Raw genomic sequence first — 288,358 nt, 5'->3', positions numbered from 1 at the left:
CAAGGGTAGAAGTCTCTAGATCCTGCTGTGTTTGGGGCAACTCTCCATACGTGTATTGTAGTTGGATTTCAAGATGGTGATCAGAACTTTGTAAGATTTTACACTGAGTATATTCAGCTTGGGAAGGCAGGGAGATAAGTGGTACTGCGACCTGTGGGCTTGGGTCTTAAGCTTTTTAGGCTGACTTCATTCCCCAAGAAGAATTTGTTCTTCTGTAGTTTCCTGTAGCTGCCCCCTCTAGACTTTGTGACCCCAGTGTACCCCATTGCCTGGAAGAGTGACTGGCATTTGATGCTGCTGCTGCTGCTAAGTCACGTCAATCGTGTCCGACTCAGTGACCCCATGGACTGCAGCCTGCCAGGCTCCTCCATCCATGGGATTTTCCAGGCAAGAGTACTGGAGTGGGGTGCCATTGCCTTCTCTGGGCATTTGATGAGCAGCTGATAAATATTTGTTGAATGAGTGAGTGAATTCATCACAGAGAGGCCGACTTAGTTAACGATGAGGCAACAGGATCAGCTTCTAGCCTTGTCTGTCACATTAACTGATCTTGTGTAATCACTTGACTGCACTTCATGTAATAGCCACAAAATCATGTTTAGGTAAATGGCCTTGGAAGTACAGCACAGTTCCCTAGATGCTTGTTCATGGAAAACAATTTGAAAAGATTTTAATGAGTATATTCTCATTTTTAGATCTGCTGCTTGTGAAATATCAGTATGTTTTTTGTGCTTTAGCATGGCCCCACCAAAAGATCCATTTCATGGCCCTAGACCCTACACATCCCCCATCCATCCATCCATCCATCTTGTCCGTCCATCTATCCATTCAGCAGACATTTGTGGGGTACCTGCTGGGAGCCAGCCAGGCATGTGCTTTGGGGATGGAGGGGAGAAGGGGTGGTACCCAGGGGAACTCAGCAGGTCTCTGTCCTTGGGAGTGCTCAGTCTGAAGCAGGAGTAAGATGGGAACATGAGTAGCCATGGTACAATGTGTTAAGTGTGCCTGTAATAAAGGCCCGAGCCTGCTTGTGGGAACCCAAGGGAGGGGCACTTGCTGCCTTTGAGGGGGTTGGGGAGAACAGAGCTGGGGAAGTTGCTGGAGAAGAGTATGTTTGGGCGAGTAAGCCTGAGATGACAGCTTGTGGGCTGCTAGGGGCTGTTCTCGGTAAGGTGTCCTGGCCGGTGGTGCAGATGAATTATCTGGATGGAACCTTCTCAGTTTTGAGAGAGGACACGCTGTGGGCTGGGAGGAGTGAAAGATGATTGATTCAAGTGCTGTGGTCTTGATCCTGTCTTCAGCCCCTGGGACCTCTGTTTCAAGGACCTTTCTTTTCGTTCCAGCCTTCATAATTTCATCAGATTCTTTTTAGACCCAGTACAGGGCACTGGGAATTCTCCCTTCCAGCAGAAAAGACCAAAGAGTGTGCTTGGCTGGGAGGTGAGTGCGGGGAAGTGTTTATAGGTGAGTAAAAATGGTACATACTACCCACCAGACTCTGCTGTCTGCCACCTCCATGTCTAGCCGAGTGTGGGTCTACCAGTAAGAGGAGCCCATCTTACATTGGCAGAAGGGACCCACTGCCCCTAGAAAGGTTATTTTCCCAACCACCACCTTGAGCTCCTTCTAAATTAAGAGCCATTTTAGAAAGACATCAGAAAAATAAAATTTGGAACGACCTAGACAAAGACTTCAGCTAATCCCCCTCATTTTACGTTTGTGGAACTGTGCTTTTTTGAGTTTGGCCCCCGGAGAGTGTTAAAATTACATACCTGGATGGTAAGCCCTGAACCAAGAGACCCAAGTGGGGAGCCGGTTGGATTTGGGGTCAGTTGAGTTTTGGTGGCCCTGTATATTCAGGGGACCACGGCCAGGTCTGATTAGCAGCCATGGGGGGAAGTCCAGGGTGGTCGTATGGATTGGGGGAGAATATGAATTGCTGGAAGGTTGCAGTTAGAGGTGCATCTGGGACTAGAGGTCTCCTGCTTCCTTGCAGCCCAGTTGTTTCTGCCATATCCTGCTGCTAAAGCTTTACTCTGACTAGTTCTTTCCTGCTAGGAAACCCGCTAATGAAGCCTTGGCGCCTTGCTAATAGGTGTTGCATGGGGCCGGTAGCACTGGATAGTAATTGGAAAAAAATACCTGCAGAGAATGGATTGTTATGGGCAAGAGGAAGAGTGCCAGGATTGTGATTTTTTTTTTTTTTTACATTGTATTTGTTGCCTAACAACTGCCAAAAGATCAGTGTTAAAGAAAACTTGGGAAATAAACCATCCATCGTGTCTCCATGCTAACGCAACTGTTGTAATTTTTGCCGCCCTTCTGTTTTTATAAAGTAGTCCATGGGCAGTACATGCATAGATTTATGTAGCTGGAATCATAGTTTTCTGTTCCCTTGTGCTCTGTTTATTGAACGTTTGTCATAAGAATTTTCCATAGTTCTGTCTCATCTTCATAATTCTCTTTTGTAACAGCCGAATCATATTCTGATGTGCTGGTGGGCCCCAGTGCTGTGTTCTGAGATTGGAATTTTGATTGTTTCTCCTTTTTGCCCGCCCCCCAACCCCACCCTATTTCTCCACTAGATTCGTTTACAGAGAATGTCACTGCATGTCGAGCCTTCTGGAATCTTGTATTGAATTGTTGCTTTCAGAAGAGTATTTCTGGGAAGGAAGGAGACTGTCATTCATTGATGAAGTTTTTATTTTATTGTTTTTAACTTTTTGTTATTGTTGTAATTTGTATAACACAAATAGAGACGTACAAAGGAAACAAAGGTACAGTTTATTGAACAACTGGAAAGTAGACAGACACCCTGGTACCATCACCCACATCAAAAGCGGGTACCCTCCAGCCAGCTGGAAGTCCACGGTTGTTGCCTCCTCACAGCCCCATGCCCAGCCCCAAGAGCAACACCTACCCTGACTTGATTGTAATCACTTCTTTACTCTCTTTCCAACATTGCTCACCCAAGTGTGCATCCCTGGATGCTGCAAGTTAAGCTCACCCGTTTACAAATGTCTTTTAAATCTCTTTCAATCTGTATGTGTCCTCTCCACCTCTTCTCTCCCCTGTATTCTGTTTGTTGAGGAAACTGGGTCATTCGTCCCGAGGAGTTTCTAGAATTTCCCGCAGGCTGGATCTTGCCAGTTGTGGTTCTTTGTAGTTTAGAACATTCCTCCGCATTTCCTACAGGTGGATCTAGTGGTTTACCCACCCCCAAGGTAGATTTCTTTTTTTTTCCTGTGGAAAGAGAGATGTGGGGAACAAGATTATACCTGTAGTGGTGGGATGTTTTTCACCTGGTTATCTGTCTCCTATTGCAATGTTAGTAGCTACTGGCATCCAATATTTAGAGCCTGCCGTTCGTTAGAAGCTGTAAAATTGTGCTATCACAGTTTTGTTATTCTTTCTTCATTTATTTGCTGGAATACTACTATAAAAAAAAAACTCTGCCTCTCTGCTATTTTTAGTAGTTTATTTATAGAGATTCACATACCATACATTCACCTATCTGAAACATACAAATTTAGTGGGTTTTAGTATATTCATAGAGTTGCACATCTACTGACATGGTCACTTTTAGAGCCCTTCATTAACCTCCCCCCAAACTCTGTTCATCTTTGCTGTCACCCTATAAACCTGGCAGTCCTAAGCAGTTACTAATTATCTATCTAATTTCTATCTCTAGACTTAATGTTCTGGGCATCTCAAATAATATGTGGTCACTTGTTACTTATAACCAGGTTCTTTCACTTAGTATAATGTTTTCAGAGTCCATCAATGTTATAGCATGTATTAGAACTTTATTCCTTTTTATGGCCAAATAATATTTCATTGTATGAATATGCTACATTTTGTTTATCCTTTCATCAATTGATAGACATTTGGGTTGCTTCCACTTTGGGGCTATTATGAACAATGCTGCTGTGAACATTTTTGTACCAGTTTCTATGTGAGCATAATGTTGTCATTTTTCCTTGTATATTTACCTAGAAGTGGAATTACTGAGTCCAATGGTAACTCTGTGTTTAACTGTTTAAGAAGTTGCCAGGCTTCTTTTCTAAATTAGCTATACAATTTGACATTCCCATCAGTAATATAAGAAGGAGGGCTCCAATTTCTCCAACGTTCGTTATCTGTCTTTTTTGTTGGAGCCCTCCGAGTGGGTGTGAAGTGTCTAATTGTGGTTGTGATGTGCACTTCCCTGATGACTAATGATGTTGAGCATCTTTTGATGTGCCTGTTGGCTGTTCATCTCTCTCTGGTGAACTCTGTCTCTATCTCTATATATGTGTGTGTGCTCTGTCACTCAGTCAGGTCTGATTCTTTGAGACCACCTTGTAGCCCCCCAGGCTCCTCTGTCCATGGGATTTTCCAGGCAAGAATACTGGAGCGGGTCACCATTTCCTTCTCCAGGGGTTCTTCGGTCACCATTTCCCTCTCCAGGGGATCTTCCCGAACCAGGGGTTGAACCCCAATCTCCTGCACTGCAGGCGGCTTCTTTACCACTGCGCCACCCGGGAAACCCTCATCTCTATATATCCTTGACCTGTGTTTAAATTGAGTATTTGTCTTTTTATTATTGAGTTGTAATAATTCTTTATGTGTTCTGGAGAAGTCCCTCATCAGAAGTATGATTTGTAAAATTTTCTCCCATTCTGGATTGTCTTTTTACTTTCTTGATATCTTGGTGTTCTTCGAAGCATAAAAGTTTTACATTTTGATGATGTCCAGTTTGTTGTTTCTTTTGTTGCATGTGCCTTTGGTGTCTTACCTAACAAACTTTTGCCCAATCCAAGGTCATGAAGATTTGTGTGTATGTTTTCTTCTGAGTTTTATAGTTTTAACTCTTACATTTAGGTCTTTGATTCATTTTCAGTTAATTTTTGTATATACTGTCATCTACTCTTTGATTAGTCTTTCCTGGTGGCTCAGTGGTAAGGAATCTGCAATGCAGGAAATGAGGGTTTGATTCCTGGGTTGGGAAGAACCCTTGGAGAAATAAATGGCAACCCACTCCAGTATTCTTGGCTGGGAAATCCCATGGACAGGGGAGCCTGGCAGGCTGTAGTCCATGGGGTCACAAGAGAGTGGGACATGTCTTAGCAACTAAACAACAGCAACTCTTTGGTTTCCTAGAGCTCCAGCTAAAGGCAGGATCAGTGCTTGACTTTTTTTTTCTGTTTATTAACCATTTATCATAATAAGGTGTTGGTACCCTAATCATCCTATGAAGTAGTAGTTTGGTGGGATTTTCTTGTCATCATGTATGCTTTGGATTTAATCATGAGTTTGTATTATAATAAAAAATAATTGCATTTAAACAAATTTGTGTACTCTGACACATATGTGTATGGTAGAGAGAGGAAAGTGATTTTGTTGTTTGGGATTTTTTTAAAAAAACCTTGTTTCTTATCAACTGTCATCTCCTAAAATTTCATCTACCCATTATCTTCCAGAAACACGCCAAAGGCCAGGATTTGTTTGATCAGATTGTGTACCACTTAGACCTGGTGGAAACAGATTACTTTGGCCTCCAGTTCCTCGACTCTGCCCAGGTTCTGGTAAGTATTCCTTTGATTCCTTACACAATGGACTGGCTAATCATAGGTCCACGATTACTAGAAACTGGTAGAGAAAGACAGGAGTAAAACTGCGTTACTGTTGCAGTAAAGAGCATTGGGATGGAGGTGCTGGCGCCCACGTGAGGTGATGCATCCGTGACGCCCCACCCTGGAGGTTTCCGGTATCTTGTTGCACGTGGGGACGTGCTAGGGAGACATTTCCAAGCATGAGGATGCAGTGTAGACGCATCTCTAGAGTAGGTAGAAAGAAATATCATTATAAGGATTCTTCTGGGGATGCTGTGCATATTTTTAACTAGCAGAAGAGGCTGTGCCACCCTCTTCTCATGGACTCGTGCCAGGTATAGAGAGCAGGTGCTGTGAGCACAGCTGAAGCGCAGCCATGCTTGGTGGGCCCTGGGGCCGGGTGGTCCGAACAGGTCTTGGCATTGCTCGAGAGCCATCTTGCAGGCTCCAGGAGGTTGTGTTTAGTCAGCAAAGACTTCCCTCGCTTTGCCTGAGACAGAACTGTCCACAGTGGAGGTGCCCGAGTAAGTGAACTCAACACAGCTGAGAACCACTATTTTGGTTTTTTTTATTTCTTTATCTATTTTATAATTGACCTACAATACTATGTTACTTCCTGTTACACAAGATGGTAATTCAATATTTCTGTACATTTGTAAATGATCACCACAATAAGCCTATTTACAACCTGTTGCCATACAAAAATATTATATAGTTACTGACTATATTCTCCTTGCTGTACATTTCAGACCTGTGACTCATTTATTTTGCAACTACTGGATGTTTGTGCTTCTTAATCACCTTCAGCTATTTTTTCCTCCCTCCTTCCCTCCTGGCAACCACCTGTTTGTCCTCTGTATCTATAATTCTGTTTCTATTTTGTAATGTTTGTTCATTTGTTTCTTAGACTCCACACATAAGTGATATCATACCGTATTTGTCTTTCACTGTCTGATTTATTTCATTTAGCATAATACCCTCCAGATCCATCCATGTTGTCACAAATGGCAAGATGTCATTATTTTTTATGGCTGAGTAGTATTCTGGTGTGTATGTATAGATACTGCATCTTCTTTATTCATTCATCTATTGATGGGCACTTGGGTTGCTTGCATATCTTAGCTATTATAAATAACAGTGCATTGAGCGTAAGAGTACATATATCTTTTCTCATTAGTGTTTTTGTTTTCTCTGGATAAATATCCGGGAGTGGAAGTGCTAGATCATACAGTAGTTCTGTTTTTAATTTTTTGAGGACTCTTCATACTCTTTTCCATAGTGGCTGCATCAGTTTACATTCCCACCAATAAACAGTGCATAAGAGTTCCCTATCCTCCATATCCTCGCCAATACTTGCTTTTTGTTGTGTTTTTGATATTAGCCATTCTGACAGGTGTGAGGTGATGGGTACCTCATTGTGGTTTAGATTTGCATTTTCCTGATAGAGATGTTGATCATTTTTTCATGTTGTCTGCTGGTGATCTGTGTGTCTTCTTTGGAAAAATATCTATTCAGATCTTCTACCCATTTCTAAATAGGATGGTGTGGATATTTTTGATGTTGAGTTGTAAGAGATCTTCTTGTATTTTGGATATTAATCCTTTATCAGATATGTCGCTTGCAAAGATCTTCTCCCGTTCAGTAGGTGGTGTTTTTATTTTGCTGATAGTTATCTTCACAGTGTAAAAGCTTTTTAGTTTGGTATAGTTGCATTTATTTATTTTTGCTTCTGTTTCCCTTGCCTAAGGAGACATATTAAAAAATTACTACTAAGATTACTGTCAAAGAGCATACTGCCTGTTTTCTTCTGGAAGTTTTATGATTTCAGGTCTTATGTTTAAATCTTTAATTCATTTTGAGTTTATTTTTATATGTAGTATGAGATAGAAATTGTTTGATTCTTCTACCTGTAGCTGTACAGATCTTCCAACACCATTTATTGAAGAGGCTGTCTTTGCTGCATTTTATATTCTTGCCTCCTTTGTTGTTGATTACTTGATCATATAAATGTGAGTTCATTTTTGGGCTCTGTGTTCCATTGAGCTATGTGTCTGTACTAGGCTGTTTTGATTATTGTAGCTTTGTAGTATAGTTTGAAATCAAGGAATGTCATACTGTCAGCTTTATTCTTTTAAAAAGCAAGAAAGACTTCAGAGTTTCTATTCCCAGTAGAATCTAGCTTTGGGTTTCAAAGAGAATTTATTCAGCAATCTAAAAATATTTATTGAGGGCTTGTTGTGCACTAGGCCCTGTTCTAAGCAGTGGATAATGCAGTGTATGTATGTAATACCTGCATAATATGACAGGTGGTAATAAGGGTTAAGCAAAATAAAGCAGAGTGAGGAGACAGAGTAAGGGGCAGTGCTACTTTAGACAGAGTATGAAAGAGTGAGTTCTCTGGTAGGCGATATTTGAACTGAGACCTGGAGCTCCTCCTGTGTAGCTAAGCCTTTCTACCTGAAAGACACTTTTTAAATACTTCCTGGGGCTCTGCATGATGGTTGTAAGGAGATACTCAAAGTCGATGCCTGGAAATTGGGTCTACCTGAGATGGATGGCGTGGTGCTCAGTCTGCGGTGATGCAGTGGAGCCAGGGCTTAAGTGCGCCTGGGTTACAGTGCCTGCTGGGCAGATGTGTCCCCCTGCACCCACTGGATGCCCCCTCTACACCACCGACTTCCTCCCCACCTTCAGGACCTCTTCTGCCTGCAGCCCATGCCCTGTCTGCCTGCAGCCCCCGCCCTTAGCCCCTTGACTGTTGCCATGAGCATCCTGCCGCCTCCTTGAGTTCCTGGTCCCGATTCCTCCCCGTGAGCTGGAGACCCTCCCTTTGGCCCCTGTGGCTCAGGGAAGGGCAGACCAACCACCCCCTGTGCCCTCCGCTGTGTACTTCTGCTTCCTTTGAGGTTGGACCACCCAGTGCTGCACCCTCTGACCTCAGCACTCTCTTCCCTTCTTTCAAGGCCTCAAGTGCCCGTTTTCCTCCTCCCCGGGCAAACTCAGAACTCAAGCTATTGATGCTTCTAAATATTCCAGACATGGTTTCCTCTCACTGAAGTTTCATTTGAGCAAACTTCACCCAAATGCACCTTGGGTCTTGTCACTGTCCATTCACTCCAAGATCCAGGATTCTGTTGTTTCTTACCCTGTGACACCCTCCTTCCCGTTCCTCCGTGCGTGGCCTTGGCCCTCAACGACCCCCTCCTGCCCTGGTCTTCCTCCCCGCCCAGTCAAGCCTCAGGCATGTCCTTTGTGTCCCCATTTGCCCTTTGATTCTCCTGCCCCCGTGACTGTCCCCTCCCTGACCCCCCTTCGACATGCATGCAGGCCCATCTGCTTCCTCTGCTGCTGCTTCAGGGCTGCCAGGCGTTGCTGGAGAGCCACGGGCCGTGCCTTCTGGCCCAAGCACAGATCACAGGTTCAGCGAAATCCAAGGCCCGAGCTGTTCCTGGAGCCTCATGAACCCCCAGTGGACCCTGAAGTGCCCCGGGGTTCCCCTTCTGAGTCTGCAGCATAGACCTCTAGTCCCCACAGAGACTGTTCTCACAGGTGACCTCACCTCCGGCTGAGAAGACCAAGGTCATTTAGCCCGAATGCCTTGAGTTTTTTTCCCTGTACCTCAGAGTGTCTCCTTCTCTCTGTCCGTTCTTTTTACTGCTTTCTCTTAAGGGAGTTTGCCTGTTTCTCCAGCATTTATACACCTGCATCAGAGTTCCATTTCCAGTAGCTTCCTGAGTGCTGAATTTAGAGTTCTCCTGGCCATCCCCAGCATCTGACACTCATCAGTCCTCTTCCCAGAGCTGCTTTTCCTGTTGTCTCTTTGTATAGTATTTTTGGCTTTAGATTGTCTATGGCCCAGGACTCAGTTCAGGCCCTAATCTTGCTTCTGGTCTGATGGGCTTTAGATAAGCCACCTTCTCTCCCTTGGCCTCGGTCTCCTCATCTGTAAAATGGGTTTGTTGGACGTGTTCTTCCAAGACCCCTTCTGGTTTTAATGTCCCATGATTTGAGACTAAAGGAGAGGCAGGGTACTGTCCCTCACATCTCCTCTAGTCAGAAGGGAGAAGACACCCATCTTTCTGCCATGAGAGCCAAGTACCTGTTGCCCTGGTGGCGTGTCCTCAACCCCAGGCGACCACTCCCCAGCCACTCGGGTTCTCCGAAAGCCACGGACGTGACTCCATTATGAAAGTCTTTGCTGTGAGCCTCTGCTCACTTGGCTGCCAGGCTTTCCCGCCTGCCGGTACCCAGGCCCCGTGTGGCAGGAGGGATGTTCACAATGGGATCCAGGCATCCTTCCCAGGCCGTACACCTGCAGGAGCTCAGACTCTGACGGTGCTAAAGCCTTTCCAGCATGCAGCTCTGTAAACATGGCATGCTTTTCTGCCCCACAAGAGCAGGTGCAGGGCCGTTGTCTGCCTGACTCTGAGGATCCGAGCCATGTGGGGCAGCGGGAGCTCCCAGCCCTCTTCTCATCAGTCTGCCTTCCAGTTGGGACTCATTGCAGGCTAGGCTCTGGTGATGTTTTGTTGTTGTTTAGTCACTTTGCTTATGCTGGTACAGCTCCTGGAATGCCCTTTCTCATCCCGTTTAACTTCTGGCCATCCTTCAAGACCAACTCTGATGACAGCCCTTCATGCAGCATGCCCTGAACTTCCAAAGTGTTTTTCCTCCTCTGTGTAAACCTGAGTTTATTTCGCCCTCCCTGGCCGTTTGCTCATTTGGCCGCAAGGTCATTATCTGTGTATGTGAGCTAACCTTTCAGATTAGATCCTAAGACTTAGGACCTTCTCCTCTTGACTCGGCGACTCGTGGTAACAAGGCATACAACCTAGAACTTTTGTCTTTAGCCCCAGAAGGGACCTTAGGAGCCATTGGTCAAATTTCTCACGTCTTCTGGCTGGGGGAACCAAAGCTCTTAGATCTTGGCAAGTCACTGAGTGAGTTGCACAGCTCGTGCACGAACCCAGGTTTTTAACAATTTCAGGTTTAGGCACTCTTTTCAATACACGGTACTCTGGAGCCCCAGTTTTCTTAGCACCAAGGTGGATGCAGTAACATCCACTTCGCAGGGAAACTGAGGGACTCTGTGAGTTAAGGGAGGAGAAAGGGCTTTGTAACTCATCATGGTTGTGGGTGTCTTCTTCCAGGTGGGCAGGCTCATAAGTCATCAGGCCCCCAGAGGTGATGCACTGAGCTTAGCTGGAACCTCAAGGCTGTAGGAGAGACCTTAGCAATTTAGATGAGACCTTCTGGAAAGATTCGCCGAGCCATTGATTTTTCCTAGGGTCTAGGATGAAGCAGTTGGTGGCAGGTGTAATAGATGGGGGCCAGGAAGGGAATGGTCCACTTGGCCAGTGGCTTACTGCGCTGTGGTAGAGGCTCCTGCCAAGAATGCCATCCCCACCCAGCCCCTGATATTCATATCAGAGGGCTGGCAGTGGCAGGGCTCTTGGCACAACTCTCTGCATCCCCAGCTCCCTGCAAAGAGCCAAGCCTGGTTTCCATAGTGCGCTGCCCAGCCCTGAAGCAAGGTCAAAGTCTATTGGCATCACCTATTTTTAGCAGTTGGGGCTGGGGCCTCCTCTTTCCTTTCTCTGTATTAAAGCAGGAAAGCCACCCAGGAATCCATCTGTAGCTCTCGCTGGGCACAGCTCAAAGCCAGGGCACGGGTTCTATTTTTACTTATCAAAGCTGTCTTCTGAGAGCCCGGGCTCTGGCCTGCATCCACCCAGCTTTCTCCTGGCTGGTCTGGTAGGTGCTGAGTCCCTACTCCGATCTGAGACTGGCATCAAACCAAAGGCTTTATAGAACTGGTGTTTAATTATTCATCATTGATCCATGAAGCAGACCCATTTTACAGATGAGGAAGCTGCAGCTTACTCGGAACCTCACAAGGGTTAAAGCAGGGGTTAGAGCCAAGGTTCAGAACCTGGTCTGTCATTGCAGTGGCCGGCACTTTTCCACTGGGTTATACTGATTTCATGACACATGGTAGTGTCACACTCCTCTACCCCCAGACACCCCTCCGCAACACACACACACACACAGAAAACATTTAGTCCGTAGCCATTCAGTGCACTGTGACTTGGAGTTTACTCAGTGGCCAGCTCTGTGGTACATGGGTAGGCTGGACAATGTCCCTGTCTGCTGCAGTCTGGTGGGGAGACACACAAGTGGTCCCTTGGAATACTGGGGGCTCAGTCCTCTTGTCTGTGAGCCTAGAGCCTGAATGTCATTGACAGGGTGATCAAACTATCAGAGGGGGAGGGTGAACATGGGGAGGGCTATAGTCACAGAGGACGAGAGGACTTTGCCAGGCAGAGGAGTGGCAGGGATTTGGGGCAGGGGTCACCACTGCCCCACCAAGCGGGAGCCTCCATCCCATCTTGGGGGCGGGTGTTCTACTGGGTAGGGGTAGCCATCCTGAGTCCTTTCCCAAGCCCATCCCAGCATGAAAAGAGAGCATCTTATGGTGATCCGTTTGGCCGCAGGGAATCCAGAAAAGGTGATTTGGGCTTTTGTCTCAACACCTGTGAGGGGTTTTCTCTCCGGTCTCTGCAGCATGGAATTGGGTAGATGGGTAATTAGGGGCCCATGGCTGCCAGGGGAGGTTGACACACAGACATGGTGACTGCTGGAAGGACACGCGGAGGGGCTATTGTGGCTTCACTCTGATAGGTGCCTGGAATGTCAGCATGTTTGCCCCTTGTGCCGACAAACCCTTCCTTGCATATGAATGGTTCATTAGTTTCCAGAGACAGGGAGTTGATTCTTTAGCCAGCGTCAGCAGACAGCTCAGTGCACTGACTAGGAAGCTGAAGGGTGAGGGCACAGCCACACCCCAGGCAAGTGGCAGGGCTGGGACTTGAATTCTGGTCTTCCACCTCTTTCTCAAAGATGTGTCAAATAGCTCAAGAAATGCCCCAGGCCTCCCAGCAGCCTGCTTCTGAGTGTGGGCAGAGCACGGGTTTTCCTGCCCACGTGCAGATATCAGTGCTGAGTGGGAAACAGTTGATCAAAGGAAGTCTCTGTTTTGTTGTTGTGTAGTCACTCATTCATGTCCGACTCTGCAACCCATGGACTGGAGCCCACCAGGCTCCTCTGTCCATGGGATTTTCCAGGCAAGGATACTGGAGTGGGTTGCCATTTTCTTCTCCAGGGGATCCTCCTGATCCAGGGCTCAAACTCACACCTTCTACATCTCCTGCATTGTGAGTGGATTCTTCACCACTGAGCCACCTGGGAAGGGAAGGGAAGGGGTCTCTGCAGTTGAGTTAAACAAACCCCCAAGGAAGCCTGGAGTGGCCAGTGTACACAGCAGGTTGACAGGACTTCCTTCTGGATGAGGTTGAGGATGAGGCGAGAGCCCCTCCTGTAGGCAGAAAACGAGTGTCAGACCGGGGTGTGTGTGGAGGCCCAGAGCATCTTGCGGACACATGCTGAGTTAGAATCCTGCCTCACTAGTGCCGTGATGCACGGTACCCCTTGCCGTCGCCACAGCCACCTTTCTCTGAGGCCCGAGAAGGCAATGGATGTTACATAATATAATGTGTGTTTTTTTCCAACACCACCAATATATGAATGCTTCAGGTAGATAGTGTCAGGTATCCCACAGGTTAAGGACTCAGTCGTTCAAGACTCCCCACCTCCCTGCCCCTCCCCGACCCCCAAACACACACTTCAGATAGTAATCCCAAGTCCAGATTGTCACCTGTGCTTCTGACCTACTGGCAATAGGTGAGTGGGAGGTTCCCAGACCCCCTCCTTGGGTATGATCAATTTTGCCATAGCCAACGCAGAACTCAGAAGAGCATTTAACTTACTAGGTTACCAGTTTATCGTAAAAGGAGGTGGCTCGGGAATAGACAGATGAAACAGATTCACAGAGCAAGGTATTGGGGGTGGGAAGGTGTGGAGCTTCTGTGACCCTCTGAACACATCACTCTTTTCAAATCTCCATATGTTCACCAACCCTGAAGACCTCTGAACTTTTTTTTTGAGTTTTTACAGAGGCTTCATCACACAGACACTATAGATTAAATCATCACCCATTGGTAATTGATTCAACCTCCAGCCCCTCCCTCCTTCCTGGAGATCGGGGGATGGGACTGAAAGTTCCTGCTCTCATGCATTTGGTTCCCCTGGCAACCAGCCCCACCCCTAGGTGCTTTCCCAAAGAACCTCATTCACATAAACTCAGGTGTCATTGAAAGAGGTTTGTTATGAATATTAAGACACTTTTATTGCTGTTACCACTTAGGAAATTACAAGGATTTTAGGGGCTCTGTGCCAGAAACCAACGAAGACCAAATATACATTTCTTATTATGAATCACAATATCACACACAATAAGCTCCAAAAGTGTTCGTTCTCTTCTTTCTCTTTATATCCTTTGGATATGATTATCTCATATTCCTTCCAGCTCTAATTTAAATGCAAACTAGACACTTTTTACGAGCCAAGAAAATCTAGAGGTACTAGAAAGCCAGTTATGAGTTCCATCACTCAAATGTGATGGCCCAGGGGTTGTTCCGGCAAAGTTTTTAGACCGTTGTCAAGCCCCGAGCCTCTGCTGTGATTCAAGTGCTTGTGTGTAGGTTTTAGACAATTAAATTCTACAGCCAGTCTCATGTATGTCATAATTCTAGAACTGATGTACAGTCAGAACAGATGGGCTTTGCCAGATCATCTCACATCTCAATTTATGGAAGGAGTTTTGCCAGATGGACTTGTATGAGAAATTCAGATCAGAAACTACCTAATACCCATTAGAGTGTCTGAGTTAAATACCTTGCCCTTTGAACTCAGAAACGCCCCTGTCTCTTTCCGGTGACTGGTTTACTGGTCTGATAAGAGGGCTGGAGCCATCTGTCCTGGTCTCTGCTGACAGGCGGCCTGGCTATATTTAGCCAGATGCAGGTGAATATCTGAGATAGGTCCTGCTGCTGCTAAATTGGGCTTCAAGCCAAGTACAGGATATGATTTGCTAAATGCCACACTGTGCCTGAGTACCTGGGGTCTTTAAGTCCCGGGGTGGTCTTGTGGGATTAAATACGAGTAATCAGGGTCCGGTCATCCCCTGCAGCTAAGAAGGAAGTCGGGTCAGTTTGAACTGGTAGGACGCAAGAGAGGTTTTATCATCTCGTTTTAGGACTGTGACTGGCTTTCTTATCGCCTCTGATGCAGATGAGCAAACCTGATCAGAACACCACAGGGTTAAGGAGCTTTTTAAATGGAGCTGTTTCTGATTTTTTTTCCCCAGCTTTGTGAGCCCTAGACCTCCATCTTGGTAGGTCCTGCTCGGGGCAGGGCTCTGTGGCTGGTGATTTGCTGGGAAGGATGGAGGCCAGTGCACGAGGATGAGGGGAACTTCTTTAGCAGCGTGGTCAGAGGGAAGGGCGTTTCCTGTCCAGGAGAGCATCCAGCCGTGATCTGCTTGTCAGTTAACACTGGGCAGTAGCCATCTGGCTCGTAAACCCTGAACTTGCTGATTTTACAGACCTCAGACAGCAGTCTTCAGAAGGGGTTGTGGATGTTTCAGGATCCCCAGGGTCATTATTAGGACATATTCTTGGGTAGGAGAGGATGCAGGGAAACTTCAGCATTAAATATTTAATGAGCACACTGGCAGCCTTTGGAAAACACTAACGATCTAGGATTCTGTATAATGATCTTGGGTGGAACCTGCGTATCTGTGACTGAAATGTGCAGCCAGGGTTGAAAACCACAGCTCAGGAAATGATACAGGCAGGGCCTGGATTAAGATCAGAGTTTGCCAGTAGAGAGAGAGGAACAGTGGGCTGAAATTTATTCTATTCCAAATATGATAAGGAGACTTGAGAAAGGAAAGAAATGGGACAAGCTCCTTTAAGCTCTGAGCCTCCGGGGCTAATAAGATTGAGGTTGGTTGTGGGGAGAACTTTCCTTGCCTGGTATGGACAAATTCATTTGAAAGTGAGGCAAAGAACAGGTTTAGTCAAGCCATTAGCATAATACTTACTTTGGCAGGAAAGTAAATATGTTGATTTTTCAAGTCCTTGTGTGTCCTCTTCTCAGGGGCTAAGGGTCCAGGACTTCAGCTTGGCTAAGGGGCAGCAATGAGACTTCACTCTAATGAGACAAACTGATCATCAAAAACCACTGGATAGGCAAGTGGTGAATGAATAATAAAATCTGACAACCTGGCACACCCACTTCACCACACCCTCCACTGTGAGAATAATATTCTCATTAAAAGGAAGAAACTACGCAGAAAAGTGAAAAAGAAAATAAGTAGACATCATTCACAGTCCCACATTCAGAAATAACCTCTATAAATTCTTCTGGACATGTGTTGATAAGAAATAATAATTTTCTATAAAGGGATCCTACCTGCTTTTTTTTCTTTTTCCATCTCACATTGTGTTATGGATCTCTTGCCACATCAATAAATATAGGCCTAAATCAATTTTAAAGGCTGAATAGTATTTCACTACATGGAGGAGTCATTTTTTTAATCTGTCTTTGTTGATGGGCATTTAGGTCATTTCTCATTCAGAACTATTAACAATGAGATGAAGCATCCTGTGCACAAGCCTTTGAGATAGGCATCCAGCTGTGGGGATCTGGGGCTTTTATCACTCAGTTGCCTCGCCGGGGAGCAGGGATGACAAAGCCTCTGTCTCCCATTGCACTGCTCACAGCTTATTGTGTTATAATTCATCTCTTATTTGCTTTTGTGTTGCCTTATCCCTCTCCTCCCACAGAGTCTCGTAATGGGCTCTTTGGTGAGGGGTAGAGTACACTGTACTCACTTAGTCCCGCCCATTTTCATTATTAGAATGTGCAGGGTTTAGATTGCTTCTGAAAGTATATTGACCGTCAGCAGAATGACCTCTGATTCTGAACAGCTATTAAGAAACCCGCTCTGTGCTGTGTTGTTCCAATTGCTGTCCTAACAGCAGTGTTCCACATGTGCGGAGTTTCCATAAAGGAAAGTCCCTTTTTGCCCCATTTAAAAAAATTATGTAGAACATTAATTTCTCAAGAATCTAATAAGGCCTGCTGGGTGGCCAGCTCTGTGTGTGGCACAGGAAACTCAGAGATGATTAAGTGCGTGGTCCTTGCCCTCCAAGGCGTATGTTCGCCTGGAGTGTCACAGTGTCATGTTCTTAAATGTTGTTTTTCATGGAAGTCAAGCTCCCAAAGCTCCTCAAGACTGTAGTGCCAACAGCTTGGATGTTACAGAGGAACTTTCATATGAGGGAAGTGGTTTTGTAATTTCCTCGGGTGGATAAGACTGAAGTGGTGTTTCTGGTGAAAGCTAGAGGAAGTTGAAACACCTTCATGGACCAGAGCAGAATTATCTCAGGCAAATTCCTTCCTGTCTTTCCATCTTCAGTGTGGGTCATTTAAAGGGTCACGAATTTTGGTTGTTAATTTTAGAATTTAGGGAGACCAAGTCAAAAAACCCGTGTATGAACAGAGACTTTTGGCAGCGTGGCTTATAGTGGTTACTAGATTAGTGGAGACTTGGTTCTATCCCGAGAAAACTCAGGAGGAAAAGGCTGATGATGGCTCCACTGACTTAAAGGGACTTTATAGATCAATTAAGTAAAGGTTTTGGGGTTATTTTCAGCACCTCTTTGGAAAGCTAACTCTTCCCAGGAAAAATGAACTTGGTGTGCATAAGCACAGATATTTTTTCTTTTTTTAACTGAAGTATAGTTGATGTATAATATTGTGTTAGTTTCATGTGTACAGCAAAGTGATTCAGTTATATATAAATTTTCTTCAGGTTATTTTCCATTATCAGTTGTTATGAGATATTGAATATATTTCCCTGTGCTAAACAGTAAATCCTTGTTGCTTATCTAGTTTATGTGTAGTAGTTTGTATCTGTATTTTAATCCCAAACTCCTGATTTATTCCTCTTCCCTTTCCCTTTTGGTAACCATACTTTTTTTTCTTTTTTTTTTTTTGTGAGTCTGTTTGCATTTTTTATGTATAGATTCATTTGTTATTTTTTAGATGTCACATGTAAGTGATAGCATATGATATTTGCCTTTTCTCTAACTTACTATGATCATCTCTAGGTCCATCCATGTTGCTGCAAATGGCAATAGTTCATTCTTTTTTATGACTGAGTAATAATCTGTTGTATATATATACCACACCTTCTTAAGCCAGTCATCTGTTGATGGGCACTTGGGTTGTCTGTGAACACTAGGGTGCATGTGTCTTTTTGAATATGTGGTTTTGGGTTTTTTGGATGTATACCCAGGAGTAGAATTGCTGGATCAAATGGTAGTTCTATTTGAGTTTTTGAAGAAACCTCCAAACTATTCTCCACAGTGGCTGCTCCAGTTTGCATTCCCAGCAACAGTGTAAGAGGCTTCCCTTTTCCCACGTTCTCTCCACCGTTTATTGTTTGTAGACTTTTTGATAATGGCCATTCTGACCTGTGTGATGTGATACCTCATTGCAGTTTTGGTTCGCATTTCTCTAATAATTAACGATGTTGACATATTTTCATGAAGCACAGATATTTTTATACTATACCAAGCAGGTTGCAGATAACCAGCTTAAGAGCTCATAATCTGGTCCAATCCCTGGTTTTGTGAGTGAAAGTCACTCAGTCTTGTCCAACTCTTTGCAACCCCATGGACTATACTGTCCATGGAATTCTCCAGGCCAGGATACTGGAGTGGGTAACCTTTCCCTTCTCCAGGGGATCTTCCCAACCCAGGGACTGAACCCAGGTCTCCCCCATTGCAGGTGGATTCTCTACCAGCTGAGCCACAAGGGAGGCCCATCCTGGTTTTAGTTAACTAAGATTTATAGGGGAGGGTAACCCCAGGGGACTGTGAAATCTTATTGATGAAACTGTTCCTAAAAGAAAAACAATTTTTTTTTTCTTTCTTTCAGCACTGGCTGGATCATTCCAAACCTATAAAAAAGCAGATGAAAAGTAAGTAAGCAGAATTCAGTCTACTACCTTACTACTTTTTCAGAGAGTGAACTCCTTTGCCAATGTTTTGAAGTATTATGTTTTCATTAGAACTTGGGAGCATTTTCAAATGGGTTCAGTTCTAAGGATGTTTTAATTTCCTAAGACTGGCTAAATGTTAAGAGTTTAAAATTTGAATGGGAGTTTTTAGTAGATGTTAAAAAACACACTATGTCCTCCTTTGAAATTAGACACTTCCCCCATTGAGGACTAAAAAATATGATGTTCAGAAACATGACTTGATACCTGTGACATGCATTTTCTCGTGGGTTATGAAGTAGATTCAGAGAATGGGAGAGCTGGCGGGATCTTTGACCATCTGGTCCTGCTCTCTGATTTTATATTGTGGTAACCACATTTCTTCAATGTGGTTTATGTATGAGTAATTTTTTAAAAATTTAATACTTCTAAAGTATTTTTACTGTAGTTATTTTTAGATTACAGAACACTTGGCTGTTTATGTGTCACTTTGCTATAGCCCACTTAGTATTTTGTTAAAAGTTAGTGTCACTGGGGTATCTTGGCAGTCAGGGGTGAAAGTAAAATGTTACCTCTCAATAAGTCATCTAGATGAGTAGGATTTTCTTCCAGAATGAGATTACTAACTACACTGTTTTTGTCAACACCAAAGTCCATTTTAGTTTTACAAACTGGGATTGCTTTGTATGTTCTATTGTTATTTTCCAGTGGCGTGATGGATATGTTAATAGATTTAACATGTTTTTCCTTTTGTCCATTCGGTGATCTTCAAAACTTGGGGAAAAACATCTTCAACCTTCTATCTCCAAATGCTTAGTTGGACCTGCTTATGCTTTGCACTTTCGAGTTAAATATTATTCTTCAGAACCGAACAACCTTCGTGAAGAGTTTACAAGGTAGGACAAGATGTGAAGCAAGGTCCTTCCACCCACCCACACCCCATAGCACTTGCCTTAGTTATAATCAGCAGGTCTTCTAGACTGTGGGCTTACCAGCTCTTCCATCTGCTGTCTTTGTGTTCCGAGCAAAAGTTATGAACACTTTGCCTGTGCTTATCTCTGTATTCTGTTGAAAACCTCCACTTCGCTTGATTGGGCCTTTTCTTAGTAAATCAGAATTTAAAAGTATATCTTCTCGTCCCATTTCTGTTTTGTCGGACCTCGGGTAAATTGGCTAGTTGGTCTCTGGCACTTTATTTTTTGTCTCAGGTACCAAAAGGGAAGGCAGCTATTAGAAGAGCATTTCACCATCCAAAACTGCCATTTTATTTCTTTAAGGAACTGCAAAATATTCCCTCGATTGTTACAGTATCAGAGTTGTTGGCACTCCTTCATAGTGTCTTTCCACCCCATCGAGTTTCTTCCTTAGTATACCTGCCTGTGTCTGCCTCTGAGACTTCAGAGATAGTGTTGAAGCAAAAGAGACTTAAAAAACATTTTATGTGTGGACTTTCCCTCCAGCCACCTTTCTGTCAGTGAGATTCTCAACCCAGTCTCCTGCTGCTTTTGATGTCCCCAGACTCCCCTTGTCGTTGTCTGTGATGGACAGCAGTGGTGACAGGTGGTCCATGGCTGTGGCCTCTGGCTTGGAGGTGACCACCTAAGTAGCACTTTAATGACTGACTTTATCATCATGCCCCACCACGGGAGGGGCCTGCGGGCTTCTGTAGTTAAGATTTCCTACAGGAATTGGAATATCTGGCTGCATCAGCACTGTTTCCTCCTTACTATGGGTACTCAGTTTAATGGTAGTTGAGTGCCTGTCAGAAGTAGTGACATTCTGGAATGTACTAGAACCTTCACCACCACCCACATGTTGGGTCACCCACATTATCCTATATCCATTCCACAGCGAGTGACTGTGTGCACTGTGTTCAAAGTTCAAACAAATGACATTATCCTAGGGCTCCTCTTCAGAGGCCTTTATGAAGTGTGCTGCTTCTAGCTGTCATCAAAGCCAGTGATTCTTAACCAGGGGTTGTGAATCAGAAACACCCAAGAAGCTTTTGAACAAATCACATTCCTGGGGACCACTCTTGCGTGTAAGATTCTCATCCTGTAGGTGTGGAGCGGAGCGTGGGCAGCTTTGGTTTTTACAAAGCACTGTAAGTGGTTCTGATGCCCACATCCTCCTGGTAAAAAAGGACACTTACTTAATCTCTTACTTCAGTGAACTCCACTGGTGTTATTTGCTGCCTTCCTCCCCATTTTCTGTGGCCAGTTCCAGGATTTCTGTTGCCTGTGTTTGTGTGTATGTGTCTGTGTGTGTGCACACATGTGTTTTTTGGTTTCTTGAAGACAGAGTCGGTGGTTAAACTCAGCAGAAAAAAAGCCTCCAGCAGTCCTCACTGCAGTCAGCTGCAAACTTTTTGATACAATCAGCTGCATCCTTCCTGAAATCTGCTGGCAGGGTTAGCTGAGGGTCAGATGCAGTGATTCCACCCTACCTGTTGGATTGTGTGAGCTCTGCGCGCGTGCGCGCGTGTGTGTGTATGTCTGCCTGTCTCCTGGAGGCCCACGGGCATTGAGGAGGCGTCATTGGACCATGCAGCTTTCCATGTTCCATCCTCCGAGTATCTTGCAAATTTCCTACATGCATTCACCTTCCTAGCTACGTTCTGGAATGCCTTCCTGGGACAGGAGGAGATGCTTCCACCCAGGTTCTCATCTGACCTGGACTCCCTTGTTACAATGCAGACTTCCAGGATGCGTGGGGGTGGGACCAGTGATGGGAAGCTGGGGATTGGAAGTGGCTGGGGAACAGTGACCCTCTGTTGACTTTTGTATATGTTTGTCAGGTACCTGTTTGTTTTACAACTCAGGCATGACATTCTTTCAGGAAAGTAAGTATGTTTTCTTTCTAACCATTAACTCAAGATAGATCATAGTGTATTTTCTAAATAATTCACTATGTGTGTGCTTTTTTATAACTCTTTACCCTTGTTCTCTTTTCAAAATTCAAAAAAAGTACACCAGGCATTGTAGTGAGTCTAATACTTGTATCACTGTCATCAACATCTTATGTTAAATAACTCCTATATGGCTTGAAGCATTTCCAAGAGCATTTACTATCTTCAGTGATGTGTATTTGGGAGTCATTCTCTCCCCGGTCACATCATTGCTCCATTCATAATGGCTTTTGTCGTATTTGCAAGCAAGATACTTTATTAGTATGTATACACTTACAAGTATTTGGATCATCTGAAAGTCTCGCTCATCACCATCTGCATTTATGTAAAGAGGGTATCTTCTGATTCTACTAGAAAGAGGTTTAGATGTCTCATCTCATTTCCTTTTCCTCTCTGAAAAATGGTTTTAAGTCCTAGGCCTCTGGCTATACAATGTGGGCACAACAAACTTTGTCACTGAAGTGACTGATTTTACAGGCAGTGTATGTATTTTAAGGATATGCGATTTCAGCAGTCATAACTTTTACAGCTGTGTCATTTTTCACCAGACATATTGACTGTTTTCTGCTACATGAAAAACTAAGACCCATTAAATCTAAAAAGCAATACCTGCTCTTGACAGGAATACATTTTGATTTTGAATATAACCTGAAGGAGTTTTAAAATGTGATTTCTGAATCTGAAAATTCTCTATAGAATATGTGCTACAAGAATCCTAGTGGAATGTACACTCTTGAACAAGTAGATTGTACAGTGTATACGTTTGCCTTAGCCATGTGATACAGATCTTTGATTGTGTGTGTATCAAAGTGTGTGTGTATATTTCTCTCTCACCGTACTGTGCTCCCATACTGAAAGCCTCTTGAACCTAGTGATTGTCTTTGGTCTGGAAAAATATTAATGGCGACATCTTGGATTTGTACAGCACTTTGCAGTTGACATGCACCTCAGCCTGACATTACTATGTTCACAGCAAACTGGTGTTCTGGCCCCAGCGTTGAATTTACCAGCTGGCCGGCGGTGGGCAGGGCTCTTGAACACTCAGTTCCTCATCTCTGAGGTGAAGGGTGGGGAGCACTGGCCACACCCATAGTAGGGGTTGACACACTTGATGCACTGACCAAACTGGATAATACACATACGTGAAAAGGCTTTGAAAACTATGAAGTGCTATACCAATGTATGTTGTTATTATTTTTCTAACAAACTTTGTGTATTAAGTATGAGTGGGATCACTGGATTTGTAGTAATACAGCTCTGTGGCAATGTCTCAGTTATTTGATTGCTTGGGTGTATCTGGCTGTCCTGGCCATCTTAGATATAGTGTCTGTCTGTTTATTTCTAGCACTAGGACCTTGTTTCAAGAAAGACTTAAGGCAACTTGAAAAAATGCATGTGTCAAATCATGATAAAATAAGTTTAAAACTAGTAAAGCAAAGGGAAGGGCTTTTCATTCTCTCTTCCAAACTTCCCCATTCTTGCCAGATTCAGGAAAATTGCCCATTATGCTTAGAGGTGAAACTATACCTCGATGGGATTAATTTAACATATGAGGAGAACTGACTTTGGGAAACAGGGAGAGTAAGTCAGGTTGTTTGCATTTTTTAATGTAGACAGCAAAAATAGAAACCACAGAGAACAAAGATCATTATCTAAATATCACTACGTTCTGAAAAATGGTTTTAGTGACATTTTGTATAGTTATGAATATTAAAGATCATATTTAGAGTTAATTTCTTTCTTTTTTTTTCAAGATTGAAATGCCCATATGAAACAGCTGTGGAATTAGCCGCTCTCTGCCTACAAGGTACATTACTCGTTAGTGGTAATTAGCATTTTAAAGTTATTGCTTTTCCTTTCAACAAATGAGGGTCTACTATGTAGCAGGCACAGGGCTCTACTTTGGGGGTATAAATGAACATGATACAGTCTCCATCCCCAAGTAGCTTCCAGTCCCCTGAGGACCACAAGGCAGGATCACATACTCTGTGTGCACATATACAGCAGAGTGTGGTTCCTTCAGTGAGAGAGACCTGCAGGAGGCTCGGAAGTGGCAGGCCCATGGGAGGAAGAGTAGATGGAGATGAACAGAGGAACCAAGGTACAGAGTAGAAAAGTGTACAGAGGCACCAGCAGTTGAGCAATGTCAGAGGGCCAAGTTCAAAGATCTGGAGAGGTGGACGACCTTGACCCCAGTTAAAGTGCATCAACTTCATGCTGTCAGCAATGGTGCATTTGAAGAGGGAGGCAGGCCCCATCAGATGTGCGTTTTAAAAAGGCCACAGTGGTTAGGATGGGGAGAAGGGACAGGAACAAGGCCAAGACTGGAGCTGGGGGTGCAGTGAGATGTAGCTGTCATAAAACTGAACTGACCAAGGCTGGGGGTTAAACACACACCCCCCAAACCACATCAATAATATAAGGAGAAGGACCCAGTCAGTAGGCTTCAGTGTTGAAAGAGGAGTCAGAGATGACTGCTAGGCTTTTGCTAAGAATGGGTGATGGTGACAGCGAATGGCTAGACTAAGAGTTGGGCTCCATGGCAGGACATCTGTGCAGTCTCTTGGCTCAGAGGTGCCAGTGGGGCCGCTGGTAGCTTCTTGAGTCAGTGCAGATCAGGCTCCACAAGAGAGGTCAGGCTGGAAGCGCTGACAGGGGAGCCATCAGCATGTGGGTGGGAACTGGCGGGTAAGAAGGCTGCCTGCCCGACTTTCAGTGTTGACCATTCCATCCATATGATGCATTGGTGGATTTTAGTTTAAGATGCACAAGAAACAGTCACTAAAGTCTCCAGCACTAATTAAGAGGATACTAATGTGTAGCTGCACATAAGGAATTTCGTTAGCACATCAGATAGACATATGTTGTGGACTCTTTTACCAGTGTGCTCGTTGGCTTCTATGGGATAATGAATTATGATACAGTCATTCATAATTACTAATTCTTTTTGAACACCATAATAAGATTTGGCTTCCGACTTTTGTATTTACCAAGTTTTAAAACTTGATCTAAGTCCTTTCAAATTATAAAATCAGTACAGGCTTATTATAGAATATCAGGACAACAGACGAGTAGAAGGAAGGAAGGAACCCACCATCCTGCTCACAGACAAGCAGAATTTCTGTCTTATGTGTTTTGAGTTTTGAAAATGTAGTTCTGGTTATAGTCGTATACAGATTTTTCTGTATGGTTTTCTACTTGGTAATTTTAGTACATGTATTTCATCATGTTTATACTCATAAAGATGGTTTTTAATGACCAGATTACTCCCATTCCCTGATAGTTCGGTTCTTTAGTCACCTTTACTGCTTATTCTTGAATGGGGACTTGGCTTATTGGAGGTGATCAGTAAGTGCAGAATGAACTTGAAGAGCTCCCCAAGGACTGTGAAATTTCTCGAGAGCCTCTGTGCATTTGAAAACTGAAAGGAAAGGTGTTTCCTCTCGTGCTGGAGCTGTGAACACGTGTCTTGCCGCAGTTGTCCTTGAATCAGTGCCTCCATTGTTGTGATGCGATGGCCCTGCTTGGAAGCTCTGCTCTTTTGAGAACGAATTTTATGGTTGATTTGAAAATTAATTCAAGTACAAAGAAAAAGGAGGAGGGAAAACATAGTCATTGTGGTGTGTCCCTGTTTTGTAGGTTTCAGGTTTATGGATAAGGCATTAGAGACCCAGGTGGTTAAGGGACTTTACCCAGGTCACGCAGGTCAAGTGGGAGTCAAGCCCTCCTGCCTCTGAGCTGTTTCCTCCACGCCCCCACCACAGCTAAGCCATGTGTGCTCTTGCTGGCAGGTTCTTGGAAGGCAGGCAGCATGCTTCCTCAGGATGGGTGTCCCTCAGGCCTGTTTTAGTCCCCCAAATGATAAGGAGGGACACTGGCCTCTCGCCTGGTCTCGTGGGAACCTTGTCATTGGCTTCTCCCTCCCGTGCTTGATGATGTCAGAGGCACAGTTAATCAAATCTCATGCAGACACACCAGTAGACGCATGGCTCACTTTGGCCCATGCTGCAGGGTGGTTCATATCAAGGAGACCTCTTTCCAGACTGCCCTTCCAACCTTGCTGAGTCCCCAGCTTCAGGGTAACATCTAGGTCAGAGGTCAGTTGCAGCCCCCAGCCTTGGAAGCCCAGCCCTCCTCTTTTCTGGGCAAATGTGTCCAGAGCAGAACCATCACCTGTGGCTGTGTCCAGAGTTCCCAGCAACCGCATACCCTGACCCAGACCCCTGGTGGTCTTAGGGGTGCCATCCAGCTGAGAACTGAAGATTTGAGGGGCTGTGGTCAGGCAAGGAGACAGCCCTGAGGTCCCCACCCAGTGTCAGAGGCTGTCTTGTGCAGTCCTCACACCAGCCCTCCCAGTTTGGTATCACTGCTTCCTCTGGGTGGACAGGGATGTTTCATCCTCTTCTGCAAGCCTACAGGAGTCCCTCTCCTGCAAGGTGGGCACTGGGATTGGGGCTCAGAAGCCAGTGGAAAGGGCTGCTGGGTACATTAAGGGTTGCTGTCAACTCGGGGTGTTTGGTCATGTGCTGGCTTGTTGGTGGGATTCTTTGTTAAGCAGTGGTTCTCAAAGTATGTTCCCCAGGAACATACTGCATCAGCTCCACCAGTATCACCTGGGAGCTTGTTAGAAATGCAGGTTTTGGGGGTGGGGTGGGTGGGAGGTCCAAGAAAGAGGGGACATATGTATACCTATGGCTGATTCATGTTGTTATATGGCAGAAACCAATACAACATTGTAGAGCAATTATCCTCCAGTTAAAAATAAATAAATTTAAAAAGAGAAATGCAGGTTTTCAGGCCTTACTCCAGACCTATGGATTCAGAACCTCTGGGCGTGGGGACCAGCCATGTGTGTTTTAACAAGTCCTCCAGGCAATTCTGGTCCTTATTTGTTAGAAAACCCCTGTTGTAGATCCATGCTTTTCCAAGTAACATGTGCCCCACCCTCCTGGGCGTCTGATGGAAGGTGGGTTTGCTCCCACAGGTCTCAGGTGGGGCCTGAGATTCTGCATGGCGAGCAAGCTCCCAGGTGATGCCCACACTGCTGGTCTGCGGACCACACTTTGCATTAGCCAGGTACTAGAGGTAACTGCAGAAAAGGAGTAGAGGGGCCTCTGGGGGATTCCTTTTCCCTCTGGGCTCTGCCTCCTGTCCTGCAAGGGTTGGGGGAGTGGAGGGAGATTTTCTCTCTCAGGTCTAGGAGGAATGGGCCTCCTGTGTCCTCCAGCCCTGCATTCTGTGGGGGCGGCTTTGGGCTTTTTGCTTGCGATCGCCCACGTGGCTGTTGCTCCTTTCTGCACAGCTGCCTGCCTCCCAGGTTCTGCCTGAGTTGCCGCAGTTGCTCCCGCAGCCCTCTCACTGCCTCCTCATGCCTTCCCTCTCCCTCCTGACATTCCCCCCACCTCAGCACCTGATTCTGCCTGTACCGAATTCTTGATTGGTCCTCTCCAGCACTGCAGACTCTGGTGTGCTGCTCCGACCCACCCTTAACGAGAGCTTTGTTACATGGATGTTTTTGGGCAGGTCCCCATTCCCTGCAGTTGCCTTTTATTGCAAATTTAGGCACTACAGTTTGGTGGGGGTAATGTAATCAGGGCCTCCCTGGGCAGGAGAAGTAGTTGGGAGAGAGACAGTCATAACCGAGATGATGGTGTATGGCCCAGTGGGGAGCACATTGGAGTGATTGGAGGGGATTCTGAATGTACCTGTGGGGACCGAGTGAGAGTTAAGTCCTCCTGAAAGGAGGGCCTTAGTCATACCCGAGGGGGTACCTGTGCTGTTTACAGTCGGGCAGAGTGCCTGTGGACTTGCTGCTGCAATAACCAGAAGCATTCACTGTCTCGTGTTTTCTCCCTTTTATGAAACCTGCAGCCGAGCTTGGGGAGTGCGAGCTTCCAGAACACACACCAGAGCTTGTGTCTGAGTTTCGGTTCATTCCAAATCAGACAGAAGCGATGGAATTTGATATCTTCCAGAGATGGAAAGAATGCAGGTACCTTGATGCTACCATCTAGCATTCAATTTGGTCACGTGTAAGCGTTGGTCAGAGGGCTTCCCTGATAGCTCAGACAGTAAAGAATCTGCCTGCAATGTAGGAGATCCAGGTTCAATCCCTGGTTCAGGAAGATCCCCTGGAGAAGGGAATGGCAACCCACTCCAGTATTGTTGCCTGAAGAATCCCACTGGACAGAGGAGCCTGAACCTGGCGGGCTACAGTCCATGGGGTCACAAAGAGTCAGACACGACTAAGTGACTAACAAATGTTGGTCAGACTCTATCTGCTGGTAGAGCAGCTCTGCTGATGACTGAAATTACAGCTCCAGCTCTTCACTGCTTTCTCTCCTGTGCTTCAGCCCTGCTTTTCGAAAGGCCCACAGGATGTCTCTCTTTCCAGAGCTGTACAGTAAAAACCAAACCACATTCCGGGTCCTCTTGGAAATGCAGGGCCTGGTCCTGATTTGCTCATCGAATAACCAGGGCCACTATCCCAGCCTCCTGAACAAGCCTGGGGGTGCCGCCTGGATCCAGCCAGTCTGCATACCAGGGGCTGTGTGCATGGCCTGAACTTCAAGGCCAAATCCTATAGAAATGTGTCCTATGGTCTCTTACGGGGACACTCATATTTGAGACCGTGTGTTGTACAGAGTTACATTTCAGGACACGTGGTCACCACAGCTAAATCCAACACTGTCATTTATCCTTTCCTTTGTCCCCATTTCCCCCTCAGTCACCCTAGTCTGGCAGTTTTATGCCTGGAGAACAGGCCCACTGCCTTTCCTACTGCCTGCCCAGCTTCCCCAAACACTGCCCGTGCCAAGTCACTCCTGGACTCAGAAACTTAGCATGGTCTCACGGTGTCCCACAGCCATTCTGACTCTTGAAAATGGCATGTGAACTCCAATTTTGTGGTGGAATTCATCAGCACATTCTTGTATCCCACTGAAACAATGTAGAAAAATGTGGATATAGAATCTTGCCATATTCCCCTCCCCATATGCCCCACTCCACTCTCTGCCCTGCAGGAGGATGCTCTGAGCAGTCAGCTATGTATACTCAGCCTTTCTCCTTTGCACACACGTGCACGTATCTACACACACAAAAGTGCTTCCTCAAGTGTTCATATTGTAAGCCTGGCTCTGTCCTCTTTCTGTTAGCAGTCTGTCCTTGGAGGTTGTGTCACGTTAATGTAGATGGTATCCCTCATTCCTTTAATTGCCCCAAGCACCCTTAGAGTGGCCATGCCCTGCAGACTCCTGTGGGTGTCCACATGGCAGTTCACACGTGTCTTGTTGGTTTTTCTAAGGGGAAAGAGCCCTGCCCAGGCGGAACTCTCCTATCTGAATAAAGCGAAGTGGCTGGAAATGTATGGGGTAGACATGCACGTTGTCAGGGTAAGAACTGTGCCATTTAAGTAACTGGGGTTCCCCTTGATGGGAAAAATGTGTAAACAATGTGCAAACAAAGTAATGCAGTGAAGAACTGTTTTGCATTCTGCTCTGTGACCACCTGTTAGAACCTTCTACCGACTGTGCCTTCATTTGTTTGTAGGGAAGAGATGGCTGTGAATATTCTCTTGGACTGACCCCGACAGGCATATTAATCTTTGAAGGAGCTAACAAAATAGGCTTATTCTTTTGGTAATTTAGTTTTGTCCTATATTAAAAATGTCTTTTTCCTCTTTTGTGGTGGAATTCTATGTGAGGGATGATGATCGAGGGATATTGGCAACACCCAGATTCGTTTTAAAAACACACAGACTCTTGCGTGTGTGGGTGTCTGACAATGGAAGTGGCGCTTCTGAATAATCACACTTACCTGAATGAATGATTTCTTAAGCAAATCGAAGCGTAACCGGTAGAAAGGAAAGGGCTGTGTAATGTGTAGATGATTGTTCCTGCAGACTGCGCTTTTAAAATGCTTTCTCTCTGGCCAGGCCGAAAATTACCAAAATGGATTTTAAAAAGAGCAAATTGACACTGGTGGTGGTGGAGGATGACGACCAGGTAAGCCTTGCCCCCGTCCCTCCTCTTCGCTCGGAATGACCCTGCATCGGTGTTACCAGCACCCGCATAACCAGGAACCCACACTTCCCCTTCGAGGGCCGGGAGCAGGAGCACACGTTCGTGTTCCGCCTGGACAGCGCCCGGACCTGCAAGCACCTGTGGAAGTGCGCCGTGGAGCATCACGCCTTCTTCCGGCTGCGGACGCCGGGAAACAGCAAGTCCAACAGGTCGGACTTCATCCGGCTGGGCTCTCGCTTCCGGTTCAGGTAGGCGCCATTTTTACAGCTCGATCACGAGCCTCAAAGGAGGGCGGTGGGGATGTTCTGGGGAAAAGGAGCCGTGGATGTGTATTCGGGGACTTGCATTGGACCTCACGCTCCAGCTTCTTTTCTTAACATCTGAGCTCTTTCAGCCTCCCTATCCTGCTTGATAAAATGAGGCTAATAATCACAAAATGCTTAACCACTGACATTCAGCTGGAACCGTGCTGTCTAATACAGTAGACACGAGCTACAGGTGGCTATTTCGATTAATTCATGTTAAATACATTTTAAAATGTGGTTCCTTGGTCTCACTAACCAGGCTTCAGGAGCCTGGTGCAAATGAAAGCCGGTGGCGGTGCCACACTGGGCAGTGCCATGTGTGTAGAACACGGAGCATCATTTCAGAAAGCTCTATCAACCACCCAGCACTGGAGCTTTTCACGTACCAACTGGTGATCCTCCCTGTGGCCTTAATAAAATGGGTCCTCAGATTATGCCCATTTTGCAAATAAGGGAACTAGTGCCAGGGATGTAGATAGTCTGCCCAAAGCCACGGTCAGTCAGTGCTAGCACCGAGCCTCAACCCCAGGCAGTCAGGGTCCTTTGTCTTATATTTTAACCACTGCTCTATGGCCTGTCACATGCCAGCATCTAGGTATTTGGTGACAGTTAGGAAGAAGAGCGGATGTCACCGTGTGTGTGAATGATCCAGACGGGCTCAGGAGTATTTGAAAAGACTCTGGAGAAAGAGAATTTATTCTGATATGTTTTTACTCATGATTCTAAGACCATGTCTCTTAAAGTGCACGAGGACTCCCTGGATGTTTGTTAAAAATGAGGATTTAGGACCCCAGCTAAGACTTTTGTAATTAGAGTCTGTGGCTGCACACAAGTGCCTGTATGAATAAAACCTGAGAATGTCCATTTTAAATACACTCCCAGGGTTGATTTCTGAGGCGTGTTTACAGATCTGGGAATTGCTATTACAAGATCTGAAACTTCACATGGTTTCATAACCTGTTCCCACACATGGCATGTCCTTGAACTCTATTTAAAACGCCAGAGAATTTGTTCATTTCAGATTCTTCGGCTGTGCACAGAAATGGCTGTGCACTTGTGTTTAAAGAATTACTTTGTTTGAACGTATTTTTAAATGCCACAGAGAGGAGTAGGGGGACCAAGTCCTTTCTGAGAAAGACTCAAATCACGGGTCCTGTGGAGGGTCAGAGATGTCATGACCGCAAAGCCTGGCAGAGACATTGCATGGTGTTCTGAAGTCTGCTGTTGCTGAAATGAGCAGGGGACTGTAGAAGTTGCCCAGACAGGCTTCCATCCCAGGAGGACACTCCCGTGGGGCTTGGCTTAGCCCAGGTTCCCTTGTGCTCTTTAAAGAGAAGCATGAGATGGAAGGGAGTTTGGAGACGAGGTTGCCCCTGGGAGGCAGTTAGAGCAGGTGGCAAGTGCCTCCTTCCAGGTGATAAATTGTAAACCGAGGGTGGCTGGAATGAGGCAGTGATAGATCAGACAAAGACAGCGTTGCCGCCTGGAAGCTGCAGCTGGGCGTCAGGGAGATTGAGAGCCTTACTGAAAGCAGCAGTGTTTTCTGGGCATAGCAAGGAAAGCCACGGTTTAGTTTAAGTGGTCATTGATAACAGCCTTTTAAAAGAGTTAAACGTCTACCTACTATGTTTTATGAAAGGTTATTTTATATGTGATTCGGTATTCTCTTAAACAAACGTTCCAGATACTTGGACCTCCTTGGTTTGTGTGGTCAAGTGGCTGGTCCCTAAATTGCAGGTTTGTCCTTTGGTAGAAATAGGATACAGCCTGGATTTGGCAATGGCGATTTTATTTCCAAACAGAAAGCTAAATTTAGTGTGTGTCTTTACCAAACGAGTTTGAGATAAGTTGAAATTTACACTGGAGCTCTTGAAAATAAAAATTCACTTCCAAATACATACACTGTACCGACGTTCCGATTTTGGTAGCATGCCGTGAAATGTTTGCTTTCCAGTGGGCGGACGGAATATCAAGCGACACATGGCGCCAGGTTACGAAGAACCAGCACCTTCGAGAGGAAGCCTAGTAAACGCTATCCATCCCGAAGACATTCGACGTTCAAAGGTGGTGCGATTTGCATGCTATTTTGGAATTTTATGTCATGGTTTAGTTGGTTAAGCCCCAAGGAGTTTGGTGAAGCAGCTTTTGGAGCAACTGTTTATTGTTCTCTGTCACTGTGAATCTTTCAACAGAGCCCCAGTGGGATTCTTTTGGTGGGAGTCAAGCTACTCTCGCCATCCATCCGTCTTTAGTCTTTCCCACTGGGTGTGTTCATCTCCTTCTCTCCCTTTTCCGTATTTCCTTTCTTGTGCCTGTTTGCTTCTTTTGGACCCGGGACCTCAGAGATGTCACAGGTAAACTTGTTTCTTGCCTGTGGAAGATGATAATGTGTCTCTGAGGGGAAAACAGCCCCTTTCTCTCCTCCATATTCCAGTTTATTTTTCTCTTTGTTTGGGTTTTTTGGTGGTTGTTTTTTCAGTTTAAATTTATTTTGGTGATTTATTTTTGGCTGTGCTGGGCCTTCCCTGCTGGGCTCGCGCTTTCTCTAGTTACAGCAAGTGGGGGCTATGTTGTAGTTGCGGTGGATGGGCTTCTCATTGCTCTTGTAAAGCAGGGCTCTGGGACACGTGGGCTTCAGTAGTTGTGGCACACAGACTTAGTTGCACCGTAGCATGTGGGATCTTCCCAGACCAGGGATCAAACCCATGTCCCCTGCATTGGCAGGCCGATTCTTAACGACTGGACTACTGGGGAAATCCTGTCTTCCATCTTCCAGTTTCAAGTGGGGACATCAGTCTCGTGCTAACCAGAGTTCTGACTATGTAAGAGGAGAACCAGCACTCTTAAATACTGGACTCAGGGCCCACAGTCAGTTCAGACACTCCCTGCCCTTGAATTTAGCCAGACCCCAGGATGTGGGCCCTACCCCTCCCTTCCCTGACCTTGGTCTGTCATTTACTACTGTGGCCGCGCATGTGTCTGGGCCCTAGTACCCAGCACAGGTGCAGTCAGTGGATGGGAAGTCCAGGATTGTTTACAGTCCCAAAGCCTAGCTCTCCCATGTCCACACTTGCTTGCTCCTTCATTCAGGACATCGAGTTTAGCACTCAGATGCTTGTTCTTTTATAGCAGGACCTTTGCATTCTCCCTACCCCTCCCTTGTTCCCTGGTTGGATATCAGTGTAGTGGCCATTCCATATGTTTTTCTTGTATAACTCAGAACTTGGTTGGCCTTTGTGGGACCTGGCGCCTATGCTTTCCCATTCTAGAACCTTTAACCTTGTGTTCCCCGCTGTTTCCTTCCTTTGTTAACCAATGGTGCAGTAGTATGGCGACCAGAAACTCTCTAAAGCCCTGCTTCTCTGGGGGAAAAATGCCCAGAGCCCAGGGAATGTGGCCTCACTTTCAAGCAAGGCCAGAGGTTGAGAGGGTGGGGGTGTGTCCAGGGAGGGTGGCAGATCCGTGAAGGGTGATTGATTGCAGGAACTGGGAGTGACGGCTGATGGGGTGGGGAGAGAGATGAGAGCACGCTCTGTCCCAAGAGCTGTGTTCACCTCCCTGGTGAGCACCGTGCTTGTGCTTGTAGCCAACTGGTTCAAAGTTGCCCAGAAACACCCTGGTATAAGGAGGAAGTTTCTGATGTGGCCGGCCATCTTTAGAGAGTGAGTCCCCAGCCGTTGGAGGTGTGCAGACACAAAGGCTGTGGCTGCTGCAGTGGGGAGGAGCCTTGACTCCGTGGTTCTGTGCTTCTCCTCCACTTCCCTTCCTGGTCTCCAACCTCTTTTCCTCCTTTATTTTTCTGACATTTTCTCCAGCCAGAGTTCTGGCCTCTTTGGGAAACATGTAACGATTCTCTGTGCTCCAAAATGGAGTCTAGATACACAAGGTCTGCCTCTGTCCATGGTCCTTCTGCAGACTCACACCCGGACCGGGTCGGAGGCGTCTGCCCTGAGCTGCCCCGCACAGGCTCAGCTTGTAGTATCTCCCGATGCAGTCTCTATCTGTATAGATGGAGCTCCTTGAGAGCAGGGACTGTCTCGTCTCTGCGTCCTTGGGCTCCTGGTCCTGAGAACTGGCTCAGTGATCATTTTCAGAGTGAATCGGAGGGTGGGGCCCAGCAGGAAGGTGATTTATGCTTCCTCCAGAAAGGAGAAGTAACCAGGATGAAGAGTCTGCCTCTTGGGATCAGGCCTGCTCTGAGATCATGGAAGTCTCTTCCCCAGTCATTGGTAAAAAGTGATCCAAATGGTAAAAAGTGGTCAAGCTCTCTAAAATGTCTTATTTTTCTGTTTTTCCTTTAAAGCAAGTAACCCAGTGATAGCAGCTCAGTTCTGGTAAGTGTCTGCAGAGTCTGGGGACAGCTCTGCTGTAAATTATTGTATTTATTTGCAGTGGTGACGTTTACCCTTAGTACAATTAAATCACTACCCTTAGTACAATGAAGTGAGGCACTTGATGGTCCCCACCCCCACCCCCTTTTTCTCTTGCCAGGCTATATGGTTCACCTGGCTTTCAACACGTACACAATAGAACGTTCCAAGATAGTTGACTTTGGAAAGCACAGCTGCTTTGCTTGAGTGGCTTCGTGCTCTGGGTATTGTAACAGTGGTGACGAAGGTGATCGGCATGTGTAGGACAGGGTGTGCTAACGGCTCTGCAGGCGGTGGTGGGAAAGAGGGGCCATGCTATGGAAAAGCCGAAGCTCCCAGAGAAAAGCTGGGTTCACTCAGTGACATGTGGGTTTTATGTCAGACCACGTGGAAGATGTTTATCAGACACCCAGTGACATTCCTGCAGGAAGAGAACTCGTCATGAGACTGAAACTCTAGCACAGGTGTCAGCAAACTTTTTCTGTAAAGTGCCAGGTAGTAAATATTTTAGATGTTGGGGGCCCTGCTGTCTGTCTCAGGACCACTCTGCTCCGTCCTTAGAACATGAAAGCAACACAGACAGTATGTCAGTGAACGACCGGGACTGTGTTCCGATTAAACTTTAACTTTACTCACAAAAGCAGGTGGGCCAGGTTTGGCCCATGGGGTGTGGTTTGCCACCCTGTACCCAGCGCACAGGTGGCCTACATCTTTCCTGTACATTGAAATCACCAACTGAGCTGTGCAGCCTCAGCCAGGCCGCACCCCAGGCTAATCAAATCAGTCTCTGGGGGTGGGGACCCGGGCATCTGTGGTTTTAAAGCTCCCAGGGGGGGTCTAGGTCCCAGGTCTGTCCCACCTGGTATGTACCTTTCTCTCCCCGGAACAACTGCTTTCTTGTGTGAGTTTTGATCTTGGTGAACAGCTATTATGCTAGGGAACCCCAGACTATAATTGTTTCAGCCCCTGGGTCCAAGCTCCAGCCACTGGTGGTCCTGTTTAGGTAGTCTCTGGCCATCCCAGGCATAAGGCTCAGGCTGCTGGAGAGGGTGGTCTTCGAGGTCAGCACAGCTTTGGGGCACTGTGCACCCTGGGCAGTTGTTGTAGTGTGCGGAGGGGTGGGCTGGTGATGAGATGTTGGGAGGCCTCTTGCCCAGCCCCAGTGGTGCACCAACCAGCTCTGGGCATTCCTTTCCCTCATCTGAAAACAAAGAGGTTGGGCTCGATCAAGTGTTTTTCAAACTTCTTTAGCCTCTGGCTTTGGCCCCCTAGGGGAAACCTGCTGTGGAAGGTTTTCTGGGACAGAGAACAGACTAGTTGGCAATGTTCTGGATGCTGCTGAGCTGGGACCCGAGGGCAGGGCTGGCACCTGCTGGTTGTCACCTCACCCCACCCCCAGGCAGCCCCAAGACACCTCAGGGACCCCAAGGTTCTGGAGAAGTAGCTGGCCCTTGTGTTAACACAGCTGGAAACTCAGTCTTGCATCTCTGATTGCATGCGCTGCCTGCAGTGCCGTTCATGGGCTGGGCGTCGGGTGTCTGACTCCTGTGTCTGGGTTCAGTTCCCAGCATCTCACGAAGGCCCCGAGGGGCCTGTTGAACTGCTCCACACCAGGCTTGGACTTCGAGAATAAGAGGAGAGCTCAGGGATCCCACGTGGGTTAGGTTTAGGCCCACAAGCTTGCCGTGTTTCCAGGATCCCTGTGGTGGGTAGTGTGTGTCTTGCTTTTTATTCTCAAGGGCTTATGACTTACGTTTCTTTCCTTTGCTTGCTCAGGAAGTGACTGTTTTGTTTGTTTTTCCCTAATAAAATTACATTTTCCTCATAGCATCTAGTAGAGATTATATACATCGGGAACTACAACAAGCTAAAAAAAAAAAAACTAACCCCAGTAAATATACCCTTTAGGAACAAATGAGCTAATAACCACTGTTCGCAGCTGTTCAATTGCTCTTCACAGCCTGTGGGATCCTGGGGTGGGGAGGAGCGCTGTGGGAGCTGGGGATACAATTGTGCTCTGAGGGCCGAGGTAATGCCAGGAGTACAGCCCCTTGCAGACGCTTAGCCCTCCCGGGGAAGGGCAGCGGGGAGTGAATCTGGCCCAGAGCCTGGCACTCTGCACTGCCCCCTCTGACAGCTGGAACCCAGGACTATTTGGACCTCAAGCAAGACTCATAACCATGATGGGTTTCCTTCTCATTGCTGGAGAAGCTTTGATTTCGCACGCGCCGCCCTAGCAGCATAGCCCGATGGTTGTGCTTGGGTTGGTTTGTGGCTTCTCTGGCCAAGCATTGTGTTTTGCACCAGCTGTCTCTGTACATACTTCTGACCAGAGCAGTTAGACTTCAGATTCCATCAGCATAGGATCATGCATGAGGAGCCTGGAACCTTTCCTCAGGTTCTCAGAGAGCCAGGGTGGCTTAGCAGAAAGGGTACAGACCTAGAGATTATGCAAAAAATGTCTGTGCCGTGGACTAGCCAGCAAGTGTTTTAACTCCTCTGTTAGCCAACCATTCCTTTATCTATAAAACGAGGTGGTAACATGTATGCACCTCATAGCCTTGCTGTGTGGATTAAATAACAAGATGTGAAGTTCCCAAGACAGAACTTTATATGGAACGAACCTTCCAGAGTGGTGGCCACATCATGGCTGCCTTGTTGAGAGAAGTGGGGCCCATGGTGGTGGATGCTCAGAAGGGACCCGCGACTCTTCCATCAGCTGGAGAAAGCCCTGAGCATCACTGGAGCTGCCTGGTACCTTGGGCCACCCAGCAATGCCAGGGCAACCTGAAACGGGAGCTAAAGTTACTTGGTTTGCCCAACTGTGAAAGGACTTCTTTTTTACCACCAAAATATAACATCACAAGTAGGATTCTGGAATCTTACCTAGATATTTTTATTTGTGAGCTTTTTTTTAATTTGTGAACTCTAAGTGACTAATGAGAGCTGCTATTTAGTTTCCCCAATTATGTACTCGGTTAAACTGCTAGTAACCAAAAAGAAATTTGGTTATGAAAGGATTTGTAAAAGTTGCTAATGGAGTAGCCAGCATCCTAAGATTAGTTTACAGCTGTTAAATAAATCAGTAATCAATCTGCTTTACAGCCTATTACAATTTTTCTTTTTCTTTTTTTTAGCTCTAAAACAAATCCTGAAGTCCATAATTACCAGGTGAGCTATTGCTTTTAAAGATTTTCATGTCATATTTCTTAAAGTGTCTAAATTTTACACACTGAGAAGTCATTATGCTTGTAACCAGGTTTTGAAGAAATAACAGCAATATGTGTTTTTTTCTTTTTTTTTTTTTTGAGAAAACGGTAAGAGGAGAACCTTCTCTCCAACCCCTCCTTCCTCTTGGTTTTCTGAGCTGCCTGTTTTTCTTCACCTTGTCCACTGGCAAGCATCAGGGACATATGTCCGAACTTCCTGGGTGGTCAGACACAGCCTCTCGGGGGCCCTCTCAGGAGGCAGTTGTTGTCCAGGTGTGTTCTAGATCCAGGGAACATAAATCCCTGGAGATGCGCCTCCAGGAAAGGATGTGGTCACATGTTTGGGAAATGCTTCATCCTTCATTCTCTTCTTGGATCTTCCAGTGCCCTTTGGGGCGTCAAAAGTACCAAGAAGTCCTTCAAGGAAGATACATGTTTTATATTTTTTTAAATCTAGGGTTTCCCCAAATCATTTGACTATTGGACAGCCCCCCCCCCATAAAAACAGCTAGTCTTCTCTACCACTTTCTATTGGTGGTGGATCCATTACCATTCATGGAGTGGTAGTTTCTAGAACCTGCTTTATAAGCACCATGCTAGGCCTGTTACCTGCAGAAGGAGCAAAGATGGGTTTCCATGGCTGGTGGCCCAAACCCCGTGCCTGCCCGTCAGCCACTGCCCATGGGTAGCTCTCACTGGTTATTCTCAGCCTTCTACAACCTGGGTCCAACTTAACTTTCGTATCTGTATTATCTCTGTTCCTTGGGATACAGCATGGGTTCTGGTCTTAGAGAATCACATCATCTTTGCCCCATAATTTTTTCCCACTGTTCCTTTACCTATGCTCATCTGCTGGGAAACCATCACCTTCAAAGAGCCTTCTCTGAGCCCCTTCATTGGAAATCGTGCAGCCGTGCTGCACGTTAAAACTATCTGGCAAGCTTTAAAAAAATAACTGGTGCTTGGGGCTCACCCTGGACTTGTTGAATCTGAAACTCGAGGGTAGGCAGGATCTGGTATTGGCAAGCATCAGGGCCTTGAAGGTGGTTCTCATGAGTGACCAGGCAAGGACCGTGAGGTGATGGTGTGTTCCTGGATTCCTGGGTTGTCATGGGCTGAGAGTCAGCACCCATGTCTGATGACCCCCTAACGTGGGGCCAGTTTTCTTGTCCTGGGCGGGTGTGAATGTCCAAGGGACACTCCTCTCCTGGGTTTCTGTGCCCTGTCACCAGTCTGGTTTTGAATGTCACAAGTAATTAAATACTCCATGATGAGTTCACTTTGGAGCCTTATTCTAATCAGTGTCTTTCTGGATCTTTCATTACTGTAGGTTAATTAATTCCTTAGATGGGACTGAGATCCCAGTGTACATTATCTTCATGAGACCTCCAAATTATGTTTCAGAATTTTATGATACTGTCTTCTGTACATGAAATCTTATTCCTCGTGTGTGGAATCTGGATGTGACTTCCGAGTTGTTGTGAATAAGTGTAAAACGTGCTTTGTGTCTGGTAGGGCAAAGGTCAGGTTTCCCGATCTCCTTGCCTTCTTTGGGTTCTTGGTTCTTCTTAGTTACAGATTTTTTTTTTTTTTTTTTGAGGGACTTTCAGGTGTGAGTGGCTAGAATGTTGTTGATGGGTCACTAGTGCTTGAAGCAGAAAAAGATAAAAATAAGCAAAGCACAGCATTCCCAACTTAGTACTGCCTCTGCCCTGGCAGCCTCACAGGTGTGCCCTTTCTCTGCATTCTCTCCTCCGAGTGAACATCGAGGCAATTGTTCATTGAGATCAAATCCATGAAAACCGTTACCTGGATGTTATTCATCTCTTAACATCTTTGGCAACCACTGGCCCTTTCCCCTTGCCAGCCTTACAGGTGCTGTGTTGGGAATAAATTGAGTGGGCAGAGAACATCCTGAGAAGTGGCCCGATAAGCATCTGAGTGCTGAGAAGGGTTTCCAGGAAGATGGTGTTGTAGCATTGATGTTACTCTGAGCTTAGCAAGCCGAGCCAAATGCAGACAATGGATTGCCGTGCTCTCAGTGAGAGGGCTCTTGGCATTTGGGGAGGGACAGTTCTTCACTGCTTGGGACTGTCATTAGACTTACAAGAGGTTCAGCTTCCCTCTTCTCTGCCAACGAGTTACAGGTAACCCTCCAGTCGTTACGATAAGCAAAACTGCACATACCTCCTTACAGTTGTCCCCGGGGGGGCATAACTTGCCTTGGTTAAGAACCGTGTGGATTAACTTTAAAAAATGCTCCTTGACAGCTTTCTGTTCAGTTCAGTCACTCAGTCATGTCCGACTGTTTGCAACCCCATGGACTACAGCAATCCAGGCTTCCCTGTCCATCACCAACTCCTGGAGTTTACTCAGACTCATGTCCGTTGAGTCTGTGATGCCATCCAACCATCTCATCCTCTGTCGTCCCCTTCTCCTCTTGCCTTCAATCTTTCCCAGCATCAGGGTCTTTTCCAATGAGTCAGCTCTTCGCATCAGGTGGACAGCTTTAGAGGGTATATAATTTTCTGAAGGAGAACAAGGAAGGTTCTGGAATATCCTTCTTCCAGGGCTTTATGGATAAGGTGACCACCTCTCTCCAGTGCATCTGATTTGGTTGTGTTTGAAGATGAGGTGTTAGAAGATCCATTTCTAGTCTAGCTTAGTCTCTTTTGTTGAAGACCCAGTTGGTGGAGCCTGGCGGTGTGATTGAAATGCCTGAAACTGCTCAGCTTTGGGCAAGTCATCTATCACTTCTCTGGGGGCAGCCCCTAAAAGAGAGACATGTGCAGAGATGATTTCCAGGAGATTCTAAAGCCCTGGTCAGCTTTCAGACTCTGCTACTGAGATTCTTCTCCGGATTCCACTTGCCCGTAGCATGTCCTTTGGTGGCTGCAGTCTTGCTGACCGACATCTTTGAAGGAGAAAGGCCACTGGAATACATGGTAGGCCAGGAGGGCGTCCCAGGTCCAGAAACACCGAACAAACAGAATGGCTGAGAATTTTCCATAATAGAAAATGGACTTCTGCTTATTAACAAAAACATCAGGGAGGGAGAAGAAGGGAAAGAAATGATGAAAAGAATAATAATGGCCAGACTGGAGTGAATTACATGTCAGGAAGGCCTCATCTGCCCCACAGAAAGTTTAGGCTTGAGAAGCCCCCGGACTTCTGGCAGGGTCTATGGCTGCTGCCCCCTGCAGGCCAGAAGTGGAGCTGCAGGCAGCCTGCCGCCCACCCAAGCCTGCCTTGTCTTGACCCCTGGCCATTTTTGTGAGTCACCCGTCTGGATCCTTTTTTTTTTTCATGTTAAAATGGGCAAACTACGTCTCTCTTTCTGTTTTATCAGGATCTAGATGGTTTATGGTTTTGTTTGTTTCCGGGGGATGTTTACTTTTGGATCACCTGATAGAAAAGTATTTAAGCGAGAGAAAGAGTTCGCGCACAGTCCTGCTCCCTTGGCGTCGTTCCCTGTCCAGTCCTGTTTGCAGTGTAACTGTTTACACACCGTTGTCATCCTTTTCAGCAATGGCATAAATTGTTTCTAAAGAATAAATTACCCCCATTCTCCCCGTTTCTCTGGCCCCTTCCTTCAGCTCCCTTGGGAGAGATGAATACTGCCTGGCCCCGGGTGCTCTGGGGCACCCTTTCAAGGCAGATACTTTTACCTTTCTTCTTAGAGGGCAGCCCCCAGCCTTTGTCATGGGGGAAACTTGATATCCTGGGAAATTGCCTCTCCAGGCATCAGTGAGAGCCTCTCCATCCTCAGCCAGTGAAGACCGTTGACACCAAAAGGGCATCGAGTAATCCATTTGGTATTTTATTTCTAGCCTCAGTATCATCCCAATCTCCACCCCGGCCAACCTCGGTGGCATCCGCACTCTCCAAACATAAGGTAGGTACCAGAGCTCCCGGAGCTGTCCTTTTCTACTTTCTGCTGTTCTTCTCCAAGCTCTCCTTTTCTACTTCGTTGTGAATTGAAATTCTGCATCAGAAACCACTGTTAAAAGAGTTGTTTTGTCCTGGAAGAGATGAGTAATTTGCAAAGCAAAGGAAGCCAATGATGGGGCTGGATTTACTAAAGCTTATGCTTGATGAAATAAAATGAACTGGGAGGGGGATTTTTGGTTTTGTTTTGTTTTAGTCAGTCTAACCTCAGGTATTTGGGGTTTGGTTTTATGTTTGAAATGTTGCTTAGAATTTAAGTAACATTTTTCTGTCCTGAGAATTCATCTACTAAAAATACAATTAAAACTCAGGGATTTTTGTTGTGGGGCTTCTTTGAAAGGATTTTTTTCCCCCAAGGATGGAGTGGAGGGTTGTTTTCTGTGATGATGAATTTTTTTCTAAACCTTGGGGTCAGTAAACTTTTCTGTAAAGGTCCAGATAGTCAGTATTTTCAGCTTTGTGGTCTCTGTCACAACTACTCAACCCTGCTATTGTATTGAATAGCTTGAAAGCAGCCACAAATGATACAGAAGTGAATGGGCCTGTCTGTGTTCCCGGAAAGCTTATTTATGAAAACAGACAGTGGGGTTTAGGCTGAGGGCGGTGTTTACCCACCTGTGTCCTAACCTACCATGGTCCTTCCCAGGTAAACTGGCACTTACCTTGTTGCATTTATGATTAAGCTTGGGATTTTTTTTTTAATGCCGGCTTCGTAAAGGCAAACGTTCCTTTTAAGATTTGAATTTCAGATCAGTCTTAATTGGTGTTTATGTATGAAGCTCTTTCAGAAACATAGTTGGCGAATTCAGTTTGTATAAAGTTATTTCTTAGTGAGATTGCGAGCCTGGTTCCTTGAGAGAGAGTATGATGAATGGAGTGATGGGAATACATCCATTTAGAACAAGGCCAAGGAGAGCAATTAGTTCTTGATCTTTCTTATCCAGTCTGTTGCGGATCCTGTAGGACAACAGTGCAGTTTGATCATACGCACTCGATGTCCATGTAACATTGAAAAGCAAGTTAAACTAGTGAACTAATACCTCTAAAAGTTTCTGTATTGCACAGGCCATTTCTTTTCCAGACATGAGGCATGGAAGAAATTCATATAAGTGCTTTTTAATATAACCTCATGCTTATAAAACATAACACTGATTTTCGCCTGTTTGGTCATGTTGGTTTCCTTGTGAGGCAGTCTTCGCTGGGAATGCTAGGAAGGCTGGACCAGTGCTGCTCACAGGTGGCCCTGATGCCTGTCAGCATCTGTGTCACCTGGGAACTTGATCATGCAGAGTCCCAGCCCCACCCCAGACCTCCAGCATCAGAATCTCTAGGGATGGGGACCCAGCATATTGTATTTTATCAGACTCTCCATGAAAAGAGAATTATTTGGTCCAGCACTTTTAGAAAAGGCTGAAAAAGGCATTCATGATGTATGTTCCCATGGCAACAGCTCTGAGAATTCCCATAGAAAAGGAACCTTTTTCACCATCACCTAGCTTTTCCCAGACTGACTAGATCCTTAGACACCCTTGGAGGGATGATGACTGAGCCACAGGCAGAGCTGTTCTCAACTTGGAAGTTGATAGAGGACCAGAGCATCTGAATTTTTAAAGCACTTGAAAGTAGAAAATCTGTTCGTTTCTTGTGAAAGCCATCTGCATCATGTAGTTCATGGTTTCCCCTGCCCATTTCCTGTGCGCTTGTCTTGTTTCACTCAATTCTCTGATTGTCTTCCATACCCCCCACTAACTGCTCCCTCTGCAAACAAAACAGGCCATCCTTTCAGGATGACAGGCCTCATTGGAAAGCGTCGGCCAGTGGAGATGACAGCCATTTCGATTATGTCCACGACCAGAACCAGAAGAACTTAGGAGGAAAGCAAAGTATGATGTGTCGAGATAAACTCATGACTGCACTTTGAGAGACTGAAGCATCTCACTTCCATTCACCATCATAGTTTCATTCCATCCCATGGAAAGTGTCTTGGCATCACATGGACGTGTTTATAGAAATGTCTCCAAGGAATAGTTCTGAATGGTGTTTTCAGTGTCCGTGTAAATATTTGCAAGTAACCACGATAGGTAGTCATAACTCACTGTGGACTGCATTCTCAATAAAATGAAGGTAGTTAAAGGCTCAGGAATTGTTTTGATATTCTGATTTTAAAATTGGAGTGTAAGTCTATGTTTATTGTATTGCTGTGTACCTGATGTTTCTTTGTTATTTAATGAATGGGACCAAATAAACCCAGGAAAACTTGGGAAGATCACTCTGTAGAGAGAGTATTATGTAGTACCGTGGTGGGGATTGGGGTCACTGGGGTCCAGCCTGTGTCACTGTGTGATCTTAGACAAACCATTTTCCCTTTGTTGGCCTCGTTTCCCTTGCCCAAAAAGAGCAGGTTGGACTAAATGATCACAAGGTCTTCTCTAGCTCTAAAATTCTGTGATTTATCAACATTTAATATGTTTAGACTGAACACATAACATTCAGACTTTCTCTAACAGAGGATTACCTCTTTCAGAAGCTAAATAAAGTATGTAACGTGTTAGAGGTTATATAAATACAGGGAGATTTTGAATTTCCTATCTTAAAGCAGTTTAGCCACTTTGAATTTTAGCAGTTTTATTAATCATAAATCGCATAGCATTTGTCTTTACAGAAGTTGCTGCTCAAGTAGAAGAATAATTTTTTAATGTCTTAATGATCGGTGCTGCTAACTTGCATGATTTCAGAAGACATAATTATGCATACTCACTGTCAGAATATGCAGAGTTTGAGGGTTGGTTTTTATCCTAGACTTCCTTGTTTTAAGAAGCAACCTACAGGGACTTCTCTTAACTGCAGTTCAGCAGTTAAGACGCCACGCTTCCATTGCAGGGGGCATGGGTTCGATCCCTGGGTGAGGAACTAAGATCTTGCATGCCTCGAGGCATGGCCAAAAGCTAAAATAAATATGGCAACATGCATCTTAGACTCATTTATGGCTCAAATTAAAACATATAAAATTTCAATGACATGGTGCCAAAGCATCTGGGCAAGAGGACAGGAGGGTGTCGCTACAGTCTTTTTGTAGAACCAGAAATCAGTATGTTGTCTTTTAGAATAGAACTTGTACCAAAATAGTTATTTTCCCCCATTTCAAGCTCCCAAGTAAGACATTTTTTTCCCTCTTGATGGGTAGGCTCGAGATACTTTCCTTAGTATTTTTGTGAAATCAATTCTTGTGCCATTTTCATATGTGTGATGATAATTTGGCCCTCTTAAGCCTTTAAAAAAAAAATGTGTTGCCATCCTTTGACATAGTTGATTGTCGAAATCTGACCTTTTTTGGAGGGGTTGCTGCAACAGTCTATCCAGAAGGAGAGAATCAACTGCACACCCTGCCTAGTCAAGTCGATCATCTATAAACTCTCCCTGAGATACTTGTTTACAGGTGTAGTTCCTTGTAGCAGACATTTTGATCCTCAGTGTTTGTGCTGCATACAAGTAATTGTGTTCTGAATCTTTTGATTTTATTGATACAGTTTTCCAATTGTGTTTCCGAGGAATAAAGACTATTCTTGCTTTTTTTTGAGGGGGAGGGAACACCATCTTCATTTTACACTGCACAGAGGTATCATTTGTGGATGAAGTAGGTGATGGGACTTTGGAAGTCTGAAGATGAACATTCAGTTAGGTGGTGTGGAGCAAGCTCATCCTAGAATGAGGCTGCTCTTAGGAAGAGGGGCACTACTTGTAGGCACAGTAGCAGACGAATTTCTTCACCCAGGGCAGCTCTGGTGAAAGTTTCTATGACCTGGTCCCAGGCGGCAGGGGGTTTCCACTGTAACGGTCCTAAGGTGAGGGTGGGTATTTGCCTTGGCAGCTGCTCATCCTGGCAGAGACCTCCACCCCTGTGTCTGTGACCTCCTGGAGATTTTGTACGCTTATCTAATAATCTCTAATAAATACCTTTCTGCCTAAAGTAACTTGAGTGGATTCCGTTGTCTGCAACCAAGAGGTCTAACTGGTGTACATACACATGACCTCTAATTGTTAAAGGAAGTGTGTGCTTTTTATCCTTCAACTTCGCAGACCTTTCTCTACTGCATCTGACAATGGTAATCACTCATTCACAGCTTCTTGAAGCTAGTCCCTTGATTTCTGGGATTTCTGACTCTAGCCCTTGTACTTTTTCTTCTTTGTAACAGCCTCTGTGCCTGTCTTCTGTGAAAATTGGTGTTTTCCAGGGGTTCTTCCTCTGCCCACTGCTTTTCTCACTTATCAGTCTACCTGCTCTTCTCATCTTGTCAAGATTTTATAAGTGCTATTGACTCTGAAGCTATTCTCTGTGATGCAGAGAACTCTTTGTGAGTTTTTATACTGGTGTTTCAACCTGTGTATCCTTGTACACGTCAAATATCACATGTCAAAATTAAAGTCATCCTTTTTTACTGGAAAAAAGAAGTAACTTCACCTGGATTCTCTTCTTCCTACCCAGGGTAAGAATTTATGTCATATACAACTCTTCTCCCTTTTGCCTAGTGTATCCAGCAGTCCCCAGGTCTGTTCAGCTTGCCTTCTTAGTATCTGTCTGTCAATCCACATTTCCTCTCTATCAACAGTGATCTGTAGCAGCATCTTCTTTCTGGCTGAGAGGTGCCCTTTTCCTGATCTCCCTGACTCCTGTCACCTGACAAACTCGTCCTCCTCACAACCACTGGAGTGATCTTTCTAAAACGCCATCTGATTGCATCCTTGCAAGGCTTGGTATCTGCCAGGGTTCTCCATCACCCATAGGACAAAGTCCAGGGCCTTCTCTGGAATTCCCCTGCTATCTGTTCCTGTCCTGTTGCTCCAACTAGGGTATTTCCCCCCATTTCTCACCCTCCTGTTTAAACTCCTACAACACCAAACTGCTTGCAGTTCCTGGCATTCACCATACCCTGCTGTTACTCCCATCTGTGCCTTTGCAAATACTGTTCCTTCTGCTGAGAATGCTGTCACTCCCATCCTCTTTGCCCAACTCCTGCTCATCCCTTAAGCCTCTGCTCATGATTGCTGTCTTCTCCCAGGGACTCGGACTGCCCCCACCCAGCTCTGCAATTGAGGTAGTCGCTGTGCTCTATTCCACTACTTCCCCCCTGCTCCGTGTACATCAATGATATACTCACTATTTTATGCTAAAACTCCGTCTTATTCATCTCATCTTGGAGGTGGTACATTCCTCAGGTCTAAGCTTTGTGTCACACTCTCCTTTGATCCCCAATCCTGATGAATAGCAAGTGCTCAATGAATGTCTGTTCAGGAGATGAATTATTTTGCATTCATTCTAAAGGAAACATCTCACCAGATGACAGGCAGGAATACATCACTTCTGAGCTGGTCTGAAAAAGTCTGAACAACCGTATCTGGCTGGGAGCATCGTCTTTTGAACAGGACTTTGACCACCACGTGCCTTCTGGATTCATCTGCCTCCTGTGAATATTATTCAGTGTGGCTGTGGTATTCTCATTTGAGGCATTGCTATAATGTTGAGCGGGACAGAGGACGGTCTAGCTGTGTGATATTGGAAACTCTAGTAGGTGGACATTGATCCACAGAAACGTACAGGGGCTAGTAGCCAGATGTGTGCTTCAAACTCTGCATATGTCAGGTCATGTGATCTTCCTGACTGCTCTGTGATACTCTCTTTCTCACGTGGGGAAGCTCAGGCTTAAGTCTAACCAAGCAGCTGGCCCATGGTCACACAGCTGAGAGGTGGTCACTCAATTCTGACCCCAAAGTCTGTACATCTGTACTTTAAGGCCTTTCACTGCTACTTATTCCACCACTTGAGACCCTGTCGATCCACATCTACAGGAGACTTATTAGATGATGTTGAAGAGTCACTACACCGAAATCCAGAAGTACTAGGATGTCACCCCCCACCACCAGCAGTGTAGTGTCTGTCTGTCCCTCCTCCACACCGGTTGTCTGTAACCTTGTTCATCACGATCACCAGTGAGGCTAATAACCCTCCTCTATACCTTGTCCATTCCCCCACCCTTCCTCTTGCAGCCTAGTCACCCTGTCCATGCACCAACAGGACCCTTTTCAAAGGAGCAGAGATTGAGAGTTATTTTCATATTGAATCACTCATTTGAGATGATCCCCTTCTAACTTCCCGAGAGCTCACAAATTAGTCATTTCTCCTGGAATATTATCTCCCGACAAAACCATACTCAGTATTCCATAAACTAAAGGGATTAGCTTTTTGCATTTTTGAAACTCGTTTACTTACTGGCCTTGTAAATATCACCCATTGTTTTTCTGTGATCGCTCAGAAGATGCAACAGTGAATTGACAGTGTCATCAGATTGATGTAATTCATGTCGACTGAAAGTCTTGAAATCATGAGAGGTAATTACCTTGCCCTTCAAAACCTGCTTGCCTGTTTCATCTCTTAGTCTATCACTTCCACTGAAAGTGGTTCTCTTTAACAACAAAGATAAAGGAATAAGGACAGTGCATGAGTCCTTTGTTTTTCCTGCCTGTTAATATCCCACCATCCTTCCAGGTCAGTGACTCTAGCCTCCTGGGTCCTGCTCTGAACTCAACTAATGATAGATCCTTCTTGTTGCCCTTGACTCTCTAGCTTTTAACTAGTCTTTTAAGATCCGATCTCATCAAAGAGCTCCCTGAGCAGCCATATCGATCCCTTTTGATCAGTATTCCCTAAACTTGGCTGTAAGTCAATTCCCTGCCTGACTGAATCTTCCCAAAGTACCAGATAAATACCCTAAATAGGCCTAGGATGATCTGCTTGCAGCATTTTGCTACCAGAGGCAAATTCCTAGGCAAGATATAAGGAGGGCAGAGATAGAGGAAAAGCAAATGCAGCTAAATGAAGGAAAGTCCCCTCCGTGCACATGAAAGGTGGCACATTTCTTTTTCATTTTTTAAAGTAAATTTTTATTTTTGAGATGATTGTATACACATGCAGTTGTAAAATAATATCAATCCAATTTATCCTTTACCAGTTTCCTCCAGTGGTAACCTCCTGCAAAACTGTAGTACAGTATCATACCTGGATATTGACATTGATACAGTCAAGATGCAGAACATTTCCATCACCACAAAGATGCCTCATATTGTCCTTTTATAGAAAGGCATTGCATTTTAAGATATCCCAAGAGTATATAAAAGGTGAAATAGAGGTGAAATTGACATTCAGCTAAGACTCCACTAAAGAAATTCTCAACAATTCTATAGAAAGCCCTGCCCCCCCCCCAAAAAAAAAAATTAGGAAGCCAAATAATTGCTTGAACAGTGTGTTAAAAATAGAGATGATGAGGCTCTAGGTGGTTGGGGAGAGGCCTAAGAACCATCCTTTTAATGGCCACTCCAGGAGAATCTGAGGTGCGCAGGTAAGCGCAGCTTCTTATCTGGTTTTGTTTGCCTTTGTTTTAGTGTCTCAATTTTAACTAATTAGAGGCCGACTTTTTTTTTAAGAAGCATAATGTTCAGAAGTAAATGAATGGATGCATCATAAGTAGCAGCTTCATCTTACCTCTTGGCATAGTTTTGCATTTCCTTGAGCTCAGTGTGAAGCAGAAGAATGTGAGAATTCTAGTGATTCTTTATATGGCTTTTATTTCATCATGACCTTCCTCCCCCCAAATCTATCAAGCCAAGACTTAGGTCATTGTTGGGCCCTCCTGCTGAAGCAGGAGCCTAGTGAATTCCAACCACTTGGGAAGGAGAGGGCACTGCACACCCCTGGTCTGAGGACCCGTGTCAAGATTAGAGCCTGTGGTGGGGTAACACGTGGAAGTTTGCACAAGTAAAATGGCGGGATGTTGCAGGCTGATGAGAGAAAGACTGCACCATCCGATGTGGAGTGGTGGTTTTGTTGGGGCAAGAGTCCTGCAGTCTCAGGCTGGGTGAAATGTGGACTCATCTTTGCCCCCTAACCTGCCACGTGTCCTTTCGCCAGTTTCAGATCTTCTCTATGCCTCATTTTCCTCATCCCAAAATGGAATTGAACAGTATCTCCCCATTACGAGAATTAAATGGCACTATGTGTGTAAGACACTTTGTTTGATGCTAGCTGGTATGTTTGATGCTGCTGCTAAGTCGCTTCAGTCGCGTCCGACTCTTCGCGACCCCATGGACTGCAGCCTACCAGCCTCCTCCGTCCATGGGATTTTCCAGGCAAGAGTACTGGAGTGGGCTGCCATCGCCTTCTCCTATGTTTGATGCTATCTGGTAGCAATTTGTAGCAGTTTGAGATTTAAGGCCTTAGCCGTCCATGGGGTAAGAAGTAGGACAAGGAGACTGAAAGTCTAGCTGAAGGAATGCTGTATCTCCTAGGTTGATAGGTTGAGATATATGGTCTAAGTTTAGCCACAGAAAGGGGTGCTTGGTTCCAAAGGAAAGAGCAGATGGAAGAAGGTTCGCACAATAGGTAAAGACATGGCTCTGAAACTCTAACAAGCGAAGAGCAGAAACAGCATGGGGATCTTTTGAGAGGGGATAAAAGGAAATAGAAATGATATTTCTGCCTGAGAATATGGGAAAGGAGATGTTCAGGGGAAATGTGGGCAATGCTTTCCAGTCTGCAAGGCTGGGTCTGAAGAATTGGTGAAAAGCAATTGGTGGAGAATCCATTCTGCTGGGACATTTTGGACTCAGAAGTTGAGAGAATTGAAACAGAGTTTCCATTCAGTTCCCAACCTGTCCCAACCTGGGATTTCACCTTCCACAAAGCAGAGGACGCTTTTAACTATTTGGAGACAAAGTAGAAAGTTAGTAATAAAGGGAACTGCTGTGCTTTTCAACTTTTTTTAGCAAGTAATACAGAGAGTGGTAAAAATTCAAAAATATCCGTAAGAGTTACTTTTCCTTTCCACCCTTTTAGTCCCTAGTTCTCCCCAGAGGCAACTACTGTCAGCTTTTCTTATCAATCTAGAGCTATTCTGTGTATAAACAAGTACATATTTATTTAGCTAATCAGTATTGATAGACTTTGAGGCTGCCTTGAATCTCTGAAATGACAACTTCGCTGCCACCCTTGTATGCTTTGTGCACTTGAGCAAATCCATCTGAAGAATAAATTCCTTAAAGTAGAGATGCTGGGCCAAAAGGCATGTGCGCATTTAATTTGGATATTGCCTAATAAAGTATCCTTCCAGAGATGTTCTATCTGATTACACCTCTCCCCTCTGCACACACAATAGCAATCGGACAGGGCCTCTGTGATCCCATAGGAAGCATGCTCCTAGCTTTTGCTAACTTTTTAAAACCTCATTAGTCTGATTAGTCTAAAAATCAGAATTTCTGTTTCAGTTGTGTTCCTCTAGAGGTTAAGTTGCATAGCTTTTCCTCATTTTGAATGCCATTTGTTCCTTGTTTACTGTGAAAACATCTGGAGCCCTTAATCTGGGGTCCTACCCTACTCTTTAGTAAAGATCAGATGGATGAACTAAAACCCGTCATCTTAGCCTTTTTAATAGTGAAGACAGGAAAGGCTGAGAAGAGTTGATCTTTACCAGATAGTCTGTAAAAGCATTTTTCAAGAAGTAACAATCAGCACCATACCTCATGCCCCGGAGATTTGAAAAAGGAAGAGGGGCAGCCTAAATATATCCAGAATAAAGGAATTGATTTCTGATATCCACATTCCCTTTCCTGTTTGGGAGTTAAGAACTTTCCACTCAGACATTGTGAATTTCCCTGGTGCATTTGATCAGGGAAGGATGGATTTACATTTAATTACAATTAAAATTCTAATCCATGCAATCTGAAATCACAGCCACATTCCAAGACTAGCTAGTGGTTTTACTGGAGGGAAGACTGCAGAATTTAAAATACCAAAACTGCTATAGCCTAGGCAATCCACTAAAAAGAGCTAGAATAATTACAGGAACATCCCCGTAGGCTCATGTCAGAAGAAACCTGCAGAAACCTCCTTCATCATCCCCTACTGAATAGTGAATGGTTTACACATCCTCTTTCTACAGCTGAGACCTCAAAAGCAAAAAGGTGTTGCTATGCTGACAACTCCACCAGCTGCATTCATGGCTGGGTAGGGATGCTGTGACTATATTAAACGCAATTTTGAAAGCCCTTCAAATTTGGCCCAGTATATGGCTTCACAGGTTAACCTCCAAGAATTGAAGGACAGAGAGAAGACCATTTGAGGTTTTTTTAAGAACGAATGAAAACCAAAATAAATGAATCCCCTTCTGTATCCCCTCAGAACCTCGTACCCAGCGTTCAGCTCCCGCTCACACTAGGTCTTGTGCAATTAGAGTGTCTAAAACTGGCCCTGAACAGAGTGTGCATTTTATTCATCTAACCTGAACTTCTTTCTGGAATGAATAATTTCATTCATTTGGGTGTATTGGATGGTGTCTGCTGAATAGAAAAATAACCCTTGCAGCTCATGCCTGAATCTGCCGTAGCTCTTTCAGAGTGCAGGGGCTGATAAAGAACAGACTCTCCTTAAAAAAAAAAAAACAAAAAAACTTTTTATTGCATATTGGGGTATAACTGATTAATAGTATTGTGACAGTTTCAGGTAGGTGAACAGCAAAGGCACTAATCCATTCTTCCCCAAACTCTCCTCCCATCCAAGCTGCCATGTAACATTGAGCAGTTGCATGTGCTATATAATAGGTCCTTGTTGGTTATCCATTTTAAATATAGTAGTGTGTACATCTCCATCCCAAACTCCTTAACTATCCCTTCTGGAACCCCATCCTTCCTCCCAGCAACCATAAGTTCAAGAACGGGCTCTTTAGACATTAATTTATACCCTAGCAGTTGTGCTTTCATGGCAACAATTATTTTGTCTTAACTGTTCCTGAAGGGCTCTCGTGTGATGCTGTTGGGGATGCATTTGAAGCAGTGGCTGGGGGCAAGTCTGTTAATGCTGTTCCCTGCCTGAAGAAGGGCTTCCCAGGTGGCTCTAGTGGTAAAGAATCCTCCTACCAGTGCAGGAGATGCAAGAGACTCTGGTTCAATTCCTAGGTTGGGAAGATCTCCTAGAGTAGGAAATGGCACCCCACTCCAGTATAGTTGCCTGGAAAAGTCCATGGACAGAGGAGCCTGGGGCCACAAAGAGTTGGACACAACTAAACAACTGAGCACATACATATGTACCTAAAGAAAGAAGGGGGGAAAAAAGAAGAATCTTCTTTTAAGGCTAAGAGTAGGCACTGAAATGCAGACATGAGAGGCAAAAAGAGAATCTGTAAGAAACCAAGGAGGGAAGGCACTGTTGGATTTATTAAAAGTGAACACTCTAAAGGAAAACAACAATAATTATGTCAGTATTTTTTTCTTCAGGCAGGAAAGAGGTTGAATATGCTCTTAGTCATGAGCTTCTGTGCAAAAGTGAACTCATGAAATATTTATTCTTTGGACCCAGATCCTGAAATTCATCTGGAACTGCTAAAGTCCTAGATCTCCCCACAAAGTTATAGAGCCCTTCCTCACAGCCTCCCACACAGGCAATTAGATTAAGGCTTCCTAAAACTGAGCAAGCATGACATCAAGATAAAATGGATTTTCTGGCAGATGTTCGACTTGCTTACCTGCTTACAGTGATTCATTGAAACCAATGGATAGCAGAGTCACCAAAGGAAAATTCCAGACTGACAGATGGAAACATATCCTGCTGTAGCTTACATGGGACAGAGACCTAGTTACCACCAAACAAACCTCATCATTCCTTAAGATGTGTAACGTTTTTCTCTGCAGTTTTGCTGAGATCATGATGTAACATTAGGGACAACCGGGGAATTCGTGACTAGAGTGAATGAAGCTGTTATGAATGGACACTTGATAAGTTACCTAGGGAGAGTCCAGTTTTAATGCACTATACCATTCATCCAACAGATATTTAGTCTGCTGCCTCCGTGTCCCAGGTACTGTATAGGTACTGGGAATTGCTTTTGAGAAAGACACCATCTTTGGCACCAGGCATCTAATAAACTGGGCTTCTTTGGTGGCTCAGCAGTAGAGAATGAGCCTGCGATGCGGAAGGCGTGGGTTCGCTCCCTGGGTTGGGAGGGTCCCGTGGCAGAGGAAATGGCAACCCACCCCACTGTTCTTGCCTGGGAAATCCCATGGCCAGAGGAGTCTGGTGCCCTGCGGTCCATGGGGCCACAAAGAGTTGGACACAACCGAGCAACTGAACACACATGCATTTAATCAACAAGAGCGCTCAGTCTACTGTGGATTCAGATATCACCTGTGTTAACACTAATTAGACAGTTCCAATTTGATTGGCTGGAAAATGTCTTAAAAGAAATATTTACAAATTGGGGAAAATTTTTTCCTGCCAATTAGTTCATATAAAAGATTAAACCATGCAAAAAAAAAAAAGTGATTTTGACCTTTTCAGACAAGAGAAAAATGAGGTAGTGGCATTGTTTCTCTCTGGTCACTTTTTAAAAAAATATAACCACTAAGTTACTGTGGGAAGTCATCCCTAATTAATAGACCTAACATTTGTAATGTGTCACATTTCTAAGATGTAGGTACAGTTTCCTTCTGAAACCCATTACAAGAAAGGTATGGTTTTCAATTATACTCTTACCACCAAATGGTATGCTTGCACTAAATCAAGAAGAGCTCGTAGCGGTGTGTTGGTGTAATGCCTACTCTGTTTAGTTTCTGCTAAATTAAAATGGAAATAAGTGACAGGTGTCCTGGAAACTATGATGGGTAAATGCACCTTCTCCTATCTCTCAGCCAGACGTGGCAGAGATCAAATCATTTCATTAAACTGAGTTCCTAACATATAAATGGTTAATAAATCTTTGTCCAAAAATGCAGCGTCTAGGGCTCAGAGAGGTGAAATGAGTAACCTAAGGTCACAGCTAAAGGGCAGAACAACCAAAGCTAAGTGCCAGTTAGCATCCTTTTAATGTCACAGTACTGCAGCTTTCATCATCCCCATGGACCCACAGTCTCCTAGCACTGAAGCGAGCACAGGGCTCTATAGTCGTTGTCTGGGTTCAGGTCCCAGCTCTGCCATTTACTAGCTGTGTCTCTTTGGGAGAGTTAATTAGTCTCTCTGGTCCTGCTTCCTAATCTGTAAAATAACGATAGTAATAATTGTTCCTTATTCAAATGTTGAAAGATTAAGTAAATTAATAGATGGCACAGTGCAGGGCATTCAGAAGGTGAGCACTTCCCCGCCTCTCCCCCAAGGGTATTTAGAGAGCATGATTAATGCACAGTCAGGAGGCAGGATTCTGGCTGACACCATCTGCTGTGATGGCATGGTACTTGAGTGGATTCTGCTAAGAGAGTCACAATCAAGAGCCACGATTCCAGGCTAATGGACTGAATTATGGACCAGTAATGATGCTTCCCAGCCTTTTTTTTGTCCTTGGCACCCATAGAAACTGTGTTGTTGTATAGCACACTGGGTGGGCCGGGGGGTTGGGGGAGCGGCTTCCCTGCTAGCTCAGCTGGTAAAGAATCTGCCTGCAATGCAGGAGACCCCGGTTCGATTCCTGGGACAGGAAGATCCCCTGGAGAAAGGATAGGCTACCAACTCCAGTGTTGTTGGGCTTCCCTGGTGACTCAGATGGTAAAGAATCCGCCTGCAATGCAGAGATCTGAGTTTGATCCCTGGGTTCTGAAGATCCCCTGGAGAAAGGAAGGCATGGCAAGCCACTCCAGTATTCTTGCCTGGAGAATCCCCATTGACAGAGGAGCCTGGCAGGCTGCAGTCCACGGGGTCACAAAGAGTCAGATACGGCGGAGTGACTAAGCACAGAACATATAGCACGCTGGAGTAAGCAGACAAGGCTGCTCGAGTCTCTCGGCTCCCGCAGTCCTGTTCACTTGCTCCAACAACTGAGAGAACAAATGATTTAACCTACTTACAACCTTCGAAGCCTATCAAGTGGGTAGCTCTACTGAGATATCTGTCAGCATCTCCCCAGTGCTTGGGCTTCCCTCGTGGCTCAGCTGGTAAAGAATCCGCTTGCAATGCAGGAGACCTGGGTTTGATCCCTGGGTTGGGAAGATTCCCTGGAGGGGGGAAAGGCTACCCACTCCAGTATTGTGGCCTGGAGAATTCCACGGACTGTATAGTCCATTGGGTTGCAAAGAGTCAGACATGACTGAGCAACGTTCACTCCACCCTAATGCTTTAGTTCTGATTAGGAACATAGAATTGTCCCCACTTAGGCTAAAAGTAAAACAGGTGCCAGTTTGGCCCAACCAGGCTCCTCTGGAAGGTGGTTAGAGAACAGATGTGCTGCTGTATGGGCTACATAAAAGCTGTTCCTGCCTCCGGGAACCCTGCTATGAGACTGAGACATGTGCCAGCGTAGGTAAAAGAGTAACTGAGTACAGGCAGCACCCAAGGGTGAACAGGCAGCACCCAAGGGTGAACTGAGCAGCCCAGAGAAGATCCCAGAGGACCTTGGACAGAGAATGTTCATTGTGCTCTCCTAGGAGACTGCATGTTGGCATATCACCCTGGGGACTTCTTGGCCATCCAGACATTGGCATTCAGTTGCAAGCATCCTTTGAGGCCTTGGCCTTTCTGGCTGATGATTTGGTTGTTTGGAAGGCAGAAGAAACACTGCTGGTGTTGTGTTGTTAATTCTGGGTCAGCAAGGAAGACTGGGTTGAAATGTGTGGGTGACAAGAGCCTCAGAGGAAAATGATCCTGGTGTCTTAGAATCAATAATATGAAATGAATGGAATTCAGGGTTTAATCCACCATGTAGTCTAATCTGTAGAAGATTAGGTTTCAAAAATATCAAACAAAGGGTAGATCTAAAAGGGAATATTTTTACATTCTGAAGATGTAAAAATTGAAAATATCAGATAATCTGAAAGAGGAAGGCATTCAGAGCCCACAGTTTAAAACAGTGTTTTAAAGAGAAGCAAGTCAGTTCAGCTCAGTCATGTCCGACTCTTTGTGATCCCATGAACTGCAGCACACCAGGCTTCCCTATCTATCACCAATTTCCAGAGCTTGCTCAAACTCATGTCCACTGAGTCGGTGATGCCATCCAACCATCTCATCCTCCGTCGTCCCCTTCTCCTCCTGCCTTCAATCTTTCCCAGCACCAGGGTCTTTTCCAATGAGTCGGTTCTTTGCGTCAGGTGGCAAAGATAGGAGAAGAAGGTAGAACATATCAAAAACAAAGGGGTGAGACCTTTTTTAAAAGGACCTCTATAGATGCATGCTTTGGTTGGAGCAAAAAGATGAACTATTGAATAGCAGAGCCATGTGGAGGATGGTGTATGAAATTAACAGGACAGAAGAAGAGCTGCTCAACTTCTGTTTTGCTTTTCTCTCTTTCAACAAGGAAACCAGTCAGTATACTAACTACAGAAGGTAAAAAGAACAAAGAGGAAGAAATTGAAGTTCAAGATAAGAGAGAGTAGTCAGGAAATATTTTACTGCTTTGTAGTTAAAGTCTTCAGGTTCAGAAAAAAAAAATGGAGAAAAATTGAATTTGTCATTGCTGAACCTACGAGTACTCTTTGAAAAACTATAGAGTCTTGGGGAAATGCCAGAAGAATAGACAGGGAAATGTCATACAGTTTCTTGAAAAATGCATTCTAAAACCTGGAGTGATAAGTTTGATGGTAAAATCAAGGAAAGTTTGAGAACAGATTTTTTTTTTAAGCTCTTTAACATAGTTTTCACTTAGGAACAGAGTGGATTCGCTCAGAATAAGTCATGCTAATCTTTCAAGGGACTTCCCATGTAGCTCAGTCAGTAAAGAATCCGCCTGCAGTGCAGGAGACTGGGTTTGAGTCCTAGGTCAGGAAGACCCCCTGGAGAAGGAAATGGCAACCCACTCCAGTATTCTTGCCTGGAGAATCCCATGGACGCAGGAGCCTAGAAGGTTACAGTCTATGTGGTCGCAAGAGTAGGTCATAACTGAGTGACGAAGCACACAGTCTTTCAAGATTCTTAGTAGGTTAAGAGTAGAAGGACTGTCTCTCACCTAATTTACAATTTATCACAAATCACATTTAATATCGAAACACAATCTACCCATTTTAGAAATAAGGCAAAGATGACTGCTAATATTCAGTGTCATTCGAGAGGTCTTACCAATGCAATAAGCCAGGAAAACAAAATAAAGAATAAATGCTGGGGTGGGATGGGGTGGGGAACGGGAGGTGGGAGGAAGTTCAAAAGGAGGGGACATATGTATACCTACGGTGATTCATGCTAATATATGGCAGAAACCAACGCAGTGTTGTAAAATTATAATCCTCCAGTTATAGATAAAAAAGAATAAATGCTGGAAAGGCAGAAACAAAAGTCATGTGATTATCCCTAAAATACAAGTGAATACCGATTAATGAGTCCAGCAAAGTGACCAGAGGCAGAAATAGCCTAAAGTTGGTAGTTTTATATATCTGGTAGTAAAAAGCAAAAAAATTAGAAGAGAGGTAATAATGAGATCCCATTTTCACCTGTGACAGAACTGATGTACAGCTAGGAATCAAGTTAGTAAGATATGTTCCATACTGTTACGGAAAAATTTAAAATTCTGACTGAAAAACATTTAAGAGCATCTGAATAAATGGTAAGAAATGCCTTGTGAATTCATTCTCCCAAATTAATCCATTGTATTTAATGCTTCAAATCATAAGTCCAGTGGGATTTTTTTTTTTTTGGTAGTAACTTGAATTGTAATCTGGAAAAGTGAATGCATGAGGATAGCCAAGAAAAAAGAAAAATTATATGGGAAAGGAAACAGGATTTGTCCAGTCAGATATTTAAGACTCACACATTAAAACAAAAGTAATTAAGACAGTTTGGTGGGCCTCGCCGGTGGCTCAGTGGTAAAGAATCGGTCTGCCAGCTCCAGAGACCCGAGTTTGATCCCTGGTCTGGGAAGATCCCACATGCCATGGAGCAGCTTGGCCCCTGTGCCACAACTATTGAGCCTGTGCTCCAGAGCCCATGCTCCCCAACAAGAGAAGCCACTGCAACGAGAATCCCATGCACGGCAGTGAAGAGTGGCCCCTACTTGCCACAGTAGAGAAAAGCCCACCCAGCAATGAAGACCCAGCACAGCCAAAAATAAATAGAACTATACAAATATGTTTTAAAAAGACAGTCTGGTGCTGGTTTAGCAATACACAGATCAATAAAAATATGAAGAATCCAAAAATAGACACGAATAGATATTGTGTCTTACCTGCCTTATGGCAGAAAGTGAAGAGGAACTAAAAAGCCTCTTGATGAAGGTGACAGAGGAGAGTGAAAAAAACTGGCTTAAAACTCAGCATTCAGAAAACTAAGATCATGCCATCCAGTCCCATCACTTCGTGGCAAATAGAGAGGAAAACAATGGAAACAGTTACAGACTTTATTTTCTTGGGCTCCAAAATCACTGCAGGTGGTGACTGCAGCCATGAAATTAAAAGGTCCTTGGAAGAAAAGCTATGACAAACCGAGACAAAATATTAAAAAGCAGAGACATTACTTTGCCAACAAAGGTCCATCTAGGCAAGGCTATGGTTTTTCCAGTAGTCATGTATGGATGTGAGAGTTGGACCATAAAGAAGTCTGAGCACTGAAGAACAGTTGCTTTTGAACTGTGGTGTTGGAGAAGACTTGAGAATTCCTTGGACTGCAAGGAGATCCAACCAGTCATTCCTAAAGAAAATCAGTCCTGAATATTCATAGGAAGGACTGATGCTGAAGCTGAAGCTCCACTACTTTGACCACCTGATGCAAAGAGCCGACTCACTAGAAAAGACCCTGATGCTGGAAAAGATGGAAGGCAGGAGAAGAAGGGGACGACGGAGGACAAGATGGTTGGATGGCATCACCGACTTAATGTACATGAGTTTGAGCACGTTCCAGGGGATGGTGAAGGACAGAGAAGTCTGGCATGCTGCAGTCCATTGGGTCACAAAGAGTCGGACACGACTGAGCAGTTGACTGATCAACAAAGCTTCTGTAATCTTAGTCGGCTATTCTGTAATGCCCGTGCCAACCACTAGAGGGAAACAAAGTTAAACCAGTCTTTGGAAACCATCTGCAAAGCACAGGGCAGTTTCCACATTGAATTCAATGACTAATGGCATCACCTTACTAGATGCTCTTGATAACCTAATGACAGGCATTGCTTTTGTGCCCGTTAAACAAACAAAGGAACTGAGACTCAAAGAAGGGACCTCCCTGAGCATGGTCTGGGAAGCCTGGCGTGTTGCAGTCCATGGGGTCACAAAGAGTCAGACACGACTGAGCAACTGAACAACAAGATATTGTGTATCAGTCATGGGCAATCAGGAGAACTGAAGTCACTCTAGGCTTTTCTTACAGAGGGAATTTAATACAGGGAGTTGATTACACAGGGAAGAAGAACTAAGTGGCTTAAGTGACCAGTGAGGCAACTCAGAAATGAACAATAGTAGAACCTGTTTATTACTCCTAGAGCTGGAGAGACAAAGGGCCAAAGAGAGATGGCAGTGTTCCAGAACTCAGAACCTAGGAGCTGGGGCCACAGGAAGCCAGTCTAGTAGAAGCTGAAGCCCCAGGGGATTGTAGTTACTGCTGGAAACATCCTCTGAGGTAGAAAGAAACGAGGGAGAAATACCTTGACTTATTTCCTTTTCCCACCTTCCAATTTCTGTCGGTGCTTCCCATTGGTCAAACCTACATAAAAACCAGAGGGCAGGGAAACTGGAAAATGCATTTCCTTGGAAACAGAGCAGGGCAGGGGAGAGTAGAGAATGGCTCTAAGAGCCATCAGGAAGGGTAAGACAAGAGTAAGCTGGGGAGAGGTGCCCAACCCAGCCTGGTAAGGAGCCAGTTTAAAGAAGGGTTTAGGTAGCTCTTGTGAGGAAGAGGTCTCTTTTTTTCTGAAATGTAGAACTAATTGTTTCAACATCACTAAAGCACATGAAAACATGTGAGATGACAATCTCTGTTCCTACCGTATCATTGAGAAGACAAGATGTGTGCACAGAGATGTCTCAGGCAGTGGGGTTCAGAGGAGGTCTTGGGATTTTCCCGATGAGTGCATTTGGTGCCTTAAATAGAAGCCGAGGCAGATGGGAAGATGCAGCAGATGGGCGGCACTTGGGATGCTTGGCTAGCGGAGAGGTCGGAGTCCTGGACGATGTCCCAGGCTCAGCCAGTTACCCACTGTGTGACCTGGTCACCTCACCCCCTCCCAGTGGGCCCCCATTTCCCCATGTGTGAAATGAGGAGATTGGACTAGGGCGTTGTTTGTCATCCCTGGCTGCACATTGGATTTAGAGATAGATGGTGATGTAATTAGCCAGGGTAAGGGTTGGACATTGATTTTTTAAAAATATCCCTTGGTTGATGTTTTTCATCAGCTTTATTAAGATATAAATTACATACTATGCAATTCACCAATTTGAAAATTGTACAATTCAGTGGTTTTAGCATTTTCACAAAGTAGTACAGTCACTACAATCTAATTTTAGAACATTTTCACTTCTAAAAGAGACCCCATGCCCATTAGCAGTCACCTCCTATTTCTCCCCATCCTCCCCAGTCCTAGTCTACTTTCTATCTGTATGGATTTGCCTATTCTGGACATTTCATATAAACAGAATTATGTGGTATGTGGCCTTTGGGGTTTGGCTTCTGTTACTTAGCATAATGTCTTCAAGGTTCATACATACCATAGCATGGATTGATATTTCATTCTGTTTTATGACTGAATAATATTCTGTTATATAGATATATCACATTGTATTTATCTGTTCATCTCTTGATAGACATTTGGGTTGTGTCTACCTTTTGGCTCTTATGAAGAGTGTTGCTATGAATGCTTATGTACAAGTCTTTACATGGACACTTTTTCATTTCTCTTGGGTACATAACTAGGAGTGGAATTGCTGAGTCATATGGTAACTCAATGTTTAACCTCTCTGAGAATCTGCCAGGCTGATTTTCAAAGCAGTTGTGTCATTTGGCATTCCCACCAGCCGTGTAAGGGGTTTCCTCTGGTGATTTTACTATTCATCCAGAATCTTAAACCACCTAACTGGGCTTCCCTGGTGGCTCAGTTGGTAAAGAATCTGCCTGCAATGCTGGAGACCTGGGTTCAATCCCTGGGTTGGGAAGATCCCCTGGAGGAGGGCATGGTGACCCACTCAAATATTCTTGCCTGGAGAATCCCCATGAACAGAGGAGCCTGGCAGGCTGCAGTCCATGGAGTCACAAAGAGTCAGATGCAACTGAGCGACTAAGCATAGCTCAACACACCTGGATGATATCTGAGTGGTTCTGTTTCTACAATTCTATGCTTTTTTATCTAAGATTAGATCCTCCGAGCTGCTTGCAAAAGCCCACATCACCCAGAACTTGACTGAGCTATAGAGTGGGTGATTGGTTCCTCTGAGCACTTGATAACTCCCAGCCTTATTTCTGAGAGAAAGCCCTGTAAGTTTCAGCTCAAGACCCTCCCCCATCCTTGCCCTGCACAGGTCATAATTCTGGCAATGGATTCTGGAGGATTATTCTGAACAATTATACCATTGTTTTACTAATACTAGAATTATTATAATAATTAGTATAATAATGGTACAATAATATAATAATTATTATAATGTTACAATATTATAAATCTCTGAATAATTATCCCATTTTTTAGTATGCAATGCATTTTGATTGAGTACTATGTGTTTGGTCTGCTGGGATCCCAGAGTCAGGGAGTGGGGAAGCTCTGGCAGGATCAAGCAGGGCCATAAAGGTCCCTTCACCGTGTATCTGCAGAGCTGTGTCCAACCCTAATACAGTCAAGAACATCCCATATGACACAGGCTCCCCCAGGAGGAATGCTATTTTCTCTACAGTTGGAAGCAGAATGAGAATAGGGGGCTTCTCCAGAGAGAAGGGAAGAGAAGAAATTAGATCTGGTTAGGGGCTTCCCCAGTGGCTCTATGGTAAAGAATCCGCCTGCAAGGTAGGAGATGCAGGAGACCCGGTTTTGATCCCCGGGGCAGTAAGATCCCCTGGAGGAGGGCAATCCACTCCAGTATTCTTGCCTGAAGAATCTCATGGACAGAGGAGCCTGGCAGGCCACAGTTCATAGGGTCGCTCAGAGTCAGACATGAGTGAAGCGAGTTAGCACACATGCACACACAACTTCTCACTCACATCTACTAACTGGGCACGTTACTTGCCTTCACTAAGCCCCAGTGTAAAAGGAGGCCGCACCAACTTCCTTGCAGGGTAACTGTCAAAGTTAACCTGTAGAGCACCTAGCATGTGCTAGGCACATAGAAGCCCCCTTCTACCACACCAGATCCTTCTCAAGTGCCAGCTCATGGAAGCATGCACCTCTTCCGTCACCCTCTGAAAACCAGGACTTGTGACCTCCTTTCCAGAATGCCAGAAACCTGGTGAACCTCAGTCTCTGTTGACAGTGAGCATGGAGCTGGCCTCATCTCCTGGATCTTAGCCACTGGGCCCTGAGGCTCGTGAGCTGCTGAGTGCTACTGGGTGGGCATGGCCTTCTCTGAGGTTCCTGTGGACAGGGCAGGTGCAGTGGGAGTCATTACATCATAGCTTATGTGACCATCACCCCCTGGAGTTCTGCAGGGAACAGTCCATGAGGCCAGCAGCAGTGGTTTCCTTAAAGGACCCACAACCCCACACAATGCCATAAGTTAGGGTCTCCTGGTTGGTCCTCAGTGTGTATGAGCTGAGAAAGCACCCAACTCATTCCACTCCTTCTTTTCAATCTTTGCTCTTCTAGAAACTCTGACCCTGAGAGACCCACGCTGCTTCTCTGACTCTCGTCTATTTCTCTTCCTATTTGTCTCTTTCTCAGTCTTCCCAGAAGTTGTTGTAAAGTGAAAGTCACACGTTATTAAATACAAGTTATCACTCCCTGCACATATATTGATTTCCCTGTTTACCTTTTCCCTCTGGGTTTCTTAGAAATAAAACACACACACACGCTTTTAACTTGGGAAGACGAGAAGATACGTGATATTACTGCCTTGTTTCCAGTCCATGGCAGACATCACTAATCAATCACAGCACTCCTTCCTCCAGAGCTGGGCACAACCTCAGTGTCTTTTTACATCAGACATTCCAAGAAGAGAGTGAGAGTCGGATGGAGTGAGCATGGGAGATATCTATTTACCATTCCTTAGAAATTCTTACTCAAAACTTACTCAAACCTCCAGCCCTGAATGTACACCAGGTCTCCGCTGTAGGGCACCTTGTTCCTTGGGGATTCATTCTCACATTCAGTGTAACCAATCTGAAGTTAAATCATAGTTTTCTCTCCTCCAAGCAGCCCTCACTCCCAAACTCCTTTTTCCTGTTAATAGCATGCTGTTTTCCTGGTCCTCCAGACTCAAGCATTCACCGTTTTCTGACCCCTCCACGTCTCTGAGTCTCCCCTTCTCAAGTCCTGCCAGTGCCCCCAGCCTGTCACCCTTTCAGTGTTTCTCTGGCTTGTTTTTGCTGTCTCGACCGTTCAGACCTTTAATAGGCGGGCAGCAGTGTGCTACTAACAGGGTGGGTGGAAGATGAGCCTCAAGTTGTGAAGCCTCCCAAGCTGAAGGGCATTTTCTCTGTTCTGAGCTCCCAGTCTCTTAAGACAGATATTGTTTTCAACATACTTGAGACACGGGAAAATAATACCTACGAGCTCTGCACTTCCTAGCCTTGTTGTCACATCCCAGCTCCACGACTTCATTCATTCTTCCTCCCTGTCTTCCTGCTTCTTTCCTTCTCTCCCTCCTGCCTTCCCTTCCTTCCTTTCATCAAATATTTATGTGGCACCAGTTATGAACTAAGCAAAGCCTCTACATGTGTAAAAAGGCATGGTTAATGTAAACCATGTAACCAATGCCTGGGGCAGAGCAAGTACTGGATAAATAAGTTAGGGGTGGGAGTAAAGCCTGATTATCAGGCTTAGAAATGCATCTAGAAATCACCTGACCCCTCTCATGTCACAGAGGAGGAAACTGTGGCCCAGGGCAGCTGGCCAAGATTCCTGCACAAGGTTGGGCAGAACCAAGACCAGACACTGGAAATCTCAGTGACGACTCCAGGCACTTTTTTTTTTGCTGCCATTGCTGCCTCCATGAGGAGGGTGAATACCCTTGCTTGTGCTTCAGGTTGGAGAGGTGAGGCTGACTGTGACCCCAGACAAAGACACACCTTCCACGTTCTTACACACACACACACACACACACACACACACACACACACACACACACACACATTTATTTCCCTGTTGAACTGTCCTGAGCAAAATCTCCAGGAGGCAGCCAGGGTGGACCAGAGACCTAGCTCATGGAACAACATAGGGACAATAGTGCAGTTCCTCCTGAGAAGCATCCTGTATCTCCAGCAGAGTCCTCCTCTGTACCCCCTTCCCCTGTGCCCCACGTGCCTGGCCTGCACACCCCGCCTGCCCTTCTTCAGATACAGCCCAGAGGGCTGCCCCCCTCTTCCATCCACTGAGTTCGTCTAGCTCATCATAGTCTCCGGGGTGTCCGTCCTTCACACAGCCCTCCGTGTGGATTTTCTAAAAATGGAACTCCTATCATGTCACACCTTTGCTTAAACCTTTTCCACTTCTCATTCCCGCTCTAGCCATTCTGCTTTTTCAAATGTCATTCCTTTGCTCATACTATTCCTTAGGATTCTAATAGCCATTTCCACCTTGGCACTCAAAAGACATTCCACAAAACAAATAAGCAAAAAACAACACACCATCACCGATTTAGAGCACATGGGCTATAAATGGGAGGAATCCAACTACATCAAGCATAAATAAATAAATAGGACTTATAATTGAGAACTTCAGTGGTAGACCAGCTTCAGGCATGGCTAGAGATTCAAATGCTACCAGTAAGGGTTTTTTCCCCCCTCTTTTCATCTAGTTTTAACCTCTGATCATCTTGTGTACCTCTGTGCATTGACCACTTCCCACAGATACTTCTTTGTGTCCAGGGAATATGATCATAATTAGCCTCAACTTATATCATCCTCATAGCCAAACCTGACTTATCTGTGAGGCACGGTAGATGCAGTGCCTTGGGCTCACAATGCTTTTAGGGGCCCACAAAAATGATTTCATTTCTTTTAAAGTCAGAAGAAAAAAATGAATTTTTTGTTGAAGAAAATGGTTTAATGTCTGATATTAATATATTTGTTTTTATAAGTGCAGTCATAAAATGTAATTTTTAATTTTTTTTCTAGAGAAGAAATGAAGGCCAAAGGGCTTTAGGGCCCACAAAAGTCACAGTAAGGCCTTGTTTGACTCTTAAAAAAAAAGAGAGACCCTTTCTCTCTGTTTCCATGAGTTAAACCTCCTGGAAAAATCTGATTGTCCCTGATTGGATCATGTTCCAGAGCAAGTCCCTGGAAAGAGGGAGAGCTCTGATAGGTCCACCTTGAGGGGAATTATCAGCCTCATGCAAACACAAGAAATGTTGTTTCCTGTAAAAAAAAAAAAAAGGATTCTGTTTTAAGAAAGTCCACCAAAGCTTGACTCCCCCAGTGGACCCCCCTCCCCCAATGATTCCTTGCCCAACACCTTTACCAGCCCCAGGAAAATTAGTTGCCTTCCCTTGTACGCTCCCTTCATGGCTCATTCGAGTGTGATTGTAACTGATTAAATGATAGTTTCCTACCCTGGGGTGTGAGCTCCCTGAAGACAGAATGAAGGAGTAAGCGGCAAAAATCTGGTCTCTGGGAATGAGCAGAAAGAGGGATTGGCTCTGCTTAGGGGTGTGAGGAGACCTTTGATCTGGGACTTAAAGACTAGAAGTCTTCCTGGAGGAAGGGGTGCTTTAGCTGAATTTGGCGATGAGGAATGACCCCAAGGAACAGAAAGAGGTGAAAGGCCCCAGGACGGGAAGAACTTGGGGGTATAGAGAAGAATATAGCCAAAGATGAGCTGCAAAGAGAATGGGACAGGATCGCCGGTTGGGAAGCAGGGGGCAGGCATGAGTGATACATAAAGGAATTTGGATTTTTGCCTGCAAACCAAGGCTCTGAGCCTTGGTCCGTGGAGGGGCGAAAGAGAGCCTGAAGTTGAGTGTGAAATGTTGTGTCTGGGTGCCTTTTTCTGCAGAGAAGATCCATAGCTTTCATCAGATTTCATCTTAAGAATCACTAGCAACAGAGAGGTATCCAAGCTCCCGGAGGGTGGAGTGCCACCCTCTAGAACGTAGTCAGAACAGCTCTCTGACTGCTGCTCTGTGGAGATGGGCTAAAGAAGAAGCAGAGGCTGGGAGAGCTTTGAGAATCTGTTTCAGGATCCTTAGGGCAATAACACCAAGCGGAGCAGTTGGAATTAGAAGATGTTGTAGCAGGAACATTTAACAGGTGCTTTCTGCACCTGACGATGTGGGGTTGATGGAGAGGAGGAGAAAGTGACTCCAAGATGTCTAGTTTGTATCATGATCTTACTGTAGGATGTTTAATGAATTATTTTTTAACTTGATGATAGCCTTTGATTTACGCTTCCCATTTAGACGATGTCTTTTTTAAAAAACAGATTAATTTCAAACTGAAGAATTTTTTTAAGGGTTAACATCTCTGATATATACAAATTTCCACTTTCTGCTTTTCCTCTGAGTTGCCGTTGTTGCCATTGTGTCCTGTTCTACGATAACTCTGTGGAACTATTTGTTGCACCTATTTCTCTTGGTTGTCAGTGCTTGGAGAACATCATTTAAAGAACAGACAAGGGTATCAAAACCCTCTGCTTTTCTAAATCCTGACTTTGACACCCTCCACAGCTACCCGCTCCCTTCCCCAGGGCTCAGCAGCTCGGACCGGCTGCCTTTTGGCCTCGAGGAGAATGGGGGGACTCCATTTGCCACCAAGGCTTCGGGAAGGCATCACCATCACCAGCACCAGCACCACACGAACTATGGCCTCTCGCTGACCCTGGAGAACAAGGAGGGGCTTTCCAGGTCCCCAAACTCCAGCAGCAAATCCCACACAAGTAAGCTGGGGCATAGTGGGCAAGGTGGAGGGAGCGGGGCTGCAGTGTGTGAGCGGCTTTCCGAGATGCTCAAGACATCGGTGCAGCTTGGAATGGTGGGAATATCCGAGCTGGGTTTCCAGATCTGAGTGAGAGCAGACAAGAGCCTTGTGCATTAGACAGAGGTGACTTAGGGATTATGGTTTACCCGCCAACTCTGGTTTTGTTATGAGGGAGCAGATGTCTCTGCCTCATTCCACGCTGATTCTCTGCTCCTGCTATATCCAGCACTGGCTCGAGCAGTGGAACAGAGAGAGAGGGGAGTGAGGTGACTGCGTCTCTAATTCCCAACCCCAGGAAAGCTCATTTTGTCCCATTCTGCCTCATTCTTGCCTTCTGAAAGCAAGGTGTCAAGTAGATCTAGTGCACACTGCTAAAGTCCCAGTGAGAAGTCACGGAAATGGAGAAGAAACAAATTAGAAATGTTTCTAGGGACTTCCCTGGCATTCCAGTGGTTAAGACTTTGCCTTCCAATGCAGGGGGTGTGGGTTCGATCCCGTTCAAGGAACTGAGATCCCACATGCCTTGCAACCAAAACACCAAAACAAAACAGAAGCAATATTGTAACATTCAATACAGACTTAAAAGATGGTCCACATCAAAAATATCTTTTAAAAAAGGGGAAAAAAGAAATGTTTCTAGCAATATGACAGGGTGATTTTGTATCTGTTAAAACTAATTAAAAATGTGGGCTTGGATTTTGTATGCCTGTTCTTTTCTTTTTCTAGAAAATCCTTTTTATTATATTTCACCAAAGAATTTGTGTGTGACAGGAGGTGGGGGTAGAACTTATTCTTTATCACATGTGGTTTGAACAAGTGCCAAGATAGAGGTGAGAATCAAGAGGCTTCGATTCTAGTTCTCACGGTTGAGCCAAGTCCCCTCTTGGATCCAGGGTTTTCTCAACTATGGAATGGGGTGGAGGGTGTTGAGATGATGGCCAAGGAATCTTACAGGTCTGATATTTCATGAGTCTGTGGCTGGTGAAAAGGATGAGCCATTGAGCCTTCACCTGTAGACCATGAATAGCAATTCTGGGTTGGCTGAGCTAGAAATGGTAACTCATTGTCCACTTTGGTACTGAAAAATTGATCCTATCCTCACTATCCAGGCCAGAATACTGGAGTGGGTAGCCGTTCCCTTCTCCAGGGGTCTTCCCAACCCAGCGACCAAGCCCAGGTCTCTCGCATTGCAGGCATATTCTTTACCAATTAAGCCACCAGGGAAGCCCCCATACACAATTAAATAAATCTTTGATCACTCGTATTTGGAGTATTTGTACAGGTGTCTATCTCCCAAATGGACTAGAATTATGTCTCATTCCTCTCCTTATTCCAGCTTCCCAGATCCCAGTTGCTATCACTGCCTGGCACAAACTTTAATATGTAATGAATACCAAATGTTTAATGAATATTTAATGTACCCACAGATAAAAACAAGCTAGTGGGAGGAGTGGTGGTGAACTAATCCAACATACAATGAATTTGATTTTAGAAATATAACATGGTTTTTAAGAGCACATTCGTCTGCCTGTTAGCCTGAACACTAATCTTTCCAATGTGCATAGTGCTTCTCCATTAATAAAGCATTTGCACATGAATTACCTCACTTAGTAATCACAGCAACCCTGCAAGGTAAGTAATTTTATTTTCATTTGAAAATGGCTCAGAGGCTCAGAGAGGTAAAGTAATCTGCCCAGGGTCACCCAGCTCACATATGGGGGACTTAGGCTTTGAAACTTTGATCTTAAAATGTTCTCCCATCCCACCTGCTAGTGCATTCCTGAGAGATTCAAGCTGCCAGAGGAGGAACCAGGAAGCAAGGCTCTGAGGGTTGGTCTCTGGTAAGCATCTTTCATCACCTGTATCTCTCTGCTCTTTCAACCTTTCCTTACTCACTTACAGAACTGAGTCCGGGAACACCTGCCCTTTTCAGCGAAGCTGCTGCCCATCTAAAGAAGCTGGAACTGGAAACCGTGAAGCCTGCTGGACCTTGGCCTGCTCTACACATCAATATAAATAAGGTGCCAAGGACCAGAGCTGGGTGATGCACGTGGACCTGGGGTTTACTGACACTTCTCATTATGACCCCGCCTGCCTCTTAAACCATGTGCCTTTGTCTTGGAGGGATTTCTACTCAACCTTTCATGACATTTCTTCTCGGGCATGTCTCTTAGGAGCTGAAATTCACTTATATTCTTTTGGGGTGGATTACAGCAGTAGGGGCTGCCTGTGGTGCTGAGGCCCTCAGCCTGGATCTGTTCATGGTCCTCTCCATCCTTCTAACTGAAGTTCCTCCAGGGAAGCCTCCACATTGACCTCTTTCTGGTTTTACTCTTCTGTATTAGTCTGCACGGGCTGCTATCACAGATTACCATAGACCAGGTGGCTTAAACAGCAGACATTTATTTCTCATTGATCTGAAGGTTGGGAAGTCCAAGGTCAAGGTGTGGATGATTTGGTTCCCTGGTGAGAGCTCTCTTCCTGGCTGGGAGCCAGTTGCCTTCTCGCTGCGTCCTCTCTTGCTGGAAGAGAGGGCTCTTTCTTCCTCTTCTTATAAAGCCATTAATCCCATCATGAGGGTCTCACCCACATGATTTTATCTCAGTCTAATTACTACCTCTCAAAGGCCCTGTGCCCAGATCCCATCACAAGGATGGTTAGGGTTTCAACATATAAATTTGGGGAGGACGCAAGTCAGTCCATAGCACCCTCTGTCTCTCTCAGCACCTGGCACATCATAGATATTCAGTAACTGTTTGCTGATGGAAGGAAGGGAAGGATTAGAGTAGAGAGGGAGGGGAACTTCCCTGGCTGTCCAGTGGTTAGAGCTCCACACTTCCACTGCAGGGGGCATGGGTTCAATCCCTAGACAGGGAACTAAGATCCCACATGCTGCATGGTGGGCCAAAAAGTAAAAGCCTGGCTTAAGTATTAGAAAAAAAGATAAAAAAATAAAAAAGTAGGGAGGGAGGTCTTGAGAAAGGGACTGGGCAAAAGCCAAGTTCTCTTTTGGCTAGACCTGTTCTTATATCCAAATGGGCAGCCTTATAAAAAAACAAGTTATATCTTAGAACTGTGGAAAGCCAGTGCTGGATTCAGTCGATCATTTACTTCAACCTTTTCAACATCTGAGACCAGAGGAAGGGACCTGGCATGCTTGAAGTCAGAGCAGTGGTTGAGTCCCTGGACCCCTGACTCCTAGTACAGTGCCCTTTGCACTCCCACATGCTTCTTCAGTTTCTACACTAGGGTTGCTCAACTTAGGCTCTAGTGATATTTCGGCCTGATACTTTTGGGGAGGGGCTGTTCTGTGCATTGTAGGATGTTTTGCAGCACCCCTGACCTCTATCCTCTAGGTGCTAGTAGCATTCCCCCATCCTAGTATGACAACCAAAATTGTCTCCAGACATTGCCAAATGTCCCCTGAAGGGCAAAATTGCCCCTGTTTGAGATCCACTGTGGCATACACTTTTTAAAATCCTTATAGGAATAGTCTTCTTTAGTCATGGATCATTTTTTCTAACCCCAGTGCTTAGCGTTGCCTCTTTATAAGAGGGAATTAATAATTTGGAATTAATTAACAGTATCACTTTAATTATTAATTAAATTCTTTATAAATTATAATTTATAGTTACATTAATTTAATTATACATTAAATTATTAGTTAACAACATCACTTTGCTGACAAAGGTCCATATAGTCAAAGCTATGGTTTTTCCAGTAGTCATGTATGGATGTGAGAGTTGGACCATAAAGAAGGCTGAGCACCAAAGAACTGATGCTTTCGAACTGTGGTGCTAAAGACTCTTGAGAGTCCCTTAGACTGCAAGGAGATCAAACTAGTCAATCCTAAAGGAAATCAATCCTGAATATTCACTGAAAGTACTGATGCTGAAGCTCCAATGCTTTGGCCACTGATGCAAAGAGTCAGCTCATTGGGAAAGACTCTGATGCTGGAAAAGGTTTAAGGCAGGAGGAGAAGGAGGTGACAGGATGAGATGTTTGGATGGCACCTCTGACTCAGATATGAGTTTGAGCAGACTCTAGGAGATAGTGAAGGACAGGGAAGCCTGGTACGCTGCAGTCCATGGAGTCACTAAGAGTAGGACATGACTTAGCAACTAAACAACAACAACAAACTATTAATTAATATTAATTAATTATTAATTATTTGGCCTGGAATGGGAACTCCCATTCCTTACTCAAGTTGATGAACATGGGAACATTATACCTCCTATCTGGGCTGTTCCTCCACCCTAGACATCCCTCTAGCCTACACTAGACTTCCAGGGTTTCTCAGAAGATCCTCCATTCCCTTGTACCCACCACAGTAGGAAAGCCTCAGGTCCCTCTGATCACTCATGGGCCCCAACTTTAAGACCCTGTTCACCCATTTTTCTTCAATACTACCCTCCCTGATAGTCAGCTGGAAAAATAATTCTTCCTGCAGGATGGCACTTATATTCATTCAATCAACAAATCTTCATTGAGCAGGCCTGTGCTAGCTGATAGGAGTCAACCTGATGGATTATGTGCCTGGGATTGGTCCTTCTCTTAGTCTCCAGGTTTTCAACTCTTCTTCTGCAGTCCACACAATATGTCATTTTAACAGGGGCTTACCTGGAGCTTGGCAAAATCAAAACTATTTTGCAGGAAAGTATAGCATACAGTATCAGAGAACTCACAAGTTTTATGTAATTTGTGGTTGCTGTGAATATTGGTGGGACATTAACAATTGTGGCTTGCTCTGGGTTAAGGTGTGGTTGAGACAGCTGTGAGTTATTGAGCACTTGCCATGCACTTGGGGCTTCCCTGGTGGCTCAGATGGTAAAGAATCTGCCTGCAGCGTGGGAAACTCTGGTTTGATCCCTGAGTCGGGAAGATCCCCTGGAGAAGGGAATGGCTACCCACTCCAGTATTCTGGCCTGAAGAATTCCATGGACAGAAGAGCCTGGTGGGCTACAGTCCATGGGGTTGAAAAGAGTTGGTCATGACTGAACGACTAACTTCCACTACTCCCAATGCACTCAAGCAATAATGCCCCTCGTTTCTCCTTCATGTGAAGAAATGGATGAGTGAGCATGGAGGATAGAGTGATGCCAGATAACCTTGACTTTGTCCTAACACATAGGCAAGTGTATGACTTCACACTATGATTCCCTATCATTAATAAAAACAATTCTTGCAGCAGGCATCATAACTTATCATGATACCACAACTGGGAACCAATGGTTCAGATGGCTTTTAAGGTTTTTTTAAGTCTCAAGAATCCTCTGATTCTTCTAAGGTTTGGATATGTTAATGGTGAGAAGACATTTTGATTGCCCAATTCCGAAGGTGTACCCAAAATTGTCACAGACATTTGAATTTCATCAGATTTGAAACGTGTAAACAATTTGTATCAATAGTTGAAAACTGCATCTGATCATTTATTTATCCCCAAATGACATCCTTAAACAGAAGGGCTGTTTCCAGTGACAATTATATCAAAGCCCAATTATCATTCATCTGTGTGTTTTGAAATCTGAATTTCCATATTGAATGATACAACCTCTTTCCACAATTCAAATTAAATGTAAAATACAAAATATGGTTACACAAAAGAGTGAAAGCACTACATTCTTGGAGCCATCCTCCTGGCTGGAATTATAGTCTTGCTGTAATTCAGATGTTTACCCCTCATAGAGATGCCTTTTATGCAAATATAAATGCAATGATCCTCAAGGTTTCCAAAATTTATGTTGGTTTTCACCTGAGTCAAGTCATAGAGCTGAACAGTAGTAGCTCCTGCTTGGTCAGATAGAGCAAGAATAAACCAGCTTGAATTTTCTATCCAAAAAGCAGTATAGAATTGCTAAATTCAAGGGGAAAATCAATGCTAAATTCTTACTGATTTCTTATTTTAGCAGCATTCTGTTTTCTTTTCAAAGTGGGTCTTTGGTCATTACTATCAGTATAGCTATATCCCCTTAAGCAATTGTCAAAAACCTCGAATGGGCTTTAGAACCAGTTCAATTCTTGTATTACAGCATATCATTCCAAAAAATTAAATCTAATTAAAAATTAACTCTTCATACACCTGTGAAAACCTCATGGTAGTGTTAAACAATTATCTTAATGTAACATGATTTACAAATGCAAGATAAATTATCCTAAAACTATACTGTAATACTCATCTTTCAAAATAAATATTGCTTATTATTTTTTGCTTTTGTTTTAGAGAATGCTAAGTTTCTTAGGCTACTGATTCCATTCAAAAGAATCTATTTTCTTTGTACCCAACTTGATGGCTTAGGATCATTAGTGTCCTCACATCTGTTGTTCTTTTTTAGTTGCATTTTTTTTCTAACATGCAAGTACCATTCATATCTTTTTTTTCTCATGTGATTGTCATGATCATCTTATGAAGAAAGAAACTGAGCCTCAGAGAGGTTAAGGGGAGCCAATGTGGCTGGGTGGTCAGGGGCTCTAGCTCTGGAGTTACCCAGTCCTGGGTGTGAACCTTGGCTCTTCTGTGTATTATGTGACTTTGGGCAAGTGACTTACCATCTCTCTGCTTTGTTTTTCTCATCTATAAAATGGGGATGATGATAGTATCTACTTTCAAATGGTATAGTTAAATGAGAGGATTCAATGAGACATGCATCTTAAATCCTCCCCACTCCCCTCCTTCTCATCACCGTCACCATGTACATCATCATCTTTTTTTTTTTTTTTTATGGTGCTAGTAAGAAAAAGAGCTGAGATTCAAATCCAGGTCTTCTGTCTCTGTTTATTTTACTGTTTTGTGAAATTGCTGAGTTCAGCTTGTCCTGCTGAATACCCTCCATGTGTTTGGAGGTCCCACTTGGAAACTACATTCTCTGCTCTCTTTTCTTTATTCAGTGATATCAACCAGCCAATTGCCCTGTGCTTCCTCTGCAGCTTTCATAATAGCCCTACTGTCTGTATCAAGGTGCTCAAAAGGAGTTTTGAATTAGTGGATGAGGTTAATTTTGAAACTTGCAGAATTGGAGGTCTTTACATTTTGTTCTTGCTCAGGTACATTATGGCTAATATGCCATATTTAGTCCTGATGTCTTTGAGCAGTCACATGGTCTTATATCTTTCTTATTAAACACATATCATCTAGTAATGACTACCTATTATTATAATCTTCTTCAGATATTTTTTGAGCATCTTCTATATGCTGAGCACCATATAAGCACTGAGATATGCAATAAGGCATTATTTCTCAGAGTGTGATATGTGTACTATCAGAGTTGATTTCAAGTTATATGTATAAATGAGTGTTCTTTAATAGTTATATATTTATCACAATTTATGTTATAATAAATAAAATAGTCACCAAGTCTGTGATTTCAAAGATATTATTGCTTAGGACACACTTAAAATAGATATCCCCAGGGTATACCACCTTAACTGGATTATGTGAATTATAGGTGCATGTTTAGTTAATACATGAAAAATGGCAAAAATAAATAAATAAATAAGAAAGGTGGTACTAGATTATTGAAGTCTGAGACACTCTACAGTGAGGCAACAGATATAGATTTCTTATTGAGAATCACAATTTTCAGCAAGATTATTGTAAAAATACGAATGATCCTTGAACTAACAAGTCACAGAAGATCCCTTGGAGAAGGAAATGACACCCACTGCAGTGTTCTTGCCTGGGAAATCCCAAGGATAGAGTAGCCTGGTAGGCTACAGACCATGGGGTCACAAAGAGTCAGACACAATTGAGTGACTGAACACACACACACACACACACACGTGTCACAGTAGAGGAAACTCAGGGTTTGAGTCCTGGTTCTGCCACTGGCTCTGGCTGCATGAATCTGAAAGAGTCTCCTTGGACCTTCCCAGTCCTGTGACTCGTGAGCTTCCTACCACTTCCTCTCCCTGCTTCACACAAGAAGGAGAGGACTCACTTGTGAATCCTTGGCAAATAGTAAAAGCACTGATACGAACGAAAGGAGTTGGTGACACGTTTGTCTCTGTGTTATTTGCAGCGATGATTGTTGGGGAAGATGAATGTATGCGGTTCCTTAGTTCTTTGTTTACCATTTGTTACATGTATTTTGGTTCATCTCAGGCTGAAGAGAAAAAAGTTTCTGAGAAGACTCTTCAGACCCCACTTTTGCCATCCCCCGTGGCTGATCATGTAAAGTGTAACATTTTGAAGGCCCAGCTGGAGAACGCGTCCCGAGTGAGTGCCCAGGTGCGTGCCTGCAAGCCTTTGATTTTATGTCGCGAGGTTTCTTCAGTGACATGTAGAAGAGATGCTCTGGGACTGCTGTGTCAGTCGGGTCCAGCCAGGACAGGAACCATACCTGTTATGTGAATAGAGCTTTTAATATAAAGAGTTATTAACCAGTGTAGTTATTGGGTTGGCCAAAAAGTTCATTTGGGTTTTTCATAACATCTTACAGAAAAACCTGAAAGAACTTTTTGGCCAACCCAGTAGTAGCTGGGGAAGTAAAAGGGCCAGCTCTGTACGCTGTGGTGGGTCTGAGCTGCCACTGGCTGCTACATCTGTTGATCTCCAGTGTGAGCTCAGTTGGCCTGGCTGGCTGAGTGGGTGTCCTTCCTTCCCCACACTTCTTTGTGGGACTCACTAGAGGGAGGAGGACAAGGCTTCTTTCAAAATCATATGGCGTGAATCCTCCCAGGCTTGTTACACTGATGTGAAAGGACAAATTCTAAACTCTTTTGAAGGCTCTAAGTGCTATGTGAGCGTGGAGCTGCTTATTATTCCTGGTCTAAAAATGTGAGGTAGAGAATTAAACTGTGGGTTTGACTTTTCCTACACCATCCTTTTCTCATTCAGTCCTGAGCTGGCACGTAGCAGGTACTCAATAAGAGTGTGAATGCAAGCACTGATTGTATTTGAATGATTAAGTATTAATCCCCATGATGGGGAATGACTCAAGAAAACATTTTTTTTTGTTAAATAAACACCAAAAACAACAAAAAAAAACTGGTTATTGACTGAGTACTTGATGATCTACCTCTTTGATACACCTTCACATTTCTATAATCCTTTGAATGTAGGACACTTGGGAACATTTTTGCATGCCAAGATATTAAGTTTTGACTAACCTGCCTGTTTTCTTTAGCAGGTTGGAAAAGAGGAATCAACGTTTGTAAATATTAATAAGAAATCCACTCTTCAGGACACTAATGTAAGGTCTGTTGCGTCTTGTTTGAATGGGGAAACAATAGTACCATCAACATTATTCTCAAAACGTTACTCACGAGGGCATTTGATAATAAAGTAGAGAAGAAAAAGAAAACTGAGAGAATGTGAGCCTGAAGAGAGAGAGAGAAAGACTGTCTCAACTTCCTTTATGTCTCAAAAATGCCACTCACTCTGTTTTAATATTTCTACCTGCTGTACGAACAAGTCATTTTGAGTTGCTTCTCAGGCATGTTGATCTGACCGTCAGTCCCCTATTTAAAGTCAGGGTAGAGTCCATACTCCTTAACAGAGCAGAGGGAGCCCTTCATGACCTGGCTTCTGCTCACTGTCTCAGCTTGGTTCAATACTCTTCCCTTGGTCCATTATCTGAGCCCCTGGAAGTACTAGAGTCACAGATGTTCTTTAAAGCCTCCAGACCACCACCAACCCAAACCCAGAGAAAAACCTTTCTTTCCTAATCTCATAGGAAGTAGACATTCTTCACCTCTCTGTGAATAATCACCTATAGGTCATGGCAGCCCCGTGGACACCTTGGCAGTCTGCTAACACTGGTGGGGTCTCCCTAGGATAAAGTTTCCTAAAATGTATCCAGGAAACACAGTATCTTGTTAAAACCAAAAACTACAGTCCTACTCCAGACCTTTCAGATCCTTTGGTGGGAGGTAGGGCAGTACTCTTGCCTGGAAAATCCCATGGACGGAGGAGCCTCGTAGGCTGCAGTCCATGGGGTCGCGAAGAGTCGGACACGACTGAGCGACTTCACTTTCACTTTTCACTTTCCTGCATTGGAGAAGGAAATGGCAACCCACTCCAGTGTTCTTGCCTGGAGAATCCCAGGGACGGTGGAGCCTGGTGGGCTGCCGTCTATGGGGTCGCACAGAGTCGGACACGACTGAAGCGACTTAGCAACAGGGCAGTGTTGGGGAAATGGCGGGGGTAGGGGTGTTATAGTGGGGAAAGGCCAGAAACAAGAATTTCAAAAAACACCTTACATAATCTAGGAAACACTACCCTGGGAAATTCTCACACTTGATGCTAAAAATAAAAATGAATATTTCTCTATGTTATCTTATGATGCCTAGTCCATTTTCTTGGTATAAATTTGTCTTGCTTCACAGACACATACCCAGCTGCCTCTTGGTCTTTTTGAAACCTTAATTCATCTCCTCCAACCCTGCCCTACTGTCCACTTCATCGTTTTCCTCTCTTGGTTAATGTCACTATTGTGTGTGTGCTCATGTGCTCAGTCGCTTCAGTCATGTCCGAGTCTTTGCGACCCTATGGACTGTAGCCGTCAGGCTCCTCAGTCCATGGGATTCTCCAGGCAAGAATATTGGAGTGGATTGCCATCCCCTTCTCCAGGGGATCTTCCCGACCCAGGGATCAAACCCACATCTCCTGCGTCCCCTGCATAGCAGGCAGATTCATTACCAATGAGCCACCAGGGAAGCCCCAATGTAATTATTACCTACCTGTTATTCAAACCTGATGCCTGGGAGTCCTTGGCTTTCTCCTATTCATGCCCTCATCTAATTGGTCACCAAGTCCTGCCAATTTGACTTTCATATTATCTCCCACATCCATCCCCTCCTTATCACGACCCTCTTCCCAACCTACTCCCAGCCCTCAGCATTTCTCATCCTGGATAACCACTACTACAGTTTTCTAAGCTGCTCCATCTGGCCTGTCCTCACCAGCATCCTTTGTTGCTCTACGGGCCTTTCTAAAATGCAAGTCTGACCATGCCACTCCCTTGCCAAAAACCTTCAATGACTGCCTTTGCCTTTATATAAACAACTCGGCTTGAGGCACCTCATGTGTGGGCCCCTGGTTTCCCCTCTAGTCACAAGCCCCTGATCTTCCCCTGGAACTTTACCTTGTTGTTCAGTTGCTAAGTTGTGTCTGACTCTTTGTGACCCCATGGACGGTAGCATACCAGGCTTCCCTGTCCTTTACTATCTCCTGGTGCTTGCTTGGATTCATGTTCATTGAATCAGTGATGCTATGACTTTACCTTATCCATCAGCAGATCTGGGTCTCCACTCTGTCTCCCACCTTGGAAGTCTTCCCTCCAGCTGGTTAAGTCTAAACCCCTCCTGGAAGCTTTCTAAACACCACCCATTCCACCCTAGCAAAGTTATGTGCTCCCCTGAGTTCTTCCAGGGACTGCATTCAGTTGCCTCTGGGGGGCCAGCTTGAGGAAGTCATGAACCTAGAATGCATTGACTCTATTTCATATTTGCTCATTTATGTTTCTTTAACATTTATTGCACTCTGGCCACATACCTATCACCACCAAATTAGGCACTCAGTAGAAGGGAAGATGGAGACCCAGACGTGTTAACTGACTTACTAGAAGTCTCTTGCTGAGAATCTCAGTTTGTTTTGATGTCCATTGGTCCCAGAAAGTAATTACTGTTTTTTTTTTCTTTAAGTGAAATCACTCAATCATACAAGTGTGTAAAAACTTTTCCTTAAAATCACAGTTAGGAGTAAGCCCATTGGTTAACTGGCAGGTTTTTCTTGAGGAAATATAAAAATGAAACTTAATTTTTAACATTTTAATCTGGACATAGAATTAAAATGTTTTACAGTGAGTCTTAAAGGTCTTCTGATTATATATATTTTTATATGAACTACTCCATCATTCTTTATCTATTTAAAAAAGGCATTCTGTGCTATGTTTGAAATAACTAGATACTAGATTACTTACTTGGAAGTAAAGATGGGCTATCCACAGGTTTCCCTTTACTCTTTTCACTGGCAAAACCTGGTTATGAACAAAAACCTAATATTGGGAAGGGGGTGTTTTGGGCAGAGAAATTTCATGTGACACCCCAATCATGTTCAGTTCCTGCTTGCTGTATTTTCCTCCTTGTAATTTTTTTTATTTTGGCTTTTGTGGTATTTTTAAATAATTATATGTAATAGGTAGAGTGAAGAGGAGGAAAAAAATGGCTATCTTGACTATCAGTGTTAGTAAGGTATAAATAACTGAGAAAGCAGTCCCTACTGTCAAAACCAGACCATAAATCTCTTTGTTGGTGTTGTTCTGCTTTTCTGATGTGTCTCTAGAAGTCCTATTCCTATACGTGTGGAAACTACACAACCAGCTATGGAAAAGCCGGAGATCAAGCCTCCCCGAGTGCGGAAGTTAACAAGACAATACAGTTTGTGAGTTCCATGCTGCAAGTTTTTCAGTTATAACAACAAAGGCGATGCCAAATGTCCAGTTGTAAATGCTTGTTAGCCCTTTGCACCCCTCCCAAAGGACCACCTCAAAAATATAGTCTGTTTTCCAATGTAAGCCATAATGGTGCTGGATCTTTCTCCCTGAAAACATGACACAGGTGGCATATGCATTCTTTATTGACTGCTATATAACAAATTACTACAAGATTTAGTGGCTTAAAACAATCTGCATTTATTACCTCACAGTTTCTGTGGGTTGGAAGTCCAGGCATGGCTTAGCTGAGTCTTCTGGGTCAGAGTGTCTGTTAAGGCTGCCTTCAAGATATTGGCAAGGGCTGCAGCCTTATCTGAAGGCTCATTCATACAGTGTGGGGCAGAACTCAATTCGTTGAGGGCTGTTGAGCTGAGGACATCATTCCTTGCTGGCTTTTGGCTGGAGGTTGCCTTTAGTTCCTAGACATGTAGACCTCTTCCACTTTCTCTATAATAGAAAATACACAAGAAAAGCCAGAAAGACTTCTAGAAAGGCAACATCACAGCCTTTTATAACCTAATCTCAGACATGACATTTCATCACTTTTGCCCTATTCTCTTCATTAGAAGCAAGTCACCAGATCCAGCCCACACTTAAGGGGAGGGGCTTCCTCAGGGGCACAGATAGCACAGGAGGAACATGGGGAGCTATGTCGGATGCTGTCTCCATCGTGCCTTAGTGAAATGGTAGCACTGTCTGTCAATAGAGCCAAAGCTGATGCCTGAGCAGTAAGAAGAGCTCTATTCCTGTAGGAATTCCCTGGTGGCTCAGTGGTAAAGAATCCACCTGCCAGTGAAGGAGACGTGTTCAATCCCTGGTCCGAGAAGATCCCCTGGAGAAGGAAATGGCAACCTACTCCAGTATCCTTGCCTAGAGAACCCCATGGAGCCTGGCATACTACAGTCCATGGAGCCGCAAAGAGTCAGACTTAGCAACTGAACAACAACAACAAGTTTGTGTAGGAAGAACTGTATTCCTGTAGCAGGAGCCCATATTCCTGTAGGAAGAACCATATTCCTGTAAAAGGAGTCCATATTCCTGTAGGAGGAGCCATAGGAGCCATATTCCTGTGGGAGGAGCCATATTCCTATGGGAGGAGCCATATTCCTGTGGGCGGAGCCCTATTCCTGTGGGAGGAGCCATATTACAAAGTGTGCCAGCACCAGCAGGACCTGTCCAGTCCTATTGAACTTAACAAAAGTTTCCTAACTCCCTTGTGCACAGGGATATTCTAGGCACTGTGAGAGAAGAACAAAGTGACTTTGACAATTCCCATGCAAGGACTTAAATTTATTAGAGGGAAAGACAGATTGTAAATAATTTTAATCCAAAGAGGACAGGTAAATGCTGCAGTTAAATGTGGTGGTACGTTAGTAAAATCACAATGGTTGTTCCCATTTCTTGACCTCAGCTATGGCCCAGGTATCGTGTCTGGATATATAATTGGTCAGAGAGCTACAAGGGGATCTTTGGGTGCAGTGCGAAGCACGGGGCTCTGAGTTAGAAAGGCTTCTTGTTTACTGTCATAAACGCTTGGGAAAATTACTCTTTGAATCTCTCTGTAATCTGTAAAATGGATAAAGATTTTGTGAGGGTAAACATGAGATAATATGGGTAAGCTCTAGCAAGGGACCTGGCTGAAGGATGAGTTAGTTCCTCTTGCTTTCTTATTGTGGACCTGAAGCCTCTAAAAAGGTACCAGGACTACAGTGTATAGGACAAGGAGCAAACTGTAGATGCAATTCTCCAACAGCCGCCTCTGGCCCGCTGCTTGCACCCTGTGAAAAGGAGAAGGGGGAGTGCTATTTCAGGGAAGACACATTCCACCTCATTAGCTTTAGTAGAAATTTCTGGACCGTATAGCAGCTGTATTTCTTTCCTAGGAAAGTCAACATGAGAAACCTTCGAATAATTAACATTCCTAATGCTCTCTGGGGGACAGATTAACCAATGAAAAATCTGCTTCCCAGAGGATAAAGCTGGCAAGATTAGCCTTTCATTTTACATTTCGAAATTCAAAATGTTATTATCACCCATTCAGGATATGTAATCATGTTGAAAACAGTGACTAATAAATGGCCTGGAAGGAAAGAAAATTTAGCTAACTCACCAAATTGCCTCTTTTAAGGAAACCTTTTTTGAACCTCTGATTTCATGTATATATCTTAAGATACCCCAAAGTATTCTGGTTTGAAAATCAAAGAATTGCACCATTTTCCCCATTAGTAGTAAATAGAAAAATTAACAGATGGGATGTTCCCAGTTTTGCATTTTCATCCCATAAATAGTTCTTGTATTGTCAACACTAGTTACCACTACTTTACTCATCTCTTCCACTCACAGATATTGATGAAATTAATAAACACATGGTTAAGGGATATAGATTGGAAAAATTAAGATTTCTCATTCCCTCAGAAATAATTCTGCATCATTATTCTTGACATGTGGGAAGGTGTGTGCCTTTTTTAGTGGTTACAGTATTCCTAGTCCCTGGGTCAGAATTATATGTGCTTGTTTGGGTTTTAGGCTACTTCATCAAAGCATCGTGATATTTAGGTTCTCTGAACAGGTTTTCAAACTGCTACTTTTTAGGATATAAACAAAAATCTCAGCTGTGTTCTTTTCTTGAAATACGACATAGGGAGGAAAAGTGTGGCTGCTGTATTTAGAGTGAAGGAATTAAACTCTGCAAAGGGTTTAAGGCAGGTAAAAGTATATCTTTATATTGAGATCAGCTGGTATGTTTAGAAAATGATGATCTGCTTAGTTTTCCCCCATAAATTGAACTTTACTATTTATTTATAGTGTAGGGACTTCCCTGGCTGTCCAGTGGTTTAGATTTTGCCTTCCAATGCAGAGGGTGTGGATTCCATCCCTGGTAGGGTAGTTAAGATCTCACATGCCTTGCAGCCAGAAAACCAAAACATGAAATAGAAGCAATATTGTAACAAATTCAAAAAAGACTTTAAAAATGATCTACATCGAAAAAATCTTTTTTAAAAAAGTAAAAATAAACATAGTGTAAAAATCTGAAACTATTCAGGCAAGACAGAAAAATCCAAAGAGAAAACAAACTAATCCCCTAGAATCATACCATGAAAAATAACCAATGTTCACCTTTATGACTATTACTCTAGACATTTTTCTTGCCTTTCTTTAAATGAAAGGAGTCATTTCAAAGAAAAGAATCATACCATATGTAAAATTTTACTTATTAAAATATTTCATGAATTGACCTTAGATACCATGTGTTCATCATACATCACATTGATAACATAAGCTATCTAGCATGGACCAAGACCTTAGGTGTGCAAAGCCACTTATTCAGCAGGATATTCAAGGGTCCAGGGGTTCTCTCAGGAGCTTGTCAATGACCAGTGTTTCCTTTGGAATGTACAGAGTTCAAGCAACTGGGTCTTGCTGCTTTAGCACTTTCTTGCACAGGCAGGAATCTGGTTGGCAGCAGGCAATAGGGAACCTGTCTTAATTTTTGTAAGTTTGAGAAAATGCTGTCCATGCCAAGAGTGGAGGATTGATGGTGCTTCTCTTTGCCAGGATGATCAGATCAGAAAGGCTTCCAGCCTTGGCATATCTTGTGAGAAGTCAAGCTTTCCCCATAAATTCAGGCTCTGGAGATAGGCCCCAGGTGCCAGCCCAGACTTCTCCTCCCTCGTGGTGACTTCCTGTCCAGTGTCCTTTCCATCATGGGTCATCCCGTTTGATCAGAGAGGGTCTAAAATCAGAACTACTTGGCCTCAAGACAATTGTGCCCAACTCCTCCTTTATAACCAGTTTATCACCAAAGGGACTGTTGCTGTTAGACCATAAGAGGAGTCTTTCATTCAAAACAGTAGGTTTCTACAGTTCTTATATTTACCCTTCTATGGGAGGCTACTCAGAATAACATCCCTTGGTTTGGTGGTTCCTCAAAATGTTAAACATAGAACTACTATACAACTCACCAATTCCCCTCCTAGGTAGAATTCCAATCCAAAAGAGTTGAAAGCAGAGACTCAAACAGATGTTTGCACACCATGTTCATAACAATAGCTAAATGGCAGAAACAACCCAAGTGTCCATCAACAGATGAAGGGATAAACAAAATATAATCTATCCATACAATGGAATATTATTCAACCATAAAAAGGAATGAAACTTTGACTTATGCTACGACATGGATAGACTTTGAAAACATTATAGTCAAAAAAATAACCCAGTACAGAGAAGTATTTACTATATAATTTCATTTATATGAGGTACCTAGAGTAGTCACATTCATTTGGACAGAAAACCATGTAGGGGAGGGGTGTAAAATTTCGCCTTTTCCCTTTCCGAGTTCTTGTGGCCAGACTAATAATAAAATAAGAAGACAGGTTATCAGGAGAACAGGAAACAAATTTTAATTCATGCACATGGAGATCTCATAGAAATAGCACCTAAGAAGTAGCCAAAGCAGGCAGCTTTTGTACTTTTTAGACAAAGAAATAAAAAGTTTGTAAGGAATTGACAGGATAAAGAAACTTAGGTTTTGGGTGCTCAATTAGTGAAGAATCTAAACTGAGTTTGGACTTGGGGTAGTAACTTAAAGAAGTAGCAAGGTTTGTTTATATAGGCTTCTTGGCCTAAATTCCCTATCTCTGTGATAAAGGGGTCTTTCTGCCTACTATAGGGAGTACACCTTTCACATGAGAGATTTATATCCTTCTTTCAGGGAGACAGAGAGGAGAGTCAGAGTGCTGGTGGCCATTTCTTAAGTGACTTAATTCAAAATAATCAATATGACAGACCTTTATACCACATAACAAGCTGAAAGGAGAAAGTCTGTCAGAAATTAAGGAACAACTTTTTGCAATACTTTACATTATAATTTGACATTATGAAGAGAAGAAGAAAACTTGAGACCCTCAGCAGAATTTCAATATTCTCCATATAGTTTTATTAAAATTAAAAACAACTCTATCCTAATAAAAAAAAATCAGTATGCTATTGTGGCATATTTGAGGGTGGCCCATCCTAAGCCCCAACAGCAGAACAAACATTACCAGGGGCTGCAGGGAGGGGACTATGGGGAGGTATTGTTTGACAAGTACAGAGTTGCTGTTGGGATGATAGAAAAGTCTGGGGTATAGGTAAAATAATTACTATCCAACACTGTGAATGTCTTTGAGCCACTGAATTATATGCTTACAAATGGATAAAATGATAATTATTATGTTATATTTTTATATTAAAATTTGTTTTTCATCTCTTGGCAAGTGACAGAAAATCCAGCCCAAATTTGCTTTGGCTAAAGGTCAATATATTGGGTCCCGTAAGCTGGACATCTGGTAGACATCTGGGGAGACCCCAACCCCCACCTACCTCCACTCCCCACAGCCTGTTTATTATTGTAATGAGCAGAGCTTCATGTGCTTTTAGTAACCGCAGTGATGAAGACGACCTCCCTCCAGACCTGGCTGAGGCAGTGGGAGCAACCACAACTCCAACCACGGCCACCAACACCGCCACCGCCACACAAGTCTCAGTGCCACTGCTGTCCCCCAAAGTTCACAAGATCAGCTCGCCTCAGAACTCAGAAGGCAAGGGCCAGCTGTCCCCAGGGGCCAAGGTATGGGAAAAGCCCTGCGGAGTAGCTAAACTTGCTGAGGTTTCTGCATAAATCCAGTGTGTGGCATCTGTGTGCATTTGAGCTTTGTGTCATCAACTCTGGGTGCTCCTAAAACAACAGTCACAACCACCAAAGCATGTTTTTTTTTTTAATATAATCTGTCCCTGAAAGATAACCATGTATGAGAGACAAATAGTATAATATAAAAGCATGTATTCTGTACTTACAGGGAAATTTAAGAGATTTCTGAGGGCAGTTTTGGTTTTAGAATATCATCCCTACAAATGCTATTACTCCACTGTGAAGACAGAAGGTGAGAAATGGCTTTTTATCTGCCAAAATGGAAAATCTGGAGAAGTAAAAACCCAGAAGTATCCCCATCTCATTCCTTATGGGAGATAGCCTGTGTTAATAGTTTGAAATTGGTCAATATTCTATTTGTTGGCTTGAAATTTCAGGAAATTGCCAGTGGTGTGAATGGGCTGTGACAAAGGCCTTACACAAGACATTTCTATTGGTTTTCTTTGAGTGATGCTTGGTTGCAGTCACTCTTCAGCGATTGGTCTTGCTCACCAAGCAAATGCTGGGTCAAATATTGCTTGGTCCCTGGACCCCACTGAGGAATGCTGTGTGCATGAGGCAGGACCCCAAGGCAAGACCAGAACCACAGAGTTCTATTCCCAATTGCTCCTTTCAAATATCTATGGCTGCTTTAAATGAGCAGTCACTCCATGGACCTTGTTTCTCTGAGCCTCAGTTTCTTCTTCCCAAAAATGGGAGTAAAATCTACTATCCTGCCCAACTCATGGGTCCAGTGGAGATTAAAGTACTTATGCAAACAGGATGCCTGAGGCTTCTGCTGCTCCAGGCAGCACGATTCCCAGTAACATCAGAGTAACAACAGTCCAGGCCGTATCCCGCATGCCCACGGCCAGTCTTTCAGAGGGTCCATTCCCGGGGGTCTCTGGGAATACCTCCATGTTCCTCAACAGAATCCTGGCTGGACCCCCTCAGCCTGGGACTGGCCCAGACTGAGGCTCCCTGCTTTTCTGTAGATCACCTCCTGGGAACTGGAGTCGGGTTCCGCTCCACTGTGCCAAGTCCCTAACACTGCTTTGTCCCAAGTGTGGACACAGGGTCCTCTCTATATCCCAGGCCATGGTTAAAACCATGCAAACACATTTACGAAACAGAAGGGAACTGGGTTGGAGATGCAAGCAGCATCCTATCAGAGGCCACAGGGCTCCCTCTCCTGGCCAGCTCTCTCCTTAGGGTTTTGCTTGCACCAAGTGAATGAGATTTGCGACTTATTTTTTGCATATAGGGCGTCAAGGCCCCCATGCTGCTCAGACTCCAGGGCACCACAGAAAAAATTTTTCCAAAAAATGAAAGATCTCACCCTCCCACCAGAAAGCTCTTCCTCACTATTGTGCAGATGAGTTTAGCTCCTTGAGGTCTTGACCCCCTGGATCCAAGATGGGGTCTCTTCTTTCTCTTTATATATTCAAAGGACTCTTTGAAGTATTTTTCCCCCAAGGCCAGTCAAAGAGCACTCAGAGCATTTAAGAAAGATTGTTTGCAGCATCACAAAAGACAGTTCCCCTCCCTATAACCTGCTTCTACCCATGAAGATGTCAGAAAAATTGGGGTTTGGTCTCAATATTTTGTACCCTGCTGAGCAAGAGAACTGTGAAGGGGGTTGGTGTAATAATGAGTTCAGTGCTAGTAAGTGAGGGGAGGAGAGAGGTAGGGAACACCTGTATTTTCTGATGAAATTCCATGGTCAGTCGAGAAGCAGCACTCACTGGGATATTTCTGTTTTCAGATTGTTTTTATTTTTTAATTGGAGGATCATTGCTTTACAATGTTGTGTTGATTTCTCCTGTACAACAACGTGAATCAGCTATATGTATACGTACACCCCCTCTCTCGTGAGCCTCCCTCCCACCCCTAACTGGGATGTTTTTGTCTGCCTTTGTAGAGCCCCTCCAACCGCAGAGGTGCCTTTACCTTGGAGCCGGGGGATCTCCTGATGGATTTCACGGAAGCCACTCCTCTGGTAAACTTTCCATTTTGCTAAAACCAGAAAAGCCGCAGACCGTAGACATGTCTTGGCAGTGGGACGGATGGACGGAGGTGGGCATCACTGAGGGGAAGGCTCTTCCTCTTGTCCTGCTCACAGCCTGGAGGCTCAGGGTCAGCTTTCTTCCAGGGTTCAGGTGTCAGGGGTCCCTCCACCTCCCAGAGCCCCCAAGGGGGCACGGTGTCCCCTTTCCTCTGAGGGCAGCAACAGGAGCCCCGCCCCACCTGTCTGCTGATCCTTGAGCATCATAGGGCTCCTCTGTGCCTGAGTCTCGGGTTCTTGGCTTCCCAGGCTGTGCCCCACATGTTTGCCATGGGGCATCTCTTGCTGTCTCTTCCAACAACATGGTCTGGCCTAAAGCACCAGCTCAAGGCCTCATCTTGGCTTTCCAGGCCCCTTGTGCCTCCCTACCATCAGCCATCCTCTGCAGACAGGTCTCTCCTTAGGGATGGGATTCCTGCAGGTGGGAAAGCCATTTGGGGAAGGGAGCACTGGACCAGGAGTCATGCAGACCAGAACTAGCTCCAGTCTCTGCTCCTCACCTTAAGATCCTTGCCACTGGATAATTGTTGCCCCATCTTCTGTCCAATAAGGATGTCATTGTTTGCCCTGCTTCTGTAAGAGTATGATGAGGATCACACAAAAGAAAGAGCCCCACATAGAAAGCAACGTAAATGTGTATAAGATATTATTAATATCACTAGATGACACAGGCAAGATTGGATGTATCTTCGGCTGGGCTTAGCCTGATACCCAAGGGTACTGGAACATAAATCATGGTTTGCAAATTTGGCTTGTGAGTCAAAATATGAGCCAAGTGAAAAACTATCTGCTGAGAACTGATCTGTATGTTTGGCTGTGTGCAAGGCTCTGGGAGCGGATAGGGCAGCTGGAGGCTGGAGGGGCTCTGGTTGATAAAGGGTCAGAATCCGTAGGAGAGCCATGTGCAGGATGCTCGGGGAGAAGCCAGGTGGCAGTCATTCAGAATAGGCTAGTTGGACGAGGGTGCCCTGGATGGGAAGGTTTTCTGGGCAGCTTTCAAGAGGGGACATATGAGGCCAAATGCTGCACAGTCTTTAGGAATGATTACTGCTCCTGCCTTGGCTAGCACAAGGAAATCACTTGTGATTTCTGCAACTGTGCGTCTCATCTGGAGAGCTGGTACTGTCTGAGAGCTTCGAGTCGGCTCCTTTGGATAACCAGCTGAGAACTGACCATGGGTGATGCCCAGCTCGGGAACCTGCAGAGTTACTTCCTTCCCATGTTCAAGAAAATGGAGCTGGTAATTCATGCCCTTCTTGTTAGACAGATTGCCAAGACAGGGTAACCTCCAACAACAGGGAGCTTACTCCCTGCCCCTAGGACACTCTACCTATGTCTCTGGGCAGCTCTGACAGAGCTCTGAAATAGGATCCAGGTGCTGCACTGCCCAGCCGTGGGACAGCTGAAGTCCTTGTACAAGACACAACTGCTCACTTCACAGCTAGAGTCGGCAGGGAGTATGTGTTCTCAAGATGAAGCATCCTTTGTCTTGTTTGTGCAGATTTGAGGCACAGGTACATGTTCACATACACACGCTAGGTGTGCTGGAGGGCTGGTATTTCCGGTTTTACTTCAGTCCAGAGTCCTATCTCTGAGAGTGCTGAAGGGTTCTAGAGAGGAAGAGGGGCTCCAGCTGCCTGCTTCTACCTTAGTCTGGTCCTCTTACTTCCATCTCCATTTGTTCCTCCCACCTTCACAGAAATAGGAGCTGGAGCCTCCCTGACCTGTTGCTGGGGTGATGGAGAGGTGTGGCACCTGTATCTCCTAGGATAGCCAAGGAAAGACTGGACCTGGGGTCTGAGACTGGACAAACCTCCTAAAGCCACATCACTGCCCTGGCTCCTTGAGCCGGAGCTGGAAGGACAGGGAGCTGGAGAGAGAGGAGCGCGACAGATTTTCTGAACTTCATTAAACCAAGACATTGTTGGAGCTAGTTTAACCGTTATGACTTTTGACCCTTATGATCCAGTCTCTGCATGGAATGAAGTATGGTCCAAACAGCCAAGAAAAAAAAAATTCAATCTTTAACTGGCATCTCTCAAAATAATGAAAGAAGATTAAATGAACACCTCCCAGTAACACTGCTCGAATCTCTTTTTGCTTCTTTCTTAATTCTCTTGTACCCTGCACTGCCCTAAGGACTTGCATCCTCAAACTTGCCACAAAAACATGCTTTCCAGCTTCACTCTTACAGCATTTCCCCTCCTTCTTTTCCCAAATCTTTTCTTCTCTAATCTCCAACTCTTTGATTATGTAGCTCAGTTTAGCCATCCAAGTCCTGCAACCTCTGCAGCTTTGTTGTCTGCCCATTCCTGGAATCTGCATAGCAGACTCTTCGTGATCAGATAAGAGTTTCTGCCTGGGAGGGAAGCATGGGGGCGTGGGGATGGGAAGGGAAGAAGGCATGTGAGTACAGACAGCACCCACTCTCCATCTGGCATTTTCATCTGCTGCACACGGGGGTGTGGGTGTTGTAGAGTGAGGGGAGGCAGAGGGAGGGCATATGGACACACGAGTCGTGTTGACCTTGGAATGCATCATGCCATCTACTCCGGGTCAGTCACACCAGCTTCCCTCCCCAGGTAACAAAGACCGTTAACACCCACACCTCCTGCCTCTCTGATGCTTTCTCTTGGGGGCTTGTCCCTCCCTGATCCCCCCATTTCAGGAACCACTCACCCAACTGCCAAGCCAGTCAGGATCCGGGTCTCCTCTGGGTCAGGGAGCATCAATCAGGAGTTCATGGGTCAGGGAGGAGATGGTTCAGCCAAAGGAAGGCTGTGTAGGGCCCGGAACCGGCCCTGGGTTGGGAGTCAGAAGAGTTGGTTTTCCATTTGTCTCAATAGCTTAGTTTTTATTCTGACCCTCATTCTAGCAGGAGGGCTAAAGCTTAATCTCAAGTCAAATTGGGTGCCTCTTCCAGTCTCCCTGGGGTTGCGTCCGTGTTCTTTAGGGCACAGGGAGAGGGAGGGAAGTCTCTTTAGTTTGTGAAGTCACCTGTTTGCTGGTGCATCTGGGACACCCTCTGCTTCGTTCATGCCCCTTTTGGATGGTGGAGATCACAGAGCTTCTGGGATGTGAACCTCTCTGCTAGGGCGCAGGTCCCCTCTGCTCTTTTATTCTATTTTTTGAGGAGGAGTCTTACAGGTACATTTATTCATGCCTGAGGGCAGTGGCATTGCTACAAGTCACCACAATGTCCCATAACACAGTCAGACAGACATCCCGTCCAAGAAAGCTGGTTAGTGATAACCATGAGCAGGTGTAGGACTGGAAGCTTCCAAGGCTTTACTTCTTTTATCAGCACTCCTGATTTTATAGACGATGAAGCCCACCAATCCCATTCCTACCCACATCTGGTAAGCTTGGGTATAGTAGAGCTTCATGGGGATCCAAACATTCTTAATAAGGCTTTGAAGCATCTTGGCACAGGACCAGTGGCTCAGGCAGCACCAACTCAAAATGCATCAGAAAGGTCACTCCCCTCTGCTCTTTAATCTTTGTCCCCCAGCCTCCATCAATAAATGAGGGGACACAGAGCCCCTTTGCTCAGCGCTCACTCGTGTCTACCCCTCCTCCCTTCTCCTGTTTTCTCACCTATCTTCAAGCTGGCAATCTCTTTTGAAAGCTTACACATTTTTACCATCATTTATCTATACCTAAACCTTTGTATTCCCCCAAAGAGTCAGATTTTGAAACTCAGAAGCCACTCAGAACCTAGCTGTGTGAGTGTAGAAAAGACCCTAGGAGGGAAAGAAATACCAGGAGAAAATATAAATAGTATTTCAGAGTAGTATCCTATTACATGTGTTATCTTATTTCCTGTTCGTTTACTACGAGTCAGAAGTGTGGGAACCCCAGGGATGTTCTTTTGTTTAAATCTACTCAGATGCATTTAAAAATCTGAGTTTAAAATCTGAGTTCTAAATCTCCATTTAGAGAGGTCAGAGATGCTTGTGGAATGGACCAACATTTCTTTCCCAATAAAAGTCCGATGCTAGGCAGATAAGTCATCCATTATAATCTTCAATTCAGACTCTGGTGGCCAATACACATTTTAGCCTCGAGGCAGAATGTCCATGTTTCCTGGTGATTTCACGCCTTAGATAGCATCCTGTGGAACATGGGATTTGTCCCGAGGACCAGAAGGGGAGGGAGATTTTGAGTAGGCTGCTAAAACTTAACTGCAGGTGGCTAATGTGGACTCCCTTGTTTCTGAAAAATGGATTTAGAGACAATGGACAAGAGGGTCTAGACCCATGGATTTAGGCTTTGCAAATGTCATCTCTGCCTCTCCCACATCTGAATAATGAAACAAGGCTGTGTTGAAGGCCATTGGGAATACGGTTGTAAAAGCCCCTTGGAGATTGTCTAGGACTGCACAGTAGTCAAGAGGATGCGTTAGATCCATCTGGAGATGAAAAAGAAGGCTGCAACTTTCTTGATAATTTTTCAGTGAAACTTTCCCAGAGGCTGTCCTTGACCCATCATGGCAGGATCATACCAATGACTTAAGAAAATGCTCTTGAGCTAAAAGATACACGTATTTGTTCTCTGGAGTGAATGGTTCTTTCCTAAGACTCACACTAACCCTGTCAGTGACTCTCCTAACATCAGAGCTTTCTCTCCTCACCATCCTCACCCTCACTAGTACAAGCTGTCAGATCTCTGCTGGGTGCATGGCATTGTTTAGCACTGGGACTGGGTAACAAGGACATGGGAACCCACTCCAGGACCCTTGCTTGGGAAATCCCATGGACAGAGGAGCCTGGCGGGCCACAGTCCATGGGGTCACAAAAAGAGTCGGATATGACTCAGCGACTAAACAACAACAACAAAACCGGGGAACCCAGTATCCCAAGTGACATGGCATTTTCCCACAATGCTTGGTACCTTCCAGCTAAGCAGCAAGGCTCCCCTTCCCCCCCAGTGCCTAGACGAGACGCCAAGGCCTGGGTCCGTAGATGTGGGAGGGGGATCATGGCCAGCACGTCTTCTGAACACAGATAAAAAGCCATGACAGATGCAGTCTTGAACTCTGTATTTCTCCTCACTGATGTACCTTTCTTGGAGCTCTCTACTCACCTATCCACCATAATGTGGGTCCTTATTTAGCAGAGTGTAGGAGGCCACTGGGCATGGAAGGCAGACACTCTCAAGCGTGTAGCCATTGCTCATTTTGCCCCCATGGCCGGCTTCACCGATTCATCTGAGCTCTTTCTGGCTTGGTCTGGGCAATGCTTTAGCATCCTCAACAGCATACCGGCCCTGTGCGGTTGGCACAGGAGATGGCCTCCACCTGCCAGTTCTGGCGAGAGAGTTTTGATGGGTCCTTCTGCCCAGACAGTGGAGAAAACCCAAGAGGGCCAGGGAGGAGGAGAGAAGGAGGAGAGAGGAGGGAAGGGGGAGGGACCATAAGTCAGGTGGCCAGAGGCTGGAAGGAGGCTGTGGGTGAGGCTGGCTGGAGAGCAGTCTGGAGTTGACAGATCCATCTTGCACTGTGCTATCTTTCTCTCCTTCCCCTCCCTTATCTCCTCCTCCCCTCTCTCACCACCTCGTCCTCCCCTTCTCTCCTCTCCTCGTGAGCAGGCAGAGCCCGCCAGCGCCCCCCACTGTGCCCACTCTCGCTGTTCTCCTCCACTCTCTCTCCCCATGAAGGAAGAGACCACTGGAGTTTGCATGCACCCTCCAATCAAAACGAGGCTGGTAGGTACCCTGGCAGGGAGAGGGGCCTGGCCAGGAGAGGTCAGGCGGGCAGGAGCACCAAGCGGCAGCCCCAGGGGTGTGCAGGAGCACCAGACCCTGGAGGAGCCCGGGCCACAGGGGCTGTCACTCCAGGATGGATGCAGAGTTTGGAGTCCAGCCAGCCCTGGTCAAACTGGGACTCACGACTGTGGTCCCACCCCTGTCTCTGTAGGTCTCAAGAACTGTGAAGGGTTTGTTTTCCTAGAGCCATGATGTGCATAGATGCTTTCCGCAGAGAGAACACTCTTAGTTGCATTTCTGTTGCAAACAAAAGCTTTTAACTTGTCTTTTCCTGCTGTTTAGCAAGATGATGATATGAGAATTGCATAATGACGTGAAAGGAATCTCCTGTAATCCCAACCTGGCACAACTCTTTTTTTCATTTTTGCATGTTTCCTCCTAATATTTATTTATATTCATTCACAGTTTTACATAGTTAAATCATAGCATCCATGTCACCTACTGTTTTCCTCTTTTCGCTTAATTTGTATTGCTTCTAGCTTGTTCTCGATACCACGTTCTATGTATTCCATCAAGTGAATGGTCCACCATCTACCTAACAAACTCTTTCCTGCAGGACGTGTGCTTTGTTTCCAGTTTGTCGCTGTTCCAGGGAACACATATAACTTGTGTATCAGGGGCTTTATTTTTTCAGGCTGGACCCTGCTGGGTTCAATATTGCAGCTTTGGCTTTGCCCGCATTCTAACGTGGTGATACCAATGACAGCACCATCAGGAGAGTGTATGTGCTTTGTCAGAGCTCAGCAACCCAGAGGGTAACTGTTGGAATATCTTTTTCTTCTTTAGAGCAGGTATAAAATAATTCTTTGACGTTGCCAACTCTCACATTTCTTTAATAGCATAATAATAATCCTCTTTTTCCCTTTTATTTCATGATGGTCTGAGTCTATTCAGTATGTTACTTTCACATTGCTGTTGGTCTCAGCACACCACATTGAACCATTAAGCCCTGCAACAAGTAAGGCTTCCCCTAGTCCTTTACTTGCTGAACAGCAGGTAGTCGCTACCAGGAACCCGAACTGGCACCTGGGTCCATGCGGATTTTGAGATGTTTAAAGAGACTTTTAAAAGAGAGTTTGGGGAAGGGGCGAGCAGGCTTGAATTAGACATCTCAGTGCCCACTGCAAGGACATTGTCATTTCTAGATGGGTTGAGTTGAGACTACTCAACTCCCTCAGGAACCCTCAGCAGATTTGGGTCTGATCTGATGTGTTCCTGTGCATCCCTATCTTACCCCCCACTAGAATGACTCAAAGCCATCAAGTAACTACTATCCATAGGCAAGACCCCGAAAGACGCTAAAGCGACTGCACATGGGAAGTGGTGGCCTTGGTGTCTTGGCTGCAGCCCTCTGGCGGAAGTGGAGCAACGTGCATTCACCAGCAGACAGTTTCTGCACCCCGAGGCTGCAGACAAAGCTAGAGCCAGTCATCAGGATCCTGGGCCTGCTGGCAGTCTTCTTGGCTAGTTTAAAGAAATATAACCCCTCCCCACCCCCTTTCCTCCAAAGACCTCTAGGAGACCAAAGGTGAAATGACCCAAGAGGAAGAAATGGAAGCAAAGGCTCTTTATGGCCAGTTGGCACTACCTGATCCTGCAGGATGTCCACCCTTTCCAGACGCCAGCACAGGGCACTTGTGATCACCGTGCCTTCTGTCCCCAAGGCCATGGTGGTAGGATTCTTCCAGGCTTACCTGGGTTCCCCTGAGGTTTCCCTCTATTGCCCAGAGTTTACAAGGAGCCCAACAACTAAAGTGAACGGACAGGGAACCCTCCTGGCCTGATTAGTCCAGGCCTCCTGGTACTCTGTCCACTTTGGTAGACTGTGTTCCCTATCAGTGGCCTCTAGTCCATTCCTGACAGCTGCAGAGGGGCCATCAGCAGGCCCCCACGTAGCCCTCGCCTGCCTCATTATACCCCCCTGGCTACGGTCAGGGTGAGGTAGTGTAGGTGCGCTGCAAACACAAGACTCCAGCCTGTCTTCCTTGCAGAAGCCTGACCCTATTGCACAGCTCCAGGCTCAGATACAGCCACTAGGCAACATTCGTAGGGGCCCTTGGTTTATTTCCTCAGCAAGCAAGGAAGGCCCAGTGTGTGTTCTCCTGTATCCTTCAGTTCAGTTTAAAAGTGTGCTGCCAAAGATTTCCAAGTTTTGTTTTCTAATCTGAAAGTAACACTTTTCTCTGTCTCTTTTTTGAAGATAAAAACATTCCCGGCTGATACAGTGACCCCTTTTCCTGATCCTTTCATAACAGGGCCACAGTTTACCGTAAGTAGATCCGGAAAACAGATCTGTGTTTAAAGACATAGTTCCCAGGTGGCATGCTGTCCTGTGGATTGCCAGCCGGCAATGCCAACAGCTTGTGTTTATTTTTTTATTTTTGGCTGCATTGTTTCTTAGTTGCAACATGCGGGATCTTTTTTTTTTTTTTTTTTTTTAGTGCATGAGCTTCTCTCTAGTTGTGGCAAATGGGTTTAGTTGCCCCGAGGCATAAGGGATCTTAGTTCCTGGACCAGGGATGAAACCTGCATCCCCTGCATTGGAAGGTGGACCACCAGGGAAGCCCCACCAACAGCTTCTTTTGATCACTGTGAACTCTGTGAGGTTGAGGAGTTGGGGTTTAGGGGACAGCATTTTCTAGTTATTTTATTTTATTGAAGTGAGGTTCATGTAACGTAAAATTAACAATTTTTGAAGTGACAATTTAGTGGCATCGAGTACATTCAGCGTCATGTAACTACCACCTCTAATTCTAAAACCTTCTCATCACCCCCAAAGGAGATCTCATACCCAGTAAGTAGTCACCCCCATTTTCCCCTTCACTCTGGCCCTCGTCAGCCACCAATTTACATTTTGTCTCTTTGGATTTGCCTAGTTTGGATATTCCATAAAAATGAAATCATACACTATGTGACCCATGGTGTCTGGTTTCTGTCGCTTAGCATCATGTTTGTAAGGTTTATGTATGCTGTAGGATATATCAGTATTTTATTTCTTCTTATGGAGGAAAAATATTCCATTGCACTTATATACCACGATTTGTTGATCCATCCATTCATGGATGGGTTTCGGGTTCTCCTCATTTTTTGGCTATGGTGAATAATACTGCTATGAACATGTATGTACATGCTTTCAATGCTTTCAATGCTTTGGGGTTGGATCTGCATCTTCATAATGGTATGATTTATGATTTTAAGTTAAGATTTTGCCACTCTGAGCACCAGTCTCCTTTTATTTAAAGTGGAAATAGTAATAAGAACATCCTCCTCCTCATATCTGGCTGAGGCAAGGGTCAAAAGGGATCAAGAACTTGAAAGTACTCGACCATGCACAGACCATCCCACGAATGTCAAGTACAATTGTTGTTCCTCAATGCTGGAGAGGCAGGGTGGTGTAATAACAAGAGCAGGTAGTCATGACAACTGGCTTTCCTGTTTCCATGGCTCTCTGTGTTGCTGAGCAGCTTATTTAAACTCTCTGCAAACTGCTGAAATGTTTTTAAACATTTAAATGTTGTAGTTTCCTCATCTGCAAAGTGAGAGAGTTCAATGATTTTTCAGGATTCTTTTCAGCTCCTCGACTTTTTTAATTAAGAGCTTGTGTAGAAGCTCACTCTCTGATGAGCAGAAGTGGGGGGTTTAGGCTCCCTCCTCTCTCTCCTTAGGCTTCCCTGGTGGCTCAGTGGTAAAGAATCCCCCTGCCAATGCAGGAGAGGCAGGTTCAATCCCCTGGGTCAGGAAGATTCCCTGGAATAGGAAATGGCAACCCCCTCCAGTATTCTTGCCTGGAAAATTCCCATGGACAGAGGATCCTGGGGGGTTACAGTCCCTGAAGTTGCAAAGAGTTGGGGATGACTAAGCACCCATGAATGAATGCCTCTTTCCTCTCCCTCCCTCCTCCTCCCAGGGATCAGAGTTTGCAATTCCTAGAACCAAGGGGTCCCTGAGGTTCCTTGCAAAGCTCAGTCTAGAGGATCTTCCCGGTGGGCTGTGTGGTGCCATAGGGGTAGCTTAAAGTGCAGTCTCAGGGGCTGGGTGATGGTCACTACCTGAGGTGGCTTCAGCCATATGAACAGGAGGGTGTGAGCAGTGGCTGATTCAGGTCTGAGGATGAACAGACCTGGGAAGCTGTTCAGCAGTCCGTGCAGAGACAAAAGCAGGTTTCTAGAACAATCCATGGGGCTTCCCATGTGGTGCACTGGTAAAGAACCAGCTTGCAAATGGAGGAGACGTAAGAGATGTGAGTTCTGTCCCTGGGTCAGGAAGAGCCCCTGGAGAAGGGCATGGCGATCCACTGTTCAGTGTTCTTGCTGGAGAATCCCATGGATAGAGGAGCCTGGTGAGCTACAGTCCATGAGGTCACACAGAGTGGACACAACTGCAGCGACTTAGCTTGCACACATGCAGAACAATCTGTACTAGGGTCATGATCAGCTTTCAGCACCTGCCTTTTAAGAAACAGAGAGCAGAGACACAGGGGCTGGGCCAGGCATTCAGTGCTGCTGCCAGATACTCATCTGGCCCCTGCAGTTTGGCTGGGCACAGCTTCCCCAGCTGGAAGCTCCGGCTCCACTTCCTCTACTGGCCATGGCGGGCACTCTGGCCTGCTGCCCAGCCTTGGCAGTGCTGTGAGACACCCAGGGAAGCCCTTCCTGAAAAGCCGGGGGCTGAGATGGAGCAGGAAGCCAATGTCAGAAACCATGATGGGACTTTGAAAAACTGGGCAAGAGTGGCTTGAAGGCAGCTAGAGCAGGCAGAGGGAGCAGCATGAGCCAGAGTCCTGGGGCAGAGGGGTCATCCCACCTCCAGGGGACTGAACTGAGGCCAGTGGGCCTAGAAGGCAGAGAGCAAGGGTGTGGGGCATGAGAGGAGGAAGAGGAGGAAAGCAGGGAGAAACCCTGCAGGGCACAAGCATGCTTGGCTGATCTCAGATGGGGAGTCCTTTAATGAGAAGCCTCTGAAGGACTCTGAGCAGGGCAGTGACAGGGCAACTGCATTTGGCAATGATCCCTGTGGTGGCAGTGAAAGGGGCTGGGTTCAGGCAGTGGGGACTCTGGACAGTCGTCTAGAAACCTCGAACAGTAGTTCAAGGGAAAGAAAGCAGAGAGCTTGACCCAGAGTGGTATTGATGGTGGAGGTGGATAGATGTGCACAGATCGGGGAATAAATATAAGAGGCTGGTGAGGAATTAGATTGGATAAGGGAGAGAAAGGGCCAGAAATGGCTCTCAGTTTTCTGCCTTGCAGAATGTGGATGGAGAGTGGTGCATTCACTGAGACAAGGAAATCTGAGGGAAGACTGAACCAGGATGGATAATGAATTTGCCTCTTGCCATGATGTATTAGAAATGCCTTGGAAATGCCTGGATGGAAACAGTAAATGGGCAGTTGGATCAGTTCAGTTCAGTTACTCAGTCATGTCCAACTCTGCGACCCCCTGGACTGTAGCATGCCAGGCTTCCCTGTCCATCACCAACTCCCGGAGCTTGCTCAAACTCATGTCCATCGAGTTGGTGATGCCATCCAACCATCTCATTCTCTGTCATCCCCTTCTCCTCCCACCTTCAATATTTTCCAGCATCAGGGTCTTTTCTAATGAGTTAGTTCTTCCCATCAGGTGGCCAAAGTATTAGAGCTTCAGCTTTAGCATCAGTCCTTCCAATGAATATTCAGGATTGATTTCCTTTAGCATTGACTGATTTGATCTCCTTGCTGTCCAAGGGTCTCTCAAGAGTCTTCTCCAACACCACAGATGAATTCTTTGGTGCTCAGCTTTCTTTGTGGTCCAACTCTCACATCCATTCATGACTACTGGAAAAACCATAGCTTTGACTAGACTGACCTTTGTTGGCAAAGTAACATCTCTGCTTTTAATATGCTGTCTAAATTTGTCATAGCTTTTCTAACAAGGAGCAAGTGTCTTTTAACTTCATCACCATCTGCAGTGACTTTGGAGCCCAAGAAAATAAAGTCTGTCACTGTTCCCATTGTTTCCCCATCTATTTGCCATGACGTGATGGGATCGGACGCCATAATCTTCATTTTTTGAATGTTTAGTTTTAAGCCAAGTTTTTCACTCTCTTCTTTCACTTTCATCAAGAGGCTCTCTGGTTCCTCTTCGCTTTCTGCCATAAGGGTGGTGTGATCTGCATATCTGAGATTATTGGTATTTCTCTGGCAATCTTGATTCCAGCTTGTGCTTCATCCAACCTGGCATTTCACATGATGTACTCTGCATATAAGTTTAATAAGCAGGGTGAAAATATACAGCCTTGACGTACTCCTTTCCTGATTTGGAACCAGTCCATTGTTCCATGTCCAGTTCTAACTGTTGCTTCTTGACCTGCATACAGATTTCTCAAGAGGCAGGTCAGGTGGTCTGGTATTCCCATCTCTTTAAGAATTTTCCACAGTTTATTGTGGTCCACACAGTCAAAGACTTTAACATAGTCAATGAAGCAGAATTAGATGTTTTTCTGGAATTCTCTTGCTTTTTCGACAGTCCATCAGGTGTTGGCAATTTGATCTCTGGTTCCTCTGCCTTTTCTACATCAGATTGAACATTGGTTCATGTACTATTGAAGCCTAGCTTGGAGAATTTTGAGCATTACTTTGCTAGTGTGTGAGATGAGTGTAGTTGTGCGGTAGTTTGAACATTCTTTTGCATTGCCTTTCTTTGGGATTGGAATGAAAACTGAGCTTTTTCAGCCCTGTGGCCACTGATGAGTTTTCCAAATTTGCTGGCATATTGAGTGCAGCACTTTCACAGCATCATCTTTTAGGATTTGAAATAGCTCAACTGGAATTCCATCACCTCCACTAGCTTTGTTCGTAGTGATGCTTCCTAAGGCCCACTTGACTTCGCACTCCACGATGTCTGGCTCTAGGTGAGTGATTACACCATCATGGTTATCTGAGTCATGAAGATCTTTTTTATATAGTTCTTCTGTGTATTCTTGCCACCTCTTCTTAATAGTTTCTGCTTCTATTAGGTCCATACCATTTCTGTCCTTAATTGTGCCCATCTTTGCATGAAATGTTCCCTTGGTATCTCTAATTTTCTTGAAGAGATCGCTAGTCTTTCCCATTTTGTTGTTTTCCTCTGTTTCTTTGCATTGATCACTTAGGAAGGCTTTCTTATCTCTCCTTGCTTTTCTTTGGAACTCTGCATTCAGATGTATATATCTTTCCTTTTCTCTTTTGCCTTTTGCTTTTTGGCAGTTGGATATCCAAGTCTGTATCAGGAGAGAGAACTAACCTGGAGATTATAATTAGCAAGTTATCAATACCAACAGCTCAATGGTAATGGAAGCCAAATTCATAAGCTTCAGCTTCCTAATTTTCTTTCTCCTGTGCATTATAGTCTCTTTTCCTCCCTAGCAAGGTCAAGATACCTTGCTGTAGAGTTGGCCCCTCCAGAAGCTTCCTGACCTATCCTGTCTACAGTCACGGGGAGTTCAACGGCTCCAGGGAACTCCATACAGTTATTCTGGTAGTTGATACAGCATTGACCTTAAGCCTGAATTCAACCAACTTTGGTTGGTTCTGAAGCCAGTTCCTACCTTGTATTTGAGCCTGTTGACTCTACTTGATAGTCAGCCAAGGGCCTCCGACTGTCTAAGGTGAGGACCTCTACCTGACTCTGGTCACATTTCTGTCCCATGTTCTTCTTCCTAACCTGGCCTGTCCCTATGTTATCTGCTTTGTTCCAGCAAATGTTGGTTCATTCATTTCTTCATTCAGCAAATATTAAAAAGACGAGTACTCAGGGTTGAGATTGAATAATAGTAATTTTCTCTGCTCCCTAAGGTCATTCTTGGGCTTCTCAGGTGGTGCTAGTGGTTAAGAACCCACCTACTAATGCAGAAGACTTAAGAGAACATGGATTCAGTCCCTGGGTTGGGAAGATCCCCTGGAGTAGGAAATGGCAACCCACTCCAGTATTCTTGCTTGGAGAATCCCATGGACAGAGGAGCCTGGTGGGTTACAGTCCATAGGTCGCAAAGAGTTGGACATGACTGAAGTGACTTAGAACACAAGGTCATTCTTAAATGAGGTTGGCTCTTTTTTTCCTATTTTGAGTGCATGGCAGTGAGGAATATAATGACTGTTAGTAAAGTTTGATGCCACTGCCTTGATTCATGCTAAGGCCCTGGTACCTTCCTCACAACTGCCTTTGTATGTAAGTACATTTTCCTCTTTTTCCAGAAAGAGTCAAAATTGGCACCAAAAGCCCAACCTACACCCACTTTATTGAAGCAACAAAATAACGTCTTTCCCCAGCTCCTGTATCAGAAAGGCTGGACTCAGCCATGCTTTAAAATGACCAACTGAATTTCCTACTCATGCTGCATGACTGCCATGAGTGGGCTATGCCTTCTGCTCTGTGTTGCTTTGTTTCTGGGACCCTGGCTAGTGGAGCAGCTGCCATCTAGAACACTGCTGGTCACAGAGGTGGGGGGAGGGGGCGGGGAAAGAAGTGGCAAATCACACACCAGCACTTGACTCTTCCAATGGAAATAAAACGTGGTGGCTCATTTCCATGGCTAAAGCAAGGCACTGGCCATGCCTAACTGCAAAGTGGGGTTGAGGGGGACTTTCCTGGGGGTCCAGTGGTTAAGACTCTGTGCTTCCACTGCAGGGGCCACAGGTTTGATCCTTTGCTAGAGAGCTAAAATCCCGCATGCCAAGAAGCATAGACAATAAGTAAATAAAAATTTATTAAAAATTTTTAAAAAGTAGGCTGGGGAAGTGTAATCCTACCATGTGCCTGGAAAGAAATGAGCCAGCATTATCTAAGGAACCACACAAGTGACCACTACATCCCAACGTTTGTGAGAGCTCCCTGTGGCAAACATCACATGCCAGCAACTCTGTGATGCTCTGTTCTCCTGGTCAGTTCTTTAGCATTGCTCCAGCCCAGGACAGCTCAGTTCTGTCTCTGGAGGCAGTTGTAAAACAAACAGGGGCTTGTATTTTTCAGCAGTAGTCTTTTAGGACTCTCAAAGATAAAGATTCTCCTCATTTAGAATCTTAGTTCTAAATACTGGTTATTAGTGCTTACTGTGTGACCTTGGGAAGATTACTTAAAGTCTCTGAGCCTCAGTTTTCCTCTTCCATAAAAATCAGTTCCAAGATGTGCATTTTTCCACCTTCTAACATCTCTGAAATTAGAGTAGGTATTACAATAGTGGGCCTGACAGAGTTTGAATGGTTACTTTTTCTCTGTGGCGTGTGCAAAAAATGGTGCATCTTATAAATGATGGTGTCTAATGTGATGAAACATGATCTCCCCCTTAAAGATTGTGAAGAGGTAATACATGTAAAGTGCTTAGCACAGTGGCTGGCAGTAAATAAAATGGTTTAATAAATGGCTATTGATGAACTATTATTAAAAAATAACAGCTGATAATGTGAAAAGGAAACCCCAATTGAGATTGACTTCCTCTTTTCTGTTTCCCCTCCAGGCAGACTTTAGAGACAGTAAATTACAGTGCTGTCCTGGCCAGTCTTCCCCGCTGATTCCAGCAGCGACCCTGAGGCCCCTGACAGAGGCCGTGTCCGCAGTGCAGACCATCTACACCGTTCGGAAGCCTGTTTCTCCAGCAACCAGGTGTGTCAGATCAGCAGGTGCCAACAGGTAACTCTGGTGACAGGGAAACCAAGCACAGGCTCACTGTGTTTGTCACGTCTGCAACAACGTTTGTGACTCTTTTATTCATTCTTTTCTTCATGTATTTTCGAAGTATTTACTGAAAGGTCATCAAAGGCTAGATAGTGTTATTCTAGGTGCTAAGGATGTAGAGTGAGTAAAACAGAACTCCCTAACCACAAACTAGCCCTCCAAATTGTTTCCCACGCTTTCTCGATGCATATGCACACATTTTTTCATCAGTATGATCAGTGTGTACATAATCTGGGATTACTTCCTCCATCTAACACATATCTTCTCTTTTCAACACTGATCCTGCTCTCACCACTTTCAATTTCCTTGTATTCATGTGATGTGGTTAACCTCACTTGTTGCCATTACTAGATATTTGAGTTATATCCTATTTCAGATTAAGCGGAAGATCCCCTGGAGAAGTAAATGGCTACCCACTCCAGTATTCTTGCCTGGAGAATTCCATGGACAGAGGAGCCTGGCGCGCTGTAGTCCATGGGGTCGCAAAGAGTTGGACACAGCTGAGCAACTAACACTTTTGACTTTCACATTGCTGAGAGGGTGCTATGTGCCAGGTCCAATGTTCAGCTCTGGGGGTTCAGAGAGGAATATATATATATAACAGTCAGTTCTCTGAGGAGCGGTACCTTCAGAAGCTCACTGTCTGGTGGGGGAAATCCATAGGCAGCCAATTTCAGATCACTGTAGGGCTGGCAAATGTAGGGATTCCTTAAGGAGCTTGAAAGAGCAAGTCAAGAGCTGAGCTCGGGAAATGGCATATAAACTGATAACTGCTCTTACCATTTTTGAGCGTGTATCTCACCATTTTGTCACCTCCTCTTTCTCAGTGCAGAGACACTCCGGCAGGAACTGGAGAGAGAGAAAATGATGAAAAGACTGCTGATGACCGAACTGTGAAGCTCTCCCCTGGTTGCCTGGAGGATGGCACGGTGCCTTCTGTCCGTTTTCTTTCTTCGGGCTTCATGTGCTCCCTATAGCACAGCATACAAACGTGTGTGCTGTTCGCCCAGGTCTCCGTGGTCAGTCAAAGCCAACCTCTGGCTTGACTTTTATTGGAAAAGTTATTTGCTGTCTCCTGAGTATTAGAGGTTTTCCTACTACTCAATGTAGTTGAGACAAAATTTGGTAAGCCTAGGAGAAGAAAGATGGGAAAACCGGGATTCCTTTTCAGAAGCACCTGTGTGTACATATTAATAACCACAGGGGTTAATACGGCATGGGATCCTTTGCTCTCAGTCTCAACCACGTGATTTTGTATGACTGACACTTGCACCAAGCTTTGACTGTTTGTTAAAGAGTCATTTTTAATGAGAGAATAATTCTTTACTGCTGGTTTTTCATTTACACTGGTAAATGCACAGATCTTATAAAGTCTTTAACATTCATTTTTATTCAGACACGCGTAGGTGAACTAAAAAAGGAAAGTTGCAATCACCAGGACTGAAGTTATTTCAGCTTAATCTGAAATATAATTTAACTTGTGGATTTGGGGGCTATGATATTATTGGGGATACACAGAATTTATTATTGAACCCAAAGTAAAAGCTTAAATTGTCTGAAATAGTTGAAATTGTCTAAAAATCCTTACAAAGGGATTTGATAGCACGATTCATTTGGGTGTTCCATGAAGGAAAATTATCTCTAAAGTTGATCAACTTGTGTCCTGTTGATAGAAACTTGACCAGAAGAAACTTTGCTCTTTTTTATATAGTTTCAAGAAATGTGTTTTTAAATTTTTCTTATGCAATTGAACAACTTTGCAGGAATAAAAGAACCCCCTAACCACAAACTAGCCCTCCAAATTGTTTCCCACGCTTTCTCGATGCATATGCACACATTTTTTCATCAGTATGATCAGTGTGTACATAATCTTTGATTACTTCCTCCATCTAACTCATATCTTCTCTTTTCAACACTGATCCTGCTCTCACCACTTACAATTTCTTTGTAGTCATGTAATGTGATTAACCTCACTTGTTGCCATTACTAGATATTTGAGTTATATCCTATTTTTCATTCTCATAAATAGTGCTGCTATGAATGTCTTTGTAAAAAATATAATGTTTCTTCCTTTGGATTCTTCCCTTGGGAGTATCTCCAAAGAGAGATGACAAGGTCAAAGAGCATGAAGTATTTTATAGCTCTTGTTTCATATTGTCAGATTGCTTTCTAGAAAGATCCAGTCTCCTGGTTGAAAGGACCTTAAAGGTCATCAAGTTCAGCCTCCCATCCTCTCTGAATGCTTGAATCCCTTCTACAATTTTTGATGCCACCAGCAATGTATAAGCATTTCTATTTACCAATGGTTCTGCCAGTATTGGGTTTTGCCATTTTTATTTATTTTTGCTAGTTTAATAAGTGCGTATAGTTGTTCTTAAAAGGTTGTTTTATTTCATTAATTGCTAGCAAAGCTGAGCACTTTTCCATGTGATGACTTAGTAGCTGTATTTCCTTGTGTGTAAAATATCCATCCATTTCTTATGACCACTAAAGTGGGATTGATCTCATATATTTGTATCAGAATTGTATTTTTATGTTGTATTGTATACTTTGCTCTCCTCTCCCTCTCCTTAAATCTGAATGGTGCCAATAATTTGATACTAATGATATATATAAAAAAAAAAGAAATGCCTCATTGACTAGCATTGTTGTGAAATGAGGTAATGTACGCAAATATTCAGATAACAGAGGATTAACCCTTTTAAGTGATGAATCTTTAAAATTTTAATATTTTTTGAGGGAAATCTTTCTAAAATATATTACACACTTCCCTGCCTTAGTAAACAGAGTACACTGGAGAGTATTTAACCTTTTCTTGACGAGTCATGGTCATCATTACAAACATCAGCCCCTTTTGTACCTTGATGTGGTGTCATGATGTCATCCGGAGCCTGTCCAAACGTGCAGGGCTTGGCTTGCCTTCCACAGACTAACGCTCTTCTCGTTGATGGTTTGCACTGCTGTCTGCTCTATTGGTGAAGCTGTCGGGGACACCTGTGGTATCTGGGAACTTTTACCCCCTTCCACACTACCCGATCCCTGGCGGTATTTAAACAGCTTTCGCCGTTCTTTATGTTGTGCACACGATACAAAATGTGTTCCTGTACAATATAGGGGAAGTGTTTGTGTCTCGGGTTGTCACGTCCTGCCGATCCCTCCTCTTCTGACCTGCTTTCTGAGTCCTCTTCTCTTCACCTCCTGCTCTCTGATGGAAACCTCCGGGGCAAAACTGAAGTTTTCTTGAGGAAGCCGGGAAACGCAGTGTTACATATGTGTAACATATGGCTTTGCTTCTGAGGAGGGGTGGTGCATGGGGTTTTTGGCCATTGCTCTCATTGTTCTCAGAAGCCTGCTGCTTCTTCCTCCACACCCCCCTGCGTCACAGATGTTTTGGAAGGTCGATGTCACTGGAAGTCTGATCACGAACAAGTTGGCTGTTACTGTATATGAAAACCCAGAACCTCTGGCAGCTCAACTCTAACCAGTAAAATCAAGAGGATTCCATCCTTTCAGCAGTTGTCCTGTTATTTGCCTATGTACACGTATGTTGGGTGCTTGGAGTTGGGACCTGAGAAGGGGACATTGTGTTGGGTGGATTCATAGCGATAAAAATGAACTGGTATAGTCACTTCACCTTTTTAAAAAATATACACTTGAACCCAAAATAACAGTACCGTACAATCACACAATATATCCTATGGCCAGGAAGAAAAATCAGCTTGCTGACATAATCATTCCAGAGCAAGGGTTCCAAACTGTGGGCCACAGACTCCTGGTGGACATGGGGAAAGTAAAATTGTAAGTCAATCAGTCATATCTGATTCTTTGTGACCCAATGGACTGTAGACCTCCAAGGCTCCTCTGTCCATGGAAATCTCCAGGCAAGAATACTGGAGTGGGTAGCCATTCCCTTCTCCAGAGGATCTTCCCGACCCAGGGATCATACTTGGGTCTCCTGCATTTCAGGCAGATTCTTTACTGTCTGACCTTCCAGGGAAGCCTGGTGGACACGGGGGTGGGGAGTTAATGCAAGTGGTCTGGGAATCCTGTAACCCTGAGTTTGTGGATTGTAGATTGCATAGGATATGCTTATGTTTGAAGAGTTTAAAAACTAGGACCTAGGGAATTTGGAAGATCCCACCTGAATTCACCTCAAAGTTTATACCACCAAAATAGCAAAAGAATATTCTGATGTCACCTTTATCTTTCTTTCACCATCTCAAAGATCACAGCTTTTAAAAACTTGAAATCCACCATGTTAACCATTTTGAAGTATATTTAGTATTTTTTTTTAGCATCTTCATAATATCATATCAATTCAGTTCAGTCGCTCAGTCATGTCCGACTCTTTGTGACCCCATGAACCGCAGCATGCTAGGCCCCCCTGTCCATCACCAACTCCCAGAGTTTACACAAACTCATGTACATTGAGTCAATGATGCCATCCAACCATCTCATCCTCTGTCATCCCCTTCTCCTCCTGCCCTCAATCTTTCCCAGCATCAGAGTCTTTTCAAATGAGTCAGCTTTTCGCATCAGGTGGCCAAAGTATTGGAGTTTTAGCTTCAACATCAGTCCTTCCAATGAACACCCAGGACTGATCTCCTTTAGGATGGACTGGTTGGATCTCCTTGCAGTCCAAGGGACTCTCAAGAGTCTTCTCCAACACCACAGTTCAAAAGCATCAATTCTTCAGCACTCAGCTTTCTTTATACTCCAACTCTCACATCCATACATGACTACTGGAAAAACCATAGCCTTGACTAGACGGACCTTTGTTGACAAAGTAATGTCTCTGCTTTTTAATATGCTATCTAGGTTGACCATAACTTTCCTTCCAAGGAGCAAGCGTCTTTTAATTTCATGGCTGCAGTCACCATCTGCAGTGATTTTTGAGCCCAGAAAAATAGTCAGCCACTGTTTCCACTGTTTCCCCATCTATCTGCCATGAAGTGATGGGACCAGATGCTGTGATCTTAGTTTTCTGAAAGCCAGCTTTTTCACTCTCCTCTTTCACTTTCATCAAGAGGCTCTTTAGTTCTTCTTCACTTTCTGCCATAAGGGTGGTGTCATCTGCATATCTGAGGTTATTGATATTTCTCCCAGCAATCTTGATTCCAGCTTGTGTTTCTTCCAGCCCAGTGTTTCTCATGATGTACTCTGCATATAAGTTTAATAAGCAGGGTGACAATATACAGCCTTGACGCACTCCTTTTCCTATTTGGAACCAGTCTGTTGTTCCATGTCCAGGTCTAACTGTTGCTTCCTGGCCTGCACACAGGTTTCTCAAGAGGCAGGTCAGATGGTCTGGTATTCCCATCTCTTTCAGAATTTTCCACAGTTTATTGTGAACCACACAGTCAAAGACTTTGGCATAGTCAATAAAGCAGAAGTAGATGTTTTTCTGGAACTCTCTTGCTTTTTTGATAATCCAGCAGATGTTGGCAATTTGATGTCTGGTTCCTCTGCCTTTTCTAAAACCAGCTTGAACATCTGGAAGTCCATGGTTCACGTATTGCTGAAGCCTGGCTTGGAGAATTTTGAGCATTACTTTGCTAGCATGTGAGATGAGTGCAATTGTGCAGTAGTTTGAACATTCTTTGGCATTGCCTTTCTTTGGGATTGGAATGAAAACTGAGCTTTTCCAGTCCTGTGGCCACTGATGAGTTTCCCAAATTTGCTGACATATTGAATGCAGCACTTTCACAGCATCATCTTTTAGGATTTGAAATAGCTCAACTGGAATTCCATCACCTCCACCAACTTTGCTCATAGTGATGCTTCCTAAGGCCCACTTGACTTCACATTACAGGATGTCTGGCTCTAGGTGAGTGATCACACTATCGTGATTATCTGGGTCGTGAAGATCTTTTTTGTATGGTTCTTCTGTATATTCTTGCCACCTCTTCTTAATATCTTCTGCTTCTATTAGGTCCACACCCTTTCTGTCCTTTATTGAGCCCATCTTTGCATGAAATGTTCCCTTGGTATCTCTAATTTTCTTGAAGAGATCTCTAGTCTTTCCCATTCTATTGTTTTCCTCTATTTCTTTGCCTTGATCGCTGAGGAAGGCTTTCTTACCTCTCCTTGCTATTCTTTGGAACTCTGCATTCAAATGGGTATATATTTCCTTTTCTCCTTTGTTTTTTGCTTCACTTCTTTTCACAGCTATTTGTAAGACCTCCTCAGACAGCCATTTTGCTGTTTTGCATTTCTTTTTCTTGGGGATGGTCTTGATCCCTGTCTCCTGTACAATGTCATGAACCTCCATCCATAGTTCATCAGGTACTCTGTCTATCAGATCTAGTCCCTTAAATCTATTTCTCACTTCCACTGTATAATCATAATGGATTTGATTTAGGTCATACTTGAATGGTCTAGTAGTTTTCCCCACTTTCTTCAATTTAAGTCTGAATTTTGCAATAAAGAGTTCATGATCTGAGCCACAGTCAGCTCCTGGTCTTGTTTTTGCTGACTCTATAGAGCTTCTCCATCTTTGGCTGCAAAGAATATAATCAGTCTGATTTCAGTGTTGGCCATCTGGTGATGTCCATGTGTACAGTCTTCTCTTGTGTTGTTGGAAGAGGGTGTTTGCTATCACCGGTGTGCTCTCTTGGCAAAACTCTATTAGCCTTTGCCCTGCTTCATTCTGTACTCGAAGGCCAAATTTGCCTGTTACTCCAGGTGTTTCTTGACTTCCTACTTTTGCATTCCAGTCCCCTATAATGAAAAGGACATCTTGTTTAGGTGTTAGTTTTAAAAGGTCTTGTAGGTCTTCATAGAACCGTTCAACTTCAGCTTCTTCAGCGTTACTGGTCGGGGCATAGACTTGGATTACCATGATATTAAATGGTTTGCCTTGGAAATGAACAGAGATCATTCTGTCGTTTTTGAGATTGCATCCAAGTACTGCATTTCGGGCTCTTTTGTTGACTATGATGGCTACTCCATTTCTTCTAAGAGATTCCTGCCCACAGTAGTAGATATAAGGTCATCTGAGTTGAATTCACCCATTCCAGTCCATTTTATTTCGCTGATTCCTAGAATGTCGACATTCACTCTTGCCATCTCCTGTTTGACCACTTCCAATTTGCCTTGATTCATGGATCTAACATTTCAGGTTCGTATGCAATATTGCTCTTTACAGCATCAGACCTTGCTTCTATCACCAGTCACATCCACAACTGGGTGTTGTTTTTGCTTTGGTTCCATCCCTTCAGTCTTTCTGGAGTTATTTCTCCACTGATCTCCTGTAGCATATTGGGCACCTACCCACCTAGGGAGTTCATCTTTCATAAACACAACTAATTCCAGAACGTTTCCATGATTCCAAAAAGAAGCTCCATATCTGTAGTCACTATCAATTCTTCCCCCTACCCATTTGCTAACAATCATTAATTTACCTTCTGTCTTCAGATTTCTATCTATGGATTTGCCTATTCTGGACATTTCATAAAAAATGGAATCACACATGGCTTCTTTCACTTAACATAGTGTTTTCAAGGTTCATCCATGTAATAGCAGGTATCGTTACTTCATTTCTTTTTAATGGCTATATAATATTCCATTGTATGGATATGGCACATTTTATTTATCCACTCATCAGCTGATAGACATTTGGCTTGCTTTCACACTTTGGCTATTATGACTAATATGAACATTTGTGCCCCACTCTTCAAACTCTTGGGTATATAACTGAGATTGGAATAGCTGGGTCATACAACAACTCTGTGTTGAACTTTTTGAGGAATTTCCAAGATCACAGCTTTTATATCATAAACAATCAAAAGTGAAAAAAAAAATCACACATATTACTAGACAGACAGAAGCATGGGCAAACCTGTTGTTACTGGTCAGGTACCGAGATGCAGCACTAGATTTTCGGGGGGAGGAGCGTTGTGAAATTTATAACAGAAAAAAAGTTGTTTTAGAGGAATGGCTTTGGTGAGAAGAGAAAATAAGGGAGCTTTTTCTAAAAAAAATGAAAATGAAATTAAACTCAGGTTCATCTCTACATTCCTGTTTGAATAGCCAACTCTTGTTCAGGCAGTGGTCTCAGAACATTCAGGAAAAGTTCTTCCTTGGAAATTGTGTACAAAAGGGAAAACCACAATATTTCTTGGCCACTAAGTGGGTTCACGTCGCCGGGGAGCAGAGGGTATGAAAAACCTGGGATTAAACAAAGTAGAGAACATGTGCTGAGGGTAAGAAGAGGTCTCCCTCCGGGGCTCAAATCTTGTGAGAAACAAAAATAAGAAAATTTCAGGACTTTTCCCTAGCAGTCCAGTGGTAAGGACATCACCTTCCAATGCAGGGGGTGTGGTTTCAAACCCTGGTCGGGCAGCTAGGGTCCCACATGCCTCGTGGCCATAAAAACAAAACATATAACAGAAGCTGTATTGTAACAAATTCAATAAAGGTTTTTTTTTTTTTTAATGGTCCACATAAAATAAAAAAATCTTAAAAAATGAAAGAAGATCCCAAAAGACAATTTATCTGGATGGGAGATATCCTCATGAAAGAAAGCAGCCAAGTCCACAGGGAAACCAGAGTAGGTTCTAAGGCCCTGGAGTGGCATGCAGACTTCAAGTGACCCATGATGATTGTGGGTATTCTCCCTAGAAAAATCCACATGTCACATGTTATTCCAACACTTTCATTGGATCTTCACACCATTCCTGAAGCCCATCTAAGGCCTCCTTTGAGTCCATGGACCCCAGGTCCTTGATCATGGTTTTAGGTCATTGAAATCAGTTTACCTCCATGCCTCATTTTAGGCTGTGGGTGCACACCTGTCTCCAACACTAGCGCCCAACATCCTCTGTAAAGAAAAAAAAAAAAGCCCACATGATTTTATCAGGCCAGTTTACCAGAGAATGGCTTGGTTTTAATACACTTTTTTTCTAGCATCAGCATTGTTAATTATACTAATTAAAATGAAGGCAATAAAAATAAAGTAACAGGTAACAACTTGGATTCCCAAACCAGTGAATCAACATAAAAATCAGAAGTCCAGTGCTTGCCATTTAAATCTGGCCTTATCTTTCCTGGTAAACAGGAAGATGAGAAAAGAAAAACATTTCACTTTTTAAAAAACAAGGTGTTTTCTTAGATTTTTTTAAGGACAACTCTTTAACAGATTTTCAATTAATTGAATTTTTTGTACTTCAGAATTTTATCTTCTGCAAAGCTATGTTTTGCCTAGCTTAGCAAAAAACAAATCTCTTTGATTTGATTTTTAAAGTCACTATAGTTCATCTTATCTTTTTCAAGCAATAAATATGATCTATTTCTTGCAACAACTAGGATATTGGGAGACCTGGTGAAGCTCAGGGTTTCCATGAATTATACCCGAATCACCTGTCAGGTGATTTAAACGCCAATTGGACAACCCACCATCAGTGTTAAGTGATACCTAAAAGCAAACATTTGACCTCTGGGATATCAAAAACTTCTCAATTTCCACAGCAGTCTTCTGTCTCCTGTCTGCCCTGGGCCAAAAAAACATTTGCAATTACCAGTTTCTTTTGAATATTTGTATAGCATAACCATCAGCATATTCATTCATGCCATGTATAGTATTGAACCCTATTCATCCTCACCTCCACCATCTTACCTAATCTCCATTGAATCCTGGAGGTTGCTAATCACCACCACAAACAGCCTGATTTCTGGTTCTACATTAGAAACCTCTACACTTTTCTGCCGCCATAATTATTTTCTTTGTTTATGCAATAAAATAAAATTTAAAAGCAAGCTAGAATGCTGGCTCTGCAATACCAGCATAAAAAGAATTGTGTCCATATTTTCTAGCGGAAAACAGCAGTTTGAATGTGTTATCATTCCAAAACCATCATTAGCAAAGAATTACGGGACCTGGCACATAGTAAGAAAGTGCTTGGTGTGAATGAATGAATGGCAAGGTAAAAAACCGGAAGAGAATTACACGCAGCAGGAATGGGTTTGGGAAAGTCCGGAATCCCACAGTCTGGGCCTGCCAAGGCCTGTGCGTGCCTGCTGTGGGGAAACAGCAAACCACTTGACTGATTTTGAAGGGGGCATGTTACTCAAGGGCAAGGGCAGCCTCTGACTACACACTCCAAAAGTCTCGGTGAATCCAGCCCAAAGAGCTGGGTCCTAGTTCCCCCCTGGCTCTAAAGACCTCGGTTTACCCATCTTTAAAGTGGGGGTCTTGGTATTTCAACTTTTCCAGTCTTGATCCCAAGAAATAATGGATACAGCGAGTGCCGTATATAAACCAAAAAGTGCTGAAACAAAGTCGGGGAGGCAGTGACTCCGACAAGGTGTGCCCCCAAGGTGAACCCTCCAGGGAGCACTTCTTAAATGGGAACGTATATTGGGGCCTCCCGGGGATCTTGGAAAAATGCATCCTGATTCATATAGATGTCTGCCGTGGGGCCAGAGATTAGTGATGCTAACGTTCCTGGCACCTGGGGATGTTGATGCTCCAGGTCAGTGGACCACTTTTTGAGTAGTAGCAAGAGTGAAGTAGGGTCAAATCTGTTCGGTGAGAGACTCAGGGAGGGAGGTCGGAGAAATGGGGAAAAGGACGGAGGCAGAGACAGTCCGGCCGAGGAGGTGAGGATGTTAGGAAGAAGCCGAGACTCCGGACGCGAGCGAGGATGCGCAGCCTGGGCTGGGAGGCGGCGGGTGCGGGCGGCTCCGCGGCTGCGCGGGCTGCAGGCTGGGGGCGGACGCGTGCTGGCGGCGACGCAGTCCCGGCCCCGCGCCCGCGGCGCCCCCGCTGCGGCCCGAGCGGCCTGGCTGCGGGATCGGTGCGCAGTGATGGCGCGGTCGCGCCGGTCCTGGGCGCAGCTGCTGTTGCTCCTGCTGGCCGGGCCGGCAGCCTGTGCAGCCAGCCCGGCGGACGACGGCGCGGGCCCCGGGGGCCGGGGACCCCGGGGCCGCGCGCGGGGGGACTCGGGCGCCGACGAGGCGGTGCCGCGCCACGACTCCTCCTACGGCACCTTCGCCGGGGAGTTCTACGACCTGCGCTACCTGTCCGAGGAGGGTGAGGCTGCGGGAGGATGAGGGACTGCGGGAGCGGAGACCCGGGATGGGGGACGGAGGTGGCAGGAGTGGGGTGGGGGCGGGGGCGGGGAATCGGGTAGGAGGCAAACGGAGGCTCCGCTGGCTCAGCCGAGGCCCGACCGCGGAGCGCAAGGCTCACCCTGCCCATCAGCCTGGAGAGGAGACCCGGAGAGCTCTCAGCGCCTTCCACCCGCTGCTGGCTTTACAGGTGGGGAGACTGAGGCCGGGAGGGAGGTGGTCAGCCAAGTCCTGCGGACCTGCGGACAGGTGGGGCTGGGTAACCCCCCCCTGCCCCCCTCGCGCTCTCCCCCGCTTTGGCCAGCCCCCCAGCCCCCCAGTTTTCAGCGTCTATCTGTGACATGGATGGGGTAGCGGATGGTAAGGGAGGAGACTGCCATCTGGCCTAGAGTGTGTGAAATCAGAGTAGCTGGTGGGAAGCCAAAGTCCCTTCTTAAAGAGAGAGTGCCTTGTTTCCTCCGTGCCTGTATTGACCTAAATTTGCCGTGGCTAGTGTTCCAACTTAAGCTTCTGTTCCTGATCGCTGCCCAACACCTCCCCCCCACCACCTCCCCGGCCCCGCCAGAGCTGGGTCACCACCTCCTTCCCCACTTCCATCCCCCTTCTGTACTGTTTTCCCACATGTCATGGACCCCTAGTGTGAGCCACCATTGTTGGGGTCTCCTGAGTCCAGCTATTGGGGGTTTGTCACGTGGACCTCCCTGCACAGGCATTATTTCAGTGAGCACAAAAGCCAAGTTGATTCTCTTCAGAAGGAATGGAAACTGGCTTCTTATTTCCGCTGTTTGGAAAGTGATTTTTCTCTGCTAATAGGAATATCTAAGAATCAAGTTGGGGTTTGAAATGTTGTGTGTCCCAGCAGCTGATACCATGCTGGGTGTATCTGTTACTTAGGATTAAGTTTAGCTACCTACAACAAACACACATTAACAACACAAATAAGATAGAAATTCCTCTGTTACGTAAAGAAATCCAGAAGTAGGCGGTCTAGAACTGGTCATCTGAGATGCTAATCCTGGTCTTCTGCTTCTTCACAACTCTTAGTGTGTAACTTCATGGCCCCAAATGGCTGCTTGATCGCCAGCCATTACATTCACTTTCCAGAGAGTGGGAAAGAAGAAGTGGGAAGAAGAAGGTCACTGACTATAAAGAGATTACTCAGAAATCCCATGAAACAATTCCACTTACACTTCATTAGCCACAACCTAGTCATGTGCTCACACATAGGTGCAAAGGAGACTGGGAAATGTAGCCTTTTAGCTGGAAAGGAATATGACTAGTTCAAAAATTGGACTGACTGTATTCTATGGAGGAATGGATTTGGGGAAGTAGATTAGTTGGGTAGACGCTTACCTGTTGAAACAGGGACCCCAACATATAGTGGCTTAAATAAGATAGTTTATTTTTCTCTCACAAGAGTCTGACTGTTCTAGACTGGTAGGCCAGCTCTGTTCCACAATGTCATTCAATGATCTAGGTTCCTTCCTTGCTGTTCCTGCATGCCCTAAGGCTTTGTCCTCATCTGTGTGGAAGTCATGTTGCTTGCATGTCTTCTTTCAAGCTGGAGGAAATGAGAAAGAGAGGAAGTTCAGGACAAGCAGTTACCTTTTAGTCTGGTTGCACAAATCCCTGTTATTCACATTCCTTTGGCAAGAACCTAATCATATGACTTAGCTGTATGGGAGGCTTGAAAGTGGAGTCTTCTAGCTGGGCAACCATGTGGCCAGGGAGAAGGAGAGAATGCAGGGGCAGGGTAGAAGGATGGCAAGCAGAAGTCGAATCTATCACTCTGAGAAAGAATACATAGTATAGGACTTCCCTGGTGCTTCAGTGGTAAGAATCCACCTGCCAATGCAGAGGACATGGGTTTGATCCCTGGTCCCATACGTGGCAGGGCTGCCAAGCCCATGCACCGCAACTACTGAACCTGTACTCTAGAACCCCTGAGCTGCAATTACTGAGCCCACGTGCCCTAGAGCCCATGCTCCACAAGAGGAGCCACTGCAAGAAGAAGCCCATGCACCACAACTAGAGAGCAGCCCTGCTTTCTTCAACTAGAGAAAGCCTGTGCACAGCCACAAAAACCCAAAGCTACCAAAAAATAAGGACTACATAGTGTTAATACAAAACCCATCTCTTTCTGAAAGCATTTAATACATAGTGATGCTGTTCATAGTCTGCTTAGCACACTGCCAGGTGACTCAGAGGTGGCATGTGAGAAATTATATTCTCACTGGGCACATGTTCTCTAATGGAGGACAAGGTCAGATTCTATGTCAGTTTGTATATGCAAAGAGAATAGGGTTAGTTGTGTAGTCCAGGCAGTTTTATGAACATGGACAGCAAGTGGGCTGCAGCCCTAAGAAAGGCTTTATAGAGTTGAACCAGGAAGTCTAAGAGACTTTGGTGAGACGGAAGAGGGAGGCACTTAGGTGAGGTGACCCCACAGGGGTAAAAAGCCTGGGATCGATGTACAGATTCCTAGTTTGTCTGCTTGTCACCCTTGACCATTCGGCACATGCTGCCTGAAGCCTGGCTCTAACCCTCAAAAATCTGACAGTTCCAACCTCCTCCCTGGATGAAGCTTCATCTCCTATACCTGGAATTTTCTCTCTGACTCAACTTTCTTTTACAACCATCTCTCACTCCCTGTCTCCCTTGCACTGAGTCTTCATTGTCCATTCTGCTCCTTTCTTTGACCATTTTGCTTATCTTCAAAGGCTGACCCTACAACCATCTGGTGGGTGCTAGTGGGGATGTTTGTGGGGTAAGCCTCTCAGGAGTTAGCATCTCTCCCAGATTACCTTGGACCTAGGCTTTAGCCTTGTGGGTCCTGAGTAAAGACTTTCCCAAGATCCTTAGAAATCATCAGTGACACTGCCTTAAAAGGGTGCTGCCGGAGAGGGAGAAGCAGAACAGGGGATGTCCCAGAAGGGTGTCCCACCCAGGAGAAGGAAAAGAGGCCATCAGGAAGTGTCCTATGCCATGGGGAGGCCCAGGGAAGACTTAAAGTAGTTGACAGATTCAGAAAATGAGAGGTAATGGGCAAGTTCTCCTGGGATGAATTCAGTGGAGAAGGAAGGAGGGAGGGAGCCTAGTTGATGCTGGAGGAAGTGGCAAGTGAAGAGGTAGAAATAGTACCTTTAAACTATTCTTTCTTTCTGTCAGTGCAAGTGGGGTTATCTTTTTCTAGTGATTGGGCTACTTGTTTTCTCTATGCAGGGTACCCCCTTCTCAGGTTCAAAATTGCCAACAGACTGAAATTTTAATGATTAAAAAAAAGCAGCCTGATAGTATGAAATCAGAAAAAGGGAATTAGAATAATGGGATGGAGAATTTCCTGAAACTATAGGACAGCCCAGTGACCATTACCTACCTTGTTCAGAGACCATTTCTCCAGTGTCCAGATTGTGCAAGACCCCCAGGCCAGAGAGTGAACACTGGCCAATTTGATGTTTCTAATCACCTCCTAAAATGTTTGTTTTTTACTTATATTTTGATTTAATGATGCTAGTTTTCAGAATTCTTGGGGGCTCCCACAGTCTTAGCCCATACTACTCTTCCTTACAGTCCCAGCTAAATGCCACCTCTTTCAGGGAGTCTTCCCTGATGGTCTCCTCCCATTCCCTGCTGTTAGGAAGGGTATTTTCCCACAGCACACTGTCAAACCCTGCCGTGACCCTTGAACTCTCTGTGGTTGAGTTTGGATAAGTTCTTGGTGCTTGAATCCTATGATTCATACCTTTGCCCTTTGAGATTCTCAAGCCAGAATCTATGTATTCAGAATAACAATAGAATATAAATCAGATTACTGCATGATTATGGGCAAACCTCCTGTTCTGAGGGTCCTCTGAAAAAAAATCAAATTGGGCATTGAAAGTGAAAGTGTTAGTCGCTCAGTCATGTCTGACTTATTGCAACTGCATGGACTGTAGCCCACCAGGCTCCTCTGTCCATGGAATTCTCCAGGCAAAAATGCTGGAGTGGGTTGCTATGCCCTTCTCCAGGGGATCTTCCCGACCCAGGGATTGAACCTGGGTCTCCTGCATTGCAGGTGGATTCTTTACTGTCTGAGCCACCAGGGACGCATATATACTAAGATTAAAAAGACAACTTCCCAACATGGGTACATGCTGTAGTATCTGTTCATTTGTACTTCGGTTTGAACAAAGATAGCATCACCTTGTTCAGTGAAAAAGTAGAAACAGTATATTATACTGTTTGGGGGCAGAAAAATAAAATGAAAACAAATAACAGAAAATGTAAATAATTTAAAGGTAAATAATCTAAATCTAATTTATCTCCATGAATCTAGCCCAATCATAAGACTAATTTGTGCTGATTTTTAGTAAGTGCTTACTGTGTGCCAGTCCCTGTCCTAAGTGCTTTATCCATATTAACTTGATTCTTTAGGGCAATGCTCTGACTTAGACACTCTTGCTATTCCCACTTTAGAATTAAGGGAACTGACCTACAGAAGATTTAAATATTGTAGCTAAAGTCACACAGCTAGAAAGTAGGAGAGAACTGGGTGGGTTTGTTGATTGACCTTATGGATAAGGTGGTATAAGGTGTTGACCTTCTCTGGGAAATGCAATTGAACAGATAGGATGGGGCATTTTCATGGGCAAATTTGAGAAGAAGGGCTTGGAAGTGATGGGGTAGTCCGTTGGGAGCTGCAGGTTCCTGAGTGATGGCGTGCTACGATGAAAGCTTTGCTGAACAGACTCCACGTGGGTGGAATGTTCCATGTTACACAGCCCCTTGACATTTTTGCTTCTCTGTGTGGCTCTGCTAAGCAGAAATGATTCCGACAGTCCAGAAAGAGAAAGCGGCTGATGCAGTCACTCTCAGAGATGTGAACAGATAATTTCTGGTTAAAACTTCACAAGGAATTAAGTAGTAAATTAATACCTGAGAGCTGTGATACAAACAGTTAATTAGAAGCAATAAATAGCAAACCAGAAGCCATTAACCACCCAGTGGAATATGGCAAAACAGGCTCAAGGGATTGCAAAAAAGGAATGGATAGTGGCTGCGAGTTTGACAAGAGTGGAAACCACAAAAGCATGTTGAGAACCTGGAAAAATGAACCAAGAAAATAAGTGCCTCTTGTGTGATAGGAATAGCTGAAGGGAGAAAAAAATGGCTTTCATTCTGCCTCAAAACAGAATAGTTATTGGAGGGGTTTACAGGACACATGTCAGAAGAAGGGAAGTGAAAGAGAAAAAAACATTTGGCCCCAAACCAATATTATTTGGTCTTAACCCAAATTTTAATTTTAGATAAAGAGAGAAAAAAAAGATAGCACTAAATTGGAAAGTGGAGGGAAAGGAATAGATAAACAAAAACATAAAAAAACAGTAATAAGGGACTTCCCTGGTGGTCCAGTAGTTAAGAATCTGCCTTCCAATCCTGGGGATGCAGCTGCGATCCCTGAGAACTGTGTGCCCCGGGGCAGCTAAGCCCGTGTGCTACAACTGGAGAAGCCCCCATGCGCCCACAGGTAGAGAAAATCCCGAGCACTGCCACGAAGACCCAGTGCAGCCAAAATTAAAAATAAGTAAATAAAAAATTAAAAACCAATAATAATTTTTAAAGTGGGAGCATGGACAAAGCTAAGGGGAGAATGAGAAGCTGGCCGGTCTGGGTATCTGACCCATATTTCTCAGAAAGATGACTGAGTGTAGAATAGGTAGGGTGGGGAGAGGCCAGTAAAGGTCTCCAAGCAGCATTGTGACAAGATCCGATTGCTGTTTTAGAAACCTGGCACGCAGTGGAAGAAGTAGAAGGGAAGTAGGGAAATCAGATCGGAGGTGGTACAATGGCCAAGAAGCTGGCTCAGGTTTCAGGAGTGGGAATGGAAGGAATAGTGGTGGAGAAAGTGTTCCAGGTGGAGGAATCTAGGGTTTCAGGGTTGGGAGACTGGGGAGGCTGGTGGGATTCTTCGCTAAGACAGAAAACACAGGAGGAAGACCATCTGGGAGGTGTTGGGCGCCTGGAATCACTTTGCTTGTGTAACGTCCAGGCGGAAACCCCTGGAGGCAGCTGACGGTTGGGCTTAAATGTTGATATAGGAACAGGAGAAATGCTGAAAAAACTGTGAGGTTAGAAAAAGAATAACTCTAAAGAAAATGGGAGGAAAGAAATAATAAAGATGTGCAGTATTTAATGGAATAGAAACCAAATATTCAGTGCATATGTGCTAAGTCGCTTCAGTTGTGTCTGACCCTTTGCAACCCCATGGACTGTAGCCCACTAGGCTCCTCTATCCAGGGGATTCTCCAGGCAAGAATACTGGAGTGGGTTGCAAAGAGGATCAAAAAAGTAAAAAAGGATTTTTTGAAAATACAAATGAAAGGGTTATCCAGAGAAACAGAACTGATAGGATGTATGTGTGTGTGTGTGTGTGTGTGTGTGTGTGTGTGTGTGTGTGTGTGTGTGTGTGTGTAGATGAGAGAGAGTGTGTAGATGAAAGAGAGACCAATAGAGAGAGAAATTTGTTTTAAGGAATTGGCTCACACAATTTTGGAGTTTGGCAAGTCCAGAATCTGCAGGGCGGGCTGGCAGGCTGGAGCCCCAAGAGAGAGCCAATGTTGTAGTTCAAGGCTGAAGGCCATCTGCCACAGAATTCACTCTTCTTGGGGAATGTCGGTCTTTTTGTTCTGCCCAGCTGGGGGAGAAGCCTGCCCACATTATGGAAGGCAATCTGTTTTACTCAGAGTCCACTGATTTAAAATGTTAAATGTTTGTCTCATCCAAAAACACTCTCACAGAAACATCCAGAATATTGTTTGACTGTGTATCTGGGCACCTGGCCCAGCCAAGTTGACCCATAAAATTAACTATCACAATAGGATATGGACAAAATTGATCAAGAGAAAAAGAGAGAAGACAGACCATGTTAGGAATGGAAGAAAAAGGAGAACTAACCCTATGTGTATGTGTGCTCATTCGCTAAATCGTGTCCAGTTCTTTGTGACCCCCATGGACTATAGCCAGCCAGGCTCCTCTGTCCGTGGGATTTCCCAGGCCAGAATACTGGAGCAGGTTGCATTTCCTTCCCCAGAGGATCTCCCTGACCCAAGGATTGAACCTGCATCTCCTGCATTGCAGGCGGATTCTTCACCACTAGCCACGTAGGAAGCTCATTAAGCCTAGACATAGCAGAGATTTAAAAGCTAGTACATTGCAACCCAACATTAAAAAGACAGCTAACCCTATTTAAAATGGAGAAAGGCTCTAAATAGACATTTCTCCAAAGAAGATACACAAATAACCAATATGCACATGAAATTATACTCAGCATCGTTAGTCATTAAGGAAATGAAAATCATAATCATAACGAGATACCACTTCACATCTACTAGGCTGACTATAAAAATTTTAAAAAAGGACCCTTCCACAATACATTGCTGCTAAGAATGTAAAATGGTACAGCTACTTTGGAAAATAATTTGATAGTTCTTTACAAAGTTAAACATAAGAGTTATATGATATGGCAGTCCTACTCCAAGAGAACTTAAAACATATGTTCATACAAAAACTTGGACACAGATGTTCATGGCAGCATTATTCATAATAGTCAAAAAGTAGAAACAGCCCAACTATCTGTCAGCCTGTGAATGGATTAAAAACAGGTGGTATATCCATTCAATGGAGTATTCTATAAACGAAGAGAAATATCATTCATTCTGTGCACCCACCCAGGGTACTTAAAATTAGAATTCTACATTCAAAATAGTTTTCCCATAAAATTGTACAATGCATGCAAAATAGATCCTATTGAATATCATTTTCTAGATGTCAAGATGACAACTGCTAATAAGATGTGGTTTCTACAATACATTGTATTGGTAGTTAAGGATTAATACATTTAGTCTCTACCCATCAAGGTTCAGTCAGAAAGCCAGAAACCGATTTTTTAAGCTTTTTGAAAACCAGCCCAGATGACCAGCCCAGAGAGCTGTCTGAGAAGGTGTTGGGGGACTACAAAAGCAAAAAGGGAGCTCAGAGAAAGTCACTGTGGGAAGCAGCTGCCGGCCCTGGGGCTGAGGGAGCAGAGAAAAGGGCTTGAGGTTTTGAGAACCTGGGAGCTCAGACAAGGGACCTCAACCCAGAGGTTCACCCATCCTCTGAGAGTGGGCTGTCTGCCCAGCTAATGCTGGTTCCTTTGATGAGGCTGGTTCTGGGAGTCTAGAAAAGAAAAAGATAAAAAGGCTGGAAACTCGAACCAATTGCCACTGCAAGGATGAAGTGGAGTTGCTGAGGACTTGCTGATTGGACAGCAGTCAAACAGGAACAAATGGTCTTGTTTTGGCAGGTCCTCCTGCCTCCCAGCCCCCCTCTGTTTCCTTTTGACAGAACCTAGCCAGCTGGCAGAGGAGAAATGTGGTTTGCAGAGTCCTAGCCCATCCTAGAGCTGACTGTAGAGGCTGGGCTGTAGCTGAGATATAGGAGCCTAAATATTGGCATGTGGTCCCAACTTACTTTATTCCAAATAGGGAGATCATTTAATTTCAGGAAAAAAATAAATATTGCTCTATTTATCTTCTGATACCACACCCAGTTGTTGTCTTGAAATTCAGTGCTGGCACTCATGACCCCAAGAGGTTGAAGGGCGTGGTCCACAACAAGACCGTCCTCACTTCAGACCAGCTGGCTACCGATCCAAGGGCCACCCACAATCCCCCTCGAGTTCTGTAATTCACTAGAATATCTCGGAGGATTCAGAAATGGGCTATGCATACAATTGTAGTTTTAGTATCAAGGAACTCAAGAACACTCAGGAACAGCCAATGAAGACGCACACAGGTCAGAGTCTGGGGGCCCACAAATGGAGTTTTCATGTGCTGTCCTGGAAGGAAATATTCGTCTCCGTGAAATCAGGACATGTCACCCTCTTGGCACTTCAGTGTGTTCACCAGCCAGGAAGCTGCGTTCAGCTTCAGTGTCCAAAGTTTCTGTTGGGGTTTCATCACCTAGGCATGGCTGCTTTAATCATTAGCTACATTATTGAACTTAGTCTCCAGCCCTTATACACTCCTCTCCCCTCTGCCCCACGTGGGCTGGCTCAAAGCCCCAAACCTGTAACCATGTGTTTGGTCTTCCTACTGACCAGCCCCCCCGTCCTGAGTCATAAATGCAGGTGTGATCCCAAGGGGCTCACGAATAACAAAGACCCACTGGGAAATTCCAAGGATTTAGCATCTCCCTCCCTCCCAGGAACCTGGGACAAAAACCCATCAAATTCTTTATTATACCACATCTTACAGGACTTCCCCGGTGGTCCAGTGGCTCAGAATCCACCTGCCAATGCAGGGGACATGGGTTCTATCCCTGGTCTGGGAAGATTCCACATGCCAAAGGACAACTAAGCCCACATACCACAACTACTGAGCGAATGTGCTGCAACTACAGAAATGCACGTGCTCTAAAGCCTGTGCGCTGCAACAAGAGAAGCCACCACAACAGGAAATCCATGCACCACACCAGGAGAGTAGCCCCCGTTTGCTGCAGCTAGAGAGAGCCCCCCCACAGCAACCAAGACCCGCTGCAGCCAAAAATAAATAACTTTTAAAAACATCTTACAAAATGAGAGAAACGTGACATTATTAAATGATGCCGAAATTCATTTGACGACATAAGTTCTCATTCCAAGATTTAGAAGCATATAAGATAAAAGGGAATCAGTGCTAGAAAAACCCCGAGAAACAAGCCATCTGCCAACACTAAATAAACTAGTTCAGTACATTTATAAGTGACCTTTGTTCTAAAACTTGCTCTTACTTGGAGCTTAGAAACCCATTCTTCTAGAGATGATCTTACCCAATGGTTAGTTTAAAAATGTAACAGTAATAATAAACCAATGATAATAATGACTGGCGTTTATTGAGCTGGAAACCTGCTGTGTGCCGATGAATTATTCTAGATGCTAGAAAGTATAATGGAAGAAGATGGGGAACCTTAGTCAGAAACAAAATTACATGAGATTGTCTCTTTCAGACACCTCTAGAATCTTAACATATGTAAGTAGTCGTTTCATTCCTGGATAAATATCCTGAGAAAAAAATGGCCATGGCATTGTACTGAGAGCTAAAAGGAAGAACGTATAGGAAGATGCTTGACATAGTTGTAGTACTGAATTCAATAAATATCAAGATAAAAACTCATCCAAGGCAGAACTCAGTCTGTAGTACTGAAGTGGATGTAGGACTTAGCATAAAATAAGCATGAAAGTAGAAAAAGTAATGCATTCTGCCCAAGTACTTAAGGATGGTGAAAAGGTAGGGTTGTACTTTAGCATGTGATCAACATATAGGGTGGTTCTAGAGGGGTAGGATGGAAGAGGTGGGAGGGAGGCTGAAGAGGGAGGGAATATACGTATACTTACAGCTAATTCACGTTGTACAGCAGAAACCAACACAACATTGTGAAGCAGTTATCTTCCAATTAAAAAAAAAAGATCTAGGGTAGTAAAGATGAACAGATATCTATCTGGTAGTAGAGATGAACACAAAATGCACAGATATAAACCAGGCAAGTGTGACCTGTTGGTTTTCAAGTATAATTTAATGAAACGAAGTAAACAAAACCTCATTTAAAAAAGCATTACAAGTCACAAAAGACTTCAAAATAGTGAGAAAAGAAAAACTAATACAATAATTTTTTAAAAGTGTATTTGCATTGCCTAATATCTATGGGTGATTTAATTTATTCATTGCGTAATCATTTCAATGTCCAGTGCCAAGCACTGTGCTGGGCAGAGAATACCAGATGACTCACACACAATTCCCGTGTACACGGAGTGAACAGCCTAGAATAAAAATATTTGTGGTCACAAACTGGAAGCTCAGTGCAGGCTCTCCTTTGATGTGTGGTTGAATGCATTATGATGTTAAGTCATCTTATAAGAAAGATGCATGAAATGATGTGATTAACAGATTTATATGAGATATGAAAATGTTCTCTACAGCTTAATGAAAAGCAAGTTCACAGAAACAGAGAGATCCTATTGTAATATATAGCTATAAATGGAAAGCCTCTGCTATCAAATAGAGAATTGTTCCTTCTTTCTCGTAGAGCAAATGTATTGTATAAAATTCTATTTTCATGCTTCAAATGGACAGTGGTGAGTGAGTGGTTATGATATTATTCAGTGCCCTACCTGTAAATGAGGAGAAAGCCCTTTCTCAGTTAACACGTAGGCTGGGTTCAAAGATGTGGGCCCACACCCACCCTCATGAAGAGGGTGATTAGGCATCAACTGAGCTCTTTTCTGAGGCCTTGACCGTTTCTAGATTCGTGCGATAGAGAATAGTCAACCTAAAAAGTAGCATTTCTCATTGGAAACGCTGTTCCTGGATTTTCTAACCATTATTTATTCTCACTGGCCAGGTTACCCTTTCCCTACTGCTCCTCCTGTGGATCCATTTGCCAAAATCAAAGTGGATGACTGTGGAAAGACTAAGGGCTGCTTTAGGTTGGTAGATCTGTGAGTTGGAGAACTTTAAAGCTAAGACTGATTTGCTTCTCAAGGTAGTATTTAAATTGCATGCAGTTCACTCTCACCAGGGGCCCACTCCCCTCATAACTTCAGCACAGATGTAACCTATTTCCAATGGCCAGCCCAGGTTGCAGTCTTAAAGGCCTTGAGCTGTCTCACGCCCCTTGGCCCTAGAACTTACTTCTCTGGTTCTTCATTTATGACTGTATGCCATTGACTCGGGGGTCTAACCAGTTGGCTGTATGAAGAAGAATTACATGACACAGAATTTGTCTCTGCTCATTCAGCACGGGTGTGGGCAGGGCAGGCAATAATATTGGGTTGGCCCAAATGTTCTTTTAGGTTTTAGCATCTTATGGAAAAACCACCCAAACGAGCATTTGGGCCAACCCATCAGATGTGTCTAAGACCCAATTCCTTTTTAAAACAATGGTCATGACTGTGGATAGCTATATGATCCTAGCTAGTCAGTATGCACTGATTATAGTGTCCAGCTAGTTATTTTAGATCTACTGCCTGATTACTAGTAGTATTCTATCTAGATGTGATAGACTGGAGCTAGAAAACAGCATTGTAGACAGTTGCCTTCCATCTAGGCAGCTCTGCTTTGTTGGGAAAGCCTCCTTTTCTTTGAGTCCTTTATTTCTAAAAACAAATTGTCCTTGAGTAAAGATTTTGATGGCCATTGCAATGAATGTGGGTTGTTTTTTTTTTTGGTTCGGGACTCAAAGTCCAAGGACTAAAAACTGAATATAGGGGGTTTGAGTTTTTGGATTGCAAAAGTATTTCCAAGGAATTTTAAAAAATCTAGTGATACTATTATTATTGAGGAAGATAGCCAGCAATGAATAATTCTGGTGATTAGGGGATATTTTTGAGAAGAATAGGAGTTTTAGTGTCCTGCTGGCTTCAGGGAGACTTGCTTTCTGGCCCACTCACTTAGCTTTGCTCACCCGTTTCAGCTTTTTCACTCTAGTTCCTATGGTCTTGAGCTTACACCCCTTGCCAGCTGCTCAGGGTGTATGCCTGCAAAGCTGCATGTTCCCTGTCTCCCTCCTCCATCAGTACTTAGCAGCCTTGCATCCTATACCTTTAGATACCTTTTATCTGAGCTTAGATTATCCCACCCATTGCTGTTCAGTTGTTTCTGAAAGGCAGTATTCCTAAAACTAGGGCTTGCTGATCCTCAAAGGATCCACAAGTTCTCTGTAAGAAAATTTAAATTCATGTTTTCATTTCACTGATGCTCCTTAAACGGATTGACGAATGCATAATCTGATTATCTGCATAAACATCTTACTTTGGTGTCTGAATTGTATTAGCCCCAAGCAGCTCGATAGAGCAAAGGCAAATTTTTAAAGTAAATGATGCATTTGGATCCAGTGAATATAAATAAATGAGGCATTCGTTTGGTGCCTTGTATGTATAAGGGTTTTGGAGCAGTTCAAACAGATAAAAGTGGAGGAGAATGGAGTCGAGTCTAGTAGTAAGACACAAGTTCAAAATAAAGACCCCACAGAGTACAATCAGACATACCATGGGTGGGTAAGTAGGAAGTACGTTTCAGCCAATGACGTCATTTATCCCCTGAATGCTCTGAATTTAAAAGGTCCTGGTTTTGTAGTTTAATCTGTATTCAGTTTGTACATTTTTGTTAATTGAAAATTTGTAAATGAAAAGAAATGGGAATCTAAATTATTTAAATTGTTAACTCAGGATTTTTTTGTTCTCTAAAAGGAGTCAGAAATAATTTGGTAGTAGCGAATATTTGAGAAACTCTAATAAGATGTAGAGAACCCTGGCTAGGACTTGAGGCCCGTGCCACAGCTTGATTCACTCTGCAAGTCCCTTCTCATCTCTGGACCTCGTTTGTACATAGATAAAGAGGAGCGGATCATCTTCACAGTCTCTCCTGAATGAAACTGTGATTTTGAGATCCCAGGTAGCAGAGATCTGATTCATATTGTCTAGCATCCTGCCTGACACAGAGATGCTCTCTTAATGTATTTTGAATACGTAGAGGAGGAAGCAGTAATACCTGTTTTGGTATATCCTATAGATACGGCAAACCGGGCTGTAACGCAGAGACGTGCGACTACTTCCTTAGCTACCGGATGATAGGGGCTGATGTGGAATTTGAGCTGAGTGCAGACACCGATGGTTGGGTAGCAGTTGGATTCTCTTCAGACAGGAAAATGGTAAGACACAAATCATGGTGGAAGGTGATTTTTCTCTTCAGTCTGCTGTACCACTTTAGATTTTAGAGAATGAGCGTGGTTATGTTTCCCTAAGCGCCCATGCCACTTTTAAATGGGTGAAGCCAATTCCTGGTATTTGATTTTCTTTTTCCAAGCAAGTAAATTGATCACAGCATGATAGCAATTAATCTAGTTATGGCTCTCCGATTAGAAGTTAAAAAAAATAATTCAAGTTATTTTAAACAGAGAAGGAACGGTTAGTTATGAAAGTATAGGGTATCTCCTGGTACCTGTATTCATTAGTTAATTCCACAATCATGCTGCAAGAGAGCCCCGGCAAACCACATGGCTGATAACAGTCAACACTGATTTATTGCTCACATGTGTATGGATTGGCTGGGACTCAGTTGCTTTTGGCTCCAGTCCATGGCTTGGATTCAGGTATTGTCTAATCATTCTGGAACCAGTGGCTCCCAAGGCATGTTTTTTTCATGGCAGAGTCAGAAGCACAAGAGTCATCCAGGCTGATTTCAAACCAGTGTTCACATCACATCTGCTGGTAGTATTCCACTGCCCAGAGTAAGTCACCCAGCCTAGCCCAGAATGAAAGGGCAGAGAAGTATCCTTCCCAACCAAGAGGGCTTGTGAAGGTGTAGATATATAATACAACAACAGGGGAGTGAAGAATTGGGTCCAGCAATTCAATATTCCACATCATACATTGTCAAGAATGCATCTGGCCCTCAGAAAGGACAGTGGCCAGGAACAGGCAGGATCCCAGGTTGCTGTCCATTCCTTATGTCTGCTTCTCTCTGTGCCTCTGCCACATTCTCCCCTCTTTCTTCCAGAGCCTCATCATTTGCATTGTGCCAAGGTGCTTCCCAAACAGCCACACTTTCTCAGGCTGTTGAACCTTTGCATGTGCGGCTGCTTTTTGTATAAGATGCTTCTCTTCACCTGGTCTGTTTTGAGGCTCTTAGAATGAGATGAGGGCAGCAGGAGTGGTGGGAAGGGCCCAGGTTTCAGATATGTTTTGAAGGTAATACTGACAGGCTTTTGCTGGTGGATTGGACCTGGATTATAGGTGGGTCATAAGAAGAGATTCAGGGATCAGGCTAAGCAATCAAAACTCCATTGAGTTTGTTTTTGGAGAGGTTGCTAGAAGAATGAGCTTCTCATTCCAGGCTGCAAAACAATGGGTCCACCTGGTAAGACTGCCTGGATACTAGTCTACATCACTTATCTCCTACTTCAGGTCAATGGGAGAAAGAGTAGTTGTGTGCCATCCAACAGGCTGGCTTGCAGTGCAATTGACCATTTCTTGTCCAAGAATGAATTTGCACCCATGGTACAGCTATTACCATTAGGGAGCTCAGAGGAGGGAGGTTGAGTAAGAAGCATCCAAATTTCATGTTTGACATTTTGCTATCTAAAGGCCTTTAAAATCTAGGTTTCTTTTTCTCTTCCGATTACTCTAAGAAGCACAGATTTAAAAAATTTTCAAAACCTGATGCATAGGAAAAGCAAAATGGAACCTCTTTGTAATAGTCATTGACTTTTGGGGGGAAATAATGCATTGCTGACTTATTTATTAGATTTTATTCTTTAGAGAGGTTTTAGGTTCACAGCAAAATTGAAGCGGGTACAGAAAATTTCCATATACCCTGTCCCCACACATGCAGAGCCTCCCCCATTATCAGCATTCTCCACAGAGGGGTACATTTCTTATAGCTGATAAAACACCTTTAACTTTTTTAGTTTTTTTTTTTTAATGTTAATCCTATAGACAAGTTGCAAGAGTAGGACCGTTGTCGTTGTTGTTTGGTCACTCAGTCATGTCCGACTCTTTGCGACCCTGTGGATTGCCTCATGCCAGTCTTCCCTGTCCTTTGCTAGCTCCTGGAGTTTGATCAAATTCACGTCCATTGTGTTGGACATGTTCATGTCCAACCATCTCAGCCTCTGTTGCCCCCTTCTCCTTCTGCTTTCAATCTTTCCCAGCGTCAGGGTCTTTTCCAATGAGTTGTCTCTTCGCATCAGGTGGCCAAAGTATTGGAGCTTCAGCTTCAGTCTTTCCAATGAATATTGAGGACTGATTTCCTTTAGGATTGACTGGTTGGATCTCTTTGCTGTCCAAGGGACTCTTAAGAGTCTTCTCCGGCACCACAGTTTGAAAGCATCAGTTCTTCAGTGCTCAACCTTCTTTATGGTCCAACTCTCACATCTGTACATGACTACTGGAAAAACCATAGCTTTGACTAGATGGACCTTTGCTGGCAAATTAATGTCTCTGCTTTTTAATTCGCTATCTAGGTTTGTCATAGCTTTTCTTCCAAGGAGTAAGCATTTTAATTTCATGGCTACAGTCACTGTCTGCAGTGATTTTAGAGCCCAGGAAAATAAAGTCTGTCACTGTTTCCATTTTTTTCCCCATCTATTTGCCATGAAGTGATGGGACTGGATGCCATGATCTTCGTTTTTTGAATGTTTAGTTTTAAGCCAGCTTTTTCACTCTTATCTTTCACCTTCATCAAGAGGCTTTTTAGTTCCTCTTCGCTCTCTGTCGTAAGGGTGGTGTCATCTGCATATCTGAGGTTACAGATATTTCTCCTGGAAATCTTGATTCCAGCTTGAGCTTTATCCAACCCAGCATTTTACATGATGTATTCTGCATATAAGTTAAATAAGCAGGGTGACGATATACAGCCTTGACATACTCCTTTCCCAATTTTGAACCAGTTCATTCTTCCATGTCTGATTTTAACTATTGCTTCTTGACCTGCATACAGATTTCTCAGGAGGCAGGTAATGTGGTCTGGTATTCCCATCTCTTGAAGAATTTTCCACAGTTTGTTGTGATCCACACAAAGACTTTAGCATAGTCAATGAAGCAGAAGTAGATGTTTTTCTGGAATTCTCTTGCTTTCTCTATGATCCAACAGTTGCTGGCAATAGGACCATAAATTCCTATATATATATATATAGATATGTTTCACCTGTTGTTCAGTTGCTAAGTTGTGTCCAACTCTTTGGGACACTATGGACTGCAGCACGCCAGCCTTCCCTGTCCTTCGCTATCTCCCAGAGTTTGCTCAAACTCATGTCTCTTGAGTCGGTGATGCCATCCAACCATCTCATCCTCTGTCATCCCCTTCTCCTCCTGCCCTCAATCTTTCCCAGCATCAGGGTCTTGTCCAATGAGTTGTCTCATAAACTCCTATATATATGTTTCACCAAATGGTAACTTTTTATTGTGGTAAAACATATACAACCTAAAACTTACTATTTTAACAGTTTTAAAGTATACAATTCAGTGGCATCAACTACATTCATGGAACCACCACCATCTGCTTCCAGAACGTTTTCACAAACCGTAACGTTTGCTGCACGTGCTTTATCTCTCTCTGCTGCTGCTGCAACTGCTGCTACTACTCTGACATCTACTACTTACTATTTTCATTATTTTCTACAAACTTGAGAGGTTAAATTGAAGGTATCATGACTCTTTAGCCCTAAATATTTAAGCGGGTATTTCCTAAAATCAAGGATATTCTTTTTCATTATATAATTTATTAAATTTGGGAAGTTTAACATAGATACAGTAGTATTATCAGATACACTGTCTACCATCAAAAGTTGCCCTTTGCCCCAATACTATGCTTTATAGAAAATTTTATGATTCAGGGGTCTGTCTAGGGACACCATTAGTTGTCATGTGTTGACATGACAATATCTTTAGTCTTCTTGATTTTGAAACAGTTTTTTAACTTTTTCTTTTTTGATCTTTCATGATATTGACCCTTTTGAAGGTTGTAGGCCACTTTTTTTGGTAGAATGACCTTCAACTTGGATTTGATTGTTTGCTCATGATTAGGTTAAGTGTCTGTGTTTTTGGCAGGATTACTAGAGAGCTGGTGACCTAATCTTCCCTAAGTGGCACATGAGGAGACACTCAATGTCAGATAAGGTGGTGTAAACTCTGGTTACTTGATTAAAGCTTTTTAATGGCATTTAAAACAATTTTGGGGGTGGGACTTCCAATTACAGAGGTCATGGAATGTATATTTTGGAGTAAAATTTCTCTCAAGCAGAACAGTTTGCCTAAGATGCACCTTTAACTTTTTTTTCCATCATCTTTTGTGTTAGGGTGGTGACGATGTCATGGCCTGCGTCCACGACGACAATGGCAGGGTCCGCATACAGCACTTCTATAACGTAGGCCAGTGGGCAAAGGAGATTCAGAGAAACCCTGCCAGAGATGAAGAAGGAGTTTTTGAGAACAATCGGGTCACCTGCAGATTTAAACGGCCTGTAAACGTTCCCAGAGATGAAACGATTGTCGATCTGCATTTGAGTTGGTATTACCTGTTTGCTTGGGGTCCAGCCATTCAGGGTAAGCTTACATTTTGGCACCTGGATTAAACACCAGACACTGCTGTGCTAGAGTCATTATTGACTGGGAGTCATTATTTACAAGAAAGTGATGAGCACTTTGTATAACATAGAAAAAGGAAACATGATCCTGCCTTCAGAATATAGTAATGGACTTACTATGCACATGACCACAGAATGGGACAAGTTATACACATGCATAGTTAAAGCAGGATATGCAAGATAATATATGATGAGCTCTGGCTTGATGAAACAGACCGTCTGTCTGCTGTATATGGTGTATGGACTCTAATTCTCATAGTGGTCTCATTTACTTCTCACCATGTCCTCCAGAATTGTAGGAATTATCATCCTCATTTTAGAGAGCTTAAGGAATCTGCTCAGGGGATTCCCAGGTGGCACTAGTGGTAAAGAATCCACCTGCCAATGCAAGAGACTGAAGAGACTCATGTTCAGTCCCTGGGTTGGGAAGATACCCTGGAGAAGGAAATGGCTACCAACCCCAGTATTCTTGCCTAGAAAATTCCGTGGACTACAGTTCACTGGTTCACAAAGAGTTGGATACGACTGAGTGACTGACACTTTCACTTTTTTTGTTCCATCCATTGCCTAATATGATCTTTTTCTTTCCTTCAAATTGTTGCCATTGATTGATTGGAAATTTTATGCCTTTCTTTGCCTGTTTCTAGTTGGGAAAACATCTGGATGCCTCCAGATTTGTGACCCCTTTTCCATTTGCTTATTTCCCAGGTTACTGACAATGAATCTGCAATTATATTTTTGATTACTGTTAGTACCCTGGGAAATAAACTATGTCTTAGGCTGGAGAAATGAAATCATTTTAAATGATGGGATTTGGAATCTAAAATGCCGAGTTTAAGTGTTGATTCTGCCCCTTGGTAGCTGTATCTAGCCTTTATCTGAATTCTGAATTCTAATTTCTTTTTATCTAAAATGAGGATAATAATGATATTGAATTCATAGCATTATTCTAAGGGTTGAATGAAAACAAGTATTTGACATTGCTGGAAAGTGCTGTACCTCGGAAGGTCATCTTCTTATACATATAGCATCATGGCCCAGTATTCCAAGGCCTCCCCAACACTGGAGACTTTGCCTGATAAGCACTCTCAGCATTCTGTCATTGTTCTCAATTATCTCCAAACAACATGGACGCATTCCTACCTTACAGACAGGCTTGTGCTTTTCCTGTCTCGTGAACACTATTCTCCTGGCTCTCTGGTGATCAAACCCTATCCATCTTCTTAAGGTCTCTCAAAGAGGATAAACTGTGAGCTGAGCCTTGAAGGGAGGATATGGGATTAGATGTCTCTCAAGAAGGGCATAAACTGGAGGTACATGGTTAAGCCTGGGAATTCACGAAGGTGACCGATGAGTGAGGTTAGGGAAGAGAGGCGAGTAGGACCTGTTGAGACAAAACCTCTTGCCAACCTGAGGAGTTTGGTTTGTGTTAACAAGAGCCAGCATGGACACTGGGGTAGGGGCTGGGCATGTCAAGTATGGCACGGCTTCCCTGGCAGATAGTACCTTCAGAACCCTGCCTTTGAGGCCTGTTTTCCAAGGAGATCTTTGCTCTGAACTCATAGGCATGTCTCCCTCCCCCAAGTTTCATATTGGTTAATCAAAAGGTCAGGCCCTTCCTATCAGTTTTAGCTTATAAAGCAGCCTTTACATACAGCCTTTCCCTTTTTCCTCTTCTAACCAGCTCAAAAAATGTTTTCCGTCCAAAGACTTGTTTGGTATCTTAATTCTCCTACTTTTGTACCACTCCATTCCACTCTGCCAGACAGACATGCAAACTTATAGACACAGAGCACATCCTGTGATCTGGCCTGGGCAGGCTACCACTTTATATCCCATAAACTTCCATCTGCAAGGGAGTTGGTCAGGAGTTGTTAATGAGCCAAATATTAATATTAAAAATATATTTGAAAAAAATAGCAGCTCTTTGAAGATTTGTCTCATTTTTCTGTGGTTTGCGTGTATCATTTAAAATCTGTACCTTTTTTCTCTTGCTGCTTCCTTTTTCTTTCTTTCTTCTCAAAGGCTCTATCACCCGACATGATATAGACTCACCACCGACTTCAGAGCGCGTTGTCAGTATTTACAAGTACGAGGACATTTTTATGCCATCGGCTGCCTATCAGACCTTCTCCTCTCCGTTCTGTCTGCTTCTAATTGTTGCCCTGACCTTCTACTTATTGATGGGAACCCCTTAACCACAGTGGCAGAGCCAACAAAGTCAATGCATTAGAAAGCCTTTAGTATATTTTTAAAAAATATTCAGTATTATTTTAGCTTCTATTATGTAAAAAAATAAAAACAAGGCACAGATGATTCAGCTTTTTGGAAAAAAGAGCAAGCTTCTTTTCTAATTGAAGAGTGTTGTTTAATGATGACCCATACTTTTAGAAAGTACTTAAAACTTTTCTAAGCACTCATTTTCAAATATGTTTTCTTACTTGAGCTTTACAACATGTCTGAGTTAGCTTGACGAAAATGATTATTGCCATCATTATTATACTGATTGGAATTTGAGACCCAAGAAGATACTTTTTATGACTCTTGTGCCATGTAGCCTTGGCTGCTCAGTCAGATGACACATAGCAAAGCAGAGAAAGCCAGGCTTAGAAACTATGTCTCTAAACAACCTTCACTCTTCCAACTACAGTTCAAGAGAGTTATTTGGAGTAATACTAAAGATAACTTCGCTGGATGGCCCAAGTTCACAGTCAGCCTTCTAGGCAGAAGAACTTTAAAATTTCCGCAGAGCATGAAGGTCTTTAGATATTTACACAGCTCATGAGGAGAATGATGGAGGTAACAGTGATATGAAAGTGGTTCAGATTTATTTGAAATGTCTTCTCAATTAGTAAGTAGCTAAGAGAACACATTTTTTATTGCCGCTTGGAAAGGTTAGAAACAAAACTGTGAGTATTCCTGAAGATGTGAAATTATATTAATGATAAAAAATATGGGCATTCTTAGAAGTTAGAATTTGAACTCTACTACCACTATATTTAATAAATTAAGGTATTCATTTGTGGTTACAGCTAATTCTGTTGTCAGAATCAACATATGTTGAGTACAATTAAATGTATTATAATAGACAAATCATCTTAAATATTCAAGGCATTTTGATAGTAAATTAATATTTTTTTGGAGATTGTGGAAATTTGGAGTAGAAACCTTTTAAAGATGACATTTTTTAAATTAGACAATGCCCCATCAAGTGAATTTACTTAGAGTATCCATACATTCACATGTCCAGACTTGTAAACTGGGTTAGCCATCAACGTAATTTATACTAATGTCTCGACTTAATGCACTTCCTTTTTTCAAAGGAACCCAAATGTTGCTTTACTCCAGCTGTCTGAGTTAACAGCCCATTTAGAGGGAGAGAGTCTATGGGTGTATGCTGCTGAGGCATTTGCATTGTAGAGTTCTGGAGTCTTCTGGCTCCCCACCACACCCCATCCATTGCTTTAAAGCTGGCTCCAACTTTGTGGGGTTTGTGATTAAACAACACTGGAGACTGTGATTTCTAATGCCATCCTTGGAATTCATGTTGGAGGTGAAAGGCCACTTCCCCTGTGGAAAAGGCTTTCACATTCTTCTGGAACTGAACAAAAATGAGGAAAGCATCCCAGTTCTGTGACTTTGCACAATTTACCACGTGCATCCAAGGGATGCAGGAGAAATGATCCTCATTGCAGATGGAGAGAGGTCAAGTGTCATTGAGCAATGGCTTCAAACTCAAGTCATCTGACTCAAGTCCCAGGCTCCACCTGACTGCAGTGGCCTCATTACGAAGCCCTCCAGCCATGGCTGAGGATGGCCTGTATGTCACCTTCTAAGGTGGTTGTGTAGTGGTTGTGTAGCAGTGAGGACACTGAGTGTGCAACACCCATGTTGTAAATAAGAAAGCAAATATTTTTATATTTCACCCTCTCACGTATAATATTTCCTCTATAAATAGGTTAAAACTAAATCGAGACTCAATCTAGTCTCTGTAGCAGGCAGGGAAAGAATAAATTAAGGGATTTTCCTTCTGCTTACTTTCAAGTCAGGCTAATTGTTTCATGAACTGTTTTTCCTTGGAATACCAGTTGTGCATATTTGTGCTTTGAACTTTCAACGATATCTCATTTCCATTAGCGTAAAATGAGAATCACTTTGATTACCTCCACTGTCATCTTTTGTCACCACTCCTCACCTTGCTGTGTCCCAGCAAGACTGAATTGCTCTCAGTTCTTCAGACCCGATTTCTCACCTCTCTTGACATTCCCTGTGCCCAGACATTCTCCACTGCCTAGGCGTCTGAACTCCTATGCATCTTTCAGGTCACAGCATAAGTGTCTCTTCCTCCAATCCCCTGGGCTAAGTGGGTTCAAGCCCCTGCCAAATGCTCTCAGAGCACACTCAGCTTCCCCATCATTTTACTCATCACTCTTTCCTGTAATTGCTGGCTTGTCCTCCCTGCTAACTCCCTAAAGGAGGGACTATAGCTTGTTACTCATCATTGTAACAGACACTCTTACGTAGTAGGTACTCAGCAAACATTTGTTGAATGAATACATAAATGAAACTACTTCTTTGGCAAGTCTGGTTCACAAAGCTTGTATTTCACATACATTGCCAGACTGGCCAACATTTTTATATTCTTCTACCTGTGGTCATTCTCTTAGCAAACACTGAGCTTTTGTCCTTTGAAACATAAATAGAAAGATCTTTCGTAACAATGCTGTTTTGCCCTGTAAAACAGAGTTTGACATTTTTAACAATAATCATTGTTCAGAAATGAGAATTTATAGACCAGGGATGCAAAACTGCATTTCACCATCATCTCAGAGAATCATCAGTTTATGGACATACTAAAGTTAAAATTCTGTAGACTCAGATTTCATTAATTCTTACCTAGTGTGGGAGAATAAACTTCTATTTTATCTCTGTAGTCCTTTTTCTAACATTGTACTTGTTACTGGGGAGATACCCAACCAGTGTATTTTTGTAAATGCCCAGATAGAATAATAATGTTTGCTAAATTTAGTTAGTGCTGTTCTAAGCACTTTACATGGATTAACTCATTTAATCCTCACAACAACCAGAGGAAGTAGATTCTATTATTAGTCTAATTTTACAGATGTAAAAACTGAGGCTAGGCATTTGGCATGAATTACCAGTGTTGGCTTCCAAGGTGGCGCTAGTGGTAAAGAACCTGCCAACCAGTGCTGAAGACGTGTGAAAGGCAGGTTCAGTCCCTGGGTTAAGGAAGAGGCCCTGGAGGAGGGCATGGCAACCCACTCCAGTATTCTTGTCTGGAGAATCCCCATGGACGGAGGAGCCTGGAGGGCTACAGTCCATAGGGTTGCAAAGAGTCATACACGACTAAAGCGACTGAGCATGTACCAGTGTTGGCAAGGACTTGAGGCACCATTTTATCCAATACACTTACTTTAAAAAGGCACATGCACATTCATTAAAACTTTCATTAAATGGAACCCACTATCCACACTCAAATTAGCCAAGTGCTTTTTTGCCCCATTAAGCAATTTACAATGAATAGGAGGACTTCTTATAGTTAGATTTAGGGAAAGGGGTACATTTTACTCTCTATCTTTTTCTTTTCTTAAAACATTTTGATTCTTTATTTTGCCATTTTAGTGCTTTTTATATTATTTAAAAATAATACACAGATTGGAAAAGATTAGAATGTATTTGTCTTAAAAGTGACTTACCTAAAACCCAGGTCTTCCAACTTAGAGTCTAGTGCCCTTTTCTCGCTTCACTGTAGTCTCAGAGATAAATTCGCCAACATGATTTCAGACAAAATGCAGGGGCCATATTTAATTATCTCTAGTTGGCGTCTGTCCTTAAGGAAATCGGACAGTTTGGACAACTCAGGGATAGACTGCATCCCACAGAGTTTTTTACTACTGTTTCTGTAATTAAGTTTACAGTCTATATTCAGGATTTTGTGCTTAAGAGCTATTACCACTGAGGTTGTCATTCTTAGTTCTGGCCTGAGGGTCAGCCAAGGTTTTCTGTAAAGGTCCAGATGATGGATATTTTAGGCTTTAAAGTCTCTGGGCTGTTCAGCTCTGTCACAGACATAAATCAATGAGCATGGCAGTGTTCCAGTAAAACTTCACTGACATATTCAAAGCTTATATAACTTTTACATGACACCCATATTTTTCTTTAGATTAAAAAAATTTTGAATGTAAGAACCATTTTAGCTTGCAGACCATACAAAAATAGGCAGCAGGTTGGCCTGTGGACTGTAGTTTTCCCACTGTTGCTCTCAGCTAAATGACCCAGGTATCATGATCAATTGTATAGGATACTGCCAGTAATTTAAGTTGTTACTGGTAAACTGTAAAAATATCAATGTTAGTGAGCAATTTGTAAAATAAATTAGAATCGATGGATTGTTATCTTGATAATGCATTCCCATTAGAACCTGCATTCTAATATATTTTCCAGAGTTGATGTGAAAGAGAGAGCGGTAAAGTCAGAGCTGGGTGAACAGCAGTTTATTTTATCTAGGTTGAGGCAATTGTGAATGACTTTTACTGAGCCACTGCTCTTCATGGTGGGACTACAGTTGACCCTTAAAAGATCACAAAGGCTTAGGGATACTGATACTGTCCTTTAGTGGAAAATCCACCTATAATTTAGAGTAAGCCCTCCAAAATGTGAGGTTCCCACGTCTGAGGCTCCTCCTATCCATAGTCCCACATCCAAGGATGCAACCAGCCTCACTGCATGTAGCACTGTAGTATTTGCTATTGAAAAAGATCCATGTTTAAGTGGACCTATTCAAACTAGTTCCAACTTGTGTTGTTCAAGGGTCAGCTGTACAATGTTTCAGACTAATGTATTTTCCTCTAGACAGTTTGTAAGTATTGCCTAAATCTATTACATTCATGGGATGGGAGTGTTTTACACATGTGACTGTGGCATCATCTCCTGTATCATAATGGAAATATGTTTGAGAACCACCACAATAGTCCAAATGCTGAGATGTGAATACTTTACTGTATAGAATTGCTCTGTTCTCTAAACAGAATTGGTTATATTTAGTGAACAGTTTGATTATTCTCAGTGTGTTTGTATATACATTTGTGCATATGTGATAAGGACTGTGTTTATACATAAATGCCTATATATATATACCATTTGAAAGTCTTTGTCAAGATTGTTTCTGTTTCTGATCTCTTAAATACTTTAAAACTCAAGAGGTAAAACATTATGTGTATTAATAGGCAAAACTACCCCTGAATTTATGGTAGTTTAGTTTGTAGAAAGGATTCCTGGATCCTTTATTAAACTTTGCCTCCTCCATTCAACATTCTATGACTTGTTAAGAATGTATAAAGTATCATTGTTGAGTCTGACTTTTCTATACGGTTAGTTAAGAAACTAAGACTAGTGTGAACTGAGTAAATGGCATGTTGATGCAACCTATCCATGTTTTATATTTAATTAGATTCCTTATTCATTTAATTATTTAGTTTCAAGTTATACTTGGTTGTTTTTTATATTTAATAGATAAGTATACATTCTTTGTCATGAAAATAGTGGCTATTAATGTGATTTTAAATATTATTAAAGATTTAAGTGAATCATCAAGCTCTTTGGGATTTTTCACTTCAACTATGCTGATAGTCCATTAACGTTTTCCACTTCCCCTGGATATTGGCCATTAGGCAAATAGCTGTTCCATTCCATTCTTCTGGAGAGTGATCAATTCTGTAGGACTATGGGGTGCTGTGGTGGTTGTGGCATTCACCCAGATCACTCAAGCCGTTATCTTTTCATCAGATAGAATGTCCTGACCACCTGGAAGAGTAAATGCAGCTTCTCCACATGCCTTATTCCCCCAGATGTGCTGATATGCTGGAACAATCTGGCTCCAGAAGTGTTAATAATACTTTTTTGAGACTTGCCTATCAAATACTATTTTGTAAGAACTATGCCTTTAAATAGACATTGATGGGTTATATTTGTTTTATAATAATTGTGTACCTAATGTTCACTTGTGATTGATTTTGAGATTTATGTATATTTATAAGCCTGTCCTATGTGAATTTTTACTCTATGCTGTGTGGTATCTTACTAATAAAGACATGGATTTCTATTTATGTAAAGTAATTGTAGCAATATTCCTAGATGCTTCCTAAGTGATTGTTCTGCCCATCTGACATCACAAATACTCCTATCTTTAGATGATTATGTTAGAGTTAGAATATATTAACTAGATTTAAACTTTAAAATATAAATTCTCAACATGGTTTGAAATTCTTCAGTTGATGTAATTAAAGTTTGTAATTCTTTACTGCTTTACTTTGATGCATTTTTGATTTTATGTTTGTTTTACATCCTTTCATCAGTAAAGACTTTGTGAAGTTATAAACCTTGGAGAAGATGAGAGCCTGTCATCCTGACAAAGAAAAAATCATGTTGCAGTAGTCAGGTAAAAATATTTGCAGAAAAACAATTTGCAAAAGAAATCTGCATTTAAAGTTTCAGCCTAATACCTTTATCAGATAGTAAATGGAGGCCTATAATCCCATTTAAATTGTATTAGTTGACTAACAGTGCATACTAGCCCTAAGAATTTTGTCATAGACCTTAGTGGTAGCTAAATCATACTGTATGTTAACAACAGTTAGTTTAGTGGTAAAGGCTTATGAAATTGCAGAATGCAATAGCTGAGCAAATTGAGAAACTGGGACTAGGTTGAAAAGTGCAAGGAATGTCATGTTAAGAAAGAATTAATTATTACCACATTCTGCATTATAGGCTCTAATTCTTACCACCTCCCAAAACAAGTATTTGGTTATTTTTTGGTATCCTGGTGGTATTTATTTTGCAGTATCCTCAGTGGGTAGCTCAGCTATCAGACCTGACCCTGGCTGATGAGGTTTGACTTGTAAGTTTCTTAGGGCTCAGTCCCAGGTGCAAGGACCAGGGGATGGGCTATTAAAAGAGAGCGCTGGAGTAGACGTGAAAGTCACTTGCATCCAGGAGGTCAAGAAGCTTTAACCACTTGTTGATTGATTCATTCGATGAATATTTATTGAGGACTCTTATGTGCCAGTCTGTATGTGAGAAACTACACATGGAGGACATGAGGAAGACCCACTCTTGATTTCTGCCCCTAAGAGGCTCACAGCCTATTTGGGGAGTCAAATACATAAACACCACGATCATATCATTTGGTGACTGCAATGTAAGGAAATGCTCAGGTGGAGTAGGGATCCTCACCCAGCCTGGGGTAACCAGGAAAGCAGGTGTAGTACTGAGGCTGAATCTCTCTTTTTTAGCATTTATTTATTTATTTGGCTGCAGAGGGTCTTAGTTGCTCATGCAGGATCTTTTAGTTGCATCACACAAACTCTTAATTGCAGCATGTGGAATCTAATTCCCTGACCAGGGATCGAACCTGGGCCCCCTGCATTGGGAATGCAGAGTCTTAGCCACTGGACCACCAGGGAAGTCCCTGAGGTTGAATCTTAAGGAAGGAATAGGAGTAAAGCAGGCAAAGGATCTGGAGAGGCATCTTCAAGAAAGGGGAGAGCAACCCAGGAGAAAGGCCAGCAGGATGAGTTGGGAACCACTGTCATTTGACAGGGTTTGTATTAGTTTCCAATTGTTGCTGTGACAAGTTACCATAAATTTAGTGGCTTCCAACAACAGAAATGTATTCTCTTGAAGTTCTGGAGGCCAGAGGTCTGAACAGAATTGCATGGAGCTAAACTCAAGATGTTGGAAGGGCTGGTTTCTCCTGGGATCTTCAGGGGTGAGAACCCTTCCTTGGCTCTTGTGGCTTCTGGTAGCTGTGGGTATTCTTTGGCCCATGGCCTCATGACTCCAATGTCTGCTTCTGTGGTCAGAGAGGTCAGGGCCATCCATATTATCCAGGATAATCTCCCTACCTCAAAGTCCTTAACCTCATCATATCTGCAAAGTGTAAGTAAGGTAACATACTTCACAGGTTCTAGGGATTAGCTCCTGGATATCCTTAGGGGCCACCTAAGTGCTAGAGGATAAAGGATGAAGCAGGGAATGGGGGGAGGTGAGGCAGGATGAGTGTGGCCCCATCACAGAGGACCTTGGATGTCATAGTAAAGAGCTTGGAACCTTCCCACATGGTAAGGAGGATTTGAAGGGATCAGATTGTATTTTAGAATGATCATGCTGGCTACAGGGTAAAGAACTGATTGGAGTGGAGCAAGAGGGCAGATAGAGGGACCAGCTGGAGGCTGCCTTGACATCAGGGTGGCGCCAAGGGTTACAAACAAGTATCGCTTAGGATTCAAACCTAGCAGGACTTGATTCTCAACTAAAGATAGTTTACTTGTAAATAAAAGAGGGATTAGTCTGGTCAATTTGAAATGCATCCACCATCTCCTGGTGGATCAGTGTTGCCCTGATTTGCAGAGAAGGCTGGTTGTTTATACTCTGGGTAGCCTCAGCCTTAGCTGGAGTATCTTGTTGGGAACAGAGCCAAGGTAGACTAGGAATTCCAAGACCTGGTCCCTAGCTCTCAGACTTCAATCATTCCAGATAAAATGTTCCAGAAAAAAATCACTTCTGTGAAGATGTGTCCTGTCCTACCAGCAAAGGACACTTACGGCCAGCCATTTTTTAGACAGGCAGTTCTGGCTCTTAGTAATAATTATTAGTCACAGAATTCATCATGTAGATGTCAATCCCCTCTACCAAACTTCCTCCTACCCTGGAAGAGAAAGGGGGAGCAGTTTTGGTTGCAGATTTTTTGTAAAGGGGGATTGTGTGTGTTTATGTTTTCCCCCAAAGAACTTCCCAGGTTTGTTTTACTCATCTGGGCTGTTGCTGGATACCTGGGTCTCAACTGGGTTGGTTGAACCAATTTGGTAATTTCTTCACTGACCTTTTTAGTGAACTAGTAAACTTGTTTTTGTTGACATGGCTTGGAAGGTCAGCTACAGCTGGATGGTACAAACCAGAAGGACAGGAGCCTAGACTGGATGAACAGGAGCCTGGAGGCAGAAAAGGCTAGACTCCACTCAGTGAAGTGGCAGGACTTGTGCTTTAAGTGAAGGCACATGTCTCAGCGCAGGAATAGAAGAGATAAGCAGGAGTGGTCAGCCAGGGCCCGATGGTATCAGACTTGGTTGCATCATTCTTTCTTCAGGCACTGAGATTTAAAAAAAAAAAAAAAAAAAAAAAAACTTTAGTAATTTCTCATGTTCATACTTCCCAAACTCTTTTCTTCTAAACCATTTATTTACATTTTTAGTCTGCCAGTTTTATCTAGTATCAGACACGGGATGGTTAGGTTTTTTTTTTTCTTAATTATGTATCTATTTGGCGGCACTTGGTCTTAGTTGCAGCACTCTGGATCTAGTTCCCTGACCAGGGATTGAACCCAGGAGCCCCTATGTTGGGAGCGTGGAGTCTTAGCCACTAGGCCAACAGGGAAGTCTCTAGTTTAATATAGAGAAGGCAAATATGTTTCCTCTTGTGTGCTTACTTTGTGGAGTTGGTTCAGTTCAGTCGCTCAGTCGTGTCTGACTCTTTGTGACCCCACGAATCGCAGCACACCAGGCCTCCCTGTCCATCACCAACTCCCGGAGTTTACTCAAACCCATGTCCATCGAGTCGGTGATGCCACCCAACCGTCTCATCCTCTGTCGTCCCCTTCTCCTCCCACCCCCAATCCTTCCCAGCATTAGAGTCTTTTCCAATGAGTCAACTCTTTGCATGAGGTGGCCAAAGTACTGGAGTTTCAGCTTCAACATCAGTCCTTCCAATGAACAACCAGGACTGATCTCCTTTAGAATGGACTGGTGGGATCTCCTTGCAGTCCAAGGGACTCTCAAGAGTCTTCTCCAACACCAGAGTTCAAAAGCATCAATTCTTCAGCGCTCAGCTTTCTTCACCGTCCAACTCTCACATCCACACATGACCACTGGAAAAACCATAGCCTTGACTAGATGGACCTTTGTTGGCAAAGTAATGTCTCTGCTTTTAAATATGCTATCTAGGTTGGCCGTGACTTTCCTTCCAAGGAGTAAGCGTCTTTTAATTTCATGGCTGCAGTCACCATCAGCAGTGATTTTGGAGCCGAAAAAAATAAAGTCTGACACTGTTTCCCTGTTTCCCCATCTATTTCCCATGAAGTGATGGGACCAGATGCCATGATCTCAGTTTTCTGAACGTTGAGCTTTAAGCCAATTTTTCACTCTCCTCTTTCACTTTCATCAAGAGGCTCTTTAGTTCTTCTTCGCTTTCTGCCATAAGGGTGGTGTCATCTGCATATCTGAGGTTATTGATATTTCTCCCGGCAATCTTGATTCCAGCTTGTGTTTCTTCCAGCCTAGCGTTTCTCATGATGTACTCTGCGTATAAGTTAAATAAGCAGGGTGACAATATACAGCCTTGACATACTCCTTTTCCTATTTGGAACCAGTCTGTTGTTCCATGTCCAGTTCTAACTGTTGCTTCCTGATCTGCATACAGGTTTCTCAAGAGACAGGTCAGATGGTCTGATATTCCCATCTCTTTCAGAATTTTCCACAGTTTATTGTGATCCACACAGTCAAAGGCTTTGGCATAGTCAATAAAGCAGAAATAGATGTTTTTCTGGAATTCTCTTGCTTTTTCGATGATCCAGCAGATGTTGGCAATTTGATCTCTGGTTCCTCTGCCTTTTCTAAAACCGGCTTGAACATCTGGAAGTTCACCGTTCACGTATTGCTGAAGCCTGGCTTGGAGAATTTTGAGCATTACTTTACTAGTGTGGGAGATGAGTGCAATTGTGCGGTAGTTTAAGCATTCTTTGGCATTGCCTTTCTTTGGCATTGGAATGAAAACTGAGCTTTTCCAGTCCTGTGGCCACTGCTGAGTTTTCCAAATTTGCTGGCATATTGATTGCAGCACTTTCACAGCATCATCTTTCAGGACTTGAAACAGTTCAACTGGAATTCCATTACCTCCACTAGCTTTGTTCGTAGTGATGCTTTCTAAGGCCCACTTGACTTCACATTCCAGGATGTCTGGCTCTAGATGAGTGATCACACCATCGTGATTATCTGGGTCATGATGATCTTTTTTGTGCAGTTCTTCTGTGTATTCTTGCCACCTCTTCTTAATATCTTCTGCTTCTGTTAGGTTCATACCATTTCTGTCCTTTATTGAGCCCATCTTTGCATGAAATGTTCCCTTGGTATCTCTAATTTTCTTGAAGAGATCTCTAGTCTTTCCCATTCTGTTGTTTTCCTCTATTTGTTTGCCTTGATCGCTGAGGAAGGCTTTCTTATCTCTCCTTGCTATTCTTTGGAACTCTGCATTCAGATGGGAATATCTTTCCTTTTCCCCTTTGCTTTTTGCTTCCCTTCTTTTCCCAGCTATTTGTAAGGCCTCCTCGACAGCCATTTTGCTTTTTTGCATTTCTTTTCCATGGGGATGGTCTTGATCCCTGTCTCCTGTACAATGTCACGAACCTCTGTCCCTAGTTGGTAGTAGTTCCCTAATAAGTTCTGCTAAGAAGGATTTTGAGGCTGTATCTAGGCTAGGTGAGAAAGAGTTCAGTGATTTATTAGCAATGTCTGCTATGGGTTTTGTGAAAAGAGAGTGGTAACTCATATGTGGAATCTAAATGCATGTCTGTTTGATTACCTTTTCACATGGCTTCTCCTGCAGTGTACACACTTCTTTTATGTGTAATGTATACACTGCACTGTAAGCAGAAGATTTTTGTTTAAAGGAGGTGCTCATTACAACTCAGTAAACACTCTAAGACAGACATGCTGCCCTGGAGAATCCTCTCCTGTGTTTGTTTTACCTCTGGGGCTTTTATCTTGATGCCCTGGGAGTCTGTGAATGTTGACTGTGGTTTAAGAGATGCCTCTTGGCGTCTCTAGGACAAAATGAAGTGTCACCCTGGGAACCACTATCAGATTTTCATTATGTCCTAGGCACTGTGCCTCTGCTTTAGACACACTCTCCCATTTTATCCTCACGGCAGCCAATGATGCAGGTATTATCATTTTATCAGCCAGAAAGCTTTCTGTTGCAAGAAATGTAAAACTGAACCCAAACTGGCTTAAATGGTTAGGAAACTCATCAGTTCACACAACAAGCAGGCCAAAGGCAGTGTGGTCCCAGGGTCAACTTGATCCACTCTTCTGAATCTGTTGCACTGTCACTGCGTTGCTGTTCCTGGATGCCCACAGAGGCTGTTCTTCCCTGAGGTGAGTTGCTACATGGCACTAAAGAAGAAAACCCAAGTAGCCTCAGGCTTCCCTGGTAGCTGGTAAAGAATCTGCCTGCATGGCAGGAGACCTGGGTTTGATCCCTGGGTTGGGAAGATCCCCTGGAGAAGTGATAGGCTACCCACTCCAGTATTCTTGCCTGGAGAATTCCATGGGCAGAGGAGCCTGGCAGGCTACAGTCCATGGGGTCGCAAAGAGTTGGACATCACTGAGTGACTTTTCACTTCACCTCAAGTGGCCTCACATTTTGGAGGATGTGCCTAAAAGCATACACTCTATGAGTTAGAGATTTGAGTAGACTGTGTGTATTTTGACTGGAGTGCAGAGAGAAAATGGAGAAGGCACTGGTGACCCACTCCAGTACTCTTGCCTGGGAAACCCCATGGACGGAGGAGCCTGGTAGGCTGCAGTCCATGGGGTCGCTAAGAGTCGGACACGACTGAGCGACTTCACTTTCACTTTTCACTTTCATGCATTGGAGAAGGAAATGGCAACCCACTCCAGTGTTCTTGCCTGGAGAATCCCAGGGATGGGGGAACCTGGTGGGCTGCCGTCTATGGGGTCACACAGAGTCGAGGACGACTGAAGTGACTTAGCGGCAGTAGCAGCAGTGTGTACTCAAATTTATTTTGTAGGCCCTACATCCCAGGATTTTAATTTTTCTCTGCTCTTAATCATAGGACTACGTAGGAGAAACATCCCCAGTGTTTCAGTACTATTTCTTACAGAAAGCACAAACAACTTTTTTGAAAGGATAGCGAATCATCCGTTCACTTGCTCAGCAAACTCTGAGCTTATGCTCTGTACTATGAATGGCCCACACCCCTGCGTCTCCTGCATTGGCAGGTGGATTCTTTACCCCAGCAGCCCTGAACAAAGTAAAGAGGAAAAAGGAAGGTTTAGGACAACTGAAGCAAATTATTTACAGAGTCAAAGTCCAAAGACCACTTGAAAAACAAGGACTGTGACTTGAAACCCAAAACGGGATGGAAAGGAATCACTTTTTCTTCCACTTGAAAATTTTTTGAAAACAAAAGAGGGGTAACTTGCAGAGTTTCAAAGTACTCTCATATTGAGTACTCAGTAAAACCTTCCCCCTTCCCTCTCTTCTTTCCTCCCTCCTTTTTCTTCCTCTTACTTCTCTTCCTCCTCTTTCTCCTCATCCTTCTCTTCTTCCCCTTCCTTCTCTTCTTCTTTCCCTTCTTCCCCTCTCTTTATCTCTTCTTCTTCTAAATAAAATGCCCTTGGAGGTGTTTTACAAGTAGTAGGCTTGGGTACCAGGACCTTTCCGACAAGAAAACAGAAGCACCATGCATTGTCTCAGAGCTTCCTTTTTCTCTTCTGACACAAGAATTTCTGTTATCACTCCCATGGGAAAGGGGAAATTAGGGTTAGGGGCTCAACTGACCTGACCTCAGGTCTCAAAAATGGAACAGTGGCAGTTTGAGACTCTGACCTAGTGTTTTTTCACTAGGAACACCCTGAATCATAAAACAAAAGAAAACCCTCCCTTCACTCACTGGTTACTGTTGTCTTCTAGGGAGGCAGACTCCCCAAAGAGTCTGGGGAGATTGCTCCAGCATTGACACCTACATTGTTGTCAACAATAGCTGTGCAGTAGTTTCCTGAAGAGCTTTAAAAAAAATATGCTAAACTTGCAGTGGTCCCCAACCTTTTGGCACCAGGGACTGGTTTCATGGAAGACAGTTTTGCCACTGGGGGTGAGGCTGGTTCAAGCTGTAATGCAAGTAGTGGGGAGCTGCAGATGAAGCATCTCTTGCTCCCCCATGCTCATCTCCTGCTGAGCCTGATTTCCTAACAGACCCCTGATGGGTACCAGTCCGAAGCCTGGGGGTTGAGGACCCTTATGCTAAAGGCTCCCTTGTCAGACGAATTAATTAACCTAGTAGGTAAGAATCAACTTAGGAGTCAGACTCCGAGTTTGAATCCTACCTCTGCGCGTACTAGCTGTGTACCTTGGCAAGTTACTTAACTTCTCTGAGCCTCAGTTTTCCTCATTGAGAAGTGGGGATAATAACACCATCTTCTTTGTAGGGTTGTTCTAAGGATCAGACGAGTTAATAGGAATGAGACATTTATAACATGGTCTGCCATGTGGTAATCGCTATTTAAAATCCTGCCAAACACACCAGAGCCAACACTTTATTAAATAAATCAATAAAACTGAATATGGTAATTGGTCTTTTTAAAGTATTCGCCCACGGATTCTAATGTGCAGCTTGGGTTTTCAATCTGTGAAGAGAGTGACTGTTTGGGGAGTCTGCCTCCCTAAAAGTTGACAGTAACCAGCGAGTGAAGGGAAGGTTTTCTTTTGTTTTATGATTCAGGGTGTTTTGTGTAAAGGCTGTTACCTGACATTCCTCCCCTCCCCCCAGTGTGTGACTAACAGAACACGTGAATTGAGCTAGCATACCTTGCTCTTATACTGTATGTTGGTGGGGAGAGGAAAGTTTGTTTTTTGCCTCTTCTAACACGTAGACCCCAGAAACCTGTTACCTGAATTCTGCAGGGACCAATGAACCACAGGGAGCCCGAGGGCGAAGGAACGCTCGCTATACTCTCTGGGAGTCGGAGTTCCTCAAAGGCTGTGTAAGCGTTCAGTGGTCAGTTAGGAACTACAACTCCCACAATGCCGCGTGTCGCCCGCCCTGCCTCTCTCCAGGCCTCCCAGTACCGTCTCTTGGCGGCGGCAGCGGCAAAGGCACCATGGCCGACGACGGCGGCCCTGAGGAGGCACCCAGTCCGCGGGGCTCCCCGAGCCGGGCGCCGCGGGCTCCGCGTGCGGTCGGGGCAGGTAGCGGCGGCAGCGGCTGCGGGGAGACCCCGCGGACAGCGGCGCTGGCGCTGCGCTTCGACAAGCCCATCAAGCAGGCCTTCTACAACACCGGGGCCGTGCTGTTCGTGTGCCTGTGCTGCGGCGCCGCCGTGCTCGTCTACTTCATCCTGGAGGCCTTCCTGCGCCCGCTGCTCTGGGCCGTGCTGTGCGGCACCTTCCTGCACCCCTTCAAGAGCTCGCTGACGCGCCTGGGCCGCCACTGGCTGCAGCGCCTGCACCGCGCGCACACGCCCATCGTGCTGGCCGCGCTGCTGCTGCCCATCTGCTTCGCGGACTACGGCGTGGAGGCCCTGGGCGAGCAGGCGCTGCGCCGCCGCCGCCTACTGCTGCTGCTGGGCGCCGGCGGCCCGCTCCTCTACGGCCTCTACAGCCTGGGCAGCTACCTGGGCGTGCAGGTGCTGCTGGCGCACGCGGGCGCGCTCATCTGCCGCGGGCTGGACTACTTCAACAGCCTGTGGGTGAGTGAGCCCCGGCCCGGGCCCTCGGCCGTCCCGCCGGGCACGGAGTGACCTTCACCACACCCCCAGCTCGCTGGGGTGCAATCTTGCTGCCCCTCGGCAGCCAGAGGTCCAGACCTGAGCGCTCAGGCAGTGTCCGTCTCCGCCTTCCTTCCCGTTTACCCGAGGAGCTTGGCGCTCTTCCTTCCAAAGAGAGGACGGGTGTGGTTCGAAACAGTCTGCCCGTTAGGAGGACGTGTGCCCTGTAGGGAAGCGCTCTTCCGTTTTGCAGGGAGGGCTGGCTTTCAGCGCATCGGCAAGTGGACAAGAATTTACTCCTGGTCTTGGAGAGGGAGTATTCAACATCTTCAGTTCTGCTCACGTGGGACTATCCTGGAAGAGACCTTAGAGATCCTAGGCCAATCTGTCATCCTACAGACAGACAGGTGACTTCTTACCAGGCTTGTTGGGGACAAAGGGGACTCGTTGACGCAAGTTTCTCAAGTCCTGGAACAAATCTTTCTTAATAGTTCAGAACTGCCTCTCAGTTCGGGTGATTTCATTATACTTTGTGCCAGGCACCTAGGTGTGGAGCCCCCAGGGCCTGTGTCTTGCCACATTCTCTTCTTGGGAACTCCTTATGCCTTGTGCAGGGATTGCTCTGCAACATTACATCTCCTCCCACCTGGATTTCTTAAGCAGACTGGGTGAAGGAAAGGCATGTTTGTGATTCCTGGATCGTCCTGAGCTTATTCTTAGATAATCAGGGAGCTTTAGAGTTGGAAGGGATTTCAAGGATAATCTGGTGACACATTTCCTAAATCAGGCCAGATTGTAGATCGGTTAATGATCCAAACATTTCACTTTGTTGTTCAGTTGCTAAGTCGTGTCAGGCTCTTTGGCACCATGGACTGAAGGATGCCAGGCTTCCCTGTCCTTTACTATCTCCTTGAGTTTGCTCAAACTCCTGTCCATTGAGTCAGTGATGCTGCCAAACCATCTCATCCTCTGTTGTCCCCTTCTCCTCCTGCCTTCAGTCTTTCCCAGCATCAGGTTCTTTTCCATTGAGTTGGCTTTTCATATCAGGTGGCCAAAATATTGGAGCTTCAGCTTTGGCATCAGTCCTTCCAGTGAATCTTCAGGGTTGATTTCCTTTAGGATATTTCACTGGGGATGACAAAAAATAAGTGAATATTTAATATATAAGACTGTTATTTCATTAATAAGTAGTACCATCTAAAAATAAATTTATTCACTTTTGTCCCTGTTAAGTGCACCTTGATTTCAAGTTGTAAAATAATTCTCTTTGTCTGTCAAGCAAGGTTATAACTTGCCTGAAGTTATTGGTAGAGTCGGTGATTGATACCAGAACTCCTGTCTTCTCTAGTTCTATCAATGCAACCTGGCAATTAAAGTTAAAAGTTGATTATGTTATTAGGTACTGGACTTTGTGAGGGATTTAAAAGAATTAAGGTACAGGCTCTGTGTTCAAGGAATGTGTCATATGTGAGCGTATTCTCATGGAGATGACAGACACACATCTAAATGTTTATTTCCCACCAGTTATGGGCCAGCAAGGTATTGGGGAGCACCTCATCCATAATTTTGGGACGCTGCCTGTGTGTGCAACTGCTTTGTGATCAGACAAAATCCTTGGCCTCCAAGAAGCTTGGTTATTTCAATTTCAAAAGTGATACCCACTTTCTGGGTAGATTGTCAGGTGAGAGTGATCCTAGTGTTACTTTGCTCTTTATTGTCTTCTTGCCTGCCACTCTCCAGGAGAGGTTTCTGAGGTCCTGAGACTGTGACTGTCCCAAAGGCACTCAGACTTTGAACAAATCCAAGGTTCACATTCATGGAGCAGCAGTTAGACGTTACTTCTCCTTTACCTTGTTTTAATTTCAATTAAGTTGATTGAATGCTCCTTGCATAAAAAGCAGAATACTATATGCTGTTAAGAAATACAGAGATTACTATAACTTGATTCCTATCCTCAAGAAATTCAATTTTGTCAAATTCAGACATACTTATAGATCCTGCTAACATTTTTGACTATTGATACTACAGTATATTGTAAATTACTATAGGCAGGATCAAGTAGTGTATCCACCAAACTGTAAGAAATTAGGAAAGAAAGGCCTAACATATATGAATGCTGTATTTTCATAGTGAAGTTAGAATTGAATACATGGGTACATTTGGCATAACTAGTGGAAACTGGGGCATTTGACCCAGTCACTCACAGATAGTGGAAAGAGATGAGGAATTGAATAATTGTGAAAAAGTGCCTGAAGCTTAATGTATATAGATATGAATATCTTTTTATTGACGATAAACTCTTTCCTTATATTTTATTTACATAATTTTTGTATGGGTTGTAGATTAGCAGAAGAGAAGTAAGGACCAAGATTAGCTAGATTAGAAGAGGGGAAGGAAGATAAAGGCAATTAATTATTTTAGCTGATTAGCTAAAGTGATGGGAGGAAAGGATAAAAATCCCATTATAAAAGGCACAGAATGAGTGAGTTAGAAGAGAATAGGAAGTGGTGGGGGGTCTAAATTGAGGGAGTAGAGCCTGGAGGTTGATCTGAGTTGTTTCTTGAAGCAGTCTTCTGGAGCAGGTGGTTGGATGGGAGTGAGCTAAAAGTTAAAAGTGTACCTGGGAAGCAGAGACAGGGAGCCCTCAGCTCTCTGTCGCAAGTGCTGATTAAGGCCTGACATGAAGTGAAAGCCGGTCCTGTGACCGGGCAGCTTGCCCTCTCTCTGACTTTTCTATCTCATAGTTCACAATGGTTTGGTTTTGTGAGCCCAAGCAGAGCTGCCTGTGATTTAAAAAAAGAGTCTTGATGCTTTCTAGACAGCCTGAAAATTTGAGCTGCTGCTGCTGAGAAATACGGATGGGAGAGGTATGTATGGGAGAGGTAGAAAGAAAAGTGAATTTAAACAAATCTACATTTTGGAGAGCCGACAGTTCATGCATTTAAGATCCATCTTTTGAGCATCTGCCATGTACTGGTAGGCACTTTCATGTGTGTTATTTCATTCTCACGATAGTCATGTGAAGTCAGAGGGATGGATTTCATAGGTGGGAAGATTTCGAGATTGATCTGTTCGTTCAGAAAATGGTACTTACTCAACAGACCTATCAGCAGTTGAAGGCCTTTTGTCATCAAGTCCTTCACTAAAGATTTTAAAACATTTTCCTCCAGTATGTTGTGGAGGAACACTTTTTAGTTTAATTTTTTTTTTTTAGTACAAACTGATTTTAGTTATTAGGGAAAAAAATAGAAGAATATCAGGGTTGGACTGCCCACAGATGTTCCCCCAGAGACCCCTGAATTCCTGTCGTCTAGAAGTCTTAGTCGTCTCTCTTTTATCCTTTCACCTGTTCGTTTATTTCCAAGTCCTATCCCGTTTTCCTTTGTCGTGTCTTCAGTACCCATGTTTTCCTTTCTTACCACTTTATCCTTCCCATTCAGTTTCTGTTCCCCTTACTCTGGGGTTCCTTCAGTCTCCTAGCTCTTTTCTTCTCCTAATACTCCATCCTATCTGCAAGTGAAATACTCATCGTTTATAATATGGGCAGTTAAAGAAAAACAGTTTCAAATACTGTACTGACTTAGTGATTTCTAAACACTGGGGGAAAAAAATCATCTATTGCACCAGACTCAGGTATAATTCAGTCCTTAGAGGCCTGGTCATCTTTGCTTGGTGTAGAGCTGTCAAGATAAATCTAAAAAGTTAGCCTTCCTGCTCCACCATTTTTCTTTGCTGGGAGTGTTTTTGGGTGTTCCTCTCTCCTTTAGTTCAGAATTGTTAGAACATTTGAAGACATTTGCAGTTTTTGCAGGAGTAATGGATTTGTTTTCTCCATGGCCTCTGATCGCATTGTTTCCATTTTACTTTATAAAGAAGCATAAAGTGGAAAGAACAGTGGCTGAAAGATAGGAGTGTAAATTCTAAACTGAACTCTCTCAGTAGCTTGCTTTGGGACTGAACAAAAGAGGATCCATCTCTGGGCTACTCAACCCTAGTTGTATGAAGTGTTGGCTTATCTTGAATGATGTCTAATTATCATCCTCATTTTAGAGAGCTTAAAGAACCTGCTCAGGGAATTCCTAAGTGGTGCTAGTAGTAAAGAACCCGCCTGCCAATGCAGGAGACATAAGAGACACGGGTTTGATCCCTGGGTTGGGAAGATCCCCTGGAGGAGGACATGGCAACCCATTCCAGTATTCTTGCCTGGAGAATACCGGAATGGACAGAGGAGCCTGGTGGGCTACAGTCCATGGGGTCGCAGAGTTGAACATGATTGAAGTGACTTAGCACGCGTGCGGGGTTCCTGGATATTCAGTTTTACAGATCCTAAGAGTTTGGTAGTACTGCCAGCAAGGCTCTTTGGGACTGTACATTAGCCAGCTGGCCAGGCCTACTCCATTCCACTTCGAGGTGTGTTTTGCTTGCCTGGCAACAGTAAGGAGGAAAGTTTTCCAGTGCTTAGGTTCTTTCTCACGTAAAGACTTTGATTATAAAATATTCTTGACTCTAAGTTGCCACATCATGAAGAGAACAGAGTTTTCAAATTAGAATAAAATGGTTTTAAAGGAGAATGAAGTATCTGAAACAATGATCTGATTAGGGCTATGACTTGACCATGCATGCGTGCGTGTTAAGTTGCTTCAGTCGTGTCCGACTCTTTGAGTTTCCTTTAAAAAATCTGAAGTATGCAATCTCTCATTTTTTCCTTGCTGTGCAAGTGATACTAAATTCCTTATGAATACAGGTAAGAAACAAAAACTTGTTAGAGACTGGTTGAAAAGTATCATAGGGTTAAAATCTGAAAGCATATCCTCTGGTTCAGCTTCTCACTGAGGGTACATTCTCCTACTTGGTCTTCCCCATCAGCTTTTGCTCAGACTTTTAGTGATAGTAGTTTATTTCCTTTTTAGATTTGTCGTTTTCAGTTGCTCAGTTGTGTCCGACTCTTTGCAACCCCATGGGCTGCAGCACCAGGCTTCCCTGTCCGTCATCATCTCCCAGAGCTTGCTCAGACTCATGTCCATGGAGTCGATGATGCCATCTGACTGTCTCAATCTCTGTTGCCCCCTTCTCCTCCTGCTCTCAATCAATTTATTAGAAAAATTCATTATATTAAGCTGAAATATGTTGCTTCCTAGTTTCCACCTGTGATTTCTGCTCTCAGAACTACAGAAAATTGCGTTGCCTCTCTCAGATAACATTTCCCCAGCTATTTGAAGATAGCTGTTGAATCTTGTTATTTCCTTCTCTTTTCCTAAGCTGAACAATTCTGCACCCCCCCGTATCTATATCTCCTGTATTGTAATTTCCATTTCTTTTTGCACTCTGAATTTTATTGCCCAGGTGATTTGATAGTACAAGTCACTGAAACACTTTCCCTAATGTACTTTGATTAATAGGCATTCACACTCGTTATACTTCTGACGAGCTAGTCTCTTCCCATTCTGTATTTGTATAGCTGAGTTTTGAACCTAAAAGCAAAACTTTGCATTCCTCTCTACTAAATTTAATCTTACTTGGTTAGCCCATTGTTCTAGTTTCAGAGTATCTTTTTGAATCATTTATATTCACTATCCCCAACTTTGTGTAATCTGAAAGTTCAACTAGTACGCCTTCTAGTCTTTCATCTAAATTACTGACTGCATGTTTAATAAACAGGACTGATTATGCTTGTGTCACATACCTCTGAGGACTATTCATTTGCCGAGGATCATTTTTAAAGAAAATTTCAGCAATTTGTAGTCATCAAAATCAACTGTTTTTATTTTCCCTTTTGAATACTGGAGCGGCTTTTCCTCTTTATTTTTCTGGCACTACCCTTTTTTCTCCTTAATGTTAAGAAAGTAGATTCTGGACCCAAATCCCCAGGTTCTAATCTTGACTCACTTTTTAGGTGTGTTACCTTGAACACGTCACTTCTTTGAAGTCTCAATTTCTTTCATCTCTAAAATGAGAATGATAGCAGTACTTATTTCCTGGGGTTATAAGGGTTAAGTGAGTTCATGTATATAATGTGTTAATATAGAGCAAAGCCTAGCCCATGGTAAGTGCTATATAAGTGTATTGTTGTTACACACTGATTTTGTTCTGAGCTCTACCAGCCTATCTCAAAACTCTCTAAATTCCCAGGGTTAAATCTGTGTGGTCCTACAAGCTTGAACTTTTTTGAGGCACCTGTAGGCTCACTTCCTATGTGCTCATACATCTTGGACTTGAGATCTCTTTAATATTTAATCTTACTAGTTGCTTGAAGAAGAATATTTTAATGTCCTTTTCTTTATAAAAGAATTAGTGCTTATTAAAGACAACTGGGAAATTACTGAAAAAGGAAAAACAAAATCTTATCACCTAAATACAACTTACTAGTACATTTCCTTCCCCCCATGAAATAGATATAATCCTGTCATATGTGTTTATTGTATTTTGCTTTTTCCTTAATAATATCTTAGGAATATTCCAAGGTATGTAGTCTTGATTTTAAAAAGCCTGCTTTAATGGTTGGATAACATTTTATTGAGTGAATCATTCAGAGTTAACCATGTCCCAGTTATTGAAACTTTGTTAATTTTTCATGGTCCTAAATTAGACTATGGTGAGGTTCTTTACATTTTACCCTTTTTCAGAATTTGTCATTATTTAATAAGGTCCCAAAACTGAATTCTCAAGCCTGAAGCTGTAAACATATTTTAGACCTGAAGGGTATTTTCAGAGATGATCAAAATAAAGTAGGTAGTTTTTTTCTGTCTTTTGTAGTAACCATATCAGTTCCTTTTTCTTCATTCTCTGGGTTACAGCTTAAAGTCCTTTTTTTGTTTGTTTGTTTTAATTTGTCTATATTTTTTTCAAGGTTCAAGTTATTTTAATAAAATGTTGGTGCTTGCATTTGTTCTAGCTTATGTATTATTTCCATCTTTTGTGTGTGTTCTCTTAAAATATGAGGTTATTTGCGAGTTTCTGGGTCAGCTACATTGATGGTTTGTGGGTACTTGGAGTCATTTAGTTTTAGGGTAGGGAAACACTGAGGAGGGGACTCTGGTTCACCTGTTCTGTTCTCAAGTCTTCCTGTTTCTTCCTCTGGTAATATTTTTTTCAGCTGTACTTCCTCAACTGTGTGTAACTCTGGACTAGGTTTTAGCCATCTGTTACCTAGGTTATTTCAGCAGGGTCACACTTCAGCTGCCTGCCCTCTTTTTAGCTTTCAAAAAGCTCTTTTCGTGGTAACGGGCATATTTTCATAGGTTGTAATTGAATCTTTTAACCTGCTTCTTTTTGGAAAGCTTCCTTCTTTCTCTCTCTCTTTTTTGGCCATTGTGTGAGGCTTTCAGGACCTTTGTTCCCCAACCAGGGATCGAACCTGGCCCTTCTACCGCCGTTCCCTTCCAGGGGTGGAAGTGTGGAGGTCTAACCACTGGACTGTCAGGGGAATTCCCATTTGTTTCTTCTTTTCTTTTGTGAACATTAATCTATAGAGAAAACGTTTAAGAATTCCACAAGGTGAAGCTCTTAATTTAAATCCATGGCTTCAAAATTGAATATCTTAAGTATCTTTATGCATGCTGTAGCTTTTGAACTTAAATGAAACTATATTTATGTATTTTTTGTTAAAGATATTTAGTATCACTGCATGGGATTTCAAACCTGTTCATTTGAAAACTTGATTTATCAAGGCAGAGGAGGAGGACCTATGCCCTCTTCTGTTAGCACCACCAGCCGTCACCCCTGTTGTTCCCACAGCTCTCATGCGATGGGCTTGCAGATTTTGTATAACTGTGTGTTTATTTAACATGTATATATTTTACAGCTGTGTCTGTGTTTCATTTATTTAAGATCTGGACCTTGGTAGTTGGCTATGTGTTGGCTGTTTCATTCAAGTGGAATGCAAGCACTGAACGCTACTTGAGAGCCATGTCAATTCCCGTCTGGATTATATTGCTTTTTCATTTAGGTGGGTCTGTTGTTTTTCCTAAGAAAGTCTAGCTTAAGGTCAGCAGCGGCTGACCATGTGAATCAAAGCGAATTTTTTGAAGTTTTATGTGTTGCATTTAAAATTCTTTAATCGTTTGAAAATGTTCTGGCTTAAACAGTCATTAATCTTGAATGAAAATGTTATACTTTAAGATATCTACTTTTAATTATATGGAATGTCCATTTTCAAAAAGTTCTTTTAAGAATAAATATTGATATATCTTAAAAAGTAGAACACACTTGGACTATCACGGCTGTTTCTGAGTGTCTCACTTGAAGATATAGATAAGCAGTCAAAAATGATAAGAGGTGCTCAAAATCATGTGAGAGGAACTATTAAGGGATCCAAAGATTTTAACTCTCCATAAGAGCAGAGCACTGGGGCTACAGGGGAGGGGAGAGGTGAAGATGGAAAGATATCAAATATGGAAACCTGTTTCACGTACTTGAAGGATTCTGTGAAAGAGTGGTTTAAACAGATCTCTAACCATTTGGGGCAAGTGTCAGAGCAAGGAGTAGCTTCAGAGAGACATGACTCTGTTTAACATAAAGGATGATCAGTGTCAGAGCTGTTCAAAGTGATGAGTTCCCTGTTATTTGAGACTCTTCACTGTTAGCTGAGAGGCTGCTAGGATGTTGTAGAGTGATTTTTCAGGGACTGATTTATCTTTAAGTCTTAGTATATGGAAACATCAAGTTTTAATTTAAAAACAAATTCTGTAACCTAGAGTAGTAGATAGCCTATTAGAAGTAGTTTTTAGAGCTGCTTATTGTTGGAGAAGGAAATGGCAACCCACTCCAGTATTCTTGCCTGGAGAATCCCAGGGACAAAGGAGCCTGGTGGGCTACAGTCCATGGGGTCACAAAGAGTCTGACACGACTGAGTGACTCACACACACATTGTTAGGAAAAAAACTAGAGTTGATTGGAAGTATGTCTTTGCTCAGAATCTGATAAGGAACAAAGCATAACTTTCTAGCTTGCTGACTTGGAATGCTAAAGGAATTTCTCAACAAGATCCCCTAATATCTGTTGGGATTCATTTTGAGTTTGGGGAAGGTAGAGGAGGGAGACTGGCAGGTATGTTCCTAAGGCTCTAGACCAGCTCAGGGAAATGCAAATGGCTTTTGATCCTTGGCCACTTGTTAGGTTACATTAAAGCTTTTTGCATGCCCCTCTGGGCCATTCCACTCTTTCTTGAGAGGTAGAATTCACACCCAGCTATTTTCAGGAGTGCAAGTCAGACACCATGATTTAAGGTTCTGTGCCTGTTGCAGGTCATTCTGGGGCTAGACGGGGGGCCTGATAGTCTTAAACCCTGAATGTACTTTAGAATGGACTTGATTCCTCAGGAAACATGCCCCTTAAAAAGGTAGACTGGCACATCCTCATTCTTTAGAGCGGGGCTGCATTTCCTGAGAGGAGCCCTGAATTGAGGTTTCAGCTGTCTGGTGGCCTTTAAAAATTTTTTTTTTTCCCTGTTAAACTATTTTGTTATTCACATATTTTGCCAAATTGTTCTGTCAGTCTACTAAACTGAGTCTTTTAAAGGCAAGTGGCTAGGTTTTTATTTCACTAAACGTTGATTTTTAATAATTTGCAGCATCCTTGGCTGGCTCATGGAGAATTCCAGTATTCCTGGTTATTGTTTTCCTGATGTCTGTGGGCACACTCTATGAAAAACAGAATGGAAAAGAGTCTTCTGGTAAGAAATATGGCATACTGTTAATATTATTCTTAAGAAGTATTTGGGAGAGTAACTTTATTTTAAAAACATGCTGTGATGAACTGCTTTATTTCGGTGGTGTTTTCTGAACAGAAAATAAATTTGTTTAAAATATTTTAGATAGTTAAACCATGTCCCAACCCCCCTTTTTGCATTTTTGTGGTTTAATTCTGTAACATAAAAGTTAACCATTTTAAAGTGGCATTTAGTACATTCCACAGTGCTGTGCAGCCATTGCTTCCATCTAGTTCATTTTCATCACCCCGCGGGGAAACCCTGTGCCCATTAAGCAGATAGCCATAAAGTTGGGTTATTTATTTGAGGGGTTTTTTTTTTTTGCTGTAAACTACCCTCTTAGAAGTGTTTTTGTATCCCATAAGTTTTGATGTGTTGTATTTCCATTTTCTTTGGATCAAGATACTGTTTGATTTATTCTTTGATACATTGGTTAATCAGAAATATGTCATTTAATTTCCACATGTTGTGTTCTATCTAACAAACCAATGCCAAATCCAAGGTTATGAATATTTACAGTCCCTGTAGATCTTGTATCCTGCAACTTTGCTGAATCTGTTTATTAGCTTGAATAGTTTTTGTGGCTTCTTTAGGATTTTGCACATGTAGGGTCGTTTCTCTGCATAGTTTTACTTCTTTTCTAATTTGAATGCCTTTTATTCTTATCTTGGCCTCATTGCTCTGGCTGCAACTCCCACTACAATGTTGAATGTACCATCTTGTTTTAAAGATTATTTTTGAGATTGCAAAATGGTTGCGAGTGACCTTTATCTAGACTAGTTTGTTAAAGATACTAATCACGGGGCTATTTGTGGCACTTTTGTGTATTTGTGCAGCCACTTTATAGAAGTTTTTAAAATTAAATCACCCTTTTTTATTTGATTTGATAGTTGAGTAATGTCTGGCAATTGTAAAACATCTTTTGCCCATAAATATTTGTTTAGAATTTTATAATAACTACCTGAAACAAAGAAATTTGACTTATCTCTGTGACAGTGGAAACTAGGAAAGATTCTATTTTATTTTGTATTTTGCTATCTCAGTTTTCTTTTTTCAACCTGCCTTCCTGTGGTTATCTGTCAAAGTAAACTTCCTGTTTCGGCAACTACTGTAGAAAGTTTGGTGGTTTCCACTTGCTCTTCTGGTAAGCTTAGTCTCCCTTTTTCTCCTTTCCCCTAGCAGTGATTCAGACAGCTCTGCTTAACCTCATGACAGTTTTTTTTCCTTTTGTTTTTTTTCCTTCTGGCATTGTTTTTCCAATTGAGGTATATTTGACATATGTAATTATGTTAGTTTTAGGTGTACAACAATGGTTCCATGTTGTATATATCACCACACTAAATCTAGTTAACATCTGTCTCCTTATGTAGTTACCAAAAATTTTTTTTTTTTGTGATGAGGACTTTTAAGACTTACTCTCTTAGCAACTTTCAAATCTACAGTAAGGTAGATTAACTTTAGTTAGTTAAGATTAACAATAGCCACTGTGCTGTACCTTATATCTCTGTGACTTATTTATTTCCTAACTGGACGTTTGTACCTTTTGACTCCCTTCACTCATTTTTCCCACCCCCTGCCTCCAGTTCTGGCAGCCACCAGTCTGTTCTCTGTATCTGTGAGCTTGCTGTTTGTTTTCAGATTCCACATATAAGTGAGGTCATACAGTATTTGTTTTTCTCTAACTCATTTCGCTTAGCATAATGCCCTCAAGATTCATCCATGTTGTTGCAAATAACAAGATTCATTCTTTTTTATAGACGAATAATATTCGTGTGTGTGTGTGTGTGTATCACATTTTCTTTCTTTCTTTTCATTAGTGGACCCTTAAGTTGTTTCTGTATCTTGGCTATTCTAAACAATGCCACAGTGAGCATGGGGGTACATGTCTTTTCGAGTTAACATTCTTATTTTCTTCAGATGTATACCCTAAAGTGAAACTGCTGGATCATATGATAGTTCTCTTTTTACTATTTTGAGTACAATTTTGTCCCTTTGACTGCTTTTGTCCAGGGCTAAGTAAGTGTTTTATTGCAATTATATGAATAAAGTAGCTAGAACCAAGGGTTTCGGATGGGTTTTCTCTTGAATACAAATTCTAGTCAGCTGGTGATGGCAGCCTAGGGAGCTGTGAGCACAGAGTTTCTAAGACCCAAGTTTTGAGCTTGGGAAAATAGACTATTTGTGTGATTATTATCCTCCCCCATAAACCTAGGTAGTTGTGTGCGACTCCGCAAACCAGATTTCTGGTGTTTGTATCTTAGCCTGTTACAAGAAAGGAAATCACAGACACAGAAAAATGTTGAGAGCAGATTTGGAAATGTCGGTTTTCCTTGTTTTGTTCACTCATTTCAGCCTAATCAAGAATAGGTTATTTTTGATTTAGAATCCTTTTATGGACTTCTAGTGTAGATAATCCTCATCATAAAATACATTTGTCTAACTTTTTTTTTTTGAATTTCTGTATATTTTTTCCCTCTTGCCCCTAGAACCTTGTTTTTTTAGGCATCAGAACTCAGGCCATATTGGGACAACCTCTCTCTTTTCTACAGTCCATTCCCTCCTGTAGATGTCACTGTAATCTAGTTAGGCGCGGGGATGCCTCAGTGTACTGCCAGCGTCTGCGTTTATTCCTTCTGCTGCCCCATTGTAGGACTTGCTCTTGTATCCTCATCACCTCTGTAAGCATTTTTCTCTGTGTCTTCTGAGCTTGGAATCTTATGCTGCTTTACAATCTGTGGTTCACTGGATTCACAGAGTTAATCCTCTGGATGTCACCAGACTTCAAAGCATGAATTTGTTTAGGGTCCAGATCCAGAAAACTCTTCTTACGGATCGTTTCTGAGTCAGTTCCAGTGGTTCTTTCTGAACCCGGGGGCCCTGCTCAGTGCTTTTTTTCTTAGACCTTGGGGGCGCTTACTTGATATTTCTTGGAACCCCAAGATAGCGTAGGGGAAAAATGTTAAGTATTTATCGTATTTTCCAGTGTACTACCTTTTTTAATCCACAAACAAAACAACCCCCCTCCCCAACCTTACAAAATAAGTATCTACATTTTTTCCAGTGAAGACATTTAATAACAGGTTAACTGACTTGCCCATAGTCGCACAGGTGACCCCTAGCGCTGGAACAGGAATCCCGTTCCCTGGCTCTCACCCGCCCCAGTGTCCTTTCCGTCCACCTCTGACAGTCATCAGCCAGCCTGAAAAAGTATCGACTGATAGCTGAGCGCTTATCGCTCTCACCCTCAGTTGTACCTGTCCGTTCCTTCAGTCTTCGTGTTGGCCCCGGTGGCTCACCACAGGTATAGCACCTAGCTTCTCTGCCTCTTGGGTCTCTGAAGTCTTACTTGGCAGAAGCCTGGAATCCAGCTTTGGTGTGTTCCCTGGGCCTGTGAGAAAAGAGGAGCATGAGCAGTATTGTCTCCTGTGGATGAGGCCCTGTTTGGCTCATAAAACCTGCCATCTCTTTTAATTTTCTTACTACTCCAGTGTGATTAGTATTATATTTGTGGGACTTCCCTGGTGGTCCAGTGGTTAAGAATCTGCCTTGTAATGCAGGGGACGCGAGTTCAATCACTGGTCACGGAACTAAGATCCTACATCCTGTGGGGTATCTAAGCCCATGCTCTGCAAGTAGAGCCTGTGCGCCACAACTAGAGAATCTGAGCCCAAAGAAAAGATCCCGCATGATCCAACAAAGGTCCTGCGGGCTGCAACTAAGACCTGAGGGGGCCAAATAAGTAAATAAATATATTTTTTTAAAAGTATACTTGTTTTACTGGAGAAGGAAATGGCAACCCACTCCAGTATTCTTGCCTGGAGAATCCCATGGACAGAGGAGCCTGGCAGGCTACAGCCTGTTCATGGGGTCGCAAGAGTCAGACATGACTTAGTGACTAAACCACCACCACCATACTTGTTTTACAGATGAAGAAAGTTGGCCATTTACTATGAATATGAGAAGTGCTTCTTCAGCAGCTAGGCAGACAAGCATAAGATGTATCTTTAATACCTGGACACCCAGGATGAGATGTACAGGCAGTTACACCTGGACCTGCTCCTCCTGGGATTGCTCATTGTTTATGAGTGACCAGAAATAATCTAGATAAGGAAGCCTTCCTTGTCGCCTTGTTTGGGATAGCATGTGATATGAAGAAACAAGTTTTGTCCAGTTAAGCCCAAATTGGAAAAAAAAAAGAGCAGACTAAATTTTCTTACTGCTTATCTCTCCTTCCTCAATTCAGTTACGCAGACCTGGAGATACTCCTAGTGGTCCATATCCAAGCCCTTATTACAGTGAAGTGGTACTAGAAGCCATTGAGGAGGAGATGTATTTTCCACACTTGTGATGGAAACAGAAGCCGTCTTCAAGGGGAACTTTATTTACATGCTGGGAAGAGTTTACTTGATATAAAGGGCCTCCTTCCAGTAAGCATCTGGAGGTATTCCCGGAAATTTCAACTAGCTCTGTGAAAGAGAACAGATTAGATCACGTTTCTCCTTATTTAGACCGGCTTCCAAATATATTTCCCTCTATTATTAAAAAAAGCAGTTATTCTGCCCATTGTTGATTTAGCCATATCTACAGATATCTGAACATACGGTGTTTTTCTTATATATCAGATTATGAGTTTCTGTCCCCTGGTGCTCGGCTGCTAATGTGGGTGGCCTGCTTATTTAGATTTGTGTGGGTTCCTGCTCTTTGGGCCTCCAGTTAATACTGGCCCAGCCCCTGGGTGGATTGACACTTGAAACCTTGGATGCTCTTTCCTTTCTTTGTTTATAGTCCTTGGGTCTCAAGATTATGTTCCCTCTGTCTGTGAGCCTATTTTTAGCCGGTGCTTTTTTCCCAGTACCATGACTGCCTAGATTCTCGGTCCTGGCATTCTTCTGTCTAGTTTATCAATTCTCTGCCTAAACCCTTGTGGTTTTTAAAGTGCAGAAGGATATTACTAGACGAAAGTCATTAAAGTACATATCTATTTGATGAGTAAGAGCAGTTGCCAAATCTTAGATCCATAATTTTAATATCTGTTGATTTTCTCTGTGCGCTGTTCCTTTTGTTCCGTTGTGAAGTTTCAGGCATTCTAAAACCTTGCTGAGTCATTTGTGTATTAACTAAGATGATACTGCATTGTTTTCATTAACTTAGCTAAGATTTATTAAATATTTATTGTATATTTTAGTGACATCAGCAAGTTGAAGAAAGAGTTTTTAAGCCATAGTTGTGAGGATTTAATCTGTTGGTCTTAACTTTTCCTCAAGCTTTTTAGTGCCAATTGTATGTAAGATGTTTTGTAAAACTCAGTGTGGAGGTCTCAAAATGTAGGGATAAGACTTAGGGAAATGGCTATAATAGAAACCAGAAAGGGGATGAGAGGTGCAGGCAAATACCACAGGAGTGCTTGTGGCTTTGCTTGTAGTTTATCCTGTTAAAGCCAACAGTTTTGATATAGATGATGGTGATGATAGTATCATTTATTGAGTCAGTTTCTGTTAAGTCCTGCCTACTAGGCATTGTTCTAAGCCTTCTTTTATGTTTTGTTTCAGTTAATTCTCACATGAGATAGGAATTTATATAGGCTGCATTTGACACTTGAAGAGACTGAGACACCTGGGTCCTAAGTGACCTGCCTGTTGTCATCCGACAAATAAGGAATAGACCTGCGGTTTGAACCTGGGCAGTCTTGTCTCCTCGCTTGTGATCCCAGTCACTGAGTCGTCCCGCCTCTGTGCATAGTCAGTATGAGCCCTTCCATCCTCTGGTCCCATTTTCCTCCTGCATCCTCCTGTCTCTCCACTCTTAACATTGGACCCTGTGTTTCATCCTCATTAGACTTAGAGTTCTCTGAACAATACGCTCAGCTTGTTCTTGCCTTTGTGTCTTTACACTTGGGTTTTTTTTGTCTTCCAGGAAAACTTTTCTACCTCTGTCTTCTAAGAAACCAGTTTCTTCGTTTTCCCACAAGATAACCTTGTTCTGTCATCTTTATCTGGCTAACTTATGTAAATGGATTTCAAGGGTGGCATCTTTTACCATTCTTGTCAGATAGTCCCTTTGGAAACTCTTCCCTGACCTCCCAAGCAGGGGTTAGGTTTCTCTCCTTGATGCTCCCCCAAATATTCTACACTTCCATCTACCTTAGTGCTTAACATGCTGAGTCATAACTGATAGTTTAGTGTGGGGCTGAGCTTGAGACTACGGTCTTAGTCTCTCATCCCAGCACATAGCCTAGTCACCTGTTTGGTGAATGAATGCTTGTTGTTGTTGTTTAGTTGCTGAGTCATGTACAGCTCTTTGTGACCCCATGGACTGTAGCCCGCCAGGCTCCTCTGTCCATGGGCTTTCCCAGGCAGGAATACTGGAGTGGGTTGCCATTGCCTTCTCCAGGGGAATCTTCCCTACCCAGGGCTCAAACCTGCATCTCCTGCATTGGCAGACGGATTCTTTACCACTGAGCCACTTGAGAAGGCGACTGAATGCTTAGTGGAAGTTGAGAAGTATATACCAATGTACAAATGCCAAAATGGGGTGGGTTTTTTCAGCTAAACTAAAAGCCCATATTTGAGGAAGTGTAAAATGATCTTGTTATTTTGGAGCTACCTAACCATCAAGGACGGAGAAGGCAATGGCACCCCACTCCAGTACTCTTGCCTGGAAAATCCCATGGACGGAGGGGCCTGGTAGGCTACAGTCCATGGGGTCATTAGGAGTTGGACACGGCTGAGCGACTTCACTTTCACTTTTCAGTTTCATGCATTAGAGAAGGAAATGGCAACCCACTGCAGTATTCTTGCCCGGAGGATCCCAGGGACGAGGGAGCCTGGTGGGCTGCCATCTGTGGGGTCACACAGAGTCGGACACGACTGAAGCGACTTAGCAGCAGCAGCAGCAACCATCAAGGGACGACTTCTCAGTCTGTCAAAGATGAGTCACCACTTCATCTTTTTCACTTGTGAAGGGTAGGTGTAGTAATTGAGGATCTGGGATTCGTCTTCAGTCTTACGAGAGAATTCTTCGAGTTTTGACTGGAAGCATTTCTCCCTTTATTGTGCTGTCCCAGGCCATTAGTCATTAGGTGTTCCCAACCTTTGCCCTTAAGTGGAGCCCAAGAAGTCTCTTGTGGGCACCTAAGAATCTAAGATGTCTCTGGTGTAATCAGTTTGTGTTAAAGATTTCTGTTTGACAGTCTAAAAAGCACTTTGGTATATCTAAAATCTCCATCCATTTTCCCCACATGTTGTCTGTCTGATCATAATCTGGAATCTGGGGGAATCATGGTTGAATCCTTTATTATTTCATCACCACATCTGGTCATCGTTGACTATCCCTTGTCTCTTCAATGTAGCTACTTTCCCAGCTTCTTCCCTGTTAACCACTGCAGACCATGCTGTCATCATGTCTTGCCTGTAGTGTTGCAATAATGCATCTTCCTGTACCTCCTCCTGGTCCTCTTTAATCTTTTTGTATCCCTAAAACTGATTATTTACAGAGTTGGGAGATGTGGTCATAAAAGGGCAATGTAAGAGATCTTTGCAGTGACGAAACTTCTGTGTCTTGTATCCATGCTGATACTCTGATTGTAGTAATGTGCTACAGTTTTAAAAGATATTACCATGGTGGGGAAGGGGACACTGAATAAAAGGTACACAGAATCTCTCTGTATTACTTTGTAAAACTGCATGTGATGTTACAATTATCTCAATGGTATTTCAATTAAAAAAATCTCTTCAGTGCTTTCCTGCTCCTTTGGGATAAAGACTAAAGTCATTTAGTATGGTCTTCTGTGACTTCTATCATCTGACTTGCCATCTCTGTGTTCCAGACCCACTGACCTTTCACTGTCTTTAACATGCCAGCTTCTTCACTTACAGCCTTCTTATTTGCTTCCTTCTGTCTAAAAGATTATACCTTCCTTTGGTTAATTCCTCCTCATCTTTTGTATATCAGCTTCATTTTTATATCTTAAAGAAAGGCTTTTCCTGATTTTCCAGAGTAACTGAGATTTCTTCAGTTAGGAAGTCATAAAATACTCAGTATTTTTCCTTTATGGCAGTCATCATAATTTGTATACATTTGTTTATTTGTGTGGTTCTTTGATTAATAGCTATCTCTTTCACCTAACTCCTTTGGGGCGGGGTCTGTATTTTTTATTCTCAGCGTTCAATACAGTGAGTAATGGAAACATGTAAGACATGAAAGACACTGTCTTTCTCTCTCAGCCCTTGTTCTCTTATTGGCATCAAAACAGCACTTTAGATACCTATGCCAGGAGAATAGGTCCCAATCCAGATATCTAATTTATGCTCTCTTCCCAGATCATAACTTTGGATTTCTCTTGATTTGCCTAAAAATAAGCCTCTTTCAAGTTATGAAAACATTTATTAGAGGAGGGGTAGGATGTGATTGAGCAAGATGAGTGCTCTTGCTCCTGAGGGCTGAATCTACTAAAGAGCCATCTCAGGCATGGCCTGCTTACCTCTGGGAGGTGGCCAGCCTTGGATTTGTTGGGTATGTGAAGTTTATCTGGAGCTGTAATTCTCTGACCTTCTAAAAGTCATGGCTCTTTTCATTGGCCTGGCAGAACTTTATGTTGTCACATTGAATATCAGCCTACTGAAAGGCCCCAGCTGTATGAATGTGGGCATATGTATGATTTGGTAACTAAGAACAATGAGTGGAATTCATGCCAACTAGTCTAAATAGAAAGGTATTGGTTAGCATAAAGAATTTGTACATACAGAATTTTTGGACAGATCAGACACTTAAGCTTGGACCTGACATGCAGAAACAATGCAACCAGAAGAAATGCTCAACAGCACCAAAGGACCGTTTGAGCAGAAGTGCCACATAGTGTTGCTACTGCTGCTGTTTGCCACAGAGTCAGAAATCAGACAGCAGAACCTCTGGAACTTCTGCTAAGTTCCTGCAGGAAAACCATGTGTCTGCATGACTGTGTTTGACATGAAAGCTTCCAAATTACAGTGAGTCACTTAGGGCTTCCAAGTCTGCACACGTATGCCTGCACTGGTATTCCACTACATCACAGGTGAAACAGTAGCTGCAAAGGAGTCCAAGGAACACAGTCTTTAGCTTTCTAGTCTCTAGGGTACAGGAAAGCACACTGGAACCGGTGTTAGGTGATCTAGTCTATGCTGTCTGCCATAGCAAATTAAAGGCTGACCATAACAAGACAGACCTCATCGACCAGTGAATGTTCTTTTTGGATCTAAGTTAAACTTGGTTTACTACCTGTTAGATACTTAACATGAGAACCCAGATTGTGAAACAGGGTAGTGATGATCTTTTAGATTTTCAGGTGGTAGATTTTGCCTGTGTTGAATTATGGACTTTATAGATATTCGATTGACCCTTGAACCATGTCAGGGTTAGGGGCAGTAACTCCCCCATGCAGCCAAATATCTGTGAACTCCTATCCCTGCTTCAAAAACAAAGGAATTGATAAATGACTCACCCAAAGGCAGGAAGCTGAAACAGTTTGGGTAGAATCGGAATTCAAATCCTAGTTCCACCTGTGATATACTTAGTTAAAGATCTGTAAAATGAAAATACAGATATTATAGTTATTGGAAAAAAAATCCACATATATGTGGACCTTCACAGTTCAAACCCATGTAGGTCAAGGATCGACTGTATATGATTTTGTGTGATACCCATGTATTTGCATATTCAGTCCTGAAATGTTGTTATTGAAAACAAGTATGGGCTATTTTGGGCTTCCCATTGGCACTAGTGGTAAAGAACTGCCTGCCAATGCAGAAGACATAAGAGATGTGGGTTCGATCCCTGGGTCAGAAAGATACCTTGGAGGAGGGCATGGCAACCCAGTCCAGTATTCTTGCCTGGAGAATCCCATGGATACAGTAGCCTAGTGGGCTACAGTGCATAGGGTCTCAGAGAGTCAGACACGACTGAAGCGACTTAGTACGCACATGGGCTATTCCATACTGTAATAGGAGCTAGTAATACAAAGGAAAGTAAGTCTGCATTCAAGAAGCTCATAGACTTGGTGTGGCAGTGTTTTTCAACAGAGATGTGCATTAAAATAAACCTGTGAAGTTAAAGTACAAGTGTGGCATTCTGTGTTTATATCTACTATCTTCCACATGCACCAGCATCAAGTTCTCAAATGAGAGAGAGAGAGTCGAGAAACTTGCATTTTTAGCAGACTTTACTGTTGAGTTTTAAGTATTGTCTCTTGATGAAGAACCACTGGTCTAGTGGATCAGTAATAACCATTTTGTTTTATTGCTGTTGAAAACTAAGGACTGTATTTCAGTTTGCAAGTTATTTTCCATTTTTTTTTTTTATTGCCTTTAAAAAGTTTTGTAATTGCATACTTGTTTTACAGGAGCAGAGTTACCAGGACAAGTTATCTCCATGGCAGCTTCTACTCTAGCAACCTTGGCCATCTCTATCACAGGGTATGAATCAAGCACCGAGGATCACACCTCTACCCAGCCTGCAGGTGACTGGTGTTGTGAGAATGCCTTCAGAGTCATTCTGGAAAATGGACTATACATAGAATATAAAATTAGGAAAGACACTAGCATCACAAAATGCTGCTTACTGGTCCTTCATTTTCCTCTCTGGTTCCTATTTTTACACTTTTTTCCTTCTATCTTTGTTCCCATGTATCACTTTTTTCATTCATTTAATTATTTATCTTCATAGGTTTCTTACCTTGATTTTTCATTCTTTCCTTTTTTTTTTAAAGGGCTTTTCTTATTTTTCTTTTGTTATTCTTGCTCACTATCCTTTCGTTTTATTTTCCTTTTCTTAAGATGCATTTACCTTTGTCTATATTTTCCCCTACTTAGTCCTTTTATTTGCCATTTTTTCTACAACTGTCAGTTCTCCTCCATTGTTCTATTTTGCTCTTTTTATGTTGTATTTTTTGGTCATTGTTCCTTTTCTCCATCTCTTTCTTTTGATTTTGATTTTCCATCTTCCAGTTATTCATTTCTCTGGCATTTTTTGCTTTTGTTCTTAAAGTTTGCTTTGCATGCCTCTTGCTGTTAGTATATTGACTTTTCCCCTTACCACAGAATCCTCTAATTATTTTGGACACAGAGCTCCTGTGAGATCCAGCTAGTAGTTTTATACCAGCTTTAAAGTCATACCATACTCACACAGAATTCAGGAATGTAAAGGCCTTGTTTGTCTGTGCCAAGAGGCCCATTACTGCCAGAGATTTGAGAGTTAAGGAATTGTTTTCATGAGCTCTCCTGGAAGAACTCACTTTAGAGAAGTGTTGAAAGAAGGGATCAGCTAAGAAGAAGGCATTTGGGGTAGTAGGAAAACTTATTTTTCTTACACATTATGTTTTTAGAATAGAGAGGGGATGATGTTTTGGTTATGGACTTACTATTCTTATGAATATCTGCCACATCCAGCAACATGAAGTTTCCAAATTAGGAAGACATTCAGAGAGCAAACAGAAGCGTATTGTAATTAGCTTGGTGTTTAGCCCCAAACCTCTGGGTAGAATGTTAGTTTTCTTGAGATGGGCTGACTTAAACATGGTCCTAGTTATATCAGTAGTAAAAATGTACTCACAGCTAAGCATCATTTAAAAAAAAAAACTACTAAGGAAATTATAATAAAGCATTCACAGGGCTATTGTGGGGTTACTTATGAAAATTATGAAATAACAGGGAAGGCATTCTTAAAATAAAGACTTAATGAGTACCTTCTACATGTCAGGTAATATTTTTTTGCACTAGGAATTCAGTGGAGGGGAGAGCAAGACAGACAAGGTCTTATTTCTCCTGGGTTTGGCATTCAACTGAAGGGAGAAAGTGGGAAAGGTTCTGAGTAGAAAATGATACAACTGTGTAAAACTGTATAAAGAAAATGGGGCAAATAGGGCATTGAAATTAGGGGTGTCCATGGTTTTTTGTTTTTTACCTAGACTTTAAGAAATATGGTATACTTTTATTATTAACTTTTTTTAATAGAAGGCAAAATATAGGTTTTAGGATCTTACTCATTTCCATCATTGTGATGTATTCTGAGTAATAGGGAAATATAGCAGTAGTTGCATTGTTAGAAAGCAGTGCCTTATGAAATAATTCAGTGTGATATCCTATATTTGAAGATCCCTCACCCCCATCAACCTGTTATTTTTTAATATCTCATTCTAAGAGAAAGATATGCTTCAAAGCCCTGGGTTCTTGTAAGAGCAGCTGGTCCCATTTAGATAAAATGACACTGAAAAGCCATATTGTTTCAGAAACACATATAAATACATCTACAATAAAGTTAAAAGGGAAGGAATTTTTAAATAAAGAATTCTGTATGTTAATATTTATTGCTTTATATGGTTTGAGTAATTTTCATGGGGTAATTATAATTCTGTTACTTTGCCATGTGTTTTTCTTTAGGTTTTTTTTTATCTAAATGCTATATATATATGAATAGAATGATAAATATGTCATAAAAAAAACTTGAACAGTGTAAAATGTATAAAGTAAAAATAAACCTTTTCTCATACGTAACCCTATCTCTCAACAAACTTAACTCCCTTAGATGTAAACACTGTCAGTGTTAATTCTCCACACCTTTTTCATTACATTTGCAAGCATACATCATTCTCCACACCCTTTTTTATTACATTTGCAAGCATACATCCAGGTCTTATTTTCTTTTTTAACCCAGTGTAATCATGCTATCTTAGTACATCTTGAAGGCTTAAACCAGGCTAGCCTAGCTAATTGCTCTATATTACTCTTTATTAATGTGGACCCATATGTGGGTGATTTTTTTTTTTTTTGCCTTCCTTCCTCAGGGATGGAAACCATGGACAGGGGAGAACCCCCTCCAACACTGTCCTCATCTTCTTCACCCACCTCCCCTTCACCCGCCCTGGGCAGACAGAGATGTGAAGTTGGAACGTTTCTTAGGAAGAAGAAAACTAGTGACGTCTACTTTGTGTCTCTCCTTTGGGCCATCGTCGGAGTCCAGATCTGGTCAAACCTGTGGATTGTACAGTTGTTGCCAGTGCCTATTGCAGGTAATTGGTTAGTGATGATCTTGTCTTGCCTTTGAAGATGTTTTTCTTTAATTTGTGGATTTTTTTTTTTTATGTTTGAGATAATTTTACTGTCTTTTTAAATAAAAAGGGGGAGTAGGCTGTGAACGTGGTGGCCCCCCACAAAGTTTTTACAACTGTAATTACCCTGGACTTATTCTCGAGACCATAGGAAGTTTCTTCCTAGGACCTCTCCAGAGGTTTAAAAATGCTGATGAAGGAATTGTTGACCTGGCATGTAACACTGAGCTCATGGTTCAAAATAGTAAACTGTGAACTGTTACATTACAAGGCCAGGGCTAAGGACACAGAGCTCCCTGGAGGTAGGGAAATCATAGTGGCTGGAACCAGTTATCTAGGGTCCAAATGTCAAGCCAACCCTCACAGATAAGTAGCACTTCCTTCTAGTCCCTCCTCCTTCTTAGTTGGCTTTTAACAGAAGGTTTAACCCCTGTTTAAAGGGAACCACGCTACCCCATTGCAGAGGGGTACCTTCATTTTATAGTTTTAGTAGTTCCTGCTGAAATCATGTAGTGTACAGCTGTTTGTAACAGCCCTGGTCTCTACTGAACCCTGGTGAAAGATTCAGATGTACAGAGCATCAAGAAGAGAAATAGAAATACAAATGAAAATGTTACCCTGTGGGGGTATAAACTATTATAATTATGATGTGTATGGAATACCTTCTACTTACCTGGTCACTATACATCAAACATCTAAGGAAAAGAACAAAATTTGGCAAGAGCAGCTATAATAGCCAAAGCAACAAGGACAGGTCAGAGAGTAGTATGCTTTATCCTGGAACATACAGTGTGAGGGGCCAATATTGTAGTCAGTGAAATCCTCATGATAAGGTATCTGACATTTATATGGGCTTTGAATCCCTGACCCCTTCAAGGATGCAGACTTCACAGAGAAGGTAGGTGGGGATTGTATGGAAAGTGTCCCAGTTCCATCAATCTGGAATATTTTGAACTTTCTTCCTTCCGTCCTCCATTAAACAAAAACAAAAGCAAAAAAAACCCTATATATGTTAGCACTAGCTTTACTGTTTTAGGAAGGTTATGTGAAACTGAAGCTGTTTGTAATCGCTGTCTTTTTTGTGTGTGTATTTCTCATCTTCCTCATAGTCTGGGTACTCAAAAAGCTTGTTATTCACTTTGGCGCTGTGAACTTCCTGCAGAAGCGTTGCGCTGCGTGGTGGCGGGTGATAGAGCACTTCCTGAAGGAGCGGCAGGAAGCCCTGGCCCCGTGGCCAATTATCGGGCTCGGAAAATTCTTGTTAAAAGTTGATAGCAAGGTATTGTATTTTCATAACTTGAGCTGCTTTCAAATGGAGTTTATGTATTTCGTTGTCTACAATATTCCATTTTATGGTGTATTAGTTTTTGCGTTATACTTGCTAATAACACATTTATTGTCTAACTTTGATGAAATTTAAAGTTTAGAGTGATGGATGGGATAGATGTAGTTTGACTAAGTGTTGTGTAAGTATTTTTACATCTTAAAAATGAGAGAAAAGGAGCACCTAGTTCAACTCTCATTTTATAAGGACCAAATTGAAATCTAGAGGGGTTAAGTGACTTGCCTAAAATTATATAGCCAGGTGTAGCTCAGTTCAGTGAATAATTTTGGATAATTTTCATGTGCCAGATAGCGTAAGTTTTAGGGAAAACCAGATGAATCCTGGAAAACTAGGTACAGAAGCTCTGTTTTAGTGGGGAGACAGCAATCCATGAAAATTTAGAGGCTGTGCCAGATTCAGAAGCTGGTGGTTAGGAGCACGGTCTCTGAATTCAAACTTTGGATTCAGATCCCAGTTCTGCTACTTATTAGCTCTGTGACCTTGGATGAGTTTTGTAACCTTTCTATGCCAATGAATATTAAGTATAAAAGCAAGTGTATCTCAGAGAATGGTAGTGAGGGTTCAGTGAGTTAATACATGTTCAGTTCCTAGACTGGGATCTGGTACACTGGAAGCTCTGTATAAGCGTTAAGCCGTTGTTACAATTTGAGGGGAGAGGTGTGTACAGGATACAGTGGTAGTACTGAGCAAGAAATAACTCACTGTTGATGAGCAGTGGGAAAGGTGATACCAGAGCAAATTTTGAAGCACTGCTAGGAGTTTATTAGCGAGGCATGGCAAGAAGAGCGGGTAAATGGAGCAGTGTAGGGGCACAGAGACTCCCACAGAGTGATTTCTTCGGGAACACGAGGAAGGTGGGATATGTGAAATGTTGATTAGTGGGAGGCAGAGCTGGAGAGTCAGGCAAGGCTGGATCGAGAACGCCTTTTTGTGTGCCATGTGTCAAGCTGGACTTTATCACGGGGCTGGTGACTACTTTTAGCAGGTCCGTCCATGGCTTAAGGTTGAAAAACACTGTTGGATGAAGCAAATGTAGATAGAGACAAGAATAGTATCTGCAGTTCATGTGAGGGGGAGGAAGTCAAAGGAGGTGCAGGGGATACATATTTTTAATATATTGCCCGGTCGTCTTCCAGAAAGTTTGCCAGTTTTAATTCTCACCTCAGCAGCATATGAGAATGCCCATTTCTTTGAGCTGTTGCGAATACTGGATATTATGGTATAACTGAAAGTCCATTTTAGTTTTGTAAAAAGAAGTATCTCGGTGTTGTTTTAATTTGAAATTTTTAAAAATAACAGTTGACCATTCTTTTATTTGCTTCTTGGCTGTTCATATTTTTCTTTTTTAATTTGCCTATTGTGTGTGTGTGTGTGTCTTTTGTGACCGTGATGTGTGGCTTGTGGGAATCTTAGTTCCCTGACCAGGGATTGAATCTGGGCCCTTGGCAGTGAAAGTACAGAGTTCTAATCACTGGACCACCAGGGAATTCCCTGCCTATTGTGTTCTTATTAATTTTTTTCAATTTTTTAAATAAGAATCTAGAACTTCTCACAGATTTCAACATGTTTATCGTATCTCCCTAATTAAGGTGAAATTTTATCTTATTAGAGCAGATTTATCACTTCAAGCTGTTTAAAGAGGGTGACTCTTACATCAGTTAATTTCTTTGTCTTACCACTATCAGATGGCATAAAAACTAAATCCTATTTTCACTGTTCCCATATACTTGTATTGGGAATACTTCATTTAGGAAAACTGTAAAGTTGTATTGGTTGAAATTCCAGGGGCATCAAAAAGTATTTGTTATGGGGTAGTCTTGTAAAAATTTATCATTTTTATTCTAATTTATATGTCAGTCTGTTGTTCTTCAGGAAGAGAGACAGTAAAATGAATAAAACTAGCATTTTCTGTTATATGTGATACATATCAGATAAATGGCTATCACAAATTGAATATTTGTTCAATTATAATTGATGCCAAAATTATGTTTTATGCAGTATAATAATATATCTAGGGTCCTGCTTTGGGGAATAAATCTATTTTCCGTGTTTCTGTTTAATTTCAATTGATTGGACCAGTGTTGAAATGATCCATCTAGAGAAGATTGTTCAAAGTATGTGTCTAAACATGTACTAGGTGTTCTTTAGGAATAACCCTGCAAAGAGCATTTAGTCATTCAGATGAAATTAAGCTTTTTAGTCTTTATGCTTTTTATATCACTAATAATGCTTTAAATCCTATGTTTGCTGATTTTTATTTTATGTGACCATTAACTAGCATTAGTTATTATAGTGCTAAATATTGTGAGGTGTAGATGAGGTAATGTCTATGTGAAAAAATAGCAGGATATTACATACAGTAGAAAAATGCATGCCTAAAAAATTGGAAATTGCGCCTAATATGATCAGAATCTTAAATATGTCTGCTTTTTGACCAAGTGTTCACTGTTCAAAATGAGCACTGAAATGTTTTACTCTAGGAAATGTAAACTAAGTACTATTATAAAGCTGCAACTACAGAGTTCAATGAAAATGTAGTGTGTGAACAGGTATTAGTTTATATAGGGACTGAAAATCCTTTTAATGCATGGTATGTGAAAAATCTTAATTATCACTTTGATCTTTGGAATTTGGTGTGAAAGTTCAAGCCTGTAAACATTCAGGTTATCTTTCTGTACTTTTAATCATTGAATTTCGAACAAAGTTTGTGGTTACCATCATTTCAATCATGTGCCTTAAAGGAATACTGCATTCACTTGATTTTGAAACTTCGTTGATGCATTTCAGTTTTTTCCAGTTTTCCTTTGTCTGGGATAATTCCCCCTTCGCGCTCTCAGTGACTGTCTTTTCTTCTCATGCTGTTACTGCGTTCTCTAATGATTGCCACTGTTCTTATCTTCCCTCTCACTCTACCCTATCCTCAAGCTCTGGCACTGGCTAAATAAGAAGGTAAATGAACACCCGGATGTTGATCTGACTATTGAATTCTGTAACTTCCCCCTGTATCTCCGTTCTCACCCTGTTTCTGTTCATATGTCAGACTAAGTTTTTGTTTTTTAAAATTCTAATTATAAGCTATGGAAGGTCATATGAAGCATTAATATTGCCACAGTGCAATTTGCTAAAAACTTTAAGCTGTTTATTTAGGATGTGGATGGTATCTCCTTGCCCAAGTGTGTTGACGTTCTGTCTCATGGTCCTTTTGTCCACTGTGACCTCCAGACCTTTTCAGCTCTATAATGTGGCCCAGGCTGATACTCTTGTCTCCTTTGATGTGTGAGAGCATTTTAGGCAAAAGTTACTGAAAAGGAAAGAGAACTCTTTATGTCTACTTTTTCTATAAATAAGACCATAGTTTTTTAAAAAAGATTTGTGAAATATTTGTATGATTCTCTTGGCCAATAATGTTGTATGTTGTCTTTTTTTTTTATACCTAGTGTTTCAAAATTTTATTTTTTATCTCGAAAAACGGTGTAGTCATGGCCCATGACATCAAGTTTTATGTATTTTCCCAAAATGTGAAGTTGTATCTATGGTAAATGCCTCACATGATTGGCATTGAATTTTCAGTAAGTTAAATGAAGCCTAATCCAGATAAATTAGGAGTACCATACCTTTGATATATAGTACACATACAGTAGTTCTGACAGTGTTGTCAGATCCCTAGGGCAGATAGCAAAAGATGAGATCATTCATGTGTATTGTCATTAAACACAACAAGACCTTAAAATTTTTCAGTGAAAATATTATAGCAGGCCTTAAGAAAAATGTGTTACCTCTTAGAAATAGTTCAAAATGAGGCTCTTGGGTGTAAAGATTAGAGTTTCATTCTTTCTGTTGAAAGAGAAGAAAGGGACGAGTTATTGACAGTGCTTATTACCCTTTTAAACTTTGGATTGAAAATAAACAGTGTGTAAAATCAGCATACACACATACCACTGTGGGCACACACACACACAAACACACATACACAAATGGCCATGTGTACCTCTGCTCACAAAACAAATGTGAGTAAATGAGTTCAGTCCTTGGCAAATGATAGTGCTACAAAAATAAGTTATGTTTTCTTACTTTGATTAAAGTAGGTTGTCTTATGTATTTCCCCATTTTGTTTTTATTAAAAGGAAATTGTTCTCAAGAGATGAGAGAAAGGAGAGCTAAAGTCATTAGGTTCAATCTGATTTAACCTTTGGCGACTTGAGTTAGGTTATCTAACTCATAGCTGACTAATTGTGAATTAGTTTTAAAAGATTCTCAAGGGATCAGGTAACCTTTTCCTTTTCTTTGATGATTCTGTGTAGCATAGGTAAAGTATTGGTGTAGAGTTGGAGTAACTGCTTTAACTTCTGAGGGCCTGTGCCCCGGGAAAGCACATAAATAAGTTGAAGTCTGTTTTGTTACATATTTCATCCAAGGGCAGAAAATTTGCAGCATTGGGTATTGGTATTCCAAGTTCAAGTGGAGTGAATTAGAAACTGATTCAAGAGAAGTGAGGGTGAGAAAGATGGCTGTGATTGATTGAAATGTAACTGTTTCTTAAGACTTAGTTGTTTTATTTCTCAGTATTTATTATTTGCACTGAGACTGCTAGAATTAGGTTAAGAAAAGCAAAGCAAAGTAAAAACCTACACATCCAGAATAGTGAATAGAAAACTCAGTAATGGAATGACAGTTTCTTCATAACTTGATAAAGAAGGCAAGTCAGTTTAGAAGCCTCAGAGTATCTTTTGATATAACTATGTATTTACTGACATTTCTACATTTTAAAAAATGCATGCCCTTTATTTATACTTAAAACATTCAGAATGTCATTTTAAAAGTACTCCCCTTCTACTTTTAGAAAATAAAATTTCAAACCTAAAATAAACTGGGAAATAAATTGAGCAGGGTAGGGATTAACAGGCAGTGTGATTCCCCTTGCTTAAAGCAGAGCACAGCCTCATGGGACAGCGCCCTGGCATTTCTTTACGAATTCTCTCCTTCATCCCCATCCCCTTCTCATTTGCTTCCCCTGACCACATTTCTCTTTTCTGTGTCTGTGAGTTGCAGTTTCCTTATGAGTCTTGTTCCGTTCACTCTTTTAGGGGGTTCGTTTCCTCCATAAGTTTTCTGTCCTCTTTGATTGTTTCCTCTTGATTGGTCCTTAGTTCTCCACATTTTTAAGTCTTTCCTGTCTCTCTTTTCCACTTTTTTTTCTCTCTTTCACTTTTGCTATCTTCCTTTTTGCCTGTTTTCTCACCTCATCTTAGCTGGCCATATGTAAATAGAAACCTCCCCCCAACCCCTGCTACACACAAACCTTTTGCTTGTGTATGGAACATCTTAAGTGATTTTATTTACAGGCATGACTTGGAAATATTGTGGGTTGTGTTCCAGACCATAACAGTAAAGTGAATATTGCAATAAAGCAAGTCACATGGTTTTCTTTGGGTTCCCAGTACATATAAATTTGTTTGTACTATACTGTAGTCTGGACTTCCCTGATAGCTCAGTTGGTAAAGAATCTGCCTGCAATGCAGGAGACCCCGGTTAGATCCCTGGGTCAGGAAAATCCACTGGAGAAGGGCAAGGCTACCCACTCCAGTATTCTGGCCTGGAGAATTCCATGGACTGTATTATACAAGTCCATGGGGTCGCAAAGAGTCAGACACGACTGAGTGACTTTCACTTTCACATACTGTAGTCTTTTGGGCTTAATAGGTGGTGCAGTGGTAAAAAGTTGGCGACTGAGTTGGACACATGTAGTCTATTAAGTGTGCAATAGCGTTATGTCCAAAAAAGTGTACAAACCGTAATTAAAAATACTTTATTGCTTAAAAAAAAAGGCTAAACATCATCTCAGCTTTCAGTGAATTGTGGTAGTAACATCAAAAGTCACTGATTACAAATCACCGTGGTAAATATCATAATAACAAAAAAGTTTGAAATATTGGGAGAATTAACCAAAATGTGATAGATACAAAATAAGCAAATGCTGTTGGAATAAATGGTGCCAATATACTTGCTCAGTGTAGGGTTGCCACAAACCTTCAATATGTAAAAAAGCATGTTGTTTACAAAGCACAATAAATTGAAACACAATAAAACGGTGTCTGCCTGTATTTTAAATTTTCAATAAAACATCTAACCCTCAGTATAATCTCTTGAAAATAAATTGTTATTTAGGTGTCTCTTATTCCAGCCCTTAGGTATATAGAGTTTGTGATAGGAAAATTCTACCCTGGCTTGAAAACAAAGTTTGACTTCTGTAATGTTGTTGTACATAATGTGTTTGTGAATATTCCATGTTTTATATGTTAAAAATACTCAGACATAACTTTAGGTACTTTCCAAATAATACATCTTTTATGTTAATGTATTTCAGGATGTGAATTTTCTAAAACAAAAACAAAAACTGAAGCTCCTAAGTTATTTTCAGAAATTGTAATTTGTGAATACCAATCCAATCTTAATTCTGATATTTTCTTTATTTTGCCTATTCAAATATGTATTAGGTGCTGTGCGCTGTTAGGTTTTGGAGATACAGAGAGGAATCATGCAACACTAGCTCTCTGTTCAGGTAGCTCTCTGCTCAGGAAACTCTCAAGAACTAGATGTTGAGTTAGTTCCTGATTGTGATACTTTTCACTTTTACTGATTTTAGAACTTACATTCAAAATATGACCTCTGACCTTCCATATCTTAGAAATCCGTTATTACTTTTATTAATCTCTGCATTGTCTTTGATGCTTTGGTAGCATGCACTGAAAATTAACTCTTCTGTTTGAAAGCTGTAATTGTCAAGATAAAAGATGCGCTGTTTATCTTTGAGTTCACTGTAGCATCGATGTCTTGGTAACAGTGTCCTTCCTGAAAGATAAGGAGGTACAAGCTTATAATCTTTGAAAAGAAGGCAAATGTTTTAGAAGACGTGCTATTTTAACCATCCTTCTTTGCTCTTGGATGTTTAACTGTTTGGAGAGCATAATTCATATGTAAAAGAAGAGTAACTTACTCAGCAGTGCTCATGTTGGGATTGAGGGGTGCATTGTGGTATTTCAATCATCAGTCTGATTGTATTTTTGAAATGTTAATTGGTAGCTTTGCATGGCAGGAATTCTAGAAATCTGTCAGGATTAGATATTCTGAAAACAAAAGTTTTAGAAAATGTAGTATTACTTGTGACTGTGAAAGATGAGAGAGTTATACTCAGAATGTCTAGTGGCATTTTGGAAAAGCATAATTTTAATTATTGATTAAGAGATAACCACTGCATTAATGATTATTCTTTATTTATAGTCAATTATAATTTGTCATAAAAGCTTATGGTTTAAAAAGAATAGAAATTTCAAGGAGATTTCTTATTTTATTATGAAATATTTCAAATATAAAAGGATAGAAGAGCACCCACATGCCTGTTTTCCAGTGTGACAAAATAGTACCTGCACAGCTAAAGTCTCTTGTGTACCCCTCCTGATTGTGCATCCATGTCCCAACCCTTTTGCTTCCAGGGTAGCTATTATTCTGAAATTGGTATTTATCACTACCTTAACAATAAATTTTATTTGTAACCCTGATGACATTAAAGGAAAAACATATTTTGAATGTAGTTCCCATTTTAATTTGCTCCTATTTTATCTGTATAGTTTAGGACATATCTGCATTGTAAGAGTCATCCTTTTTCTAAAGTCATATATATTTGCTAACTGACAGTAGAGATTTGAGGTCACTAATGGATTTTCATTATTTAGTTTAGAATGTTTGTCAGATCGTAAATTCTAATTTGAAATGTAAACATACCACAATATGAGAATCCAAGCATAAATTTAGGTTATATTCAAATTGATTGCCTTTTCTTAGATGTGACAATAATAAGCTCTTTCTGTAACAATTAACACTGTTAGTTAATTTTCTTAAGTCGCTTATAGCTTTCACTGCTTTAATCATTATGCCATAGTTTCTGCAATGCTGAATATCCTGTTTTGTCTTCATGATGTTTGAATGCACATGTGTTTTTATTAAGTTGTGCTTGAAAGATGACTAATTCTCTTTCTCATTTCTATGCAGATGATCATCTGGTTGGAGAAGATGTTAGACAAAATAATTAGCATTTTCATCATATTTTTGTTAGTGATAGGAACACTTCTTTTAGCCCTACTCCTGACTGCAAAGGTACAGTACAACAATTACTATCACCATTAATAAACTCGTTAACTGTTAGAATTTGTTGTATGGATAAGAAGCCAGCAGTTGCATGCATGGGAAATGTTACTTTGCTTATAAATAATTACAGCATTTAAAGTATTTATGATTTTTGTATTCCTGGTTTTGCCGTGAATTTGACTAACGTATTTTTATTATTTAAATTTTATTGTCATAAAAATCCTCTGAGGTAAATGCAGATGAAAAATGGAGATACTGAGGGAAAAGTGGGTTCTTCTCTCAAAAGGAGAACTATGATCTGGTCCATGACTCCTAGCGTAGATCCTGTTCACTTGATCAGAATTTGATTCCTTCCTTCATGTCTCATTGTTCTTTCTGCTGATTTACCATTTAGATATTTGTCACTTTCCAGATCCTTCTAGCTTGCATTTCCTTTCCGCCTTCTTAGTTTGGACTGCTATAACAGAATACCATACACTGAATGCCTTAAACAACAAGCATTTATTTCTCATAGTTCTGGAGGCTGAGAGCCTCAGATGGAAGTGTGAGCGTGGTCAGCTTTTTGGTAAAGGTTCTCTTCCTGGTTTATAGGTGGCTGTTTTCTCCTTGTATTCTCACATGATAGGGAGAAAGAACATCTCTGTATTTCTTCTTTTAAGAGTGCTAATCCTATCATGTCTTCCATCAGGTCTTCTGTGGTAGCTCAGTCGGTAAAGAATCTGCCTGCAGTGCAGGAGACCTGAGTTCGATCCCTGGGTTGGGAAGACCCCCTGGAGAAGGAAATGGCAACCCATTCCAGTATTCTTACCTGGAAAATCCTAGGGACAGAGGAGCCTGGTGGGCTGTAGCCATAGGGTCACAAGAGTCGGACAAGACTTAGCGACTAAACCACCACCACCAATCCCATCACGAGAGCTCCACCCTCATGACCTAATTACTTCCCAAAGGCCCTACCTCTTAGAACTATCACACTGGATGTTAGGATTTCAACAGATGAATTTTGAGAGGATATAAAAAAATTTAGTCCTTATTACCCCTCTTTCATCAAAGAAAATCATTCTCCAAAGTTCAGCTAAATTTTTTGTCTCTTACTGGCTTTTCAAAAAACTTTTGTAATCTGTCACAGTCTTTATTTTATTTGGGCCCTACTGAACTCTGCACCCCAGATTTTTATATGTTGTTTTCCAGAAGTTGTGAAGCTTACCTGATATCCTGGGTGTGAATGGTTTTCATATAGTGCTGTGGAGATATGGTAGTACCTATTATCAGTAGATAATCTAATATGCAGCAATTTACTAAAGGATTACACTGTTTCCTACTACCTGACTTTCCACTTGGAAGTCCTGTTTCAGTCACTCTTAGCCTCAGTATGCCCTGATCTTATCATTTGCTTCTAACAACCTTTTCTCTGTACCTGTTTCAGTTAAAATGCAGTTTTTACCTGTTCTTTGGATTTTAATCATGTATAGTCACTTATTTAGACTCTACAGACTTGAAAGGTCTGTCTTTTTTTTTTTGTTATATTTCACCTAAGCCTTCCTCTGTATGTTTTTCTAGTTCTTAAAGAAACCTTTCACCGGTATGTAATTCTGTTTTCCTTTTTTTTTTCTTTTTCCTCTCTCTTCTATTCTACTTCCCCTTCCCTTTGTGTAGGGTCTTCTTGCCTGCTCATTTCAGTTGTTTCATCTTTCTTTTTCTTTGCTCATTGCATGCTTCAGTGAGCTTTTGCTTGTCTGAACTTTGATAACAATTATTACAGAAACCATTTCTTTGTGGTTTCGGACTCATGCAAACTGAGCTTTTGAAGGAAACTTACTGGTTATCTAGTTCATCCTCCCAGGATCATTCTCTAAAACACCATGACAGTATCCATTTGAATGTCTTAATAGACATCTCAAATATAACATGTCAGAACTGAATTCCAGACCCTCCCTTGCTTGTCTGTTCTTCTCATTTCAAGTAAGTGACAGCTTCATTCTGCTTGCTCAGGTGAAAAGCCTCAGGGTCATTCTTGACTACTTTTTTTCTTTTATTAATAGATGCATATCCAGTTTGTCAGAAAATCCTTTTTGCCTCCATGTTCCTAAGTATATTTTGGGATAATAGCAGGGTGAGGATGTTAGATAATTCCTTTCTACCTAAAGCAATAATAAAATGGTATATTATAAACACCATATCAGGACATTGAAAAATGATCAGTTAGGCAATAATTTGAGGAGTGTTTGCTTGTGAAAAACTGCTACTGCATCTGGTTAAAACATGTAGTTTGTGGCTTTTTTACTTGGAATTACTTACCCTCATCTGCCTTGTGTGGGCAGAAAAAACCTACAAATTTTCTTATGGGTTGTAGTGGATTTGGTTTGGGACTGGCAACAGAGGAGCTGTGAATTAACGGGAGAGGTTCTGGAAGCAAGAGAGGCATAGAAGGGCTGAGATTAATAAATCACATTTTAGAATGGTATACGGGAGGCCCTAAGGTATCCTGTGAATACTGAAATCCTAAGGAGATTTGCACATTTGTTGTACCTTTGATTACATTTCTCAGGTTTCACACATCTCAGGCTAAAAAGGATGAAGCTTCCTAGTGTGAAGTGCCTGAGCATAACTTATGCCAAAATTATCAGCTGACTGTTTAGCTATTCAGGTTCAGGGGGAACCCTTAGGCCTTTCAAAAAATAAAAAACACTGAGCAGAGACATTAATGACAGGGAAGACAAACTTTGCAGTTTGATTACAGGTAAGCTGTTTGCTTACTGAAACAAAATGACAGCTCTCAGAGTTACAAAACAGTCTCGAGTTGCTTTGTTATGGATAGTGGCTGTTCAGTGCAGGTCTCTTAAGTTAACGGAAACTAAGATGTCTAATTACTTGACTCTTAAAGCATTGTTCCTAGAATAGTATAAAAGATAAATGTTAAATTGAGTTTAATTTTTATTGATACTCTTTTCTTGTCCATAATACAGGTACATCAAGAGAGTGTACACATGATTGAAGTCACAAGCAATTTGATTAATGAAACTCTAGCAAATCATCCTGAATGGGCAAAGTAAGAATGTAATTTTGACAAAAATAGAGATGGATGGCCTACGTTCTATGTCTGTTTTCATGAAATGATGTTCATTGGTACAGTTACCTTGGAAGAGAGAAGAGTTTGCAAAACTTTGTTGAATTTTGCATAAGAATGACATGTAATGGGATGGAGGGGAGCAGAGGGGAAAGTCCAAATATTGAATTGAGACTCACAGTTTACGACATGTCTTTGGTTTACTAAGATTTCCCCTACGTTATGTTGTGTGCTGAAGAGATTATCCCCATTTTACAGATGAGGAAACAGGATCAGAGATTAAGGGATTCGAGAAAATCCCCCCCATGGCAGAGTCAGCAGCGTTCCCATACTGTATCATTTTTTGTGGCAGAGTTGGCGGACTACAGCTCAGAACCAAATCCAACCACCTGTTCCTATAAAGATTTATTGGAACAGCCTACACCTGTTCATGTCATGTTGTCTGTGGCTATTTGGAGGCTGCAGAAAAAAGCAGACAGAATTGAGTAGTTGTGATACAGATCATATGTCCTGAAAAGCCTAAAATGTTTACGCCTTGGCCCTTTACAGAAAAAAAAAGTCTGCCAACACCTGTAGGATCTCTTTGCCTACTTGTTTAATTTGGCTTCTGCTGGTTTTTATGTCTTCGTGGAGAGTGTTCCTAGGATTATGCTGTTCACCTAATTGAACTTGATGACAAATTGTATGGCCTCCTCTTATTTTTTTTTTAACTACCCCCAAGGTAGTCAGTAATTTAAGTTAGAAAATACTCTGCAAGTTTTAGAATTGTAAATTGTAAATGATTGTTTAAAAAATTAAGTTCCAGGGATGGCTGGTGCAGTACACTATGCCAGTTTTTCCTTTTTCCTTTCTTTATTTTGAATTAGTTGGCTTCCTGAGGCTCAGGTTGTCCAAAGAGCCCTTAATTCTGCAGCCAACAATGTATATCAGTATGGACGAGAATGGATAACCCACAAGGTAAGGGAAGAGCCTATTTTCACAGCCTTTTCTTTGCAGGGTCTTCATTGGTAGTGATTTCTTGCTTTGATAAAACAAAAATGGAGATTCTGTTTATAATTTCTGCTTTTGAAATAGGCTTAAATCTATAAATCAACAGGCAACATAGGATGAAATAAAACCATCTGGACGATCCTATTGATAATTGCTGGTAGCCCGAACAGTCCAAGAGGCTGGGCATTTGCTTCATGTTCAAAATAGATCTGATTCATTGTTTGTACATTAGGACAGAATGATCACTAAGCTTGGCTGATCAAATATGGCTTTGTGGAGAAAAAAGTAGTAACACCTATTAAATTTTATAATTTGCTAATAACTGTGCTTGACAGTTTCCAATTTGTTTCATTTAATCTTTCCAAGAAACCTATAGTAGTCTGAATTATTTTACCCCCTTTATAGATAAGGAAACAGACTTAAGTAAATTTACTTAAGTAAATTCCCAGTGGTCATGTAATAAATTGCAGAGCTTGCTTTCAGACTGAAGACTAATTCTAAATCCTTTGCTCTTTCTACTATGATATGCTATAAGTGTGTGCCCGGAACTGATTTAAGTGCTTTAATGTGGCACTTGAGATAAACTGTGAAGGAATGGAATGATAGATCCTGGATGAATAGAGAGAAGGAAGAGTATATTTTAAGAAGAGGTATTTATGTGATCCAAGATACAGAGATAGGAGTGTACTTGAGAGGTGAGTTTGACTGAAGTTTTGTAAAGGGGACATGAAAGGCAGAGGAAAAGACACAGCTCTTGTAGCTAAGGATCAGACTCCATGATACAGATTTGGGACATCACTTTTTTTCCCTAGTTTTTCCTGTGGAAATGAAGGTAATTTGCAGTTTTAATGTTTGAGGTAATTAGGATTATCTAGGGATTGCCAAAACTTGTTGCACTGAGATGTGTGCCAAAAAACTCCCTGTTTAAAATTTAAATTCAGAATCTAAAAAACAAAAGATATCTTGGAAATTACACTCTGTGTACATGTCTACTCAGTTGCTCAATCGTGTCTGACTCTTTGTGACCCCATGGACTGGCCTGCCAGTCTTCTCTGTCCATGGAATTTTCCAGGTAAGAATACTGGAGTGGGTTACCATTTCTTCCTCCAGAGATCTTTCCCGACCCAGGGATCAAGCCCGCATCTCTTGCATCTCCTGCACTGGCAGATGGATTCTTTACCCCTGCACCACCTCTTGGAAATTACACTATACATACAATAATCTGCTAACCTAAGGATAGAATCGTGGTCAAGTTAAAAGTTAGGAGAAAGATGTGTTACTGATTTTCCTGGGTTCATACCAGATAACCAAATCCACTGTCACGTGGAAGTTTTAAAAAAATATTTATTGAATAAACAAAAGATAAGTAACATTGACCTTGAACAATGTGGTGGTTAGAGGTGCTGACCTTCCCTGTAGTTGAAAAGTCCCTGAATAACTTTACAGTTGGCTCTCATTTACCTGGTTCTACATTCTCAGATTCAACCAACCACAGATCTTGTACCACTGTAGTACATATTTAATGAGAAAAATTCCCGTGTAAGTGGATCTGCACTGTTCAAACCAGTGTTGGTCAGGGGTCCACTGTATGTGGATATACATCTCAGAACTATCATGGAAGGAAGACCGAATATTGCAGAGGACTTCCAGATGTTTAGATATATGTTTGCCTGACTTATTCTGTGGATAACATAGCATTTAATTCTTGAATTATCTGTTCAGGAGAAACTTTTATTCTGGATTTCTTACCTATTTGGGAAAATAATAAAGGGAATCTGGATAGCTGGAAGAATGTGCCTTAGATTTTAAAGTAAATTTTTAATTACTTAGAGGAAAAAATAGGTTTGAAACCTTATACTTAGGAATCTAAAATGGAAGACAGTGGAAGAGACATGATTTTCTACGAAAAGTTATAAAATATTTGTGATCCTGATTTAGGAGGCACAGGGATAATATCTAAAAACAACCAATGAATTGAATGGATAAATAAAATGTGGTATATCTGTATAATGGAATATTACTTGACCATAAAAAGAAAGTACTGATACATTTTACAACATGGATGAACCTTGACAACATTATACTAAGTCAAAGAAGCAGTCATAAAAGACCACATAAGTATGATTCCATTTATATAAAATGTGTGAAAGAGGCTTATCTATAGAAACAGTAGTGATTTTCAAGGGTAGGGGGATTGGAAAGAAAGGGAAGAGTGATTCCTAATGAGTATGGAGTTAACTTCTGGGGGCTTGAGAATGTTCCAAAATTGATTGTGGTAATGGTTGCATAACTGTGAATGCAAAAAAACCTATTGAGTTATACACCTAAATGGGTGAATTGTAAGGTGTGTGAGTTATATCTCAATAAAATTTTATTTTAAAAAAGAGTCATTGAAATTGCCGGAGTAGCTCAGATCTTATCCATCTAAGAGTCATATAATAATTGAATCCTAAGAACTACAGTGTAGAAAGGGCCAAAACTAGGTGGGGGCGGAATGCCACACTCAGGAAAGAAAAACAGGTTTTTATAGCCTATGTTTAGGTGTGAACAGAGAAGGTTACTTTCTATCTGCTTCCAGCCTACTTTGTCAGCTGTGTCTCCTGTGTCCTCTGCTCATTGTTATGGTTCTACTCAGACCCCCTAGTTTGCTCTTTCCTCAGCATTCAGTGATCTCATTTTAGCTTGATTACCTCCTTTAAGACCCTATCTCCAAATACAGTCACATTCTAGGGTCCTGGGGGTTAGGACTTGACATAAGAATTCAGAGGTGGAGGGCACCATTAAGCTGGTACTGTGGCCTAAGGAGAGAGTATAGCTTGAGGAGGACCAGACATAGTTTCCTGTGCACTTAGGCTTTTGAAGGTCAGAGAAGTGGGCCAGTAGAGAAGATGGAGGAGTAGCCCTGTGTTGTACCTTGTGTGTCAGCGAGGCCTGCAGAAGAAAATGTTTCAAGAAAGACTTGGTTGGTTGTATCAGATGCTGCCAAGATTTCAAGCGAGGTTGGAACAGACATTTGCCTTCTGACTTACTCCTATTTTTGTAGATTAGGCTGTTTACCTTAAGTTACACAGCCCTCAGATGGCATTCTAACTGCTCTTAGGGTGGAATTGTGTTTCATATACAAAGAGCATCTCATACCACCAACGGTCTGTGTGCTTCAGTGATTTTTGTTACAGCAGTGATGTGCCCATTAAACTCAGTTCTCTGGCCCAGTCTTCCTTGTGACTTTTGTTAATATAATGTTGCAGGCTGGTAATCGGGGTCTGTAGTATTCTGCTATGATTGATAGCACCACAGATTTGAAAAGAGTATTTTATAACATGCTGCAAAATTTTGCTGCACTCTCTTTTGAGTTAGGCTTTCCAGGTGGTTCAGTGGTAAAGAATCTGCTTGCCAGTGCAGGAGATGCGTGTTCGATCCCTGGTCAAGAAGATCCCTTGGAGAAGGAAATGGTTCCCCATTCCAATATTCTTGCCTGGGAAATCCTATGGACAGAGGAGCCTGGCGGGCTACCATCCATGGGGTTGCAAAAGAGTCAGACATGATTTATTGATTAAACAGCAGCAACTCCTTTTAGTTAATACTTGTGGTATTTTAGTTATTCACCGTTGTGCTGGGAGTGAGACTGCTAAAGGAGATGTCAGTTTGAAATAGTGCTTTATTGCAGTAAAGGCCACTGTGCAAGCAGCCAAAACTGGAGGCTGTCTGTGACCATTTTAGGCCTCTTCTGGTAAAAGGAGATCCCAGAGGCTGACAGAATGGGTCATAGGATTGTGAGAATCTGACAATCGTAATATATAAAAGACACAGTTAAAGTCAGTAGAGGACTTCCTTAGTGGTCCAGTTTAAAAATCCACCTGCCAAGGCAGGGGACACGGGTTCCATCCCTGATCAGGGAAGATCTTGCATGCTGTGGGCAGCTAAGCCCATGTGCCACAGCTACTGTAGCCTGCATGCCTAGCGCCAGTGCTCTGCAACAAGAGAAGCCAGCACATTAAGAAGCCCACACACCACAGCTAGAGAGTAACCCTTGCTTGCCAGAACTTGAGAAAGCCCTCGTTTGCCGCAACAATGAAGACCCAGCACAGCCAAAAACATTATGGATGAATAAATAAATAAAACTTTTTAAAAAAGACTAAATCCTCATGATTGTGAAAAAATAAAATAAGTAGGGAGAATTAGAATAGGGGAAATGGTGGTTTTTAATTATTGTGGATAATTTGCTGTTAGGTGTTCTTTGTTCATAGGTTATATATGCTATAGATGAAAGAATATTAAACAACTTTTGATCCTAACTCTGCTACTTTTAATCCCAACTCTTAGCTGCATGACCTTGGGCCTATCATAGATTCTCTGTTTTCTCATTTTAAAAGAATAAAGGGTTAAGCAAACCTTTTTCTGTCTAACTTTGTTGAGATTGTTGCAAAGGTCACAGAATATAAGTGAGAGCCATTTGTAAACTGTAAAATACTATGCGAAGATAAATGGCTTTTATATTCACTAATTTGTCTTTGGTTTATGAATAAATCAAATGTAAGAGAAAACACTGAGCAGATATATTTGTATCAAATATGTCAAAAAACTGGTTCAGGTATCTATAAGATCAGCATTAAATGGTCAAAAGGTACGGTTAGGTCACACAAAAGGAAATACACATTGAAAACCAACATGGAAAATGGTCACTCTCATCACTAAAGAAAAATGTAAATAATTATTACCGTTTCACACCTATTAAATTATCTAATAATTTAATAATTTATCAGTTCATAAGGTTTGGGAAAAATTGGTTCTTTCATACAATATTGGAAAGTATTAATTGGTATAGTCCTGGTGGCTCAGATGGTAAAGCGTCTTGCTTACAATGTGGGAGACCTGGGTTCGATCCCTGGTTCGGGAAGACCCTCTGGAGAAGGAAATGGCAATCCACTCCAGTACTCTTGCCTGGAAAATCCCATGGATGGAGGAGCCTGGTAGGCTACAGTCCATGGGGTCGCAAAGAGTTGGACACGACTGAGCGACTTCACTTCATAGAAGACAGTTTCGCAGTGTTTCACCGAAGTCATTAAAATGCTTATTTCCTCGATTCCTGTGTGTTTATCTTAATATTAGTAATAAAAAAGTTGCATAAGGATATTTATTGCAGTGTTACTTGTGACATTATAAATTGAGAACCATTTCTATGTCCTGTAATTGAGTAATTATTAAATAATAATAGAAAAACTTAGCTAATATGAAACCATAAAAAATAAAGGTTAGTATTGAAGATTAAAAATGAAATACTTAGGATGCAAAAGAAAATATAGAATTGTAAGCTGTATCTGTGTAAGCAGGCAGAAAGTTGCAGAGGGAATAATGGCAGCAGTTATATATATTAAGTGGGGCGACAAATCATTGTTTTGTTAAAAGCATCTTTAAGATTACCATATGGTTTTAGTAACATGTAAAATATAGGATGAGATACTATAATGAATAGCTTTCTCCAAATTATCTTGTCTTAGTGTTTTTGATTTCCCAAACCCTGAAGCAAGTCTACTTCTTCATAACTCTGAGACATGACATCTCTGGCTCAGACAGTAAGGAATCCGCCTGCAATGCAGGAGACCCGAGTTCGATCCCTGGGTTGGGAAGACTCCTAGAGAAGGGAATGGCTACCCACTCCCACGTTCTTGCCTGGAGAATCCTATGGACAGAGGAGCCTGGCGGGCTGCAGTCTGTGGGGTTACAGAGTCAGACATGACCAAGCAAATAACACACACTGAGACCTAACATCTCTCAGCATATTCAAAGGAAGATTTGTGTTTATAGCTAAGGTTCTAAAATTTTACTTAAAGTGGTGTGTTAATTCTAATACTAGTGGTAAATGTAACGTGACACTTCCATATGATGGATGAGCACCAGGGTCACTTGGAAAAGATTTTTCTCTGGGCAGATAAGATCAGAAAAGTCAGTAAGCATGGCTTCGTTCTCTTAAGACCTAAAGAAGTTTTCTTAGAGACTTAAGAATAAAGGAAAGAATAAAGAAGCAAAAAGACAGGAGAGAGGATATTTACTGGAAATACTGAGTAGAGTTTGAGGAAAGAACAATGTGGTTGGAGGCAATTAAACAGTCTGGGACATTTTAGTTTGATTTGGAACAAATGTAAAGACCAGCATGTATTAATTTTACTGGATTGTTGCCTGAAACACTAACTCAGATTAATCTGCATTCCTTCCAGCTTCATAAAATTCTCGGAGATAAGGTGAATAATACAGCTGTAATTGAAAAACAAGTACTAGAACTTTGGGATAGGCTGTATCATTCTTGGTTTGTAAAGGTAAGTTATTTTAGCTAAGGATTTCAGCTGTAAACTAACAGTGTCCTTTTATGGACTCATTGACTAGGTCAGATTGTGTTAACACTGGGATTTCATTTATGGACATTTTTAAGCTGCAAGGTCTTAAACCTCAGGTCATTAAAAATCAGCTTGAACTGATGATTAACCTCCATGGCAGAACCCACCAGTTTCTCTGTGATCGGTGTTCTATCTGCTTTTCATTATCCTCAACAGTGTCTCATCCTCTTAACCAGATCTGTACAGTAGAAGTGTGATGCAAGCCGAATATGTAATGTTAACTTTCTAGTGACTGCATTAAAACAACAACAACAACAAAAAAACTAAGATGGATGCTACATACATTCATATGTAGCATATACATATAAAATCTTTTCCATTCTAAGTGTTAGAGGTCTGGTTTATCTTTTACACTAAGAGCATATTTAGGTACTCGGTAGCCACAAGTGGGTAGGGGCTACTATTTGGGACAGTACAGCTCTGTACATTAAGAACTTTATCTTTGAGGAAGTGAAAATAGATCTGAAAGTTTAGAGATAATTATTTTATTTTAAATAAACCTTTAGTGCTACTTGTACTGATGTGTATCATTTTTTACTAAATATAAACATGACTATTTGAAAGCAGGTTGGTCGTGCAGGACACTCTGTACACTGGGTTGGCAGGGCCCGTGGGCCATCAAGGACTGTGCTGTGGAAGATGCCCGTGCAGGGGCAGAGAGATCGAGTGGGGCAGAGTTAACTTGAGTAACGGGGAGGAGGGCGCTATTGAAACTTTGCACATGTTCCCTAGTGGCCTGTTTGGCATTGTGTACCCTTGCCAGTTCAGTTCAGTCGCTCAGTCGTGTCCAACTCTTTGGGACCCCATGGACCGCAGCACGCCAGGCCTCCCTGTCTATCACCAACTCGCGGAGCTTGCTCAAACTCATGTCCATCGAGTCAGTGATGCCACCCAACCATCTCATCCTCTGTCGTCCGCTTCTTCTCCCGCCTTCAATCTTTCCCAGCATCAGGGTCTTTCCCAGTGAGTTAGCTCTTTGCATCAGGTGGCCAAAGTATTGAAGTTTCAGCTTCAGCATCAGTCCTTCCAATGAATACCCAGGACTGATCTCCTTTAGGATGGACTGGTTGGATCTCCTTGCAGTCCAAGGGACTCTCAAGAGTCTTCTCCAACACCACAGTTCAAAAGCATCAATTCTTCAGTGCTCAGCTTTCTTTATAGTCCAACTCTCACATCCATACATGACCACTGGAAAAACCATAGCTTTGACTAGATGGACTTTTGTTGGCTCTTACCTAGGAGAAGTTGAAGGAATGATAATGGGTTTTGTGGGTTTTTCAAAAATTGGGAGTTAAAACTAACTGGGAGTACCTCCTGGTGGTCCAGTGGTTAAGACTGAGCTCCCAGTGCAGGGGGCCTGGGTTTGATCCCTTGTCAGAGAGCTAGATCCCACATGCCACAACTAAGAGTTTGCCTGGTGCAACTTAAGACCCCACAAGCTACAACTAAGATCCAGTGGAGCCAAATAAATAGATATTAAAACCAAACAAAACCTAACTGGGTTAGGGTTAGGGTTAGGGTACAATAGCCAGGACATGGAAGCAACCTAGATGTCCATCAGCAGACGAATGGATAAGGAAGCTGTGGTACATATACACAATGGAATATTACTCAGCTATTAAAAAAAATACATTTGAATCGGTTCTACTGAGATGGATGAAACTGGAGCCCATTATACAGAGTGAAGTAAGCCAGAAAGAAAAACAACAATACAGTATACTAATGCATATATATGGAATTTGAAAGATGGTAACGATAACCCTATATGCGAGACAGAATAAGAGACACAGACGCATGGAACAATTTTATGGACTCTGAGGGAGAAGGTGAGGGTGGGACGTTCTGGGAGAATGGCATTGAGACATGTGTATTGTCATATGTGAAACAGAGCACCATTCCATGTTCGATGCATGTGACAAGGGCTCAGGGCCGGGGCAATGGGATGATCCAGAAGGATGGGATGGGGAGGGAGGTGGGTGGGGGGTCCAGGAAGGGGAACACATGTAAACCCATGGCTGATTCATGTCAATGTATGGCAAAAACTATTACAATATTGTAAAGTAATTAGCCCCCAACTAAAATAAATAAATTTATTAAAAAAAAAAAAAAAAAAAAAAACCTAACTGGGGAATCTCTGGGTAGATGCCTGCTGAAGAGCCAATTACAACGGTTGTATCTGTTTCTTCTGCTAATTCTGGGGCTTCTGCTTACACACAAACAGCTTTTACTGTCCCTCATCCACTTTGAGCTTCCTGAATGGTCCAGGGAGGTCAGGTCAGTGTTTTAAAAGCAAAGGTTTGTAAGTGGGTAAATGCATTGCTCTTTTACTAGGACCTAATGTTTTCATTGCTAATGAAGATTGGCATCCCTGGGCTTTTTGGAAAAGTGCGAAAATGGAAAAACATGCAAAATGTTAAGAATCTACTTCTATTTCTAAATTTTAACCTTACTAGTCACTTTGTTTATTCATCACCCTTTCACATATGTTATTCTTGCATATATGCCAATGTAATTCCTTTCCAGATAGACAAGTTAGATTTCTCCTTTGCACCCTTTTTTCTCTTTCATATTCTGTTTTTCCCTCTTTTATTGAGATATGATTAATACATACCATTATATTTAATATTGCTTTTATCTGTACTTTTTCATATTTTATTTCTCTCTGCTCTCTTTAGCTTGTTTGGAAGAGTAATAAGGTAGATGAGGAAAGGAGGGAAAAAGCAAAAATGGGAGACTAAAAGGTTAGAGGGGAGAAAGAGGGGGAAAAGTAAGATGAAAGTATATGCTGTATTCATATTCAGTTGAATATACTGGCGAGTAAAATGTACTCATGAACATGCTTAGGAGGGATGCCTTTAAGGTAGGCTGAGACACAGTAGCTAGAATATAAACAGAAAAATATATTTCAGGTCTTTTTGATGGACTTCTTTGTTAATTTCTGATATAATACAAAGTTTTTCACCTCTGTGTATTTACTAAACTGCTCAAGTGGACCTGAAACAAAGTAGGCTATTTATATGTCTTCTTGTCTTTAGGTTAAGATGGGGATTTCATGTCTGAACTGTTTTATTCCATAGAACGTATCGCACTCTGGAAGGCACAGAGGACACAAGCTTCACATAAGTCGTCAGAACAGCTGGCTGGGGGACATTCTTGACTGGCAGGATATCGCTTCCTTTGTCCATGAGAACATTGAGACATTCCTTTCGGTAAGAAATCGTATTTTTTAGTTAAATTGGACTTAGGAAAAAACGGACTCTAATTCCCAGTTTTTTTTTCACACACGTAAATGTCTTTCATTACCCTGTTTTTAATGCCATGAGATTTTGCAGTTTTGAAAATTCTAAATGCACCAGAAAGATGTCCAAAAGCCATAGGCCTCCCCTATGTAGCTCCCCTGATACTTCCTCTACGGTTGAAGAGTAACCAAGAGATGCTGACTCAAGAAGCATGCACGATGCTAGGCTCCTGGGCTCTGAGAATGGTGTCCTCATCCCCTAGACTGATCAGAATGCCCCCAGTTGAACCACTAGCAAGGGAGCTGCCTTTGGTTGGTGAAGTCCTTTGGCAGATAGAAATACTGTTCCAGTTACAATAGAGAGACTGGATGTTTAAAGGCTTACATTTCTGTCATCCCTCCTGTCCTTCCTTCATGCGCCATCCACTTCTGCCTTGTTTTCCAAAAGATTGGAGGCAGCAAGGAACAGTTTGCAGTGTTGCTGAGTTTCACTCCATAGCGTACTTTATGAAGTCTCTCGGCCTGTGGCTTTTCACAGAGATGAGAAATCCTCTCTTGTGAGTAAATTTGTAACTCTTATCATGTTAATAAAAATGGAGGTTTGGGACTTCCCTGGTGGTCCAGTGGTTGGGAAAAGTTCTTCTAGCGCAGAGGGTGCAGCTTCGATTCCTAGTTGAGGAGCTAGGACCCCACATGCCTCTGTGCCCAAAAAACAAAACAAAATGGAAGCAGTGTTGTGGCAAATTCAATAAAGAGTTTAAAAAAAAAAAAGGTCCACATCAAAAAAAAATCTTTAAAAAAATAAAATTTTTTAAAAAGTGGAGGTTTGCTATTCTAGATGTTTTTAAATTTTAATTTTAATCAGAACAAGAGATGACCATAGCTGAAAAGTCGAAGATACTTTAAGGTGTTAAATAATGAATAGCAGTGCCCCTACTCTGGGCTTCCCCGCTTCAGTCTCATTCTCCAGAGCTCTCCATTCTTTTAACTTTCTCTGTGTATTTACCTCTAAATTTCTAAAATAATGTCTATGCTGCTCTTTCTTGGTTTCACAGTGTTATCTTCGGCTTCTGACATGGAAGATGAAGATACAAGTCTCTCAGTGCCCCCTTACTGCTCCCCTGGGGTTTTCTTACGACTCTGTTGGGCCCTTCGCCCATTCCTGCACTCACATTTTCCCGTCCTCCTAGTTGCCTAATATAGCTGTGATAGTTTGAAGTTAAATCTAGAAATTCATGTCCTTCAGTTCTAAGAATGTTGCTTTTGATAATCCCTTCCCTCTGTTTTCTCTAATCCAGTGGCTCTCAAACTTTTTGGTCTGAGAGCTCCAAAAAGCTTTTGCTGATGTGCATTCTATTGGTATTTATTGTATTAGCAGTTAAAACCGAGAACTTTAAAAATATTTAACAGCTCACTAAAATATAATGTTACTTGTTGACGTAAAGAACATGCTTTTTGTGTTTGAAAAATAACCATTTTCCAAAACAAAATAATGATTTAGTGATAAGAGTGGCTTTCATTACATTTTTGCAAACCTATTTAATGTCTGGATTCTCATACTTGTCACTGTACTCAAGTCTGTTGGAATATGTTGTTTTGGTTGAAGTATGTGAGGAAAATACAGCCTCACACAGATATGTAGTTGGAAAAGAGACGGAAGTCTTTTAATAACCTTTTCAGATCATTGTGACAATTCTTTGATTCTACTCTGACACTCAACAGATGGTATTTCTTTAAGATTAGTTGCAGTGTGGAATTTGAAACCGTATCAGTGAACTCTTTCTACTCTCTTATATTAGGGTCCATGATCTATCTTGGCTAGGAATGGATCTTTCACCCTTATATGATTTTGTAATGTGCACTGGTCATTTGGAATCAATGTTCACTAATTTCTAAATATTGACATATATATTCTAAATATTGACATTTTATTATACAGTATTAAAAAAATCACATTCTTTAACATTACCACCAAATTTTAAGAAACTGTCAAAGTCAGTTTTTTAGTTTTTTAGTTTTATAATACCCAACATCTATTTCTTATTTTCTGAACCTTTCTTTTTAATCCCTTTGAGTACATAGAAAAGTTACTGGATTGTGGCTGGCAACTACCAGTCTACAGTTAATGTATTCCATTAATTTCTTAAGAATTACCACAGTGTATTTCCTACCAGTATGACCCAGAAACGTTTTTTTTTTTTAATTTTTAATAAAAATTCCAAAAGACTGAATTCCCCAGAAGAATGCTTGTCAAAATCACAAGTAAGGGCATTGTTGGTTTGTTTCTTAGAATCAGTGGCATTATTCATTCATTCTTTATCCCACAAGGTCAAACAGTCAGTCATGCATATTTTTGTAGGCATCGTGAAGCATTTGCAAGATTTTATATAAGGAGTTATTGTAAATGAAACTAGCCTTCCAAACTCCTCTCATGAAGGCTGAGCTGAGGTTTGCAAGAAATACCGAGGACAACAAAATATGCCTTTTATAAGTCGTACATTTGAGACAGGAAAGGAATGGATAGGCCTTTCATAGAACAGATGGTATAACTTGGACATATGACAGAAAACAGAATTTCTCTTTTGGAAAGGGCACCAAAATAAAACCAGATATTAGGAGTTCTGGTGCCCAGCTCTGGTTCCACTTATTAGCTTCAGGCCCTTGGGCAAGTTTTTTAAAATCCCTGAGCTTCGGTTTGTATATCTGTAAAACAAAGATGATATCCTCTCCACTGCTTCCCTTGCTACCTTGCTGTGACGTTTAGGGAAGCATTTTGAAAGCTATAATGGAAGGTGTTTTTCTGATCATCTTGCTTCCATGTTTTTCATTAAGAGGAAGGTTAGTCCTCTTCAATCTGATTTACGTATTGACCATCCAGTGATGTCCATGTGTTCAGTCATCTCTTGTGTTGTTGGAAAGAGGGTGTTTGCTATGACCAGTGTGTTCCCTTGGCAGTACTCTGAGCCTTTGTCCTGCTTCATTTTGTACTCCAAGGCCAAACTTGCCTGTTACTCCAGGTATCTCTTGACTTCCTACTTTTGCATTCCAGTCCTCTGTGATGAAAAGGACATCTTTTTTTTTCATGTTAGTTCTAGGAGGTCTTATAGGTCTTGATTGAACTGTTCAACTTCAGCTTCTTCAGCATTAGTGGTTGGGTCATAGACTTGGATTACTGTGATATTGAATGGTTTGCCTTGGAAATGAACAGAGATCATTCTTTCATTTTTGAGACTACACTCAAGTACTGCATTTTGGACTCTTTTGTTGACTATAAGGGCTACTGCATTTCTTCTAAGGGATTCTTGCCCACAGTAGTAGATATAGTAGTCCTCTTGGGGATAATAATAGAACGGACGTTATCAAGTAGGACTTTAAATTCATGAAGAGATAGGAAATGAAAACATGTAGGTGTGCTATAAATATTATACATCTCCTTTCAGTAATATTTAACATGTGTTAATATCTGGTTCTAGTGAATTTGCTGGTGGATCAAATGAACTCAGTAAGTCTTAATATAGGGTCATATCTATCTGAGGAAAGATTTTCAGTTCCAGAGCTCTGACCCCATCTGTTCATTTTGTTTTTGTGACTTCAGTTCATTTCTGTTATTGTGACTTTAGTGAAGTTATTGAAGTGATGTTTTTATATTTTTTGATTGTTCTAAGTTGGAGATGGCAAGATGGTAGGGGAGGTAACTAATAAGACAAATATTAGAATTTCATGGCCTGCACTTGTGGTCCTACAAGCTACATTTAATCACAGGTTACGTTCTGGCATATTCTCCTGTAGGTATTTTTTTCTCTGTGTGCCATTTTCACATAGTTATAATCATCCTGTGTATAAACTTTTTGTGTCTGGTTTTTTAGGAATAGTATTATATCATAAAATATATTTCTGTGTTATAGCAGGGATGTTTTAGTGGCTGCCTAATGTTTGTAGTAGGTTCACCATAATTTACTTAACCATTTTCCTTACTAAGCATCATTCAAATGTTTGCAGATCTTAGAGTCTCTGTGGATCGTCATGAGCCGGAACGTGAGTCTGCTCTTCACCACCGTCACCACGCTCCTGACCATCCTCTTCTACAGCGGGACTGCTCTCCTCAACTTTGTCCTGTCGCTGGTATGTACACACGGACAAGTACGTGTCACATGCCTTCCACAGGAAAGCATCTTCTTGGTTCCACTTGTGTTTCCTTCTTGTAGTTTCCAAATGTGGTATTTTAGGAGATACTGTCCTTTGTTTTGCAGATAATTTTCCTGACCACACTATTTTATCTGTTAAGTTCCAGTGATGAGTACTACAAGCCAGTGAAGTGGGTGATAAGCCTGACACCACTCTCTCAGCCAGGTCCTTCTTCTAATATTATTGGCCAGTCTGTGGAAGAAGCTATCAGGTAGGGATACGATTTATGCTGTTCTTACTTCCTTCAGAAACTGCTCTCCACAAGAGGCCTGTTTTTCTGTCTTGAGCCTTCCTAGCAGCATTCTGTGCTAAACAACTGAGGGACACTGGTGTTTTCAAATTTTTAAAATCTCCTTTGTGAGGAAAATGTAAAACATTTTCAGTGTCCTGCTCTCAAGTCTGTGGTGCGCAAAGATCTAGTGGCCTGTCCCCATCAGCTTTCCATCCACAGGCTCTTATTCCAGCTCCTAATCTTCACATGATTTATCCAGGCGAAGCCCTTCCTGCACCACACGTACACCTCACCTTCTCTCAGAAGCCTCCTCACGCTCTCAGGAATTCTGACTTTGCTCATGGAGGAGAGTAGACGGCCTTCCTGTTTCTTCCTGCTGCCCTCTGCAGCCAGGCTGTGCCCTCTGCAGGGGTTACTTTGGATGCTAGAAATGAGAAGTTTGGAGTTATCTCCAAGTCATAGGTTCTGTATGTATCATAGGTTCTGGCCAGAAGCTTCCATCATGTCATCTGATATCCATGTATCACAGGCTTGACTTTTGAATGAGCTGATTCTTCAACTTTTTTTTTTTTTTTTTTTTCACCTCCACACTGTGTTTTAATAAATAGAGCAGATTCATGGAGTAGACCTTAAATCACATTTACAGACACTTCTTAGTCCAAACAGGTAGGCGAGAAGCTGCTGCTGCTGGAAGGGATGAGGCCCACATGCACTGGAGGACTGAGTCTACCACCCTACCGCCTGTAGGCTGGATGGTGGAGCCCAGGACAGCAGGAGGTGTGGGACACGCATGCACCCACACCTGGCCCTGCAACTGCGAGCTACAGAACGGTGGGAAGTTGTGCTACTTTGAGACAAGCTAGAGGAAGGTTCCCTATCGTACTAACTGAGACTCCCATCATTACCCATTAGTTGGAGAACATTAGCTACAGAAGAGCATCCACTGACAAATAAGGGCAGAGAACAGCAAAGAGGAAGCGAAACAGGCCATCTTGTTTCTTCCAATGTCAGGAGCGTCCACATCACTCACTTCCTGCTGGCTTAGTCCAAAAACTTCCTGTTGGTATTTGCACCAAACAAGGCTCCCCGCACTTCGGGCATCATCTGCTGGGCTATGAGGTCCAGCCGACTTTCAAGTGTGTTGGACACCTTGGTCTTGCGGTCCCCATTATAGATCTCAACACCGCCAGCTATTTCCTCAGGCAGGTAGGCCTCCTGATCAATCTGGACATCAACATCTCTTTTGGTCGCGACTTTGTACACAGGGATTGCTTTTTGCACTGCAGCCTTCACCAGAGGGAAATCCTGTTTCCTGCAGCGAACAATCATCCGGGGCTCCAGCAACTGGTACAAACCCTGGAGGACTAGTCCATCCAGCAGCACTTGGTACCTGGTTGTATCTTTTACCACTTTGCTGAGTCTCTGTTTTGCTTCATTTAGTAGGTCTGTGATAAGGTCATCTCTCGCTCTGAGGACTTTGAGCCTTGCTTGATTCATCAAATTGGACATCTGAATTTTCTTCTGCTGCTCAATCTGCTTTTCTTTCTTCTCATAATATTCCATAATCTTCAGTCTTTGGGTTTGCACAAGATGACCTTTCTCAATGTTGAACTCTTCTTCTGCCTTTGCATCAATTTCTTCTGCTTTCTCATTGGCTTCTTGTTCAATAAAAGCCATCATGTGCTTAATCTGCTTCTGCACATCGGCATCGCTAAGGGCCATGGCTGCAAGCGACGTGCGGCGGCTGACGATCGGCCGGAGCTCAGGCCTGACGCAGGAGACGAGCAAACGGCAGACGAAAGCCTGATTCTTCAACTTTTATTCTTCATATCCTCTTTTAAAGTCACTGACTCCCTTTTCCTTTTCATCATGTCAGGTAGGGAGAGGCCTTTTGCAGCCTTGTTTCAGCTCCTTCCCCAACCTTTGTCCCTCACTGTTCTTAACTCATTAATAAGACTCTACTTCACTTTGACTTCTGTTGAATAGCTACTCAAATTAAGTCCTCATGTTATACATGAGAGCTGCTTTTTTTAATAAGTTGTTAGGCATCTAAAGCTTCTCTGAATAGTGAATCTTTGGCTGGCATTTCGGTTTCCACATACTTTTAAGAAAATGTTAATTGCTCAAAAACTAGTCTTCCACAGAAATCTTGAATTGACCTGATAATTTTGTCTGACTGATTTTGGCTATTTTTCTTTTCACTGTGTTCATGTAACAGCTGATGAGGATACCACTTTAATCTTTGGAAAATCCTTGGTTACACTCAAATAGCATGCATGCACCTAAACTGTATTTTTCTCTGGAAACTGCTAGGTTTTTTCCGCCTTTTTCCTCCTAAGACTTTATTGAAGATAGTTGTTGTTTTAGTCACTAAGTTGTGTCCGACTCTTTTGCCACCCCATGATCTGTAGCCCGCCAGGCTCCAATGTCCATGAGATTTCCCAGGAAGAATAGTGGAATAGGTTGCCGTTTCCTCCTCCAGGGGATCTTCCTGATCCAGGGATCAAACCCTTGTCTCCTGCATGGGCAGGCAGATTCTTGATCACTGAGCCACCTGGGAAGCCGTTATTGGACAGTAAATGGAATTAAAAACAAAAAAACTTGAATCCCCTTTGGTGCTCCCAGGTATCCACCTGGAGCCATCCATGTAATGATTCCAAATTTGGGACTATATTGTCTACTGTAACACCTTTCAGGGTGAAGTTGTCTTCAGGATAGATAGTTTTTGGTTTCAGCAACCCTTCTAAGCCTATTTGACCTTCGGTTATTGTCTTTATTAATCTAGCAATAGATTAACTTTAGTTTAGCTAAGTGACGTCTGTCTGACTCAGATAAGTTTATGCAAATATTCTTACCAAAAAGAAAAAATAACATTCTGTCTTCCTAGTAGGGTAAAGTTATGGAGTCAACCATATCAAGGCTGTCAAAATCCTCTAAGTGATGTGACTTAAGCCAAGTCTTACAGAAAATTATCTAGCTTGTCTATAAAGAACTTAAAGATACTACATTTTCCTGACATAACCTTTATTAGCATAGCTGACTGTCCTCTGAATATCTGTCATTGAGTCATTTTTTTCCACACCAGATAATGCCATCTCCTTTGTTTTAAACATTATTCTTTAATGTCATGGTTTCTTGGAATTGGTAAGCAGAGCTGTGATTTGCAACCACATCCAGCTGATGGAGACCACACATTCTTCTGGTATACCTTGATGCTTTCTTCCAGGAGGAAGTGGTTGTGTCAAAAGTGATGAATTAAATTTGTGGTACTGTTAACATTATTCAGCTGGACACGTGAAGCTGGCAGCTAAAATTTAGTTCTTTGCAGAGAAAGACAAATACCGTATGATATCACTTATATATGGAATCTAAAAAAAAAAAGGATGCGAATGAACTTATTTACAAAACAAATTCACAGACATAGAAAACAAACTTGTGATTACCAAAGGGGATATGGAGAGGGTCAAATTAGGAGTTTGGGATTAAAATATACACACTACCATATATTAAAAATAACTAGGACCTGCTGTATATCACAGGAAACTCAATATAGCACAGGATACTCAATATCTTGTAATAACTATAATGGAAGAGAGTGTAAATATATATATGTATGTATAAGTGAATCACTTTGCTGTATACCTGAAACAAACACAACATTGTAAATTGACTGTATTTCAATGAAAATTTTTTAAAAATTGAGGTCTTTGGTTCAGGAAGGAATTTGAGGTTAGAGAGAGTATAGTCATCTACAGATATGAGGAAATATATATCTCTTTACAGGTTAGATTTGCTTTATCTTCTTGGGATCGTACACATTAATTATGTGCTGTAACAGTAGCCCATGTCCTGGTTCTAATGTGTACTCATACAAGAACCATTCATTTTATTTTTATTTTTACTATGGGAAAAAAAATAACAACCCTCAGGAGCAGTACAATAAGCCTAATTGTTCTCAAAATTGATAGATTTCTGTGAGTCTGAAAAATATGTTACAGGCTGGGCCATTTTTCTAAGCACAGCTATAAAGTTATATAAATTATAGATTATAATTCAGGATGATTTTTAGCAGTCTGAGTGCTTTTTATCTCTTTACTGGGTCAAATTCAAGACTTAAACTATGCAGTTGTGCATAGATGCCTCTGAAGAAACCCCTCCTGTGTGTGAGACGACAATGGGCTCTGGTCCCACAAAGGACTGCCAGCTGTTTCATTCTTAGGGATTATATTCAAGATGGGATATGTTTCTTCATGGAGAAAGATTTTAAGAGGGAAAAATATTCTATAAATGACCGTGAAAATATTATTACAATGTCCTGAGCCTGTAGTTTAGTCTGTAAACTATCAGTTATATTAGATTTTATAAGCACCAATCATTAGTCATCATCATTGTTGCAGTTAAGTGAATTATTAGACTCATTTCACATTGTTCATTAATAAGTTAAAAAGTGGAATTGAAATTGGGAGTGAACTGCATGTCCAGACAGTGAAAGTGTCTTTGTTCTTTAAGCTTTGCCTTCTGAAATATGTGGCTATTTGATATAAACACTGTCCCATTGAATTTCTGAACCTTTGTTATTTTTCTCCATTCTGGATAAGTGTTCCTCTATACTGACTACATTTGTGGTTGGGTTTACATTTCATGAATTTTTGAGTTAGTGGCATGCATCCTTTACCCTCAAACCACGTTCTGTTCCTCCCCTTAGAGCATGTCGTGTCCTGACTGTTTGCATCACACCCTTCTCCCCTGATGCTCCATTCTGCTTGCTCTGGTGGAGATATTGCACATTACTAAGTTGCATGTTGTCACGGCCTCAGTGCAATTTAGTGTGTGTGATATTTTCACATGAGTGCATGCACACGGGTATGGCTCTTGCTTGTGGGATTACAGCTTTTCAGGGCCGGTGGGGGGTGGTCCTAGTGATCAGTTTGATGGGAGAATGTGTGTACTGTGAGATTTTCATTTGGGAAGTAAACATGCTTCCCACCTCTAGTTTTGCAGAATTGAAAATACCAGGGTTAATAGAAATCGATGTTGATCATTTAGTAAATCAGTATTTCCAGTTTTCACTGGAAATATTAAATTTTAAATATTCATTGGAAATTGTTGTAGATTTAAGATTATAAATATTGTTTCAAATGTATAAGAAAGAGTTTAAAGCTGTAAGAAAATATATTTTCACTTATTTGAAGAGATTTCCTAATGCTGAAATAGAGAGGCAGAATTTCATGCATATTCGGGGAAATTAAATTAATTTGTTTAAAGTAATTTATTAATAATTTAAGCTAGAGTTCTTAAATAATAACCAAGTCAGTAAATAAAATGCCTTTTTCACTTACTTGATTAAAGATCAACCTAATAAGCCTAAACTTTGCTTCAGGTTTCTAAGGGAAATAAATGTCTTTTAAAAACTTCATATTTAGTTTCTCTTTGTGGTGCTTTAAAAATTGCTAAATTCATTTTATTAGTCTTAAAATAGAACTAATGTTGAGATATAAATGTTTGAGATTTGTGCGTGTAATTGAAACAACCTCTTGTTGATTTTTTTAGTTAGTGCTAGAGGAGTAAGTATCCATGATTGGTAGGCATTGTCAAAGACACAAAACCGTGTATTAACTATATAAAAATATTGAATTAATATTTACCACCACCAAGGACTCCACATGGTTTCATGTGATGCCTCTGTCATAGGCTTGTGTGTGTGACTCACTCTTCTTTCCAGTGGGGAGAACATGTCCATGGGAGCAGCCCATCCTGAACCACGTAGCAGAACGCTACATCTGTGTGCACAGCGTGCTTTCCCCTTCTGGAAATCCAGTGTCAACCAAGTTTCTGTCCGATTTACTGTGAAACTGGGTCTCTGGGGTGGCTGGTAAATCAGGAAAGGGAGGGAGTTGTAATGAAGGCAGCTGACTGATCCTTTTCCCAGTTGGGTTTGTTGTTGTTTAGTCCCTAAGTTGTGTCCGACTCTTTTGTGGCCCCATGGGTTTCCTAGGCAAGAATACTGGAGTGGGTAGCAATTCCCTTCTCCAGGGGATCTTCCTGACACTGGGTTTGAATGCACGTCTCCTGCATTGCAGGCAGATTCTTTACATTGCAGGTGGATTCTTTACCATCTGAGCCACCAGGGAAGCCCTCTGGGAATAGATACTATAGTGATTTTCTTCCTACTAGAAAAATGATTTCATTATCTCTTTGACTAGTGTATCTTTGTCCTTAGGTCCCTTATGAGAATACAGCTCATAGCCCCATTTTTTCTAGGCTTACCCCTTGGGATATCTTACCCTTTCCTATGATTAGGATTTTTCTGGCATATCTCAAATTTCTTGTCCCAAGTTTGCTGTTAAGCCTTGTCTCTTTATTTCCAGCTACCTCCAGGGTATTTCCATCATCGTTTTTTGGGCTAAACATGGCCCAACTAAACACATTCCCTTTTCTTCCATGTTCTCTCCTATTCTGGGGTTCTCCATGACTTTGATACACTGCCATTCTTTCTCCCTCAGGTTTAACCCCCATATCTCTCATGTTCCTTTTTTCTTCCTTGTTTTCTATTCAGTTACTCTTCAGATCGTTTATATTTCCTGTAGGCTATGTCCCTTCCTTTCAGTCTTTTTGGTGCCTCTTCCATCTGTGTCCTTATTGTCAGAGGTCATACAGCACCTTTTAAGATACTTTCGAGTGAAAGCTGCTGGTCAATATGACAGGATTGTACAATTAGGGAGCCACTCTGTCACCAAGTCTGTGTCTCAGACCGGTATGAAATGACTGAATCACTAGGTTCCAGAGTTTGACTGTACTGTCACAGTATACCTCTTGGGATGCTTTAGAAAAGCTTGATGTGTCCTTCTCTGTATACAGCATCACCTTTGCTGCTACGGTCTCTGCTTTTTTCAGTTACAGACAGCTTTTCTTTCTCTCCTGAGTGTATGAGCGTGCCTCCCGTGTACCTCACAGATTCCTTGTTTTTGTGACTTTGTGATACCTTGGGATGATTTTAGGTTTGTTGCCTTTGTGCTCTCTGTGAGCAGTTCCTTATTTCTCCTCCTTAACACAGTCCTACCTGAAGTCTTCCAACTGAAAAACAAAAATGAAATACCCAAGATTGCATATTTTCATTCCTATTAATCATTGAATATGTGTGCCTGTATTTACACCTCTTGTATTTTAATCTCTGATTTTACTTTGAAATTAATAAGATTTATTTTCTGTAAATTCTCTCCAAGTGACCTGCATTGTTTGATACCACTTTTAGACGTTTCTTTGTAAGTTGGGTTGCATGGTTTAAGAAATGTGGAAACATTTTGTTAACAAAAGAAGAAAGACTGATGAAGTACCAGTTATATTATCCCTCACTTGCTCTTCCCAAGGGGAGGGCTGGTCACAGCCTGGATGTCTCAGAATTTAATTACCTCCTCAGAAATAAGATAATCACACTTATTTTTCTTTCTCTTTATTTTGGTGGTGAGTAATCTGCTTCAGAAGTGAAAAGTTGATGAGTTATTTCAGTGAATAAGGTATCTTAAGGTTTTTCTGTTATCTTTTCATTAGAGAAATTTAAAGAACAGATTAGTAAATCTATATCAAGGTTTAAATAGAAGATTTGTATATTTTATTGAAATAAAATGAAAATAGCATTCTCAGGCCACTGGAAGAATCGAAGCTATTATCAGATTTTGGAATCTGATAATTGTAGCCAGAAGCCTAGAAATAATTGATTTTTCTGAATCCCAGTATGATACTGTGTTTATTTTGTTTCCACTTTATCTTTGGACATTCTAGAGGGGTGTTTGATGCTTCCCTCAAAATGGCTGGCTTCTATGGATTGTATACCTGGCTGACTCATACTATATTTGGCATCAATATTGTCTTCATACCATCAGGTAACAACTGTATCATAACTTCTGCTGTGCTCTGTTTAAGGAACATTAAACCATTTTACATGTATCGTCATCTTCGTCAAACTTGAAATGCTAAATTTTGATATCTAGTCTAGATTAGCAGCAGAAATGTGATTTGTAATGTTTGTTTATTGCTGTGTCCCCAGTAGCTAGAATAATACCCAGTACATAATAAACACTGCATAAGGAACAAATATTTATTTGTTAATTGAACATACCATTCTGAAAAGGGTTGATTGGGAAGTAAGGTCCTTCAACTAGCAAGGTTATTTGTGGTGGGTTTTTTCATTTTTTTGTTTTTAGATACACTTTATTAGAAAGAAGCAAGGTAAGGAATATATGTTCTCATCTGAGATTTAGAAACTAATCTCTGATTTGGCTTTGGTCTCAGTACAAATATTTGGCCAGTGCTCTACAGTTATAAAAAACCGTTGGAAAACTCAGCAGTGGCCACAGGACTAGAAGAGGTCAGTCTTCGTTCCAATCCCAAAGAAAGGCAATGCCAAAGAATGCTCAAACTACCGCACAATTGCACTCATCTCACACGCTAGTAAAGTAATGCTCAAAATTCTCCAAGCCAGGCTTCAGCAATACGTGAACCGTGAACTTCTAGATGTTCAAGCTGGTTTTAGAAAAGGCAGAGGAACCAGAGATCAAATTGTCAATATCCGCTGGATCATTGAAAAAGCAAGAGAGTTCCAGAAAAACATCTATTTCTGCTTTATTGACTATGCCAAAGCCTTTGACTGTGTGGATCACAATAGACTGTGTAAAATTCTGAAAGAGATGGGAATACCAGACCATCTGACCTGTCTCTTGAGAAACCTGTATGCGGGTCAGGAAGCAACAGTTAGAACTGGACATGGAACAACAGACTGGTTCCAAATAGGAAAAGGAGTACGTCAAGGCTGTATATTGTCACCCTGCTTATTTAACTTATATGCAGAGTACATCATGAGAAACACTGGGCTGGAAGAAACACAAGCTGGAATCAAGATTGCCAGGAGAAATATCAATAACCTCAGATATGCAGATGACACCACCCTTATGGCAGAGAGTGAAGAAGAACTAAAGAGCCTCTTGATGAAGGTGAAGGAGGAGAGTGAAAAAGTTGGCTTAAAGCTCAACGTTCAGAAAACTAAGATCATGGCATCTGGTCCCATCACTTCATGGGAAATAGATGGGGAAACAGTGTCAGACTTTATTTTTTTGGGCTCCAAAATCAGTGCTGATGGTGATTGCAGCCATGAAATTCAAAGACGCTTACTCCTTGGAAGGAAGGTTATGGCCAACCTAGATAGCATATTGAAAAGCAGAGACATTACTTTGCCAACAAAGGTCCGTCTAGTCAAGGCTATAGTTTTTCCAGTGGTCATGTATGGATGTGAGAGTTGGACGGTGAAGAAAGCTGAGCGCCGAAGAATTGATGCTTTTGAACTGTGGTGTTGGAGAAGACTCTTGAGAGTCCCTTGGACTGCAAGGAGATCCAATCAATCCATTCTAAAAGAGATCACTCCTGGGTGTTCATTGGAAGGTCTGATGTTGAAGCTGAAACTCCAATACTTTGGCCACCTCATGTGAAGAGTTGACTCATTGGAAAAGACCCTAATGCTGGGGAGGATTGGGTGTGTGAGAAGAAGGGGACAACAGAGGATGAGATGGTTGGATGACATCACCGACTCAGTGGACATGGGTTTGGGTAGACTCCGGGAGTTGGTGATGGACAGGGAGGCCTGGCGTGCTGCAATTCATGGGGTCGCAAAGAGTCGGACACGACGGAGCAACTGAACTGAACTGAAGTACCGTTATATTACAGGACTGAGCAGTTGTCCTTTGGTATCCCTGAGGGAGTGGTTCTGAGACCCCCTGAAGATTCCACAATCTGTGGGTGCTCAGGTACCTTGGCTTTCTGAACCTGCAGGTTCCACATCTGAGGATACTGAGGCCAACTACATACGTACTAACTAGCCATCGATTGAGAATAACAGCTGTGGGACACTAACATTTGTGACTTAAGAGTAGAGGTACACACACACTTCAGAAGGATTTTCATGATCCAGTTTTACGATCTTGGATTTCGTTTAACAGCAGATTCAGTTAAACAGGGTGTACCGTTGCCCTAAAATTTGAGTATGTATTTGTTTAACTTGTTCTGGTGGAAATTTTTAAACAGTAGGAGCTAGTGTTTAGATTCTGCTATTGGTATTGCTTTGATGATGATGTTAAAGTTGCTTCTTCTTCTTTTTAATCTTATATTAGCCTTAGCAGCAATCCTTGGAGCAGTGCCATTTCTGGGCACATACTGGGCAGCAGTACCTGCAGTTCTTGATCTGTGGCTTACCCAAGGCTTAGGATGCAAAGCCATCTTGCTGTTGGTTTTTCATCTCTTGCCAACCTACTTTGTAGATACTGCCATCTATTCTGATATATCAGGGTAAGTATTGCACTTCTGCAGTTGGTGATGAATCATATCCAGTAATTTCTCTGGCCTTTTTTTATGAAGGTTTATTTTCTTCCTTTTCCTTTTGGGCATGGGTGAAAGGACAGGTGATAGTAATTACTTCAGTGAAATAATCTTTTGTGATCCCACTGATATAATCAAAGTTTGATTTATATGATTAATATCATTTGCAAGGTATGCTATTTTGTTCTTAATAAGTAGTATTTACAATATATGAGACCATGGCTAAAGTAAAATTGTGAATAATCCTCTGGTTTAGTGACATTTAATGTAGGAAAAAAGTACTCCTGTACATACTTCAAAATAAGAACATTTTAAGTACAGTAAGAAGTTAGTAGTTATTTTCAGAACTTCTTTGCTTTTGGATAAACACATTTTTAGATTGTATGAGGATTTTCATGTAAAATGAAATCTCCTAAGTTCATATCTCAGAAACAGTTCTTTCTTTCCTACTTAAGGTACTATAGTATGGTTCTATGATGAATACAAGTTAAATTTAAGGTAGAAGCCAAACTAGAAATATAATAAATATGTCATTTTTGTAGATTTTGATGTCTCTTTTAGCAATTTGCATTTACTAAATCAAGCTGATTTTCATTTAGCCACATATCAAGTAAACATTGCTTGTTAGAATCTAGAATGTGACCAAATAATTGAATTTTATTCAGCTACTCAGATATAGAATATGACCTACTTAAACTATCATCATAGTTAATATATTAAATTTTCTTTAAATAAAACTCATTACAATAAGGGTAGACAAGATCAAAGTTTATAGGAAGAGAACCCTTCGGTTAATTTGAAATTATGAAGAGACTTTGTTTTCATTCTAGTTAAAGTAGAAAATAAATATATAGAACTACTAAGAAGCCCCAAAGTTTTAAAGCAACAAGAAACAAGCACATCCATAAGTGAACTTTAGGGGGACTTTTGTGCCTAAAACATCAATATAAAAGGAGAACTTCACAGTGTGTTTAACTAACATTTAATAGTTGAAATTTAAATAATAACTAGTTACATGATTTATAGTTAAGTATTTTCATTTCTTTAAACTTTGTTGTAAATTGTATATTAAGGTTTTAGCTAGAATTGATGTTACTGTTGTGTTGGGGTGCTATGAACTATATCCATGTAAGATGGCAAATTCAAGTGATAGATGTTGCACGTGTTTTGAACTCACTCCAGTGTTCTTTCCTGGAGAATCCCAGGGACGGTGGAGCCTGGTGGGCTGCCGTCTATGGGGTCGCACAGAGTCGGACACGACTGAAGCGACTTAGCAGCAGCAGCAGCAGCAGCACGTGTTTTGACTGCCCCATCGACCAGCCGTTCCCCTATCTTCTTTCTTTCTTCGGGTCTCCCTAGTCACTGAGACACAACAATATTGAAAAAAGACCGGTTACTAATGCTACAGTGGCCTCTAAGTGTTCAAGTGAAAGGAAGAGTCAGATATTGCTCACCTCAAATCAAAAGCTAGAAATGATTAAATTTCATGAACAAGACATATTGAGAGCTGAGGTAGGCCTCTTAAGCCAAACAATTAGCCAAGTTGTGAATGCAAGGGAAAAGTTCTTGAAGGAAGTGAAAAGTATTCTTCCAGTGAACACATAGATGATAAGAAAACAAAACAGCCTTTTTGTTGATATGGAGAAAGTTTTGATGTTCTAGATGGAAGATCAAACCAGCCACAACATTCCCTTTGACCAGAGCCTGATCTGGAGCAAGGCCCTAACTCTTTTTAGTCCTCTGAAGACTTTGAGAGGTGAGGAAGCTGCAGAAGAAAAGTTTAAAGCTAGCAGAGGTTGGTTCACATGCTTTAAGGAAAGAAGCCATCTCTGGAACACAGAAGTGCAAGGTGAAGTAGCAAGTGTTGATGTAGAAGCTGCAGCAAGTTATGTAGAAGATCTAGTGAAGAAAAATAATTAAAGTTACTACTACATGAAACAGATTTTCAGTGTAGACGAAACAGCTTTCTATTGGGAAAAGATGCCATTTAGGACTTTCAGTGCTTGGCTTCAAAACTTAAAAAGACAAGCTAATTCTATGGCTAGGAGCTAATGTAGCTGATAACTTGAAATTGAAGCCGGTGCTCATTTCAATTCAGTTCAGTTTCTCAGTCATGTCTGACTCCTTGTGACCCCATGGACTGCAGCACACCAGGCTTCCCTGTCCATTTACTGTTCCAGAAATCCTAGGGCCCTTAAGAATTGTGCTAAATCTACTCTGTGTGTGTTTTAGAAATAAAACAACAAAACCGGGATGATGGCAGCACATCCATTTATAACATAGTTTACTGAATATTTTAAGCCTACTCTTGAGACCTACTGTTCAGAAAAAATGAGTTCCTTTTAAAATACTTTGGGACTTCCCTGGTGGTCCAGTTGCTAAGACTTTGTGCTCCCAATGCAGGGGGTCCAGGTTCAATCCCTGATCAGGGAACTAGATCCCACATGCCGCAACTAAGAGTTTGCATGCGACAACTAAAGATCCTGCATGCTGCAACTAAGGTCCAGCACAGCCAAATAAAGGAATGAGTATTTTTTAAAAACACTGTGGCTCATCTGACATCACACCCAGTCACCCACAAGCTCTGATGGAGATATTCAATGAGATTAATGTTTTCATGCCTGTAACACAACATGCATTCTTGCAACCTGTGGTTCAAGGAGTAATTTCAATTTTTAAGCCTTATTATGTAAGAAATGCATTTCATAAGGCTATACCTAGTATAGATACTGATCCTATGATGGATCTGGGTAAAGTCAATTGAAAACCTTCTAGAAAGGATTCACCATTCCAGATGCCATTAAGAACACTTGTATTGCATTGGGAAGAGATCAAAATATCAACATTAACAGAAGTTTGGAAAAAGTCGATTCTAACCCTCATAGATAACTTTAAGAGGTTCAAGACTTCATTGGGGAAAGTAACTGCAGATGTGGTGCAGATAGCAAGAGAACTAGAAGTGGAATCTGAAAATGTAATTGATTTACTGCAATCTCATGATAAGACTTTAATGGATGAGGAGTTGCTAATGGATAAGCAAAGAAGGTGGTTTCTTGCCACTTGGAATCTACTTCTGGTAAAGATGCTGTGAAGATTGTTGAAATGACAACAAAAGATTTAGAGTAGTACATCAACTTGGTTGATAAAGCAGAGGCAGGGTTTGAGAGGATTAACTCCTGTTTTGAAAAAATTTCTGTGGTGACTAAAGTGCTCTCAAACAACATTGCATTCTACAGAGAAATCGCCAGTGAAAAGAAGAGTCAGTGCAGCAAAACTTTGTTGTCTTGTTTTAAGAAATTGTCACAGACTCTCCACACTCTTCCCGCGGCCAGTCATGTTGATCAGTCAGCAGCCATCACCATCGAGACAAGATGCTCCACTAGCAGAGAGATTACAATTCACTGAAGGCTCACATGATAATTAGCATTTTGACCGTCAAGTATTTTCCAAAGAATAGCAAGGAGATATAAGAAAGCCTTCCTTAGCGATCAGTGCAAAGAAATAGAGGAAAACAACAGATTGGGAAAGATTAGAGATCTCTTCAAGAAAATTAGAGATACCAAAGGAACATTTCATGCAAAGATAAGCTCAATAAAGGACAGAAATGGTATGGACCTAACAGAAGCAGAAGATATTAAGAAGAGGTGGCAAGAATACACAGAAGAACTGTACAAAAAAGATCTTCATGACCCAGATAATCACGATGGTGTGATCACTCACCTAGAGCCAGACATCCTGGAATGTGAAGTCAAGTGGGCCTTAGATAGCATCACTACGAACAAAGCTAGTGGAAGTGATGGAATTCCCGTTGAGCTATTTCAAATCCTGAAAGATGATGCTGTGAAAGTGCTGCACTCGATATGCCAGCAAATTTGGAAAACATAGCAGTGGCCACAGGCCTGGAAGAGGTCAGTTTTCGTTCCGATCCCAAAGAAAGGCAATGCCAAAGAATGCTGAAACTACCGCACAGTTGCACTCATCTCGAGAAGGCAGTGGCACCCCACTCCAGTACTCTTGCCTGGAAAATCCCACGAATGGAGGAGCCTGGTAGGCTACAGTCCATGGGGTCGCTAAGAGTCGGACACGACTGAACGACTTCACTGTCACTTTTCCCTTTCATGCACTGGAGAAGGAGGTGGCAACCCGCTCCAGTATTTTTGCCTGGAGAATCCCAGGGACGGCGGAGCCTGGTGGGCTGCCATCTATGGGGTCGCACAGAGTCGGACACGACTGAAGCGACTTAGCAGCACATGCTAGTAAAGTAATGCTCAAAATTCTCCAAGCCAGGCTTCAGCAATACGTGAACCGTGAACTTCCAGATGTTCAAGCTGGTTTTAGAAAAGGCAGAGGAACCAGAGATCAAATTGTCAATATCCGCTGGATCATCGAAAAAGCAAGAGAGTTCCAGAAAAACATCTATTTCTGCTTTATTGACTATGCCAAAGCCTTTGACTGTGTGGATCACAATAGACTGTGTAAAATTCTGAAAGAGATGGGAATACCAGACCATCTGACCTGTCTCTTGAGAAACCTGTATGCAGGTCAGGAAGCAACAGTTAGAACTGGACATGGAACAACAGACTGGTTCCAAATAGGAAGAGGAGTACGTCAAGGCTGTATATTGTCACCCTGCTTATTTAACTTATACGCAGAGTACATCATGAGAAACGCTGGGCTGGAGGAAGCACAAGCTGGAATCAAGATTGCCAGGAGAAATATCAATAACCTAAGATATGCAGATGACACCACCCTTATGGCAGAAAGTGAAGAAGAACTAACGAGCCTCTTGATGAAAGTGAAGGAGGAGAGTGGAAAAGTTGGCTTAAAGCTCAACGTTCAGAAAACTAAGATCATGGCATCTGGTCCCATCACTTCATGGGAAATAGATGGGGAGACAGTGGAAACAGTGTCAGACTTTATTTTTTTTGGGCTCCAAATCACTGCTGATGGTGATTGCAGACATGAAATTAAAAGATGCTTACTCCTTGGAAGGAAGGTTATGGCCAACCTAGATAGCATATTGAAAAGCAGAGACATTACTTTGCCAACAAAAGTCCGTCTAGTCAAGGCTATGGTTTTTCCAGTGGTCATGTATGGATGTGAGAGTTGGACGGTGAAGAAAGCTGAGTGCCGAAGAATTGATGCTTTTGAACTGTGGTGTTAGAGAAGACTCTTGAGAGTCCCTTGGACTGCAAGGAGATCCAATCAATCCATCCTAAAGGAGATCAATCCTGGGTGTTCATTTGAAGGACTGATGTTGAAGCTGAAACTCCAATAATTTGGCCATCTCATGCCAAGAGTTGACTCATTGGAAAAGACCCTAATGCTGGGTAGGATTGGGGGCAGGAGGAGAAGGGGACAACAGAGGATGAGATGGTTGGATGGCATCACCGACTCAATGGACATGGGTTTGGGTAGACTCCGGGAGTTGGTGATGGACAGAGAGGCCTGGCGTGCTGCAATTCATGGGGTCGCAAAGAGTCGGACATGACTGAGCAACTGAACTGAACTGATTTTTAAATTAAGGTACCTTACATTTTTTTAGACATAATGTTATTGCACACTTAAAAAGACTACAGTTCAGTGTCAACATAATTTTTATATACTCTGGGGAAGCAGAAATTTCTTGTGACTCACTTTATTGCCATATTTGGCTTTATTGTAGTGGTCTGGAAGCCGAACCTGCAATATCTCTGAGGTCTGCCTGTGTGTTATTTCATTCCAGTTATGTAAATGATACTGTGATAAGCTGGAGGACAGTTATGACTCTCCTATGAAATAAACATCTTGGGCTTTCTAACAGATGTTTTTCTCATGAGGCCTTTTATCACTCCCTGTGTTAAAATCTGTATTTTAGGAGGTTGCTAGAAGCCTAACTTATGAATAACAGGCATGCCACTTTATTGTTATCATTTTTTAATAAAAAGCATAATTAGTTGAATTACATGCTTAATTTTGCCCACTTAATTATTCTAGATAAAGGTAAACTTAACAGGTAGCTTGTATAAACCATTCGTAAGCTAACATTAACCCACCTCGGACAGCCACGTAATGGTACCTGTTAACACTGCTGACTTTACTCCTCAGTTGCCGGACCTACAAAAAGGTAAAGGTCACACATTTAGGCAGGAAAAGTTTTGCATCTTTATACTTTTACAATTAATATTCAGATATCCATATTGAAGTGATCTAAAGAAAGCTGATAACGCAGTTCAGAAGTCAGGTGTATTAGGGAATGAACAGTGTGTCAGAGAATGTATTTCCGACTTACTCCAGGGTTTATGTTTTGTTAAAAGTTGTGCGTAATCTGTGTGCTCTTCATTCCAGAGGTGGCCATCCTTACTTGACGGGCTTGGCAGTGGCTGGTGGCGCGTACTATCTGGGCCTGGAAGGAGCGATCATTGGGCCCATACTTCTCTGCATACTCGTAGTTGCTTCCAATATCTACAGTGCCATGCTAGTGAGTCCCACGAACTCAGTGCCCACACCCAACCAGACACCATGGCCTGCTCAGACTCAGCGGTGAGTTCCAGCTGAGTGATCATAAACTGTGTATGAAATTGAGCTCACTGGTCCCTGTGTTTTCACCTGAGTGCAGTCTGTTAAGATACAGAATATCCTTTTGCCTGCTATAGAGCTGTCACCTTGCGGATTCCCCTCTCCCCTGTGTTGAAATCGTATTTCCCAAAATTGTTTTCTTTCTTGATTTCTTTCTGCTTTTTGTTGGAGCACATCTTCCTGTAGATTTTTGGGAAAGAATGCATGGGAGGTAAATTTAGGGGATGATACATGTCTGTAAAGGCTTCTTCTAAAGTCATTCTTACTCAGTAGCTTGCCTGGGTAGAGGATTCTGTTTAAAAATTTTTCCCTGTGTAACTTGATTTCTTCATTGTTTTCTAACTTTCATGGTTGTTGAAATTCTGAGGCCACTCTGATTCCTGATTCTTTGTAATTCAAATGTTTGAAAACCTATAGGGTCTTCTTTTTTTGTTGTTGTTTTTTAATCTATTTTTGTTGTTGTGTTTGAATTGGCACTTTTATCAAGTGTCTCTGTGTTCTTTAAAACTGGAAATTTATGTTCTGCCATTCTGAAATTTTTCTTCAATTATTTTATTAATGATTTCCGTCTCTCCCTTTCAGAAACTTATTTTTATTTTGATATTGACCCTTCTACACTGGTCTTGTCATTTTAAAATCTTTTCTCTGATATTCTTCTGTTTCTGTCTTTTTGGCTCCCATTTTCTGGATTATTTCTCCAATTTTATCTTCTATCATCTCCATAGAGGTTTCCATTTGAGCTATCATATTTTTGGGCAGTCTGGTTTATTGAGATAGTATTTGTGTAAGTAAAATTTGCCTTTTTTAGCATATAGGCCTGTGTTAGTTTTCTATGATATGTAGCAAATTTTCACTAACTTAGTGGCATAAAGCAACACATTTGTATGAAAGTCATGAGTCAGAGTAGAGGTACAATTCAGCTGGGTCTTCTGCTTAGGATCTTCCAAGGCTACAGTCAAGGCATGAGCTCAGGCAAGGGTTTCATCTGCAGATTGGGATCCTCTTCCAGACTTGCCTGTTGTTGACAAAATTCCTTTGTTTGCAGTTGTAGCCACAAGTTGAGGCTCCTAGAGGCTGCCTCTTTCCATAGGCATTTTATAACACAATGCTTGCTTCCTCCAGGCCTTCGAGAGTATTTTTCTGACTTGTGTCACTGATGGCCAAGACTCTTTTGCAAAGGGCTCACCTGATTAGACCTGGCCCACAGAACATATTGTCATTTTGATTAAAGTCAGTTGCTTAGGGACCTTAATTACATCTGTAATATCCCCTAACCTTCACCATATTAACACAATATAATAACAGTATTAGGGGCTTCCCTGGTGGTTCAGTGAAAAGGAACCTGCCCACCAATGCAGCATATGCAGTTTTCATCCCTGGGTCGGGAAGATCCCCTGGAGAAGGAGATGACAACCCACTCCAATATTCTTCCCCTGGGAAATCCCATGGACAGAAGGAGCCTGGCAAGCTACAGTTCATGGCGCCACAAGAGTTGGACACGACTTAGCGACTTAAACAACAGCAATAACAATAATCACAGTATCAGGTATCCGATACTTTTGACTGTTGGCTTATGTTAAGAGTGAACCACTCAGGATTTGTGGGTTGGTTATTATGTGAGTAACCATAATATAATCTGCCAGGACCATTGGTCTTATGCAGTCTCTGATGTCAGTGCTTTTTGGTTTCCCTGTGGGGCTGCTAAATTCCTCAGTGAAAGATCTTTTAATCTCCTGCTCAGAGGTTGATGGCTTGGCTGCCAGCATTCTGGGAGCCAAGACAGGGAAAGGGACTGGACAGCATTTGAAATGTAAATCCTCACTCAGTCTCCTACTGTCAGTATGTACCCCTGCCCTTATCCCTGCCTGTTGTCCCCCAGTCCAGAGACTTGTTTGTTTTACCTTCTCTAAGGGAGGAAAAGACTCGAATTTCTGCCAGTAATAGGGAGCGTTTGCCTGGCTGGGTGACAATATTGGACCCACGAGGTTTTACTGCATTTTAGGCACACTTTAAAGCAGCCCTTCTGTGTTTAGTCCCACCTTCGACCCCATTTCCAAAGTTACTTGATATCACCAATTCCTGAACCTTATAACTCCTGGCTTAGGATTCAGTTTGTTAGGTCATGCTGCAAGTTTGTTTCTTTTAACCTCTTATGTTCTCTTTTTTAAGGTATGTTTATGCCTTCTAATTTTTTTTTTTAGTATATATATAGTGATTTATTTATTTGGCTTGCATCAGGTCTTAGTTGTAGCATAGTGGCTCTCTAGTTGTGGCAGGGGGGCTTAGACATGCGGGCTAAGTTGCCCCAAAGCATGTGGAATTTTAGTTCCCGTCCCTCTGTATTGCAGGGTGGATGGTGGATTCTTGACCACAGGACTACCAGGGAACTCCCTCTAACAGGGTTTTGAAAAGGCCTGAAGGAATCATGTGTCCAACACAGCACTTCCTGGTGGAAAGTCTAAATGACCTCTTAAATAGTAACAACCAGCCACCACTGACATTTATTGGGACTCAGTGTGCCAAGTTCTGTGATAAAACTTTACCTGCATTGTCTTATTTTACTTAATCTGTCCAGTGTTTCCATGTGAGGTTAGGAACAGTTGTTTTCCGTATCTTGTAGAGGAAGTCAAGGCTTAGAGAGGTTATCCTGCCTGTAGTCACATAGAAATAAGCAGGTGAGGTAGTATGTTTTCAACCAGAGATCTTTCTTTTCCTTAACCATCCCCCCAGCCCTGCTCAAGAAAAGACATTCTGCTCTGTTTCCCTTCTCAGTAGATGGTACCCCTCACTTACATGTGCCTGTGTGTGGTCATCCTTACAGCCTCCTATCTTCTCAAGTCACCATCTTTACCCAGTCCTACCTGTTTCGTCTCAAATCCACCCTTTCCTCTTTTTCTCCAGTGCCACCCACCCTGGGCCCAGCCACAGGGTTTCTCACCTGGACTATCGTGGCATATCAGTCTCCCAGCCAGCTTCTCAGCAGCCACTCTTGCTGCCTTCCAGTCTCTTGGCACTGAGCAGATGTGTCCTTTTTAAAGGGGAGGCATATCTGGTTGTGACGCTCTTCTATCAGAACTGGCCTCCCACTGTTCTTACCAGGAAGATCAAAATCCTTCCAAGACCCTGCGTGGTCTGCCTGTGCCTGCCTCATGCATCTGTAACATCTTCCCCTTGTCAGAGCTGCAGCCACGCTGGCTTTCTGCCAGGGCCTCAGATGCACCAGCTCCATTCAAACCCTAGGCCTTCAGACATGCTGCTTTCTGTGTCTGGACAGACTCTGCCCCTCCCCTATCTTTCCTTGCCTAATTAACTCCTAATCATTCTTCAGCCTGCAACTCAAATGTCAGTTCATCAGAGCTTTCCCTCCTCTCAAAATTAGGTTATGTCCTGCATTTAATGCTCTTAAGGATAGCACCTCCTACCTTTCCTTTTTTTACAGCTTTCATTTATACTCTTGATTATTTATCTTTTCCCTTTTTACTGTGGTTGCTGCTACTGCCGGGCTGTGCCTGTTTCAGTTACTGAGGTATTCACCATAACCGACAGGCTTCGACAGGGCCCTCTTCCTAGTTCAAGGAATGATTTGGGCTATGAGGGAATAGTGTCTACAGGGTCATGAGCTATGGAAGGGTTCAGCTTGTCTTAGAACTCTCATGCTGTAACATGAGAATGTCTTCGTTCCATTAGACCTTCTAATTGTAGATGCAGGCACTGGTGGCTGAGAACATCCATCTGCATGACTATTTCTGTGTATTGTTTCTAGGTCCTGTGTAGGGCTTCTCACTGTTGACAGTGGGGAACACACTATTTCATGGCAGTAAATGTCGACACAGCACAGCTTTGGGCTCCCTGCTGTTCTGGCCTCAATTCAATAATCAGAACCTATGGCTTCCCCTGTTCTCTGTTAACACTGGGACTGTCTGGGAAGTGTGGGGAAAGACATAACACCCCTGCAATCACAATTTTTCAAGTCTCAATACTTGTTTGATTTTTGGATAGAATAATCAGACTTGATTTGATGTACTTATTTCATTGCTACAAAAACCCGAGCAGCAATCTTTGAGCATTAAAGCTCAGAAAAACCTGTAAGAAGGAAGTCAGGGCATATCCCAGGAACTCCTCTGGGGATGCTGTTCGCTGTATTTAAGTTTTCCTCTGCCCTCTTCCACACCTTGATGTGACCAGAGGTGACAGCTAGAACGTGGTCTTTTAAGGAACTCAGCTTTATCTTTTGGGGGACAGAGTTATTAGTAAACTCATTGCTGTTTTTAGAAGCATTATCTTAACCTGACTGTGATTATCTTCCATAATTTAATACCCAAAGTTCAATCAAAGGTCATTATCTTTTTATGAAAGAAATTACAAATGATTCCCAAATTAAGAAGGTTTAACTTATGATTTTTCAACTTAGTGGTGGTGTGAAAGCAATACACATTCAGTGGAAACTGTACTCAGATTTTTAATGTTGATCTTTTTCTGGGCTAGTGATATGCAGTACAACTCTCTGTTGTGATGCTGGGCAGCGGTGCTGCAGCTCTCAGTCAGCCACCTGATCACAAGGGGATACAACTGATAGGCCTGCAAGCACGCAGCCCCCAGACAACTGTTCAGTTTTTCACTTTCAGTACAGTGGTCAGTAAATTACTTGAGATATTCAACACTTTTATTATAAAACAGGCTTTGTGTTAGATGATTTTGCCCAACTGTCGGGTTTCCCTGATGGTTCAGTGGTAAAGAATCCATCTGCCAATGCAGGAGATGCAGGTTCAATCCCTGGGTGGGGAAGATTCCCTGGAGGAAGAAATGGCAACCCTTTCCAGTATTCTTGCCTGGTTAATCCCATTGACAGAGGAGCCTGATGGACCTCAGTTCCTGGGGTTGCAAAAGAGTCAGACATGACTTAGTGACTAAGCAACAACAACAGTCCAATGTAAGTATTATAAGCATGTTTAAGGTAGGTTAGGCTAAGCTGTGATGTTTTGTAGGTTAAGTGTATGAAATACTTTTTTGACTTAAAATATTTTCAATGTACAGTGCGTTTCTTGGGACATGTGTATGTGCGTGAGTTGCTCAGTCATGTCTGACTCTTTGCAACCCCATGGACTGCAATCTGCCAGGCTCTTCTGTCCATGGCATTCTCCAGGTAAGAATACTGGAGTGGTTGCCATTATCTTCTCCAGGGCATCTTCCTGATCCAGGGATCAAACCCAGGTCTCCTGCATTGCAGGCAGATTCTTTACCGTCTGAACCACAAGGGAAGCTGTCTTAAGGATATTATTAAGTATGAAGCCAGGTATAATGCCATCATAAGACAAGGAAGATCAGTATTTGGCAATTAAGCTAAGGTTTAACATCTCCTACTTTTTAATAGAGCAAGAAGTTATTTTTGTTTGTGTAAAATAATATATGAAAATGTTCTCATAAAAAACCATGACTCCTCCAAACCTTTACCTAAACCTTGAGGACTTAATTTGGAGTATGCTCCCTATCATTCCAGTTTAGGATAAATGCTCAATGAAAATTTGATGAGTTAATAGATTAGTGAAACCAAGAGCAGATCAGATTAAAAGATCTTTTCAAAAAAAAAAAAAAAAAGATCTTTTCACTATAAGGCTAATAAAAGAGGATGGGCCATAGTAAACTCCAGCCTTAGAACTTTACTCCAAATTTTTGGAAGAAGCAGAAAGTACAAAAGTGATGACATGTGCCCTGTCACAAGGTGTGCTGATGGGGGTTTAGGAAATACATGTTCAGCTATCCTGAGCCTGCTAAAGTAAGTTACATTAGTCAGTGCAGGCTTTTCATTTGTAAACATCCACAGTTTACTCTCTGGGAAGCTGGGAGTCAACAACTCTTGAATTGTTAAATCAGAAAAGACTTAAGCATTCACATAAATGGACTTTTTGAAAAATCTCCTTGAAAACGTCAGGGGAAGCAGATCCCAAAATATTTTCAAGGAGCCAAGAAGATTGCAAGTGAGAAATCACGCCACACAATCCCCATTGCAATGAAAGGAACTGTAAAATGTTCACAGCAATCTTCTATCCCCCTAGTCACCTGAGGCCCTGTTCCACCTTTCTTATTCTTGATAAATTCTACCACTGTGGTTCAAAGGAATGTAACAATCCTTATGGTTTGGGAGATGGTTTAGGTAGGACATTTACTATTTTTAGAAATAATACTGTCAAAGAAATACCTTGGCAGTCCAGTCATTAGGACTCGGTGCTTTCACTGCTGAGGGCCCAAGTTCACTCCCTAGCTGGGGAACTAAGATCCCACAAGCCGTGCGGCGCAGCTGAAAAAAAAACACTGTCAATGCAATTTTTATTCCTTTGTTTCTTCCTAATCTAGAGGGTTACAGTTTTATGAGCCCTGTGGACTAGTTAGTGCTGTGCCTTTTGATGAGACCAGGAAGGAATTAAATCTCTATCTCTGGGTTATGGAGTTTGTTTTCCGGGAGGTAATTGAGGTTCAGTTCAGATCAGTGTTACTTCTGTAGGGTTTTACACACACACACACACACACACACACACACACACACACACAATCACCACCACACACACACACACACACACACACACACACACACACACACACACACACACACACACACACACACACACACACACACACACACACACACACACACACAATCACCACTCCAAACACCTAGAGAAAACATACTGTTGGGATGGAAAACACTCTGTAGCTGTTTTCTTAGCTTGCTTCATTGTGTTTTCTTTCTTCTGAGTCCTTCTGGAGGCTTTCTTGGCCTGGAGGCAGAACTGAATAGCAGGTATGAATTTCAGGGTTACAGCTAAGCTTACTTGTCAACAGAAAGCAGTACCAGGCCAGCCACAGTTTTAATCTTATTTCATGCATCTTTGCCCTGAGGCAGCCGTTTTCATTCATAATTTAGGGGAATTGAATTAGAGATTGAAGCTTGCAGGTATCTTAGAAATTTGAAAAGATATGAAAGAATGAATTTTAAAACTTTTTGGTGTTGGAAAATGCTTTCTAATACTGATCAGTTTTTGGTTATTGGTTTTAAAGATATTCCAGGGCGTCCCAGAATTGAGTGCTACCTGAATTTCATATAATCTGGGGCAACTTGTAGCCAGCTTTACCTGTACACAAATGTAGGTGAGACTGTGAAAAAGAGATATATAAATAAGCTGGTAGGTAGCTATCTAGAGCAATGGTTGTGGGGGAGGAGGGTGAGACTTTGCTCCCCTCAGGGGACATTTGGCAACATATAGAGACATGTTCATCATGACAGCTGTAGAGGGTAGGAGCGGGGATGCTGCTAAACCTCTCACAGTGCACAGAGTGGTCAGCAGTGCAGCTATTGGGAAACCTTGATTAGATAGATACAGAGATAGATGGATATTAATACATATAGAAGGGCTTCCCTGGTGACTCAGCGGTAAAGAACCTGCCTGCCAATGCAAGAGACGCGGGTTCGATCCCTGGGTCGGGAAGATCCCCTGGAGAAGGAAATGGCAACCCACTCCAGTGTTCTTGCCTGGGAAATCCCACGGACAGAGGAGCCTGGCAAGTTAATAGTTCATGGGGTCGCAAAAGAGTCGGAAGCAACTAAAAGACAACAACAATACATAAAACGTGTGTGTATAAATCTTAGTTTGGGGGAATTTTTCTCACTATAAAAATGTTTAAGGGGATAAATTCATTCCAGTTCTTTGACCTGTTGGCATATATTCAACATGGTGAGTTCAGTCATGTCATATATAATCCCTTTCAGAGACACAGGAACCATAGCCAGGAAGCTTACCCCTTCCTCTAAGCTGTTCCTTTGGATGTAGAGCTGTGCTAGTTAGAGATGTGCTTGAGATATAAGAGGCTTCCGGCACCATCCAGTGAAAGAGCCTTCAGATAGCTGAGCAAATGTAATCTTTTTTTTCTGTATCATTTGACCTGTGCCCCACTTGACATTTAAGTACTTCCTGCTGCTGCTGCTGCTAAGTCGCTTCAGTCGTGTCCGACTCTCTGCGACCCCACAGACAGCAGCCCACCAGGCTCCGCTGTCCCTGGGATTCTCCAGGCAAGAATACTGGAGTGGGATGCCATCTCCTTCTCCAGTGCATGAAAGGGAAAAGTGAAGGTGAAGTTGCTCAGTTGTGTCCAACTCTTAGCAACCCCATGGACTGTAGCCTACCAGGCTCCTCCATCCATGGTATTTTCCAGGCAAGAGTACTGGAGTGGGGTGCCATTGCCTTGTCCGAAGTACTTCCTACGTGATGCTAAAGGGTTAACCTTTATTTTACCTCTGCCTGCCTGTCTAACCCTCCTAATCGGTGATATGGTTGTAAAGGAGCAAAGCAATCTCTCTCTAAAAGGATGGTAATAAACTTGTGCTTCATATCTGTATCATTTAAGATAGTTTTGCCTGTATTATAACCAAAAAAAAAAAAAAAAACTAAAAAAAATCCCACCATCAGTAGAACTTTAACAACTAGAAGTTTATTTCTCTCTTGGCTGTAAGAAGTGCAAAGGTAGGCAGACCAGGGCTTAATGTGTCTGTTCCACAAACATCCATGCCAAGGTTGACCCCCACCTTGATGTTCTGTCAGCCTTGGTGTGAGGGGTTTTCGTCTAAGATGAGTGCTTGTTCATTGATAAACTCTGACCTGGCCATTTGGCTGCTAACAAAGATGCAGACCTGGCTGGATAAATTATGTAGCAAAGGCCAACTAGCTACTACAGTCCTAAGTCAGGCCCCAATACAGCAGACCCCCTCCATCCAACCCAGTTATTACCAGCCAGTTAGCCACATTCATTTGGCTTGTTTGATGTAGGTCAGAAACAGTATAAGTACACGGTCATTTGATGAAAAGCCCTATCCCATTTCTCCTGCCCTGAACCACAACACTCAGAGCTGGGACATTGCTAGATCAGTTTTCCTATTTTGCAATAAAAGTAATCCAGTTAGCATTTAATCTTTAGTCTCTTATTGTTTTTCCCTTTAACATCATTGTGTCTACTTTCCAGTCAGCACGAAAGGGAAAGGTCAGAAAAGATCACCTTTCTCTTCTAAGGACATTGCCCAGAAGTCACTCAACACTTCTACTTACATCTCATCGGCCAGATGTTGGTCACATGGTCATTAGTTTAAGTAGAGTCTAGGAAAACAATCTTTTGGATAGACCCTCCGGAAAAAAACTAGAGTTCTTGTTACTGCAGGTTGAAAAACAACTATCAGTCCATCAGCAGACGAATGGATAAGGAAGCTGTTGTACATATACACAATGGAATATTACTCAGCCATTAAAAAAAATACATTTGAATCGGTTCTATTGAGATGGATGAAACTGGAGCCCATAATACAGAGTGAAGTAAGCCAGAAAGAAAAACATCAATACAGTATACTAATGCATATATATGGAATTTGAAAAATGGTAACGATAACCCTATATGCGAGACAGAATAAGAGACATAGATGCATAGAACAGTCTTATGGACTCTGAGGGAGAAGGTGAGGGTGGGACGTTCTGGGAGAATAGCATTGAAACACGTATATTATCATATGTGAAACAGAACACCATTCCATGTTCGATGCATGAGACAAGGGCTCAGGGCTGGGGCAATGGGATGACCCAGAGGGATGGGATGGGGAGGGAGGTGGGAGGGGGGTCCAGAAAGGGGAACACATGTAAACCCATGGCTGATTCATGTCAATGTATGGCAAAGACTACAATATTGTAAAGTAATTAGCCCCCAACTAAAATAAATAAATTTATTTGAAAAAAAAAAAAGAAAAAAAGAAAAACAACTATCAGAGTTCGAAACAATACTCAGTGAAAATAGTAAGAAAAAAACAGTGACTACGTAATGGCACCAAGGCTCTCAACTTATAAGAATATTATATGACAATGAATTACTGGTTAGATGCTATTTTTCTTTTCTAAGTATCTCTGTGGTTTTATTTTCCCCCTTTTCCTAAAAGCAAAACTAATCATTCTGTCTTTTTTTCTTAAAGGACTTTCCATGACATTTCTGAAGACCTGAAACCTTCAGTAGGCTGACCTGGTTTCCAACCACAGTTATTTCCCTAAGGAAATTCAACCTTGACTGTGAGTTCAGCTCAGCTGTGGCCTCCTGTCCTTTTAGCCGTGCCTGGCAAACAGAGCCCAGGACAAGACGCAGAAGCCTCCTGGCCTTCCATACAGAATGCCTGGACAAGAGAGGACTGGCTGTGGGCTGCTTTGCATTTTGAAGCACAGCTTTAGAGCTCAGAAATGTGGTTTACTCACTTAAGTGTTGCTAAGATGGCTTGAAAAGTTTCAGTTTATACACTGGTATTGTGGCTTGAAATTTTCCCACTTTGGTTGTGTATATTATAATACGTATTTATAACTTTTTTTTTTAAGAGCTGTAAACAACCTGCTGTATATAGTGTGATTTTCTCCTGTTTTAAGAAATCTGTCCTTAAACTTTTCTATGACAGTCACTTTTCAATGAAGAGGGCTTTCACTTTTGAGAATCTAGTTGCTTGAGCAGGAAAAATGAGTCTTCTCCCTTCTTCCACAATGTATAGTCCTCCCGTAAGAAAGATCAAATGTTCAGTGTAAGGGTGGGTGGCTTATTTGAAGTTCAGTTAGTTATGTGTTGCAACCATAGGAGAAGAAAGACTGAAGCTCTTCCTCCCCTTCTCCATCCATCCCCTATTACTCTTTTGCCAAATTTCTAAAACTTGGCTGACCACATTGAAATTAATTATTAAGCTGCTATTAATGGTAACAATATGATAGAATTCATGTTGTGATTTTTTTTTTTTTCTTTCCAAATGTTGTAAGTAAAAAAATCTCAGGGGCAGCAGTGTTCTGATTTGTTAAATGTCTCTGTTTTACTATTTAGAATTTGGCTAACTAGTTACTTACTAGCGTAAAATTTTGTGTAGTATTTTCCCATCATTTAGCACAGTGCCTTGCACACAGACTCTAGATGAATGCTTGTTGAATTAAATTGTGACTTTTAAAATATGTCAGATATCACAATAACCAGCATACTGGTCTACATTTTACAAAATCTTTTCGCACATATTATTTCACAGTCACTTCACATCAACTTTCATACAGCTTCGCATTGTTTTGTGTTTCACACAGATGGGGAAGCTAAGGTTCAGGAAAGTGACCAACTCCAAGTCATAAAGTTTAGTAAAATTTGACCTCAGGTCTTTCTGACTCAACAGTCTGCCAACCTTGCTATACTCCAGTGACTCTCTTAGTATCTTAACACAGTTTTTCCAGTGCTATGAGGTAGAATCATGTCCTGTCCTATTGCGTAGACTACAGTTAATGACAGGGCCAGGATTAGAACCCAGCTTTTACCTTTGTTCCCTTTCCCCTTTGTAAAACAACCTTCAGCCTCTTTCTCTGTCCCCAAGGGAGTATTCAGTATGGAAGAGAGAGGATTCTTAAGTAACAAAGATTTCCTTTTTGGAAAAACATTTTAAAAGTAGAAATACTTTTTTCTAAAACTTTATTTTCCCATTAAGAAGCATAATTAATGATAATTACATTAAATTTATTCTGATATTACTTAAGAAGAACTTGGTCTAGAAAAGAGGCTACTGTGAGGTCTTTCTTTATACAATAAACTATATGCAGATCTCTTATATTTCCTATGAATCCTTCAGCAGTTACAGTCTGATATTCTACCAAGTGCTACATTTGGCATTAATTAACTCATTCTTTTCTTTAATCACTTGTTCAGTCATTCATTCTTTAAAGCATTGGTTGAGAGTTTCCCAAACTCGTGGGTTCCATGCTGGGCACTGTACAGGGTGCTGTAGGCAATAACTCATAAGAAGGCCTTCTCTTACCTTAAATCTTAGCCAGATTATGTATATTGCTAAAATTAAAAATGTTGCATTAAAAGTTTTAAGAAAGAAATCAGGTTTGTTTTTGTTAATGATGTTATGATAAGTTTACAGCTGTGATTAGCACAAATTTATAAGAGGCAAATATTATGCACAATGAGTTAGTGTGCATATACAAATTATGTTCCTCCAAAGTGTTTTTAGCTGTATAAAGTGAAATGGTAAACATATAAATTTGAGGTAATATATGGTTCTTCCTGGTCATAATTTTTAGTAAGAATACTAGGTCTTTAGAGGGGGACTCTGAGCCCTAAGAGAGAACAGTTTAGAGCTGTCAGAATTGGTTCTGATGTAGTATCACCCTGAAATATCAAGAGCAGAGGTGCCCCAGACTACTACCCAGTCATATCAGGAAACTTGAAGTGCTCCAGCAAGACGATCTCAGGATTTGACCCAGAAAAAGTTTCCCTAAAAACAGATAATTGATGAAGTATAAGTAGCTTCAGTAAAAACTAAGTACAGAAATCCTATCACAGTGTTCTGCATTTTATCGCTTTATTAAAGATAAGTTTGAAGGTCACAGTCACTATTCAACTGTAAACTGAATGGAGGGGAAAAAAGCTCCCCACACAGTATGCTCCTCTCTTTTCTGAGAGAGAACAGGGCATAGGATTTTCAGCATAAACCCATGCCATGTAAGTCCAGCGTCAGTTCCAAAATTTCTATCACACTCTCTGTTTCTGGAAGTGATCTCTGCCAGACTGCCTTAGATACCAGTTTTATTTATTTTTAAGTTTGCAGGAATTCTTAACACCCATTTCCATTAAAGGTGGTTAGCTGGCAGAGTTTTCTCTTGACTTTTGAGACTGGTGCAGATTGACTCTTGATACCCACGAAGCGTTATTTAAACAAACTGAGTAGCTTTGGAAATAGCAGTTTATTCCAGTTGGAGGGCTTGCAGATGAGGTCCTCTGGCCAACCTTGGTCTTAATAAGAGCCCGCTGTGACCCATCTGGACTTTCTAGTACCCTTGGTTCTACTTTGGTTGTATTCAGCATTTCAGGATGTGTCACTACCAAGAAAGATTTACTCAGAAATTCAGGCCATGAGGGGTTAGCCTAGAGCAAAGTAATTTCAGGTGAGCTCACCAGAGCTTTCAACCTCAAGGTTTATAGGAAAACTGTGGTCTCCACAAAGGGTCTTCTAAGACCCTTATAAAAGTATTAGAGTAGGCATTTTGCAGTAGACATAGCCCCTGGCAACATAGTTCCAAATGTTAGTTCCAGCCAAGGACAAGTATTTTTTTGTTTTTATGTATTTCCTGTCTTTGCACATTTTGCCATCAAAATATATTTATTTCATTAACTTATGCACACATGCATACTAAGTCGCTTCAGTCATATCTGACTCTTTGCAACCCCATGGACTGTAGGCTGCCAGGCTCCTCCGTCCATGGAATTCTCCAGGCAAGAATACTGGAGTGAGTTGCCATTTCCTCTTCCAGGGGATCTTCCTGACCCAGGGGATCTTCCTGACACAGGGATGGAACCTGAGTATCCTGCAGTCTCCTGTATTGTCAGGCAGATTCTTTACTGCTAGGGCCACCTGGGAAGCCCCAAGAGGAAGTTAGTGTTCAGTAATTATGTTTCAAAATCTCATTTTATTTGGAAGTGACCTAACTATTCAATAAACTTGCATCACTTAGTTTAGTTACTCCAATCTGGGGACTATTTTAGATAGACATTCCTAAAGTATAATTATTTTTAATAGAGTTTGTCCAAAAGCTCTTGTCTCATTTATATTTTTCTTTTTTAAAGTTTCTTCACTCGAGTTACTTTCCTTGTTGACAAATTTAGCTTACATTAACTTAAGATCTGCCAAAAAATATACTCATGCCATATGAAACCACTGAACAGTTAATTTTTTTGGTAGTTTAAAAATAAGAGCATTATAAACCAGCATGTTCTGTCTGCCTCCTGGAGTCATAGCAATTCAGTGCTAGACTAGGCCTTACATAATTAGCTGATCCTGTCATTTAACAGAGAAGGAAACAAGTCCATAGGTTGAAGTGTCTTTTCTAACCTGGCGCCCAGCAGTGACAATTCAGAGTAGAGTCAGTTCTTTTTTCTCTCAGTCCATTGTTCCACTTCTCCTCCCTTTCCCTCCTAGTTGAGTTGTTGTTCAGCTGCTAAGTGTCCGACTCTTTGTGACCCCATGCAGCTTGCCAATTTTGGAAAAAACGTGTTCCTTATAGCAGTAGTTCCAAGGAATGTTGTTAAGATGTTCTAAGTGAATGAAAATGTATATGGAGTAGGGGGAAGGGACTCTATGGTCAGTTAAAATTGAGGAATGCTGAATTTGTTTCCTTTCTGAAGTAGGACTTTGAAGAGTTTTTAACATGTTATTATATATTGTGAATTTATAGGAGGGGACAAAGACTCTGTTTACGAGACTTATTTGACCTTAAACTACACCTTCATCCTCTTTTTCTCAGAGCATCTCAAAGGACTTGGGGTCCTTTGAGAAACATGTCTCTCAAATAAAAGTTTACAGCTCTTTTAGAAGACATCTGTAATAGAATTCTGAATGGAACATCTACCATGTAAACTGTAATATATCTCAAAGTTTAGTGAAATACCAGAAAAAAAACTGTATTTGCCATCCAGAGCTATACATCAAGTATAGAGATTCTTTTCCACCTATGGTGTGTAAAGTCAGTATTTGTGTTTTACTTTTCAAAGTTTTTCAAAGATCAGTTAGAGTGCAAATGCAGTGGTGATATATTGATATGACGTTTTAATAATGCTTTTGTATTGCACTTTATAGGTTTCAGACTGCTCTCATAACAACCCTGTGAGATAGGCAGGCATCAAGTATTATCAGATCAAAGCTCAGAAAGGTTTTTTGTGATTTTTCCCTTAAGTTTATACCACGAAATGATGGAGCCAGAATTCAGTTGCAGAAATTCTGACTCCAAGTCCAGAGTTCTTTACTCCACACCTGGTTTCTTACTTTTAATTCTAGCTTTATATTTTACTCTGAAACCTGTGGTAGCAAATTTTAAAACATTATTTTGGCTTATTATCAAATACTGTTTTTAATGGCAGTGACCCAGAAAACGTAACTCCAATTGTAATTATTCCAAAGAAAACCCTTCTTTTGTGCTTTGCAGTGCCATTTGTCTAGGTGATTGGAGTGTATTTCAAATACCATTTGATTTTGAAGCCAAGATTGGATATATATATATATTGCTCATGTAACTTTTGGAAAATGTTATCATCTCTGCATTCTCAGGCAAAGTAGAGATGGTTTGAAAGTAAAAAAGATTATTCAAATATAACCATGTGTCTTTATTCTCACAAATGCTGTTTCTTAGCTTTAACTTGCTTTGACAACCTACTGATGTAACATCTTTGTAAATGTAAAAATATTTATATTTTGAAATAAAATTACTAGTGTTGAATGAATCAAGTAGTAAACTTAGTCTCTGTTGAGAAATTTGATCTTCAGTGAAGTCAAACTTTAATGAATACATCTGTCCATCTCTTACGTCTTATATCTTGCCTTTCCTTTGGCACCAGTGCGTACAATGAATTTTTATGGAACATGGACAGTTTACATAAGGGGAGATGTGTTTGTGAAAGCTCCAGAAAGACTGTAACCTGTAGAAGTCCCATCTTAGGGTAGAAGCCCCTCCCTACAGGCTTGACTCCCGTCCTGGTCTACCAGTTATTAATAGTTTCAATCCCAGCGCAGTTTCCAGGAATCCTGGGGAATTCGGATTTAGGAAGAGTCACTTCTCCAGAGGACAGGTAGCTTCGCTGAGCATGGATGTCCTTGCTCTGGTAAGAGGCCACATGTTCGTGGGAGGCCCTCAGGTATCCTGTGTCTCTGCTGTAGCAGGAGCGAGACTTGTGTGGAACCCACTGAAGAATGATGAGAGAAACGGTGCGAATGGGGACAGAAGGGGCGGGGCCCGGGCTGGGGGGCGGGGCTGCAGGGCGGACCCCAGACCGGAGCGCGTGGAGGCGGGGTGGGCGGGGTCTCGGGCGGCGCGGGTGCCTTGCAGCTGCGGCGAGCGGGCAGGCTGGCTGGCTGGCTGGCTGGCTGGCGGGAGGCGGCGGGCCCGCAGCGGCGCAGCGTCCCGGCTGCGCGACGGGCTGAGTAAAGGCCATGGCCGCCTCTCCGGGCCCCGCAGGCGGTGGCGGCGCCGGAGCAGCGCACGGCTCCGGCCCGTCGGGCTTCGCCCTCGACTCCGGACTCGAGATCAAAACTCGCTCGGTGGAGCAGACGCTGCTGCCGCTGGTTTCTCAGGTAAAACGGCGCGCGCGGCCCCTGGTCTCCCACCCCCAACCCCGGCCACGGCCCGCGATGGCGGCGGTCGCTCCGGGCGGGGGCCGGGCCGGGCCGGGCCGGTCGGGAGGCAGCCGCTGCCCCACATTCCGCGCCGGGACTGCGGCGTCGGCGTCTGATCGCCTTTCTGGGGCTGGAGGACTGGCCTTCGTTGAGGCGGAGGGAGTCTGGATTATCCGAAATCTGGCTGCGGGGCGAGGAGACCTGTGCGGACCGGAGTCCGGCCGCAGGTGCGCCGCCAGCCTTCCCCACCCGAACCGCCCCGGGACTGTGACTCCGGCGGCCCCCGGCCCTGCTCCCGGGGAGCGGAGGGGACCCCCGCGGGGGCTCCGCTGGCGCTCAGAGGCCCTCCTCGCTGCCGTCACACCTTTGCATCTCCAGTCCTAACCCGGACTGTGGCCAGTCTGGCTGGCGCGTGCCTCCGAGTCCAGCGTGCTCTCTCCCCTAGGCCTTTGTCCCTTCCCCGGATCCTGTGTAAGTCTGCTCCCCCGTCGCCCATTTACCCCGGGCCACCCTTCCCCTTAACCTGCCTGCTCACTTTAGTTGGCTTTTGTCCGGCCTCGGAAGGGTGAAGTGGAGGACCGCCTGATAGTTAATCCGGGTACACATCTTTTTGCCAAATCCCATTTGGGATGTATGGTTTATAGAATTTACCGGTCACAACAGAAGTCTGGAATCAGCTAATTGGCGCGCTTAGCTTTAGAGAAGTTTTTGTTACTGAGAGCCGACTTATACGAACCCTCGGGGCTAGAATTCCTCACCTAGGTCTGTTATGTGCCAAGCACTGTGGGCAGTGAAGAATTCTGTGCCTTAAGGAGCTCATTGGATGTGTGACTCACAATTCCTTTGTAAGGTCTTGATGATTCACATTCGTATTGGCAAGATTTTCAAGGTAGAAGGAATCTTAAAAGTTATCTGACTCTGAATTTTAAAAAAATTCTCTCTTACAGCATCCTTGACATCTGGTCACCAGTGCCCTGCTTAAACATGCTCAGTGGTGTGGGCCTGTAGCTCGTCCATAGAATGTTCAATATTACTGATATCTCTAATCCATCCCAGCCTGCAAATATTTGATAACAGTAGCCACACATGTCCCTGTATTCCTGTTATGCTGATTAAATAAACAGCCCCATTTTCTTCACCTGTGCTTATTTTAGCTTGGCTAACAGAACAGTGAGTAACCTTGATGCTCTGTGTGGGCCTTCCCTTCATTGTCGAAAAAAAGCACTGACAGGTGGGATGAATTGAGGGTCAGTTAGTGATGTCTGCATTGCCCCCTCCCACAAAAGAATACCATTACCACCGCCAACACAACCACAACAGAAAGTGAGAAATACTGGAATAGTTTTAAGAGAGAGAGGGTTAAAAGAGGGGTATTTTATCCATTAAAAAAAAAGAATCCAGATAGAATGCTTACTATAGGCAAGACCGTGTTCTATGCACTTTATACATATTAGCCCATTTAATTCTCATAAATCTTACAGGGGTAGAGATATGTTTATTTTCATTATATGAATGAGAAAACTGAGAATAAGGGACTTGTGGGACTTTCAGCTGTAAATGTCCAACTGGGGTTTGCACCCTGACAGCCTGGTTGTCTCTAGAGATTAGAAGACGTGATGAGGTCAGCTAATAGTAGGTCCAGAAAAGAGTCACAGTGGAAAAACAAGGTTGTTGTAATCTGGAGAAGTGGTAACTTTTCACAGTATCACTGCTAAAAATGTATCCTACAAGTTCTACATTGTGTAATTCAGGGTGAGAGAGGGTGGAGAGAGCAGGAGAGTGGAGGAGGAAACCTGCATTGGCTGCTGAGAGTTAACTAGAGGTCAATGCTAATGGGAGAAAATGTGGGCTTTTTTTTGTTTTTTCTTCCCTGTTAAAGGCTAATTCAGGGCCATAGCTGAGTTTCTGCAACCCACACATTATGTGTCCACAGCTATATCTTTAGAATTATTATAACTGATCCTAATGATTAACTGTGAAAGTCGCTCCGTCGTGTCCGACTCTTTGCGACCCCGTGGACTCTACAGTCCATGGAATTCTCCAGGCCATAATACTGGAGTGGGTAGCCTTTCCTTTTTCCAGGGGATCTTCCCAACCCAGGGATCGAACCCAGATCTCCTGCATTGCAGGCGGATTCTTTACCAGCTGAGCCACAAGGGAAGCCCAAGAATATTGGAGTGGGTAGCCTATCCCTTCTCCAGGGGGGGTCTTCCCAACCCAGGAATCGAACTGGGGTCTCCTGCATTGCAGGCGGTACTCAACAACACAAAAAGTTAAATCATGCTTAAAATCAAGAAATGTCTATAGCATGGGCAGAACACTCACAAAGCAGAAGTGTGGACTATGATTTAGAGTGATTTTTATATTTTAGTGGGTATTAGTGGATTTGAGTGAAAGTGAAAGTGAAGTTGCTCAGTCTTTGCGACCCTGTGAACTGTAACCCACCAGGCTCCTCTGTCCATGGGATTTTCCAGGCAAGAATACTGGAGTGGGTTGCCATTTCCTTCTCCAGGATTTGAGTGAAGCTCTCTAGAAAACTCATGTCCAGGAGTCTCATCTTTCTAAGGATGCTGCATTATTATTCAACTCATGTTTTACCACTATATCCATTAGACTAGTTTAAGCTTTTTAGGCGAGCATTTGTTGTAAGCTTTCTAGTTACTACTCTTTGAGGGACTTGCATTCTAGTTGGGAGATAGGACAGGTATAGAATAGCACGTGGCAAGTGTCAGATCAACGTCATCCATAGTAAATACTCTTAAGAGCTCAGAGCAGGTGCAGATGAGTTAACAACGATGCCCTAGAGGAGATAGGGTCTGAGGTGAGCAAGTAGGGCTATTCTTGTACAGTTTAGTCATTTTTAAGCAGTTTCTACTCAGATCATTTAACCTCTTCTGACTCTTAAGTAAAAAGTTCTGGACTCCTGGCCTTATTCTAGGAATGCAAAGTTACATCAATATTAGACAAATGTACCTATACAATTTTCTGCATTCACATATTAGAAAAGATACATGTTCTTTTCAGTGGATGTAGGGAAAAAAGTGAAAGTGAAGTCGCTCAGTCATGTCCGACTCTTCGGGACCCTGTGGACTGTAGCCCGCCAGGCTCCTCTATCCATGGAATTCTCCAGACAAGAATACTGGAGTGGGTTGCCATTTCCTTCTCCAGGGGATCTTCCCGACCCAGGGATTGAACCTGGGTCTCCTGCATTTCATGCAGACTCTTTACCCTTTGAGCCACCAGGGAAGCATTCGGTTAAATTCAACTCCTCATCGTGATAAAGAGCACATAACAAACTAGTAATAGAAATTGTTGTTTAGTTGCTCAGTCGTGTCCAACTTGTGATCCCATGAGCTGCAGCCACGCCAGGCTTCCCTGTCCTTCACCATTTCCTGGAGCTTGCTCAAACTCGTGTCCATTGAGTCAGTGATGCCATCCAACCATCTCATTCTCTGTTGTCCCCTTCTCCTCCTGCCTTTAATCTTTCCCAGCATCAGGGTCTTTTCTAATGAGTTGGCTCTTTGCATCAGGTGCCAAAGTATTGTAGCTTCAGCGTCAGTCCTTCCAATGAATATTCCGGACTGATTTCCTTTAGGATTGACTGGTGTGATCTCCTTGTAGTCCAAGGGACTCTGTAGAGTTTTCTCCAACATCATAGCTCAAAAGCATCGATTCTTTGGCACTCAGCCTTCCTATGGTCTAACTCTCATGTCCGTATATGACTACTGGAAAAACCATAGCTTTGACTAGATGGACCTTTGTTGGCACAGTAATGTCTCTGCTTTTTAATACACTGTCTAGGTTTGTCATAGCTTTTCTTCCAAGGAGCAAGTGTCTTTTAATTTCATGGCTTCAGTCACCATCTGTAGCGATTTTGGAGCCCAAGAAAATAAAGTCTGTCACTATTTCCATTGTTTCCCCATCGATTTAACGTCATAGCAACAAGTCAAATTTAAAATAAACATTTCCTTAAAACTAGAAACAAGAGGAGGGATACCTGCTAGCATAGATTCTATTCAGTGGTACTTGAAATCATAACCAATGCAACAAAACACGAAGTGAAAGGTGTAAAGATAAGAAAGGAAAAATCAAAGTATAATTACCTACATAGAGAAATGGAGTCTACAAATAAATTTTAAAAATTTAGAGGTTTAGTAAGTTCACTCAATGTAAGATTCTTAAGTCAGCTGCACTTTGCTCTGCATTAATAACAGAAAAGTAGTCCTAAAAAATACCAGTTACAAATCAACTTATACTCCATTAAAAATTTAAATTTTTAAATACCAGTTAGAATAGAAATAAAAGCAAAATATGTGTATTTATGTGTCTAGTAAAAGAGTTGCTAAGCTTTGTGGGGAATTTTATGAGAAGGCCAAAGTAGAGCTAAATAAATGGGAAAGAAATACCATGTTCTTGGCTAGATTGACTTGATGTCATGGGCATATCAATTTTCCCTGTGCCAAGTCGCTTCAGTCATGTCCAACTCTTTGCAAACTCATGGACTGTAGCCCATCTGGCTCCTCTGTCCATAGGATTTCCCAGGTAAGAATATTGGAGTGGGTTGCCATTTCCTCCTCAAGGGGATCTTCCTGACCCAGGGATCTAACCTGAGTCTCCTGCATTGCAGGCAGATTCTTTACTATCTGAGCCACCAGGGAAGCTCCCAATTTTCCCTATTGATATGTAAATTTAATGCAATTCCAATGAAAATTTCAACAGGATTTTTTGAGTAGAATTTGATAGAAGTAATTCTAAAATTTATATGAAAGAGCGGAAACCCAAGAATATCAGAAGAGTAGAGAACTTAGGAACAATCACACATATATGGAAACTTGATAATTCACAGAATGGGCACTTCTTGTCAGTAGGGAAAGGAACTTTTTAAAAAATGAGGACAATTGGTTACCTAAATAGAAATACATGCTATTGCATCTCTGTCACTCACAGTATATACAGAAAGAGTTCCAAATGGATTAAAAATATCAATATGGAAGTAAAAGCTTACAGTACTTTTAGGCAAAAAAAATTGGGCAATATTTTCCCCACTTTATGGTGGGAAAGGAATTCTTAACAGACCGAAAGCGAAGGTTAATATGTTTGCTCCATTAAAATGAATCTTTGCTCATCAAAATTGAAAGGATAAGCCATAAAGCAAGAGAATATGATTGCAACAGAAATAACCAACAAATGATTGTAGCACCCAGAATAAAGGACTCCAATGAATCAAAAATAAGATTACCCATTAGAAATTGGTAAAATAAATAGTCATCTTGTAGAAGAGGAATCAGATGTCTAACACATATATGAAAAGATGCTGAACTTTATTAGAAATCAGTGAAGTACAAGTTAAAACCACAGTGAGCACAAGCATTGGAATGCAGAGCTAATGGAAATGTCAGTGGTACAACCATTTTGGAAAACAATTTGATGTAATATATTAAAGTTGACAGTGGGTATTACCTACGCCCAGTAATTTCACTCTTAAATCCACACCCCTAGAGAAAATCCTGCACGTGTGTTAGAGACATAGTTTGGAATGTTGATAGTCAGTTTGCTTCTAATGGCTCCAAACTGAAAACTACCCAAACGTCTTTTAGCAGTGCTGCTGCTGCTGCTGCTAAGTCGCTTCAGTAGTGTCCGACTCTGTGCGACCCCATAGACGGCAGCCCACCGGGCTCCCCAGTCCTTGGGATTCTCCAGGCAAGAACGCTGGAGTGGGTTGCCATTTCCTTCTCCCAATACATGAAAGTGAAAAGTGAAAGTGAAGTCGCTCAGTCGTGTCCTACTCTTAGCGACCCCATGGACTGCAACCTACCAGGCCCCTCTGTCCACGGGATTTTCCAGACACGAGTCCTGGAGTGGGGTGCCATTGCCTTCTCCACTTTTAGCAGTAAAGATGTTTAAATGAAGAGTGCTTAGTTCATAAAATGAGATACTACTGCAGCAGTGAAAAGAATTAACCATAGCTATAATTATCAGTATGGAAGAATCTCAAATGTTAAGGAGAAAAAATTAAAAGGTTCAAAGCAGGCAAAAACAAAACCACATATCATTTAAGGATATAACATAGGTGCAATAGTTATAATAAGGGAATGATGAGCACAAAATTAGGATAGTGGTTTCCTTTGGCTGGTGAGGGGGTGATATGGAAAGTGAGGGGCCCACAGGGCACCTGGATTTTCAGAGGTGCTGGTAGTGTTTTCTGAAGGTTGGTGGTAGGTGTGTTTTGTCTCCCTGTCATTTCTTTAAATGATACAAATATCTGTTATTTACACTCATTTGCTGTATGTTTTGTAATTCAGACAGTTTTTTCACATGCCCTGGGCTAAGTCCCAAGCACAGTTCCTGCAGAGCAGTACCCACCTTCTTTAATAATCACTTTATTCTTCCTGTCAAAACTCCCACTCCCAGTCTTACAATGCTTTTATCCAAGGAAGGGAAGAGGGAAATCTGCCACACAGCCCCACCCTAGCCTGGAATGTTATTCTACCACCCACCAGTCTTTTCCTGTCTGTGATAGATTTACTCCACTTACCATTACACAGAGGCTTGAAATCTCTAGGGTAGCTCCCCTGATGTTGGTCTCACCAAGTTGGAAATGAATTGAGTCCATATGGGGTGCTCTGCTGATTGGTGTATGTGAATACAGGTGTTTTTAATGCAAAGATAAAACACAAAAATGGTGTATAAAGTGAGTGAAAGAGCCCCTTTTCCTGCTTTTAAAGACCTCAACATGATTCAGTGTGCTTTCTTCTATATTGGTTTCTGTAGCAGATTAGTTGATTTTTATATGTAGTAATTTTGAGAGTTTACTAGTGAGTTAAGCCCAGAGATGAACTTCTCTGTCCTGGGCTGACTCCCTTGTGTTTCAGGTCTCAGGGAATTAAGACTTTGTTCTGTTTCCTGGCCTACTGCCATGTTTGTTTGTTTTTTCTCCCTGGATCTTCACCTGTTTTCTTACCTTCCCACAAAATAAACTAAGATAATCCATTTCAATCAAGAGAGTACTGTCAGTTATTCTAGAAAATAAGATGGTATCACAAACATGAGGAAAGAACAGAGATTCTAGAAATGTAAGTTGGGTAACATCTAATCATTATGTGAAAGTGTTAATGACTCAGTCATGTCTGACTGTGACCCCCAAGGACTATAGCCCACCAGGCTCCTCTGTCCATGGAATTCTCCAGGCAAGATTACTGGAATGGGTAGCCATTCCCTCCTCTAGGAGATCTTCCTGACCCTGGGATCCAGTCCAGGTCTCCTGCATTGCAGGCAGTTCCCCGGTGGCTCACATGGTAAAGAATCTGCCTGCAATGCAGGAGACCTGGGTTGGACCCCTGAATTGGGAAGATCCCTTGGAGGAGGGCATGGCAACCCACTCCAGCATTCTTGCCTGGAGTATCCATGGACAGAGGAGCTTGATGGGCTACAGTCCATGGGGTCGAAAAGTGTCAGACAGGACTGAAGTGACTTAGCATGCAGTCATTTATATAATGTTTACTAAATACCAGACACTCCTCTAAGCATTTATTTACCATGTGGGTCTCTCCATAGCACTGGTGTCCTCCATGATTTGGTAGCTGGTTTTCTTCCACAGTGATTGATCCCAGAGAGAGAGAGAGAAATGTAAGTCACAATGTGTTTTAATACCTACTCTCAGAGGTACATCATTGCTTCTACTTTATTCTATCCGTTAGAAGTGGGTCACTAATTTCATCTCACTTAAGGGGAGAGAAATGAAGCTTGAAAGGAGAAATATTGAAGCACTGGAGCACACATTTTAAAACCGCTATTGAGATTATACCACTGTCCTCAAAAATTGTTCAGTGACTTTCTGTCACACACAGAGTCAAATACAAACTCTTTATTCCAATTCACAGCCTTAGATGGCTGGTCCCTGCCTACCTGTTGGATATTGGTTTTACACTTGTCCTCTTGCACACTATTCTTTAACCACTTCTGGCCTTACTTTATTCTTTGGAAAAAAAGAACAGTCTCGTTCTGAAGGATGCCCCTCCTTTTTCTTTTCTTCCCTTATTTTTTTTAAACAGGTATTTCTTCTCCCTGCAATACTTTGTCCCCTGAAGTTTACCAGCCTCTCTACTTGATATCATTTAGATCACAGTTTAAATATCACTTCTTTGTAGAAGGAAGGTCAGCTAATCTCAGGTAGCTACCCAGATACTTTCAGTCACATTGTCTTATTTTAACGTTGTGCATAGCATTTAGGTTAATTTCTTTAACCTATTTGTGTGATTATTGTGTCTCCCCGCCCTCCACTAGAATGGAAGCTCCGTGAGATTGTGGGCCTTTTCTTTCTTGTTCGTTGCTGTTTCATCACTGCCTAGAATTTTGTTTGGCATATGATAGGTGTTCAACAAATATATTTTGTACAATTGAATTACTGTTATCTGGTTAGACTGTAAACAGAATGAGGGCAGGATTGTGTTCGTCCTGTTCAGTGATGTGTCCTCAGGACCTGGATTCTAGAACATTTTCAAAATTTGAAAAACAGTATGAGAGGTGAGGAAATTTAGAGAGATTTCTAAGTAAATTTCCCTAGGTCATTTAGCTAGTAATGGCAGAGCCAAGAAACATACACAGGCCTTTCTGACTCAAAACTATTAATACCATAAGACATAAAGTGCTTGCCACATAGTAGTTGATCAAAGAGCAAGCCTTTTCCTCTTCTCTTAATTCTCTATTCTGGTCCTTGTTAATATACCTATAGAAATCATTTCAAAGTTATACACAGTGGACATGTACCATTTGGGATTTACATTTTTCATGTGACATGCTTTAAATATTTTTATATGTCAGTATAGTTCATGTACTAGTTTTCTAGGACATTTCGAAGATTTATAGTTGCTTCAAGCAGCTTAACTTTTCACCTTTTATATTTTATTTCAGGGCCTGGAGTCAAGTGTTAAAGCTCTTGGTATTTTATTTACTTTGAGTCTACAACAAACCTTGGTGAAATATAAAACATAGATTACATTGGTCCTTCTCAAGTGTCTGATTATTTCAATAAGCCTCTGTGGTTCACATAGCATTTTGTACAACCTACACACTGCTAAGCAACAGAGTGAGGTCCCCGGTGAACAAAATGCTGTCTCTGCTCTCACAGCAGCCCAAGTCACGGTTGAAGAATCTAGCCCTGAAGCGCTTTGGTTTCCTGTGGATTCTTTGAATGTGAGAATCCACCCTCTTCTACTTTTCTCCCGTCTTTAAGAGTTGTTGATCTGTCTGGAGGGTTTACAGAAATGTGTGCCCTTGATAACCCCCCTCAGGTAAATTTGGAATTGTTATTAAAGGAAACATTGATGTCATGAGAGATGCAAGATGTTTGCTGGTTGTCTCTGGGTTGAAGCATTAAAGCTATCAATGAATTGAGTTTATTAGGCTAGTGTAGTATGCTGGGCTTAATTTTCTCGGTCTTTGTGATATAGCTTTCAAAAAAAAGTACTGAGATAAACTTTAAGCAGTTTGCTTTTATCTTTCATTTTTAGATCACCACACTTATTAATCATAAAGATAATACCAAAAAGTCTGATAAAACTCTGCAAGCAATTCAGCGTGTAGGACAAGCCGTCAACTTGGCAGTTGGAAGATTTGTTAAAGTGGGGGAAGCTATAGCCAATGAAAACTGGGACTTGAAAGAAGAAATAAATATTGCTTGTATTGAAGCTAAACAAGCAGGTATGTTGAAGCCTGTTTATACCAACTTTATTGCTTTGGATATCATGACAAATGATTGTCATGTGTTGAATAAAGATGTGTACTGCCTTTTAATCCTGTTAGTACAGATGCCTAGGTCATTAAAGCTCTGGATTAGCTTCCAGGAATATTGAATGTCTCTTGGGTCAAGTCCTAAGTCTGCATCATTGAGTTTTTTCACTGGGCAGGGTAGAAGCCCAGCACCCTTGCATATGTGTGCACTCAGTCATGTCCAACTCTTTGCAAACCCATGGATTGTAGCCCACCAGGTTCTTCTGTCTGTGGAATTTTCCAGGCAAGAATACTGGAGTGGCTTGCCATTTCCTACTCCAGGGGATCTTCCTGATCCAGGGATCAAACTCACATCCCTTGCGTCTCCTGCATCAGCAAGCGGATTCTTTACCACCCTTGCCATCAGCCATTGAGCGTGAGAGGTGTAGAGAATGTGAGGCATGGACTCTGCTGTCAAGGAGCATAGTAGCCTATTTGCCACCATATGGAAAATGGAAATAAAAATAAGCACGTTCCTGTGTCTACAGGAGACAAATCTGACCTCAGATTTCCTGATGTCTCAGAAGTCTCTATAACTGGTGGCATAGAAGCCTTAGAGAACTGGGGAGTTTTGCTGGATACAAATAGTTTTGTTGAGTATCATTTATCCACTTATTCTTTAAATAAATATTTACTGAGTGCTGACCATATGCCAGGCATTCTAGACCAAAGGGATATAGCTACACAGAAGTCAATAAAAAGTCTGCCCTTGTGGAGCTTGTATTCTAGAGAGGGAGACACAAACAAATGAACAAATAGGTAAGTGCCTAATGGCCGATACTGATAGTTATAGAAAAGATAATAAGGCAGCATAAGGGTTAGGAGACCAAAGAAGGTTTCTTTTAAGGAGGCCAGCAGGGTTTCTCAGCTGTGATGCTGTTGACATTTTAGGCTGGATAATTATTTGTTGGTAATTCTTTGTTGGGGTTGGGAGATGCCCTGTGCATTGCAGAACCCCCAACTGTGACCTATTGGATGTCAGAAAATCCCTTCTTCTGCCATTGAGACAACCAAAACTGTCTCAACATTCCCAAATGTCCTTTGTGGGATCAAAATGGCCCTGAGTTGAGAACTACTGAAACAGGGGGAGAGGAAATCTCTCTGAGGGAGTAACAGTGGGGCAGAGACAGCACTGAAATGAGGACCCCAGCTATATTAGTATCTGGAGGAAGGACTTTTCTAGCCAGGAGTAGAGTGAGAACAGGTATGGCTTTCTAGGCAAAGATTGGTACTTTGGACTGTTTTCTCAGTGTCTTAGAGGAAGGTTTGGTGCAGGCAGGGTAGTGACACAAGTTCATTTATATTTTAAAAGGATCCCTAGTGGCTTCTGTACAGAGAATAGATTTTGGGAGTTATGAGAGTGAAGTCAGAGACCAGTTAGGAGGCAGTGATAGATGATGGTGACTTAGGGCCAGCGATAGCATTTGAGGTGGTACAAAGCGGTTGCATTTGGTTATATTGAAAACGTGGCGCTCATAGGTTTTGCTGATAGTTTGGATTTCGGATGTGATCGGAAGAGGGGTCATGGACATCTCCAAGGTTTGCCGGGTAGATGATGGCACTGTTAATTGAGGTGGGCGACCCTGAGGGAGGAGCAGGTGTGTTTGGAGTGTCATCGTGGGGGGAAGGGAGTGGGTGAGATAAGGCCAAGTAATGTGAAGGGGCCAGCCAGACGATGCATGCCCTAATGGTACATGAATGGCTTCAGGTACTGTTGTGTACTTGATAGGTGGAGGAATTTGGGGCCAGATGAAAGACAGTAGTTTTATGTTAGAAATCTTCCTGTTTGCATGGAGGAAATGAACAGATGAGGGGTGATTTGAGAGAGGGTTGAGACTAAAGGCAGAGAGATTAATATGGAGTTAATACACTTTTCTGTTGTACCAGGCTAAATCAAGACAGTGTCTTAGGGGTATAAAAAGCAGAAAAAGTACACTAAATATTTACTAGGTGATTAAATGATAGAATTTGGTTATTGGTTAAAGCAAAGGGAGGATTCTGAGTTTGGGTTTCTAGTCACTCACTAGGATATATCAATAGAATAGGAATGAGATGGCGTTAGTCTATTCATAATTTATGCTTTGCCTCATATTAAGAGAGATTTAAGGAAATTTCCTTGTGGTCCAGTGGGTAGGACTCAAGCTTTCACTGCCATGGCACGGGTTCAATCCTTGATTGGGGAGCTAAGATCCTGAAAGCTGTGTGGTTTGGCCAAAAAAAAAAAGAGATGTAAAAGAGTTACAATTAAATATATGATTATTAAACCCATTAAAATAAGAGATGAAAATAAGTATACTAGAAACTAATTGGCCAACATTGTTACTCTAATTAAACATGAAATTTATCTTTGTACTTCCTGTAAAGCTAGACAAAAAATGTGGGAAAGAAATGGTTATTTAATTCTCATTGTTTGTTGGAAGGAAACAAACCAGCTTGTCAAGAGGAGAGAGGCTTTTTTCCAGGAACTGAATTGTGCGGGCACTTACACAACAACATTATTATATAATGCGACGGACAGTTCAACAGAAGATGTAGAGACGCTCCTCCCATTATTGTTTCTTAAGCAAACCCTTAATTAAAGCAAGAGGAAGGATTTTTAAATGAAAAGGCAGCCTGAGTCCTCACCTTGTTGGCTTCATAGCATGTCACTGTGCTCTAAGTGTTGGAGGAACGAGGACGTGTACACGTACCCTAGCTCCCGTAGACTGTGCAGCCCTGAAAGTCCTGTAAGCCGAGGAGCTCCATGCAGGCATATTTTGGAAGCTGTCTGATATCACAGTCTCCACATGTTCTCTCTTATGTGCAATGTCCTTTAACTTCTTGAGAACTGCCTCTTAAAGTCACTCAGATAAAAGGATGAGAATGGTCATTTGAGGAGCATAATCTTGGTTTTCTCATCTATAAAATGGGGATATTGTTAGTGTTTCTAGAAGTGTTTTGATATAATGCATGTGTGCATTTGACACGTAGAAAGTGCTCAGTAAATATTCGTTGTCATTATAATTATTTGTTTTAACTTTTCTTGTGTTGAACTTTTGCATTATAGTTTTGCTTTTTCCTAATTTGAGGTATAATTGGCATACAGCATTATACTAGTGTAGTATTCAATGTAATGATTTTTTCTCCTTGCAATGAGACCTTAAGATTTACTCTGTAACAACTTTCAAATATACTATACAGTAGTATAGTATACTAACTATGGGTGCTAGTCTGTACATTTATATCCCCATGACTTACTTATTTTATAACTAGAAGTTTGTATCTTTTGACTCCACCCATTTCATCCACCCCCACACTGCTAGTCAAGCTTTACATTTTCTATGGGTGCTCAATAAATATTTGTATTTGACTGACTTCGAGTTTTTGCCTTAAGACAAAACACTAACACATATAGCAAGTTAAAAAAATGACAACCATGAATCTATAAGGCAACTTTGTGACTTTACCAAGGAACTAATTTCAGAGTAGTCTATACTTGGAACAACTCTAAAATGTTAAGGAAGCATTTAACTTTGTTGGTTCAACTAACCAAATGTTACCATCTTGCGAACTTAAGGCTGAATGCCTCAGGTTTAGTCAGGAAAGTTTAAAAGATGCTACATGCGCAAGCTCATATTAATATATTTGATGATTGAGAACTACTGGAAAAAGGAACATTTTCCAGGGGTGCAGAGGAAACATTTTTATACTACTTGCTATTGCAAAGTGATACTTTCCCTCCAACTCCTTTCTCTGTACATTCAAGTTTAATTCTAACCTCTCTTTTCTCTTTATATTTTGCTGTATAATCTTTGTATTGGTTACTTATTGCTGTGTAACATATTAACCCAAACTTAGCAACTTAAAACCACAAACTTGTCTTCCCTCATGTAGTTTCTGAGGGTCAGAAATCAAGGAGTAGCTTAACCAGCTGGTTCTGGGTCTGTGTCTCTCATGAGATTGCACTCAGGGTGTTGGCTGGGCCTGCAGTGGTCTGAGCCCTTGGCTGGACTGCAGGATCTGCTTTCAAGCTCCGCCTCTTGGTGATTGGCAGGCTTCACATGTGTGCCGACTGTTGGGCAGAGGGCCCAGTTTCTCCCCATGTGTACCTGTCTGCGGTAGTGGCTACATGCAGCATGGTAACAGCTTTCCTCAGAGGGGCAGAGAAACCAAGATGTGAACCGCAGTGTCTTTAACAACAGGACTTTGGGGGTAACACACTATCACTTCTGCCACGCCAACCCTGGTACGACGTGGGAGGAGGTAACAAGGATGAAAATATCAGGAAGTGGGGACCTGTGAGAGCCACCTTGGAGACTGGCTACCACAGATTTCATCCGTTAGTGAAACTCCAGCTGTGGTCATGATATGTAACCAGTCCATATGTAGTGGCTTATCTTTTGGGTTTTTCCTGTGTAGTTTTAAGTTCCTATTGTCTGAAACTAAATTTATCATCTCCCTTCCCATGCCCTACTGACTTTTTTAAGTGACTCGGGTTTACAACCTTGAAGCCATTTTTTTCACTGTTCCTTTCCTTCCTATCAGTGTTAAGGTCCTGATTTTGTACTTTCTTTCCTCAGTGTCTCTCAAATCGTCTTTTTTTTATATTCCTATGGCTGTCATCCTGGTAAGATCCTTACCACTTCACATCCACAATTAAAATAGCTGTATGATCAGTAGCCTGGCTCTGAATCTCTCCTTTCCAGTCCATTTTATATGCTTCCATCAGACTAATCTTCCTGAATTGTGACTTCATTACATCATACCTTGTGATATGTCCGTTAAAATTGAGACAGTTTTTCTCGAGATCCTTAACCTCTTGGGTGTATGTAATAGTATTGACAGGAGGGTTTTTGTGAGAAAAATCAATCCATTATGGACTCAGATTTATTTAGGACTTGAAAAATGATCTTGAACATTACAAGATGATGAAAAGCTTATTTTTAAAGAAAATCTACTTAATTAAAAAGTAAGGTTTGAGAAACTGCAGTCCAGTTTCATTTAGGAGGATAAGAAATATTTGAATTGTTCTATTGATGGATAATTGCTACTACAGAAATTAAAATATTTTCATAGCAAAGGTGAGGAAGAGACTTTTTCTAGAGATGGGGAGTTGGTTTGCTAGAATGACTTACGCTGGGCACCATGACAAGTGTATATTCAGACAGCAAGCCTGAGGACTTGAGTTCTTAGGAGGAACAGTTCTGTTTTGCCACCAGAGCCCAGGCTGACCAGCTGATCAACTTGCTTATTGTTTCCCTCTGCCCACTGCGGGCTGATGTTTCTAGTTCCCCTTGTCACTGAGGATGCCTCCCGTTGGTGCCCAGAACTTTGTCTTCTCTCCCTGGCTGTCTGGGAAAACCCACGCCCCTTCAGATTGTGAAGACAGGCAGGGACGCCTTCTCCCCTGTAACCACCAAACACCACCCCTGCCCTCCCCCCCCCCGCCAGTCTATCCCCTCACCCCTGGGCAAACCCTGGGCAAACCCTGGGCAGCTGTTTACTGCTCTGCTTTTAGCTTCTTCTTTGGTTATTGGCTCTCGGGATCGCTCTCACTTAGTCTTATAGAACAGGCTTGTGGGATCATGTAATTTGCATACCACTGGAAACAAAAGTTATAATATTTTTCAAACTCGCTGAAGGCAACAATTTTTCAGTTCTTAGGAATGTGCCATTATTATGCCTTAAAGGAACCTTGTATGATAATCTTTGGCCTCATCAAGGAGCTATTTCTTATTCCTGAAGTCGAGTTTCTACCCACTGAGCACATTACCTTAAAGATTAAAGTCTGGGTTTTAATTTGTGTATCTTATTCCCAGTTTAATTTCCCCCCCTCCCCCACCCCCCCACCACCTTTCTTCTTAGGAGAAACCATCGCAGCACTTACAGATATGAGCAGCCTGAATCATCCAGAATCAGATGGCCAGATCACAATTTTTACAGATAAAACAGGAGTCATAAAGGCTGCAAGATTGCTTCTTTCTTCAGTGACAAGAGTGTTGCTACTGGCAGACCGAGTAGTCATTAAGCAAATAATAAGATCGAGAAATAAGGTACCTTTCTCTTGTTTCTACTTGTATCTTTCAGGGTTGTTCAAAAAGTTGTTTTTTAAATTAATTGCAAGTAATTTGGCAATGTTTGTATATTTTAATTGTTTATTATTCTAATTGTCTATAGTTTAAAAGTGGTGTTTCATCTATACCTATAATTCCTAAATGTTGTGTGTCAACATCATCATCAGTTCAGTCGCTCAGTCGTGTCCGACTCTTTGTGACCCCATGAACCACAGCATGCCAGGCCTCCCTGTCCATCAACAACTCCCGGAGTTTACCCAAACTCATGTCCATTGAGTCAGTGATGCCATCCAACCATCTCATCTTCTGTCGTCCCCTTCTCCTCCAGCCCTCAATCTTTCCCAGCATCAGGGTCTTTTCAAATGAGTCAGCTCTTTGCATCAGGTGGCCAAAGTATTGGAGTTTCAGCTTCAACATCAGTCCTTCCAATGAACACCCAGGACTGATCTCCTTTAGGATGGACTGGTTGGATCTCCTTGCAGTCCAAGGGACTCTCAAGAGTCTTCTCCAACACCACAGTTCAAAAGCATCAATTCTTCGGCGCTCAGCTTTCTTTATAGTCCAACTCTCACATCCATACATGACTACTGGAAAAACCATAGCCTTGACTAGATGGACCTTTGTTGACAAAGTAATGTCTCTGCTTTTTAATATGCTATCTAGGTTGGTCATACTTTTCTTCCAACATAATTCCTAAATGTTGTGTATACTTGACCTAAAGTTTTGAATACAAATAACATTTCTACTCAGAAAGCCATTATCTGCTTGTTGAGGTTTATTGGTGAAAACTTTTGATGTGTACAGATTTGAGATAAAAAGTCAAGTACCATGACAATGTATGTAGTGGAAACCTACCTTTGAAAATACTGAATTCCTCAGTACCTCCCCCCACCAAGTCAGATATAATAGTAACAATTTTTATGCTTAGAATATGCTTGGGTGGGAGGGAGGCTTTAGAGGGAGGGGTTATATATATACTTATAGCTGATTCATGTTGTTGTACAGCAGAAACTAACACAACATTGTAAAGCAATTATCTAATTAAAAAAGAAAAGAAAAAGCTCAATCACCTGAAACCACAATTATGCACATTATAAAATTTCTGTATGCAGAGTTTCTAAATATTACTGAATAATCACAAAATTTAAAGAACAGATTTTAACCCTCCCAGTCTAGACCTCTTCTAGTCTCTCAGATAATGGCCATTATCTTCTCCATCAAGCGGGGAGCCAGGGTGTGTATTGATACAATCACTTCTTTCCCTGGATAATCCCTAAGGCAAGGAGAGCAGTCAGCCAGGGAAGGGACCCTCCCACTAGTTTGAGGACAAGACTACCTGGAAAAGTGTAAGGCTAAAGAGAAAAAGAATTTAGAGGGGTGGATTGGGCCATGCTAGAGGAATAAGAAAAACCTTCCTCTCTGGAAGACAGAGGTTTTGCTCAGTGGTGGGATCTGCCTTATTTGCCTTAGTCACCTGGACTTCCTGAGCTGCCAGGGCACATTAACATGCCAAACATCTATCATAGCCTCATTAAAAATAAGTAAACACAGGATATCTGTGTTTTCTTTACCTATCTTGGTCTGACTAAAACTAATCCAGTACTGTTGTTTTAGAGAAAAGTATTTGAAAATATGGTTCACATCTATTTACTTTATTTCTGATATCAAGAAAATACATAACACTGTCTGTTGGCTGTGTTACAAACATGCCATCTATCCACCCCTGGCTGCCCAAAACTTCTTGTTAATTATTCACCACAAGCAGTTTCTGACTGATTCAAACTTTTCCTGCTCTTGAAGTCCCCCATCTCCCTTCCTACTCCTCAGTCTTCCTTCCACCTTTCTGAGAATGATGGGGTTTCCCCAGCTCTGGTTTGCTGGACCTTAAAGCTTCTTGTATCATCTCTTATCCTCATCCCTGTCCTCGTTCTCTGAAGATCCGATTACCTTAGCCCTGCCCAGTTGCCACCTTCTCCAGACCTTGTTACATAAATGGGAGCTCTTGCATATTTAGTCATTTCCTTTACTTTTTCCTTTAATTTTCAAGGAAGCCCAAGTCTTCCTATCCTAAAAAGAAATCATTCCCTAGATGACTCTAACTTTTGAATCTACTTCTCTGAGCCCCTCCTTCTTCTGTCTTCTCCTGGGACTTTTTCCCGACTTTATTCTAGAATTTAGAATTTCTCTTTTGTTCCTCTGTTGCCTCAGGCTTGATGTCTTAGTCTCTTTCACATCTAAACCTGAAATAAAATAATCTGTTTTGCAGGTTCTTGTAACTATGGAAAGACTGGAGAAAGTGAATAGCTTTCAAGAGTTTGTCCAAATATTCAGTCAATTTGGAAATGAAATGGTGGAGTTTGCACATCTAACTGGAGATAGACAAAATGTATGTATTTACCATATTTAAAAGTCTTGAGATACATGCATATTTTTCAGTTTGGTTAGAGATGTGATCTTTGTGATCATTTGTATTGGTTGTCTTGCTTATTAAATCTAACCTTGCTTATTAAATTAACCTTGCTCTTAAAAGCCTTTCCTTAAGAAGCCAGGATAAAGTAAATAGATCTGTGTGTCTTTTGTTGCTCATGGATAATAGTTAAATATTTTCCCACCTCTCACACTGGGAAAGGTCATACTTGCCTTCAAGGCCCAATTCAAGTACTTCCTCTTTTACAGAATTTTCCATTTGACTCTTCTACAAGGGCTCAGGCAAATAAATGAGTCATCATACATATCCTGATAATATATTATTACATATCTCTGTTATTGTTCTTTGTGTAACTTGGTATATATTATTCTATTGTTACATCTTTCTATAATTCTTCTACGTTAGTTTAATAGTAATAACCCAAGCATTGGGTTATTTGCATTGGCTATACGTTAGCTACTTAGTATTCATGATCTTCTTTGATTCTCAAAGCAGCTGTGTAAGTAGGTATTATTACTGTTTCACACATGAGGCTGAACTTGAGAGGATAATAAACTTTCCTAAGGTTACTCTTCTCGCAGATTGAACTCAATGATGTCTGATTCTAAAGCCTGTAGTTTTCAAGGTGCACCATGATGTTAGTTCTTTGTAGTAGTGTTCCCCAGTTCAGACTGTAAGTTCTGAAGTTTAGGGGAGATAGAAGACCGCATCATATCCAGGATTGCCTTTCTTTGTTGGGGTACTTGTGCATGAGTTTATCATGTCAATTTAAATATGTAATTGGCCTCTTCTTGAGATGCCCTGGTAGAGTCCCATAGACTGGTTTTGGGCGTGAACTTTCCTGGTTGTAGCTGGAGTTGAAAGATGATTATTGGCATGAAAAGTGGCGGGCTGGATTATGTGCTTCACTTAGTGCTTCTTGGACATCCGGGGTTAATGAGACCTCTGTTTTGTCCTGTGGACCGGCTCTTAAACAGATTGAGATGCCATCTTTTTTGATCACGTGCTATCACCTACAATATGTGGTGTAATGTATGGTTTACAAGTGTTATGCATATATAGTTGATGCCTTGTCATCTACACCCACAGGGCTTTTTTTTGCCAGAAGTCCCGTTCAGTATGGTAAAGACAAGGAATAGGTGGGAATTTTAACAGTGACCTCAACTTTTATTTTTGATAACTACTCCTGATGGATGATAGTCACATGCAGGACACAGACCTTTGGAATGTTACCTTGTGATCTGAATTAGCTTTGGGGTTTCTTGCAGTTTTTCATTTACTAGATATAACTTTGTTTCCTATTAAAGAAAGCTGCATTGGGATGCAAGTGAATGACAGTGATATTATTGTAGAGATAACTTTACATCCACTCTAATTTATTAAATAAAAGGCAAATCATTTTCAAACTTTAGGTCTTTGTTATTTGTAAGAAAAGACTTTTCATCTGATTTACAAATGAGAGAAAAACTACTATGAAAATTTTATGTAATCCAAATTTCAGTGTCCATAAGTAAAGTTATTGTAACACAGCTGTATTGATTTGTTTATGTATTGTCTAAGCTAGCCTTCATACTACGCTGGCAGAATTAAGTAGTTGTTTCAGAGACCAAATGAACCAGAAAGTCTCAAAAATTTATTATCTGGCCTTTTATTGAAAATCTTTGCTGACCTCTGATTTAGATGGTTATAATCAAGCTATTATGAGAGTATTTGATTGTAGATTTAATCAGCAAGATTTGAGAACCCTCTGTGATAGCGCACCTTCATATTGAGGGCTCTATGAAGAGAAACCAAATGGAAAAAAACAAACTACAGTGTCTACTTCAGAGTTTATATTCTAGTTGGGGAAAATTATATACCCAAGAAACATCTTAAGAACATTTTAGAGCAGCATACAGGCTAACTTTAGGATAAAAAAAAAATTCATATTGAGATAAATAAGCATTTAGATGAGATTAATCAGACATGGTCCCTGAAAGAGTTGACTTCTGAGTGTCTAATTTGAAGGAAATAATGGTCCACAAATGCTGAATAAATAAGTCACTTTTAATTAAATAAAGCAGGGGATGGTTGTTTCTGGTTGGGAGTGAGGTGTCCTCACCTGGGCACAAGAATGTCAGGTGTGCAGGCCACCAGAACGTGAGCCACATGACAGCTTCTATCCATCTCACTTCCTGGCTCTGCCGCCCTTACTAAGGGCAGCTGTTTCTACTCCATTGTGTTAATGTATTTATACTGAAGTGATGACATTTTATTAAACTTTATTCTGTTTTTGTTTTTCAATTTGTCACTTTTTTTTTAAAGCAGTGTTAGTTAAGTTTTTGAGTACTGTTTTTCTTGAATAAATGGTTTCTCAAGAAATTCAGTTTTTTACATGATCCTAGGCAGCTCAGTGGTTTTATTCCATTTTTAGGATTTGAAGGATGAAAAGAAAAAGGCAAAAATGGCAGCAGCTAGGTCAGTTCTTGAAAAGTGTACAATGATGCTGCTCACAGCTTCAAAGGTAAGAAAATTTTTGTTTTACTATGTTGTAAGTTAATTAGAAACCCTAAATGCACATAGTTTATATATATTTCACATTTTAAAAAGATGAAAGTGACGAAATGGAATATAGGCTATAGTAGTCAAATTTCAGTTATTCTTTAACAAGAAAGTTAACTTCCATCCCCAGTCCAAACATCAGGTAATCTGTGAGTGAGCTTAGATTGAGCAGCTAAGCAGAAAATGGGTGATTAGATGCTGTGAATGGAGGCCACTCACACAGGGTCAGTGCCTGCACGGCCTGCGCTGTCTCACTGGGGAGCCCGCACACACGCTCTAGAAAACATTAGGTGAGGTGGACTCTGTTAACTAACAGTGGAGTGTTAAGTCAGCCCTTAGTGTGTTTATTCTGTAATTTCATACCTCTCAGTCCTTACTCTACTCTTCACAAAATTGTCAATCAAGAGCTTGTAATTCCAAATGGCAGTCGGCCAGCAAATTGGTGCAATTCAAAAATGAACTGCTGAACATCTCATTAGCAGTTTGTTGGGAATTGCCTTTTCTGCTCAGAACATTGCTTCCGTGCTAGGATCAGTGAAGGCACAGAAACAGGATTCTCTGGAGCCTGCTTGGAAGGCTCTGTTCACAGCTAGACCCTGGAATAGTTCCTCCTTTATATCGTTTTTTGAAAGTCAGGGATGCCTCCATAGTCATAAAACATCTGTCCATTTTTCCTCATTCTTTTTTTTTAGCTCTTGCACATATTAGGCAACATTTTAAGTTTTAATCATGATGAAGATATAGGGTTGTTTTTTCCCCCAAAGTTTTAAGTAAGCATGTTAAAGTCTAAAGATGTGGTTTTGTACCCTGCCTTTTTCACTTAAACTTGCTATTACTCTTTACTCATCCTGCTTCCACCTTTAGTGAGGAGAAGTGCTGGGTGAGCCAGGGACACAGGAGATTTTGGTAAAGAACCATTTTTATTAGCATGGCATGTACTCTGTAAGATTTTGTGTATTATGATATGGGTCAAATCTTAACATAAAATTTTTCAATTGTTTCAAAGACTTGTCTCAGACATCCCAACTGTGAGTCAGCCCATAAAAACAAAGAAGGAGTATTTGACCGGATGAAAGTGGCCTTGGATAAGGTCATTGAAATTGTGACCGAATGCAAACCAAATGGAGAGAATGACATTTCATCTATCAGTATTTTTACTGGGATTAAGGAATTCAAGGTAAGCATACAGAGAGTATATTTTGTTTTTTTCTTGCCATTTCAAAGAAACATCATTATAAATAATACTCATAGTTTTGTGTGGTATTTTAGAATATAGACGCTTCACAAAGCAAGATATTTGTCTTTAAAACAATGCTATAGTATATAAGGAAGTTCCCTGTTGGCTCAGATGGTAAACAATCTGCCTGCAATACAAGAGACCCAGGGTTGATCCCTTGGTTGGGAAGATTACCTGGGGAGGGGAATGGCACCCACTCCAGTATTCTTGCCTGGAGAATTCCATGGATAGAGGAGCCTGGCGAGCTATAGTCCATGGGGTCACAAAGAGTCAAACACGACTGAGTTAACTAACACACTTACAGGGATAAAGTTAATATTCAATAACATAAGGCTTAGTGCAGTTTGTACAGACACTACCAGTGGGGTTATGGTAGTCACCCTGGCTGTGGTTAGCTGTATGGTTTAGCTGCAGCCTCCTGTCCTCTGTTCAGAAAGGCTTTCCCTTCACAGTCTGTAGAGCAGTACCGTACCATCCACATCTGATGACAGACAGTAAATCAATTCTGCTGGAATTCTTGCTCTTCCTTGTGCTATAGAATTGATACTTTGAGACTGTAGTGATAGCAGTAGTGTTAATTAAAATTTTTAAATGAACAATAATGCATACTAACATTTATCAAGCACTTACTCTGTGCCCATCCTAAATGCTTTAAATATGTGTGTGTGTACATCACACAAGAATATTATTATTATGGCATTATACCGTTGAGACTGAGAAACAGAAATTAAGTAATTTGCCAGCTAGAAAGTGCCAGAGTTAGGATTTGAAAGTCGGCAGCCTGACCCCAGAATTCCCACCGTTTTAGGGCAGAACTCACTGCATGTCAGAGAGGTGGTGATAGGCACTTTTTGGTAGGAGCACTGCCTAGTTGGGAAAACCCTAGGAAGTCATCTAATAGGCCTGTGTTATTTAATGGATGGGAAAACTTGGACCTGAGAAGCTCTCCAATATGCTAAGGGTTACCTATGTCTCCAGCAGCCAGGACTGCAGCAGGAATGGTATTCTTTCCATCTTACTGGCACTTGGGAATTTTTTTTTTTTTTTTGGCTGAGCCACACAACATGTGGGATATTAGTTCCCTGACCAGGGATCAAAACTGTATCCCATTGGAAGCAGAGTCTTAACCACTGGACCACCAAGGGAAATCCTGCACTTTGACTTTGACTTGTGTAATGGTCTACGTAGGAACATGGGGTGAGAGAGAAAAATGGAACACTTGATCTCAATATTTTCTCACTTGTTCTCTAAACTTCCCTTTTAGGTGAATATTATCATATCCATGTTTTTGAGGAGGAAAGCTAATGTGTGATAGAACTGTTGTTTAGAACCAGGACTCTGATCCCAGAGCCCATGACCTTTGGCTTTACACCTCTGGCTTTGTTTATGCGCTGTCCGTCTTACCCGGTATCTCTTCCTGAGAGGAAGGAAGCTACAGGGACCAGCCATTCTTCCAGAGTCTTTATTACTGCAAGGAATCTTAGGGATTATTTTTCTACTCCCCGTTTTTGTTAAGGCTGAAAGGAGAGAGGTCAAAGGACCATTAGGGAAACCATTCGGTATAGAGCCAGGTCTCTGGCCTCCTGGCACTGCATTTCTGGTTCTGGGTTAACTAGACCAGTGCGATACCTGTGGCTGCTGTCGACCTTTCGCCAGCAGGCATTCTGCACAGAGAGCTGTTTTGAATACACTCAGTCTCACTGTTGGTGGTGATCTTCTTTGCATCTGTAGAGGGAAACTGGATGTATTCATTACTTCGAATATATGGACAGATCTTATGAAAACCTGCAAATGAATGGCTTTCATAAAAATGCTACTAAGTTGCTGTTTAAAAAGCCATATATGATTCTCTTTAAAGAGAAAATAAAAAGCCTTAAATTAAATGGTTTGTAGGCTGATTTTTATGTTGCAGTTATCTTTAAATCCTCAAATTCTCAGGTTCTGCTTGTCAGTTCCATACTTCACTTTTATCTGTGTTCTTTTCTGGCTTTAAAAATCCAATTCTGTCTCCATAGGACAGAGTGATTACTGGAGATAACTTGGGCCAAGAGAAGGGGAAACTATTACTTCCCTGTAGCCTCTCGACCTTCCCAAATATTGGTATTTTCATGGATCCTGTTAAAAGGGGTCTTATAATAAGGATCAATTTGAAATAATAGTTGTGAAAAGACCTTGAAGTATGAAGCAATTGTTAAGTTATCTTTATCTGCACAAGAATTTTGCCCACAATCGTGATCATCACCACTTAGTGCCTCTTAGGCCAGGTTGTTTCTATGGGATATTTCAAGGGCTAAGGTTGAAGTGGCATAGCACATCTCAGACAGCTGAGAGAGAGAAGGTTGCCCTAGTGTGTGTGTGTTCATCACACATTCAGGGAACTCTAAGCACAGGATGGCTGAAGTGAAAGGTTTAGAAACTCAGAAAGGTGAGAGGGACTGTTGGAAAGCCGCAGTACAAGTTTGGGCTTGGTTTTAAGGTGGTGAGGAACTAATTAGAGGGAGGTGGCAATATCTGAAGGTATACATTTTAGGAAGATTATCCAGGCCCCCTGGTAGAGAATGTTTTGGTCAGGGAGGTCTGATGGGGACATGAAACAAAATGTTGGGAGACCAGTTTCGCTGAATTAATGAAGGAAAAATTGATGCCTTTCCCAGCCCTTTCTGTACCCCACACCCTCCACACCCTTCCCCCTGGGCTCAACACATACTCGTTTTTGGCTGTAACATCCTCCAGGACTTTGCCTTGGCATTTTCTCAGTTAACAAATCCTTTATCTGGAGGTTGGTTCATTTTCCCTGCCGGTTGCTACATGATCATGCTCTTTCACTGATGGTATAGAAATGTGTTGTTGACAGCTATCGGAATGAAGCCCTGTACAGCCACTGTTGGCTCTTGAGCAACGTGGGCCCCCTGGGTTTGTCGACAATAAAGTCCTCGTTGGAGGTTGTATTTCTCCTGAGCTTTCAGATAGGGAAGGAAATTGCTAGCTTATTCTTGGGCCCTGGGAGAGAGTACAGCACATCTGATTAGGTAGGAATGTTGACTCCTGTGGATGTATATCCTTTTTGTTCTCAGGTGAATATTGAAACTCTTCGGGAGAATCTTTATTTTCAGTCAAAAGAGACTCTCTCAGCAATGTTGGAAGCCCTCTTGGAGCGCACGGAGGACTTCACTGATTGTGCCTACACCAGCCATGAGCACAGGGAACGCATCTTGGAACTGTCAGCTCAGGCGAGGATGGAATTGCAGCAGTTAATTTCTGTGTGGATTCAAGCTGTAAGAACTTTATTTCATCAAAGTAAATCCTCTGTGATTGCTTTGCCCTAGAGTTCTGAGAGTTACGCAGGTACCATAATCATCAGGAGTATGAATGTGATCCAGAATGGGACAAGGGTATCTCAACCCTTTTCTGCCTCCTGCTTGACCAGAGCATCCTTCCCATCCAGCATGCACAGTACTTTACATCTCTCGGGCTGTTGTTTTTCACGCTGACCAGTCTGGATTCTGAGTCACCATCACTAGTTCACCCTGTTGTCCCCACTCGTCCACCAAAATCACCTCTGGAAAATCCTTCCCAAAGTGCTTCTTCAGAGTAAAGATCAGAGTAGTAGAACCCCTACCTAGAGGTTCTTGGGACCTGAGTCTTACTGCTGGAGCCTTTCAGATGTACACAGTTCTTAATTCTGAGGACACCTGATTAACAGACACAAGAATTTGGAAAACTCACTGAGATTCAGACGCAGTGAAGACAAGGGTAGATCCAGCTGACAGGCGAAAGATTCTTCATCCTCACAGACTCCTGGTCTCAGACTGGTGTGCAGCTGCTTAAAAAGCCTTAAATAGGTTGCTGATGTGCTTCAAACATGGACGTTATGTGGGCAACAGTGGCAAAGACTGACAGCAGTGGTATAATACAAGGAAGTATGCATCCAGTCTCTTACAGAGGGTGGATTATAGATTTGAAAGACAGAGCCCTGACACATGTCTCTGGCACCATTTATTTATTTCTTAGACCTAGGCTATGTCAAGAACGCATTTAACATGATTTTTACAGCATACAAATCTGGAAATCATGGACATAAGCTTAGGCAGTAAAGATGAAGGGTGAAGGTGCCTGAGGACCCAGCAGTCTGCTTTCCTGTGAAGAGATGAATTTGTGAATGAAGAGTAGGATAAATCAGTGATTTCTCTCAGATTTTCTTGGCATCACAACATTGCAAACGCTCATGTTAACAAGGAAACTTAACTCGGGTAGAATGATGTCAGGGTTAAAAGCAGTATTTTGTGTTTAGCTTGAATTGAATTATCTATGTGGTATCTAATCTGAAGTGGAGATTGCTTCAGAGTTAAATTTTAAGCCCAACATGCAATATAAAGAGTTTCTGTGGGGAAACACTCTTTGCATTGGGAGTCCAGTTCTATCAGTACTTAAATTTGCAGGTTTCACATGTTTCACAGCACTTGGATCTCTGATTCTGCATATCAGATGTATTGTTCATTCATTTACCCTTTTCAGCAGTTATGGCTCAGTGCCTTTTATATGCCAGGGATCAGAAATCTAAAGATGAATTAAATAAAATCTTTGCAAGAATTTTGCAATGTAGAAAAATGTGAGAAGGTATGAGACAAGTCCAAAAAACTTTGTAAGTGTCCCAAGAGAAGGGACAGATCATATGTTGAGAGTGTTTGGAGGAGGTTGAGTTTATATTTAGCAAGAGGAATCTAGAAGCTTCATGAAGAGATTGACATTTAGCTGGGATTTATTCATTCAAAGAATTGAATACCTGCTACCTTGCATTTGCTATGCCAGGTATAATTTACTCACCGGTGAACAAAATACATGTGATCCCAGCCTTCACAGAGCTTATCAAAGCCTAGTGAGCAAAATAAACTTTAAACAAAAAAATAAAAACTACATATGTAATTGCAAATTAAGATGATTACTTTGAGAAAAAATTAGAGAGGGTAAGAAGAGGGTCTAGTCTAGATTATGTGATCAAAGAAGGCCTTTCTGAGAAATAGAAACAAAAAAAATAAAAACTACATATGTAATTGCAAATTAAGATGATTACTTTGAGAAAAAATTAGAGAGGGTAAGAAGAGGGTCTAGTCTAGATTATGTGATCAAAGAAGGCCTTTCTGAGAAATAGAAATTTCTGTAAGGATTTGAAGATTGAATAGGGTTTTAATTTTTGTTGAGGTTAAGAATGAAGAGATGAGCATTCCAGGCAGAAGATAAAAGAGATTAGTTTTAGCTATGATAAATTTATTAAAGAAAATTAGATTTTAAAAATTCCCCTATTTAAAAGTTAGAGTTGAAAAATGTAACTAAATATTCTCTTTGCCACTTTAACATAAACAGGTGAACTTTTAAAATATACTTTTCATATAGTTCACAGAATGATATTAAAATTTTATTGTTATTTGTAGTTAGAGTAGAATTGGAATTGCTAGATGAAAAAGATAACTCTTCACATGTACTTTTAAATTTTTTTTAGCAAAGCAGGAAAACAAAAAGCATCGCTGAAGAACTGGAACTCACTATATTGAAAATCAGTCACAATCTCAATGAACTTAAGAAAGAGGTAAGTATAGTTGGAAATCTAGCCTCTTTTAATTCTTTGCAAGTTGTCATGTTGTACGGTATGTACAAAATGCCTTAGAATTAGTATGTTCCTGTGCCCAGAGAATGTTATTTAAAAGTTTTCCTTTGCCCTAGTTATTTTGAAGCGATTGTTTTATTGGTGCCGTCATCCTCAAAAATTGTAGATAAATGTTTATAGCAGCCCCAAACTGGAAACAATCTAAATTTCCATCAACAAGGAAATTTATAAATGAATTTTGGTATAACTATTTAACTGTGCCAAATACTATTCAGCAATGAAAAGGAACACTATTAATACGAGTAATAATGTGGATGAATTGCTTAAATGTAACACTGAAAAAAGACAGACACAAAAGGTTGTGTGTGTGTGTGATTCTATTTAGAAAAAAAATGTTAAAAGGCCAAATCCATTTACAGTGACAGAAACCAGATCAGTGACTGCCTGGGGTCATATGTAGGGGGAATATTTACTACAGAGGGGCTTGGGAGAACTTTTGGGGATAATGGAAATGTCATAAATATTGATTATGGTGGTAGTTACTTGGATGTAAATATCAAAACTCATCAAACTGTACCCTTGGTACATTTTGTTATATGTAAACTATACCTTAATAAAGTTGATTTTTAAAATATTCTTTTGATTAAGAAGATTTCCTGTTTAAACTTAATCATTTAATGGTTACTTTTAGGTAACTGAAAGTCACCTTAAGTCAGGGGTTTGTGAACTACAGCCAGGTTATTTTTATAAATGAAGTTTTGGGGGACATAGTTCTGCCCATTTGATTTGGGCGGTTGTGACTGGGTGGCCTGAAAAGTCTAATTATTTACTCTCTGGCCCTCTACAGAAAATGTTCACCAATCCCTGCTTTAGGTCGTAAGACACAATCTCAGTTAAAAGTGAGAATGTTCACTCCAATATATTCATCAGTATTTTGATTCATTCAGTTGTATGACATCCCCTCTGTCCCCCACCCCCAGGGCTTTTGGGAGAGGTGAGGTCTCCGGTCTCTTTCAGGCCCTCCATCCCCGATTATCTAGCTTCTGCTCCAGGTCTTTGCCAGGCTCTGGCACAGGGAGAGAAGAGAGAAGTAGAGAGGAAGAGAGTTCTTAGTGACCAGTGCCCTTATGAGACACACTGGGCTCAGAAGGTGTTTAAAGCTGACTTTCTCGGTCACGAATCCCCGAGTGTGTTCCTCAGGGGCTCTGCTGGTGCCCCGCCGACCACCCCTTTACTCTGTAACCCCACCGCCCCCTTGTCCCTCTACTGTGTGTGCCTGGAGGGGAACTCACTGTGAGCGAGCCAGTGCTCCAAACAGATCTTCCTTGCGAAAATGTTCCTTCTCAGTTACCTCTAATTTTTAAGAGAGTCAAGGGCTCAAAAGAAGGGAGCTGGTTTGGGGGCGTTTCATATATAAATTATATGGTGATGTTTCATTGACCTCTGTTGAAACCTTCATTTTAACATCCTATTAAACATAGATGGATATGGTCTTCTATGGTTTAAAACAAGCCTACTCATTTTTTTCCAGCCTATTCAACTAAACTATTGTTAAGACTGTCAGTACAACATAAAATTTTTTGGTGATAGATTGAGTGGCGTTCTATAAACTTCATTTTCCTTACCTCTGAAATAGGTATAAGGATTAGGGAGATAATGTCTATAAATGTGTATAATGTCTGCTTTCAGTACCTTACACAGAGCAGGAACTTCATGTTTATTCACCCTTCTCCCCTTGGGGTTTGTAAGTTGTCTCTAGAATCATTTATAAGATTTACGTGACCTTGAACAAGTCTCTCAGTCTTTAGGGACCTCTTGCATAGTCTGTAAGATAAAGGGTTGGCATTAGCTATTTTCTAGGGCCCTGATGGTTAAATAAAATCTTTTGAATTCTTACGTGCGTTTAATTTCCAAAGGAAAATGGATTTTAATGTATTTGTTTCTGACTGTAATTACTCTCACTTGAGTTCATGAGTGCGGACTACCCTATTGTTAATTTTGTACAGAGTCCTGTGATCTGAATTGACATTGGATTACTTCCAGGAAAAAAAGAATCACTCTGTACAAATAGGCTTAATTAAAAATCAGATTAAAAATATCTCTTTCTGGTGAGCCCCAAAATAACCTGTCATAACTTTTTTTTTTTTTAAGACAGGATAAGGAGAAGAAAAGATTTTGGAGTTGATTGTACACAGAAATATTCAGTGAGAGTGAACCATGTTTAAAATCCATTCCACCTAAAGTTAAATAAAGCCATGAGGTTTTCATTATTCTTTTATCCCTCATTTCTCCTGTGACCCAAGAGTTAGAGCATAAAGTTCTGGATGGCAATATAGATAAACTGTGAGCTCCCTGAGGGAAGATGTTGCGTCTTACTTGTCATGTACGTCCAGCCTTTAGGCTAGTGCCTGTCCTGACGTAGGTATTTAATAAAATTTGTTGAATACATATTTGCCTGTATCTCACAATGATCCTTTCCCAAATGTCTGTTTAAAAACACATTAATGATCATGAACTGCCATTTGATTTTCCTCTTAGTATACAGAATGCCATTCTCTTCATAGTACTCTGATTTCACTAACTTTAAAAGTAGCAGAAGCATGGTTGAGGTAAGAGAGAAGCCGTGTGAGAAAGAGCCGGCTGATAATAGGATGAAAAGAGGTCCAGGCTACTCTGCCAGGGTGACCAGTTCATCTTCTGCAAACAGGATTACTGCCAACACCAGGGGACTCAAAGATGTCAGTCTCCTTCCTGCCCTTGGGAGAAGTTGCAAGCTCCCGGGCTTTGCAGTCCTACTGTTACCACAGGAAACTTGACACTTTTCCCCTCAGCAGATCAGGTGGGAGTGATCTGAGGTTGCTACTCTTTAGTTTTTAAAGTACTCCTGAGGTTTTTCATCACAAAACCTTGTTGTTTGTTGTCTTTGTTTCACCCCCCACATCTGCAGCTTCATAGTACAGCAGCTCAGCTGGCAGCAGATCTGTTAAAATACCATGCTGATCATGTGGTTCTAAAAGCATTAAAACTTACTGGAGTAGAAGGAAATTTAGAAGGTTTGGCTGAATATGCCTGCAAACTCTCTGAACAGAAAGAGCGGCTTGTTGAGGTGAGTAATAGGTTGCTTGTTAAAGAAACGTTAGTTTAATGAAAGCTGTACTGTCATCAGGGAATGTTAACACAAATACAGTTTTTGGCTTACTCATAAGAGCGTTTTCTCTCTTGCCTTTGGAATTTTAAAAATACCATGTTTTTCTGTTCTGCTCTTACAAGTTTGGCCTCTAAAAACAATAAAAAGTGCTAGAACCCACAAGGGCATTTCTTTTTAAAAAACAATTTTATTGGAAGATAATTGCTTTACCGTATTGCACAAATGCACTTCTTAATCTTCTTCCTTATTCCACCAGAGAGGTTAAATCTTGGAGTAGAACAGTTGAGATACATCATGTGACCTTGTTTGTATTTGAATCTTTTGAGTCTCAACAGGAAAAAGAGACGGCACATTCAAATTAGGTTAATTTTAAGAGGGTTTAATAAAGGAGCTGTTTACAGTTGCATGGACAGGGTGTTGGGGAAACCATGCGAGTACAGGAATTGGGGTTAGTGATAGCAGAGCTGACTCTGCTCCTACGACCAAACCAACACGGGGAGTGAGTGGTTTTGGAAATCGGAAGGGCATGGAGTCCTTCATGAACCCGGAGACATTGTGGTTTTAGGACTAAACACAGAGACAACTGCAGACAACCTCCAGGGAAAGAGCGTGAGAATAAAGACCCTTACCCTCCTCATTCCTGCTGCTCTATTGCTGGGGCTTCCACGGCCAAACACAGCTGTGGACCACACGGGTCAGTCTCCCGAGAAGGAAGAAGAACGGACATGGAAGCACAAAGAAAACATTCAATACAGTATTTGTTCTCTGAATCTCTCCTGCCCAGATCTTTGTTATGTGTTATTAGTGCTTTACTTGCCCCTTTTGTTATAATTCCAATCATTGATTGATATTAGAAGACTTCTACTACTGAGAATGTCAGATATCTGCTAGTAAAGAAATGTATATTAGCCCATGTACATATGAAGAATATATACAAACACACACACATACATGTATGTATAAAGTATGTGCTAGCCAACGTGTACATTAATGCACAGATATGAACCACCTAGCTGTCTTCATGTTATCTGTTAATATTACCCTACTCAGTGACTCTCACATACTAATAGTTAAAGGAACTTTCAGACGAATTAAACTGGCTTCTTCTCCTTTATTTGTTAATATCTGAAAACTACTAGGGAGCATTCTTTTTATTTATTTATTTTTGATTGAAGGATAATTGCTTTATTATAATGTGTTGATTTCTGCCATACATCAACATGAATCAGCCACAGGTATTCCCTTTCCTCCTGAACCTCCATCCCACCTCCCACCCCATCCCACCCCTCTAGGTTGCCACAGAGTACCAGTTTGAGTTACTAGAGAGCATTCTTAAAATCACTGTAAATACATCGCCTTTTAAAAATAGATTTGATGCTGTTTTGTTTATAAACCAAGTATTATGACCATAGGCAAACTTGCTAATTGTAGGAATCTTGCAGCAAGTCTTTTTAAAATGTGAAAAAAATTTTTTTGCCCTAATTTTCTATTTTAAGCCTCAAGATTATTTTTTTCCAGAATTCAAAATGGATACATTTTGTTTTCTATGAATTATATCTCAAAAAAGTAGATTTTAAAATTTCTGGATACTGACACAAATATTCTAAGAACTAGAAACACAGGCTACCCCAGTAAGGGGTTCAGATAGAAAAAAAGTTCTAAATTGCTTTATTGCAAAGTCCTAGCTCTTCATATAGTAGCCAGAAACACTGATGCATTCTCTCATTGTTGGTTATTACTACTAGTTCAACTTTTCATGCTTTTTCACTTAGGTTGAATGTTTTTCAAAGAGGCTCCTCAAACCTCACAAATAGGCTTTTATAGGGCAGTCCAGTCTTTCTTCTGGAAGAACTTAAACATGCTGTAAAACTTGCTAAGTTGTGTCCAACTCTTTGCAACCTCATGGACTGCAGCACACCAGGCTTTCCTGTCCTTCACTATCTCCTGGAGTTTGCTCAAACTCCTGTCCATTGAGTTGGTGACGCCATCCAACCATCTCATTCTCTCTTTTAGATAATGCTCATAAATGTTAAATGCACTGGACTCTGGGGTGATTTTATAGGTGGAAATCATATTGTTTATTCCAAACAACCTGCCTTTATTTTTCTCAATGCTGACACTTTGTTTTTGTTGTTCTCTTAAGTTTTGCCAGGAATTTTATGGCTCTAACTTTGAAGCAGTTTGTAGTGCTTGACATCAGTAGTGCTTCAGGGTAATATTATAGTCATGTTTCTCATCTTGTGTATAACCTTGTTATACTCCTTCTGAATTCCGGTATGGAATAAAATTGACTTTTTTCTTAAAGAAGGGAGTTTACTTCTATAGTGAACTTCAAGGACAGAATCATGCCCTTTTGTTAGAACTGGATTAACAACCACTGGGCACCATAGTTAGAAGACTGCTGTAGTTGGCATATAAACATAATAAATCAGAAAACAGAGTGACATTGAGCAAAATGCCAAGTTGCTGGATCTGCATGAGAGACAGAATTAGATTTCTTCCATTATTGTTGCTTTGTCTCCAAGGTGAGAGTGATATGGTGAGAATGAGAAGGATTTTTAAAATGTGTTATATAACTCTAACTAAACTGCTCATGTATTGATGAGTGACTTATTCAGAACAGGTGAGGTGGGATAAATGATGGAAAAAAAAATTCTTTGAAAGGAATATCATCTATAGTATCGACTATACTCTTGAGAGTCCCTTGGACAGCAAGGAGCTCAAACCAGTCAATCCTAAAGGAAATCAACCCTGAATATTCATTGGAAGGACTGATGCTGAAGCTCCGATACTTTGGCCACCTGATGTGAAGAGCCAACTTATTAGAAAAGACCCTGATGCTGGGAAAGGTTGAAGGCAGGAGGAGAAGGGGACGATAGAGGATGAGATGTATTTTGGATAGCATCACTGACTCAATGGACATGAGTTTGAGCAGACTCTGGGAGATGGTGAAGGACAGAGAAGCCTGGCATGCTGCAGTCCATGGGGCCGCAAGGAGTTGGATATGACTGAGTGACGGAACAACAACAACAAATAAGTGATTTCTTGATTCCTTCTACATATGGTTGTAATCAAATTCAACTTTTCCTATTTCACATACAAAATGATCCTGGGAATTGGACTGGGAAGAGAATTTCAATTGGCTTTGACAGGTTGGAGTAATTTTCAACATGGTTTTGAGATCGTGGTTTTGCTTGGCTAATACATATTTTTCAATATTGTCAATTGAGACAGAAACTCCAAACATTAGGAAACTGCATACTGGCTGTTTTGTGCCAGGAAGGCACATTGACTTTAGTGTACAATGTTAAGATCATGAATTTTGCTAAGTACAATTGCAAACACATGTTCTATTGCAAGGCAGGCAATGAAGAGCAAATTAAAGAATAAACAATACAAATGGATTTCACTAAGAAAAACTGAATAACACCAAGGGTTTTTTAAAAAATTACAAATTTGTGCAACTACTATACCTAGTTTTTCCATTGCTAATATATTAATGAGTCATATTGGTTGTGCTATTTCTTTCTACTTTTTAAATGAGATTAAATCAGGGAAGCTTGTAATTTACAAATTCAGTCTTTTTATTAGTGAAGGCATTTTAAATACATGAGGAACTAATTTGAGGATGATTGAAATTTTAATTGTTAAAAGTGATCTTTTATTAAATTTTATTTTGGTCAGATCAGAATACTACAGATTTTAAATGAAGACTAGTGTAGACCAGTATAGACCAGTCCAGACTGGTTTAGAGCAGAATACACTGATTCAGACTGGATCAGATTGGTCTAGACCGGAATAGACTGGTCTAAACTGGAATACACCAGTTCAGACAGAAATAGACTGGATCAGGTCAGTTCAGACTGTTAAGCCTCAAGATTTGCAATAATTTTTGCTAACTCTTTATTCATTATATCAGTCTGCCCAATCCAGGGTTCTTTCCAGTAAAAGGTATGCTAATTGACAGAAGTGTTGTTTGTTATCAGAAAGAATGTGTAGCTTGTGGCAACTGACATAGTTTAGCTGAGAGGCCTTGGGTAAGTCCTTCTCTGAACCACATTTCTTCATACATAAAATATGTGGGCACTACAAAATCTTTCAGGGTTCCTCCTGGTTCTTTTTTTCTTGGCCATGCCGTGTGCCATGTGGTACCTTAGTGTCCTCACCAGAGATTCAACCTGTGCCCTCTGCATTGGTAGCATGGAGTATTAACCACTGGACCACCAGGGAAGTCTCAGGATTTCTCCTGGCTCTTATATTTTGTGACCACCTTACCATGTTCAGATGGGAAGTAGAAACAATAGTTTATATGCTCAACCTTTATGTTTCAGTTTTGCTCCTAGAGAATCTATTTGGAACCAGTATAGTATAATAATCTCATTAAAGTACAAATTTATTTTTTAGGTTTTGATGTTTTGTTTTCTTATAATTTTACTTATATTTATTTATTTTGGCTGTGCTGGGTTTTCATGGCTGCACGTGAGCTCCTCTCTAGTTGTGGTGTGCAAGCTTTTCATTTCTGTGGCTTCTCTTGTTGCCGAGCACAGGCTCTAGGGCGCATGGACTTCAGTAACTACAGTACGTGGGCTCAGTAGTTGTGGCTCCCGGGCTCTAGGGCACAGGCTCAATGTTTCTGGTGTTACAGGCTTAGTTGCTCCGCAGCATGTGGGATCTTCCCGGATCAGGGATCAAACCCATGTCTCCTGCATTGGCAGATGGATTCATTACCACTGAGCCACCAGGGAAGCCCTGTTTTATTTTCTTTATTAATTATAAAATGATGCTATGTATTGTGAAGAAGGAGAAGGCTGAACTATAAAAATGTTTTCTTATAGACCTGTCGATTGTTGAGACATGTATCTGGGACAGAACCTCTTGAAATAACATGTCTACACGCAGAGGAGACATTTCAGGTGACTGGCCAGCAGGTATGATGAACAGCAGATCGTTCCTTCTATATTATGTTTTATCTGAGTGTCATAGCAGACTGTGCACAAGGAAGGCACAAATACTTCTGTACAGCTCCAGGTCAAATCTACTGAGAGAAATGAAGGTAGTGGAGTTTGTGTTGATAGTGTGTCAGAACATTCCACTGGATTATCTGGTCATCTGCCAAACTAGAGATTGGCTCCTTTAACTACTGATGCCGTAGTTTATACCTATTTAAATGAAAAGCTGTTTACAGTGTAGGTTGTTATGACATGTTTGCAAACTAAGTTATCATTATGTAACAAGCCATAAAAATACTGACGTTCTGACCCAAAAATTCCTAAAGACATAAGGCGATTAAAGAAAAGTAAAAGCATTTGTTACAACATTGCTTATAATAAGATTCAAATAGCAATCTTAAATTAGGCAAATAGTATAGTATATTATGACATTAGAATAATAATTATGATAACTAGAATTAGCAGCATCAAAAGGTGTTTTATTAAAATGTTAGGTGACAAAAGCAGGATACAAATTTGTTTATATGCTATAATTGCTACATATAAAATGTACATATATATGAAAACGACTGTAGGATTGTGCAGAAATGAATGTTCTACTTTTTAGGGAGAATTGTGAGTTATTTTTTTTCTGAATTCTCTATAATCTTACTTTGTTTTTATAATTTTTAAAAGCATTGTAAAAATGGATATCCCATTTAAAAATGTCTCTGTCAAGTTAAGGGAAAACCTGAGGGACAGACCTTCTCCTTACTTAGATCTAAGCTCTAACATACAATTTACCAAGTGTTCTTATTTCATTTATCATGGCAGTCAAAAGGACTTATTCCTTTTTTTGCATTATTGGATGACAGATGTTGAGCCCCTGGATTTATAGCTGAGAACAGCAAAAGCATCTTAGTCTGTTCTGTCTCTCAGAGCCATGCTGGGTGGGTGTTTACACTCCCCTGTAGAGGACAGTGTCAAAGGCTTGGAAGCAAAAACTGTATGAGTGACTATCCACAGTGACCATCTGCTGAGCATTTTGTTAAAACCATAGGATCTCTGTTTATTGGGAGAAACCAAGGTTTCAAGATTTACTTGTCCATTTGGGAGCATACTACTTGCTTTGGCTGTAAATGTATTTCAGTAGAACTAAAGTTCGGATCTCCTGTGATACACAATCAGCACTTTAGTCCTCAGTCTCTACTCGCTCCATGGTTGTAATTCTCTGCTTACTGTTTTTGTGGCAGCGGGGATATTAGGAAAAGCTTATTTTCTTCCCCAGGATGGTGATAGATAGAGGCTGTTGTCGATTTCTACAACTTGAAAGGCTTTTTCTATTCCCTGCGCCTCAGCTTTTATTCCTGGTCTTATCTATCTCTCAAAGGGGTAATTTGAGAACGTAGAGCATACCTCTAGGGTAATTTATATTACTTCTGGACATCTCTGCTTTGGCAGTGCCATTTTTATGTTTCTTCTACAGTGTCCCATCATGCCCAAGGCACAGCTGAACAGTTGGCATACTGTACAGTGGCTCCAGTTGAGAAGCCCTCACTGCCGTGTCTGGCTTCTTGTCCACCGGCGAGCCATGTACCCACCTTCCCTGAAGATGGGGAACCTTGTTCTCCTCATAAAGCTGCCACCTGCTTGTCAAGCCTGTGCCTGTGGGACTGTGCCCACCCAAGAGGAGCACCTAGGTCTAATTCTCTCAAAGGCAGCTCTGACCATATCGGTTTCCTTTTTTTAATTGAAGTGTAGTTGATTTACAGTGTTGCGTTAGTTATTAGTGTACAGCAAAGTGGTTCAGTTTTATGTCTTCTTCTTTCTCACATTCTTTTCCACTACATATCAGTTGCTGAAAGCTCTTCAGTGACTCCCCGTCTCCCTCAGAGTAAAGCCTATCCTACTGTGTGCATTTCTGCATCACAAAATCATTGCCGACCTTCCTTTCCTCCATGTTAGTCCAGTCACACTGGCCTGCTTGGCTGTTGTTAGAATATGTAGAAATGTCTCACCTCAGATGCCTTTGCCCAGGCTTCCTTGTGATTGCCTCACCTTTTTCACCTCTTCATGTACGTGCCACCTTTGCCAGTGACCACCTAGCTTAAAATACTGTGACTACCTAATACCTTCCATCCTCCTTGCTCTTTGTTTTTATACTTATCATTTATCATCTTTGAAGATATTTCATGATTTACTTACAAATTTTTAATCATCTGTCTCCCCATATTATAATATGAGCCCCATGAGAGAGGAACATTGATATGTTTCATTCACAGCTGTTTTCTCAACACCTGGAACATGGGTACAGTGCCCATGAAGAGCCATATATAAGTTACTTATATCTTTGAGTCTCAGTTTCTCCAGCTATAAAATCAGAATAATGCTTATTTGAAAAGGATAGTATTTTGTTTCTGTGTTGGAGGATTAATACTAATGTATATCAAGCACAGTACCTCAAGGGTGTATCTATCATGTACTCGTAAGTATATGCATATATTACTACTACTACTACCATTACCATCATCATTATTGCCAGTGCTAATACCACTGCCAGTACTAATACCAATTCTACTACCATTACTACTACTTCACTACTACCAGTACCAGTCCTGATACCAATATTGCTACTATCATCATTGCCACCATTACTATCACTACTGTTACTACTACTACCATGACTACACCATCTCTTCTGCAGTATACAGTATGCTTTGTAGTCTAACTCTGAATTATGCTATGTAAATAGCTTTATTGAAACAGAACTTTCCTTGAATAAAGATAATTGCTTACGGAATAAAGGCGTGTATATAATAATGCCTACTGTTTATCTGTAGATAAGACTGTAAGAAACAGTAAGTTTTATTCTACTATGTATGTCTGTATTGCCCAACATGGGACTTACGTGTGGAAACTGCTTTGTATTAATAGTTGTGTCACTGAGTTGATTTTAAGTTTGGTCTCCAATATGATTCTTAGAGGTAAGATTTTGAAGTTTAAACCTGTGTATTGTTTCTTTAGATAATTTCTGCTGCTGAAACTTTGACATTGCATCCATCTAGTAAAATTGCTAAAGAAAATCTAGATGTATTCTGCGAAGCCTGGGAATCCCAAATTAGTGACATGTCAACACTGCTGAGAGAAATCAATGATGTGTTTGAAGGAAGACGAGGTGAGAAACTGTCCATATATTGAAATATATTCGTATTTTAATGTAACTGTTAATTTTTTAATGTAAAAAACATCAGATGCCAAATGAATAACTTTTATAACCCAACTGGATTATTTTTATAATAAAGTATCTTACACAAAAAATGGTAAAAATATTACTTGTCCTTCAATGTAGTATCAAAGCAGTAAAATTTGTTGTACAACAGTATAGGGGATTCTTTTGAATTAGCATTCTAGCTTTCTTATTGAAATTAAGTCATTTTTATATTTCTTATAAATTGTTTTTTAGTTTTAGTACAAAAGCTCTTCTGTAGTACAGTAATTCTCTGATATAATTCTACTAACTTCATAATGAAATGAATGTAGTTATTTGATTTTCAAATTGCTTTCCTTCCACTTGGATGGAATCTCTTTCCTTGATGACTACATAATCTTGGAATATTTCGTTTGATGGGTAAGTTCACTGGTATTTCTACAACATGTAGAATAGCACCATTCAATGTACAGAGGCATAATTTTTACTCTTTATTTTAATGTCAACTTGAATTTTTATTTCCCATTGTACTGTGTGTCCAGTTGTTTATGTTTATGTGTTTTTATGTATTTTTTTCCTTCTTAATGGCTTCTGTTAGTGTCAGCATGCTTGTTTAAAATGTCATTTAAAGTCAAAATAACATCAAATTACATATTTATTTTTACTGAATATGAACATCTAAACATATCATATTTTTTTAAATACCCATTTAGGATAATTATTGATTTATTTAAAAGTCAGAGAATAGTAGACTTTGTAGATATAATATGATTTGTAAAATGTAATAAATGCTTACCACGCTTATACATTTAAAAATCGATAACTAGTCTGAATGGCACATTATTTTGATGCTTTGATAAAGTACTTATAGCTGAATGGGTCTTTATGTGAGGCAAGTTTTGTATGCTGCTGCTGCTGCTAAGTCACTTCAGTCGTGTCCGATTCTGTGCGACCCCATAGATGGCAGCCCACCAGGCTCCGCCGTCCCTGGGATTCTCCAGGCAAGAACACTGGAGTGGGTTGCCATTTCCTTCTCCAGTGCATGAAAGGGAAAAGTGGAAGTGAAGTTGCTCAGTCGTGTCCGACTCTTAGCGACCTCATGGACTGTAGCCTACCAGGCTCCTCCGTCCATGGGATTTTCCAGGCAAGAGTACCGGAATTATAACTGATCCATATTTAAAGAAAAGGATCATTTAACCATAAGACTTGTATAAGAAATGAAGAGAAGCTTCCCAGTCTTTCTTAAGGTTTGGGTAACCTGTCCCCTCAGATCAGGATTTTCTTAACTTCCTAAGTGCTAAACAGAAACTCCTCTTTAGGTAGGGAACTGCTGCCTTTGATCAATGGGACACCCATTCTTTAACTGATAGTATCTTGCTGTTCAGAGGCATCCTTACTTATATGGGGTGAATTGAGACAGAGTTGCTTCATTTCTTGCATTGCCTTTTTCCCCCCTGACTGTTAACGTGAAGCTCGTAAATACAGCTCTTCCTGCAAAGAAGTCCACCTCTGAGTTAGCTGGCATTGATGAGCTGAGCCAGTGTGACAGTGCTGCTCTTCCTATCCCGTATGGTTATTACGACAAACCTACCTGTTAGCTCGCACGTGCTCCCTGCAAAGGACAGAGTGGGTCCTTCAGATTCTGGTTTCTCTTTCAGTTCAGTCGCTCAGTCGTGTCCGACTCTTTGCGACCCCATGAACTGCAGCACGCCAGGCCTCTCTGTCCATCACCAACTCCCGGAGTCTACCCAAACCCTTGTCCATCGAGTTGGTGATGCCATCCAACCATCTCATCCTCTGTCGTCTCCTTCTCCTCCTGCCCCCAATCCTACCCAGCATTAGGGTCTTTTCCAATGAGTCAACTCTTCGCATGAGGTGGCCAAAGTATTGGAGTATTGCTACTGTTATAACTCATAACTATGATTGGAAAGCCTCTACTCTGTTTTAGCTACCTTAGTTCTGCTCTGCATATTTTGACTCCCCTGATTGGGAAACTAATCAGATATATTTGCAAGTATCAGTTAGCCAGCCAATTAAATAGCAAACAACATGCTAAGCAGTGAAAAAGAGCCTTTCGTGTTTGCATATCTGAAATCACTCTGAGAGCTAGGTGGTTGTCCCCTTACCAAGAGACCCTTAGATTTCATAATAGGGCCTCCTGAGATTGTGTCAAGAATTCAAAAATCAATCCTTGTCTTCCTGCCTCTCTGCCTTCATCCAGTTCTGCCTTTAGGGAGACCATGACCCCCCTTTGTATTAGAAGGGGCCAGATCAGAAAGACTCCACCTTTCCTTAGTATGAGTGTGTATCAACGTTTAGAATTTGAGATTATTTTAGACAAATAAACGTCAAATGCTTGCTTTCCCTCATAGCTTGCAGATTCTGTCCCTTATTTAAGGAAGCTGAATTTCCTTTGTTCTATTTGAACCATCTTGAAGTTAATCTGACTAGCCTGTAGCTTATAGGGATGTACCCGGTTCCATGGCTCTGCACTTACTTTGTCACTTGGCAGACTGGATGTATGAGATGCCGTTCCCTGAAATGGGGTGAATAGGAAGAGGAGCATGCTTATGGATGAATATGAACTTACGTGGGGGGTGTATGAGTTGGGAATAAGGGAGTGATCTAGCCAGACAAAAGATAATGGGGCCATGATGTTAATAGTAGAAATGAAGATAAGAGGACTGATTTAAGAAGAATTTTACAAGTAATATTGGTAGGATTTGATGAGTGTAGAGTTAAGTGACAGTTTGAGGATAACAACTGGTCTTGATCTAATCCAAATTCTGTAATACCCCAGTCCTACCACTGAGAACATGAATTTTTTTTCTGATTGATCATGCCATGTAAAATCCCTTTCAGGACCAAAACTAATTATAAGAACTTCTAATACAAAATATTAGGGCATATTTTCAGTGAAATAATGAGGCTTTCCTGTCCTTGGGTGATTAACTTTGTTTTGGAGATGCAGAAAAGCTCTGGATATTGAAAGTGGACCCCAGTTAGGTTGTCATGAAAAATCATTTTGCATCCTCATAAGATGAGAGGGCCTTTGGAACTTAATTCTGGACTTAATTTATCTAGAGGTGCAAATTCAGAAGTAAGATGGCACAAATGTCATCTTGATTTAGGGAGTATTAAAAGTAAATTGTGAAGACAGTGCTTCAGAAACAATTTTATAAATCAAAATCTGTGCCAACTATATTTTTTTCATGTTCACAAACCAAATTACAACCTTATTCCTCAGTCATATGTAATTACTAGACTAAATTATCAAAACTAATGTACTAACATTTGTTTATTTAATAATATTTTAAAAATTAAATGTGAGTAGTAGGAAATTTGTTTTAAGTTATATTATGTTATTTGCAGGAGAGAAGTATGGCTACCTTTCACTTCCAAAGCCAATGGTAAGTAAAAGACCTTTGTCCACTTGAGAATATTTTTATTCTGAATTCAAATTATGCTCTTGTTGCCTGTTGCTCATCCCCACAACCTCCAATAACTGACATTACCCCCCCAAAAGTGAGGATATTAAATGTGGACTATTCAGAATTGTTATTCTGAGTAGCAGTCTAGATGTAGCCCGTAGTCTGGTTATTTGTGTTTGGGGGTTGAGGGAATAGGTAGTGGATTTTATGGTTAATAAGAAGCCGTAATCTGAAGTCAGTGGTTTTTTGTTTTTAATAGCTTGGGTTTAATTCACAAGGTCATGTTGGAACCATTTTATGCAGACTAAGAACTTTCTGAATGCTTTCTGCCTTGATGAAAATAAGCCGTCTTGTTTGTTTTTAGACACATGAAGTGTTTTTTTTAGCTTTATCCAGCTCAAACTGATGCATCTGACTGCGTTATAATTAGTGCCCACTAGATGGCAAGCTTGGTTACATTAGTAGGATGGTTTCTGTACCTTTTCAGGCAATTCCCTTTCAGTCTTCATCAAACACTTTAATAATAATAATTTGTAAAATTAAAAATAAAAACAATGAAAACACAACTAAATTGAAAAGAATAAAGGTGGAGTGTAAAATTCCAAATAAAATAAAACCTAAAAACCTCTAGGGTATTCTTAACTTTTCTTAAATACTTTTATCAATTGCTTTATAGTCTACTAGACCAAGGAAGAAAATACAGAGGATATAATTATACATGGAGCCAAAGAAATCATTGGTCATCTCTGCTTATTTTCTAATGAACCCAAGAGGCTCTGTGTGTGTGTTTGTGTGTGTGTGTGTGTGTGTGTGTGTAACTTTATAGATTCCCTAAATTTATTTTCTGTCCTTTATCTCCTCCCATTTCTTTTATGGTACACAACAAATATAAACTGTGGGACAGAAAAAAAGGGAAAAGTTGCAGTTGTTCTGTTCTGCAGTTAAACTGGTGACAGTATAGCTGGTCAGAAGTGGTAAGTCATGGTGATAATAAGGGAGATGAAAACGGAGAAGTACACATATACTTCAGACTTACCTTCTTAAGCTAAGCAGACACACGCGTGTTTTATCATAATTTGCACTTTGTGTCCATGTGTGTGAATATATACTCTGTGGGAGGTGTGTGTGTGTGATTTAAATAAATGTTTCCTTTAAAAAGTAAATGGCTCCCTGGTCTCCTGGCCCCTTTATCTCTACTATCCCAGCTGTTCTGGAACTGCTGCCCCAGCTAGGTGAGTTCCCACCGGATCTTAGAATGCAGGGAATACCCAACTTGGGCTGCCATCTCCAGAGAACTTCTGAATGTATTTTTCAAAGAAACACTGCTATGGGTAGTGGTTTTTACAAGTAAGCAATCGTCTGTGGGCCAACCTGGTAACCAAACTGGTGTACAATGTTTTCTCCTGCCCCAGGGGAAATATACTCTTGAGTTTTAAATAGCCTACCTAGAAACTAACTTGCTGTTAGAAAGCTAGCAGCCATAAAAACATGCTGGTTCAAATAGTAAATCCTAAATTCTAAGTATAATTACCTATATAACCTGGGATATAGGATTAGGAATCTGGAGGTAAGTGAAACCAGGAGGCTGAAATTTATCCCTCGAAAGGGCAAACTGTTTAAAGGAAATGAATTCCAGAGTCTTAACATTTGGAAGATACTGAAAGCTGCATGTAGCGGTTAATTTTATTACATCATTTCTTAAGAATAATTTAGCGGAGGGGCCAGGGAGGTTTGGATGTGTAGTAATTGGTCTGTGGGAAGACTGCGGAAGTCTGAGTCTGAGACACAGATGCTTTCCATAGCCCCAGATTTCTAACTACCTACCTGTTCAAAGCTGAACCCACATATTTGGGAATTTGCCATTACAGTGGACCCTTGAATGACATAGGTTTGAACTTTGAGGTACACTTATTAGTGAATTTGTTTTCAATAATACATACTACAGTGCTACACCATCCGAGGTTGGTTGAATCTACAGATGCAAAACCATAGATATGGGGAGCTATGGATATGGAAGGTGGACTCTTTTTAAGTTACACACAGGTTTTTGGCTAAGGTGAGGGTCAGTGCCCTTAACCCCCAGGTTGTTCAAGGGTCAACCATAATTGTTTTTACTTAAATAGTTTAATATAGTTTAAATATGTACTGAAAAGATTTTAGTTAAAATTTCGTTAAGGTACTTTGTTATGCTTTCCGTTACTATTGCATGTCTTCACAATTAACTGTACCGATTTTTAAGATGCTCTAATCTTTTTATTGTCACAGAAGAATAGTGCAAACCTGAGATCAGTAAAGGCAGACAAGCCTGACTCTGAGGTAAGATCTTCTCTTTTGCAATAGTCTTACTTCCAGTCTTACTTTTCCATAGTTAATGACTACATCGTTGTGATTCAAATGTATGTTTTGTAGGAGCAAGCCAAGATAGCAAAGCTTGGACTCAAACTGGGTTTGCTCACTTCTGATGCCAACTGCGAGATTGAGAAGTGGGAGGATCAGGAGAATGAGGTGGTTCTATATGGACGGAACATGTCCAGTATGGCCTATTCTCTGTATTTATTTACTAGGTAAATGTAGTTACATTACCTTTTAAAATGAATTTAATGATATCTGGTATAAAGAAAAAGTGCCATGTTATGTCATTGATAGGTTAAAGTTGGTTTCAAATATATGTAAAAAGACTATAAGTAGTAGTTCTTATGACAGTTAAGTGAATGCAGCAAGAAGACATTCATTTAATGAGGATTTAGACTTAGATGAGATCCTCTTCTAGGTTTGTGTCCCATTCCTTCCATAGTTCTGAAATAATTTTGCTTCCTGCTTTTTCGTCATCCCTCGTATCAGTGTCTCGCCCAACCTGCATCAGTAAGTTTAAACGACATGCCTTTAAAATCTTTATGCAGTGACTGCTTATACACAGATCAAAGAATAGAGCCATGAGGTCTGCCATGTCAGCGTCAGGGTGCCACACCTCCCTGGATCAGCATTCATTATGTAGCAGAGAGTTTCCCTAACTTTACATTTATCAGAGCTACATTCTCTGTCTTTTCTTATAATAATGGAAGGTTATACATATGGCATAGTATCGTTAAAACTTTAATCAGTTACACACTCAATAACCTGTTCTAGAATTTTCTCAAGGAATGGCCTCAAACTTTTCGCTCATTTTCTGATATGTATCTTACTCATTTTTCAACACTGGAGAATACTTGATAGCTTCACCGTTGTGGCTTCTCTTCTACTCATTTTGATTTTGAAATTATAACCAGCAGTGGGTCACACCTGCTGGTTGTTTCAGTATTCTGGAATGTAATCCATTTGGTCTGAAGTCTGAAGCTCAGCTAAACTAATTGGGATCTCTACCACTGTGTGGACTTTGGGGCTCAGTAAAGAGCCCCTTTTTCTTCACCCAAATTCAGAATTAACTGAAAAATAAGCAAAAGAATAGGCAGATGGGGACCAGTGGCATTTATAAACCTGATACTGAGTAATGTAGTTTATAGCCATAGGCAAATAGGTTTTTAAAAATAATACCTAGAATTAAGAAATCTTACCCCATAGGGGCAGAGTGTATCTCTTAAAACACTTGAAAGACCAGATATATTCCAAGGGTACCTTTACTACCAAGAGAAAAAGGAAAAATGAAAGGGCTACCGTGTCCAATTTATTTTTGCAAAGTCACCAAAAAGACTGAGAATAAAAATCAATAAACGTCCACCCTCTTCTGAGGGGTGAGATAAGTGAGGGGGCAGAGAGAAGTGAGGAATGCTGTGCTAGTGAAGATTTCTTCCTATGGAAGGAAGATTAGGAATGGGGAAGAAACATTCATTCTTATCTTAATGTCTTCTACCTTTTCAAGAGAAATGATAGGAGTTGAATAATTTCGCCTCTGGTCAGCAGTCATTTGTTAATGTCTTTCCATATTTTCCATCATTGGAGACCTTTTTGTCCCCCGCTTCGGTGGTTTCCTTCCTTTGTTCTTAATTCTTAGCAACCTTCTCCCAGAATTGAATTTTCTCAAACTAGTTTTGACCTCCTTTCTTAGTTCATATCACTTAAAAATCCAATGAGTCAAGTGTGCAGAAGAAAGTAAAATAGAATTTGTTTACCGACACTTAACGTGTGGTTAACTGAAATGTGAAGATTACTGAAGAAACAGAGATCTTTACTTTGTGCTGGAATCATGCTAGTTATCTCATGGTGATAAAAATCAGATAAAAAAATTTTTTTAACTGCTAAAAACTGAATAAATAAATTTTTATTTACCAAACGTAGTTTGGTATATAAAGTGAAAATGTTAGCTGCTCGGTCATGTCCAACTTTTTGTGACCCTCCCTCGTCTGTAACCCACCAGGCTCCTCTGTCCATGGAATTCTTCAGGCAAGAATACTGGTGTGGGTTGCCATTCCCTTCTCCAGGGGATATTCCTGACCCAAGGATTGAACCCGGGTCTCCTGCGTTGCAGGCAGGTTCTTTACCATCTGAGCCACCAGGGAAACCCTTGGTATATAAAATCTTCCCAAATAAAGGATTCATCAGTAGAATTTTTTTTTTTTTTTTATGTTTTGACTGCCCCTTTTATTTCTTGTTTTTTATCTCAGGATATTTCAGGATTATATGGTCAGCAGTTTTTGTTTCTGAGTCAGAATAGTGGATCTTGGCAAGGGATGACATGCGGCCCACAGAGACTAGGGAGCATGAAAGGCCCTGTTGTGAAGAGAAGGGATAACTAAAGCTCTGTGGAGGGGGACTTGTTCCTGGGGTATGGTTATTGGACAGAAACCACTGACGTTCAGGAAAATAAAATGGAGTTTCTGTAATGTATAACACCTTGTGTCATTCTTGCAAGTCTCGGTAACATAATTGTCATAAACTCTCAAGCTGGCTTTGTTTTCTACCCACCCTGTCAGTACACTTGTTTCTCCCCCAAATAGTTTTTCTGTTTTCCCTTAAGACAATGGCTTACCAGCCTCATCTAGTTGCTTTTTTCTGAGATTCATCTGTTAGTCTTCACAGTACCGGTTTTATAATTTTTCTGGGGGGTTTTATAGTTTTTCTTAAGGCTATTATTTAAGGTTGTCTTAACAATTTATATAGTTTCTTTGTCATTTATTTACAGTTACTCATATTTCTTTATAATTTATGTATTTTAGATTTTCTAGTGCATTATACTTTTTAAAGATTTCACACATGCCAGTGTCATATAGTTTTTAAAGTGGTTTCTGCTTCATAATTTCATTTGTCCTTTCGACAGTTTATCAGAGTAAAAGAATACTGTGTTCATAACTAGTAGCTATTAAGGCCCAAACCGGTACCTACTCGATTTCAGACCTTCTGATTCATGTCTAGGCTACTGCTCTTCTTAATGTATTCTGTTGCTCTTTGTTGTATTTACTTTTCATTTGTGAAGTTCTTAATTCTTCTTGGTAGTTTTCAATGTGATATTCCTTCATCTTCTTGATGAGAGTGGTAGCACAAATGTTGTTCTGCTTATTTTATAGACTCAGAATTGAAACTTAACTGACGTGCCTCATCAAAATCACCTAAAGTCTTGCCATAATTGAAATTAGAATCAGAAATGAGAATTCCTGATTTTTGGTCTCATCTTTTATCCATTATGGAACAAAGGCCTTTTATTTTCAGATCTCATATCTTGAATTTATGAAGCAAAATGAAGAAAGTTAAAAAAGAAAAATATATGTCAGTTTTAATTTTCTTTACATTATAAAACTAACATATATAATGTTTACCAGTTTTTAAAAGTGCCTTAAGAGGTAAGAGTTAAATATTAAAGCTGCTTTAAGAAGAGTGACAATATTACTCATCTCTTCAATATTATTCTTCAAAATTTTGGATCTGTAAATACACAGGATGCTCTAAAACTTTAATATAAAATTAATTTCTAGGCAATAACTTTTTCTTACCTCCTTAATAATTATTTTATTTCAGGGGAGAGGGGCCACTAAAGACTTACCAGGATTTAATTCATCAACTAGAGGTATGTTTAATTTCCATTTTATGATAATAATTTAATTCTGGACTAAAAGTTGATAACAGATAGTTTTCTAAATGATTTACTATATCACATTAGTTTGTTTACCTGTACATACAACACACATGTACAGCAGAAGAGTGGTAGAAAAGTCAAGGGTTTGCACAGCGTATTTTAGAGCTAAATCTAAAAAATGGTTATCTTTTTGGAAAAAAACACAGGGATAAAGTAGAATGGGCTTTGATAGTCACTAGATGGAATATTAAGTTTTAGGTTTTCCCAAGTAGGTAAAAATATCCTGTTAGCAGATGCCTATCTCTTATATTGTCCTGAATACCAGGAAAGCTTTTTGACTTCTTCATTATTGAACTGGATGAATGGTATTGATTAAATGAGGAAACACATAAGAAAGCATCTGTCACAGATTTGAGACCATTACAGCTTCTCAGGACATGTTAGTTTCCTTCTTCCGTAGTCCTGGTGATTTAGGGCATCAGGGAGAGACAGATACACTGACCCCTACGTTTCTGCCCTGTGTGTCTTATGAAATTTCACACAGGCCTAACTCTAATCCTCCTCCCTTACTTAGAGGCTTAGATGGGTGAGATTACAAGATGCCTTTATTTCCCCTGACACTCATGTTAGTCTGTTTGCCTCTCTAGAACCAAGGGCATTCTTGCATTTGAAATTTCTATCACTTTATCACCTTTATATCCTTTCCTTTGGCATTCCCATGTGCTTTCACCTAAGCCTCTTCAGGAAAGGGATTTCAGCTTGAGAGGATGCTAGTCATCAGAGTCAGAAGAACTACAGCAGATATTTCATTTGGCATTTTCTGTAAAGTTGACTATAAGTGAGCTATTTCTCTGTTTAAAAAGTTGGAGTAAATTCTGGATCCATTTTGTTCAGTTTGACCTACATCCACTCCAAGGCAAACCACATTGTAGGGAGTATTTCACTGCAAAATATCCACTACTCACCTTCTTCCTGTGTTAGCTTATTTATTAAACCAACATCTGCTGAAGTGTCTACCTAAAATGTTTATCAAATAGTCATTGAATTTGTACTGGTGTGTCAGATCCTGAGGTTAAGAGCTCTGTGGAGAAAAGTGAACAAAAGGAAGCCCCTCCCCCTCCCCAGGGAGCTTACATTCTCATGGGAGCAATCGACAATATACAACTAAGTATATAATGCCCATATATAAGTACTTAGAGTTAAAAACATATAAGTGATAGAGGGGTGGTCAGAAAAGACCTCTTTAAGGAGGTAACATTTGAGCAGAGTGTTGAGAGTGAGCTAGATGGATATCTTGGGGATAGAATATTTTAGGCAGACAGAACAAGTGCAAAGGCCCTGAGGTATAGGAAATGCAGGTTCTGAAGAACAAGGAGACAAGCGTGGGTGGAATGGAGTGAACAAGAAGGAAGGTGGTAACGTATGACATCTCTGAGCCTTGGGAAAAACCTTGATTTTTTTTCTTTTTTTTTCCAAGAATGATAGGAAACCCATCAAGGGTTTTGCATTGGCATGACCTGACTTCTCTTTTCAAAGGCTTTTGTTTTGACCAACAGGGTAAACAGTAGCGCCATTTACTGAGATAAGGAACAGAGGGACAACATTGGATTTAGAGGCTGGAAATCAAGCATTTAGTTTTGCTCAAGTAAGATGTACAGTTCATGTCAGGATAGCTCAAGAATGGAGAGAGAGACTTGGGAGTTATCAGCTTTAAGGTGGTTTTGAGACCATGATACTCTGTGAGACAGGGATCTTGCTCCTAGGGGTTTCCAGGCTAGAAGGGAAGAGCAGACATGTACAAGGGAAAGTGGTAATGTGGAAAGATGAGGAGGAACATGTGGGTTAAGTGAGTCATTCCACTGGATTAGAAGGTTGGTGTGAAACACATTGGTTTCCCTTTTAAAGGGTAAGGAAGGATGTAAAGGACTATTTGACCCTGAGATCAGTTTATCCCATGATAGCAAGGCTGTTGGAAAGAGGGTTAAAGTTAACCCTGAAATGATTTTCTCCTTCTTCATATGCTTTATCTAATTTATTATCAAGATCTATTTTTTTTTTCCAAAAATCATTCTCAAATTTACCCAGTTCTTTTTCTCTTACTGCTGCCACCTAAAGCTATGTCTTCATTTCCCTGTTATCTCTCACTCTAAAAGATTCTATGTACCATTTAAAAATAATCATCCTGAATATTCTAAAGTATTTTCCAGCATTCTTTCCTATCATCCTATTCTCTTTACTAATAAATTATAAAATGTGTGGTCAGTAATGAAAAACTAATCTGAATTGGTCCCCTCAAATGGCTGGTTGAAGAACATGTATGAGTGATAGATTCTCTCTTGCTAAAGTTGGCTTAAAGCTCAACATTCAGAAAACTAAGATCGTGGCATCCGGTCCCATCACTTCATGGCAAATAGATGGGGAAACAGTGGAAACAGTGTCAGACTTTATTTTGGGGGGCTCCAAAATCACTGCAGATGGTGATTGCAGCCATGAAATTAAAAGATACTTACTCCTTGGAAGGAAAGTTATGACCAACCTAGGCAGCATATTAAAAAGCAGAGACATTACTTTGTCAACAAAGATCCATCTAGTCAAGGATATGGTTTTTCTAGTAGTCATGTATGGATATGAGAGTTGGACTATAAAGAAAGCTGAGCGCTGAAGAATTGATGCTTTTGAACTGTGGTGTTGGAGAAGACTCTTCAGAGTCCCTTGGACAGCAAAGAGATCCAACCAGTGCATCCTAAAGGAGATCCATCCCGGGTGTTCATTGGAAGGACTGATGTTGAAGCTGAAACTCCAATACTTTGGCCACCTGATGGGAAGAGCTGACTCATTGGGAAAGACCCTGATGCTGGGAAAGATTGAGGGCAGGAGAAGGGGACGACAGAGGATGAGATGGTTGGATGGCATCACCGACTCAATGGACATGGGTTTGGGTAGACTCCGGCAGTTGGTGATGGACAGGGAGGCCTGCCGTGCTGCAGTTCATGGGGTCGCAAACAGTCAGACATGACTGAGCGACTGAACTGAACTGAAGCCAGAAGCAGAAACCAGTGTTCTAATGCTTTTGACCTCATGTTCCAAGATTCATCACCCTTTTATAATTGGGGATATTATGGGATGAACTTCAGATCCATCCAGAAACCCAGACATAGTTTTTCTAAGTATTGCGTGATCCTCCATGGTAACTAGAGGTGGCCACGTGTAGTGGAGCCTCTGCAGGGATAAGTTTGCCTCAGGTCTGGGAAATCTGCTATGGATAGTTAAAACTCTTGTGCTTTCCTGGGTACAGCAAAAACCTTAGGAGTTCCATGACAGGTGTTTAATGTTTGGGTTTTAGTCTTAAATTCCATATGAAAATTATCTATGAGTGTACTTGTTACCAATTACCTAGAAGATATACACCTAAAGTGGTGACGTTTTTCCTTTCTACCAGGTTTTTGCTGAAGAGGGTTTGAAGCTTGCTTCAAGTGTACAAGCTTTCTCAAAACAGGTAATTCACATATCCCCCTGCCTGGTCCTGGTGGTGATGTCATAAATACTCATTTTGAGAGTGTATTATTAAGGTATAAAGGTATTTGATGTTTAACAGATGGAGTTTCATTGGAATTGTTATAACTGCCATATTTACATTTCAGCTGAAAGATGATGACAAACTTATGCTTCTCTTGGAAATAAACAAGTTTGTTCCTCTCTGCCACCAGCTCCAGACAATAATTAAGACACCTTTACAGAATCAAGTGTTTCTAAAGGTAAAAGGGACAATGGGATATACAGGAAGGCACTTGAGAAACTGTCACACTCCTTTTTTTATTAGGTTAGCTTCCAGCCTTTTTCTTCAAATAAAGTGTTAATACCCAAAGTACAATTTATTTCCATTTTTCCTGCCTCAACTGCAAGAACCATTTATCATCTGCAGTTACAACTGACCTCAGGGAGCAGTAGGTTCACCAGATAAATTAGCTTTTTGGACATGATTAATGCCATAGCACTGAACAGCTGCACCTAAATCTCACCATCATCACCTGTCTAGGGCACAGACCCTTCAGAAAAAAAGGCTTCTATTATTTATCTTAGGAAGTTTGTGTGCAGCAAAGTAGAGTGCAAGGGATTGCAAGTTAAGTGGTTCCCTGCCACTGTTTGGTGCACACTGAGAAACCCCTAAATGGTCTGAAATAGAGCAGATTGATTTTCCATTCATTCTTCCTGAGGTTCCATGAAAATGGCACGAGACTTCAGCAGCAATTGCAGCTTCTGTGTTCTGGGGCATCAATTCATCAAGTCAGTTCAGATGTCTTACTCTATATACCCTTTGAGATCCCTTAGATTTCTATAATGGTGAAATTTTAAATGATAAAAGTCTTTTGAAGGCCCCCTGGTAAGAATTTGATCTGCTTGCTTTCTGTCACTATAGATTGATAAGTGTATTACAAAGGCAAGATCCATGATGGCTGTTTTGGTTCAGCTTCTCTCACTTTGCTATAAACTGTTGAAGAAGGTGAGATGATTTCTCTGTCTTAAACTCATATTTTAAAAACTATTGTAATTAAAAATGCAAAAGAAAATAGATGTTGTTTAATTTTGCAATTTTTATTTTAAGATTAAAGCAGAAACTAATTATCTCAATTCTTTCCAGCTTTAGATGGAAAACAACAGATGAGTCTCAGTTACAACTATGTATGGTAAAACTTGAGAAACTTTTGAGGTCAGATCTTGGGAACACCATGTGGCAACACTGACCATTTTAGAAAGCAAGTGATCCTTTGTTTCAGAAGCTCAACAATTTTGCAGAGAAAACAAACTGAAATCGTGCTTTATTTTCTGATCATGAAACTGACTGTGATGCTTTCTGACAACTAATAAATGCCATGGTAGTTGCTATATTTCTAATTGCAGGCTGATTTTAAAATGGGACATTGCCTTGAATAATGTTAAGTCAAACCAAATATCCCAACTGTCTTAATGACAGTTTAATCCAAAGAAGCTATTTTGAATATATGATAATGGCATATTTTACCTTAACTTTCTATTTTATAAAATTTAAACTTCTCATCTAGGACACTAATTTGCAGCAGAAGATACACAGTAGTCTCGGTGATGCAGGGTTTTCCTTAAGCCTGTGGGCTCTTCTTCAGTCCCTCCTGTCCACTGAGGATGACTGGGCCTCTGCTGTCCCCTGTCGCAGGTCATCCATCCTAAGAGCACGTTTATTCTCTAGTGTTTCAGAGCACAGGCAGTCTATTGTGATGCATGTCCCTCTCCTCTCCCTTCCCAAAAGCAGGATCACGGCGCTCACGCCACAAAATCCTGGAGGGAAGTTCACTAGGAAGTGGTTGTAGTTCTCATTCTAGCAGAGCTGGCCTGTTTCTGCCCTGAACAGTAGTTGGAAGCCTAAGCCTATGTTACTGACTTCAGAAGTAGTTTTTGTACTTCTCAGTAGTGACTGATGGAATGTAAGATAGAAGACAGAATAAATGAACTAAGCTGTTTAAATTCTGAGTGAACATACATTTTATATACATGCCTTTGGAATGTTCATTATAAAACAAATAAACATCTTTAGTCTTTTTAATTTTAGGGTTCAAAGCTTTTGTTTTTGTGGGGTGGGTTTGCAGGACCAGTTGATAAGTTCTGTCCTGATGCTGTATTGTTAACTTTGTTTTTCTGTTCATTTATCACAGTGCTTTGAAATTCATTTTGAAATCTAACAGGACATGCCAGCTGCCAAAAGGCAGTAATTCTATAGGCTTGCCTGATGATAATTATCTGGGTCAGCCCTCATAATGAATATGCACCAGATTCTGAAAAGCCACAGAACTACCACCTAGCTAGTCAGTATTTTATTGAAGTAAACTTGAATTTACTATAGGCCTTGGGGAGAAAATGGGATGCAGTCAGCTTTGTTATGACCTTTATAAACTATTTCTTTATAAAAATCATCAAACATGATTTTTATTCCCTGAAACCAAAATATTCTTTTAAATTACAGTGGAAATAGTGGGAGAATGCTGTGAGGTAACAGTATATGTAAAACAGATATATAATTCTTTTACTATCTTTATTTTATGACATCTCTGGGAATCATTTGTGCTACATGAAATGGGGATTTGCTGGTTTATGCTTATACTTTCAGCTCACAGCATAATCAGAGTAGAGGTTCAGTTACTACTTATATCATGTCTGGTGGGCATACTTAGGGGACAGGCTGGCACTTAAAGTAATTTTCCTTATAAATCAAAAATAATTTTAAAACTTTATTCACAAAAGAGCTTATATACTCAAAATGAGAATTGTTGTTCAATCGCTAAGTCATGTCCAACTTTGTGACCCCATGGGCTGCAGCATGCCAGGCTTCCCTGTCCTTCACTATCTCCGAGTTTGCTCAAACTCATGTCCATTGAGTCACTGAAGCCATGCAACTATCTCATCCTCTGTCATACCCTTCTCCTGCCCTCAATCTTTCCCATTATCAAGGTCTTTTCCTTTGAATTGGCTCTTCCTATCAGGCAGCCAAAGTATTTGAGCTTCAGCATCAGTCCTTCCAATGAATATTCAGGACTGATTTCTTTTAGGATTGACTGGTTTGATCTCCTTACTGTCCAAGGGACTCGCAAGAGTCTCCTCCAGCACTACAGTTTGAAAGCATCAATTCTTTGCCACTCAGCCTTCTTTATGGTCCAACTCTCACATCCATATGTGACTACTGGAAAAACCATAGCTTTGACTATATGGGGATCTTTGACAGCAGTGATGTCTCTGCTTTTTAATATGCTGTCTAGATTTGTCATAGTTTTTCTTCCAAGGAGCAAGCAT

General features: G+C 41.8%; 5 protein-coding genes, 2 long non-coding RNA genes and 1 other non-coding gene across 27 annotated transcripts in view; 4 read left to right on the top strand and 4 right to left on the bottom strand.

The window, feature by feature from the left end:
• EPB41L4B (erythrocyte membrane protein band 4.1 like 4B) overlaps positions 1 to 106,435 on the top strand; it is a 136,958-nt gene extending 30,523 nt beyond the window's left edge. The window contains exons 2-26 of one of the 9 annotated variants that reach the window (XM_081526187.1): positions 5,463 to 5,567; positions 18,504 to 18,546; positions 19,382 to 19,460; positions 21,362 to 21,406; positions 23,227 to 23,279; positions 27,344 to 27,464; positions 28,776 to 28,863; positions 29,021 to 29,109; positions 29,406 to 29,475; positions 29,572 to 29,741; positions 31,753 to 31,862; positions 34,102 to 34,132; positions 37,306 to 37,339; positions 41,208 to 41,272; positions 67,060 to 67,268; positions 69,212 to 69,330; positions 75,408 to 75,533; positions 76,435 to 76,502; positions 79,590 to 79,688; positions 85,168 to 85,348; positions 87,330 to 87,407; positions 93,063 to 93,179; positions 95,440 to 95,508; positions 102,706 to 102,851; positions 103,751 to 106,435. In XM_081526187.1, the coding sequence (XP_081382313.1) occupies positions 5,463 to 5,567; positions 18,504 to 18,546; positions 19,382 to 19,460; positions 21,362 to 21,406; positions 23,227 to 23,279; positions 27,344 to 27,464; positions 28,776 to 28,863; positions 29,021 to 29,109; positions 29,406 to 29,475; positions 29,572 to 29,741; positions 31,753 to 31,862; positions 34,102 to 34,132; positions 37,306 to 37,339; positions 41,208 to 41,272; positions 67,060 to 67,268; positions 69,212 to 69,330; positions 75,408 to 75,533; positions 76,435 to 76,502; positions 79,590 to 79,688; positions 85,168 to 85,348; positions 87,330 to 87,407; positions 93,063 to 93,179; positions 95,440 to 95,508; positions 102,706 to 102,851; positions 103,751 to 103,820 (2,385 nt within the window). In that variant the 3' untranslated portion in view covers positions 103,821 to 106,435. Of the gene's footprint in view, positions 1 to 5,462; positions 5,568 to 18,503; positions 18,547 to 19,381; positions 19,461 to 21,361; positions 21,407 to 23,226; positions 23,280 to 27,343; positions 27,465 to 28,775; positions 28,864 to 29,020; positions 29,110 to 29,405; positions 29,476 to 29,571; positions 29,742 to 31,752; positions 31,863 to 34,101; positions 34,133 to 37,305; positions 37,340 to 41,207; positions 41,273 to 43,098; positions 43,465 to 67,059; positions 67,269 to 69,211; positions 69,331 to 75,407; positions 75,534 to 76,431; positions 76,503 to 79,589; positions 79,689 to 85,158; positions 85,349 to 87,329; positions 87,408 to 89,172; positions 89,558 to 93,062; positions 93,180 to 95,439; positions 95,509 to 102,705; positions 102,852 to 103,750 lie in introns of those variants that run through there. The other 8 variants (XM_081526219.1, XM_081526207.1, XM_081526214.1 and 5 more) reach the window with 8 other exon arrangements.
• A 7,189-nt stretch (positions 106,436 to 113,624) lies between these two features.
• FRRS1L (ferric chelate reductase 1 like) lies at positions 113,625 to 134,646 on the top strand. Its single transcript, XM_081526060.1, has 5 exons — positions 113,625 to 113,955; positions 125,391 to 125,475; positions 127,559 to 127,697; positions 131,844 to 132,090; positions 134,157 to 134,646. Exons 1-5 carry the CDS (start codon positions 113,730 to 113,732, stop codon positions 134,327 to 134,329), a joined length of 870 nt encoding a protein of 289 aa, XP_081382186.1. The 5' UTR covers positions 113,625 to 113,729; the 3' UTR covers positions 134,330 to 134,646.
• A 4,562-nt stretch (positions 134,647 to 139,208) lies between these two features.
• On the bottom strand, positions 139,209 to 149,146 carry LOC145520200 (uncharacterized). Of its 3 annotated transcripts, XR_014064307.1 has the most exons (4): positions 149,073 to 149,140; positions 148,895 to 148,983; positions 147,516 to 147,661; positions 141,169 to 143,298 (listed from the first exon to the last, which is right to left on the bottom strand). It is a non-coding gene; the product is annotated as an uncharacterized LOC145520200 (long non-coding RNA). The 3 variants fall into 3 exon arrangements; XR_014064310.1 differs by lacking the exon at positions 147,516 to 147,661 and having other exon boundaries at positions 149,073 to 149,146; XR_014064311.1 differs by lacking the exons at positions 147,516 to 147,661; positions 149,073 to 149,140 and having other exon boundaries at positions 139,209 to 143,298; positions 148,812 to 148,983.
• On the bottom strand, positions 141,541 to 141,613 carry TRNAG-CCC (transfer RNA glycine (anticodon CCC)). The gene has a single exon. It is a non-coding gene; the product is annotated as a tRNA-Gly (tRNA).
• Positions 149,081 to 240,820, top strand: TMEM245 (transmembrane protein 245). Of its 6 annotated transcripts, XM_081525964.1 has the most exons (19): positions 149,081 to 149,692; positions 157,538 to 157,655; positions 159,279 to 159,380; positions 169,789 to 169,905; positions 172,228 to 172,452; positions 173,601 to 173,770; positions 176,762 to 176,785; positions 181,883 to 181,987; positions 184,942 to 185,024; positions 185,909 to 185,999; positions 192,248 to 192,346; positions 195,502 to 195,633; positions 199,662 to 199,784; positions 199,913 to 200,058; positions 207,859 to 207,959; positions 210,237 to 210,411; positions 216,769 to 216,963; positions 226,997 to 227,090; positions 240,749 to 240,820. In XM_081525964.1, the coding sequence occupies exons 1-18, from the start codon at positions 149,105 to 149,107 to the stop codon at positions 227,040 to 227,042; spliced, it is 2,640 nt and encodes an 879-aa protein (XP_081382090.1). In that variant the 5' UTR covers positions 149,081 to 149,104; the 3' UTR covers positions 227,043 to 227,090; positions 240,749 to 240,820. The 6 variants fall into 6 exon arrangements, 3 of the variants coding, with proteins under 3 accessions (XP_081382090.1, XP_081382081.1, XP_081382100.1); XR_014064271.1 differs by lacking the exons at positions 176,762 to 176,785; positions 240,749 to 240,820 and adding an exon at positions 226,201 to 226,352 and having other exon boundaries at positions 226,997 to 228,911; XR_014064275.1 differs by lacking the exon at positions 240,749 to 240,820 and having other exon boundaries at positions 207,859 to 208,020; positions 210,206 to 210,411; positions 226,997 to 227,453.
• On the bottom strand, positions 190,642 to 196,470 carry LOC145520204 (uncharacterized). Its single transcript, XR_014064313.1, has 2 exons — positions 194,544 to 196,470; positions 190,642 to 193,917 (listed from the first exon to the last, which is right to left on the bottom strand). It is a non-coding gene; the product is annotated as an uncharacterized LOC145520204 (long non-coding RNA).
• LOC145520188 (V-type proton ATPase subunit E 1-like) lies at positions 200,434 to 201,883 on the bottom strand. Of its 2 annotated transcripts, XM_081526079.1 has the most exons (2): positions 201,527 to 201,883; positions 200,646 to 201,436 (listed from the first exon to the last, which is right to left on the bottom strand). In XM_081526079.1, the coding sequence occupies exons 1-2, from the start codon at positions 201,799 to 201,801 to the stop codon at positions 201,121 to 201,123; spliced, it is 591 nt and encodes a 196-aa protein (XP_081382205.1). In that variant the 5' UTR covers positions 201,802 to 201,883; the 3' UTR covers positions 200,646 to 201,120. The 2 variants fall into 2 exon arrangements, with proteins under 2 accessions (XP_081382200.1, XP_081382205.1); XM_081526074.1 differs by having other exon boundaries at positions 200,434 to 201,883.
• CTNNAL1 (catenin alpha like 1) lies at positions 232,924 to 287,117 on the top strand. Of its 4 annotated transcripts, none has more exons than XM_081525998.1 (19): positions 232,924 to 233,152; positions 242,704 to 242,893; positions 248,807 to 248,994; positions 251,282 to 251,401; positions 253,857 to 253,946; positions 254,991 to 255,161; positions 258,296 to 258,496; positions 260,719 to 260,805; positions 263,771 to 263,929; positions 268,807 to 268,899; positions 271,924 to 272,074; positions 275,480 to 275,517; positions 277,804 to 277,854; positions 277,948 to 278,102; positions 281,485 to 281,533; positions 284,982 to 285,038; positions 285,184 to 285,297; positions 285,960 to 286,043; positions 286,188 to 287,117. In XM_081525998.1, the coding sequence occupies exons 1-19, from the start codon at positions 233,012 to 233,014 to the stop codon at positions 286,203 to 286,205; spliced, it is 2,157 nt and encodes a 718-aa protein (XP_081382124.1). In that variant the 5' UTR covers positions 232,924 to 233,011; the 3' UTR covers positions 286,206 to 287,117. The 4 variants fall into 4 exon arrangements, with proteins under 4 accessions (XP_081382124.1, XP_081382134.1, XP_081382141.1 ...); XM_081526008.1 differs by having other exon boundaries at positions 286,182 to 287,117; XM_081526015.1 differs by lacking the exon at positions 258,296 to 258,496.
• Positions 287,118 to 288,358: the final 1,241 nt, after the last annotated feature.

This window comes from Giraffa tippelskirchi, chromosome 1 (genome assembly GCF_054371585.1).
Source record: "Giraffa tippelskirchi isolate mGirTip1 chromosome 1, T2T-mGirTip1v1.2.pri, whole genome shotgun sequence".
In the NCBI taxonomy this organism is placed as follows: Eukaryota; Metazoa; Chordata; class Mammalia; order Artiodactyla; family Giraffidae; genus Giraffa; species Giraffa tippelskirchi.
This window is presented reverse-complemented; position numbering and strand designations above follow the sequence as displayed.

Bases quoted from the DNA above. Each gene is read 5' to 3' on its own strand.
- FRRS1L (XM_081526060.1), top strand. From the start codon at position 113,730: ATGGCGCGGTCGCGCCGGTCCTGGGCGCAGCTGCTGTTGCTCCTGCTG. The intron at 125,476-127,558 runs GTTGGTAGATCT...TATATCCTATAG, and splicing joins AAGACTAAGGGCTGCTTTAG to ATACGGCAAACCGGGCTGTA. The intron at 127,698-131,843 runs GTAAGACACAAA...CTTTTGTGTTAG, and splicing joins TCTCTTCAGACAGGAAAATG to GGTGGTGACGATGTCATGGC.
- TMEM245 (XM_081525964.1), top strand. From the start codon at position 149,105: ATGGCCGACGACGGCGGCCCTGAGGAGGCACCCAGTCCGCGGGGCTCC. The intron at 159,381-169,788 runs GTAAGAAATATG...CTTGTTTTACAG, and splicing joins GAATGGAAAAGAGTCTTCTG to GAGCAGAGTTACCAGGACAA. The intron at 192,347-195,501 runs GTAAGTTATTTT...TTTATTCCATAG, and splicing joins ATCATTCTTGGTTTGTAAAG to AACGTATCGCACTCTGGAAG.
- LOC145520188 (XM_081526074.1), bottom strand. From the start codon at position 201,801: ATGGCCCTTAGCGATGCCGATGTGCAGAAGCAGATTAAGCACATGATG.
- CTNNAL1 (XM_081525998.1), top strand. From the start codon at position 233,012: ATGGCCGCCTCTCCGGGCCCCGCAGGCGGTGGCGGCGCCGGAGCAGCG. The intron at 277,855-277,947 runs GTAAGATCTTCT...TATGTTTTGTAG, and splicing joins CAGACAAGCCTGACTCTGAG to GAGCAAGCCAAGATAGCAAA. The intron at 281,534-284,981 runs GTATGTTTAATT...CCTTTCTACCAG, and splicing joins ATTTAATTCATCAACTAGAG to GTTTTTGCTGAAGAGGGTTT.